At 45.7% G+C, this 282,121-nt stretch overlaps 12 protein-coding genes across 21 annotated transcripts in view; 7 read left to right on the top strand and 5 right to left on the bottom strand.

Moving 5' to 3' along the window:
• Positions 1 to 23,222, bottom strand: part of GAPVD1 (GTPase activating protein and VPS9 domains 1) — a 40,155-nt gene extending 16,933 nt beyond the window's left edge. The window contains exons 1-13 of the mRNA XM_058159594.1: positions 23,113 to 23,222; positions 13,277 to 13,504; positions 11,097 to 11,940; positions 10,332 to 10,418; positions 9,463 to 9,597; positions 8,405 to 8,594; positions 7,697 to 7,777; positions 6,066 to 6,226; positions 3,812 to 3,941; positions 3,413 to 3,538; positions 2,449 to 2,622; positions 1,664 to 1,804; positions 63 to 197 (exon numbers count right to left, since the gene is read on the bottom strand). Of these exons, the coding sequence (XP_058015577.1) occupies positions 63 to 197; positions 1,664 to 1,804; positions 2,449 to 2,622; positions 3,413 to 3,538; positions 3,812 to 3,941; positions 6,066 to 6,226; positions 7,697 to 7,777; positions 8,405 to 8,594; positions 9,463 to 9,597; positions 10,332 to 10,418; positions 11,097 to 11,940; positions 13,277 to 13,461 (2,389 nt within the window). The 5' untranslated portion in view covers positions 13,462 to 13,504; positions 23,113 to 23,222. The remainder of the gene's footprint in view (positions 1 to 62; positions 198 to 1,663; positions 1,805 to 2,448; positions 2,623 to 3,412; positions 3,539 to 3,811; positions 3,942 to 6,065; positions 6,227 to 7,696; positions 7,778 to 8,404; positions 8,595 to 9,462; positions 9,598 to 10,331; positions 10,419 to 11,096; positions 11,941 to 13,276; positions 13,505 to 23,112) is intronic.
• Positions 23,223 to 29,869: 6,647 nt separating this feature from the next.
• HSPA5 (heat shock protein family A (Hsp70) member 5) lies at positions 29,870 to 37,031 on the top strand. Its single transcript, XM_058159588.1, has 9 exons — positions 29,870 to 29,990; positions 31,669 to 31,843; positions 32,614 to 32,845; positions 33,548 to 33,685; positions 33,797 to 33,909; positions 34,026 to 34,416; positions 34,868 to 35,105; positions 35,223 to 35,390; positions 36,081 to 37,031. Exons 2-9 carry the CDS (start codon positions 31,722 to 31,724, stop codon positions 36,638 to 36,640), a joined length of 1,962 nt encoding a protein of 653 aa, XP_058015571.1. The 5' UTR covers positions 29,870 to 29,990; positions 31,669 to 31,721; the 3' UTR covers positions 36,641 to 37,031.
• A 477-nt stretch (positions 37,032 to 37,508) lies between these two features.
• On the bottom strand, positions 37,509 to 46,264 carry RABEPK (Rab9 effector protein with kelch motifs). Of its 2 annotated transcripts, XM_058159589.1 has the most exons (7): positions 46,200 to 46,264; positions 44,245 to 44,405; positions 43,083 to 43,235; positions 41,088 to 41,249; positions 40,679 to 40,828; positions 39,068 to 39,217; positions 37,509 to 37,791 (listed from the first exon to the last, which is right to left on the bottom strand). In XM_058159589.1, exons 1-7 carry the CDS (start codon positions 46,241 to 46,243, stop codon positions 37,523 to 37,525), a joined length of 1,089 nt encoding a protein of 362 aa, XP_058015572.1. In that variant the 5' UTR covers positions 46,244 to 46,264; the 3' UTR covers positions 37,509 to 37,522. The 2 variants fall into 2 exon arrangements, with proteins under 2 accessions (XP_058015572.1, XP_058015573.1); XM_058159590.1 differs by lacking the exon at positions 40,679 to 40,828.
• A 1,573-nt stretch (positions 46,265 to 47,837) lies between these two features.
• PPP6C (protein phosphatase 6 catalytic subunit) lies at positions 47,838 to 56,012 on the top strand. Its single transcript, XM_058159592.1, has 7 exons — positions 47,838 to 48,271; positions 51,512 to 51,607; positions 52,412 to 52,477; positions 53,591 to 53,732; positions 54,180 to 54,259; positions 54,379 to 54,588; positions 55,408 to 56,012. The coding sequence occupies exons 1-7, from the start codon at positions 48,197 to 48,199 to the stop codon at positions 55,654 to 55,656; spliced, it is 918 nt and encodes a 305-aa protein (XP_058015575.1). The 5' UTR covers positions 47,838 to 48,196; the 3' UTR covers positions 55,657 to 56,012.
• A 4,241-nt stretch (positions 56,013 to 60,253) lies between these two features.
• ARPC5L (actin related protein 2/3 complex subunit 5 like) lies at positions 60,254 to 65,883 on the top strand. Its single transcript, XM_058159593.1, has 4 exons — positions 60,254 to 60,458; positions 63,720 to 63,792; positions 64,546 to 64,722; positions 65,230 to 65,883. The coding sequence occupies exons 1-4, from the start codon at positions 60,295 to 60,297 to the stop codon at positions 65,290 to 65,292; spliced, it is 477 nt and encodes a 158-aa protein (XP_058015576.1). The 5' UTR covers positions 60,254 to 60,294; the 3' UTR covers positions 65,293 to 65,883.
• A 3,110-nt stretch (positions 65,884 to 68,993) lies between these two features.
• GOLGA1 (golgin A1) lies at positions 68,994 to 101,106 on the bottom strand. Of its 3 annotated transcripts, none has more exons than XM_058159585.1 (25): positions 100,976 to 101,106; positions 95,544 to 95,820; positions 93,536 to 93,626; positions 92,357 to 92,431; positions 89,995 to 90,092; positions 88,806 to 88,838; positions 87,827 to 87,955; positions 86,611 to 86,780; positions 85,819 to 85,930; positions 83,967 to 84,062; positions 83,545 to 83,670; positions 82,636 to 82,761; positions 80,901 to 80,996; positions 80,490 to 80,585; positions 80,273 to 80,368; positions 79,227 to 79,379; positions 78,882 to 78,977; positions 78,212 to 78,280; positions 76,942 to 77,044; positions 75,553 to 75,713; positions 74,271 to 74,429; positions 73,437 to 73,496; positions 72,249 to 72,395; positions 71,049 to 71,135; positions 68,994 to 69,926 (listed from the first exon to the last, which is right to left on the bottom strand). In XM_058159585.1, the coding sequence occupies exons 2-25, from the start codon at positions 95,676 to 95,678 to the stop codon at positions 69,846 to 69,848; spliced, it is 2,595 nt and encodes an 864-aa protein (XP_058015568.1). In that variant the 5' UTR covers positions 95,679 to 95,820; positions 100,976 to 101,106; the 3' UTR covers positions 68,994 to 69,845. The 3 variants fall into 3 exon arrangements, with proteins under 3 accessions (XP_058015568.1, XP_058015569.1, XP_058015570.1); XM_058159586.1 differs by lacking the exon at positions 100,976 to 101,106 and adding an exon at positions 97,435 to 97,478; XM_058159587.1 differs by lacking the exon at positions 100,976 to 101,106 and adding an exon at positions 97,435 to 97,456 and having other exon boundaries at positions 86,611 to 86,768.
• An 8,484-nt stretch (positions 101,107 to 109,590) lies between these two features.
• On the bottom strand, positions 109,591 to 172,139 carry SCAI (suppressor of cancer cell invasion). Of its 4 annotated transcripts, none has more exons than XM_058159408.1 (18): positions 171,937 to 172,139; positions 163,192 to 163,288; positions 145,148 to 145,281; positions 141,698 to 141,793; positions 140,187 to 140,273; positions 137,969 to 138,067; positions 136,760 to 136,856; positions 136,043 to 136,141; positions 135,777 to 135,929; positions 133,952 to 134,053; positions 132,475 to 132,576; positions 130,574 to 130,652; positions 127,174 to 127,273; positions 124,723 to 124,804; positions 121,263 to 121,335; positions 114,147 to 114,320; positions 113,011 to 113,111; positions 109,591 to 110,508 (listed from the first exon to the last, which is right to left on the bottom strand). In XM_058159408.1, exons 3-18 carry the CDS (start codon positions 145,252 to 145,254, stop codon positions 110,359 to 110,361), a joined length of 1,701 nt encoding a protein of 566 aa, XP_058015391.1. In that variant the 5' UTR covers positions 145,255 to 145,281; positions 163,192 to 163,288; positions 171,937 to 172,139; the 3' UTR covers positions 109,591 to 110,358. The 4 variants fall into 4 exon arrangements, with proteins under 4 accessions (XP_058015391.1, XP_058015390.1, XP_058015387.1 ...); XM_058159407.1 differs by having other exon boundaries at positions 109,591 to 110,505; positions 137,960 to 138,067; XM_058159404.1 differs by having other exon boundaries at positions 137,960 to 138,067.
• Positions 172,140 to 174,299: 2,160 nt separating this feature from the next.
• Positions 174,300 to 179,774, top strand: RPL35 (ribosomal protein L35). The gene is made up of 4 exons (XM_058159434.1): positions 174,300 to 174,453; positions 176,526 to 176,662; positions 177,338 to 177,419; positions 179,569 to 179,774. The coding sequence occupies exons 1-4, from the start codon at positions 174,451 to 174,453 to the stop codon at positions 179,716 to 179,718; spliced, it is 372 nt and encodes a 123-aa protein (XP_058015417.1). The 5' UTR covers positions 174,300 to 174,450; the 3' UTR covers positions 179,719 to 179,774.
• Positions 179,775 to 190,350: 10,576 nt separating this feature from the next.
• Positions 190,351 to 200,016, top strand: TOR4A (torsin family 4 member A). 2 transcript variants are annotated; one of them, XM_058159424.1, is made up of 3 exons: positions 190,351 to 190,713; positions 191,370 to 191,484; positions 198,393 to 200,016. In XM_058159424.1, exon 3 carries the CDS (start codon positions 198,422 to 198,424, stop codon positions 199,640 to 199,642), a length of 1,221 nt encoding a protein of 406 aa, XP_058015407.1. In that variant the 5' UTR covers positions 190,351 to 190,713; positions 191,370 to 191,484; positions 198,393 to 198,421; the 3' UTR covers positions 199,643 to 200,016. The 2 variants fall into 2 exon arrangements, with proteins under 2 accessions (XP_058015407.1, XP_058015406.1); XM_058159423.1 differs by lacking the exon at positions 191,370 to 191,484 and having other exon boundaries at positions 190,355 to 190,713.
• A 19,308-nt stretch (positions 200,017 to 219,324) lies between these two features.
• On the top strand, positions 219,325 to 250,249 carry LOC131186104 (discoidin domain-containing receptor 2-like). The gene is made up of 17 exons (XM_058159367.1): positions 219,325 to 219,716; positions 226,074 to 226,213; positions 229,076 to 229,178; positions 230,868 to 231,096; positions 231,910 to 232,057; positions 233,420 to 233,525; positions 234,772 to 234,958; positions 235,147 to 235,393; positions 236,133 to 236,237; positions 236,750 to 236,910; positions 237,022 to 237,217; positions 238,423 to 238,667; positions 238,789 to 238,910; positions 239,341 to 239,538; positions 241,202 to 241,436; positions 244,091 to 244,240; positions 245,377 to 250,249. The coding sequence occupies exons 2-17, from the start codon at positions 226,153 to 226,155 to the stop codon at positions 245,524 to 245,526; spliced, it is 2,643 nt and encodes an 880-aa protein (XP_058015350.1). The 5' UTR covers positions 219,325 to 219,716; positions 226,074 to 226,152; the 3' UTR covers positions 245,527 to 250,249.
• A 1,193-nt stretch (positions 250,250 to 251,442) lies between these two features.
• NOXA1 (NADPH oxidase activator 1) lies at positions 251,443 to 268,594 on the top strand. The gene is made up of 12 exons (XM_058159484.1): positions 251,443 to 252,170; positions 254,581 to 254,663; positions 255,406 to 255,514; positions 257,318 to 257,443; positions 257,595 to 257,699; positions 259,874 to 259,933; positions 260,853 to 260,934; positions 262,594 to 262,652; positions 262,939 to 263,093; positions 264,103 to 264,208; positions 266,654 to 266,780; positions 267,477 to 268,594. Exons 1-12 carry the CDS (start codon positions 251,997 to 251,999, stop codon positions 267,572 to 267,574), a joined length of 1,284 nt encoding a protein of 427 aa, XP_058015467.1. The 5' UTR covers positions 251,443 to 251,996; the 3' UTR covers positions 267,575 to 268,594.
• A 550-nt stretch (positions 268,595 to 269,144) lies between these two features.
• ENTPD8 (ectonucleoside triphosphate diphosphohydrolase 8) overlaps positions 269,145 to 282,121 on the bottom strand; it is a 19,469-nt gene continuing 6,492 nt past the window's right edge. For 2 of the 3 annotated variants that reach the window (XM_058159481.1, XM_058159480.1), the window contains 9 exons: positions 278,792 to 278,919; positions 277,390 to 277,507; positions 275,164 to 275,314; positions 274,781 to 274,940; positions 274,342 to 274,572; positions 272,403 to 272,669; positions 271,477 to 271,587; positions 270,502 to 270,639; positions 269,145 to 269,661 (listed from right to left, as the gene is read on the bottom strand). In XM_058159481.1, coding sequence (XP_058015464.1) covers positions 269,479 to 269,661; positions 270,502 to 270,639; positions 271,477 to 271,587; positions 272,403 to 272,669; positions 274,342 to 274,572; positions 274,781 to 274,940; positions 275,164 to 275,314; positions 277,390 to 277,507; positions 278,792 to 278,917 — 1,485 coding nt within the window. In that variant the 5' untranslated portion in view covers positions 278,918 to 278,919 and the 3' untranslated portion in view covers positions 269,145 to 269,478. Of the gene's footprint in view, positions 269,662 to 270,501; positions 270,640 to 271,476; positions 271,588 to 272,402; positions 272,670 to 274,341; positions 274,573 to 274,780; positions 274,941 to 275,163; positions 275,315 to 277,389; positions 277,508 to 278,791; positions 278,920 to 279,373; positions 279,474 to 282,121 lie in introns of those variants that run through there. The other variant, XM_058159482.1, reaches the window with a different exon arrangement.

The following is a 282,121-nucleotide window of genomic DNA, read 5'->3' on the forward strand; positions in this document are numbered from 1 at the left end:
ACACCTTTACCTTTACCTGAGGAATCTTCCATTCTTGATGGGGGAAGGGGGTGTTTCCTCACCTGATACCACACTGAGGCCAGGTGTGCTGGGCCGGGAACTGACTTCCCTGACGTCGGTATCGTCGGAGGCACTCCCTACCCCCGAGCAACTCTCCAATTCTTGCAGCCTTTCTTCCTGCTTCAGGTCTGGCGCCTCTGAAGAGAAGAGGGAAGAATCAAGATTCACAATCCGTGCCATCCTCACCATCATTAAAACAACCGGCCAAAGTTACGACAGTGCTGGGGGGGAGAGTGCAGAGTGGAGGAGGAGGAGGGCTGTGGGGCCCTTTGTGATCTCTGAGCTTAGCGGCTTTCACGCAGACATTTCATGACCGAACTGGTTAACATCGTCAGCACCATGGACCCCACAGTTCGATCCTGAGCTACAAATATCCTCTTTCTACATCAAAACGTAGAAAGTCAAAAGTCCTACCCTCAAAACGACGCTATAGAGCACTGCACACCAGAACAACTATACACAAGGACAGTTTTTTCCCGAAGGCCATCACTCTGCTAAACAAATAATTCCCTCAACGCTGTCAAACTATTTACTAAATCTTCACTACTATTAATCTTCTCATCGTTCCCATCACCAATCTCTTTCCACTTACGACTGTATGACTGTAACTTTGTTGCTGGCAATCCTTATGATTTATATTGATATACTGACCATCATTTGTATTGTAAATGTTGTACCTTGATGAATGTATCTTTTCTTTTATGTACACTGAGAGCATATGCACCAAAGACAAATTCCTTGTGTGTCCAATCACACTTGGCCAATAAAAATTCTATTCTATTCTATTCTATTCTATTCTACTCTACTCTACTCTACTCTTCTCTATTATTCTATTCTATTCTATTCTATTCTATTCTATTCTATTCTATTCTATTCTATTCTATTCTATTCTATGATTCTTGACGAATGTATCTTTTCTTTTATGTACACTGAGAGTATCTGCACCAAGACAAATTCCTTGTGTGTCCAATCACACTTGGCCAATAAAAAATTCTATTCTATTCTACCAGGGCTAGAAGAGGATGAGGTTTGTGGAGTGGAGGAAGGAGGAGGAGGAAGACTGTGGCGGTCCTGGATGCTCTTTGAGCTGGATGGCTTTCTTGCAGACGTTTTGCTACCCAATGAAGTAACATCATCGATGCAACCAGAACGACTGAATATAAACAGGGAGTAAGCCACACTCACTAGCACTGATCGTGTTACCTCGCTGGGGGATGAGACGTCTGCCAGAAAACAACCAGGTTCAGAGACCACCTACCAAGTACCTACCAAGGACACGTAGGTAAATACCACTGTGCTGAGTTAAAAGCCCTGAATGGATACAGACTTCCAGGCGCAAAGGAAACTCTGTGGATTGTGTGAACTACAGGGTGGTCACATTAATGAAATGCAGGACGCAGGCCGAGAGGTTCCCGTGAATCAAGAGGTAAAAAAAATAAATAAAAACCGATGGGTACGGTTGCTAAGGTGGTGGAGAACTTCCAAAATAAAGAGAAGGGACTGTTTACAGGTTACGGAAGGCAGAGAAGAGGGAGCCGTCAGCTCCTTCGGGCCCTTCCGATCCATTTCTCCACCGTTCGCACGCTAGGAAAGGGCTCTTCACCTGAGTCACTTGGTAGGACCTCCACGCTCCAGGCCTCGCTGGTGGTTTCGGAGATGGTGGAGCCCGTGCAGGGGTCAAACAGCACCGAGCCGGAACCAGGCAAACACAGCAGGCTGCCCAAGACGTTTTCGGCCGCAGCCCCTGGGGGACAGAGGTCATCGTGAACAGGTCACAAGGATAGATGGATAGATAGATGAGAGAGAGAGAGAGAGAGAGAGGATAGATGGATGGACAGATAGATAGATGATAGAAAGATATATAGAGAGAAAGATGGATGGATGGATGGATGGATGGATGGATGGATGGATGGATGGATGATTGATAGAAGATAGAGATGATAGAGAGAGAGAGAGAGAGATAAATAGATTAGATAACTAGATAGATAGATGATAGATAGATAGATGATAGAGATAGATAGATGATAGATAGATAGAGAGAGAGAGAGAGAGAGATGGCACAGGATAGATTGATAGATGAGAGAGATGAGAGATAGATAGATAGATAGAGGCAGAAGACACAGAAGGACAGATAGATGAGAGAGAGAGAGAGAGAGAGAAAGAGATATTGATTGATTGATTGATTGATTGATTCTGGTACAGAGAAGTTCTCTGAGGATGGGAGTCCAAAAGGTCAGAATACAGAACCTCCGGTCCCCATGACCAACTCTGATTGGATCCTGCAACATTATCCCGGGACAGGTAGTTTCGCCTTCATCCGGAAACGCCACCTGTGTCTCAAAAGTTCCCTTTTTTGCCTCTTTCCTCAACAGCCTCGCAATACGTTACCTGTGATCTCCTGCAAACGGTCTTCATCGATATTCGGGTCGAAGTCGCTTCCCAGCACGTCCGTGCTCCAAGTCTCGCTCACGGTTTCCGAGATGTCCCGGTCTTCGGTCAAGCCCATCATATCGCGAATCTCAAATTTACGGAGTTTATCGTCCAGATTGTCCTGGGTGGTAGCTGTTTGCAGAGAGAGGGAGGGAGGGAGGGAGGGAGGGCCGAGATTGACCAAAAAGCTTTGTTTAAAAAATAATTTAATTCCCGGGAAATGTGAATAGCTGGTAAGTGATGGAAGCATCGGTTTGGCGTGGTGGTTGAACTGCTGGGCTAGAAGGCAGGTGAATACAACCTGACCCTAATCTTGACCCCCTCTGTGCTCAGATAAATACATTTGAGGTGCCTGGCCTACACTTAAGGCTGTTTGCAACCTCCTACAGCCGTCGTATTTATATGACATATTTTACGCTGTAAAATACGGTCATATTTTACATTGTTCTTGCCTAAAAAAAAAACCCAGCACTTATTTTAAGTTTTCAGTCGAAGGAGCCCATTTGGTTTGCTTGATGATTGTGGCGTCAAGGATGAGCTGTAGCATAAGGCTCCGTTTAAGGATGAAGATATAGTTAAGGTTTTCCTATCCGGTTGTGTCCGACTCCGAGGTTCATCCCCGTTTCTTATCCATGGGAGTCAGGGTTGTGTAAAGACACTTCCCTGGTCATGTGGCCAGCATGAGTATGTCGAGGAGCACAGGACGCTGTTACCTTCCCACCAAAGTGGTACCTATTTATCTACTCTCGTTTGCATGCTTTCGAACTGCTAGGTGGGCAGGAGCTGGAGCAAGGAATGGGAACTCGCCCCATCGTGCGGCGCAACCGGGACTCGAACCTGGGCTTTAACCAATGAGCCATTACGACCCCACCCCACCTCTTGGAGGTATTTCTGCTAGGTAAATTTGCAAGTTGCTTCTCACCTTGTTCACGCTCCAGAAGTTGCAAGGCCTCAACTCCGTTACTCCCTGACGGGCCAGCCCCCGATTCGGAAACGGATTCCCCTTCTAAATCCAGCGAGGACACCGAATTGGAGCGATTAGAAGGAACTGTTTGGGAGGAGGAGGAGGAGGAGGAGAAGAAAAAAAGAGCGCGCCAATTAAAGAGTTGCACCCGACTCCCAAAAAGAGACACCCAATAAACACAACAGAAGGAAGCCGAGGCAGAACAAACCAACCAAAAAAAAAAAAACTGGCTAAACAAGCAAAAAAAAATATATAAAAATTTAAAAATTTGGAGTTTTGCGACAGCGGGCCAGGGATAGCAGTGCACGAAAGCTCCGTTTAAACGCAGTTCTGACGGACAAAAAGTGAGCCCTTCACCTTCGGAAATGCCTTCCAGATTATCACTGCAGAGGGAAAACCGCAGGGTTTTATCAGGTTTACCGTGGAGTTTGGAATCGTCAACAGGAACATCGCCTTGACTCCCATCAGCCAGCTGCATGTTTAAAACCTGGGAAGGGGAAGCAGAGAGAAAAGGAAGAGGGGTGGGGGATTTGAAACAGATGAACACCTGCGTTCCTCTCCCAATCGGCTCCCGAGAGGCATTGCTGCAGGATTCAGCAACCATCGTTGGCCCAGGAGCTGGGTTTTTTCCTTCTGCACTCCCTGGAAATAGCAAGGAATTTCCTTGGAAGCAACAGGGAACTCCTGTACTCTACAACTGATCCAGTTCTGCAGAGGAATGATTTGAGTCTGTCATCTGCACCTCTATAACTGTCTGGTTTGGCTCTGCAACCCAACAAGACAGACACAGACTTCAGAGGATAATTAGAACTGCAGAAAAAATAATGGCTACCAACCTGCCTTCCATGGAGGACCTGTATACTGCACGAGTCAAAAAGAGGGTTGGGAAAATATCTACAGACCCCTCACATCCTGGACATAAACTGTTTCAACTCCTACCCGCAAAATGACACTATAGAGCACTGCCCACCAGAACAACTAGACACAAGAACAGTTTTTCCCCGAATGCCATCACTCTGCTAAACAAATAATTCCCTCAACACTATCAAACTATTCACTAAGTCTGCACTACTATTAATCTCATCGCTCCCATCACCCATCTCCTTCCACTTATGACTCCATGTTGCTGGTATCCTTATGATTTATATTGATATTGTTTCCTGATTGTTTATTTGTACTCATGACTATCATTAAGTGTTATACCTTATGATTCTTGATAAACGTATCTTTTCTTTTATGTACACTGAGAGCATTGCACCAATGACAAATTCCTTGTGTGTCCAATCGTACTTGGCCAATAAAGAATTCTATTCTATTCTATTCTATTCTATTCTATTCTATTCCTTTCTCCACCTCTCCTTCCTTCCTTCCTTTTTTACTCTTTTTCTCTCTTCTCTTCTCTTCTCATGATTCTTGATGAATGTATCTTTTCTTTTATGTACATTGAGAGTATATGCACCAAAGACAAATTCCTTGTCGCACTTGGCTAATAAAGAATTCTGTTCCTATTCTATTCTACTTCCTTGGAAGTGGCAGGAACTTCTGTACCTCCTGTACTTTCCTGGAGGTAGCATAGCAGGGAACATGGCCAAGATATTATCTGACCAAGTGATGTATAAAAATATGCATGTTCCTTTTTCAACTGGCCCTCCAGAAACCTTATAGCAGGGTTTAGCAGCCATCTTCAGTCCAGGAGCCGAGTTTTCTCTTTCTGAACTCCCTGGAAGTAGCGAGGAACTCCTGTACTTTCCTGGAAGTAACAGGGAACTTCTGCATTTCCCTGGAAGTAGCAGGAACACGGCCAATGAATATTATGTGACCAGGTGACTTTTGGCATTGTTAAGCCATGCAACAACAAACTACAAAGCCACTTCTGGGGGGGGGGATAAAAAAATATACATCCTTCTGAAATGTTTAATTAATTTGTTCCCCAAAACGTCAGAGAGAGGGGGGGGGAAAGGCAGCATTGGAGGCTGAAAGAAAGACCCCCAATCTACCCTGTTTCCCTGAAAATAAAACATCCCCTGATAATAAGCCCAATTGGGCTTTAAAGCGCATGTGCTAAAATACAGGCTTTCCCCCCGGAAAATAAGCCCCCCCACCCCAAAAAAAATATTTAACCACATGCACAGCCGGTTCCCGCCATTTCCTCTAGTTAGGGTTAGGGAGACAGAGCTGGAAATCAGGTAAGACGGGAAGAGGAGCCTCGTCTTGCTCCATGCGCCCCCAAAATAATAAGGCCTCCCCAAAAATAGGGCCAAGCATTTATTTTCGGGGAAACACAGCATACATCTGGCAGGAAAGAAAGAAAAAGAGAAAGAAAGCGAGAGAGAGAGAGAAAGAAAGAGGAAGGAAGGAAGGAAGGAAGGAAGGAAGGAAGGAAGGAAGGAAGGAAGAAGGAAGGAAGAAGGAAGGAAGGAAGAAAGAAAGAAGAAAAGCAACTCAGGAGATAAACAACCGTCTTGCTCCGTGTGCCCCAAAATAATAAGACCTCCCCCAAAATAAGGCCAAGCGCTTATTTCGGGGTTCAAAAAAATATATATATATAAAAGACAGGGTCTTATTTTTGGGGAGACATGGGGGGTACGCATGTTGCACATCGCTTACGTACCTCATTTTCTGACATCATTCCAGGCGTGACTTGGGGACCAGTCCCCAAAGAAATAACCAAAACTTCTTCCGGTTGGACTTCCTGTATGGTCTCTTGGGAGAAGCCCTCGTAATCTGGATGTTGGTCTATCTGAATATTGGAACGGCTCCTGCTGCGCGTAGCTGGAACAACCATAAATACATACATATTATAAATATCCTTTTTTAATTTTTTTTATTTTTTAAGGGTTCAGGAACATCTTGCAATTTAAGACAAGGTGGCAACAGAGGCCAAGTCTTGCGAGAGCTGACGTGTACACAGTCGGACGTAGATCAATACGGGAAATTAATACCGGCCAGAGTTACACCAAAGTTACACCACAGTGCAGCTTCGGTCCTTGTGAAGCGCTGAGAGATTTCAACGTTGCACGAAGCTTTGGAATTCAATGACAAGTGGCCGAAAATCAGGGCTAAAATGTTAACTACACCTTGGCAGAGAATCCTGTACTATAAGCTCGAGACGATTTAAAATACAGAATGATCCAAGGACTTGAAATGTCTCACCTCCCCTGTAATACCCAGAATAGGTTGTCTGAATGGCACAGTTATGGTTACCATCACCGCAGATTTCCTGGGTTGGCGTCAACTGGTCGAGATGCGTTGCCCTGCAAACCTTGGTTTACAAACCTGAGAAATGAGTTTTCACCCAACTTTGGCCAAAGGCAAAACCGAGCAGGTCTCGTGATGGCTTAGAACGATGGGCGAATCTGGATAATTTTAACCTTTTAATAAGCCTTAATGGAGAGGGAGTATCGCTGTGTATGCTGAGTCCGATTCAAGGACTCTGCCCTAAAAACAGCCAGTTTGGTCTAGAGGTTAAGGCACCCACCAGGCTAGAAAGCACGAGACCAGGAGTTCAAATCCTGCCTTACGTATGAAAGCCAACTGGGTGAATTTGGGCCAATCACCAGGAGACGATGAATTCTAGTGCTGCTTTGGCCCTGAAAGCTGGTTGGGTGACTTTGGACCAATTACCACGAGATGGAGAATTCTAGTCCTACCTTAGCTATGAAAACCAGCTGGGTGATCTTGGGCCAATCGCAAGGAGACGGTGAGTTCTAGTTCAGTCTTAGCCATGAAAGCCAGCTGAATGACTCTGCGCTAAACACCGGGAGATGGTGAGTTGTAGTTCAGTCTTAGCCGTGAAAGCCAGCTGGGTGGTTTTGGGCTAATGACTAGGAGGGATGGATTCTAATCCTGCTTTAGCCCCGAAAGCTGGCTTGGGTGACTCGGGGCCCAATCACCAGGAGAGAGAGAGAGAATTCTAGTCCTGCTTCAGCTTAGGAAAACCAGCTGAGTGACTCTGAGCCCAATCACCAGGAGACAAAGAGTTCTAGTCCTGCCTTTGCCGTGAAAGCCAACTGGGTGACTTTGGGCCAGTCTCTCTCAGCCCAACCAACCTCACAGGGTTGTTTCTTGGGGAGAAATAGGCGGAGGAAGGTGCATCGCCGCCTTGAGTGATTTGTAAAAACGACGACAAATAAATAAATAAATGCTACTCAACAGGAAGAAGCAGAGAGAGAGAGAAAGAGAGAAAGAGAAAGAGAAAGAGAGAGAGAGAGAGAGAGAGAGAGAGAGAGATCCACTACCCACCAAAAGGGGTTACTAGATTTATATGAGCGGTGAGGTTGGTAGCGGAGGTGTCCCAGGCAGTGATGGTAGCCAATTGTTGTCCTGGATTGGCCGCATTAAAGAGAAACAAAAAAAAAGTCATTGAAGGACACAAAAAGATCCCGGATCTCGTCGTAAATTACAAACATGTGTCAAGGAGCAACAGGCAGCCAGAAATCATCCAAAAATGAAAGCATCAAAAAAAACAAAAACAAACAAACCCCGAAGCTGGCAAATCAGATTTTTAAATACAGGTAGTCCTCAACGTACAAGGGTTCATTTAGCGAACCGTTCGGAGTTACGACAACACTGAAGAAAGGGACTTGGGGCCGCCTGCAGCTTCTCCGGGGTCGCGTGATCAAAATTCGGCCACTTGGCAATTGAGTCATGTTTAGGACAGACGCAGTGTCCCCGGAAGGGGGGGGGGGAAGGGTCACGTGATCCCCTTTTGCAATCTTATGACGGTCGCGGTGATCCTCTGATCCCCCCTTTGCGTCCTTCTGACAAGCCAAGTCAACAGGGAAGCCTCGGTTCGCTTAACAACCGTGCGACGACTGCAGTGAAGTGGCCTCGATTGTCTCGCTTAATTAGCAACACAGAATTTAGGGCTCAATTGTGGTCGTAAGTCGAGGACTACCTGCGGGTTTTTTTTCGCCCCCCCACCCAACTGGTCGGTCTCATGGTTTTTACCAATGGCCAGTCGATTTTTTTTGCTGGCTGGCGTCGTCGCAGGCGAGAGCTGCGGGGTGTTGTAAGGTGTCAGCTCTTGGCTCCCACTTTTCCCGGGCTTGTTCTGGGGTAGATTTGAGAGCAGGTTTTCGAGAGCCACTCGATCTTCCTTGAGCTGATCTCCGGACAGGACGTTTCGCATAAAGCTAACCTGAAAAGGACGAGTGTGGTTAAATATATATATATATATATATATATATATATATATATATATATATATATATATATATATATATATATATATATATATATATATATCCCCCTGCAATTCAGACTAACCTGAGCAGAACCAAGCCCTCACCCAAACAGAACACACCATCAGCCAATCAGAGCACAGCCAACCCCCCAACCAATCAGAACACACCTCCACCCAATCAGAATACAGTCAAGCTCCCAACCAATCAGTTCAAACCCCCACTAGCAGTTAAAAGGAAGAAACAGCTGAGATCACACATTGCTCCTAGACGCACGAAGCTGATAACACCAGCCTGAAGATGACGAATGAGACTTCGTCGAAATGTCGCCAAGACACTTCCAATTTTACGCGGGAGAAAACCCAAATAACCAAAGACCTACACACACACACATACATATATAAATATAAAAATTGATATTGGCCATCAACAGTTTTTGCCGTGAGCTGAAAACGCATTTATTTATTCAAGCGGGACTGGCTTAAATTTTTAATTCCTAAATAATTTTAATCGGGGGGCTATTATTTATGAATTTTAAGGGTTTTAAATTTGATTGTTTTAATTTTCGGCCATTTGTGGAATATGCTTGTTTTAAGTTTTTGTTTTAATTGTATATTGTATTGCTTTATAATTTGGCTGTACACCGCCCTGAGTCCTTTCGGGAGAAGGGCGGTATAAAAATCTAAATAAATAAATAAATAACAGGCACATAGAGATAAATAACGTCTACACACCGCTCAAAAGAGACAACCCCTGCAAGGACCCCCCAGAAAAAAAGAAAAGGGAAGGAACCAGATAACAATCACAAGTTCTTGGGAGGCTTACCAGCGTAGTAAGTTGGCCATAGGTCATATAAACCATAGTTCGACTCAGCCCTTCCAGGAGGTTAACGGAAGACATCGGCGGGGTTTCTACCGCTCGACCACCGATGACGACATCCAGGAACGAAGCCACACAGCCCTGTAAGGGGGGTAGAAGCCCCGTCGATCAGAGGGACTTTAACAACATTTCTCTCTCTGTGCTGCCGTTTTACCCGCACAGCCTTGTTCAACGCAACACAAATGGCGGCTTAGCTGGGTTTCGTTGTGTGTGAAAACAAAGCACGGGTAATCGAAGACTCTCTGTCTAGCAGGTTCTGCAAACCTCCACCATTGTTTTATTATTTGTTAAAATTTTAGATGGCGCCCATCCCACTGTCGAAAGTGGGCGCCTAGGAAAGCGTAATATAAAACACGAAGGACGTTAAAAGCATTCAAGGTTAAAAATGTTAATTAGCAGTTGCGGTTTTATGACATAGGCAAAGACAGGTGGTCCTCGACTTATGATCACAATTGAGCCTAACTTTTTTGCTGCTAAGTGAAACATTTAGCAGAGTTTTGTCCCATTTTATGACCGTTCTTGCCCCAACTGTTAAGTGACTAAAGAAAACGTTGTTAAGTCGAGAACCACCTTTGTATGAATGCTGCCCCTTGCTTCTTCAGCTGGAATGTTCTTTCTTAAAAACGTCTTTCCACCGCCCCAAATTCTCAAATTTGCTTTGAAATGCAAGCCAGCATTTGTTTCAGCGACTCTAAATGTGGTTCCTGCTGTTTAGAGCTTATGGAACCGCTGGCCACTTCAAACACAATGGCTTCTCAGGAAGGTAAAACTTCCGGGCGGAAGGCAGAAGCGTCAAAGATCCCCTTGATTTTTACCTTGTCAAATTTCCCCAGGTTGGCCTTGGTGCGAGGATCTCCGTCTTCAGAACCAATCATAGCTAGTTGCTGCAGAAGCCTCCCGACCTACAACAGAAACCTCACTGAAAACTTTTTTCAATTGGCTTCACCACATCATACCTAAAAGAAAAGCCTCAGGATTCATTCACAGCTGTATCTTAAATAGGGAGGGAGGGAGGGAGGAAAGGAAGGAAGGAGATGAGAAGAGGGAGGGAGAGAGGGAGGGAGGGAGGGAAGGAAGAGGGAGGGAAGGAAGATGGGGAGGGAGGGAGGAGATGGGAAGGAGGAAGGGAGGAGATGGGAGGGAGAGAGGAAGGAAGAAAGGAAAGAAGGCAGGAAGGAGAAAGGAAGGAAGGAGATGAGGAGGAAAGAAGGAAGGAGATGGGAAGAGGGAGGAAAGAAGGAAGGAGATGGAAAGAGGGAGGGAGGGAGGGAAGGAAGGAAGATGGGGAGGGAGTAAGGAGATCGGAAGAGGGAGGGAGGAAGGGAGGAGATGGGAAGGAGGATGGAAGAGGAGGAGGAGGGAGGAAGAGGAGAGGAGGAAGAGGAGGAGGAGGAGATGGGAAGAGGAGGAAGAAATGAGAGGGGAAGAGGGAGGGAGGAGGGTGGGAGGGAGGGAGGAGGGAAAAGGAAGGAAGGAAGGAAGGAGGGAGGGAGAGAGAGAGAGGAAGGAGATGGGAAGAGGGATGAAGGAAGGAAAGAGATGGGAAGAGGGAGGGGAAGGGGAAGGGAGGGATACCGTACCTGCATCAGATTAAACCTGGCCACTTCATTGATGGGCGCATCCGAAATAATCCCGTACTGTTCTGGGTTGACCACCGCCGGGCAGATGAAGCAGGCCAAGAGCAGGTCCGTGCACATGGCCCTGACCTCGCCCACCTCCAGCCGCTCCACGCAGGAGAGCGTCTTGTACATCTGGGACATGATCCACCTCAAGCTGTGCGGGAAGCAGTAGGTGTTCTGCTTGAGGTAGCCAATGAACTTGTTGACCAGGGCCACCAGCTTGGCTTCGTTGGAGTCCACCATCTCCTGGACTTTCTGCCGGAACTTCTCCGATCCCTTCTCCCCGAAGAGCTTCTCCTGCTGGGCGGGCGAGAAGCGCTCGATGAGCTTGTTGGGGTCGGTCTCCAGGTGGTCCTCGTCCTCCACCAGCAGCTGCATGATGGGCTCGTGCAAGGTGGCCGTCAGGAAGAGCTTGGCGGAGAAGAGGCCCTCGGAGAAGAGCTTAAAGAAGATGCTGAAGGCGCAGGTGCCCCTCCTCAGCAGCCGCCGAGGGTTCTCGCTCTCCTTCAGCTCAAACTCGATCAGGTAGCGCAAGACCTGGAGCAGGAAGTTCTCGTCCTCGGCCATAATGCAGTTGCCGTAGATGGAGGTGAAGACCGTGTGGATGACGTTCTGGAGGTTCTCCTGGGTCAGCTTCTCCCCGGCCACCAGGCAGGAGGCGATCAGGCGTGGGTTCTCTCGCAAACGGTTGAGGAACTCGCCGTAGGCCGTCTCTTGGAAGCCCAGCTGCTTGTAGCCGTCCACGAACTGCGTGTCCTCCAAAACTTTGGCGTGCTGGCAACACTCGGCCGGCGACGCATCGGCGCTGTAACAAGAGGAGGAAGAAGAATTTCCTTACGGACGTCCTAGGCGAGAAGGAGGCAGACCACCAACTGAAACAGGTCCTCGCCTTACGACCGGCCCCTTAGAAATTGTTCTGACCTAGGTGTCAGCCTCCACTCTAATCCTCACATAATTTTGTACAATTTATATTCAGTAGTTAGAATGTAATTGGGTTCTTTGTGTAATGTAAAATAGTTTAAGGATGTAAGATGTATTACTGTCCTATTCAGGGTAAGGGAAGAGGGCCCTTTAAGAGTGTCGTCTGACATAACAGAAGGGGAAGGGTGATTAACGGTTGAATGTTAGAGGGGGGCTTTTTCAACAGAGACTGCATTCCTGAGATGATTAACAGCTAGAGACCAGTGGAAGAAGATTACCACGGGGGCCGAGAAGGAGCTGGCATTGGACCAGACCAGCCTGACCTCCTGAGGAGAGGAGGGACTAATGGGGGGATATGGAATGTTAGCCATATTTTGTCTCAGATCCAACTTTATACAGCTGCAGTCCGGATGTATTTGGTATAAGTACTTTTCTTTATTTGCAAATGAAGTCAAGGTGATAATCAGAGATAATCTGAGGCAGGCTTCCCCCAGCAGCACGAAGCGGAGTCCTCGTCCCGATAAACCCCTTTTATTTAATTGACAGTGAATTCCTCTCCAGCAGAGTCTTTCAAGATGGTTCACAATTACCGCTTGGAGAGTGGCCAGGCTGATATCTTTCAGACTCCACGCTGTAACCGACAATACTTGGCAGGAATGCAGGAACAGATCTTCACCCAAATGAACTAATTGTCTCCTGCAAAACCCCACTCCCCTTCGCTCCTCTTTTATTCCCTCTGGGAGGGGCCATTCACCTGTGGCCTTACTCCTGAGTCGACCCTTGTTCTTTAGCTGTTTCCTTCTCCTGGCAGCTCTGCGCATGCGCACACGGGGGAACAGGATCCAGCTCTTCTTCTGCCTCACTCCAAAGGCAGCTGACAACTGTCAGACGGCCCTGGCTCCCTCTCTGCCTCCGACGCAAAGCCCTCGTCAGAGCCTTCCCCAGACTCCAGGACTGGCTCACGTTCCTCCCCAACCTCCTCACTATCCGAATCTACTACCAGATCCGCTGGCGGGCCACAACAGAGATACACTGAAAGTTACAACGATCCTCTCCAGAAGAACTTACGCCCTGCCCGAATCCCTGTGATCACGTGACCTTTTTTGGGTGCAGCATCCTGAAGTCATGTGACCCGTGTTTTAGTAATTTTTTGAGGTTTTTTTTTGGGGGGGGGAAACACCCTGTTCTTTCAAAACGGGGAAAAGTCCTCCCTGCGTTACCTGGTTATGATCAATCGGTCCAAGTTGATTCTCTGTTGCTTGGAGATCCAAGCCGTGTGATAGAGTTTCTCGGCCGTCTTCAGCACCTCGGCGTTCAGCCGCTGGATCAGCTGCTTTTCCGAGTTCACGTAGAGCCGCTCCTGCTTCAGGTGGTGGGCCAAGGTGTGGATGTCCAGCTTGACCATCTTCGAAAGAGGAAGCAGCCACGGAAGAATCCAGCAAAGCTCGCTGCCAAGGTGGTGGGGGAGAAAAATGGGAAGAGATGAGCTCGTGCTCCACCTTGGAGAGAAACTTCCAAGTCCCCTTCTCGTCTGACAGAGGTTTAACCAGCAACAGAATATAGAACGTGAGAATAACTGGAAGGGACCTTGGAGGTTTTCTAGCCCAACCCCCTGCTTCAAGCCAGGAGACTTTATACCGTTCCGGCCTGCAGTTTGGCAGATCGAATCTCACCAGGCTCCAGGTTGGCTCAGCCTTCCATCCTTCCGAGGTGGGGTAAAATGGGGACCCAGATTGTTGGGGGGCAAGAGGCTGACTCTGTAAACCACTTAGAGGGCTGGAAAGCAGTGTAAAGTGGAATATAAGTCTAAGGGCTAAGGGCTAGTCCTTCCTTCCTTCCTTCCTGTCCCTCCTTCTCCCTCCTTCTTTCTCATCATTTTTCCTCCTCTTTATCCTCCTTCCCTTCCCTTCCGTTCCCTCCCCTCCCTTCCCTCCTTCCTTCCTTGTGTGTGGGTAGAATGCAGGATTCCAGGCTGACACTGCCGACTGCCAGCAGTTCGATCATGACCGGTTCAAGGTCGACTCAGCCTTCCATCCTTCCGAGGTGGGTAAAATGAGGACCCAGGTTGTTGTGGGGGCAAGAGGCCGACTCTGTAAACCGCTTAGAGAGGGCTTGGTAAAAAGCACTGTGAAGCGGTATATAAGTCTAAAGGCTATTGCTATTCTGGACAAAGACCTGTCCAGTCTCTTCTTGAAAGCCTCCAGTGACGGCGGCGATCTGTTCCATTGCATGCTCGTTCTTCTTGTCAGGAAGTTTCTCCTTAATGCCAGGTTGGATCTCTCCTTGATTAATTTCCACCCGTTGCTTCTTGTCCTGCGTTCAGGGGCTTTGGAAAATAGCTTGACTCCCTCTTTATGGCAGCCCCTCAATTATTGGAAGACTGCTATTATCCTTAGTCCTTATCTTCATTAGACTAGACATACCCAGCTCCCTCTATTGTTCATCACACTGTTTAGCCTCCCGGCCCTTATTCATTTATATTCCACCTTTATTATTTTTACAATTAACTCAATTTTTTTTATTTGCATTTATATCCCGCCCTTCTCCGAAGACTCAGGGCGGCTTACACTATGTCAAGCAATAGTCTTCATCCATTTGTATATTATATACAAAGTCAACTTTTATTGCCCCCAACAATTTGGGTCCTCATTTTACCTACCTTATAAAGGATGGAAGGCTGAGTCAACCTTGGGCCTGGTGGGACTTGAACCTGCAGTAATTGCAAGCAGCTGCTGTTAATAACAGACTGTCTTACCGGTCTGAGCCACCAGAGGCCCAATCCTCCTTCCTCCTCCTATTTCCCCCACAACAATAATCCTGTGAGATGGGTCGAGCTGAAAGAGAAAAAGGGTGATTAGCCCAAAGCCACCCAGCTGGCTTTCTTGCCTAAGGCAGGACTAGAACTCACCGTCTCCTGGTGATTGGCGTAAAGTCACCCAACTGGCTTTCATGACTAAGGCAGGACTAGAACTCACCGTCTCCTGGTGATTGACCAAAGTCACCAAAGCTGGCTTTCAGGCTAAGGTGAGACTAGAACTCACAATCTCCTGGTGATTGACCAAAGTCACCCAGCTGGCTTTCATCCCTAAGGCAGGACTAGAACGCACCATCTCCTGATGACTGACCCAAAGTCACCCAGCTGGCTTTCATCCCTAAGGCAGGACTAGAACTCACCGCCTCCTAGCGATTAGCTCAGTGCCTTAATCACTAAACCAAACTGTAAATTATAGTTACTCTTAGAGACCTTCCAGCTCTTGAAATTCTAAATTTATCGCTGGAATGGATGTCTAATTTTTTTTTTTTAATTTGCATTTATATCCCGCCCTTCTCCGAAGACTCAAGGCGATTTACATTAATGTTATGGCTTCATCGTTTTTTTCCTTTTGACCGTCTTCCTTTTGCAAAAGCAAGCCTGGAATGGACAGGCTAGCTGAAAAGCAAGCTCTTGTTTTATTTCTCAGCGGTCTTTGATAAGCTTTAGGGAACGAAAAGCTTTGTGACGAACTCTGATCGAAAGTTCTGTATTGCAATAAGCAGAAGCGTGCCGAAAGTGTGGGGATTCCCCCCCACACACACATTTTTTTTTTGTAAAAGGTCCTGAAGTTTCACAAAGGAGCACTTTAATCCAAAGGAAGCCATTCAGCATTTTACGGGAACGTAATCTCAGAACAGGCCCCTTGTAAAAGCCATGTTGTGGGATGATGGGTGGGGGGAACGGAAGAGAGAGAGAGAGAAAGAGAGAGAGAGAGGGACAGAGAGAGAAGTCGCATCTTGTTCATTCATCCAACTGTGTACATTTCAAGAGAAGGGAGGAAAAGGGCAGAGCGAAAAATGTTTTTTCCTAATGTGTAGAGACATTGATATCGCTCCCTTCAAGGCTAGCCTTCAAACGGGGCTTCCGGCTAAATCACTGGTTTAGAAGCTGAATATTCAGCAACGTTTACCAAAAAAAATAAAATAAATACAGACAGTGGATTGTGGAAGGGGACAATCTTCCCTTGAAATACAGCTGGCAGAGGAAACGTACTGGTAAGAATGCCAGGGGGAAAAAAAAATAAAAAAAAATTTTTTTTCAATCGACTTATGTTTCCACGGGATTAAGAAATTCTGCGCAACCGGAGGGGCGGGGGGGCAGCCACCGAAAAGGCCCCGTGTCTCGCCAAATCCCTCCTCATTTTGATCACGTTAATGGCGGGGAAGCTGAGAAGGTGATAAGCATGAAAAATAGTCACGGGCCGCTGTAAATGCTAAAAATGCAGCACAGGTTATCCTCGATTTACAACCATATATATATATACACATACACATATACATATACATATACATAGATATACATATACATATACATATACATATACATACACATACACATACACATACATACATACATACATACATACATACACACACACACACACACACACACACACACATATATATATATATATATATTTATATATATATATATATAGCTTCTGGGAGCAAAGCAATTATCAACCAAACATTGCTCCCAGAAGCACAAAGCTGAAGCCTGAAGATGACGAATGAGACTTCGTCAAAACGTTGCCAAGACACTTCCAATTTTATGCGGGAGAAAACCCAAATAACCAAAGACATATATATATATATATATATAGGCTGATTTATATTCCATTATCAACCAAAAGATTTCTATCGTGCCATGGCAGTTACGTAGAGAGAGAGAAACAACTAATTATTTAAAATGTAGGCAGCACCATCACCTTTCAAGATGGTGATGAGGTTCATTCAAAATTATTAACATTTTTACTCCTTCATCTGCTCAAATATATATTTCTATATTTGTTGAATCTGAGCATCGAAATGTTTGCATTTTCCTGCAATGCATACATACAGTTGATGTCTGTGTATGTGTTTGGTTTTGCTATTTTGTATTTTCTTTTGTTTCATATTGAGGTATTTTATTTTATAAAAATAAATAAAAGCAAATATAGAAAGTATCCCCGCACAAACTGAAAACAAACCAATTCACACAGGCCAAGTCAAGCCCTTCATTTCATCCACAAAACCTGCATCTTTCCTCTCTCTAACTTTGGCACAGAAACCTCTTAAATATCTTCAAAATTCTACTTTTACATCTACTAGAACTCACCGTCTCCTAGTCATTGGCCCAAAGTCACCCAGTCAGCTTTCACAGCTAAGGTGGGACTAGAACTCACCGTCACCTGGTGATCGGCCCAAAGTCACCCAGTCAGCTTTCACAGCTAAGGTGGGACTAGAACTCACCATCGCCTGGTGATTGGCCCAAAGTCACCCAGCCAGCTTTCACAGCTAAGGTGGGACTAGAATTCACCATCGCCTGGTGATTGGCCCAAAGTCACCCAGCCAGCTTTCACACCTACGGTGGAACTAGAACTCACTGTCTCCTGGTCATTGGCTCAAAGTCATCCAGCCAGCTTTAGGGCTTAAGGAAGGGCTAGAATTCTCTGCAACCTGGTGATTGGCCCAAAGACATCCAACCAGCTTTAGGGCTTAAGGAAAGGCTACAATTCAGCATATCCTTGGTGAATCGGTTGGCAGAAGCTGGGACAAGTAATGGGAGCTCACCCCGTTACGCGGCACTAGGGATTTGAACCGCTGAGCTGTCGACCTTTCGATCAACAAGCTCAGTGTCTTACCCACTAAGCCACAGCGTCCCTATCTAAGAGTCAATAGGAACCACTTATTGATGGCCATCTAATCAATTAATCCATCGTGATATAAATAGAAAGACACATGTCCCTTAAGAAAAAAGATCAGTTCTACTTCCACTTTTCCCCAGCAAACTGGAAAAAAAAAACCCACAAATTTTTATAGCTAAACCTGTGGTTAATGGTGTGGAATTTTATAATGAAACTACCTTCAGTTTGCAGGATCTTTACTTCCTCTTCATACCAGATTTTCAAGTTTGTTACTGCATTAACTTAAATACTGCTCTACCTTTTAATATATATTTTTTCCTTCTGTAATTTTTTTTCTTCTTATTCTCTTTTGGGGACAAAATGAGTCAGGAAAGCCATTTTTCTCCTCTACTTTGTACTAGGTTAGTCTGTTAAAACACCATTAAAGAATCTTTTGACCTGTTGCAAAATTATTAATGCATAAACGTTGGAAGAAATCTGATGGGAGCGGAGTTGTTTATACAGGTATGGCTAGTCCTCGAGTTGCGACTACAGTTGAGCCCAAAATTTCTGTTGCTAATACGAGACATTTGTTAAGTGAGTTTTGACACCATTTTAGGACCTTCCTTGGATTACCTGTAATAAACCAGACTTTTAAAATGTTTTTAAGATTCTGCAGAAAAAGTTGCTTAGTTCCCGAGTAGTCTTAAAATACCGTATAATTTACATGTAAACGACAAGCAAATTGATCAGAAAATCTGTCTGCATCAGAACCAAATCAAATCTTGCCACTCACAAATTACATTCCGGTACGACCGACACAACTCAAAATGAAATTATCCAGAGAGGAACAAACCTGAGATCAACCAAGTAAAATACTTTCGGCCTCCATCTTGTTGGGCTTTCCCAGAGTAACAACAGCTAATCGTTGTTACCAGACAATAGAATAAAATGAGAGTTGGAAGGGACCTTGGAGGTCTAGTCTAATCCCCTGCTCAGGCAGGAAACCCTATACCATAAACCAATGGTTATCCAACATCTTCTTAAAAACTTCCAGTGTTGGAGCATTCACAACTTCTCGAGGCAAGTTGTTCCACTGATTAATTGTTAATTAATTGTTCTCACTGTCAGGAAATTCCTCCTTAGTTCTAGGTTGCTTCTCTCCTCGGTTATTTTCCACCCGTTGCTTCTTGTCCTGCCTTCAAGGGCTTTGGAGAATTTCACCAAGATGGTAAAATATCGACCCTCGGAGTTTAAAGCCCACTCACACGCTAGGACTACCTATCACATAACCTGCTAACACGGGAGTTGTGTCTTTTGTGGCTCAACTTTTTCTAGGAAGGCAAGCCATTGTCTCAGCAAATTGCACAAGCCAAGTTTAAAGTCACGTGATCGATTGTACAGGAGCGGTTAACAAAACCTGGGACTTGTAAAATCCCAGGTTTAGGAATGAGGTCACGTCTTTACTGGGATGGAAGAGGAGCTAGGGATAAAACCGGTGAAGCAGATTGAATATAAGGCATTCGGATTATTGAATGGATCATTCGGAACTGAACCTCCAAAGCCAAAGTAGGGGAGATCTCAGCCCTGAAAAACCAGTTTAAAACAAGAGCCACCTAAAAATAAACTCCAGCAGCACATCTGATTTAAAAGGAGGGAAAAAAACAAACAACCCAAATACATTCATGATTTAAAGCAATTTCCATCGTCTCTATCACATCTCTAGGCATTCCAGCTTGAATCCGGAAATTCTTGAACTCTAAATCCCATCATCCTACACCGTTGGCCATGCTGAATGGGGCTAATGGGTGGTGGAGTCCACATCTACTGGAAGATCCCATGCTCTCGCACACTTCAATGTTTCTTTTTTCCCAGATTATGAAGCTTCAAGTGCAAAATGTAAACCAGACTGGCAACCACCCACCCACCCACGAAAAAAACCCACTTACTTTTTTTTAACAATAAATGAAAAATCAGGTGGCCAACAGAATTATAAAAATAAAAAGAATTGGGATTGGAGTAGAGAACTAATCTTTGCAGTCGTAGGAGAGAAATTATACGGCAGGTGGAAATTCTAAATTGGTTCCAAGTTTAAAGCATTTGTCTTTTTTTTTCTTGTATTTTTTTTTTAACCAGCCGTATCAGTGCATTTCGTTTTCTTTTTCTCCCTTGTTTGTCTTATAGTTCTATTGTCCTACGTTTGTGTTGTTTAAACGCAAAAGTAGAAATGAAAAGGAAATAAAAGGTTTCGAACAACACAACCGTTGACGGTGGTGAGCCGCCTGGAGTAACCCAATGGCGGGATAGGAAGCAAATAAATGTAATAATATTTTATCCTAAAGACCTAAGGGGTTGGCTGGAAACATGCTGGGTTGCGAAAACCGAGGCAGCCATGCTAAATTTGGGAAGAAACAGGCGGGTGACGGTGGGCATCAAAGCAAAATAAATTGTGGGGCGGGTGTCAAAGGATTTGCGGGTGCTGACAAGAATACCCCAGAGCTCGGAGGGAAACAGGAAGTAGGATGGTCATGCAAAAATAGAAAGTGTGGGAGGGCTTGGCAACCTGTAATTTGAAAAGAGGGAGGATTTGAAAAGGCACTAGGCTAGAAATCGGGAGACGGTGAGTTCTAGACCCACCTTAGGCATGAAAGCCAGTTGGGTGACTTTGGCCCAATCACCAGGAGATGGTGAGCTCCAGTTCTACCTTGGCTATGAAAACTGGTTTGGTGACTTTGGGTCAATCACTAGGAGACGGTGAGTTCTAGTCCCACTTTAGCCATGAGAGCCAGCTGGGTGACCTTGGACCGATCACTAGGAGATGGGGAGTTCTAGACCTGCCTTAGCCATGAAAGCCAGCTGGGTGACTTTGGGCCAATCACTAGGTAACAGTGAGTTCTAGTCCCGCCTTAGCCATGAAAGCCAGCCGGGTGACCTTGGACCAATCCCCAGGAGACGGTGAGTTCTAGTTTCACCTTAGCCATGAAAGCCAGCTGGGTGACTTTGGGCCAATCCCCAGGAGACGGTGAGTTCTAGTCCCATCTTAGGTATGAAAAGCAGTTGGGTGACTTTGGGCCAAACCCCAGGAGACGGTGGGTTCTAGTCCCCCTTTAGAAATAAAAGCCAGTAGGGTGACTTTGGGCCAGTCCTTTCTCTCTCAACCCGACCCACCTCACAGGGTTGTTGTTGGGAGCAAAACAGGAGTATTAGATCTTTTTGTCGCTTTGTAAAAAAATAACGAAGGTGGGATACAAGTAAATAAATAAATATCCGCTCAGAGTCGCCCTCGAACCACGAGACAAGCAGCAAATAAATTTAATCATAATCCAAGAAATGCAAATAGAAAAAGGGCAGAAACCCAAGGAGTGGGGAGTGGATGATGGATGAGGGGATGAGATGGAGGAGCAATTAATGAGGAGGGAGGGACGTGGGGGGAGAGGGAAAGGAAGGAAGCTTCTGCAAATAAGGGGGAAACAGATAGAAGTGGCGGGGGTTTGGGGAAGGAAGAGAAACTTGACTTTGAGATGGAAAAGGAGGGACCCCAAAAGAAGCTGCAAGAGGGTGGGGTAAAATATGGGAGGGACAAGCAAGAGGCTGGAAAGGGAGGGGAAGAGGAGGAGGAAGGGTCAAGGGAAATTGAGGAGGGAGGAAAAATGGGTGCGAAGGGGGCGTCGGCAGGCATTAAGAAGAGGAATGCAAAAGTGGGGGCTCCAGGAAGGACACATTGGGGTTGAAATGGGGGCAGATAAGCCAGTCCCAAGAGAAGGGTTGGGTGTAAATTAAGGGGTGGGGAGAGAAGAGGATCCCAGGTCGATAGGGGCGGGGCATGGAGTGCGGGGCTGAAATGACAGATTTAGGGGAGAAGAGAGACCCCAATAAGGCAAGAGAGGAAATAGGGGCAGCTGAATTGACAGGGGATTTGGGGAGAAGAGACCCCAATAAGGCAATGGAGGGCAGCTGAAATGACAGGGGATTTAGGAGCAGAAGAGGGACGCCACTGTCAATAGGGAGGGGCATGGAGTGGGGGCTGAAATGACAGGATTTAGAGGGACCCCAATAAGGCAATAGAGGAAGGGTGGTGGCTGAAATGACAGGGGATTTGGGGAGGAGACACCCATAATGTCAATAGGGAGGGGCATGGGTGGGGGCTGAATTGACAGGGGATTTGGGGAGAGAGACCCCAATAAGACAATAGGGGAGGAGGGCATGGAGTGGAGGGGCTGAATTGACAGGGAATTTGGGGTGGGGAGAAGAGAGACCCCAATAAGGCAATAGGAGAGGGGCCTGAAATGACAGGATTTAGGAGCAGAAGAGGATGTCAATAGGGAGAGGGGCATGGAGTGGGGGGACTGAATTGACAGTGGATTTGGAGGGAAGAAGAGACCCCAATAAGGCAATAGGGGAGGTGCGGCTGAAATGACAGTGATTTAAGGAGAGAAGAGGACCCCTAATAAGTCGATAGGGGTGGGGGCTTGGAGTGGGGGCTCTGAATTGACAGGGGAGGAGAGAAACCCCAATAAATCAATAGGGAGGGGCTTGGGTGGGGCGCTGAATTGACAGGGATTTAGGGGAAGAGAGACCCCACTGTCAATAGGGAGGGGCATGGAATGGGGGTTGAAATGACAGAGGGTGGGAGGAGAGAGACCCCAATAAGTCAATAGGGGGGGCATGGAATGGGGGTTGAAATGACAGGGGTGGGAGGAGAGACCCCAATAAGTCAATAGGGAGGGGCTTGGAGTGGGGGCTGAAATGACAGGGGATTTAGGGGAGAAGAGACCCCACTGTCAATAGGGAGGGGCTTGGGTGGGGGCTGAATTGACAGGGGATTTAGGGGAGAGAGAGACCCCACTGTCAATAGGGAGGGGCTTGGAGTGGGGGCTGAATTGACAGGGATTTAGGGGAGAAGAGAGACCCCACTGTCAATGGGGAGGGGCTTGGAGTGGGGGCTGAATTGACAGGGGATTTAGGGGAGAAGAGACCCCACTGTCAATAGGGAGGGGCATGGAATGGGGGTTGAAATGACAGGGGTGGAGGAGAGACCCCAATAAGTCAATAGGGAGGGGCTTGGAGTGGGGCGCTGAATTGACAGGGATTTAGGGGAGAAGAGACCCCACTGTCAATAGGGAGGGGCATGGAATGGGGGTTGAAATGACAGGGGTGGGAGGAGAGACCCCAATAAGGCAATAGGGAGGGGCTTGGAGTGGGGGCTGAAATGACAAGGGATTTGGGGAGGAGCGTCAATGCAAAGGCGGGGGCTAGAAAGGGGCAGGGGCGCTTCGAGGGCAGAAGGGGAGTGGGGGCTCTGCCGCCCCACACACGCCCCCCACAGTTCCCACCAGGCCCCGCCACGAGGCCCGGGAGCGGAGGCTGGGCCTCCCCGGCGTCCTCCCCAGACGCCCCCAGCGCCCCGAGGGACCCACCTGAGGGGCAGAACCGCCGCCCGCCCGCCTTCCTTCCTTCCTCGCCGACGCTGCTCCGGACCCGCCGCGGACGCCCCTCCGCTCCGCCGACGCCCGCACTGCGCCTGCGCGCCCCCCCGCGGGGACTGCCGGGAAACCGAGTCAAAGGCGGGGCCCCGGCCTCTCGCGGGCCGCGCTGCGGTGGCGCCGGGAACTACAGCTCCCGTCGCGCCCCGCGGCGGGGAAGAAGGGGTTTGCAGGTGAGACGCGCCTGCTTTACCTGGCCAGGTGGGAAAGTGTAGGAGGGGGGGGGGTTTGGGGGGGGCGTCTTTTTGGAAAGCCTGCAACCCGCCTTAGGTTTGGCCGCGGTCGGGAAGGCCAGGCACAGGTTGCTCTGGTTTTGCTGAGCTGGGTGCAAAAAACAAAACAAAAACAAAGGTGAAATCCTGGGTTTAGAAAACTTAAAAGTTAGAAAACTTCGACATGACCTGAGTTTAACTCATACAATCATCTGCTACAATGTCCTTCCTGTCGAAGACTACTTCAGCTTCAATTGCAACAATACACGAGCACGCAATAGATTTAAGCTTAATGTGAACCGCTCCAATCTTGATTGCAGAAAATATGACTTCAGTAACAGAGTTGTTAATGCCTGGAATGCACTACCTGACTCTGTGGTCTCTTCCCAAAATCCCCAAAGCTTCAACCAAAAACTTTCTACTATTGACCTCACCCCATTCCTAAAAGGTCTGTAAGGGGCGTGCATAAGAGCACAAGAGTGCCTACTGTTCCTGTCCTACTGTTTTCCTTCGTTATATCCAATAGTTATTACATACTCATATATATGCTTATGTGTTGTATAGTTGTTTCATGCTAATGCTTATATATACTGTGCGACAAAAAAAACATAATAACAAGGGAGGGACCTTGGAGGTCTTCTAGTCCAACCCCCTGCCCAGGCAGGAAATCCTACACCATTTCAGACAAATGGTTATCTAACATTTTCTTAAAAATTTCCAGTGTTGGGGCATTCACAACTTCTGCAGGCAACTTGTTCCACTTATTGATTGTTCTAATTGCCAGGAAATTTCTCCTTAGTTCTAAGTTGCTTCTCTCCTTGATTAGTTTCCACCCATTGCTTCTTGTTCTACCCTCAGGTGCTTTGGAGAATAGCTTGACTCCCTCTTCTTTGTGGCAGCCCCTGAGATACTGGAAGACTGCTATCATGTCTCCCCTAGTCCTTCTTTTCAGGGGGTTGTTGTGTTTCTCCCCCCCCCCAAAAAACCAGCAAGTTTGGAAAGCAAGGTTGAACTTGATTAAGCTGGTTAATATTCAGTGGCAGCAACCTATTGGGAAATCGCTCCCCTTGTAGGTTAGATTAGGATATTGGAATTACATCCAGGAATAAGGAACAAGCCACTTCCTTGACAAGAAAACTATAGGATGGATGGATGGACAGACAATAGATTGATAAAGAGAGAAAAAGAAAGAAAAAACAATAGATTGATGAAAGCTAGATAGATATAGTTAAAAATTGATTAGATAGATAGATAGATAGATAGATAGATAGATAGATAGATAGATAGATAGATAATTGATAAAGAGAGAGAAAAAAGATAATAGATTGATGAAAGCTAGATAGATATAGTTAATAACTGATTAGATAGATGATTGAGAGACAGACAGACAATGGAAGATAATAGATAGATAGATGAGAGAGAGAGAGAGATAATAGATTGATGAAAGAGAGAGAGATATTCCTATAGTCCCCAGAAATGAAACAGAAATCTGCTATAACGTGATCCTAATAATTACAGGGAGATAGAACTGAGATTTAATTCATAAAGCACGCCTTAAATCTTCAAAGGGAAGCTGTAAGTTTGCCAAAAAGGTAACTCCCAATGCGAGTTTAAAAGCTCTTCTCAACTTCCTGGCCTTGAGAGGGTAGTTAGCAAATGGATGCTGGAATCCAACAAGAGTTTTGACATTTAAATTTTCAGTATCTCCTCCAGGGCAAAGGAGTTAGATGGTTCCGTTTTGATTTGTTTTTAATTTCAAGTTGGTCAACAGTGTAAAGAACAAGTCTGAACACATTTGTTTAAAGGGATGTGTTAATGCTAAGGTTTCATTGGAGATTCCCTAAATGTCATTGTTTTCTTTCATTCATTTTTGTTGTTGTTGGGTTGTTCACTGAAGTTCAGGACTGTATTTGCCAACACCTTAACTTGGTTGTTGGATATATCTATGTTCTGGGTTTGCACTCAATATTGAGCCCTAAAGTAATCACATGGGCTGGGGTTGACTAAGATTCTAAGCCACATAGAACTAACCAACATTTTATTAATGTTCATGTGTTGTGTGAATGCAGCTCTAGGTATGTAGTTGACCAGCTTCAGCATGTAAGAACACAGCTGATGACTTAATAAATTGACATTCATGGAACAATGCAAAATATGCTTTAATTGGTTTGATTTGTTACCTTAAATGAAAAGCACCCATCTATTGTAGCCAATCATTTCAAATATTCTGTGCAGAAAAACACTGTTCTTAGGGACCAGGGCAACTGATCCAATTCCTATACACTCACAGACACACACCCTCTAGTAAAGACCCTCCTTAAGAAATGAGTAGGTTGACAGTGAACAGAAAGTTAGGATGAATATAAATTATACCAGATTTTTTTTCGGATGGGTGTGGTGAAATGAAATTTGGGAGAAATCTGAAAAACACCAACTTTCTGATATTTACTTTGGTGACCCATAGAGTTGAACTCTTGATGTTTGCCAATAACAAGTAGAGGCAATGAAATATAATTGATTCTGTGTAATTAAGATCGGTGTTATCTCTGGGTGTGAATGTTTTTTCCCCCTCCATATTAGAAATAAAGACGCAGAAGGAAAAGTGACACACACACACCCATGCAAAACACAGGCCTTCCCTTATATATGGTTTTATATGTAATATATGCTCACGTTCTCGTTTTTTTTTTTTAAAAAAATCTCTTCCCAAATTGCTTTCTGTCGATTGTGGCTTCTCGAGAGCCAGCTCAGGAACATTTTCTACCCGGCTCACGTCTATTTTTGGAATCCTTTGAGCGTAACACCTTGAATGGCAATTGGTATTTCGGCTAGCAAAGGAGAAACAGTTCTGTTTACAAGCGAACAGAATTTCCCGTACATTCCAAAGACTTTTGGCTTGGTGCCCCATGGCAAAATGAAATATTATTATATTGTGATGCAGTTTTAACATGCTTGCATTCAGCCAGCTGTCGGGTTAAAATGTGCACCTTTGAGCACTTTTTTTAAAGAAAAATGGATTCGAAGAATTGAGCTGCTGGTTTATAATCTAAAAGATATCACCAGAGGAAATCTGGACAAGGATGGCAAAGGAAAGCATGAAATCAAAACTGTTGGCTCTAAAAAGTGAAAAGTTCTCCAGCTTAGATGTCCTGTCTACTTATTGGATGTTGGACAAGTTTATTAATATATGATATTTTGTCATATATGCAAATAAATGGAGACTATTACTCAAGAAAGACAAGGTTAGAAAAGTCCAGGCTAAAAATTGATATCACTGCACCCTCTACAGTCAAAGGCAGAGTATGAACCCAAAGGAAGAGAGAGTTATGATGAGGCTTGTTTGCTTATAGTAATGAATTATAGACATATAATTTGATACATGTTTATATGTGTATAATTTGTAGCTCCTTCTGACCCGAATTAAAAAGTAGCAAATTATGAATGCTTGTAAATAGATAATAACAAGAAACAAAAAAATAATAATTTCAACTGCAAGGAAAAAAGTAGACTCTTTCCCTTAAAAAAAGATGTGTACACACACCAGCGTGTGTAACGCGGCTCTTAGTATTCCTTTTGAACAGTTGGAGGGAAAACACTAAAGGTAGGCCTCGACTTACGACCACAATGGAGCCCAAAATTTCTGTTTTTAAGCAAGACATTGGTTAAGTGAGTTTTGCCCCATTTTACGATAATTCTTGATCTGATTTGAACCGAATCGTCTGAATTGTAAGCATGGGGATGCTGCAGTGGCCGTAAGTGAAAAACCTTTTTTTCAGTGCCGATGTAAAAGTTCACTAAATGAACCGTCGCAAGTCGAGGACTACCTGTTTTTGTTAAGTTTTATTCTGCACAATTATAGCTGGATGGTGACTAGCAGCTGCAGCATGTGTCTCTTTTATAACTAATGCTTAGATTTAGTGGGATTTATTAAGACTATGCTGGGGTATATTGTCCAAATCCAATTATAAGAGTTGCAAACCATGCTTTTAAGATTAAGGTATTACGTGAATTTGACCAGCTATGTTTTTAGTTCATAAGTTTAATATGCCATAGTTTAATACAGGGGTAGTCAACCTTTTTATACCTACCGCCCACTTTTGTATCTCTGTTAGTAGTAAAATTTTCTAACCGCCCACCGGTTCCACAGTAATGCACCGTGTATCGTCGTCTGCGCATGCCTCTCGCGCATCGTGGATTGGGTTTGGGGGGGCGCCGGCCACCAGCTCTGCTTGTCTGTTACAGCTGGGTGGTGTGGGGGGAGATGCGCGAGCTATTCTGGGACGAGGCTCTTTTGTTTGCGGTCGCATTATAGCGCCATTTAGTTTCACTTACAATACGTAACGTGAACTAAACTTATGCGCGGGCGATACAAATATTATATGTTCAGAAATTTAAATTGTCACGGGGAATTTTATTAAAAACTAATGAAAATGTTTTTAAATAATGCTATGAATTTTTTTTAAATAGTCAATTAAATTAAAAAAAAGGAAAGTGCTTCAGTATAGGACAAAACCCCTACTGCCCACCATGAAAGCTGGAACGCCCACTAGTTGGGCGGTAGGGACCAGGTTGAGTACCACTGGTTTAATATGATGTGTTTATTATGATGTGGTTCAGTCGTTTTGCTAAGTTATAGTGTGGTCAGTCCAAACACATATGGGACTACCAAACTACCAATTGTAGTTTCTTTAATAAAACATGGCTTAATGTGACATATCTGGTAGAAACCTATAAAGATTGACAGGAAAGAATACTTGGAGGTCCTTTAGATTGTCATAACGTATCCTTTCCATTTTGTTTAAAAGCAATCTAGCGGTTAGGAAGAGTTATAATAAAACGGTTCATTAAATGAGCACAACCTTTGTTAACAGGATACATATTGTTATGTTTTGTAAGTTAGCAGCTTGATTAGACACATTGTCTGATGTCTCCCTGGGGGAGTGTACAGCTCAGTGTGTCGAGAACGATGCCTTGATCTGGAGAAAATTGTAAGGCAGGATGTGTGGCAATGCTAAGAAACAACAATGTGACTCACAACATGACTCACAACCCCAGCTACAGGCAGTCCTCGACTTACGACTACAACTGAGCCCAAAATTTATGTTGCTAAGTGAGACAGTTGCTAAGTGAGTAACAGGGTTCTTAAGAGAATCTTGCCTCCCCAGTGTCTTTGCTTGTCAAAAGATCCCCAAAAGGGGATCAATACGACTATGGTGCGCTGCAACCGGCATGAGTACATGTCAGTTGCCAAGCGTCCGAATTTTGATCATGTGACCATGGAGACGCTGCAGCCGTCTGTGAAAAATGGATCATATTTGGCTAGCTGGCCAAGTATCTTGGCTCCTATGTGTATATGTTTAATCTGGACATTTATAGTGTCTTTACTGTTCTCAGTGTTTTTAATATATTTGACAGGAGTCATTGACGGAGAATTTGAATGCATAGCTACACACCTAAATAAAATCTTTACGTCTACTTTGCAGGGTTGTTGCGGGAATAAAAATGAGGCCTGGGAAAATCTCTGCGGGTCCATTTGCACCCTTGGAGGAAATGTTATTAAATACAGGATGGCTAATAATAAATACATCATAGTTAAATCAATAATACTAAGTAAAGACCCAATGGAAAAGTAAACCTATCTGAATAATAAATCCACAAGTCCCATAAATGAGCAACGCAGGATAATCCCTTATACGCATACTAGGGAATTACAGGGTCTTAAGTACACATGTTAAAAAGCACACACGTGTAAAAGCCACATATATGTTGCTCATCCTTCAAGCCCAACATATGTGGTCCTTGCAAGGGAGAAAATGGGCATTGAAGCTGGAGAGCCAAGCTGAGAGACTCCTCCTAGGGATTCAAATGCCCATAACCCCCAGGTAAGCTTGCTGGCTGTGGATGAGGGTGATTGTAGTACTCCCTTTCATGGAGGCTGCTCCTGGGGCAAGAAGCTCTCCGTGCAAAGGGGTCGTCTAGCTCTTTATTCCAGCTCTTTTTCCTCCTCTCTTTCCCGACCCAGCGCTTTATTTTAACATAATCCCCCTTTTTTTTTTTTTACGACCCCGCTAACGCCTGCGGAGGCCTGCTAGGCCCCGTAACCATGGTTACTCCCAGAACGACCCTCCCCTCCCCGCCTCGTCGAGTAACGAACGTCTCACCCGCACGTTGGCACGACGCGTCTCCTTGCTGACCAATCGGCGCTCTCCGCTTGGCCCGCAGCGCGGCCTACCATTGGTCCGCGACACCGGTAGGACGGCCCAATGAAGCGCGCGGCGGCAAGCTAAGGAGGAGGAGGAGAAAGAGGGGGGGGAAGGAAAAGAAGAGCAGGATGAAAAGGAAAAGGCGGAGGTGTGGTGGTGGTGGGGAGGTGATGCGCGTCACGTTCCGAGCGGGCCAATCGGGCCCGGCCAGCTTGCTAGCCGGCGACCAATGGGGACGCTCCAGCGCGGGGAAACGCACCAATGAGGGAGCTCCACGCGAGGCTGCGGGAGACTATATAAGGCGCGGATGGGCGCCGGGGCCTGAATACTCGATCGGAGCGTCGCAATTGCGGGGAGGCGTCAACCGGCGGTGGGCAACCTTTCCTCGGCGAGATCGGTGAGGGCTGGCGGGGGTGGCAGTGAATGGCGGAGGGTGGTGGTGGTGGTGGGGGGGGGTCTGATGGGGCCTCTAATTGGGCCTTTAGCTCCCACCCGGGACCACAGATCCCATCATCCGCAGCCTGCAGGATCATGGGATTGATGGTGGAGTGGAAATGGAGGGGGGCATCAGCAAGAGAAGGGTGGGTGGGGGGCTTCATTTTATTCCGATATTTCATATTGCAATTGGATCTAGCTTTTTATTTGATGCCTGGTTTTATTTAATTTAAAAAAAAACCAAACAGCTGGGAATTAATTGGCTTCTCTTTTATTGGTCCCTATTGCTACGTTTTTCATTATTTTTTCATATTATATTTTTATAATATATAATGCAATATATTTGGGGATTAAAAGGCGGGCTGAGACTAGATAGATAGATAGATAGATAGATAGAGATATATATAAAGGGATCTTTGGGGATCAAAAGGCGGGCTGAGACAATATATGTATGTATGCATGCATGCGTGTGTATGCATATATATGTTTGTGTGTGTATATATATATATATACACACACACATATATATGCATACACATGCATACATACATATATTGTCTCAGCCCGCCTTTTAATCCTCAAAGATCCCTTTTTTTTTCTTTTAAAATTACATATATATATATATTGCAATGCTCCTTAAAAGTGGAGAGATGGTTACGTTTATTCTATCCTGGCGTCTCTTGTTTTTTTTTTGGTGGGGAGGGTTGGAAATGGATGCATTATTACAGGAGGGTGAAAAGGGGGAGCTGTCAAAACCTTGGATGGGTTGTAGCTGGAAATAACCTCTGAATAGGTGAGAAGACCCGAACCCAGGTCTGCTAAACCTGATGCAACATTTGGGGGGGGGGGGCGGCGGCATCTGTTAGCATCCTTAGATGCTATATGGGTTTATTTGCCTTTTTTTTTTTGGAGCCAGGGTGGCTGGTTTCACCCCAGTTGTGTGCCCACCTGGCGTTTTATATACTTGGAAGGGACCTTGGAGGTCTTCTAGTCCAACCCTCTGCTTAGGCAGGAAGCCCTATGCCTTTTCAGATCATTTGTCCAATCTCCTCCTTAAAAACTCCCAGTGTTGGAGCATTCACAACTTCTGGAGGCAAGTTGTTCCACTGGTTAATTGTTCCAACTGTCAGGAAATTTCCCCTTGGTTCTGAGTTGCTTCTCTCCTTGAGAACGTTCAGGCTGTGTATTTCCATTCAATGATTGTCCTTCCTGTGCACACACTACAGCTTTGTGTGTATGTAGAGCTGGCATGTATTTAAAAGGGTTCTAGAATAGTTAAGGACAATCTATCTATATATATTGCCCTATACATTGTAAGCCGCCCTGAGTCTTCGGAGAAGGGCGGGGTATAAATGTAAACAAAACAAAAAAAAAAAAAAATATATATATATATAAAAAACAGACTGCCTTGGATTTTGTCAGGGTTTTCGCCTCTGCTGCACCGAGCAGAGGGGAAAGAGTACAAGCCAGAATAAAAAAAAGAAAACCTACGGCTTTTATCAACTGGATTTCTGTAGGCCAGTCTCCCCATCTTGTGTCGTCACTTCCCCTGTGCTTCCATGAGTGATGATGCAAAGCCCTCTGGGGATATGTAACGCCATTTGGTTTTAACGCTCCGTATCGGGTCTTCCTTCCCGCAGTGTTTTAATTTCCCCGTTTGGTGCGTGAGCCTAAAATACAAACAAACCCCGACATGAAGTACTACGCCGTGGTCTGTCTGCTGCTGACGGGCAGCGTCTTTGCCGCTGATGACGATGACAAAAAGGAAGATGTGGGGACGGTGGTTGGCATTGATTTGGGCACCACTTACTCCTGGTATGTAAAAGGAAAGAGCTGCTTCGATCCATGAGTGGCGGGGGGGGGGGATCCTGGGCTTAATTGGGGAGTGCCTTGAAGGTCTTGGTGCAGAACGTGGCTGGAATTTGGTTACAATTGAATAAATTGACTCAGCCTTCCATCCTTTATAAGGTAGGTAAAATGAGGACCCAGATTGTTGGGGGCAATAAGTTGACTTTGTATATAATATACAAATGGATGAAGACTATTGCTTAACATAGTGTAAGCCGCCCTGAGTCTTTGGAGAAGGGCGGGATATAAATGTAAATTTTTTAAAAAATGGTTAGCACCCCGAATTGAAGCCCAATTTTTCTTTTGGTTGCCTTATGCTAAACTTCGAGGTATGTACCAGCCAATGGGAGAGAATATTTGTATTGCAGGCTTGAAATGAGGGGTCCTTGGTGTTCTCTGGGTGGTTTTTCTTGCAGACGTTTCATGACCCAACTAGGTAACATCATCAGTGCTAGTGAGTGCGGTTTGCTCCCCGTTTACAATAGTTCTGAGCTTGGTGGTTTTCTTTCAGACATTTCATGACCCAACTAGGTAACACCGTCAGTGCCAGAGTGGGCTTTGCTCTCATTTTATATATGACCAGTGTTGCAATGCAGGCAAATTTCCCATTAAGAATAAATAACTTGTTCTGCATCAAGATAGCTTCCTGCCTGCCACGCCTGCTGTGCTCTGTTAGCTGAGGCTTCTTTTTTTAAATGCAACCGTACGTTGATGGAATGACCATTCTTCTCCTCTAGTGTTGGTGTCTTCAAGAACGGCCGTGTGGAGATTATTGCCAACGATCAGGGCAACCGGATCACGCCATCCTACGTGGCCTTCACTCCGGAAGGAGAACGTCTCATTGGGGATGCCGCAAAGAACCAGCTGACCTCAAACCCTGAGAACACCGTTTTTGATGCCAAGCGCCTGATTGGGAGAACGTGGAACGACCCTTCTGTGCAGCAGGATATCAAATACCTGCCTTTCAAGGTGTGCCTGGCTTTCATTCTTGCAAAAATCTATTTTTATTTTTTTTGCAAGGCACCTGAAGTGGATTTGCTACAGCTAGGCTGGAATTCATTCTTAATCACTCTCAAGAATTGGCTCACCCATTAAACTTGAAACAACTTTTGGGGCCGTGTGTGTGTTTGTTAATATGGCTGAACAAAGATATGAATCCAACCTAACATTCGCTTGGAAATGTAGTAGCTTTGAATAGGAAACTTTTAAGTCTCTTCGCTTTGTTGCGCTAGGAAAATAACACTCAAATGTGGCTCTTGAAGCCTCTTGGAGGACTTATTTTATTTATTGAATTTATCTTGCCGCTTATTCGCTCATGGCGCTACTCAAGGCGGCTTACAGAATATAAAACCTCATTTAAAACAATACTAATAAAAACGAATCAAATTAATATAATAAAATCACACACTCCCCACCGGGCGACAGATCACACAAGCCATTGAATGGGCTCCATCCCACTCAGGAGGGAAGGAATTCTTTTACTGATATTCTATTAGAAACTAGAAACGTATTTGGTTTGGTCATTAATGAGACAGCTAATCTGCATTCCGAAATATAAAGTAGCCTTTATGTTACTTTCTTCCTGAAAAAAAAAAATACCATAGCTTTACGATGCGAATGCAAGATTTTTCTAGATTCTCATGGTATCTTAATCCTCCTTGTTGTAAACAGGTTATTGAGAAGAAGGCTAAGCCATATATTCAGGTTGATATCGGAGGTGGCCAGATCAAAACTTTTGCCCCGGAAGAAATCTCTGCCATGGTTCTGACGAAGATGAAAGAGACTGCTGAAGCCTACTTGGGGAAGAAGGTAAGGCGTCGTTCCTTGAACCCCAGGCTCTTTTTCGAGGGGAGAAGGGAAGCACCCGTATCCCTTCCTCAATCGCTTCATTTCTTTCATCATCATCTTCTATCTGCTTAGGTCACCCACGCTGTTGTCACTGTGCCTGCGTACTTCAACGATGCTCAGCGTCAGGCCACAAAGGATGCCGGCACCATCGCCGGGTTGAATGTTATGAGAATCATCAACGAACCGTAAGTAGTTGCCGCCTCCTTGTGCTGACCTACCGGCATCGAGGGAAGGGTGTGTCGATTGCCTTGTGGCCTTCCGATAACATCTATTTTTCTTCCCCCCCCCCTTCTCTTGTTAGTACCGCAGCCGCTATCGCCTACGGCTTGGACAAGCGCGAAGGAGAAAAGAACATTCTGGTCTTCGACTTGGGCGGCGGAACCTTCGACGTCTCTCTTTTGACCATCGACAACGGCGTCTTCGAAGTGGTGGCCACCAACGGAGACACTCACCTGGGCGGAGAAGACTTCGACCAGCGGGTGATGGAGCACTTCATTAAACTCTACAAGAAGAAGACCGGCAAAGATGTCCGGAAGGACAACCGGGCGGTTCAGAAGCTCCGGCGAGAAGTGGAGAAGGCTAAGAGGGCCCTTTCTTCTCAGCATCAGGCCAGGATTGAGATCGAATCGTTCTTTGAGGGCGAAGACTTCTCGGAAACCCTCACCAGGGCCAAGTTTGAAGAACTCAACATGGTAGGTGTTGATGTCAAAGGGACATTTCTTTTTCATAAGACTGACCCAATGTTTGGTGGGGGAAGTACAGAATATAGCAAGAACTTCCTTAAGGTGACCTTAAGAAGAACCAAAAAGTAGCTGTAACGTTGAATCAAAATGTTGAGTGTGACTTTTACAAGAGGCCTTAATTACAGGACTCTCCAAACTTGGCAGCTTTTAAGACCTTGTGACACTTCAACTCCCAGAATTCCCCAGCCACCATTCCCACGGCTGGCTGGGGCATTCTGGCAGTTGAAGTCCACAAGTCCTTTAAAAGTTGCCAAGTTTGGAGACGGCCGACCCCTTGTTCTACTTTAAAAAAAAAAAAAAACATTGGAGGGCAAGAAATGTACTTCCTGGTTCTCCAAAGCCCAACAATAACAGCCTAAAAATAAACCCGCTAATTCCTTTTCCCCCTCTTGCTTTCCAGGATCTTTTCCGTTCCACCATGAAACCTGTCCAGAAAGTTCTAGAAGACGCAGACCTGAAGAAATCCGATATCGATGAAATTGTCCTGGTGGGCGGCTCTACCCGGATCCCGAAAATCCAGCAGCTTGTGAAGGAATTTTTCAACGGCAAAGAACCGTCTCGGGGCATTAACCCGGACGAAGCCGTAGCTTACGGGGCCGCTGTCCAAGCTGGTGTCCTCTCTGGTGACCAGGATACTGGTAAGCAGTCTTAACTTGTGAAGTTTAGAAGTCTTTGTTGTGAGGAAGGGTCGGTTATTTGTGACCTTTTGCAAGGCCGATCCTTACTTTTCTCTCCGTTGCCCTTTTTTTTTACAGGTGACCTGGTGCTACTCGATGTGTGCCCCCTAACTCTGGGCATTGAGACCGTGGGAGGCGTCATGACCAAACTCATCCCAAGGAACACCGTGGTCCCCACCAAGAAGTCCCAGATCTTCTCCACGGCTTCCGACAACCAGCCGACGGTGACCATCAAAGTCTACGAAGGTAAATTTTATTTGCCTTTGTCCTTAACTCGAGGCAGCGAACAAATCCAACGCTCCTTCCTTCCTCCACACAACAATAATCCTGTGAGGTGGGCTCGGCTGAGAGAGAGAGAAAGAGGGACTGCTGGCCCAGAGTCACCCAGCTGTTCTTTCATGCCTAAGGCAGGACTAGAACTCATGATCTCGATTCTCAGTATGCTTTTGAAAATGCTAAATTACTTTTTTTTTTTTTAATGCTAAAGTGCAGCACTTTTGCCTTTTCTACTGAAAATGGATCATAGCTGAAATGAAAATGACCTTAAGTCTTAGTTTTTATCCATCACTTTTTTAACTTCAGAGATATACGGTACATATTTAATACGTACCATATTAAATACACTTGAACGGGGTGGGGATTGGACTAGAACAGGGGTCTCCAACCTTGGCAACTTTGAGCCTGGAGGACTTCAACTCCCAGAATTCCCCAGCCACCTGGCTGGGGTATTCTGGGAGTTGAAGTCCTCCAGGCTCAAAGTTGGCAAGGTTGGAGATCCCGGGACTTAGAAGATCTCCAAGTTCCCTTCCACCTCTTGTCATTTGTTATCTGCGATTTGGAAGGAAAGATCACAGATGCGTTAATTCCAAACCGAGGATCCACCCAAATCTCTCGCCCGCACCAAATCGCGTTTCCTCCGTTTGTCCCCCCCTGTAGGAGAACGTCCGCTCACCAAGGACAACCACCTGCTGGGCACGTTCGACCTCACCGGCATCCCTCCCGCCCCGCGCGGCGTCCCTCAAATCGAAGTCACCTTCGAAATCGACGTGAACGGCATCCTGCGGGTGACGGCGGAGGACAAGGGCACGGGCAACAAGAACAAAATCACCATCACCAACGACCAGAACCGCCTGACGCCCGAGGAGATCGAGCGGATGGTGAACGACGCCGAGAAGTTCGCCGAGGAGGACAAGAAGCTGAAGGAGCGCATTGACGCCCGCAACGAACTGGAGAGCTACGCTTACTCGCTGAAGAACCAGATCGGCGACAAGGAGAAACTCGGGGGGAAGCTGTCGCCCGAGGACAAGGAGACCATAGAGAAGGCGGTGGAGGAGAAGATCGAGTGGCTGGAGAGCCACCAGGACGGCGACATCGAAGAGTTCAAAGCGCAGAAGAAAGAGCTGGAGGAAGTAGTGCAGCCCATCGTGGGGAAGTTGTACGGCGGGGCGGGCCCTCCCCCCGGCGGGGAAGAGGCTGGGGAGAAAGACGAGTTATAGGGGCCCCCTCTCTCTCGAACGGCACGTCGTGTAAATAGAGGACTTTTGGACATCTATATTTTTGTTTTTCCTTCGGTTTAAGCTATTTGAACTGGAGACACTGGGATGTGATCAGAATCTTCACATCAGTGGAGTTTGGAAATGTTTATAGCCCCAAAGCGGCTGACTTACTGCTTTTCGTTAGCAGTTGACAAGTGTCCCGGGGTGGGGGAGGGTTTGGGTGGGGGGGGGAAAGAAGATTAATTTGCCAGGAGGGTGGGGGGGCCTTCCTTGAAGCATTCTCCTTAACCGATTGTTCTATTTAAAAAAAAGGGGGGGGGGTTGCGTGTGTTCCATGGAGAATTTTTTTTCTACCCTCCAAAGCGCCAATAAATTTGTTATTTACACTGAATTTTACGTCGGTTGGTTCCTGTTGTCGGCATTGGAACGGCGGAGGAGTTTAATCGCACTTTTCATTACCCAGATAGGCGACACCGTTAAGTTTCGCCGAATTACTAAAAGGTCTGCAAGAAAATAACCAAGCCTAGCACCAAGAAACCCCAATCGTCCTCATTAAACGTCTGCAAGGAAAACGCCAACCTCAAGACAGCACCAAGGACCCCATAGTCCCTCTGTCTCTGCAAACCCCCTTCCCTTCTAGTACTGATGATGTTCCCTAGTTGGGTAACAAAACGCCTGCAGAAAAAGCCACCAGGCTCAAAAAGACCACCTCTTTTATTCCCTGGAGCCTTCCTGCTTGCGTTGAGGTTGCGTCTACAAATATTTCCAACGTTTCTGATTATTATTATTTTTTCCCAAAATAAATACAGGGATAACAACCCGTGCCCTAATGCAGTTGGAGGACCAAGCCACGAATCTTAACTACCTCCACGGCCGTAACTTTTATTCTTGTAGCACGCTCACGATACAGTCATGATAGATGTCTCCTTTCATGTTCATGCCCCCAAATACCAAGCAGAGGTGAACCAGTCCTTCCTCTGGCTGGCCTCGCTTGGGCCCTCCGTCCCCCTGCTGCGCACCCTCCCGTGTTCCTTTGCGATTGTGGTGGGGGTCTTCGCCAGAGGTTTGCCAAGGAATCACGCACATCGAGTGGTCCAGCCGGCCGGAAGGTAACGGAGCGGTGAACTCCAGCTGCGTCCACTGACTTTTTCCTACAGCGGTTTAATGTTTTCAGAAAGAGGACAAAGTGGGTTATTTTTATAGAAGTAAGGCGGCAAAAATGCCTATTACTCCTAATACCAACAACAATGCTGCAAGGTGGGCTGGGTTGAGAGAGAGACGGGGGGGGGGGACTGGGCCAAAGTCTCCTAGCTGGCTTTCACGGCTAAAGCGGGATTAGAACTCCCGGTTTCTAACCCGATACCTTAACCACATCTTCGTCTTCATACGTAGACATCTCAACTGCTCCAACCTGTTACTAACCCACCTAAGAAAATCTCCAAGGTCTTGGAAGATGGCTCCGACTTTATCCGACAGATAATCCTCAAACTTAACAACCATTTGTTTAATGGGCACGCACACAAAAAAGGTGACTTCTTGACCCCGTTTTTCACACAACTTATGCGGCGGTCCCGCGATCAAAATTCAGATGCTTGGCAACAGGCGTGTACTTCATGACCGTTGCGGTGTGTGTGTCCCCCGTCCCCCCCCGATCCCCTTTTGCGACCTGAACAAGCCCAAGTCAACAGGGAAGCCGGATTGCGGGCACGCAATGGCAAAAAGTTTGGTTAGCCATCGCTGTTCTCAACCTGTAGCCCACAGAACCCCTGAGCGGGTCCAACAATGTCAGGGGCCGTGAAGTCTTGGAAGAAATGTTACTTAAATCTTGAGTTAAGTCCGTGGCCGCAAAAGGTATTTAAAGGGTGCGGCTGGGGGCTGGTTGAGAACCATTGCTCTAGAACAGTGGTTCTCAACCTTTATAGTGCTGCGACCCCTTTAATACAATTCCCCACAATGTGGCGACCCCAACCGTAAAATTATTTTCGCAGCAATCTCAGTGCGCCTCAGCAGCCGCAGAAGGGTGAAAAAAGCGGCAAACTGTTTCTTTGAATTTATCGCGCCCGAAGCCGTATTGGCTAGCGATCTGAACTGCTTGCGATTGCCTTGAGGACAGAGGCATTAAAGCGGAGACTCCTCCCCTATTAAGTTTATCGCACCTGAAGCCAGATTAGGCTAGCGATTGGGAGTGATTGTTTGTGGGGTCAACCATTGGAGCACGATTCTTCGACTCGCAAGTATACTTCCCATATTTCCGATGGTCTTAGGCGACCCCTGGCAAATCGTCATTCGACCCCCAACGGAGTTGCGACCCACAGGTTGAGAACCGCTGCTCTAGAAGACCTCCGGCCTTGGAGAGGGGTCAACATAGTCCTGGAAAAGCCATCCCGCCTATCTTGACAGGAGAATCAAAATAATCGCCAAGAATACCTATGTGATATCTGTACATCGTGTTGAGTTCGCCCGTGGGGTCCATTCCTCCGAAGATGTAAATGTGACCTTGGAAAGCAACAGCCGAGTGGGCCGCTCGGCCTCCGGGAATGGATCCCGAGGTCGACAACTTCTCCCATTTGAGTTCCCCTGCAGAGATAACACGATAACCCTCAAAGGCGCTCTGGTGCAAAGTTCAAATAAATCATGGCTTGCTTTATTCACAATGCACACACACACACACACCCTTTAAAAACGTAGCATTTCAGCGGTTAGGAATATTCTGCTACGCCACAAGATCTTTCTTTTTTTATTTTATTTTTTTATTTGCATTTATATCCCGCCCTTCTCCGAAGACTCAGGGCGGCTTACACTATGTCAAGCAATAGTCTTCATCCATTCGTATATTATATACAAAGTCAACTTTTATTGCCCCCAACAATCTGGGTCCTCATTTTACCTACCTTGGATGGAAGGCTGAGTCAACCTTGGGCCTGGTGGGACTAGAACCTGCAGTAATTGCAGGCAGCTGCTGTTAATAACAGACTGCATTAGCAGCCTGAGCCACCAGAGGCCCAAAGCTGCGGTATTTCCAGCGTTTTATCTCTCGCACAATACTAAATCCCGCAGATCAATCCAACCCAGGGAGATCTTGGCTAAAGAGGGAATTTGAAATCGAAGCTAGGTTTATCTACCCTTGGTAGCCAAAGTAGGATCATCCACGGAGGATCACCAGAAATGGAGCTCGACTATTGTTTGGCATCAGACAGGCAGAATAACAGAACTGGAAAGGGACCTTGGAGGTTTCTAGTCCAACCCCCTGCTCAGACACTATATTATTCCAGAGAAATGGCTGTCCAGTCTCTTTGAAAACCTCCAGTGATGAAAAGTACCCACAACTTCTAAAGGCAAGCCGTTTCACTGGTTTAATTGTTCATTGGCGAGAAGTTTCTCTTTAAGTCTAGGTTGGTTCTCTTAGTTCTAGGTTAGACCAGTGATGAAATCTGAACCGGTTTAATACCGGTTTGCTGGCTGCACATTCGCGCCGTGCACCAAAAGGAGGCATGGGGTAAGTAGAACAGCGCGCGAGGGGGAGAGGGTGTGATCAGCTGTGGCGCGCGATCTTCGGAGCCTTTTTTTTTTTTTACTTTTAAAAGCATTTTTTTACAACCTGTTTGCCTGAATAGGTTGTAAAAAATGCTTTTGAAAGGTTAAAAAAAAAGGCTCTGACAATCCCAGCTGTGCCATGCGATTGTCAGAGCCTTTTTTTTTAACTTTTAAACACATTTTTTTTTACAACCTATTCAGGCAAATAGGTTGTAAAAAAAAATGCTTTTAAAAGGTTAAAAAAAAAGGCTCTGAAACTAGATATAAATGGAATTAGGAGATATGTAAACCTATATATAAACCAAGAACATATGATAGTAAATTAGATTAGAAAGAAAGAGAGAGAGAGAGAGAGAGAGAGAGAGAGAGAGAGAGAGAGAAAGAAAGAAAGAAAGAAAGAAAGAAAGAAAGAAAGAAAGAAAGAAAGAAGATAGAGAGACCGAGAGAGACAAAAGACTCAAACATACCTTCCTTGCTAATTTTAACACCGCCGCATGTACTTACTTATGTCAAGACAGAACAAATCATCGTAAAACGTGTCACCCGCCAAGCCGCCATGTACAAAGAGTCGATTCTCAACCGCTACCACCACGTGACCATGCCGGGAAGCAGGAGGCTGACCACGCACCTCTGGCTGCGACCACGTCAACGTGGCTGGAAGCGGGAAACGAAATTAGGCTTAGTTCTCCTCAAATTAGAACGAAGATGTGTTTTTTTTCTAACGTGCCCATTTTCGGTGAGAAGCAAACGATGGCTCTTGGTAGGATGGGTGAAAGAGCCCCAGCCAAAGTAACAAACACCGCACGGAAGGCTGGGATTGGTAGTTCGCCTACTTTTCTTTTAGCACGTGCAACTTAACGGCACGTGGGGGGGAAAAATAATAATAATAAAAACCTTAAATTTGTTCATTTACTTGAGTCGAGTATGTGAAGTTGCTGGTCTTGGACAGGATCTGCCCCTTTATCTCCTCCTCCAAACACGTAGAACCGATCCCCAATGGCTGCGGTGGAGGTGTGGAACGTCCGAGGGCTCGGTGGTCTGCCGATAACCTTGGTTTTTTCCCACGACCCGGTTTCTAGGACGAGAAAACTGTGAGTCACAAGACTCGGTGAATTCTGACACAGATCAGGTGCATCCCAATTCAGATGGGGAAGAAACCTTGAAACGTTGGATTCCGGTGCCCATCATGGGTAAGGATTAGGGGAGAGGATATCCCAAATAATCACCGTATTTTTCAGTCTATAAGACGCACCTTTTTACCACCCCCCCCAAAAGAGGGTGAAAATCTGGGTGCGTCTTATACACCGAATGTAGCCCCACCCACCTGCCGCCCCCCCACCCTTTGGAGGTTGTTGGCCTCTGCGCGTTGCACAGCCGCGGGTCCTCATGAAAATGGTCTTGCATCTGCTGTGGCGCTTCAAAGGGCCGCACTGCAGCTGATCAGTGCAGTAGGCGGCTAGTAGACCGGTGCCTCTATTTTTAAAGAAGGTAGACTGGTGTTCTCCCCCCCCCCAAAAAAAGCAATTAGTAGACCGGTGCCTCTATTTTTAAAGAAGGTAGACCGGTGCGGTCCCAAAAAAAGGCAATTAGTAGACCAGTGCCTCTATTTTTAAAGAAGGTAGATTGGTGTTCTCCCCCCCAAAAAAAAGCAATTAGTAGACCGGTGCCTCTATTTTTAAAGAAGGTAGACCGATGCGGTCCCAAAAAAAGGCAATTAGTAGACCAGTGCCTCTATTTTTAAAAAAGGTAGACTGGTGTTCTCCCCCCCCCCACAAAAAAAAGGCAATTAGTAGACCGGTGCCTCTATTTTTAAAGAAGGTAGACCAGTGCGCTCCCCAAAAAAGGCAGGTAGACCGGTATGGCTCTGCTAGGCAGAATTCTTGTTTTCTTGTTTTCCTTTCCCAAAATTAAGGATTATACTCCGGTGAGTTTTATACACCGAAAAATACGGTAAGAGTGCACTGTTTTGAGATAAAGCTGGCCTTCGCACTTTATGCAAGTTATGCCATTGAAGGACACAAAGAAAAACAGAAGAAAAATGTTACGTTCTGCAGAAGGTAATCCTCGAATTATGACCCCCCAATTGAGACTAGAACTTCTGTTGTTAAGCAGAGCGGTGGTTAAGCACGTTACCGTGTAAACACGCCCGATTTTACAAGCTTATTTGGCATGGCCGTTCCTTCAACCTCCGAAGCAGTAAAAGAGGAAGTTTGGCATGGCTGTTAAATGAATTATTATGTGGTGGTTGAGCGAATCCAGCTTCCTCTAATAACTTTGTCCACAGAACAGCTGTGGGGGGTCACAAATGATGATTCCCCCAGCCCCCAGGCTGTAACAGGACAAATAGGTAAAGGTTCCCCTCGCACACATGTGCTAGTCGTTCCTGACTCTAGGGGGCGGTGTTCATCTCCGTTTCAAAGCCAAAAAGCCAGTGCTGTCCAAAGACGTCTCCGTGGTCATGTGGCCGGCATGACTCAACGCCAAAGGCACACGGAATGCCGTTCCCTTCCCACCAAAGGTGGTCCCCTATTTTTTCTACTTGCTTTTTTTACTGGCTTTCGAACTGCTAGGTTGGCAGAAGCTGGGACAAGTCACGGGAGCTCGCCCCCATTACACGGCACTAGGGATTCGAACCGCCGAACTTTCGATCAACGAGCTCAGCGCCTTAGCCACTGAGCCACCGCGTCCCTCAACAGGACAAATACATGATTGCAATTTGGGGTGTGGTTGCGTATTTAATGTAACTGGAGGGATGCTACTGGTCGTAAGCGCAAGGATTGGTCACGAGTCACCGTTTGCGATTTCAAACGGACTCTAAAATGAATGGGTTGGTTAAGTCAAGGGCTATCGGCCCCCGATTTAGCACGGAATTAGATAAGAGCAATGGACCGAGCAGAGGGATACTTACCGAGATCCAAAACTTGTATGCAGTCTCTGTTCCCAGTTTCACTAGCTCCTCCGAATACCCAGACGGTGTTGGGACGGCTCGTGGGTACAAACGCAGCATGTTCGTAGCGTGGCAACAGATTTACCCAGCCTGGCGTGGTCCAGCAATTAGCATCTACAATGGAAGGACAGATAAAGGTAAAAGGTTCCCTTCGCACATATGTGCTAATCGTTCCTGACTCTAGAGGGCGGTGCTCATCTCTGTTTCAAAGCCGAAGAGCCAGCGCTGTCCGAAGACGTCTCTGTGGTCATGTGGCCGGCATGACTCAACGCCAAAGGCGCACGGAGCGCTGTTAGGGACAGATCTCAAGTCCTAAATATTTTTTTAAGATTTCCTGCTGGGAAAAAAATCTTTTATGGCTGAGAAATCAAAACCTCCCTACGCCCATGCCAATTTCTTCCTTTTACACACAGCTTGATCTACGCTCTGGGTATTTAACTAAATTTAAATTTACACACAGCTTGATCTACGCTCTGGGTATTTAACTAAAAAAAAAAAAAGAAAAAAATTATATTCTACACACGCTTTGGATATTTAACTGGTTTAAAAGCAACCAACCTGCCTTCCATGGAGGACCTGTATACTGCACGAACCAGAAAGAAGGCTGAGAAAATATCTACATATTTTGGACATCCTGAACATAAAACTGTTTCAACTTCTCCTCTCGGGATGCCGCTATAACAAATAACCAGACTTATAGTCGTCCATCCGTCTATTCGCCCGTGTGCCATCACTCTGCTAAACATTTAATTCTCGCAGCGCTGTCTTATTTCTCGTCTTTTCTCTGTTGGTTTCTTATGATTTATCTATTGTTGTTCGTAATTTAGGATTAATGATTGTAACTATGATTTATGACCTATGACTCGCTATTTACTGTGACCTTATGCACCGGATACAAATTCCTTGTGTGTCCGATCATAATTGGCCAGTAAAGCAATTCTATTTTACTCTACGCCCTGCTCTGCTCCGCCATGTATCTATAAGGACTAGAAACATGGTCGTTTTTAATACACACATATATTTTAATACAGTATGGAAATGAGACACACAAACACACACACCCCAGGAAATTCAATTCAGCAATGTCCACTTCCCGCGCTTTCTCCCTCCCAGCCTAGCTTACCGAGATCAATAAAATAGGAGTCAGAGAAACTTCCACTCGGATTTGCTCCGGCGATGATAATTACTTTCCCATTTTTGCTTCCCGGCTCCAAAGGAGGCAGATATAAAGAATTTTGGCCTACACGAGGACAGGGGCTCTTCCCGCATAAGGCAAGGGAATACCTGAAAGGCAGAGAGAAGGAGGGGGAAAAAAAACAGAAAAAAACATTCATCCAGCTGCTGGTAGAATATCTGTAACTCAGGGTTGAACTTCGGTGCTCTCTGACTTTGGTGGGTTTTCCTCCAGACGTTTCAGGACCCAACTAGATAACATCATCAGTGTGCGAGTGTATGGGGGTGTGCGCTTTGTTGATTTTCGCTCTGCAACCAGTACCCAATATCCAGATAAGCAGGGATCCAGACAAACTATCTAAGGAGAAAACCACACCTCCACCAAGGCTAAAAGAAGGGGCTGTATATAAACAGGGAGCGGACAATCCACTCGGATTAGCACTGATGATGTTATCTAGTTGGGTCATGAAACGGTCTGCAAGAAAACCACCAAGCTCAGAGGACCCCACAGTCCACTCCACAAACCCCCACTCCCTCTAGCACTGATGATGTTATCTAGTTGGGTCATGAAACGGTCTGCAATAAAACCACCAAGCTCAGAGGACCCCACAGTCCACTCCACAAACCCCCACTCCCTCTAGCACTGATGATGTTATCTAGTTGGGTCATGAAACGTCTACAAGAAAAACCACCATTGATTTTTTTTTTCCAAACACAGAAGACATCAGGCCCATTAAGCTGTACAGTGGGGCACATTTTCTAGGGGGATAATAATACCCACCCTCTTTCCCTACCCCAATGGTATGGATTTTTAGGAATCCCGCATGGCCCAGGAGAGGAAGGAAGGACCCAAGAATTTTGCACGCCCTGGATCTTCAATAGAATAGAATAGAATAGAATAGAATAGAATAGAATAGAATAGAATAGAATAGAATAGAATAGAATAGAATTCTTTATTGGCCAATTGTGAGTGGACACTCAAGGAATTTGTCTTTGGTGCATCTGCTCTCAGTGCACATAAAAGAAAAGATACATTCGTCAAGAATCATAGAAGAGAATAGAGGAGAGGAGAGAGGAAGGAAGGAAGGAAGGAAGGAAAAAGAGAAAGGAAGGAAGGAAGGAGAGGTGGAGGAAGGAATAGAATAGAATAGAATAGAATAGAATAGAATAGAATAGAATAGAATAGAATAGAATAGAATAGAATAGAATAGAATTCTTTATTGGCCAATTGTGAGTGGACACCCAAGGAATTTGTCTTTGGTGCATCTGCTCTCAGTGCACATAAAAGAAAAGATACATTCGTCAAGAATCATAGAAGAGAATAGAGGAGAGGAGAGAGGAAGGAAGGAAGGAAGGAAAAAGAGAAAGGAAGGAAGGAAGGAGAGGTGGAGGAAGGAATAGAATAGAATAGAATAGAATAGAATAGAATAGAATAGAATAGAATAGAATAGAATAGAATTCTTTATTGGCCAAGTGTGATTGGACACACAATGAATTTGTTTTGGTGCATATGCTCTCAGTGCACATAAAAGAAAGAAAAAAAAACCCATCAAAGGTACAACATTTACAACACAAATGAGCCAACAAACAAGTGGCGAAGACCTGCCTTAAACCTGAACCAGGAAGGAGTAGGGGGGGTGGGGGGGGCACCAAGGTGGAAAAGAAGGACGGTGCCCATCTGAAGATGCTCTTCTGCACGGTCCTCCTCTTTCTCTTGCAAGGTCAAAGCGTGCAGATGTGCCATCAAAAGCCTTCCTCGGCTGCAAACGGGCGGGCTGCCGCGACCCTCGCCCCACTCCTGCCTTCAGCATCCCTCCCCTCCCCTCGACCTGGCTTGCCCCCTTTTTTGCGCGGATCCTAGCATGCACACGTGCAAGGACTGGCGGGGGGGGGGGGAGCACGTACCAGATGGCCGCCTGCGGTTTCTGCCGAGGCTTCAGCTTCTCCATTGAGGCAAAGGCAGGGAGGGGGAGAGGGAGGGGCGGGGTTTTTTTTTGCATGGAGACCTCGCCCTCCCCGGGCCGTTGCTAGGCAACTGGCATCTGCCACTCAACCATAGGAGAGGTGCGTTTGCAACGCCTGGGCTTTGAATTTGTTTTACCTTTTCTTTATTTCTCTCCTATTTCTCTCCTATTTATTATCTTTTCTTTATTTCTCTTTATTTCTCTAATACTTTTATTTCTCTAGTACTTGTTTTCTTTATTTCTCTAATATTTATTACCTTTTCATTTCTCTTTATTTCTCTTTATTTCTCTAATACTTATTACCTTTTCTTTATTTCTCTAATATTTATTACCTTCTCTTTATTTCTCTAATATTTATTTCTCTAATACTTATTACCTTTTCTTTATTTCTCTAGTATTTATTTTCTTTATTTCTCTAATATTCATTACCTTTTCTTTATTTCTCTAATATTTATTTTCTTTATTTCTCTGATATTTCTTTATTTTTGGCGCCCACGAGCATGCACAAAAAAATGCAATCCCGGGCTCCTTTTGCAAAGGATCTGCGTTGGCACAAACTTATTTATTTTTATTTATTTTTTTAAAAACTGGGTCTTGTTCCAACTCTTCCTGCCAAACCAGGAGACCTTCCCCCACAATCCAAGGCTTTGCTTGGACACCAGTGCCCTTAATCCCCGGCCAAGCTTGCCCATTGGCCACAGCCTCTGAAAACAGGGGTCTCCAACCTTGGTCCCTTTAGAATAGAATAGAATAGAATAGAATAGAATAGAATAGAATAGAATAGAATTTTTATTGGCCAAGTGTGATTGGACACACAAGGAATTTGTCTTGGTGCATATGCTCTCAGTGTACATAAAAGAAAATATACGTTCATCAAGAATAATAGAATAGAATAGAATAGAATAGAATAGAATAGAATAGAATAGAATTTTATTGGCCAAGTGTGATTGGACACACAAGGAATTTGTCTTGGTGCATATGCTCTCAGTGTACATAAAAGAAAAGATACCTTCATCAAGGTACATTTACAACAAAATTGATGGTCAATATATCAATATAAATCATAAGGATTGCCAGCAACAAGTTATAGTCATACAGTCATAAGTGGAAAGAGAATATAGAATAGAATAGAATTATAGAATAGAATAGAATTATAGAATGGAATAGAATAGAATAAAATAGAATAGAATAGAATAGAATAGAATAGAATAGAATTTTTTATTGGCCAAGTGTGACTTGTGGACTTCAAGGAAAGTCCTTAAAGAAAACTCTGGGAGTTGAAGTCCACAAGTCTTAAAGGGACCAAGGTTGGAGACCCCCTGTCTTAAAAGGAACCAGTGGCAAGCCTCGACTCCAAATCCCAGCATGCCTCGGGGCAGGCAAGGGCGGCCGTTTGGACGCCATAATGGACTCCCCAACGCGGGAGGGGGCGGGGCGAGGGAGGGAGAGAAGCCGGAAGCAGATATAACCGGAAGCGGTCTTGAGGCGGACCAGAAAGAAGCACGTATCCGATTCAAAAAAAAAAAAAAAAACCACCACCACCTCCGGAAGTTGCCTTTCTCACTTCCGGTGCGGCCGGAAGAAGACCGGGAGCTGAGAGAAGGGGGTTAAAAAAAAAGGGGGGGGGGAAAAAGGCGGCGTCGCTCGAACCGGCTGCCTCCTCTTGAAGCCCCCGCGTGGGCCTGTTATTATTTTATTTTTTGGCGTCGCCTGCCTGACGGAACCCGGCTCGGGTTTCCCGCCCGTGAGGGGAGGGGAGGGGGGGTCCAACCCGGAAGCTCGACTCTCAGCTTCCGGTCCGGTCCTCTCTTGCCTTTTTTTCTCTTTCTCTTCCTCCTCTTTCTGCCCCTCTCTCTCTCTCTCTCTCTGTCTCTCTCTCCCCTCCCCCATCCCTCTCACCCCACCCCCCACCCCAACCCCCGGAGCGGCTCTCCCAAAATGGCGCCGCTGGACTTGGATAAGTACGTGGAGATAGCCAGGCTCTGCAAGTACCTGCCCGAGAACGACCTCAAGGTGAGGAGGGGGAGGGGCTCAGGGAGGGAGGGAGGGAGGGAGGGGGGGGCCATCTGAGGAAAGGGATTCTGGGGAAAAAGAGAAAAGGGGGTCCCCCCCCTATTTATTTCAAAGTGGAGGGGGCTTCATACCACCTATCTCCCCTCCCCACAACCCCATGGGCGAGTCCTACTTTGACAGGATGCACTTCTTTAAATATATATATATATATATATATATATATATATATATATATTTATTTATATATATATATATATTTATGGCTTTGGTTGTTCGGGTTTTCTCCGTGTAAAATTGGAAGTGTCTTGGCGACGCTTCGACGAAGTCTCATTCGTCATCTTCAGGCTTCAGTCATGCTTCTGGGAGCAATGTGTGATTGCAGCTGTTTTTCCTTTTAACTGCTAGTGGGGTTTGAACTGATTGGGTGGGAGCTTGGCTGTGCTCTGATTGGCTGGGGTGTGTCCTGTGTTGGTGGGGGCTTGGTTGTGCTCAGATTAGTCTGAGTTGCAGGGGATTTGCAGCTCACCAGCAGCTCACCAGCTCAAATCCCCTGCAACTCAGACTAATCTGAGCACAACCAAACCCCCACCAACACAGGACACACCCCCAGCCAATCAGAGCACAAAAAAAACCCCATCCAATCAGAGCACAGCCAAGCTCCCACCCAATCAGTTCAAACCCCCACTAGCAGTTAAAAAGGAAGAAACAGCTGCAATCACACATTGCTCCCAGAAGCATGAAGCTGAAGCCTGAAGATGACGAATGAGACTTCGTCGAAACGTCGCCAAGACACCTCCAATTTTACGCGGGAGAAAACCAAAGACCTACATATATGTATATATATATGTATATGTATATAAATATATATATATTTTCTGAGGTTTTCGCGGGTATTTGTATGTAGGTCTTTGGTTATTCGGGTTTTCTCCGTAAAATTGGAAGTGTCTTGGCGACGCTTCGACGAAGTCTCATTCGTCATCTTCAGGCTTCAGCCGTGCTTCTGGGAGCAATGTGTGATTGCAGCTGTTTTTCCTTTTAACTGCTAGTGGGGTTTGAACTGATTGGGTGGGAGCTTGGCTGTGCTCTGATTGGCTGGGGTGTGTCCTGTGTTGGTGGGGGCTTGGTTGTGCTCAGATTAGTCTGAGTTGCAGGGGATTTGCAGCTCACCAGCAGCTCACCAGCTCAAATCCCCTGCAACTCAGACTAATCTGAGCACAACCAAGCCCCCACCAACACAGGACACACCCCCAGCCAATCAGAGCACAAAAACCCCATCCAATCAGAGCACAGCCAAGCTCCCACCCAATCAGTTCAAACCCCCACTAGCAGTTAAAAAGGAAGAAACAGCTGCAATCACACATTGCTCCCAGAAGCATGAAGCTGAAGCCTGAAGATGACGAATGAGACTTCGTCGAAACGTCGCCAAGACACCTCCAATTTTACGCGGGAGAAAACCAAAGACCTACATATATGTATATATATATGTATATGTATATAAATATATATATATTTTCTGAGGTTTTCGCGGGTATTTGTATGTAGGTCTTTGGTTATTCGGGTTTTCTCCCGCGTAAAATTGGAAGGGTCTCAGCGACGTTTCGACGAAGTCTCATTCGTCATCTTCAGCTTCGTGCTTTCTGGGAGCAATTGCACGAAGCTGAATATATATATATATATTCCCCCCCTCCTTCCTGGTTCAGCCACCCATTCAGCCACCCAGGCTGGGATTTCCTCGGGGTCCCCTTTCCAGTTTGATCTGAACCTTCCTGATTTGGCTTGGGTGGGGGTGGGTGGGTGGGAGGGGTTTCCTCGTGGTCCCCTTTCCAGGTTGACTTGAACCTGCCTGATTTGGCTTGGGTGGGAGGTGGGTGGGAGGGATTTCCTCGTGGTCCCCTTTTCAGGTTGACTTGAACCTGCCTGATTTGGCTTGGGTGGGGGTGGGTGGCTGGGTGGGGTTTCCTCGGGGTCCCCTTTCCAGGTTGACTTGAACCTGCCTGATTTGGCTTGGGTGGGAGGTGGGTGGGAGGGATTTCCTCGTGGTCCCCTTTCCAGGTTGACCTGAACCTGCCTGATTTGGCTTTGGGGGTAGTGGTGGGGGTGAGGGTGGGAAGGGTCAGCGCGCACACATGCGGAGGCTACCCCTTGATGTTGAGGATGGTGCCCCCACCCCCTTTTTTAGACTTGCGAAAACGTGGAGAATTCTGGGTTTAAAGACGTCGGCGAGCAAAACAAGCTCTTGGTTTTGAACAGTTCCCCGGCGGTAATTCTCTTTCCAGCGAGTGTCCCCAGTCCTGACAATACGAAGACCAGTGCAAGAAAAACACCTTAAATATTATGTCAGTGGGAATGTAGCTGCGTACATGGTACCACCCAGCTACATTCCGTCGACATAATATTTAAGGTGTTTTTTCTTGCACTGATCTTCGTATTGTCGGTACCATTTTGGAGGCCTAAATTACTCTGGTAGATAAAGGATATCGTTTTGGTGCAAGAGGATGTCCTTTATCAATCAAGACTGACATAAGCTAGAAGCCAAGGCCAGGCAGAGGCCCAGGAAGTCTGAAGGGAAGGCTGGGTGTTTTCATTTCTACCAACTTGAGAGCAGAGCCCACTCTTATTGCCCCGTTAAAACACATGGCTGTGGCCTTTCGCCTCAAGATGGACTCAGTCCTGCTTTTAATAATAATGTTTATCTTCCGCCATCGTTAAGGAAAGCTGAAACCCCCTGCAGTGTGGATGGAGTTTGTCGCCTTTGGAACAAGGGGTAAAAGAAATGGAATGTCAATATTTGTTGAAATGAGGGGATCCTCGGGGCTCTCTTGAGCTTGGTTTTCTTGTAGACGTTTCATGACCCAACTGGGAAATCACATCAGTGCTACAAGGGAGTGGGGTTTGCATGAAGGAGGAGGAGGAGGACTGTGGGATCCTTGGTGCTGTCGGAGCTTGGTTATTTTGTGACCCAAACTAGATAACATCAGTGCTAGGCTCATCCCTACTCCTAGACTAGCATGGATGACGTAGTTTGGGTCATGACACATCTTGCAAGAAAAGCCCAAAGTTCAGAGAGCACCAGGGACCCCTCAGAAACAGAATGCCCAGGAAAGAGGCAACAGATGTATTTCTCGGGCTTTAACGGCCCTTCAGAAATTAAATGAAATAGTATATTTTGGACCGTAAGGGGAAATTGATTCATGTTAGCAACATAGGTGAATTATGCCCTGACCTGTTCTGTCTTTCCAGCGGTTGTGCGACTATGTCTGTGACCTGCTCCTAGAAGAATCGAACGTGCAGCCGGTTTCTACCCCTGTTACCGTCTGTGGTGACATCCATGGACAGGTGGAATAATTTCCTACGGACCCTGCCTCCTTTGACACTGTTTTCTCCCGACACCTGTAAAGAGAGTACCACGATTAGCTTAGGGGAAATTGGAACGAGCGCTGGGTGCCAAAACTGGACTTGGGCGAAGAAAAAGAGCAGGCTTTGAGCAGGAGAAGGGGAATGGCCTTTCTGAACTGCCATAGTGGCAAAAGAAATATTCTTTTTCCTTACACAGCATTGCAAATGTAAAGCAGAAAAGTTCCCATTAAGTAATTTTTGAAAGGTTATCAAGGGCCATAGACATTATCAGACAAGTGAGACTTTTAGCTAAGTCTAGTCTTCTCTGAGAATTCAATCTTATTCTGTTTCCTTCTTCCATCTAATTCTACGTTTCCTTTTCCTATTGATCGTTCAGTCCTCTTTAATTAGTCCTGTCTAATTAGCAGCCAGGTTAGTTTTTCCTTAAGATTTTCATAAATAGTTTTTGATTTTACTGCAAATCTCAAATCGTATCTCACTTATCAGAGTGAGATACGGTTTGCTTATCAGAGTGGCCATTTTGGGTGCCTAAACAATGCCAGGCATTACTGAAAAAGAGGTACCGGTAACTGTAACATTTCTGTTGGATCAACAGCTATCAGATTGCCCTAAGATCAGTTTTTAAACTGTTATAACTGCACGCACAACATTAATTGCATGCACATCATTATTTTGGTCAGGCTTGCAGGACTATTTTTAGTATTTGTCAAAGGTCACATTTACAATCCCATCAAGAGTTCAAAATAATTTCAATGGATACTTGTTTCTTTTTCTGCTTTTCAGTTTTATGATCTATGTGAATTATTCAGAACTGGAGGTCAGGTCCCTGACACGAACTACATATTTATGGTATGAACAAAAGTAGAGAAAACAGAATTTGATATATTGTGATTTATCGGGGGCGGGGGGAGGATTGCTCTTGTAGTTTCGTGTTCTGCTGTGAGAATACAGCTCCTGTTCTTTTGCTGAGTGCATATCAGAGATGAAATGCTTCCGGTTTGGACCGGATCGAGCCGATCCTGTAGCGATGACGGCGGGTGGTTCGGAGAACCGGTAGCAAAAAACTCTCTCCCCCCCCCACCCATGCCCAGCTGAGCCACGTGATTGTCAGAGCCTTTTTTTTTACTTTTAAAAGCATTTTTTTACAACCTCTTCGGCCGAATAAAAAAAAATGCTTTTAAAAATAAAAATTAAAAAAAGATCGTGTGCCACAGCTGATCACACACATACACATGCGCTGTTCTACTTACCCAATGCCTCCTTTTGGGGTGCACTGCGCACGCCCGCACCTCGCATTTGGTGCCAGCCAGCGAACCGGTAGTAAACCGGTTCAGATTTCACCACTGGTGCATATAATTTTAAAATGGGAGTGGCAGCTAGTAATAACGGATTTAAAAAATGGAAGATAGCACAGTTGCTTAGACTCTAAACTTTCTAACAGCGTTTGGAGGAATCCATAGTTTTGTTGATCAGTTATTTGGATAATTATGGGCACTATACATCCTAGGACGATTGAGAAATAATTGAAAAGCAAAAAATGCTTAGGTCTGGCAACACCGAGAACTACAGCACAATCTTATCCCTGTTTAGTTTAATACAAACCCTGCTAACGTTGATTACCTATTCATAAAATTGCAGCCAGAGTACAATGTTGCCAGTTATAGAATTTTTAGATTTTATTATTGGGTTTTTAATTTTAATTGGGTCTTATGGTTTTAAATGTATCTTAATTGGGGCCAAATTTGGATAAGTTTTTAAATTATTGTTTACTTGTATTGTGTTTATTTATTGTCGTTTTACTTGGCTGTTAAACGCCCTGAGTCCGTCGGGAGAAGGGCGGTATACAAATTAAATTATTATTATTATTATTGTTGTTGTTGTTGTTGTTGTTGTTGTTGTTATTGTTGTTATTATTGTTGTTATTATTATTATTATTAAATATAGTGGTGTTTTGACTTCCAGGGTGATTTTGTAGACAGAGGCTATTACAGTCTAGAGACATTTACTTATCTCCTTGCCCTGAAAGCAAAGTGGCCGGATCGAATCACGCTCTTGCGTGGGAATCATGAAAGCCGACAGATAACCCAAGTCTATGGATTTTACGGTGAGTTCCCTGAAGCTGCCCCAGCTTCTTGCAACCAATTTCCCCATTTACAATCGGCGTAAAACGGTTGTGATTTAATTGGCCTTTCTGGTGGCTTTTTTAAAAAAGGACTGTAGAAACATTTTTTTAACTGGCAGCTAAAAGCAAGCACAAATCTCACCGTTTGTGGAATTCAACCTGATACTCAGAGATGGAGAAACAGTAGATTAAGGCACCAGGCAAGAAACCGGGAGACAATGAATTCTAGTCCTAACTTAGGGATGAAAGCGGCCGGGTGACTTTGGGCCAATCCCTTTCTCTCAGCCCAGCCTAGCTCACAGAGGAAAAATAAGAGGAGGAAGGGATATTGCATACATTCACCGCCCGGATAAATGAAGGTAGGATATAAATGAACATAAATAATAGAACATTATTTATTTTCTCTCCTTCCCCTCTCCTCTCAAACAGATGAGTGCCAAACAAAATACGGTAACGCAAACGCCTGGAGATACTGCACTAAAGTCTTCGACATGCTCACGGTAGCAGCGGTAAGTATGTCCTTCCCCAAAAAATTAATTTATGATTCTCTCCTCTTCCCCCCACCCTCCCCCGGGGTAGCTTTTGACTTTCGAGGGCGAGTAAAACCCCCGTTCTTATTTTCCTCAAGTTGATAGATGAACAGATCCTTTGCGTGCACGGAGGCCTTTCTCCAGACATCAAAACACTGGATCAGATCCGAACCATCGAGCGCAACCAAGAGATTCCTCACAAGGGGGCTTTCTGTGACCTCGTTTGGTCGGACCCGGAAGATGTGGACACCTGGGCCATTAGCCCTCGAGGAGCCGGGTGGCTTTTTGGTGCTAAAGTCACCAACGAGGTAAACTCCGGACAAAATTCACCCCAACGTTATTTTTGCCTGCTTTCTGGTTTATGAGCCTTTAGCAGCCGGTCTGAGTTGCATCCAGAATATTATTGGAGATAGGAAGCAAGGAACTTAATTAATCTTTACTTAAAAGATTAGCAGCAGTTGAATGTTGACATCCTACATCCATGATGGCGAACCTATGGCACGCATAGCCATATCACTGGACACACGAGCTCAGCTCCGGCCAGCTGATTTTCGGGCCTTCTGGGCCCAATAGAAGTAGGGAAACAGGCTGGGGGATGGGGTGGGGAATGGCCCATTTTTCTCTCTCCCCTGGCTCCAGAGCCTCTCTATGAGTCTGGGGAGGGCGAAAACAGCCTTTCCTACCCCGCAGGCCCTCCAGAGGCCAGAAACTGCCAACTTCCAGTTGGACAGGAAGTGACTTTTTTGCTGTCCCCAGCCTCCAGAGCCTCTCTAGCTTAAAATGCTCTGTGGATCTGGCCATGTTGAATACATTGTCCTTGGACTTACAACAGATCGGTTAGTGACGGAGTTACAACGGCAGTGAACAAAAGTGACTTACGACCATTGTTCACCCTTATGTCACCACTCATTGCGGTCACATGATCAAAATCCAGATGCTTGGCAACTGGCTCCTATTGATGACGGTCATTTGGCGACCTTCTGACGAGCAGAAGTCAATGGGGGAGGAAGCCGGATTCCCTTAACGTTGAGCTCAAATCGTGGCCGTTACGTCGAGGGCTGCCGGTATATAAAACCCAGCCTGAGCGAGGGCTGTAAATTTACCGTCTCCCTCTTCTCTCTTGACAGTTTGTCCACATCAACAACTTAAAACTGATCTGCAGGGCTCACCAGCTGGTCCACGAAGGCTATAAATTTATGTTCGACGAGAAGCTGGTAACGGTCTGGTCCGCTCCGAACTACTGCTACCGCTGCGGGAATATCGCCTCAATCATGGTCTTCAAAGACGTGAACACGCGAGAACCGAAGCTGTTCCGGGCTGTCCCGGATTCGGAACGCGTCATCCCTCCGAGAACAACCACGCCGTATTTCCTCTGAAATACCTCCTCCGGCCCTCCTCCCTCCTTTCTTTGTGACATACATCCTATGGAGCACTTTGCTGCTGAAATGCTTTTTTTAAAATAATAATTATTATTATAATTTTTAAATTATCTAAATGTATTGTATATGGTCCGTAGCGTTGCGTTTCTTAATTCTGCCTCCCCCCCCCCTGCGTCTCCTCCCTTTTTCTAGTTCTTTAAGGTTGCTTTTGAAATGTCCCACGAGCACTTAACTTGTCACATAAATTACATACATACATATATATATATATATTCGTGCTTTTGATTCCCTGTTTTTTGTTTTTAGGGAAAACTCTTTCCCTTCGAAATAAAATCAAATAAAAAAAAACAGAGCGAGACGTCGGAACAAGCCTGATTCTCCTTTATTTCGTTCAGGAGTTGGCTTTGGGAATTTTTTCTTCTTCTTTTGTTTTGGATAAGGTTTTTAAGAAATTTCAGCAGCAAAGTTGAATTATCGGTAATGTGCATATTGGGACTTTGTTAGTCCAACTTCAGGGCATATCCTTAGGCTGTAACGGTGGGCTGGCCTTGTTTATATTTTAAATCGTAAATAAGTGGTGTAGAAAACTGCCCCTTATATTATATATATATATATATATATATATATATATATATATATATATATATATATATATATATATATATAATATTTTCCAGCTTTCTTCCAGCTTTGTTTTTATTTTTAGGGTTCCAAGTGAAACGGGAAACCCATTACAGGTATTTGAATTTGTACATTAAAATAACTGTTCTGATTTTTCTCAGATACCTTGTATTTTTAATAAAAGTGATAATGTTGAACCCCTGCCTCTAGGTTAAACTTGAAAATAAAACCGTACGTGTTGTTGTGAATGAGTTCCTTCGTGACTGCCTTGACTAAAACAGAACACAAATTAAGTCAGTTTTTTTCAGAGATATTTTATAAATACATTTGGGCTTTTGGAATTAAAGTACTGATCCCAGCTAAGGAAGCTTTTTTTGTTTGTTTCATTTTTGGGCTGCAGATAATATTTTGCCCTCAGCAATTCTTTGGGGAGATATAAAATGTTAAGATCCCATCTGAAGAATGCCTTGGCCGTTCGTGATGCCTATTTTAATCTCTGCTTTAAGCAGCACCTTGAAATAACATTTATGTTTTTTTACTCTTACATTTCAAATCTAGCAATGTGGAAATGAGCAAGCACCAGTTTCATTTTTTAAAAATATTAACTCGAAAGGTGGACATCCCCTCAATTTTTAAATCTCACTTTTTGAAAGGAAGTTTTCATAATAGCTTCCTTAACAGCATTATAATTTTTATAACCCCATGGACTGTATTTTCAACTCGAGGCCTTTAATATATCGCAGAACTGCCTACTTTGAAAAATAAGATAACCTGAACACCTGACAAATGTCTTTTTTTTTTTAATTTTTCTAATACATCCTTTTGCCTAATGGAGGGAAAACTTCAGCATAGGTAAAAATAACATCCTGTCTGCCATTTTAGGGAACAGTAGTTTGTTTTAATGTATGTATTTGTCTTTGTAATAAAATAGAACTTGAGGAAATTTTTGAGGCCTTTTGAAGCCCAAGATTAGATACAAGATTCCCCCTCAGAAAACCTTGAAAATACAGCATTTTCCCCTGTATATGAATTAGAGCAACAAAAATAGTCAAGAGAATTATTAATATTATTTTTGAAGAATGACTTTATAACCAAAACAAAGCATTTAGTATTTAAAATACTCTTTTAAAGTGGAGAAAAAAGACACGCAAACTACACCTTTAGGGATATACCTGGCCTCAGCAACCTGTGTTTTTTGTTTTTGAGGGTTTCCCACTAAAATCTCCTTTCAGCCAAAGTTTTCTTTAATTACCTGGTTTATTCTACTCACAAAGTTAAAAGAGATTCTTGGCTTTGTTTTTATTTTTCTGCTGCACCCCTCAGCATCTTCTAGAGGGGAATTCTTGGGTTCCCAGGAACATGAGGACTAGAAAACTAGTTTAAGCTTTTTATTTATTTATTTTTTGGCCTTCAAAAAGGCTGCAAGTGACACTCTTGCAGTGACACTGCTTCAGTTCACTCTTTTATTATCTCATCTTCCTCAGAAACTTTTCTTCTGTTTTCCTTTTTCTTTCTTCTTCTGCCTCTTTCTTCTGCCTTCTTTCTTCCAACTTCTTCTACCTTCTTTCTTCCTCTCCATCTTCTGCCTTCTTTCTTCCTCTCCTGTCTTCCTCTCTTTCTATCTCCTGCCTTCTGTCTTCCTCTCCTATCTTCTTTCTTCCTCTCCTTCTATCTTCTGCCTTCTTCCTTCCTCTCCTTCTATCTCCTGCCTTCTTTCTTCTAGCTTCCTCTTCTATCTTTGTCTTCCAGCGGCTGGTCTGACAGCTCCCTTGCTCGCAGCCTCCTTTTATACCCTTCTCGCCCCCAACCCGCTCTCTGCTGATTGGTGGCACCAACCTGGCCCTCACTATTTCCATTGGCCCTTAGCTGGGTCATCCCATTGGCCCTTCAACCTGCGCTTAGGCCAATGTCTGGCTTCTCTCAGACCTCTTCCCATTGGCTGAAAGCAAGAGGTGTTCGAACCTCACTGTTCACCCCTGAGCTGAGCCAAATTGTACCTTGGTGCTTTAATGGACATTGGGCTTTTTTTGACAGTAATGTGGAAATAACCTATATTTGCCTTTGGTTAAACCCTTCCCATTTCCTACGGAGAGTAGAGCACACCAGAACAACTAGACACGAACAGTTTTTTCCCCGAAGGCCATCACTCTGCTAAACAAATAATTCCATCAACACTGTCAGACTATTTACTGAATCTGCACTACTATTAATCGTTTCATAGTTCCCATCACCCATCTCTTTCCACTTATGACTGTATGACTATAACTTGTTTCTGGCAATCCTTATGATTTATATTGATATATTGACCATCAATTGTGTTGTAAATGTTGTACCTTGATGAACGTATCTTTTCTTTTATGTACACTGAGAGCATATGCACCAAGACAAATTCCTTGTGTGTCCAATCACACTTGGCCAATAAAATTCTATTCTATTCTATTCTATTCTATTCTATTCTAGAGTAGAATAGAATAGAATAGAATAGAATAGAATAGAATAGAATAGAATAGAATAGCAATTAGGAATAGAATAGAATAGAATAGAATAGAATTCTTTATTGGCCAAATGTGATTGGACACACAAGGAATTTGTCTTTGGTGCATAACGCTGCATAAAAGAAAAGTTCATCAAGAATCATAAAGTATAACACTTAATGATAGTCATAGGGTACAAATAAGCAATCAGGAAACAATACCAATATAAATCGTAAGGATACAAGCAACAAGGTTACAGTCATACAGTCATAAGTGGGAGGTGATGGGAATGATGAGAAGATTAATAGGGCAGATTTAGTAAATAGTTTGACAGTGTTGAAGGAATTATTTGTTTAGCAGAGCGATGGCGTTGGGGAAGAAACTGTCCTTGTATCTTCTTGTTCTGATATGCAGTGCTCTATAGCGTAATTTTATAGAGATAGATACTGTAGATACTGTAGAGAGAGATACATACATAGACAGATACTGTAGATAGATATAAATACTATAGATAGATAGATAAATGAGATAGATAGATAGATAGATAGATAGATAGATAGATAGATAGATAGATAGATAGATAGATAGATTAAGGTATAGATAAATACTATAAGATAGATAGATATTTAGATAGATAGATATAGATAGATTAAGGTATAGATAAATACTACAGATAGATAGATAGATAGATAGATAGATAGATATACATAGATACTCTATATAGGTATAGATAAATACTATAGATAGATAAATACTATAGATAGATAGATAGATAGATGATAGATAGATAGATACTGTAGATAGATATACATAAAAGAGATACTCTAGATAGGTATAGATAAATACTATAGATAGATAGATACCGTAGACAGGTATAGATAAATACTACAGATAGATAGATAGATATAGATACTGTAGATAGATACAGTAGATAAATACTGTAGATAGATAATAGATATGTAGATAGATATATAGATGGATACTGTAGATATTTTTATTTATTTATTTATTTTGTCACAACAGTATATATAAGCATAAGCATGAAAATAACTATAATATCTAAGCATATATATAAGCATAAGTATGTAATAACTATATAGATATAGATAAATACTATAGATAGATAGATAGATAGATAGATAGATAGATAGATAGATAGATAGATAGATAGATAGATAGATAGGTACTGTAGATAGATAGATAGATAGATAGATAGATGAATGATACATAAAGAGGATGAGAGAAAGAGAGAGAGAGAGAAAGAACAGCAATGAATGAATGAATGAAGTGAAACTGAATCCCAGGAAAGGGGGGAGGGAGGGATCACGTGACCTTCAACCCGTCCCAAGCGCCGCCAGAACTCTTTCCCCAGCAGGCCACGCCCCCCCCCGGCGAAAGCTCCTCCTTCCCGGCCGCGCGCGCGCCCTCCCGTCCTCCGCTGAGCTCCTCCCCTTCTCCCGTGCGGGCGGGCGGGGTTTCCGCTTCCGCGGCCGGTCGGCGAGGGAGGGAGGGAGGGAGGGAGCGAGGGGCCGGCGCGGCCATGGCGCGGAGCTCCCTCTCCTCGCGCTTCCGCCGCCTCGACATCGACCAGTTCGACGAGAACCGCTTCGTGGAGGAGCCCGACGCCGCCGAGGCCGGGAGCGGGGCCGGCGCGGCCGACAGCAACGGAGGGCCCGGCCCGGAGGTGGAAGCGGCGCTGCGGCAATATCCTTTCGGGGGCTCCTTCTCCCTCAGCCACTCGGGGGGGGGGGGGGGGGTGTGGGGGGGCTTGGCGGGACTACAAGACCCATGCGCCGCCCTGGCCTCTCCTCCCTCCGTTTCATCCCCCACCCAGGATCACTTGGGCCAAAGTCTCTGTCTGTCTGTCCTTCCCTTGACATCTGTCAATCAATCAATCAATCCATCATCTCTGTCTGTCTACCTATCCCTCCCTTCTATATCTCTATCACTGTCTGTATCTCCATCCATCCATCCATCAATCTATCCATCCCCTCCATCTGTTCACCCCTCCCTCCATCTATATCTATTCATCCATCCATCACCTCTGTCTATATCATCTCTATCTATCTACCTCTCCCTTCTATCATCCATCCTATTTATCTATCTACTTCATCTTCTATATCTCTATCACTGTCTCTATCTTCATCCATCCATCCATCTATATTTATCCATCTATTAGCCATCCATCCCATCTGTTCATCCATCCATCCATCCATCCATCCATCCATATCTAGCCGTCCACCCATCACCTCCATCTGTTCATCCATCCATCCATATGTATCCATCCATCCATCATCTCCGTCTGTTCTATATCTATCCATCCATCCCCTCTGTTTATCCATCCATCCATCCATATCTATCCATCCATTACCTCCATCTGTTCATCCATCCATCCATCTATATCTATCCATCACCTCCATCTGTTCATCCATCCATCCATCCATGTATCCATCCATCCATCACCTCCGTCTCTTCATCCATCCATCCATCCATCAATATTATCTATCTACTTCATCTATATCTAGCCATCCATCCATCCATCCATATTATCTATCTACTTCATCTATATCTAGCCATCCATCCATCCATCAATATCTATCTATCTATCTATCTATCTATCTATCTATCTATCTATCTATCTATCTATCTATCTCTGTAACTATCATCTATCCATCCATCACCTAATGTGTTTATCCATCCATCCATCTAATCTCTTATCTTTTCATTTTATCCATCCATTTTATCCGTATCTCTGTTGGTCTGCCTCTATATCTTTTATCTTTCTATAGTAATGTTTATTTATTAATATGTTTCTGTGTCTTCTGTCTATATACACCCATCTGTGTTATTTATCTCTGATATTTACCTCTATGTATCTACCTTACTTATCTCCAGCTCTATATCCATATACCCCTATCTCTATCTCTTGTGTATAAATCTGTCCTGTCTATACATCCATCTCTTTCTCCATTCTATCCACCCACATCTGCCTCGTTTCTGTATCTCCATCCTTGAACCCATGTCTCCCGTATCTATTCTACGTATCCATCTATCATACCGGTATGTATGTATCCACCGTTGTCTGTCCACCATATCTACCTATCTCACTCATCTTGTCTCTCATCCATCCGTTTACCCATGCTGTGCGGGATTGCTTATAATCTGGGTGGGTCGCCTGGAGGTGATTTTGGCTTCCTGCTTGGAAATAGAGGAACCCCATGGAGAAATCATTTTACAACTCCCTGGCTAATCCTCGCTTTTCCCCTGCAGTAAATGTCCTGCTCCTTAAGCTCCCCCCCTCCTCATTGCTAGTAGTTTTGAAGTGCCTGCAGCCTCATTTCAGGTCTCTTAACTGTTCTTGGCATTTTTTTTTTCATGGTCTGGAAACTTGTGTCTACTTCTATTCTGGCTTGATGGATGCTTAGGCCTTGGATGCTGTCGGCATTTATACGCCGACCAGTTCATTCCTTGCCTGCAGTGTGTCTTGGCGTTAGAAATCCCCTTTTTGGCTTGTCTTGTCTGGATTTGCTTCTCTTTCTCTGCATTTGCAGAGAAAAATGCCCTTTTCCTTTTCCTGGGGCTGCAGGTCGAGGCCTGTCCTTGATCTAGCTGTGAATTTCACAGCCGGGCACACACACACACACACACACACACACACACGTCTCCCTCCCTCCCTCCCTGGGTTGAGCATCTTAACGGTTTGGCATGTTGTTTAAGGCGACAGAACGAGGGGGGCGGTCGTAAAAGACATGTTGAGACAATGCCGGCACTGTGTGGGAATTTGTTCCCTGTTGTTGCCAGAATCTTGTGGCTTTGATCTGCCAATTTCTTTTCTTTTTTTCTTGCTTCCGGAGAGCTTCTGAGAAACCTTCCCCCCCACCCCAAAAAAACCCACTGTGAAATGAAGGTGCGCAGCTTAGCCTGTGAACTAGAAGCTGACAAGCCCTGTAGAGGTGAAATAATGTCTCGGGACAAGACTGCCGAGGAATGTGGGTGGGGTGGGGTGGGAAACGACCTGCCAGCGACCTGTAAGGGCCGTGATGCCATGCAGTTTATCATGTGTGGCATCAGGTTTGGCAGGCAGGGACCAGTTTGGCTGGATCTGAAGACACAGGGATGGGGTGGGCGGTTGTTTCCGCCAGCCGGGATCCTTGAATGTCGTTGGGCCTGTTTCTGGTCGTGCCACGAACAGATTTGCAGAATGTGGAGCAAGGAGAGCGGTTGGGAAGCTGGCAGAGCCACCCTCTATTGATTCTGCCCTTTTTCAGCGACCGGTGGAGGGGTGGGTGGGGAGGACACGGAATTGACATTTACCCACAGCAGAATTAAAATGCCTCGGGGTACGGTGGGAGAGGGGGATGGAATCCAAACCAGACAAACCAGTATCTTTGGGCTGCGTTTGTGCGTTTGCGTCCTATCCTTGGTTAAGTTTAACCTCGGCTGGCTTCACTGCTGCGGCTTAGCTATCTTTTGATCAGTTGATGATGATCGTGCGCCACCCAGCATATGGGGGTCGATTCGGTTAACTCAAAAGCTGCGTTATCCAGACCTGGAGCAAAATATTTTCCCCTCGCTGCTCTCCCAGGAGGCGAGAGACGACATGGAGAACACTTTTTTGCAATCCAGTGTTTTCTAAACCATTAGTAAAGAGTGGCTTGGTTTCTGGGCAAAGGCTTTGCTTTGGGGTTGTACTGTATCCTCGTTTTTTGGTGGTGTTTTTTTTCTTTTTTGTTCCGTGTCTTTCGCTGGGCTAAACGGAATTCTTTTTCAGTTCGGGCACTCAGTGCCAAAAAAAAATTAGTCGTCACTGACCTAGAACTTCGACGGCCTCTTTGGTGGGAACACTTCACCAGTTGCTGGCCTTGTTTAGGGATTGTTATTGTAGATTGATCGGGGTGGTGGCGGTGGGGGGAGTTTTATGACTGCACAACACAGCCACAAATTCCTTAGCTTCATTTATCGCACGGGGGACTTGCTTCGGGCCTTCCACGCTGCTTTACGAAACTCTCCTGTGAACACCAAGAACCCAGTAGCAAAGGTAAAAGGGAGATGTTTAACTTCGTTCTAGATCAGGTGTCGGCAACCAGTGGCTCCAGAGCTGCATGCGGCTTCTTTTGTCCCTCTGCTGCGGCTCCGTCCGGTGACAGGCCCTGCCCCTCACCCTCCCCTCTCCGGTTCTCTGCCTCAGTGACTGGCTAGATATGGCATGGCTAGGGGGGGGGGATCATGTGACTGGGTCGGAGTGAGTGACGGTCGACGTGGCCACACCCGCCCAGGTTTTGGGGCTCCCGGTGTTTTTGTTTTCTGTGGGAAACGGGTCCAAATGGCTCTTTGAGGTTTTTAAGGATGCAGACCCCTGTTCTATATCGACGTGACCTCAAATCAAATCCCCTAGTTCAGGGATCTCCAACCGTGTCAACTTTAAGACTTGTGGACTTCAACTCCCAGAATTCCTCAGCCAGCTTTGTTGAAGTCCGCAAGTCTTAAAGTTGCCAAGGTTGGAGACCTCTGCCCTAATTGGTGAGAATTCTGGAGGGCGGGAAAGTTGGCAAAGGGAGCTGCCTGGTTTTTCACCTGAACCCGGCCATTCTGCAATGGATGTGCAGGTGGTCTCTTAGCGGCCGTTTCAAAGTTACAACGGCGCCGGGGGGGGGGGCGAGAAGTGACCGTTTTTCACACTTTGCAACCATCGTCTCCAGAGAGCGGATGCAGGGAACCCTTCCCAGCGCAGCCTGTGTGCGTTGGGACGCCGCCGACGGCCTCACTTGGCTTCCCTCGCCTTTCTCCTCAGGAGCAGGCCCAGGAAGTGGTGCTGAAAGTCCTGACGTCCTTCAAAAGCAGCGAGATCGAGCAGGCGGTCAACTCCTTAGACAGCAGCGGCATCGACTTGCTCATGAAGTACATTTATAAAGGATTTGAAAAGCCGACGGAGAACAGCAGCGCCATCCTACTTCAGTGGCATGAAAAGGTACGGTGGGCGAGTATCCCACGTTGGGGAGCTAAAATTCCTCATTTGTGACTCAGCGGGGCCTCTCCCACCATAGCCTCCGGCCAGCCGAGATGAGTTACCTGTCTCGGGAGATTTTCAGCCATCCATCAGGTCATGGTTGCTTGTTTTTCTTCGAAGACGTTTCGCTTCTCGCCCGTGAAGCCTCTTCGGCTCTTCTTCAGAGCTGAAAGAAGCTTCTCGGGACAGTGGGAGTTTAATTCAGTAAAAGGGGCCTTGGAGGTCATCTAGTCCAAACCTCCTGCTCAAATAAGACACACATCGCTGCCTCGCCCTTGTTCGGCACAAGAAGTGTCCTAGCAAAAGGCAGCTGGGCAGAAGGTCTAGAAGTACTTTGGAGTTTTGCTGTATTTAAAAAAAAAACACACACACTCTGCCCCGGTGGATCATAGGTGGGTTCATTCGGGGAGCCGGCCGACATGCCCGCAGCTGCTAATTTCCCGTTTCTCCTCTTCTTCTTCTTCTCAGGCATTAGCGATAGGCGGACTCGGCTCCATCGTCCGGGTTCTCACTGCACGGAAAACGGTTTAAAAAAAAAAAAAAGCCGGAGGTCCCGATACCGCCAAGAACATTTTTTGGGAGCCGGGAAGAGCCCTCCACGTTTCGGGTTACTCCTCCACGAGAACCGGCGGCTTCCCACTCGAAACACAGTTGGAAGAAGGGAGGGAGGTTTTTATCTTCCCTTGGGAGGCGCAGGGAGAATGCAGCTGCGTTCGTTTTTCCGACTGAAGGACTCGGAGCCGGGAAGGGGAGGCAGCCTGCAATTTTGCGTGGCAGCGGAAGGAAACGGGGGTGTGTGTGTGATTTGCGTTGGCAACCGGATGCCCATTTCCTGAAGGGCAGGGTTGCTGCTGCTCTGGCCCACTGAATGTGTGTGTGTGTGTGTGTGAAACTTTAATTTAAACACATTTGCAGTGTCGGGGTGGGGGGGGCGAGGCATGGGGAGGGGGTGGTAGCTACGGTGTCAGAAGCAAGGGTGTTAAGGGAAGGCAGGCGTACTCAACGCAAGGGGGGCTTTTTTTATTTGTTTGGGTGCATAGTTAAGAATCGCCGGGCTCAGCCAAGTTTCATGTAAAGTGCCTGCTACTCTGTAATTAAAAAGTTCTTGGAGAGTTAACTTTACACTGGCTAATTGCTCTTGTCTTCCATGAAGAGACGCCTAATGGGTTCCTTAAAACAGGTTGGGGTTAAACAGACATGCTCCGCCTCACTTTTTCCGTAAAATATTCGTTGTCTGTATTCACTTCCGGGACTAAGAAGTCAGCTTTGCTATGTTTAAACAAAGCACAGCTTTTGGAGCGAGGAAGGTATCCAAGGTTTGTTTTCAAAGCAGGGAAGGGCGAGCACCTGAGACAGGTGTGGTCAATTTTGTTGTCAAAGAAAAAACAACAACACACTTTTGTTTATACAGGTAGTCCTCAACGGTCACAACCGAGCCCAAAATTTATGTTGCTAAGTGAGGAATTTGTTGTGTTTTGCCCCATTTCACGACTTTTTTTTTTCACGACTGTTAAATCAATCTGGCCTTCCCACTGACTTTGTCAGGTGGTCACAAAATGACCCCTCCGGAGTGTTGTGACTCGTCCTCCCTCCTCTCCTCAGCCGGGCCCCTCCCATCTCCAATCGGGCCTTTTATCAGACTCGAGTCTGATAATGAAGATGAACGGCCTGTCATGCCTCCAGCCCCCGGCCCTGGCCCCATGCCCGGAGAGGATTCCAGGAGTGAAAGGACAAGCCTGATAAACCTCACTCATACAGCGTGTGTACCTTTGGCTCAGCCTTCAGAGCAGGAAGCCAGCCAAGTGGTGGAATTAACCGGGCCTACTCCCTCTGACCCCTCCCTTTCCCAGACGCTGACAGCAGATCCAGCTGAAAACAATTCAGTGTGGGTGGACCCTCGCTTCCGGAGATCTGAGAGGCGATACCAGCAGAAGGAGGGGCGGGGCAGGCCTGGATAAATGCTGAGTCATGGAGCCACACCCCACAGCCTATATAAAGGACCTGCTTTTGGCATTCCAACCTTGAGTCAAGCAAAGTCTTATCTAGTTTGCTGATATCGGACTCTATCGCTGAAGTCACAACTTGGACTCCTGCCTGCCCTGATAAACCTCGAAGGAACTTGGCAAGCTACAGAGGCTTCGTTGCCAAATTTGTTACGGACTTCCTTGACTCGTTCATCGGAGTGGGAGTGGGACACGACACGGGGTCATAAATATGAACCACTTGCCAAGCGTCTGAATTCTGATCGCATGACCATGTTGGGGGGGGGGGGGATGTTGCAACGGTCGTGCGCAAAAAACCGATCATACGAGTCACTTTTTTCAGTGCCGTCGTAACTTTGAACAGTCGCTAAGTGAACTGTAACCCAAGGACGACCTGTACAGTTTATATGCTCTGTCACAAACTCCTTTGTGTCCATCACAGCAAATAATGTGGCTAAGCCTAGAAAGGAACCGGGCGTATTCTTGCAGTCCTTCTTCAATTAGCATTTGCTCACTTGGTTTTTCAAACCTCGGTTTCGAAACTGGATGGAGACACCAAACTCTTTTTATGTTCAGAACACTTTTGGGAGCCTTGGATTTTCGATCAGGCTGGTGCGGTTTCAGATCAAAAGCCTAGTTTAGCTTTCTAGCCACCCCTTTCCCACAATGACTCAACAACCCCACAAAGCTTTAGAACAAAAAACAAGGTAGGATTACAATGACACCTGATCTTAGGAATCAGCAAAGAGCTACCGTATTTTTCAGAGTGTAAGACACACCTTTTCCCCCAAAAAAAGAAGGTGAAAATCTGGGTGCCCAGCTTCTCAAATGGAGGTTTCAGAGGCTGAAAAAAGCATCAGAAACGAAGCTTCAGAAAAAAAGCCTCCAAACAGAGCTTCAAAAAGAAGCCCCCAAACAGAGCTTCAGAAAAAAAGCCTCCAAACAGAGCTTCAGGAAAAAAGCCTCCAAACAGCTTCAGAAAAGAAAGAAGACCCCAAACAGAGCTTCAGAAAAGAAGCCCCCCAAAGAGCTTCAGAAAAAAAAGCCTCCAAACAGAGCTTCAGAAAAGAAAGAAGACCCCAAACAGAGCTTCAGAAAAGAAGCCCCCAAACAGAGCTTCAGAAAAAAACCCTCCAAACAGAGCTTCAGAAAAAAAGCCCCCAAACAGCTTCGGAGGCTTTTTTTTTCTGAAGCTGTTTCGGAGGCTTTCAGAGGAAGAAAAAAAGTTTTTTCTGAAACAGACATTTCAGAGGCAGAAAAAAATGCAAAAAAAAAAAGCAAGACACAGAGCTCACAACCAAGGAACCTGTTGCTAAAATTCATCTCTGGGAACAGCTGATTTGGGGGTATTCGGGGAGGCCCATCCACCTGCCAATCAGCTTTTTTTCCTTATTTTCCTCCCCATAATTAAAGTGCGTCTTATACTCCGAAAAATACAGTTAAGTCACGCTAGCTGGAAATGGCTAAGGAAGAAACCCTTCCCAGCAGGACTTCTAGTCCTCGAAGGCATCCCGCGGAAGGAAAAAAGCAAGAAAGAGTCTCGTCTCCAGGGTGAATTCCAAAAAAGAGAAGGAAATGTATTGTAGCACAAATTAGGTCTCACTCAAAAGCCGTCACATCCATTGTTAAAAGAGCCCATAATGTACACAGAATGAATGGCCTACCCAGAGGCTTTTCTTACAGACATACATATGCCCGGCGGAGGGGCGGGTAGTTTTATGTTCTCTCTATACAAGGAAAGGAAAAGTGCATTTGTTGCTACGACCTCTCGGCCTTGTTCCGGCCAGCTTCCCAGTACGGCGAATGGAAGCTCTTGTTTTGGGAAGGTTTCTACAGAATTACTGAACCCCCCCCCCCCCCAACTCTCTTCATCTTGAACGGAATCCGGCCAGCCTTTTTTTCCCCCCCCCACTTCGCTCCAAATCGAAAAGACGACCAGCCCTTTAGCAGGCTGTGGTGTAAAAAGATACTCGTTGCTTAGCAATGTGCAGGAAAAAATAGTGGCGCGGAATTAGCAATTAGCAGGGTTGTGGGTTTTGTTTTTTGGGGGGGGGGTTTTGAAATGGGGCTTGCTGCACCGTTTTAACCTGTCTCTAAATAGTTCGTAAAAAAAACATCGCGGTTTTATTCGCTAAAGGTCGGTTTTGAGAGTGTGTGTGTGTGTGGGGGGGGAACATTGCTCTTGAAGTTTAAACGAACTTCGGGTGTTCCAGGGCTTGAGTGTGAATTTGTGTCGTTTTTTCTTAAAAAAAAAAAAAAGAAGAAGAAGAAGTCACACAGGTTTAAATGTCCACCCCTTGCTTGTTTTCGGGCTGAGGATGAGCTGTGGGCTGTAATTAGCCTGCCTAAACCACTCATCGATGGCTCAGATGGTTCTTTTACCGTGCGCAGAAACACACAAAACACCGCTCGATCTGTGGTTTCCGGTTTTTTTTGCAAACTAGGTGGCTCCACCTTTTTGCCACCAATACATCTGGGTTTTGTTTTTTTATTTAAAAAAAAAAAAAACCTAGAGCGCCACGAAGGCCTGTTAAAAATGTTTTTTTCTTTTTTTGAGAAAATAATAATAATAATAATAATAAAAGCCGGCCAGGTGGAAAGTTATTGAGAGCTACTTCCCCAACCCACCCCTGAACCGTCGGTAGCCACAACTGAGCCTGTTAGTAACCTTTCGTGATGTAGTGTTAAATGGGCTGAAGGTGGCGGGGTTGGTACGTTTGTATCTGAGAAAGCAGAAGTGCAAAGTCTCCTTAAGGATTTACATACCACCAGAAAGGTTGCAAAAACTGCTATATCCCTGCTGGAAATCGCTGGGAGATGTTGGTAGCCCGCCAAAGGCCCCTTAGATACCCACCTACAGTAACTCCGGTCCACAAATCAGGGAGAAGAAAGAGGCCCCTTTTAAACGGGTCAGTTTTGTAAACGTCTTCCTCTCCCCTCCCCGCCACCGCCCCCCCAAGTTCGTGGTACGTTGTGGGTCACCGCCACCGAAACCACTGTTGTTGGGTGCATCTTTTCATAGAAAACAACAACCACCACCACAACAACTGCCCCCCCCCCACCGAAACCCAACAACCGGAGCAGATCATCCTGGCAGAAGCTTCAGGACCACATCATCCTTGGATTGGAGACGGACGGTCGGACGCTCCCTCTGGGAAGCGGCTTGGATCCGAACCAGGACATCTGGAAGAGGGAGATCATCGGAATGAGGCAGAGATCTTAAGGGGGCTCTGAAACTTCCCTCCGACCTGCTTAAGGGTGTGGCCCCTTCTCCTTCAGCTGGGGATTCCGTCATACTTCGGACAGAAGCTGGTTGGGTGACTTTGCGTTGTGGTCCGCCAGCAGCCGCGGAGCTGGCAGCGGAGTCAGGCAGTGAGGAGGCTGGAGAGGACAATGGGACAGTCCTGGAGTCTGGGGAAGGCCCGGATGAGGGTTCTGCGTCGGAGGCAGAGATGGGGCCAAGAGGAGTTGGACTTTTGTGGGAATGCAACGACTCTAGGCTGTTGACTTGCTTAACCCCATCCCCTAGCTCTTCTCCTACAATTCCTCCTCTCTCCAATCCACCTCTCTGGTTCTTACTGGGAAAGTAGGAATTATGTACACCGCGTTGATTTGTACAAAATAAGGGAGATAAGGCCCATAAATCACTTGCTGTTCCACAAGGGCTAAAAAACAACAACCCCAAAATGAACAGCACCGAGATGGTGAGAGAACCATTCTTCCTTCTTAAGCATGCAAATGGCCAATCAAGGTTGACTCAGCCTTCCGTCCTTCCGAGGTGGGTAAAACGAGGACCCTGATTGTTGGGGGCAAGAGGCTAAACTGCTTAGAGAGGGCTGTAAAAGCATTGTGAAGCGGTATATAAGTAAGAGGAAAGGAAGGAAGGAAGGAAGGAAGGAAGGAAGGAAGGAAGGAAGGAAGGAAGGAAGGAAGGAAGGAAGGAAGGAAGGAAGGAAGGAGAATAAAAGAAAGGAAGGAAGGAAGATGGAAGGATAAAAGGAAAGAAGGGAGAGAGGGAGGAAAGCTCAGTGGTTAGAATGCAGTAACTCACTGCCCACTGCCAGCAGTTCAATCCTGATTGGCTCAAGGTTGACTCAGCCTTCCATCCTTCCAAGGTGGGTAAAATGAGGACCCAGATTGTTGGGGGCAAGAGGTTGACTCTATAAACTGCTTAGAGAGGGCTGTAAAGCACCGTGAAGCGGTATATAAATCTGAGCCCTATTGCTATTTTGGGAAGTGTGTTAAGTGCTCAGGACAAATCTCATTCCATACCAGGTGTGTGTCCGAGCATCAGCGGCCCCTTACCTTATACTCCAAGGTTTCCTTGACCATGTTTTCTTCCTCTGGGGAGAAGTTGAGCAGCACAGACAAAGCCTTGATCAAATGAAGCGCCTGAAACGCCACCGGAGAGACCAGGTTACCAAAAAAGACGGAACATTTTCCACAATGTAAATTGGATCACTGGAGAGAAAACCAGCTCTTAAGCATTAAAAAAAATAAATCAATTTCTCTTCTGAATTCCCAGCAGAGGTTTGCAGGTCATTTTTCGTGTACATAAATTATAAATGCGCCAACATTTAAAAGCGCAATGCCTTTCCATCTTTGACTTAGAAAGCCTAAAGCCGTGATGACGAACCTATGGCATGCATGCCACAGGTGGCACATGGAGCCATATCGGTGTGGGCACGCGAGCTCAGCCAGCTGATTTTCGGGCTTTCTGGGCCCACCAGAAGTCAGGCTGTTTCCGGCCTCCGGAGGACCTCCAGGGGGATGGAGAAGGCCCGTTTTCGCCCTCCCCAGGCTCGTAGAAAAGCTCTGGAGCCTGGGGAGAGTGAAAAACGGGCTTTCTGGTTCCACCGGAAGTCGGCAAACCGGCTGTTTCTGGCCTCCAGGGGTGGGGGAAGGGGAGGTCATTTCGCCTCCCAGGCTCCTAGAATGTCTCTGGAGCCTGGGGAGAGAGAAAATCGGGCCTTCTAGTCCCACCGGAAGTCAGCAAATGGGCCATTTCTGGCCTCCGGAAGGCCTCCGGGGGTAGGGGGGAAGGGGAAGGTCGTTTTCGCCCTCCCCAGGCTCCTAGAAAGGCTCTGGAGCCTGGCGAGAGTGAAAAATGGGCCTACTGGGCCCACCGTGCCACCACGTGCCAAAATTGGGGGGAGTGCGGCGTGTTGCGCATGCATGCACGGGGGAGGATGGGTGAGGACACCCACGTACGTGACCCCCACCGTCCCCCCACTTTTGACACATTGATGGCAAAAAGGTTAGCCATTACTGCCTTAAAGTAACCTTACTGTAAATGTTCCAACTTTGAGACGTGCCGTACAATTTATAAACAGAGGTACCTAGTCAAGGTAAATAACCTATTTTCTCATCTCTATTGACCTTTTCTCACCTTCCTTTAATAAAGACCCTGCAAAAAGTAACAAATCCTTACCCTGAACAGGCTCCCCCTGCCCAAAAAGCCATGAGGATAAACTAAGGTCATGAAATATATATTTTCTCCTTTACCTCCGATTCCCGGCAGGACATAAATTTTAGCACCACGTGCTTCAGATACTCAAAGTTGATCTCTCGGGAATCGCTCAGATCCGAGTTGTTTGTTACAGTCAAACCAGCCACGGGCACTTCAGGGATTTCACCATCGGGTCTAATTTTCTGAAAGGAGAAAAATAAAGAGGTGGGTTTGGAGAGCAAGAGGGAGCCGAGCATCGTGCAGAGCGCAAAGGCTGTGTCGGTCTTCAGAGCGTTATCGATATCAGGGCCCCATGCTATCAAACACCGCACCAAGAAAACCCCCAGGGTGTCAATCGACATAATCCATGCAAGAGAATATTTATTATTTACATTCTTTCCGGGAAAGGCCCGAACGAGGGCTCTGCGTCGGAGGCAGAGATGGGGCCAGGGCCTTCTGGAGTGATGCGTGGATTCCAGAGCCTCCAGAGGTGGATAGCAGAGAGGCGGAGGAACAGGAGAAGCCTGTTCCTACTGCACGCATGCGAAGAGCTGCCAGAAGGCAAGAGCAGCTAAAGCAAAAAGGACGACTCGGGAGTAAGGCCAGGAGATGATTGGTCCCTCCCATCAGGCTTAAAAGAGCAGCAACGAGCCATTGGGTTCTTCGTAGGAAAGCAATGTTGCTACAATTGTTTCTTATCTCCTGTTTCTGAACTTTGTGGGGTTCTTGCCAAGAAAAGCCTTTGGCAGGTGCCAAAGAAGACAAAGGTTTGTGATAAGGCCAAAGGACTTTTTCTGAAGGACTTTGTTTTGGACTTAATTTGGACTACGCTGAGAATGAAGTAATTCTCAGCTGTTCTAATAAAATACGTTTGTTTAGGACTGAGTGTGTCTGGTAATAACCACTTGGGCCTGGGTCACAACAGCAGGGTGCTGAAGCATGGAAGCCAGGAGAGTAGGTTTGGTGAGGATAGGAATAGCACTTAGACTTATATAACGCTTTACACTGCTTTACGGCCCTCTCTAAGCGGTTTACAGAGTCAGCCTCTTGCCCCCAACAATCTGGGTCCTCATTTTACCCATCTCGGAAGGATGGATGGAAGGCTGAGCCAACCTTGAACCTGGTGAGATTCGAACTGGCCAATTGCAGGCAAGCCGGCAGGCAGCAGCAGGAGCCTGCAGTACTGCAACCTGACCACTGGCGCCGCCACGGATAAATTTTTATCCAGAAAAGTCGATACTCACCAGTTCTTTCTGCAAGGTTTTTTTGAGCTCTGCCATCCTCTGCTGCAGCTGTTTTATCATCTAGTGGGAGAGGTGGGAGAAAGGAAGATCTTGAGTCCCCCAAACTTCCAATGATACCAACAACACCCCCCCCCAAAAAAAAAAAACAAATAATGTTACTGAGCGTTCCCTGAGCATCTTCAGAAAGCAGGACATCAAGGACTGAGCAAATTCATGGCCCAAGCTGCTAGTTTTATTTCTGGGAAGGAAAGAGTCAATTTCCCTATATATTTTTTTTTTAAAAAAACAGCTAGCTTTCAACTTACAACGGTTCGTTCAGTGACCATTCATAATTACAACTGCACTGAAAAAAACGGGACAGGAGGACCATTTTTCATACCACGACCGTTGCCGCATCCCCATGGGCGGGCACGTGATCAAAATTGAGACCCCTTGGCCGCCGGCTCATTTTTACGACGGTCGCAGTGTCCCCCGGGGATCCCCTTTTGCGACCTCCTGACGAACAAAGTCAGACGGAGTAACCGGATTCGTTTAACGACCAGGTTACTCACTCATCAACTGCAGTGATTCGCTTGACAACGGGGTGGGGCAGAAAGGTCGCAAAATGGGGCGAGATTCACACGACCATTTCTTTCTGGCAGGAGGCCCAGCTCAGGGGGCGCAGACACAACAGGTAATAATTGGCAGAAACTCTTTGATAGAGCCTCTTTGTCGGGCGGTTGTAAAAGAGCCCGTCTGAATTAAGTCTTGGGAGAAAAAGACCCTCAGAGAAGGCGGCGGACCAGGGGAAAAAAAGAAAAGAAAAAGAGGTACCAAGACCAACCCAATCTTCACCTTGTTTTTTTCCACTATCTGCTGTTCCAGGTCTTGGTTCTCCTTCTGGAGTTGGACCGCATCTGAGGAGACCAGATCTCCGTTGGGTTCCTGCTCTCCATCTTCCGACAGGTGTAACTGGTCTTCCAAAGCCATAGACGCGAGCTCTAAGACGGCAGCCTAGCCGGTGAGAAGGAACAGAGTTCAGTCGTTCTATTGTGACTCATCCTTCCTCCTCTCCTCAGCCGGGCCCCTCCCGTCTCCAACCGGGCCTTTTATCAGACTCCGAGTCTGATAATGAACGGCCTGTCATGACTCCAGCCCCCGGCCCTGGCCCCATGCCCAGAGAGGATTCAAGGAGTGAAAGGAGAAGCCAATAAAGCTCACTCATACAGCGTGTGTTCCTTTGGCTCAGCCTTCAGAGCAGGAAGCCAGCCAGGTGCTGAAATTACCCGGGCCTACTCCCTCTGACCCCTCCCTTTCCCAGACACTGACAGCAGATCCAGCTGAAGACAATGCACTGTGGGTGGACCCTCGCTTCCGGAGATCTGAGAGGCGACGCCAGCAGAAGGAGGGGTGGGGCAGGCCTGGATAAATGCTGAGTCATGGAGCCACACCCCACAGCCTATATAAAGGACCTGCTTTTGGCATTCCAACCTTGAGTCAAGCAAAGTCTTATCTAGTTTGCTGATATCGGACCCTATCGCTGAAGTCACAACTTGGACTCCTGCCTGCCCTGATAAATCTCGAAGGAACTGGGCAAGCTACAGAGGCTTCGTTGCCAAGTTTGTTACGGACTTCCTTGACTCGTTCGTTGGAGTGGGAGTGGGAGTGGGAAACGACACATTCTGAATTTTTAAAAAAGCAACCGTTTCACAAGCAAGGGGCACGACGTCGGAGATGGATCCCGCCAGGACAAGATTCAGCGGTCTGTCTGCCTTTGAAAGAGAAGGGTCACTCTTTTAAAGGCGTCGAAGTCCACATTTTGGATAGAGAGGACCATCGGTTTGGAAGAGGGGTCAAAAGAGTCCATCGGTGTTAGAACTGAACTGCCTTCTCTCAACAGCGGGGTAGGAATTCAACACCTCCATCCAGGCGTGGGACTGAAAAATTTCAGCAACCGGTTTGTTACCCGGTAGTAGGACACGAAATCAGTTGCTCTCTATATTTTTCTCCCCGCTGCGTTTTGCCAAGAGTCTGAACCCAAGTCCCGCCCCTGCCCTGCTCTGCCCCGTGGAACCTTCGACCTGTTCAAAGATAACAGGATACAGAAGCCAAATTCCTGTGGATGAAATTCACTCACTTGCTTCTCACTGGCGAGCAGGCGTTCTTGCTGCTCCTGGTGTTGCGTCTGGAGAACTCGTAGCTGCTCTTGCATGGCTGCTTCCTTCTCCGCAGCCTGGCCCTGGCACGTCTCAAGGCTGGATTGCAACTGGTGCATCTGCAGCAAAAGCAGGTCATGACCTGGAGAAAAAGGGACAGAGTGAACACCGAGTTGGGGAGAAGCCACTTCGGGGCTCCCATCACGGTGGGATGAAGAAAGGCGGTGTCCAAAGAAGGCAACTTCATCTTTTGAACACTGCTGTGGTCCGCCAGCAGCCTGCGGAGCTGGCAGCGGAGTCGGACAGTGAGGAGGGTAAGGAGGACAATGGGCCAGTCTTGGAGTCAGGGGAAGACCCGGATGAGGGCTCTGCGTCGGAGGCAGAGATGGGGCCAGGGCCATCTGGGAGTAATGCGTGGACTCCGGAGCCTCCAGAGGCGGAAAGCAGAGAGGCAGAGGAACAGGAGGAGCCTGTTCCTAGCGCACGCATGCGAAGAGCTGCCAGAAGGCAAGAGCAGCTAAAGCAAAAAGGACATTTCAGGAGTAAGGCCAGGAGATGATTGGTCCCTCCCGTAAGGCTTAAAAGAGCAGCAACTCTTTCTTGGGCTCTTTGTAGGAAAGCAACATTGCTACATTTGTTTCTAGTCAGCATCTCTTGTTTCTGAACTTTGTGGGGCTTTGCCAAGAAAAGCCTTTGGCAGGGTGCCAAAGAAGACAAAGGTTTGTGATAAGGCCAAAGGACTTTTTCTGAAGGACTTAGTTTTGGAATTAATTTGGACTAAGCTGGGAATGAAGTAATTCTCAGTTGTTATAATAAAATAGGTTTAAGACTAAGTGTGTCTTTTATGCGTAAGTGACCCTAGGTCGCAACAAACACCCCGTGATGTCGTTTAACTTTCTTAAGGGTGGCAACTGTAGACGATGGGGACGTAAATTAAGGTTTGCTGATTATGAACATTTATGTTTAAATCCTCTATTAACCTATGCATATTTATGACTATCGTTTTCTCCTCTTTTCCTGAAGTTTAGAAATATGAGTGCATTCTTTTGTCTGTAGGAATCCTTCCCATTTTTTTCTGGAGGAAATTTCTCTGGTGTGCACTGAATAAATAATTACACGCGGTGAGCTTTGATGATGAATTTTCAGGCCCTGCCTTTGATCCCGCAACATACACAACTAGTCACAGCCACCTCCAATTTAAGACCTTCACAAATTTTAAAACCCAAATAAAATGCTAGTCATGCTCAGCACTGCAAGCTAAGATGGAGCTCTGTAGAAGTGAGATGGCAAATACATAAAATGAGAGATTTTGAGAGAAGCAAACAGGAAAAAAAATGCTCTCTGTAGTGGTGCTATACAAACAGTCTCACCTTGCCGTAACGATTTTGCCTCTTCCTCCCGTTTCAGGAGACTGTCTGTTTTGGCTGCCACCTGTTGCTCCTTTTCCTGTAACGACAAGGTCAGATCTGCAACCTGACCAGAAGAAGAAGACAAAAAAATCCGTCAGTTGTCAGAACGGATGCCACTCTTAAGCATTGTCGCTATTATGTCCGGTTAAAACCCACCTTTAAGTTTTCCTTAGCAACCTGGTCTTGTCTCATCACTTGCGCCCTTTCCCTTACTCAAATTTCAAACACCCCTCGGGTGTTTCCCAGAGCCAGACCTCCACACAAGGCTAACAAAGGAAGAATAGAATGACAGGAGTTGGAAGGGACCTCGGAGGTCTTCTAGTCCAACCCCCTGCTTCGGCAGGAAGCCCTATATCACGTCAGACAAATGGTTGTCCAACATCTTCCTAAAAACTTCCAGGGTTGGAGCAGTCATAACTTCTGGAGGCAAGCTGTTCCACTGATTAGTTGTTCTAACTGTCAGGAAATTTCTCCTTAGTTCTAAGTTGAGAAGAAAAGAAAGCTGCACTTTTAGTTCTACTCTGCCGTGCTCACAGGATCTATAGCAATAGCACTTGGACTTATATACCGCTTTACAGTCTTTTTACAGTCCTGTCTAAGCGGTTTACAGAGTCAGCTTCTTGTCCCCAACAATCCGGGTCCTCATTTTACCCACCTCGGAAGGAAGGAAGGCTGAGGGAGGGAGAGAGGAAAGAATGGAGGGATGGAGGGAGGAAAGAAAGAAAGAAGGAAAGGAGGGAGGAAAGGAAGGAGAGAGGGAGGGAGGAAGGAAGAGCAATAGCGTTTAGATTTATATACCGCTTCACAGTGCTTTACAAAACCTCTCTTAAGTGTTTTATAGTGTCAGCCTCTTGCCCTCAACAATCTGGGTCCTCATTTTACCCACCTCAGAAGGAGCAAAGGCTGAGTCGACCTTGAGCCTGGTGAGATTCGAACTGCCAAATTACAACCGGTCAGCAGTTGGCGGAAGCAGCCTGCAATTTGGCAGTTCGGTTTGCCCTCTCAATACTGCGCCACCGTGGCTGATGCTGCTGTCACTCATAAATGGCTGAGGCTCCGCTGAGCTTCCTACCCACAACCCAAACCTCTAGCCTCGCCATGTGACAGCTCTTAATCAAAAAGATAAGCTGTGCGGTGCAAGATCGGTTAGCGGAAAGGTTCCGCGCCCAGCCTTCCAAAGGCCAGCAATCTGGGCTCAGCGGCTGCCTCCAAGCCAGGATACACTCCCCACCTGCTGCTGCAGGGATGTGCTCCGTTTCTGTGTCTCCTCCAGGGCTTCAGTGTTGCTGCTCAGTTGCGCCTGCCAAGTAAGGAAGAAATCTGGAGTTAGAAGGCAGATCGTTCCCAGAAACAACTTCTTAAAAACTTCCACTGTTGGAGCATCCACAACTTCTGCAGGCAAGTTGTTCCACTGGTTAATTAACTGTCAGGAAATTTCTCCTTAGTTCTAAGTTGCTTCTCTCCTTGGTTAGTTTCCACCCATCGCTTCTTCTTCTACCCTCAGATGCTTTGGAGAATAGCTTGACTCCCTCTTCTCTGTGGCAGCATCTGGGATATTGGAAGACTGCTATCCTGTCTCCCCTAGTCCTTCTTTTTGTTAAACTAGACATACCCCGTTCCTGCAACTGTTCTTCGTATGTTTTAGCCTCCAGTCCCCTAATCATCTTGGTTGCTCTTCTCTGCACTCTTTCTGGAGTCTCCACATCTTTTTTTACATCGTGGCGACCAAAACTGAATGCTGTATCTTCAGTCCTTAAGCTGCGGGTATTCTTATCCAATGATAGAGGTGGACAATGAAAATAGCATCTGAAGGGTTTGGGGTTAATGACCCCAAAGGGCGCAATTCCTGCTCTGGCACGCTGGACCCAGACCCCTCCATGATTAAAAATCTCGGCTCCCACCTTGACTCTTTCCAATTCGGACTCTTGCCGTCTTAAGGAACTTTCTAAACCTCCACATCTGTCCTTGAGTTTGGCGTTTTCTTTCTCCAGCCGGCTCTGCGTAGGAAGAGGAAGACACACAAATGTCTGGAGGCAGAGAATTTGCACTCTTCCCGATGTCCCCAAGCTCACCCAAAAAAACTAAAGCCTGAGGGAAAATTTGGGGAGGAGGCCTTTACCGTACTCTCAGCCTTCTTCCACACCATCAAGGGCCTATTCTACAGTCATGATTTTGGGGGGGGGGGGTGAGACGGACAGCTTTGAAACTGAAATCAGCCGGAAGGCCAAGGAGAAAGGGGCACTCACAGACTTCTGATGGGCAGCCTCCCTTTCCAACGTCTGGGCAGCTTCAAGGTCAGAAACCTGCTTTTCCAGCTGCTTCACTTGGTCCATCCACTGAGAGCGCATGGAAGAAAGGCCTTCCTGGGATTTGACCCGCTCCGACTCCAGATCCACTTGCTAAGGAGAGGAAGAGGAGACAGAAACAAAGGTGTTAAACGGGGGAAGGGAAGGAAGGATGAAAGGGGAGGAGAAACAAAAGGAAAAGGAAAAGGAAAGCAAGAGGAGAGGAGAGGAGAGGAAGATAGAAGAAGAAGGGAAGGGAAGGGAAGGGAAGGGAAGGAAGATAGAAGAAGGGAAGGGAAGGGAAGATGAAAGGGAAGGAGAAACAAAAGGAAAAGGAAAAGGAAAGGGAGAGGAGAGGAGAGGAGGGGAGGGGAGGGGAGGAGAGGAGAGGAGAGGAGAGGAGAGGAGAGGAGAGGAAAGGAAGATAGAAGAAGAAGGGAAGGGAAGGGAAGGAAGATAGAAGAAGGGAAGAGAAGGGAAGGGAAGGGAAGGGAAGGAAAGGAGGGGAAGGAAAAGGAAAAGGAAAAGGAAAAGGAAAAGGAAAAGGAAAAGGAAAAGGAAAAGGAAAAGGAAAAGGAAAAGGAAAAGGAGAAGGAAAAGGAAAAGGAAAAGGAAAAGGAAAGGAAAGGGGAAAGGAGGGGAAAGGGAAGGGAAGGAGAGAGAGAGAGAGAGAGAGAGAGAAAGAAAGAAAGAAAGAAAGAAAGAAAGAAAGAAAGAAAGAAAGAAAGAAAGAAAGAAAGAAAGAAAGAAGTAACTCTAGCACTCCATGAGGTGCATAACTGCTTCGAAGAAGAATCTGAAACTAAGGCAATGAGAAAGAAACCCAAGTTTCATGGAAGATTTTGGAACAGAAACTGGCCCCTGATCCGCCTTGAATTCCTGAGGATGATTTAACTTCGGGCCGAGACTAATCCCTTCTGCGTCTTCTCGCTGCCTGTCAAGAATTTTTCCTCTCTGCCCCAGTTTGGAGCAACGTTACCAGAAATGGAATCTCTCGGGCCTCTTACCAGCTTTTGGAGCTGTAATTCTTTCCCTCTGAGCTCATCTTGGCTCTTGGCCACGGCCTCCTTGGCGAGCTGGAGGGCTTCTTCCAAATCCTGCAGCTACAAAAGAACAAGAGGCTGTTCTTTCTTCGGCTCCTGCCCCCTTCGGCTCCTGCCGTCTCCCCCTCCCGCCCACCCACCCACCCACCCTGCCAGGATCTCGAGGAAAGCATTTATTTACCTGCTGCGATCTGCTCGCCTGGAGACTGCGGAGGGATTCCTCTGTCTCTTTCCGGCCCGCTTCTTCCGTGGCCAACCTGCAGTTCAGCTGGCTGATCTGGAGAAATTGGAAGTAAAGCACCAGTTTCAAGAAAAAACAAATCAAACGTAACTTGCAATCAGATGATAAATTGAGGATCTATACTGGAATCTAAAACTAAACCCAAGCAAAGGCAATTCTGGACATGCTCGGTGAATCTCGCAATTCCAAATATCTCCAGAGCAAACCACTCAAGGCTTCTTTTCTTTAAAATGAATCTCTCCGCCTTTACCAAGCCAAGAATTTCCCCCAGAAATATAAGCAATGGAATCTGTTCCTTTTCGGCCCAATGAGACTCTCAAGACTGGCCAGATCGATTTTGCGTGGTCCTACCTGAGTTTCCAGGAGATTTTGCCTCTCCTTGTGACCAGCTTGGGCCGTCAGCAGGTCTTGTCGAGTGTCTTCCAGGCTCTGCTCTAGAGCATTTTTCTACAAGAGGAAGGGGAAGGAGAGAAGAGAAGAGAGAGAAAAGGAGAGGAGAGTAAGGAGAAGAGACAGAAAGGGAGAGGGAGAGGGAGAGGGAGAGGAGAGGAAGGAGAAGAGAGGGAGAGAAGAGGAAGGAGAAGAGAGGGAGAGGGAGAGGGAGAGGAGAGGAGGAAGAGAGAGAAAGGGAGAAGGAGAGGAGAGGAAGGAGAAGAGAGGGAGAGGGGAGGAGAGGAGAGAGAAAGGGAAAGGGAGAGGAAAGGAAAGGAAGGAGAAGAGAGAGAAAAGGAGAGGGAGAGGAGAGAAGAAGGAGAAGAGAGGGAGAAGAGAGGAGAGGAAAAAGAGAGAGAAAGGGAAAGGGAAAGGGAGAGGAGAAGAGAGGATATATTAACCCTCAGAAATTTATGGTGAGCCAACCAACACAAACCAATTAACAACACTAAAACACACCCATAACAAAATAGATCGTGCAGATTAATTCGGAAGCACTTTATGCCTGTTCCCAGGCTCTCTTTCTTAACTCTGTCCGAATTATAACGAGGAGATCAGCAAATTCACCAGATCAGAGAGGCACTGGATTTCAGCTGCTAGAATTGGCTGAACTGGCGAAGGGAAATTACAGGGATCCCCAACCTCTGGAAAGCCACGTGTCGAAGGGAACTGGGCTAACCAAATAGAAATTTGCCCAAAGGGGAGGAATAGAACATTCGAAATAAAGTTTGTCCATTTCCGAAACCCGTTTACAAGCTCAAACAAATGTACTTCCTGCTCAGACCTAAAAAACAAAAAAAAATCATCACTGTTGTTGTTTTTCTTGTTTTTTTTTATAGCTATATTTCAAAGTTGATGGAGCCCAGAACAGATTTCCAACAGGAAAACATCATTATTAGCCCCTCTGCCGAATTTCTGTGGGACTCTTCAAGTGGATCCACTTGAGGTCTCTGCCTGAAGGTTGACCTGTGTTCACTTCTCCTGAGGTTCACTTGAGTCTCTGCCTCACAGGCTCTGTTCTGTCCCCCCTCGCCTCCATCCGAGCGATGGCTTAATTAGCCGGCACTATCAGCTCTGGCAGCAAACTCGCGAGCGTCTGCCAAGTGACTCTGTTATCTCCCTTGATGCCGATGAGTCACCCAGGAACAAACAGTACTTCAGCTCTAGTTAAGCAGTTGATTTGCCTGCTACGAAGAGGCACAGCACTCTTGCTGCCTTCATATCCTGTGGGGTGTGGCTCCATGACTCAGCACTTCCTAGACCTGCCCCACCCCTGCTTCTGTTGTTCCCTCCTCTCCTGCCTACGAAACCTAGGGTCCAGCCAGGCCTGATTGCCATCAGCTGGGTCTGGAGGCGTGGCCTGGGGGGGCAAGAGTCAGGGGATGGAGGCCTCGTTATCTCCTCCACCTGGCCTGCCTCTGGCTCCTGGAGCTGAGCCAGGGAAGCCGGTGCTCCCGAGGTAAGTCTTGACGGCCCTTCCCCCTCACTTTGCAAGTCACTTTTTGGCAGGGGGGCCGGCTCGGGGAGCAAAGACACAACAGACTCCTGGCTCTCACTTAAACTTTGTGAAGTTTGAACAATGAAGACCCTCTCGGTCCGGCGGCCCATCTCAGCTGACCCCTCTTCCCGCTGTCCCAATCCATCTTCTACTCACCTCCCTCAACAGCTCCTGGAAATGCTCGTCCCCAGACAGGCTGCCTTCCAGTCGCTTCTCCAAGACGGCTACCTTCTCCTGCAGTTGGTCCGCCAGCTGGGTCTTCTCCTCCACTTGGAGAGCCATCTGTGGACAACACAGAGGAGATGTTTGGCAGCCCATCGCCTAGAGAGGCAAACCTGCCTTTAGAAGGAGGGGAGGGCTCCATTCTCCGGCCTGCCAGGAAGACCTTTGGTGGTCACATCAGATCTTCCTTCCTTCTGCAAAGCTGTTCTGTCTCCCCTCGCCTCCGTCCGAGCGATGACTTAATTAGCCGGCACTATCAGCTCCGGCAGCAAACTAGCGAGCATCTGCCAAGTGATTCTGTTATCTCCCTTGATGCCGATGAGTCACCCAGGAACAAACAGTACTTCAGCTCTAGTTAAGCAGTTGATTTGCCTGCTACAAAGAGGCATAGCAGCCCTCGCTGGTTTTATATCCTGTGGGGTGTGGCTCCATGACTCAGCACTTCCTAGGCCTGCCCCACCCCTGCTTCTGTTGTTCCCGCCTCTCCTGCCTACGAAACCTAGGGTCCAGCCAGGCCTGATTGCCATCAGCTGGATCTGAAGGCATGGCCTGGGGGGGAAAGAGTCAGGGGCCGGAGGCCTCGTTATCTCCTCCACCTGGCCTGCCTCTGGCTCCTGGAGCTGAGCCAGGAAAGCCGGTGCTTCTGAGATAAGTCCTGAAAGCCCTTCCCCCTCACTTTCCGAGTCACTTTCTGGCAGGGGGCCCGGCTCGGGGGCCACAGACACAACAGGCTCCTGGCTCTCACTTAAACCTTGTGAAGTTTGAACAATGAAGACCCTCTCGGTCCGGCGGCCCATCTCAGCTGACCTCTCTTCCCACTGTCCCAATCCATCTTCTACTCACCTCCCTCAACAGCTCCTGGAAATGCTCGTCCCCAGACAGGCTACCTTCCAGTCGCTTCTCCAAGACGGCTACCTTCTCCTGCAGTTGGTCCGCCAGCTGGGTCTTCTCCTCCACTTGGAGAGCCATCTGTGGACAACACAGAGATGTTTGGCAGCCCATCGCCTAGAGAGGCAAACCTGCGGCCAGAAAGGTCAAAGCTCCCTTAACAACGATGCTCGCCTAGCAACAGGAATTTGGGGCTCAATTTGCGGCCGAGGACTGCTTATATCCATTTTTGTTTGTTTGTTTGTTTCTCTGGTTTGTGGCCCGGCCATTCCTCGGAGCCCAAAGCTATGCCAGAGAATCCAAAGGAAGAGAAAACCCTTCTTCCAAAACTCCCCCTTGCTCTTAATGTTTAAGGCCGCTAGCCGGAGATCTCTAACCTTTTGCCTTTGCTCTTGGAATTCCAGCTTCAGGGATCTGTGTTCTCCCTGCAGCACCTCCAGGTTCTTTTCCGTACTAGAGGCAGCCAGCTGAGCCTAGGAGATTCGAGAAAAAGAAAAAGAAAAAAAGATCCTGAAATCGACTCTGGGACACCTGCTGGTCCGAGGGCTCCTTTAAGGAAAGGATTCTGCCTCTCCCCCTGGGTCAGCTGTTCCTGGGATGCTTTTAAGGCCGTGACGGCGAACCTGTGGCACGCAAAGCCATCTGGTCTTCACACGCGCATGTACCCCAGTTTCTGGTGCGCATGCGCACGAGAAGACCAGCTGGCCAGTGTGCGTGCCCATGCCGAAAACCGGAAGATCATCTTCTCGCCACGCGCGAGGGTATCTCTGGGAGGATACCCAATAGAATAGAATAGAATAGAATTCTTTTATTGGCCAAGTGTGATTGGACACACAAGGAATTTGTCTTTGGTGCATAGGCTCTCAGTGCACATAAAAGAAAAGATACATTAGTCAAGAATCATAGAATAGAATAGAATAGAATAGAATAGAATAGAATAGAATAGAATAGAATAGAATAGAATAGAATAGAATAGAATAGAATTCTTTATTGGCCAAGTGTGATTGGACACACAAGGAATTTGTCTTTGGTGCATAGGCTCTCAGTGCACATAAAAGAAAAGATACATTAGTCAAGAATCATAGAATAGAATAGAATAGAATAGAATAGAATAGAATAGAATAGAATAGAATAGAATAGAATAGAATAGAATTCTTTATTGGCCAAGTGTGATTGGACACACAAGGAATTTGTCTTTGGTGCATAGGCTCTCAGTGCACATAAAAGAAAAGATACATTAGTCAAGAATCATAGAATAGAATAGAATAGAATAGAATAGAATAGAATAGAATAGAATAGAATAGAATAGAATAGAATAGAATAGAATAGAATAGAATAGAATAGAATAGAATTCTTTATTGGCCAAGTGTGATTGGACACACAAGGAATTTGTCTTTGGTGCATAGGCTCTCAGTGCACATAAAAGAAAAGATACATTAGTCAAGAATCATAGAATAGAATAGAATAGAATAGAATAGAATAGAATAGAATAGAATAGAATAGAATAGAATAGAATAGAATAGAATAGAATAGAATAGAATTCTTTATGGGCCAAGTGTGATTGGACACACAAGGAATTTGTCTTGGGTGCATCTGCTCTCAGTGTACATAAAAGACAAGATACCTTCATCAAGGTACAACATTTACAACACCAATGATTGTCAACATATCAATATAAATCACAAGGATTACCAGCAACAAAGTTACAGTCATACAGTCGTAAGTGGAAGGAGATGGGTGATGGGAAGGATGAGAAAATTAATAGTAGTGCAGATTCAGTAAATAGTTTGACAGTGTTGAGGGAATTATTTTTTTAGCAGAGTGATGGCCTTCAGGAAAAAACTGTTCTTGTGTCTAGTTGTTCTGGTGTGCAGTGCTCTATAGCATCGTTTTGAGGGTAGGAGTTGAAACAGTTTATGTCCTGGATGTGAGGGGTCTGTAAATATTTTCACGGCCCTCTTCTTGATTCGTGCAGTATACAGGTTTTAAAAACAGCTCCGGTTTTAAATCAATATGTTGTGTGATTAACTATGAATAAGACAAGGGACGTTTACAATATGTTTATAAGAAATAAAAGTGCTATGCTAATTTGCATAGCATACCCATCAGGAAAGTGACTTTTCTAAGAAGCTGGGTTGGCAGAGGTTTGGCAGCTACACACATCAGAGTGCCAAGCCTCCGATGGGAAGAGTTGAAGGAAAGCAGGACCACAAACGTCACACAACCGACCTTCTGCAGATCAACTGACACGCATTGGACGTAGGATTGCAGCTCTTGGCTCCGTCCTTCCAAGCTGGTGATCTTGTTCACTGCGCTCTCCCTGGCATCTCTGAGCTCATCCCTGCGTGGAAGATGGGAAGAGGCACTTTTGAGCCACAGGTCAAACTGTTGTGACCTAGGCCCAAGTAGTTATTACCAAACACAAGTCAGTCCTAAACAAACGCATTTTATTAAAACAGCTGAGAATTACTTCTTTCTCATCTTAGTCCAAATTAATTCCAAAACAAAGCCCTTCAGAAAAAGAGGCAGAGGAACAGGAGGAGCCTGTTCCTAATGCACGCATGAGAAGAGCTGCCAGAAGGTAAGAGCAGCTCAAGCAAAGAGGACGACTCGGGAGCAGGGGCAAGAGATGATTGGCCCCTCCCATAAGGCTTAAAAGACCAGCAAAAGTGTTTGGGCTTTGCTGGAAAACAACATTGATAGCTTTCTCTTGTTGCATTTGTTTCATATCGATGTCTTCTGAACTTTTGTCAAGAAAGGCCTTTTGCAGTTTGCCTAATTGGACCATGCTCGTGCATGGGCTGAGGATAGGACTGGCGATAGGACTGAGGAATTTGTGTTGGGAGGAATTTCTTTTAATTTAGTTCTATGCTAAGAATGAAGTAATTCTCAGCTGTTCTAATAAAGTTTGTTTTTACACTGACTGAGTTTCCTACTACATACTGGGGCCTGGGTCACAACAGCGGGTATGACTCAAGACACCCCACCCAATCCTCTCAGGCAGCTAACGTCTTCTCCTACCTTTCCACTGTAAGGTCCCCCTGCTGTCGTTGCAGCTCCTGAACTTCTCTGGCCAGGCGAGAGGACAAGTCCTGTGAGACTTGTAGCTCGTCTCGTGTTTGTAGCAACTCCTGGGTGGAAGATCTCAGCTCTCCCTCCATCCGGGCCAAGGACTCCTCCTTTTTCAGAAGCTAGATGTTTTAACAAGGAGCTCTTTTTTTTTTCTTTTTCTTTTTTTAAATAATAGTTCATTCAAAGAAAGTTAAAATACAAACACCAAAATATTTTTTTAAAAACGAAACAAAAATACATTAAAAAGAAAATGCGTCTTATATACACACAGTATTCTAATTGAATGCTGGTTATTATAACGCCCTGTATGTAAATGTTTTAGAAGGAACTCTTTCAAATTTGAGGTGCTTAACACAGCCCAACAAACACTGCCACTTAGATAAATCGTGGTAGGGAAAATGATAAAAGATTATCGCAGGTTGACACAGACTTATTGTTACCTAGTTTGGATAATGAAACATCTGCCAGGAAACAACCAAGCTAGAAAGAGAGAGAGAGGAATGGAAGAAAGGGGAAGGAGAGGAAGATAGGAAAGGGGACAAGAGGAGGAGAGAAGGGGAGGAAGGAGGAAAAGAGGGGAGGAGTGGGGGATAGGAAGGAGGAAGGAGAGGAAGAGGAAGAAAGTAGGAGAGGCGAGGAGGGAGGGAGGGGAAAAAGGAGAAGAAGGTTTGTTGTGAAAGGAAGGGAAAGAAAGGGTAGAAGAGCAACCCCAAATGTAATTAAAATGTCTTATCTTCGTGTTTTCTTCAGAAAAAAAATATACATGATTATTTATGGACAAGAGAATGTACATTTACAACATGTGTATAAGAAAGGGGGGAAAAAACTTTTTATAAAAAACAAAACAAAAAAGGAAACCGCCAAGCTCAGAGATCCCCAAGGACCCCTAAAATCGTGTTGAGCTAGAAATGTTTCCGAGCGATCCACCCCGAGCCTTTCGAAAAAGCTCCACGCTCTCAAATCGAGCCTTCATGGACTTGCACGCAAAACCGGATGGAATGAACAAAAATGGGGGTGGGGAGGAAAAGAAGGCACGATTCAAGGTAGGGGGAAAAAAAAAATAATGTTAAGAGTGAGCTGGGTGCATTCGGGACCAGAAGCCGGGGCTCCATCAACCACATCCCGGAAGAAAAATGTGGAAACCCCAACCGGAAGAAATCCTTACCATGTGCTTGATTTTCGCAAGCTCCTGTTGTTGGAAGCCTTCCAGCTCGTCCATCTCATCCCTCTTCTGGAAGAGATTCAAACTCTGTTCTCTCATTTCTTGCAACTGGGCTAAAAGAAGCGTCCTCTCCTGTTTAAAGAGCCGAGGCACAAGAAGGATGGGAAAATAAGAAGGACGGAAAGAAGGAAGGAAGGAAAGTCTCGACTTCAGGGCAAAACTTAAACCAGGTTTAGAAAAATAGGCAAGGAGGGGGGGGAACTATCTCAAGATAGTTTAGGAATCTGGAAATCCAGTCTTACAAGATGCAGCATTTCTGATGGACTTGCAGGGATTTGAGGGCAGTCCCCGAAGCTGATATAGCTCTTTCCTTTTGGGTCACTTGGACGCAGTGCCCTTTGACCGACCGACCACCCACTCACCCTAAAGTAATAGCACTTATATACCGCTTCACAGTGCTTTACAGCCCTCTGAGCTGGTCAGGATTAGTCTGCAATACTGCATTCTTACTACTGCACAGGAAGGAAGGAAGGAAGGAAGGAAGGAAGGAAGGAAGGAAGGAAGGAAGGAAGGAAGGAAGGAAGGAAGGAAGGAAGGAAGGAAGGAAGGAAGGATGGAAGGAAGGAAGGGAGGGAGGGAGGGAGGAGATGGGAATGAGAGGGAGGGAGGGGAAGGAAGGAAGATCAAGGAAGGAAGGAAGGAAGGAGAAAGGAAGGAGAAAGGAAGGAAGGGAGGGAGGGAGGGAGGGAGGGAGGGAGGAAGGAAGGAAGGAAGGAAGGAAGGGAGGGAGGGAGGGAGGGAGGAGATGGGAATGAGAGGGAGGGAGGGGCTCCTTGTTTTCTTTCTGCAGCGCCTCTCAGAGACCCAAATGTCCATCATCTGAGCTCCCCCTCCTTCCCCCACCCTGCCCACAAGGCCTTCAAATTTCCCCCCAAACCAAGCACCATGTTTGTCCATCCTTGGTTTCACGCCATCTCCTCACCTTTTCCAGATGGGATAGTTTTTCTCGCCACTCCTGGGAAAAGAGAAAGGGACAACTCAACATCAGCATGGCTGCCCCGAGCGCCAGCACGAAGGAGGGTTTTCGCCTGGAAGGACTCAGTAAAAAGGAAAGCAAGGAATAGGGTAGAGACCGCCAAGGCCCGCAGGAAAGAACCCCGACGCTCAAACAGCTGCTCTGACATCATATGAGAGAGAGAGAGAAAGATGCATGTATTACATCACAGAGAAGGCTCCATCCTTAAAGGCGCAGCCATTATTTACAATTGGAGGTGGGGACCCTTTGCGATCTATACACAACGTCATTTCATTTTAACGTATGCCGATTAGCGTACATTCAAAGCAGTGGCGAGATCTCAATTTTTTTTACAAACAGTCACGGAGCGAACGGCTGCACGCTGGGGAAGACCTGCATGCCATTAGCCCTAGAACGGCTTTAAAAAAATTATTATTTTAATCACAAAAACGAAGAGGGTGGGGGGGGGGGAGGGGAAGATTATAAATTGATTGATTGCCATCGTACAGGAATAATGGTAGAATTAAACAAGTTGGAATGGTGTAAAGTCGGGGCTGCTCGGTAACCACTCCGGAAGGGAAAGGGGAAGGAAAGAGGAGTAAAGAAGGAAGAAAGTAGGTAGGCAGTTGGTAGGTAGGAAAGAAGGGAGGGGGAAGAAAGGATAGGAGGAGAAGAAGGAGGGGAAGATAGAAGGTTAGAAAGGATGGAAGTGAGAAGTGGGAAGGAGGAAAGCGAGGAGGAGGATGGTGGGGAAAGTAGAAGAAGGATGAGAAGGGTAGAAAGGATTAAGGAAGGGAGTGGCGACCGAGCAGGCCCGACTAAGCATAATCTGAGTAATAGGATCGATTGTTGGATAAGTGATTGTACTGTACACTGGTCAAATTGTGGGAATTATTATGGAAAATTTAAAAAAAATTAATAAAAAAACAAACAAACAAAGAGGGGATTGCAACCCATCTGTCTCGACACCAATGCAGTCGTGGTTGGATAGCTTTCTAAAGTTTTGTTGTTGTTGTCTTTTCCCTGGGCGGTGGTCACGGAATCCAGGAAAAAAATACCCCGTCTTCCTCTCTCTCTCTCTCTCTCTCTCTCCTGAATGGTTTTATACCACCTTCGAGGCAGAGCTGTGGTGACATTTCACGGGAAAAAAAGCTACCTGGTCTTTCTCCTCCAGCGTCAGGCTCAGCTCTTCCGCCATCTTGCCTAGGTTGGTCTGGTGCGTCTCGTTCTGTTCTTGGAGTTTCTTCACGAAGGCTGTGCGGGCGACAACGGAAGGCCTGAGTGTAAGTGAAACCGGGCCTTGCGCCTGAATGAAAGCGGAGAGCTACCTGTTTAGGGAGGAGGGCGACGCCTTGCCAGAATTCACCTCTCCCGGGTTCAATATTGTCTTTTTCTAACTGGCAGCAAACTTGTTTTTAGCCGCCTATCTGCTCTCTCTCGCTCTCTACAATTTTGCTGGGAAATGCCATGCTTGTACAGACCCATTTAGCAACGTAATTGGGATCAGCAACCCGGGCGTTAAAATGAAGCGGTCGCTAGGTGCAATTGTGCGGATCTGCTTGGCTTGGCTTTGCAGACCTGCGAAGGTCACGAAGGCAGGTTATGGGCAGTGAAGTTGACTTTCTCATCCCCGTCACAACTGCAAACCTGTCGCTAAAGCAGGTTCCTGTATTCTAACACCGTTGGATTTCCTTCCTCTGCACCCGCCGTACAATTTATGTATTTATTTATAAAACACGTTGGCCGCACATTTTACCATAGGGTAACTTTGGATTAGTGGAAGCTAATCAAGGAGAGAAGCAATTTAAAACGAAGGAGAAATTTCCTGGCAGTGAGAACACAATTCATCAGTGGAACTCCTCGCCTCCAGAAGTTGTGGATGCTCCAACACTGGAAGCTTTTAAGAAGAGGTCGGAGAACCATTTGTGTTGTGCCTCGCTCACTCCCCCCACCGCAGCCGGGCCCCTCTTATCTCCTGCCAAACGCTGATAGTGCTGAAGAATGTCCTGGCATGCCTCCAACCCCCAGCCCTGGCACCATGCCCAGACAAACCGAACAAACAAACCTCCCTCTGATAGCATGTGCGCCTGAAGCCAGCCATGAGCTGGGATTACCAACAGCTGGGGACGAAACGATGCAATGGATAGATCCACGCTTCCGGAGAATGGAGAAGCGATGTCAGCAAAAGGAAGGGAGGGGCAGGCCTGGATAAGTGCTGAGTCATGGAGCCACACCCCATGGCCTATATAAAGGATCTGCTTTCTGGCATTCTCTGAGTCAGGCAAAGTCTAACTTGGATTGCTGAAGTCAAATCCTGGTCTCCTGCCTGCCCTGAGAACTCTTGACAGAACTTTGGCAAAGCTGCAGAGGCTTCGCAGCCTCGCTTGATACGGACTTCCCCAACCCGGCCGTCAGAGGAGGAGTGGGACACGATAATTTGTCTGAAGTGGTGGAGGGTTTCCTGCCTAAGCAGGGGGTTGGATTAGAAGACTTCCAAGGTCCCTTCCAACTCTGTTATTATATTCTAGTCCAGTGATGGCTAACCTTCACGTGCCAAAAGCTGGGGGAGTGGGGGGGGGGGTCGTGCCCTCGCATGTCCACCCCCATAATTCTATGTGCCCCACGCATGTGTGTGAAACCTCTCTGCGCTCCCCCCGCTTTTGGCACAGTGGGCCCAATAGGCCCACCAGGGGCCTATCCAGTAAACCGGGGGTCTCCAACCTTGGCAACTTTAAGCCTGGTGGACTTCAACTCCCAGAATACCCCAGCCAGCTTTGCTGGGAGTTGAAGTCCGCCAGGTTTTTTTTTTTAATTGAAAAAGTTTTACAACAAAAAAAATTTTTTTTAACAATTATTCCCTTCCCCCTTCCCCCCTCCCCCCGAGACTTCCCAGAGCAAAATACAGGGTATAACATTTAACAAGCATATGCTAAAATACTACAAAAACCATAACCCATAATCTCTTCTTCCCCCCTTGCTCCCTTAACTCTCCTTTCCCTTTTAAACAAATACACAAATACAATACATTCCCTACAGTCACTCATAAGCTATTTGATACTTTTTAGTCTGATACTTATTTTGAATATAATCAATCTATTTTCTCCATTCTACTATATATCGTTCTTGTGAATAGTCTTTCAGGTACGCAGAAATTTTTGCCATTTCTGCCAAATTTGGAACTTTTGAGTGTCAATTTTTCAATTGTAGACAATTCTTCTTTCTTCCAATATTGCGCCACCAAAAGTCTCGCTGCTGATAATAAGTTCAATATTAATTTAGTCTCTATTACTGTACAAGTCCACCAGGCTTAAAGTTGCCAAGGTTGGGGAGCCCTGCACTTGTTAAGTCAAGGACTACCTGTAGTTGACAAAACTTAAAGAAACAGCTGCCCAGCAAATAAGCAGCCTCTATATCCAAGAACGATGCTGTCCCCTGCTATATTGTTATAATTATTATTTTAAAATTGTTCTTCTGAGGTTTCTAATGCTTTTATCAGATGGGAAATAACAGGTACGTACAATCTTGATGTGTCTCTAACGCGTTTTCAAGCTTCTCCTTGATCTTCTGCAGGTTGCGGACCTGTTCAGCATAATCTTAGTGGAAGGACGGGGTGGCACCAACCAGTTAAAACAGACAGACAGACAGACAGACAGACAGACAGACAAAGGGTGGGTGGGGGTGGAGAAGGGAATTAGCTATTTTAAAATCTGAACGGAAAGGAAGAATGGTTTTATAGTCTTGGAATCATAGCCTCCTGCAGGACAATAACAAGGGCATCACCCTCATTCCTGCACTTTGAAATACCAAGGCAGAGAACGGAAGTAAAATAAATTTGCCAATAAAAGGAATAATTTTACCCGCAAAAGCAAGGGCTTTTGAAAGCCCCTTCCACACCAAAAAGCTTCTAGTCCATTGGAGTAAATTGCAAACAGCTCTTTCAGATACTTCAGCAGTTGGGAAACCTGGGGGGGGGGGGAGAATCTCCCAGAGATCACCCACCACTTCATTGAGCAATAGGAAAACAGCAGCTACGTTGACAAAAGGCTGGATTTTGAAAGAGAGCTCAAGTAGAATGGTAAATGAGGTTGTTGGAATAGAACTGAGCCCCCACCCCTCACCCGGAAACTCATGGAAAGACCCTGTGCAATTCACACCCTTTGACTAGCCTCGTGAGGTTGCTACAGAGAGAAAAGTGGAGTTAGGATAGCAATCCTACAATCAATAAGTTGAACAACTTGCCTTCAGAAGTTGTGAATGCTCCAACACTGGAAATTTTTAAGAAAATGTTGGATAGCCATTTGTCTGAAATGGTGTAGAGTTTCCTGCCTCGGCAGGGGGTTGGACTAGAAGACCTCCAAGGTCCCTTCCAACTCTGATATTATATTATATTATATTATATTATATTATATTATATTATATTATATTATATTATATTATATTATATTATATTATATTATATTATATTATATTATATTATATTATATTATATTATTATATTATATTATATTATATTATATTATATTATATTATATTATATTATATTATATATTATATTATATTATATTATATTATATTATATTATATTAAGATCAGAGAAAGTTACCCTTCCTGACTGTCGTTCATTTGAAACGGGGATGGAAGGAAGCAGCGTTTGTCTGTTTGAAACTAGTATCCTCTTTGCACGACAAGAAACATACCGGATAGCTTGACTTCGAGCTTCCGTATGTGTTCATTTCTTCGGAACAGCTGCGACGAGAGGTCTTCTCTGGAGCTGCTTCCATCGGATGCCTTGGTAGGAAGAAGACGCAGAAAAACATTAATAACCTGGAATGGGCCAACCCATTACGAGGTGATAAAAAAAAGTTTGGATCCTATTCCCCACTTTCCTTTATTTCTTTTTAATCCCAACTTTTACTATTTTTATCAATAGCATAAAAACGATTTTAAACGGTTTGCCCCCTTCTTGCGTTTGGCATGGGGCGAGAATATTCTCTCCTCCTCCTCCTCCTTTTTCTCCCCGCACAAAACAACAACCCTGTGAGGTGGGTTGGGTGGAGAGTGAATCATCAGGTTCCGGAACGGCGCTGTGAAATAAGACTGCAGAGAACCAGGATCCTTGGTGCCGAGGTCTTTGTCAGGCGCTCCGGCAGGTTCCAACAATCAGCATTTACAAAGTGAGGTATTGTCGGTGCTAAAGGGTAGTGCTCCCCACCACCTTTTTAAAGACACCCATGACTCCACCCCTTGGCTCCGCCCCCATCGCGTGCTCCGCTTCCAACTCCCTCCCGGCTAACCCGCATCCGTCCTAGCAGAGCCAACGCACATCATCTGCACCTCCATAACCGCCTGGTTTGGCTCTGCAACCCAACAAGACAGACACAGACTTCAGAGGATCGTTAGAACTGCAGAAAAAACCATGGCTACCAACCTGCCTTCCATTGAGGATTTGTATACTGCACGAGTCAAAAAGAGGGCTGTGAAAATATTTACAGACCCCCTCCCATCCTGACCATAAACTGTTTCAACTCCTACCCTCAAAACGACGCTACAGAGCACTGCACACCAGAACAACTAGACACAAGAACAGTTTTTTCCCGAAGACCATCACTCTGCTAAACAAATAATTCCCTCAACACTGTCACACTATTCACTAAGTCTGCACTACTATTAATCTTTTCATCATTCCCATCACCCATCTCCTCCCACTTATGACTGTATGACTGTAATCTTGTTGCTGGTTTCCTTAAGATTTATATTGAATGTTTCCCTAGGACTATCATTAAGTGTTGTACCTTATGATTCTTGATGAACGTATCTTGTCTTTTATGTACACTGAGAGCGTATGCACCAAAGACAAATTCCTTGTGTGTCCAATCACATTTGGCCAATAAAAAATTCTATTCTATTCTATTCTATTCTATTCTATTCTATTCTATTCTATTCTATTCTATTCTATTCTATTCTATTCTATTCTATTCTATTCTATGATTGTTGATGAACGTATCTTGTCCTTTATGTACACTGAGAGCATATGCACCAAAGACAAATTCCTTGTGTGTCCAATCACACTTGGCCAATAAAAAAAAAATTAAAAATTCTTATCAGTGCTTTAGTTTTCAGGCTTTAGCTCCGCCCAGTTACTTGGCTCATCATATCAGCCAAGACTTGGTCCCGCGCAGGCGGGGTCTGGACAGGTAGGCTGGTTGGCCGGACACGCTCCTAGGCATCGCCGGGTCAGTAAGTGAGCTCCCCGGTCCCACCTGAATGGTAGCCCCAAGCCATGGCGCGGCGGGGCTGACATGCCTAAAATGGGACTAGAACTCACTGTCTCCTGGTGATTGGCCCAAAGTCATTCGCTGGCTTTCGTGCTTATGGTGGGACCAGAACTCACCGCCTCCTGGTAATAGATTCAAAAGGACAAGGAAACCAACTCCTCATGGACTAATCTACCTCTAGGAGTAAATGAAGCGCCGACTCGTTTCATGTTTCTACAAACTTCCCCAACAGATCTGTTGAGTCCTTTGCCAATGTTAGTCATGCTAAGTAATACCGGTATGAGCTATTTTCCAAGCGGGTTTTGTTTTTTTTTAAATTCTCTGGGCTTTACCCAAACAAGACTCAGGTTATTGGCTTTTTTTTTTAATTTAAACAAGTGTCTTTTGGCCTCTGAAAAGGTGCGTTTGAACGCCATCTCTTGACACTTACAAAATCGTCCCCCGACTCTGCTCCTGCTGACGTGACCGATTCTTTGCTGATCGATCTGGGCATCCTGGCTAGTCCCCCGGGCCGTGGGGCAGTAGCCGCCTCATCCGCAATCTTCTTCTTCAGTTTGGCGAACATCTTCTTCTGGCTAGGGTGGCCGGCTTTCAGAAACCAAAAGCCGCCCCCTCCCCTCCTCCTCAGATGCCCCCCAGAAATGGACGGCAGGAATCTTCCATTCGATCAGCTACGTTCCCTCAAGGGGCTCATAATCCAATCGTTGCTGGTACATTAAAAACAAACAGAAGACGGTTTTTTTTGGAACCCGGACAAAACAATTACACACGGATATCATCTAGCTATTTATGGGAATCAGTCTAAGGCCATGACTCTATGTACAGAACAATCAAAACGTTTTTGATGGTAGTTCTTCGCCCCAACATAATTTTATGGACTGGACGTTTAGCCAATGAGGACGCAGGCTGGTGTTTCTAAACGGATCCAATTCTTTATTGTTCCTTAAATAATCTATCTGATCCTAATCAAGTTAATCAAGTTGCCTGCAGAAGTTGTGAATGCTCCAACACTGGAAATTTTTAAGAAAATGTTGGATAACCATCTGTCTGAGATGGTGTAGGGTTTCCTGCCTGGGCAGGGGGTTGGACTAGAAGGCCTCCAAGGTCCCTTCCAACTCTGTTGTTATTATTATTATTATTATTATGTATTTCAATCAGCTGGTGGGGGAAGGGGAAATATTAAGAAGGATCTCATATTAAATTAACACAATACGCATTCAGCAAGGATAGCTTAAAAAGAAGTTGTCTATTAATTTAGGGCAAGAAAACATTCCATAATTGCCTTTACTAGTTTTACAAATAATTCATGGCAGCGAACATATCCAGCGCTTCTTCCTTCTTACAATAAGTTAGGTGGGTTGGGCTGAAAGAGAAGAATCGGCCCAAGCTGGCTTTCACAGCTAATACAGGACTTGAACTCATAGTCTCCCGCTTTCTAGCCTGGAGCCTTAACCACTAGACCAAACTAGCTCCAATCAAAACTTGATGGTGATGTCATCTTGTCAACTTTGTCAAAGTCGTACATTTCTTGTCAATTTCCAGTTGGTTGTTTCGTTCTGTGCGGTTAACCCCAAAAAGAAAGGGTGAATCTTCACAACCAGAAGGAAAAAAAATCCAGTTTTACGACAACAAACAGGGTTTGTTAAAAACAAAGGCGTGACTAAGACTAAAAAAATAAATAAATGACAAAAGGTATTAGAATATATGGAAGATATTACTGTAAAACAGGATGGCTCTTTCTCAACACCTTTGGCCTTGTTGGTTTGAGGTATCGGAGGGATTCTGCCGTTGAGGTGCCCCGGGTTTAAACCAGGGGTGAAATCCAGCAGGTTCTGGAGAACCGGTAGCGGAAGTTTTGAGCAGTTCGGAGAACCGGCAAATACCGCCCCTGGCTGGCCCCAGGAGAAGGGAGGGAATGGGGATTTTGCAGTATCCTTCCCCTGGAGTGGGGTGGGAATGGGGATATTGCAGTATCCTTCCTCTAGAGTGGGGAGGGAATGGAGATTTTGCAGTATCCTTCCCCCAGGAGTGGGGAGGGAATGGAGATTTTGCAGTATCCTTCCCCCAGGAGTGGAGAGGGAATGGAGATTTTGCAGTATCCTTCCCCCAGGAGTGGGGAGGGAATGGAGATTTTGCAGTATCCTTCCCCTGGAGTGGGGAGGGAATGGAGATTTTGCAGTATCCTTCCCCCAGGAGTTGGGAGGGAATGGAGATTTTGCAGTATCCTTCCCCGGCCACACCCACCAAGCCAGGCCCACAGAACCGTTAGTAAAAAAAAATTAGATTTGACCACTAGTTTAAACAGCAAAAAATGAACCTACCAATGCAGGATAGATGGGCTGAAGGAGAACCTTTTCACCAAGCCTATAAAGACAATAAGCTTCTCGTGAGCTCAGGCTTCCTACCTACCTGATACCAGTATAAACCCACTATGAATAATTCACTGTGTTCCTGGCTACTCTGCAAAAGCTGCCTGACACCTAATACCGCCGCACTGAAATACTGATCTCTCATCGGTGACCAGACTAATTTCGAGATAGCCATACCAAGGAGTCCTTTTTTGCCATACTATGCTAAATACGACTATCTCAAGACGTTTAGTGGTGTTTATAAGGTACAGAAACCCAATATTGAACACTTGGGAAATAATAACCATCAGGGATGAAGTTTCCCAGGAGATCACAATTCCAAATTTGGCACCCTGTTCTCATTCTGAAAGCAGAAGAACTATTGGCAGTGAGCAGCTTCATTTCTAATGCCTAAAAGTGCACTCTCCTCTCTCTTACAATGGCAGTGCTGAAGGAAAGCAGGAGCAGTAAAGCAAGGGCCTCTGGTGGCTCAGACTGCTAAGACAGTCTGTTATTAACAGCAGCTGCTTGCAATTACTGCAGGTTCAAGTCCCACCAGGCCCAAGGTTGACTCAGCCTTCCATCCTTTATAAGGTAGGTAAAATGAGGACCCAGATTGTTGGGGGCAATAAAAGTTGACTTTGTATATAATATACAAATGGATGAAGACTATTGCTTAACATAGTGTAAGCCACCCTGAGTCTTCGGAGAAGGGCGGGATATAAATGCAAATAAAATAAAAAATAAATAAAAATAAATAAATAAAATAAGATGACGATGGCAGGAGAAGGATCTCAAATGGATCTTCCAATGCACTTAAGGCGAAGAAGATTGCGTCGGGTTGTACCTTATCTTCCAGAAGACTCCATAACCTCAGAAGAATTAGTTATGCAAGTCTGGGAAATGGTTATAGCTGAGCTTAGCTTTGGAACTCCGGAAGGAATCTAGGACTCCAAAAATAGCTTAGCCTGGTCCAGAGAGAGCAGAATGTTAATCAAACCTACAGCAAAAGGAGGTGGGGCGGGGAAGAAAATGGAATAACCAGGGCATGGGACCCTTTGCATTTTCTTCCGGTGTCCAGAGTATGTCCAGCTTCTTTGTGCTCTCTCTCTCTCTATATATATATGTGTATGTATGTATGTATGTTTTCTGAGGTGTTTGTATGTAGGTCTTTGGTTATTCGGGTTTTCTCCCGCGTAAAATTATTAATTTTATGCGGGAGAAAACCCGAATAATTAAAGACCTACATATATTACTCTGACAATGTCAGCTTAGTAGAATAAAATTTTAATTATTTCCATTCTGGAGCATGCATAATGTCTGTTTTTTGTTTATACACACACACACACACACATCCATCATACATACATATAAAAACAAACTATTCTAAAAATACGACTTCCAGGTCTACTTGTAAAGAAAGAAACAGACATTCTGCGAATAACTAAAATTTTATTCTACTAAGCTTTCGTCAGCCATCTGCTGACCATCGTCAGAGTATTAGACTGCCATTGCAGAGATCTCTGCCTTGATATGCCATTAGTCCATTTGGCCATTGCACGCATGATAGGCCTTTCCAACTACCAATCGTGTGTATATATAATATAATATACAATATACTATCTATCTATCTATCTATCTATCTATCAAATCTCTCTCTCTATCTACTCTATCTGTATATCTGTCTGTCTGTCTATCTATCTATCTATCTATCCTCTCTCTCTATCTATCTCTCTCTCTCTCTCTCTCTCTCTCTATCTATCTATCTATCTATCTATCTATCTATCTATCTATCTATCCTCTCTCTCTTTCCCTACCTACCTACCTACCTTATCTATCTATCTATCTATCTATCTATCTATCTATCTATCTATCTATCTATCTATCTATCTATCTATCTATCTATCTATCTATCTATTGATCTATCTATCTAATCTCTCTCTCTACCCAGCTATCTATCTACTCTATCTGTATATCTGTCTCTGTCTGTCTCTCTATCTATCTATCATGTATCTATCTATCTATCTATCTATCTATCTATCTATCTATCTATCTATCTATCTATCTATCTATCTATCTATCTATCATCTATCTGTATCTATCCATCTATCTATCATTTACCTGTCTGTCTCTCTATCTATCTATCATGTATCTATCTATCTATCTATCTATCTATCTATCTATCTATCTATCTATCTATCTATCTATCTATCTATCATCTCTGTCTCTCTATCATCTATCATCTATCTATCTATCTATCTATCTGTATCTATCCATCTATCTATCATCTACCTGTCTGGGTCTCTATCTAATAGATCTATCTATCCATCCACCCATCCATCCATATATACACACATACATACACACACAGAGAGCAACCCTCCTAAACTTAGCCAGGGGCTGCATTCACACAATGCCCCTAGACCAGGCAAGAAGCAGCCAAAGGGTTCAAGGGGTTGCAGGAACCACCCCACCTGTTGCCTTCCCTTGGTGCAAAGCAGACCTTTCCAATTGGGGTCACCTGAAAATATTGAAAATATTTGCAGATCCCTCGCATCCTGGACATAAACTGTTTCAACTCCTACCCTCAAAACGACGCTATAGAGCACTGCACACCAGAACAACTAGACACAAGAAGAGTTTTTCCCCGAAGGCCATCACTCTGCTAAACAAATAATTCCATCAACACTGTCAGACTATTTACTGAATCTGCACTACTATTAATCGTTTCATAGTTCCCATCACCAATCTCTTTCCACTTATGACTGTATGACTATAACTTGTTGCTGGCAATCCTTATGATTTATATTGATATATTGACCATCAATTGTGTTGTAAGTGTTGTCCCTTGATGAACGTATCTTTTCTTTTATGTACACTGAGAGCATATGCACCAAGACAAATTCCTTGTGTGTCCAATCACACTTGGCCAATAAAATTCTATTCTATTCTATTCTATTCTGAGCTTGATGAGACACCCCCCCCACAACCCCAACCCAAGTGGGCTTGGCTAACCTGGGTTCCTCTGTTGGGGGGGGAGACGGGGGAGGGGACACATACATCCACTTTCCCCCCATCCCCAGGAGCTACTGAAATGACCAAGACAGCCTAGGAGAAAAAAAGGGCTTAGGAAGTGGGAGGGGGGGGCTTCCCCTCCCCCCATGCACCCTATTTGACCGGTTACCCCAAGAATTCAAAGCTCCCCCCCCACGTTTTCCTTTATGGAACCTTCCTGGTTTCCTGGTTACCGTATTTACCCTAAAAGGAGGGCCCCGTGGGGGGGGCGGTTGCGCTCAGAGAAACCTGACTACCGTAATCCCTCGACAATCCGCGAACCCGTTTTTAACAAACACCCCCCGCCCCCCACATAGAATAAAGGAGTGGGGGGGCGGGGGAGAAAGCAAGGTGGCTTAACCGTTTTAAGTTAATACCCCGAAGCGGCCTACCGGGCCTCAACCCCGAAAAGGAAAGGAAAAAAAATAGGTCACGAACGACGCCGAAGGAAGCGACTCACCAGCTGATGGTGACAGAAGGTGAGACTCGACCAAGAGCGGAAGCGGAAACGCCGTCCGGGCCTGTTTAACCGCCGGAGGAAGTGACGTAGAAGGGAGAGGGAGGGAAAAAAAAAACACAACAACACGGCAGCGCTGGTTCCAAGGGGGAGTGGCCCGGGAGGCCGCGCCCCCTCGCGTGATAGGGAGGTGGAACGGTTAAAGGCGGGGCGTGGGTGCTACGTCACCCTCTCCCCTTCAGGAGGCTGGGGCGCCCGCGGCGCATAGAACGCGCTGAGGGAGGGCGCCAGGTTGGAGAAGGGCTGGCTTGAAGCCTCATTCCCAGGTCTTGGAACCAGGATGGGTTGCCAAGAATCGTTGCATCGTTGACTCTCATCTTGCAAACCACGATGGGTGGAGTCAGGCTTCCTACTCAGCTCCCCCCACCCCCCACCCCCCCACAAAACTTACAATTTAAGGCAGCGACATTAAGAATTTATGCATCTTAAAAGAAGGTTGGATGGAGAATTCTGGGAATTGGAGTCCAGGGCATCTTTCAAGCAGGCTGGGGAATTCTGGGGATTGGAGTCCAGGGCATCTTTCAAGCAGGCTGGGGAATTCTGGGGATTGGAGTCCCTGCATCTTCAAGGAGGCTGGGGAATTCTGGGAATTGGGGTCCATGCATTTTCAAGCAGGCTGGGGAATTCTGGGAATTGGGGTCCCTGCATCTTCAAGGAGGCTGGGGAATTCTGGGAATTGGAGACCAGGCATCTTCAAGCAGGCTGGGGAATTCTGGGAATTTGGGTCCATGCATCTTTCAAGCAGGCTGGGGAATTCTGGGGATTGGAGTCCCTGCATCTTCAAGGAGGCTGGGGAATTCTGGGAATTGGAGTCCAGGGCATCTTTCAAGCAGGCTGGGGAATTCTGGGGATTGGAGTCCCTGCATCTTCAAGGAGGCTGGGGAATTCTGGGAATTGGAGTCCAGGGCATCTTTCAAGCAGGCTGGGGAATTCTAGGAATTGGGGTCCCTGCATCTTCAAGGAGGCTGGGGAATTCTGGGAATTGGGGTCCCTGCATCTTCAAGGAGGCTGGGGAATTCTGGGAATCGGAGCCCAGGCATCTTCAAGCAGGCTGAGGAATTCTGGGAATTGGAGTCCAGGCTGTTACTCAAGGACGACCTGTTATAGGTTTTATTAAAAGCACCAACTTTTTCACTTCATCAGATGGCGGCTCACAAAAGCTGATAAAAAGGTAAAAGGTAAAGGTTCCCCTCGCACATACGTGCTAGTCATTGCCGACTCTAGGGGGCGGTGCTCATCTCCGTTTCAAAGCCGAAGAGCCAGCGCTGTCCGAAGACGTCTCCGTGGTCATGTGGTCGGCATGTGGTCTGCAAATGTTGTACCTTGATGAACGTATCTTTTCTTTTATGTACACTGAGAGCATCTGCACCAAGACAAATTCCTTGTGTGTCCAATCACACTTGGCCAATAAAATTCTATGTCTATGTCTATGACTCAACGCCAAAAGCGCACAGAACGCTGTTCCCTTCCCATCAAAGGTGGTCCCTATTTTTCTACTTGCATTTTCTTTTACGTGCTTTCGAACTGCTAGGTTGGCAGAAGCTGGGACGAGTCACGGGAGCTCACCCTGTTACGCGGCACTAGGGATTCGAACCGCCGACCTTTCCATCTACAAGCTCAGCATCTTAGCCACTGAGCCACCCTTCAAAAGCTGATAAAATATATCTTACTATACTTATATATTTCTTCTTAATAAAGATCTCCACTTAATAAAATTGGCTAGTCAGAAGAGGATGCTATTTAGACTTATTTTTTGAACACGTAGACTTAACATAGCGCTTCTCTAAAGATATGTCTAGAGATATACAGGTAGTCCTCGACTTAAAACAGTTCATTTAGTGACCATTCTAAGTTACGATGGCACTGAAAAAAAGCGACCGTTTTTCACACTTAATGACGACTGTAGCATCCCTGTGGTCACGTGATTTACATTCAGATGCTCAGTCTGATACATTCTGATGCTCAGTCTGATACATTCAGACTGACTCATATTTATGACGGCTGCAGTATCCCGGGGGTCATGACAAACCAGATTCACTTAACAACCGTGTTGCTAATTTAACCCCTGCAATGATCCAGTTCATAAACGTGGCAAAGTCGTAAAACGGGGCAAAAGTCCCTTAACCAATTTCTCACTCAGCAACATAAATTTCGGGCCCAATTGTGGTCGTAAGTCAAATAACAATTAAAAAAACATCTGTTGGATATGTTCACCACCTGGACTTATTTGTAAAAATAACAAAGGTGGAATATAATAACTGAGAAAATGGGGGGTGGAGACCCAAAGATTTATCTTCAGTAGAAGATAATGGACAGAAATTATTTGAATCCAAATGTTCCAAACCTCTAATTTTAAGAGGCTCCAAGACGCAGCTGTCAGGGTTAGGGTAATTAATTAATTAATAATTACCCTAACTAATAATCATTACTAATTTATTCATGAGCATCCGGCCAAGTTTCAAAAGAAAGCCAGTTATTTATTAGGAGCAACATGTCCGCAGGTACCCAAGTGGAGTCAGCTCTGCCCCACGTAATTTACGTCCCAACTATGACCCTGTTTCTCCCCTCCTCCCAGGGTGTGTCATAAATCACATTCTCCAACGGGGCACTTTTGCGGGCTGTACAGAACACGCCTCTCTGGCTGTTGGCTCTAGTAACCTAGGCTGGGGCCTTGAGAAAGGCATGCATGGAATGTTCTTCTGGTTGCTGCCGTGTGTGTGTGTCTCCGTCAGTTTCCCCCCCTCCCGCCTATGGCCAGGAATGCTTTACGAGTTGACAACAGCATTAAGCAAATATGTTTATTGTATATTGGTTATACATATAATCCGAGTGGGGCTCGATACAAAAACCCATTTATACACAACCAACGAATGTATTCACATTCTAAGTGAACATAACCGACATGGGGGGGAAAAAATCTTCAATACACCAAGAGCAAAACCCTAGATATGTCATATTTCTTCTTGGGCGACATAAGAGCAGGTACGTGGGTTGGTTCTTGACAAGTGTTTCTCATCCCTTTGGATGCTGTGTCGGTTCTCTAGAGAAGCTCACAGTGTTAAATTGAAAAATTCGGACGGGATGGAAACCCGTCTTCCCGCAAGTCATCAAATCGAAAGACGTCGACGGAAGTTGGAATGGGACAACTCCACCGCGGGACAACTCAACACAGCTAACTCGCCACGGGCCAATTCAATGAATTACATAAAGTCCCACTTAATTTCTTTTTAAATTTTGGGTCATCCACATTTCATTTTTGTCCCTTCCTTTGTATCCTTTCTTTAATGAGTTTTTCCCCTCCCACACACACACCCCTTCATTTCTGCGATATTAAGTGACAACTCTTGCAGAGAGTTGGCCATGGGGACCAGTCCTTAGACCCTACAGAAGTTGACCCATATCGTGTTCAAAAAAAAGAAAGAAAAAAAGTTTTGAACCCTTTAGGGAAAAAAAAAAAGACACCAGCACAAACCACAGTGTGAATGGATCAACAATTGGCCAACCAACGGGGAGAGAAAATTCAAAAGAAGAAAAGAAAAAAAAAAAGGACAGATGGATGAATAAGCTATATGGCTTACATAATTCGGATACGTTAAAGAGACGGACACCTGAAACAAGGATTACAGCAAACAGATTTCCACATCAACTGAACTTTTATGGCACAGGTGCCATTCATTCTTGGCAGGTCAAGGAGGAGGCGGGGGGGCGGGGGGGGGCGGGGGGGAAACCATTGACAAGGATGGTAAACCAGAATACCACACACAGGCACATACACACCCATCCCTTCCCAGCCTGAAAAATTCTCAGCATCGGGGAGGAGGAAAATAATAATAATAATAACAATAATAATAATAAAAGGAGTGTCAGATCAGGAATGTTGTAGAAATCTCAAGTCATCACACGGATAGGTTGGCACCGAGACGTGGACGGGTATCAAAGATGGCAACACGACATGCACTACAGCATAGCAGCACTTCGAACGAATTCGGCCAATGTAAAACGGGTTGTGCTTCCATCCCTTTAGCAGAGATGCTAAGAGGATAAAACAGGGGTGTGGGTGTGTGCGTTTTTAGGAACAAAAACCAGGCATGTTGTTTAAAAAAGAGAGAGAAAGAGAGAAGTCTGCTTTCATTTTTTTAAAGAGAAGAAGAAGAAAAACCAAACCGAAGAAAAAAACCGTTGCCGATATAACCACAAGGCAGTAAGAGCGCCCTACCAAGATTCAAATGGAGAAATGCATGCTAGCGTTTTAGTTCCGGCAAGTTAGTTTGAATTGTAGTGCAAATCCTATCCTACTGGAATAAACGTTAGTGTCTGAAAAAGATATCTTTCTACATTTATCTTTCTCTCTCTCTCTCTCTAAGCTGTTAGCACTGCATTGGGTCCAAATTAAGTCATCCCCAAACCGAAGGATGAAATCCAGAAAGTGCCTTACCAATTTTAAGATTTCAATTAATCGGTTCTCAATCTGACTCAACTCATTGTATTACTCCGCAAATATCGGCCAACGGAAAACAACAGGTTGCGGTAGTTGCGGTGTTCGTTTGTTGGTTTGTTTTTAAAAAGTGTGCAGCAGGGTTCAGTGCTAAATTTCTGTAAACGTGTGGCTGCGTACTTCAAACGTTCCCACGCCAGCAAAGGACTTAAAGAGGATCGCAATGGCCGAGACCGTACCACATTTTTTTAAAAAAAAAATACAACGAAATCCAAGCGTGTGCCAATCCAGAGGATTACAAGACTCATAGAAACAAACAAAATACACGTAACCATGCAAAAGTGCTACCAAAGGGTAGGCTTAAAAAAAGAAAGAAAGAAAAGGCCCAGATCGTGAATTGATCGTGAGACCTTTGCTGTTACTAGAATTCTAAACCACCGATAAAAGTCAAAAATTGTTTGTGAAGCATTTTGCTTTGAACATTGGAAAAGGAAGGAAGGAAGGAAGGAAGGAAGGAAGGAAGGAAGGAAGGAAGGAAGGAAGGAAGGAAGGAAGGAAGGAAGGAAGGAAGGGACCTATAACGCATTAGAACACTATGGATAATGTTAAATGTGACTAGAGAGATACCTCCTTAAAAGTAATAAGCTAGTGTCTGCTTATCCTAGGAAGCGTTGTTGTTGTTTTTTGATTCTCCCTTTATACCTGCACATGTCTATTTAGCTGCCTCGACAGGACAAAGAAAGAAAAGCTGGTTTGTTGTGCTTAAGCTCTGGTAGATATGTACATTCTATTTAACAAGGCTTTGGTCCAGTGGTGGTATTCAGCCGGTTAAATCCGGTTCGCGCAAACCGGTAGGGGCGATTGCAGGATGCCCTGCCTACCCACGCGGACGTCCCGACGTCCCATTGTTTTCCACGTTTTCGAGGCTCCGCGCATATGCAGAAGATGGGAACATTTGCGAACCGGTAGGGAAGGTAAAAGTGAATACCGCCCTTCCTTTGGTCCCATCTTGGTTAGGATGTGTATCTTTGCTTTCAAGCTATTTCCCATCTTCATTGAAAGGCCACCCTCTTCCTTCACACAAACCCTACGACAACAGGATAAGCGTACGCTGATCTGATTTCTCAAAAACATTTCTTCCTAACAAATCCTTCGTAATATCTCAAAGGTAAGACCTCTACCTATCTTCGAAGGAGAGATAAGATAGGTTCCAAGTAAAACTGAAAAGAAAATTAACTGCTCCAGCACTGTCGAGTCAGAATACCCAACTTTCAAGATGTCTCTCCTCCTTATTTAGCTTTTTCGGCGTCAGACTTCGTTAAGTTTTTATTAAGGACCATGTCTGAAATCTACGCATCAGAAAAGACAGACAAATAACTAAAACACGCCAGGTGTCGTCGGGAACTTAAAACAAGGTCCTTTCCTTGAAATCTGTTTTTCTAGAGCATCCAATGCTGATAGCAAAGCAGAAGTTACAATCTCCAGAGAATCAGGCACTTAAATTTCTCTTGTCGCCCACCGGTTGAAGGAAAGGGATGTCAAAACTAGAGACCTTCTGTGGTTAAAAGTGAGCTGTCTTCTCTTTCAAGGCCTTATCCATAACTTTATGCTTGTAACCTACACGTACCGGCGGATAAAGTAAGATAGCCCTCCTTGACTGGTGTCCTAAACATTTCTAGACTTCAAGTTCCCCACCTTTTGGTGACATCTGGAGGACATTAGGTCAGTAGAAGGTGCACTAGTGAAGTTCTCCCTTCCAAGCTTATTCCAAGAGACAAGCCAGATGATACTAAGGCAAGATGGAGCAAGACCACAGCACAATCCTACCATCACCACCGATCGTCGTCATCATGGAACTAGAGACACCAAGCTAAACGTTGAACCCCAACAAAGACGCTGCCTAGAAAATGGTGATGGAATCAACTTCTTCCAGAACGACCTCATTGGAAGTCAACTTGGGAGGACACCCAAAGGACTTAGCAATGAAGGGGTCGAAGCATCCGGGTGGACAGGTCAACAGGTTGTTGAACTCGTGACAACCTGAAGAGTGTTTCTTAATGTCATCTTGAGGGCCTGACTTGGGTTCGGAACCTACATAAACTTTAATAATAATAATAATAATTGTACAACAATGGTTCCGAGGTCTTCCTTATTTATAAATATATCTACATATTTACATGCACACGTACACATTTACAACTCGGCAGGCGGAGCACAGGTAGGACAGATGCGTGACGACACCGCCGCACCGCTGCGGAAATCACAAAAGCACCACAGAAGGAAATGCGCTGCACCTAAAGACCTAGGCCAAACTGAACGCCATTAAAAACAAAGACTTTGCTATGAAGCTGCGTATTTGATTGCCAAGTCAACAACGAAGGCATTTCAAAACCAGAACTACCTCCTTCCTTCCTTTTCTTCCTCCTCCTCCTCCCTCTTTTCTTTTTCTTTCTTTCTTTCTCTCTCTTTCTTTCCTTTCTTTTTTTTTCTTCCTCAAAAGAGCAGGATTTAAAAAAAAAAAAAGAAGGGAAACTCAAAACGCCTATAATATCATCTTCATTGCACTTTAGGCCCGACCTAAGGCACCTTTCTGCTATCCCTCCCACGCGCGGGGCTTTTCTTCTGAACGGCAACCGATTATTCCTAACTTTGCTACCTCTTAAAGGGTCAGCTGCCGTGTCCTCGCTTGCAAAACAGCTTGTAGGACCCTTGGAAGAAGCAGATGTTGAGATAAAAAAAACCAAAACTGTTATTTCCTTGGGCTTCCAGACCAAGAGAAGGGAGTCTTTCTTTTCTGCAGCCCCCTTTCTTCCAGCTTCGTTCAATCCTAGCTCCCGAAGGAAACCCATTTGTTCCACGCGACGGTCTCAACTTTTCGAAAGCACCCCTTCGGATACGGTGGAATATGCTTCCCGGAGATTCCCTACCGCCCTTTTAAAAAAAATAAAAATAAACAAGAATAAAGAATGGTGGAATTGTGTGCTCACTCTAGTTTAGTCCAAATACATTGAGTTTCATCAATGTACTCGTCCTCTTTGAAAACAGCAGCGGGTCGGCACAACGCGCACAGAATGATTCCCTCAGATCTCCTCCTCAATCTTTATGTTTCCGGAGACGCTTGTCCCACCTTTCCATCTACAGGACTTCTTCGCTGGGCCCACGAGCGTTAAAATTGTCCTTCGGGACCATCACGGTTCTAGCTACGTCAAGCCCAAGTCACCGGAGACTGATTGGAGGAAGGCCGAGAAACGCAGACCTGAGGTCCTTCCAAGAAAACTTCGGAGACAAGTCTCGGTCCTTGAGTTGTCTGCCCCTTAAAAGCCAGATGCTGAAGACCACAGGAGAGCACCTTCCTCGGTCTTCTTCTCCTCCCCTTCCAAAAGGGAGACCTTTTCAGATTTCTCCTCCTCAACTTTTCCCAAAAGTCCACCAAACCAAAGCTTCCTTTGAGGTCTTACAGTCCCCCGGCCCCCCACGAGTCGTATTCGTCTTCCTCTTGTCTATCAACAGCTCTGGGAGGTAGACCTTTCTCCCTGGCAGTAAGAAGATGAGATGAGGGGGTCTTCTCTTAAAGCTTTCCCTCTTTTGAGCAGTTTGAGCACAGAGGCGAGGCAGTGATTGTTCTCTGTTGGTTCTTCACCGGGTGAACTTCTGCCACCGAAGTAGGAATGGGATGAAAGCAGCTCTTTTAGAGGTTTGAGGTGGAAGGATTTGGGGGGGAAAAGAGTTATCAGAGAACCTTCCAATATTGCAGCGAGAATTGACAACGGTTGCGTGCAGAGAAAGGGGTGGTAATTTTATTTTATTTATTTTTTTTGCTCGCGGCTTGAAGCCCAAACTGGAGGAATGCACCGAGGGTGGTCTATACTAAGAAGGGGTTCATCTTTTTTGAGGTGATCATGGGCCACGAGCCAAAAATTCTAGATTTTGAGGGATAAAGCCCAGCATCCTTAATCAATGTGCAATATACTGTAGGCCGATTTCTCAAAAAAAAAAAGAAAAAAACGGGAAAAGGAAAAGAAAAAAAGAAAAAAACTTATGGACAGCGCTACATTTGCTTTAAGTTTACACAATGATCCCTTCAGCTGAGTTGGATTTTTTTTGGGGGAGGGGTTGTGGGGGGGGGGTGGAATTGATGAAGCATATTGACTTCAATTCACGCTTATTGCTGTCTGCTTTGTACCATTTGAAGTCCCGCCGTTCAGCTTTTAAATCTTTCAATCTTTGGGGAGCAGAAGATCATTATTATTTTTTCTGATTTTTTCCCCCTCCCTCCTCTCTTCTTCTTCTTCTTCTTCTTTTTTTTCCCCCTCTTTTTTATTTATTTATTTATTTTTTGCTTTCAAATTTTTAAAAACGGTACAAAAATAAAGGATCTGCACACGAGGGCTTAAAAGTGACTGGCTGCATTGTCAATCTCGAGGGAGAGTGAGTGTGTGCGCACACACGTGTGTGTGTGTGTGTGTATGTGTGTGTGTGTTGTTGCGTGGCCAGCGACGTCTTCCAAATCCAAAAAAAAAAAAAGCTTCAAAATCCACCAGATTGCTTCGGTCTAAAACTGTAAAACTTTCGTAGGAGGGGTTTGTTTGTTTTTTTTTTTTTTTTTTTATCAAAATTGAAATCCACGCAGAATGGAACAGCTGTGCGCCCTTCCCTCTTCTTTCCATTTCATTTATTTTTTTTAAAAAAAAACAAGAAAAAAAAACCCACCTGTCAAGTTCAAAAATAAAACTCAAGTCAATTCCTTTGTGTGTGCGCGTGTGTGAGTTTCAGAGAGTCGATGTTCAGGTTTAGAAAACTGCACCATTTTGGGGGAGGGGGGGGGAAATTGCAGCAAGGGTTTAAAAAAAACCCTGCAGTGAAGACCTCCAGACCGCGTGTTTCTCCGCACTTAATAATCGTCGAGGGTGGTCTCCAAAAATACGTTTCGGACATCCAATATCGAAGCCAATTCCAAAATGTGCTTTTGGAGGTGTGGATTTTCCACTGTTTCATCCCTGGGCAGCTGAGGATACGATTCGGGATAATTCCTCGTTTCCTGCTGGAGAGAAAAGAAAGGGAAAAATAAGAAAACAGAAAACCAAGTTCTGAAAAGGACATGAGAATGGAGGAAATACACAATTACAGCTGGGAGGAAACAGCAACAGAAAGGGTGTGTTGTGACTCGTCCTCCCTCCTCTCCTCAGCCGGGCCCCTCCCATCTCCAATCGGGCCTTTTATCAAACTCCGAGTCTGATAATGAAGATGAATGGCCTGTCATGATTCCAGCTCCCGGCCCTGGCCCCATGCCCGGAGAGGATTCCAGGAGTGGGAGGACAAGCCCGATAAACCTCACTCATACAGCGTGTGTTCCTTTGGCTCAGCCGTCAGAGCAGGACGTCAGCCAGGTGCTGGAATTACTCGGCCCTACTCCCTCTGACCCCTCCCTTTCCCAGAAGCTGCCAGCAGATCCAGCTGAAGACAATTCAGTGTGGGTGGACCTCGCTTCCGGAGATCTGAGAGGCGACGCCAGCAGAAGGAAGGGAGGGGCAGGCCTGGATAAATGCTGAGTCATGGAGCCACACCCCACAGCCTATATAAAGGACCTGCTTTTGGCATTCCAACCTTGAGTCAAGCAAAGTCTTATCGAGTTTGCTGATACTGGACCCTATTGCTGAAGTCACAACTTGGACTCCTGCCTGCCCTGAGAAACCTCGAAGGAACTGGGCAAGCTGCAGAGGCTTCGTTGCCAAGTTTGTTACGGATTTCCTTGACTCGTTCGTCGGAGTGGGGGTGGGACACGACAGGGTGGGGCAAAGGAGCGTGATAGCACGCTGCTTTGAAACTCTTCGAATTTGGTACTCAGTAACTTTTGACATGAAGATCTTGTCCCGATGCTCATCGTTTCGTTGGAACTCGAACGCACAAGCTAGAACGTGTCTGGCTGCCTTGTGATTCACTTAAATTATTCCTAGTAGTAAAATTTCTAGTAGTTTGGTATTCATCATTTTTAGTACTCGTCCCGCCTCCTGGGATCAATTAATGCTGAGTACTGAAGTTCAATAAAATATTTTAAGTCGCTAACAAAACTGAGCTGAAATTCAGTGGAAAAGATTTGAAATAGGGAACTTTGCAAACCCTTCAGCCCCTGCCCCATTTGAGAAAGGGGGAAGGAGGGAGGGAGGGAGGAAGGAGATGGGAATGAGAGGAAGGAATGAGAGGGAGGGAGGGAGGGAGGAAGGAAGGAAGGAGATGGGAATGAGAGGAAGGAATGAGAGGGAGGGAGGGAGGAAGAAAGGAAGGAGGGCAGGCCTGGATAAATGCTGAGTCATGGAGCCACACCCCACAGCCTATATAAAGGACCTGCTTTTGGCATTCCAACCTTGAGTCAAGCAAAGTCTTATCGAGTTTGCTGATACTGGACCCTATCGCTGAAGTCACAACTTGGACTCCTGCCTGCCCTGAGAAACCTCGGAGGAATTTGGCAAGCTGCAGAGGCTTCGTTGCCAAGTTTGTTACGGATTTCCTTGACTCGTTCGTCGGAGTGGGAGTGGGACACGACAGGGTGGGGCAAAGGAGCGTGATAGCACGCTGCTTTGAAACTCTTCGAATTTGATACTCGGTGCCTTTTGAGATGAAGATTTTGTCCCGATGCTCATCGTTTCGTTGGGACTCAAACGCACAAGCTAGAACGTGTCTGGCTGCCTTGTGATTCACTTAAATTATTCCTAGTAGTAAAAATTTGGTTGGTATTCATCATTTTTAGTACTCGTCCCGCCTCCCGGGATCAATTAATGCTGAGTACTGAAGTTCAATAAAATATTTTAAGTCGCTAACAAAATTGAGCTGAAATTCAGTGGAAAAGATTTGAAATAGGGAACTTTGCAAACCCTTCAGCCCCTGCCCCATTTGAGAAAGGGGGAGGGAGGGAGGGAGGGAGGAGATGGGAATGAGAGGAAGGAATGAGAGGGAGGGAGGGAGGGAGGAAGGAGATGGGAATGAGAGGAAGGAATGAGAGGGAGGGAGGGAGGAAGAAAGGAAGGAAGGAAGGAGATGAGAATGAGAAGAAGAAATGAGAGGGAGGGAGGGAGGAAGAAAGAAAGGAAGGAGATGGGAATGAGAGGAAGGATTGAGAGGGAGGGAGGGAGGGAGGAAGGAAGGAAGGAAGGAAGGAAGGAGGGGGGAAGGAGAGGGGGGAAGGAAGGAAGGAAGGAGATGGGAATGAGAAGAAGGAATGAGAGGGAGGGAGGAAGGGAGGAAGGAAGGAAGGAAGGAGGTGGGAATGAGAGGAAGGAATGAGAGGGAGGGAGGGAGGGAGGAAGGAAGTTGGGAATGAGAGGGAGACAGGGAGGGAGGAAGGAAGGAAGGAGATGGGGATGAGGAAGGAATGAAACGAAGGGAGGGAGGGAGGAAGGAGATGGGAATGAGAGGGAGGAAGGAAGGGAGGGAGGAAGGAAGGAAGGAAGGAAAGAGAGGTGGGAAGGAGGAAGGAAGGAAGGAAGGAAGGGAGGGAGGGAGGAAGGGAGGGAGGGAGGAAGGGAGGTTGGAAGGTTGATTGCCATACCCGGAAGATTTTGTGCATTCTCATGGTAGCTGAGCAGAAAATAAACCTTGTTAGAAGCAGGCGGAGGAACTCATCTCCAAAAAACTGAAGAAAGGCCTGGTCTATAATGAGGGGGAAAAGAAAGAGAAAAGAAAACTGAAATTAGAATACCAGATAGACCTCGGTTTATGACCATTAATTTATAACCATTTGAAGTTACGACGGCGGTGAATAAAAGTCAATATACAATGTACTTCAATTTATGCCTAACACAATCTAATTCAACCTACATCTAACACAACCTATTTCAACGAATACCCGACACGATGTACTTCAACTTCTACCTAACACAACCTACCCTGTGTTTCCCTGAAAAATAAGACCCAACCGGAAAGTAAGTCCTAGCATAATTTTTCCGGATGCCCGTAATATAAGCCCTACCCCAAAAATAAGCCCCAGTTAAGATTGTCAACCAGAGGGATGCATTTAGTACCATATTTCCCCACAAAATGAGACCTGATCAGAAAATAAGCCCCAATGCGTCTTTTGGAGCAAAAATTAATATAAGACTTGGTCTTATTTTCAGGGAAAACACGGGTACTTCAATATATCAACTGGTAAAGTTACCTACACGATGACTCAGCTGATCTAACCCGAGCAACAGACGGTAAGTTGCTTTTGAGTTTCTCGTGGTTTTCATTTTACCAGGATTCAGAAATATTTTCTATCCTCATCTACCACGCAACGCTCGCCCCCTTCTTCATCCAAACCATTCACGGGAACGTGGCAGATCAAAATCAGAATTCTAAGCCACCTCATCTGATACCTGAGAACGCGTAACCGCTTTTGAACATGGCGGTCAAGGAAACTCTTGACCTAACCAAATGTAACAAGCTATCCAATCTAGTCCCTTCCCCCTGCACCCACATGTCCATCACATCTCCCAATCAATGCACCATTCCAACTGGAGATGCCACCCAGTCATACCCCTCCAGGTGCAGGGTAGGACGTCCTTGACTTTCTGAGAAAGGAATGTTATTTTGACTACATATCACCCCGAGCTACATACAGCCCCCACCTCCCTAGTTTCCCACAGCAGTAAACGTGGCAGTTCCGAAGGCCCAATGCAAAAGATGGCTTGCAGTCCTGACACATACCTATGGAGCGGGAATGAGTCAAGAGTTGTGCAATATCCCGGTTGATTTTACGAAGGTAATCGTGGCATTTGTCCCAAAGTCCTTTGCGCATGCTTGATAATCCGGAGACAAACAGGAATGCCATTAGAGGGTTGTTCAGGAAGAAAGTGAAGAGGCTTCCACGTTGGGATTGATCTGCAAGACAACAAAAGAACCCAAACAATTTCACATTGTACCCAACAGAAACAAGGCAGGAGCGAGCGAGAGAGAGACAAAGAAGTAACCCACAATGACAATTCTGAATTCTCCAACCGTTGTTGAGAAGTTCAGAAGAGCATGTATTGAAGGCCTCTTTATATCCCTTCTGGTTAGGATAATTTACCAGAAGACTTTGGTAGCTTTAATGACCACCCTTTGCGTGTCGTTTTTTTTATAATTACTCTCCCCGTGTTTGGGGTGTGAATTATACAACCGTCCCAGTCCGTTTGCAAATTGGCAGCACAGAAGCAAAATGGAATGAATTCATCCATGAGAATCTTTGGCGAATGGCAGGTTTTTTTTCCCCCTCTCTTTCTCTCTCTCTCTGCTGGAGAAATTCACCGTTTGGTGTTGTAATGTGGTTTTCGTCGTTTGCTTTTAAAGGGGAATATTCTGCTCCCGGTTTTACTCTCTACCAGTTCTTCTCAATCTTGGCGACAAATTAAGAGGGAGGGTGGATTTCAAACTCTCGGAGTTGGAAGTCCAGCCGTTTCAGAGTCACCAAATTTGAGAAAACATCCCTCCGGATGACAAATAGCCTTCGGCTTATGACCGCCATCGAGCCCCAAATCTCCGTTGCTAAGCGAGGAAGTCGCTAAGGGAGTTTCGCCCCGTTCGACCACCTTTCTTGCCTTCGCTACGGTTAAGCGAATCCCCGCGGTCCTTAATGTTAAGCCACACGGTCGTTCAGCGAATCTGACTCGGCTTGTCCGAAGGTCTCCAAAAGGGGATCCCGTGACCTCCCCGGGGGACACGGCAACGTCGTAAATACGAGACGGTCCGGATTTTGATCCTGCTGCAACGGCCGTGTGGAATCCGGCGGCCAGATACTTCTTCTTCCCCTGTGCCGTTGTAACTTTGAACGGCCATTAAAAGAACGGTGGTAAGTCAAGGGCTACCTGGAATATATATAGATATATATATATTGCGTCACTTTTCCAGGAACCCAAAGACTTCCCCCTCATGACGGAAAAGAACTTACCTCCCAAAGTCAAACAGTGAAGTCTCTAGCTTCTCTCAGGCCTTCACGGCTGACCACCAAGTTTCCTGTGTCACTAATTATGTCACCAGACTGGACTTCATGCTGGGAAGGATGTGGGGAAGGGGCGTCTCTCGTTCTCTGAGAGCGACCACCTCTCCACCAGTTAACAGTTTATAGGGACTGGAAAAACGGGTGGGAAAATTAATCGGTATCGAGCCGCCTTGCAAACCACTCAATCAGTTAAGATTTGCTAAGGTGCTTTTATTTTAATTTTTTTTCAAGAGGCAGCTGGGCTTTCTCGTTTTTTTCCCTTTCGCTTCTCGTCCGAAGAAGCTTCTTCCGCTCTGACTGGATGATGGCGGGAAATGGAAGGATTTCTCCTCCTTTGCAAACAGCTCGTCATTTGCGTCCTTTTTAGAGAGGCGTCGAGGCCCCTTGGAGGTTTGTCCGCGCCCTCGGGATCACCGGAGTGGTGCAAATGGGTGTGGAGCCCCACAACAGGAAAAGAGGGCTGTGAAAATATCTATAGACCAGAGATGGGTTTCAGCAGGTTCTGACCAGTTCTGGTGGTGGCGGAAATTTTGAGTAGTTCGGAGAACCGGTAAATACCACCTCTGGCTGGCCCCGCCCCCATCTATTCTCTGCCTCCCAAGTCCCAGCTGATCGGGAGGGAATGGGGATTTTGCAGTATCCTTCCCCTGGAGCGGGGAGGGAATGGGGATTTTGCAGTATCCTTCCCCTGGAGCGGGGAGGGAATGGGGATTTTGCAATATCCTTCCCCCAGGACTGGGGAGGGAATGGGGATTTTGCAGTATCCTTCCCCTGGAGCAGGGAGGGAATGGGGATTTTGCAATATCCTTCCCCCAGGACTGGGGAGGGAATGGGGATTTTGCAGTATCCTTCCCCTGGAGTGGGGAAGGAATGGGGATTTTGCAATATCCTTCCCCCAGGACTGGGGAGAAAATAGAGATTTTGCAATCTGCCACGCTCACTAAGCCATGCCCACCAAGCCCCACCTACAGAACCGGTAGTACAAAATTTTGAAACCCACCACTGCTACAAACCCCTCACATCCTGGACACAAATTGTTTTAACTTCTACCCTCAAAACGACGCTACAGGGCACTGTACACCAGAACAAGTAGACACATGGACAGTTTTTCCCCCGAATGCCATTTTCTAAGACTGCATTACTATTCTTCTTCTCTTCCTTACTAGTATCTATCTCTTCCCACTTATAACCGTGTCGCTTGTATCTCTCGATTTATACTGTTTTTATTTGTTTCCTAGCACGATTTGATAGCTTATTAGTAACCCATGACTATCACTAAGTGTTGTATCTTTTTATTCTTGACGAATGTATGTTATTCTCCTTATGTACACTGAGAGCGTATGCACCAAAGACAAATTCCTTGTGTGTCCAATCACACTTGGCCAATGAAGAATTCTATTCTATTTTATTCTTTCAGCAGGTCCAAGAAGGCTCCATGCCCATTTGTGCTGCACAGGTGACCCTGAGGACACAGATAAAACTCCAAGTGGCCTCAGCGACTCTGTAAAGGTACAGGTTAAAGGTTCCCCTCGCACATACGTGGACTCGCACATACGTGGACTACTGCAATGCTCTCTACATGGGGCTCCCCTTGAGGGGCATCCGGAGGCTACAGTTAGTCCAGAATGCAGCTGCGTGGGTGATAGAGGGAGCCCCTCGTGGCTCCCGAGTGACACCTATCCTGCGCAGGCTGCACTGGCTACCTGTGGCCTTCCGGGTGCGCTTCAAGGTGTTGGTGAACGTCTTTAAAGCGCTCCATGGCATGGCATAGGGCCGGGCTATTTACGGGACCACCTGCTGCTACCGAAATACCTCTCACCGACCCGTGCGCTCTCACAGAGAGGGACTCCTCAGGGTGCCGTCGGCGCGACAGTGTCATCTGGCGACGCCCAGGGGAAGGGCCTTCTCTGTGGGGGCTCCCGCCCTCTGGAACGAACTCCCCCCAGGACTCCGTCAACTTCCGGACCTCCGAACCTTTCGCCGCGAGCTTAAAACTCACTTATTCATCTGCGCTGGACTGGGTTAGTTTTTTAAATCTATGGGTTTTTAATGGGTTTTTATCCTAAATTTTTAATTTTAGCCAATTTAATAAGTTTTTTAATTGTTTTTTAATTGTATTTATAATGTATTGTGTATTTTTTATCTGGCTGTGAACCGCCCTGAGTCCTTCGGGAGAAGGGCGGTATAAAAATTTAAATAATAAATAATAAATAAATAGTCGTTCTCGACTCTAGGGGGCGGTGCTCATCTCCGTTTCAAAGCCGAAGATCCAGCGCTGTCCGAAGACGTCTCCATGGTCATGTGGCCGGCAGGACTCAACGCCAAAGGCGCACAGAACGCTGTTACCTTCCCACCAAAGGTGGTCCCTATTTTTTCTACTTGCATTTTTTTACGTGCTTTCGAAACTGCTAGGTTGGCAGAAGCTGGGACAAGGAACGGGAGCTCACCCGTTATACAGCGGCACTAGGGATTCGAACCGCTGAGTTGTCGACCTTTCGATTGACAAGCTCAACGTCCTAGCCCCTGAGCCACCGCGTCCCCGTCAACGACTCTCTAAAAGGATGCAATGACCAGCTGTAAATCCTTCCTTTCCCCATCATCCAATCAGAGCTGAAGAAGCTTCCCGAATGAGAAGTGGAAACATCTTCAGAGAAAAACATGGAAGTCCAGCTGCCTCTCGGAAAAGCACATTTGGGACAACCAAGACCTGGAGGATGGAGAATCTCCGTAGACATTTGCTAAGGATGCCAATGAAGTTTCCGCTACCTCAAACCCAACCAACAAAAAGGCAGCTACAGCTTGGCTTGAAACAAAACAGCTGTTAATACCAACACCCGGGGCAACCCGCTGTAGAGGTCGCGCTTTTTTTCAATGGTGTCGTAACTTTGAACGGTCACTAAATGAACTGCTGTTAAGTCGAGGGCTACATGTAACAAGGATTTTGCTTTTTTTAATTTTTTTATTTTCCGGCAAGTTTTGCTAAGAGGACCTCAGCAGTTTTTAAATTCCACCCTTAAATAAAAGCTCAAGAAGAGAGGCCTGAAAACTCTCTCTAGATTCCAATGAAAAACTTACAGACTCCCGATTCCAAGATAAGCTACATTCGTGGGCTCCATCCAAGTTTTCTGTCCTAGTTTTCCTCTCCTGCTGTCGGATTAAAAGTCTCCAGGACTTGAGCAATGGACAGAGAATTTTGCTGGCCCTCATGAAAACTGCTGCCTTTACGAAAGTTGGGCAGCTGTGAAATTCTTTGAGACGAAAGGAATTTTTTAATCATCGTCAGAATACACTAAGGATCCAGCTGAGCTTTTTTTCTGGCTTCCCTGTTCCTGAAACCGACAGCATTCCTTAAATTCCAAAACCCCACGGGATGGGAGCTGTTGGCAGGTCACACCGCACTCAACTGCTGGTGTGTCTTCCAAAAGCTCTCTACACAACCGCGGAAACCACAGGCTGCTTCTAAGCGGTGCAGTTCCCCTTCCTAAACTGCTAATTATCCTCCTTACTTTGACGAGCAAAAAAAAAAGGAAAAAGCCTCTTCCATGATTAGAACACTTTCCTTTTTAAATTTTACCCTGATATCCTGGCCTCTTTAATACAACATCTTATTTTTCGTCTGGGAGGGCTGAGGCACGGATCATCCGTCACTCGGGTTTTCTCAAAAGAGCAATGTTGTAGGATTAATGTAAGCACCCGGAGTTCCTTCTAATATAACTGTACTAGCTGGACGCCCATGCTTCGCTACGAAACTACGTGCTCGGGCTTGATAAATTGACACTTAAAGCCTGAAATTTAACGTAGAATGTGTAACATCAGAGCGTGTTAATTAATATAAGGCAAATGGCACTTGGAACAGAGGGGGAGGGGGAGTGGAATGTCCCAGCCCACAGGCCGGCTGAGTCACACGCTGGCCACGCCACGCCCGGTTTAGCGAAGGGGTAGCATCAGAGCGTGTGAATATAAGGCAACTGGCAGTTGGGACAGAGTTCTTTTCAGGTGGGGAGGGGGAGAAGAATGTCTAGCTCCTTAGCATCGGAGCGTATGAATATAAGGCAACTGGAACAGAGTTCTTTTCAGGTGGGGAGGGGGAGTAGAACGTCTAGCTCCTTAGCATCGGAGCATATGAATATAAGGCAACTGGCAGTTGGGACAGAGTTCTTTTCAGGTGGGTAGGGGGAGTAGAATGTCTAGCTCCTTAGCATCAGACCGTGTGAATATAATACTGTATATATAAAATGCTAATGATCCGATGGTCATTTCGAAAAATCCTTAGAAGGATGTTCCCTAGAAGGAGCATACGTGCCAAATTTCAAGTTCGTAGGCTTTACGGTTCTGGAGATTTCGTGATTACGGCGTTGAGTGGTTTTCGCTTTTATAGATAGATAGATAGATAGATAGATAGATAGATAGATAGATAGATAGATAGATAAGAGATCAGGCTTGAGTGAATTTGTGCAGACGCAGCATTCATTCTCCACGCTGAGCTGAGCGGCTGGCTTGCCGATGTTTCGTCGACTGACTGGGTAACTTCATCAGTGCACTACAGGTAGTTCTTGACTTACGACCGTCATTCAGCCCGTGCCTGATTTTACGACGTTTAATAAGTGAACACGCGGCCGTTAAGCAAATTCATTGTCCACAGTGGATTTATTATTTATTTATTTTTTGGTCAGAAACCGGAAGTACAGGTAGTCCTCGGCTTACGACCACAATGGAGCCAACCATTGTTGCTAAGCGAGACAGTGGATAAGGGAGTTTTGCAACCTTTCTTTCCACGCTCCTTAAGGGAACCCCGGCCGCTGTTAAGTTAATAACCCGAACCTGGCTTCCCCGTTGGCTTTGCTCATTGGGAGGTCGCCAAGGGGGAATCACGTGACACACACACCCCGGGACCTGTTGTAAATATGAGTCCGTGTGCACATGTTCTGAATTTAGATCACGTGACCAGGGGGGGCAGCTGCAACGGCCGTAAGTCTGGGGGACAAAAACCCGCTCCTAAGTCCCATTTTTTCCAGTAATAATAATAATAATTTAATTTTTATATTGTGCCATTATAATTTCAAACGGCTGCTAAAGGAACTCGTCGTAAGTCGAGGACCGCCTGTAAACAGCTTCCCAGCGCCCCCCCCCAAAAAAAACCACCACCCCCAAAACTTGCGATCCCGTGACCGCCTACCTTGCAACGCCTTCGGATACGTGGTCGGAGAAAGCAAACAGACCAGCGGCTGCCCGAACAAATTGGTGAAATTCTAGAAGGGAATAATAAAAATAATAATTATTATTTAATCAAATCCGTGCCACCGGTTCTGTGCGAGAAGCGTGTGTGTTCTATCGGTCAGGCCCAGGAATCCGTAAACCAAGGAGTTTTACGTTGTGCATCAGGAAAACATATGGGCGACACAACGGGATATTTCTCCCCGGTACGGAAGGGCCCACGCCGAGAAGCAAAATTCCTTTCTTTTTGCCGAGGAAGTTTTTCTTCTTCTTAGCATATTTCCTCGCGGCGGGAACGATAGCGGGAGGATGCTGTGAATTTTAACAGGGGGGTAAACCCGCCACCCCCCCGCCACCCCGAAAAAAAAGGAGATCGGAGGTAGTCCCCGACTTACGACCCGCATTGGAGCCCAGAATTTATGTCACGTGAAAAACAGTTGCTTTTTTTCCAGTCCCTGCTGTAACTTCAAACCATCGCTAAGCGGATGGTTGCAAGTCGAGGACTACCTGGGAGCCAGCAAGGGCACCAGCTTTGTATTTCCCGCCTGATATTGAGGAACCTAACCTATAAAACAACTTCCCAGCGCCCCAAAAACCACCACCCCAAAACTTGCAATCCCGTGACCGCCTACCTTGCAACGCCTTCGGATACGTGGTCGGAGAAAGCAAGCAGACCAGCGGCTGCCCGAACAAATTGGTGAAATTCTAGAAAGGAATAATAAAGATAACAATTATTATTTAATCAAATCCGTGCCACCGGTTCTGTGCGAGAAGCGCGTGTGTTCTATCGGTCAGGCCCAGGAATCCGTAAACCAAGGAGTTTTACGTTGTGCATCAGGAAAACATATGGACGACACAACGGGATATTTCTCCCCGGTACGGAAGGGCCCATGCCGAGAAGCAAAATTCCTTTCTTTTTGCCGAGGAAGTTTTTCTTCTTCTTAGCATATTTCCTCGCGGCGGGAACGATAGCGGGAGGATGCTGTGAATTTTAACAGGGGGGTAAACCCGCCCCCCCCCGCCCCCGAAAAAAAAGGAGATCGGAGGTAGTCCCCGACTTACGACCCGCATTGGAGCCCAGAATTTATGTCACGTGAAAAACAGCTGCTTTTTTTCCAGTCCCTGCTGTAACTTCAAACCATCACTAAGCGGATGGTTGTAAGTCGAGGACTACCTGGGTACCAGCAACGGCACCAGCTTTGTATTTCCCGCCTGAGATTGAGGAACCTAACCTATAAAACAACCGTTCCTTTTCCGAGGGGGTCAGGCCAAGAAATTTCGTTAAACTAACCCCGTCCTAAAATGATATATTAAGAACCAGCAGGGTTTACTCAGAATAAGACTTATCTCCCCGGCCCAGCATCCTTTCTCTCTCTCTCTCTCCCATTCCCTCTCTACCTCTCTCTTTCTCTCTTTTCTCTTTCTCTCTCTCTTCTTTCTCTCTCTCCTTTTCTCTCTCTTTTCTCTTTCTCTCTCTCTTCTTTCTCTCTCTCTCCCTTCCTTTTCTCTTTTTTTCTCTCTTCCCCCTTTTCTCTTTCTCTCTTTCTCTCCGTTTCTCTTTCTGTTTTCTTTCTCTTTTCTCTTTCTTTCTTTTTCTTTCTTGCTTGCTATCTCTCTCTTTCCTCTCTTTTCTCTTTCTCTTTTCTCTCTCTCTCCCTTTCTCTTTTCTTTCTTTCTCTCTTCCCCTTTTCTCTTTCTCTCTCTTTCTGTTTTCTCTCTTGCTATCTCTCTTTCTCTTTCTCTCTTTTCTCTCTTTCTGTTTTCTCTCTCTTTTCTTTCTTTTTCTTTCTCTCTCTCTCTTTCTTTCTTTCTCTCTCCCTTTCTTTCTCTTTTCTCTTTCTTTCTCTCTTCCCCTTTTCTCTTTCTTTGTCTTTCTGTTTTCTCTCTTGCTATCTCTCTTTCTCTCTTTTCTCTCTTTCTCTTTCTGTTTTCTCTCTCTTTTCTCTTTCTTTCTTTCTCTCTCTCTCTTTCTTTCTCTCTCCCTTTCTTTCTCTTTTCTCTTTCTTTCTCTTTCTCTTTTCTCTCCTCCTTTCTTCCTCTCTCTCTCTCTCTTTCTTCCCCATCTTTTAGCAATGTGCTGATTAAGGACAATGCTGCTGCCTGAGACGGGAGGTAGCTCAAGTAGATTTATGAGTTGAAGATCTTGGGAGGGGGGGGGAGAAATATAATCCCTGTCTGCAGGTCTGTGCAAAATAGCAGCCAAGGCAGAGTTTGCTGCCCTTAGCAAAAAAATGAAGAAAATATGAACGGAAGCGGTGGAAATAAATAAACAACTTTAGCAGTTGTTTGGCCAGCTTTAGCAATTCGCAACCGGCCAATCCATCGCGCAGGCCTTGTGAATGGCAAGAGGTGGGTGCGCACGAGGAAGCAAGCTTCAAAGGAAGGTTCGCTGCAAGGCACGAATGCGGGAACAGGTGTAGGTGGGAGGATTTCCCTGCGGTCCTTGGTCCATGGGGAAGGTTGGAATACCAAGAACAGGTATTTGTTTATAGTCCACCTTCATCATTTTTATAAGTACGGCCGCAAATATAGATGAGGCTCCTTCCTCCTCCTATTTTCCACACAGGTGGGTTGGGGGGCAGGGGGGGAGAGGGAGGGGGAAGGGGAGGGGGAGAGAGAGAGAGAGGCAACTGGCTTTCATGCCTAAAATGGGACTAGAATTCACATTCTCCTAGTGTCTGGCCTAAAGTCACCAGCCATCTTTTATGCCTAAAGTGGAACTAGAACTCACGTCTCTTGCTGACTGGGCTAAAGTCACCCAGCCAGCTTTCATGTCTAAGACGGAACTATAACTCACATTCTCCTAATGTGTGGCCTAAAGTCACCCAGCCAGCCTTCATGTCTAAGATGGAACTATAACTTACATTCTCCTAGTGTCTGGCCTAAAGTCACCCAGCCAGCTTTTATGCCTAAAGTGGAACTAGAACTCACATCTCCTGCTGACTGGACTAAAGTCACCCAGCCAGCTTTCATGTCTAAGACGGAACTATAACTCACATTCTCCTAATGTGTGGCCTAAAGTCATCCAGCCAGCCTTCATGTCTAAGATGGAACTATAACTCACATTCTCCTAATGTGTGGCCTAAAGTCACCCAGCCACCTTTTATGCCTACAGTGGAACTAGAGCTCATGTCTCCTGCTGATTGAGCTAAAGTCACCCAGCCAGCTTTCATGTCAAAGGTAGAACTAGAACTCAGGTCTCCTGCTGATCGGCCCAAAGCCACCTAGATGGCTATTATGGCTAAACCAGGACTACAACTCATGTCATCCAGGTTTGTTTGGTGTTTTTTTTTCTGGATTATTGCTCCAAAATAGATGCTTTGTGCGGAACACTAAATCAAGTTCAGGTTTTCCTCTTCTAGAACCCTTTAAATTCGGGAGAAAAATAAGATTTACAGTTTATTCTTCATTTGCAACTTAAAGGCTAGTGTTCTGTCCCCATCGCCTCAGTCCGAGCAATGACTTAATTAGCCGGCAACTATCAGCTACGGCAGCAAACTAGCGAGCGTCTGCCAAGTGTCTCTGTTATCTCCCTTGATGCCGATGAGTCACCCAGGAACAAACAGTACTTCAGCTCTTAGTTAAGCAGTTAATTTGCCTGCTACGAAGAGGCACAGCAGTTCTTGCTGCCTTTATATCCTGTGGGGTGTGGCTCCATGACTCAGCACTTCCTAGGCCTGCCCCACCCCTGCTTCTGTTGTTCCCGCCTCTCCTGCCTACGAAACCTAGGGTCCAGCCAGGCCTGATTGCCATCAGCTGGGTCTGGAGGCGTGGCCGGGGGGGTAAAGAGTCAGGGGACGGAGGCCTCGTTATCTCCTCCACCTGGCCTGCCTCTGGCTCCTGGAGCTGAGCCAGGGAAGCCGGTGCTCCAGAGGTAAGTCCTGATGGCCCTTCCCCCTCACTTTCCAAGTCACTTTCTGGCAGGGGGCCCAGCTCGGGGGGCGCAGACACAACAGCTAGATCCAAGAAAACATTTCTCAGACGTTAGGCTAATTTTCTCCTTTTGGCCTCTTCATTCCATTTTATACATAAGCCCAATATTACCCCTGGATAATGTGCTCAAGAGGACTAGTAACTCTAAAACAGGCTTACCTTGTAGGCGACGCTGTTCGACGAATCCACTATGACAAACAGAGGCTTCCTGGTGAAAGGATAGAGATCACCTGGGTGCAAGCTGGGGGGAAAAAAAAGGGGGGGAATCCAGAATGTGTAAGAAAGAGATGCTGCGTCCTTCCACACAGTGTCCCCCCACTTCCCACCTCCCCGAGTCACACGATCTGCTTTTGCAACCTTCTGACAAGCGAAGCCGATGGAGGGAAGGCACATTCGCATAACAACCCTGTTGCTGACTTCTAACACGTGCGATGATTCGCTTAACAACTGGGGCGAGGACAGTCGTAAAAGGGGGCGAACTCCCTTCACGAACGTTTCACTCAGCAGCGGAAAAGGCTGGGCTCCCATGCGGTCGTAACTCAAGGACTACTGTATTCCCACCCCCCTCAAAAAAAATAAAATCTAAACCCCCCTAGCGTGTTTTCAGAATGCTCGTAATAGAAGACCTCCCCTCCCCCAAAATAACCCCCAGTTAAGATTGTCAGCCAGATTCGGAAAAGGATTTGGTAAAGGATTGTATGATAAAATGGGCACAGAATATTCAGGAACCAATAATGTTGGAAACATGGGAGAAAATTTGGGTTAGAAATGTTAAGTTTACACAAGCACAGAATTTAAGGGAAAATTTTTATAAGATGTTTTATAGATGGCACTTAGATCCCAAAAAATTATCATGTATGTATCCTAATATCCAAGCGAAATGTTGGAGGTGTGATTGTGATGATGCTACATATTTTCATATTTGGTGGACTTGCAAGAAAATTAAGGTCTTTTGGATAAGAATTTGGTGGATTATTCAAAATGTACTGAAGAAGAAGATAAAGTTCCTGCCACAATTTTTCCTTTTGGGAATTATAACGGATTGTACAGGGATTGAGACTAAATTGATTCTGAATTTAATAACAGCAGCAAGACTGTTGATTGGACAATACTGGAAGAAGAAGAGATACCTACAATAGAAGAATGGATATTGAAAGTTATTAATTTGGCTGAGATGGCTAAAATCTCAGCGTTTTAAAAGACAATACGCAGGAAAGATATTTAATTGAATGGAAAAATGGATTGATTATCTACAAAACAGATATCAGATTAAGAAATATCAGATTGCCTTTGAATAATTAGAAAGTTATTTTATGTAATGGGGAGGGGGTTGGGAGATGAAAAGCTTTGGATGTGGTTATTTGGATTGGAAGGGAAAATTTTATTCTATGCTTGGTTTATGTATAACAATACCTTGTGATTGACCCGGGAAGCCGGGGGGGGGGGGAGAGGGGGGAAGGGGTTTTTTTTTTTGGTTTTTTTTTGGGAGGGAGGGGGAAAAAAGGGGGAAAATGTTTTTGTTTTTTAAAACTCTTTCAATAAAAAAAAAAAAAGATTGTCAGCCAGATTGGCGCATTTAGTACTGTTATTCCCCCCCCCCCCGAAAATAAGACCTAACCGGAAAATAAGCCCTAATGCAACTTTTGGAGCCAAAATTAATATTAAAAGTTGATCTTGTTTTCGGGGGAAATTTGCTATTTGTATTCACTATTACTACACATTGGTATTGAACATTTTTGTCATTGGTACGAACTCAACCCAAAGGCACCAAAGGATAATGGGAACAAAATACCACTTTTTCCCTCCCCTCAAAGGAGGTTATTCCAGATTGATGACAGTTATTCCTCGACATGCAACCATGGTTCAGCGACCAGAGCTTAACAGCGGTGCTGAAAAAAGTGACTTAGGACCGCTCCTCGGACTTATGACTTATGTCGCAGCAACAAAACTCGGACGCTTGGCAAGAAAGGCGTGTATTCCGCGAGAGCCGTGCAGAGCGCCGTATGGCTTCCGTCAAGTGAAGTCCGGGGGAAGGGAGGAGGTGGGAGGAAGCAAATTTGCTTAGCAACCGAACGATTCCTTTAACAACTGTGGTGAAATCGCTCAACCGCCATGCCCCCCCTCCCTCCCCCCAAAAAAACCCGTTAAGTCAGGCTCCGCTTTGCTTGGGAGGTGGAAATTCCGGTGTCAGCCCTGAAGCGGGTCTGACTGAGGCCATTTTGAGGCTCCAGCGCTGACGGGGGGAGGAATAGAGATAGTTGGGGTGTTCTGGTCAAAGCAAAATACTTTCTCTTGGGAATCAAGGACATTCCTGCAGGTGTCCGGAAGGAGGGGTTTGATGTCACCTAGCAACCGGACGGTATCCTGATTGGGCCATGGGACTGACCGTTTTGGGAAAGCGACCAACTTTTACTTTTATTAAGGCGGGAATATTCAGAGCCGGTTTTCCACCAGCCCGTGCCAATACGACATGTCCAATAAACCTGTTCTTTTGAGAAAATGTCTCAGAGTTTTGTTTGCTTTGGATGTGTTACTTGGAACCCTGACATCCTATATAGGACTGCCTATATAATTTGAGGGCCGTTGATCTCGCAGGAACGCGCAACTCACCAGTGCATTTCCTTGTACAACTGGTTACGTTTGTGGATTCCGTCCCCGTTTATGATATCCCGGTTGCTGTTCGTCAGGACACCCCCGAAATCGTAGGGACCTGCAGGGAGCAAATGGGAGGTTAAGGACAGCAGCTGGCTTGGCGACCAGTTAAACACAGAAATATAAGGACCCCAAAAAACTCCAGGAGGAAGGACTTTGACAGTAGTTGTAAGAGCAAAGAAATAACTAGCTGGAACGACAAACTTTGGGTTGAAACCATCCATCATAAGGCTGACAAGCTTGAGAAGCACTGAGCTGTTGGGAAGTTAAGAGGTTGAAAGTTTGCAGGTAGTCCTCGACTTAAAGCAGTTCGTTTAGTGGCCGTTCGAAGTCACAACGGCACTGAAAAAGGGTGACTTACGACCGTTTTCAACGGCGACCAACCCCACGATCAAAATTTGGACACGTGGCAACTGGCTCGTACTTACGACGGTTGCAGGGCCCCGGGGGTCACGTGACCCCTTCACAATCGAAGTCCATGGGGAAGCCAGGCTCATTTAACAATCGGGTGGCTTAACGTATCACCTCCAGCGATTCGCTTAACGACCGCGGCAAGAAAAGTCGTAAAAACGTGGCAAAAATCACTGAACAAACGTCTCAGCGGCAGAGGTTTGGGGCTCCATTTGTGGCCGTAAGTTAAGGACTGCCTGCAATGTTTCGAATAATCCTAGTGGAGACAACTTTGTTCACACCCAACCAAGTTGAGTGGGAAAGACAATTCTATAAATCAGCATTAGATACTGGACTGTACGCCCCACTTCCCCACTGGAAGGTCTGACTGGGGACTCTCACCACCCAGAGATACCGAGGTTGTGGTCCGCCAGCAGCCTGCGGAGCTGGCAACAGAGTCAGGCAGCGATGAAGCTGAGGAAGAGCGTGGGCCAGTCCTGGAGGCTGAGGAAGGCCCGGATGAGGGCTCTGCATCAGAGCCAGAGGTGGGGCCAGGGCCATCGGGGAGTGAGGTGCGGACTCCAGAGCCTCCAGAGGCTGACACTAGTGAGGCAGAGGAACAGGAGGAGCCTGTTCCTAATGCACACATGAGAAGAGCTGCCAGAAGGCAAGAGCAGCTCAAGCAAAGAGGACGACTCGGGAGTAGGGCCAAGAGATGATTGGCCCCTCCTATAAGGCTTAAAAGACCAGCAACGGCATTTGAGTTTTGCCGGAAAACAACGCTGATAGCTTCGTCTTCTTGCATTTATTTTGTATCGGTGTCTTCTGAACGTTTACCAAGAAAGGCCTTTGCCAGTTTGCCTAATTGGATCAAGGTTTGCGATAGGACTGGGGAATTTGTTTTAATTTGAGTTGAACGACGCTGAGAATGAAGTAATTCTTAGCTGTTCAAATAAAGTTTGCTTGTGTTTTTTCACCGACTGAGTTTCCTACTACCTACTTGGTCCTGGGTCACAACACATATGTGTCGTGTCCCACTCCTCCGCTGACGGCCGGGTCAGGGAAATCCGAATCAGGCTTGCCTCTGCAGCTTTGCCAAAGTCCTAGCAAAGTCCTCAGGGCAGGCAGGAGACCTGAAAATGACTTCAGCAAGATATGTTTAGACTTTGCCTGACTCAGAGACTGCCAGAAAGCAGATCCTTTATATAGGCCATGGGGTGTGGCTCCATGACTCAGCACTTATCCAGGCCTGCCCCTCCCTTCCTTCTGTTGCCTCCGCCTATCAAGTCTTCTGACGCGAGGGTCACTCCAGTCGGCAGCTGTTGGCAATTGACCTCCCTCAGGCTCACATGCTGTGGAGGAGGGGGAGGGGTCTAGTTGCTCGTTTGCCTGGGCATGGAGCCAGAGCTGGGGGCTGGAGGTACTTCCTCCTCTTCAGCCTGTCTGGGCATGGAGCCAGGGCTGGAGCCGGGAGGCATACTAGGACATTCCTCCGTGTTCCGAAGCAGATAAGAAGGCCCCGGCTGTGGTGAGATCGGACGAGACACAATATGTTCCTCCATGACTATCAAGCCATGACATGATTCACTGGGATTTCCTTACACGCCAAGACTTGGTGCGACATGCAGTCTAAATTCTAAAGGAGCAGAGACCAAGGTGAGCAGAAGCATCTCTAATATCTCGGTCTCAAGAGATGAGAAATGGCATCTAGAGCTTTGTATGGCCTTGAGCTACAGTTCTCATTCTACTCAAAGAGTCCGTAAGGTGAACATCTCAAAAGTTAAGAGGTAGGGAGTATCTACTATCAGAGACAGGACCTCACAAAAGATAGACGACAAAAGAACAGAATGACAAAGAGTTGGAAGGGACCTTGGAGGTCTTCTAGCCCAACCCCTTCGCTCCAGCAGGAGACAAAACCGACCCAGCACAAACACACACACACTGCAAAAATCCTGTTTAACAGCTTTTCCAAAGCTATTTTGAGGGGGGGGGGAGGAGGAGAACGGGACCCACCACCTTCACCTCTTATTAATTTTACAGGGAGAAATTTTGTCGGGAGCAAAGAGCAAGGAAAGACTCTGGAAAAGTTTTATGATTCATGCAAGGAAGATGTTTAACAAGCATGCGTTTTATAAAGGAATGCAAATCTCAACATGGATGGAATGAAGCGGGCACAACGTCCATGGTTTGTGTTGTTGTTGTTGTTGTTTTGGAGGGGTGGGGTGTCAGATCCTAATTTTCTCCAAGGATTCAGCAGCAATTTTTTTAAAAAAGTGGAGGGTGGGGGAAGAGGAGGAGGAGAAGCCGGGAGGGGACGAGGTAAGCAACAGAGAGTCCTTTGACCAAGGAAGGACACAGAAGTGAGGACTACCCGGGTCGTGAAAAAGGCTTGAATTGTCACGACAAAACAAGGAAACAGCCCCACGTCACCCCCAAAGACCAAATTGGAAAGCTGTTAAAGGTCTGGTTTTCAAAAAAAAACCAAAACCCACAAAAGCCAGGTTAGGTAAAACAGAGAAACATCAGAATTTCGGAGACTTTTCAGGCTAGGTGGTATGAGACACCGTAGCCCGTTAAGAACGTCTCTGCTTCATCACACTCGACCGGATGCTCTCCACAAGAAGCCCTGGACCAACTCAGTGGCTTCTTCAACCCCTTCTTCCCCAAATGGACACGTCCCTGATTGACGCGAGCCATGAGCGGTAAGGGTGGAAAGGGTTCCAGCTGCGGTCTTTCCAACCCACAAAAAAGGGGGAGTGCGTTGACGCTGGGAAGGACCAGAAGGACGTCACGCTCTTCGGGGCTCTGAAAAGAGCGGGAGACCCACCCGGGACCCAACGAAGGAGAACGTCAACTTCTCCGGAGAGGAGGCTTAGGGTGTGTGTGTGGAGGCCGCCTTGCCCTCCTCGAACCACCAAGAGAATTCAAGCCCTTCTTCACGACCCGGAAGCATTCCTTTATTTTCTACCTTCACTATCCGAACGACCTGAAGGGAAGACCCCGGTGGCTGACAGGTAGATCAACAGCACGCTATTGGCGGGCAGCTCCTGAAAAAGAGACCAGAAGAGAGAGAGTGGGAGAGGGAGGGAGGGAGGGAGGAAAGAAGGGAGGGAGGAAGGAAGGGAAGAGGAGGAGGAGAAACCGGGAGGGGACGAGGTAAGCAACAGAGAGTCCTTTGACCAAGGAAGGACACAGAAGTGAGGACTACCCGGGTCGTGAAAAAGGCTTGAATTGTCACGACAAAACAAGGAAACAGCCCCACGTCACCCCCAAAGACCAAATTGGAAAGCTGTTAAAGGTCTGGTTTTCAAAAAAAAACCAAAACCCACAAAAGCCAGGTTAGGTAAAACAGAGAAACATCAGAATTTCGGAGACTTTTCAGGCTAGGTGGTATGAGACACCGTAGCCCGTCAAGAACGTCTCTGCTTCATCACACACTCGACCGGATGCTCTCCACAAGAAGCCCTGGAGCAACTCAGTGGCTTCTTCAACCCCTTCTTCCCCAAATGGACACGTCCCTGATTGACGCGAGCCATGAGCGGTAAAGGGTGGAAAGGGTTCCAGCTGCGGTCTTTCCAACCCACAAAAAAGGGGGAGTGCGTTGACGCTGGGAAGGACCAGAAGGACGTCACGCTCTTCGGGGCTCTGAAAAGAGCGGGAGACCCACCCGGGACCCAACAAAGGAGAACGTCAACTTCTCCGGAGAGGAGGCTTAGGGTGTGTGTGTGGAGGCCGCCTTGCCCTCCTCGAACCACCAAGAGAATTCAAGCCCTTCTTCACGACCCGGAAGCATTCCTTTATTTTCTACCTTCACTATCCGAACGACCTGAAGGGAAGACCCCGGTGGCTGACAGGTAGATCAACAGCACGCTATTGGCGGGCAGCTCCTGAAAAAGAGACCAGAAGAGAGAGAGTGGGAGAGGGAGGGAGGGAGGGAGGGAGGAAAGAAGGGAGGGAGGAAGGAAGGAAGGGGAAGAGGGAGGGAGGGAGGAAAGGAGAGAAGGAGGGAGGAAGGAAGGAAGAAGAGGGAGGAGGAGGAAGAGGAGGAGGAAAGGAGAAAAGGAGAGAAGAAGAAGAGGGAGGGAGGGAGGAAAGAAGGGAGGGAAGGAGGAAGGAAGGAAGGAAGGAAGGAAGGGGAAGAGGGAGGGAGGGAGGAAAGGAGAAAAGGAGAGAAGGAGGGAGGAAAGAAGGGAGGGAGGGAGGGAGGGAGGAAAGAAGGGAGGGAGAAAGGAAGGAAGGGGAAGAGGGAGGGAGGGAGGAAAGGAGAGAAGGAGGGAGGGAAAAAGGAAGGAAGAAGAGGGAGGGAGGGAGGGAGGGAAAGAGGGAGGGAGGGAAGGAGGAAGAAAGGGAGGAAAGAAATAATCCAGCTCTGGATTATCCTCTGAAGCTGCATCTAGTGCCAGGTTTGTAGTCCTTCCTTTCTCTCCTTTTTTTCCCCTCCCTCTCTCCCTCTTTCCTTCTTTCTTTCTTTCTTTTTTCCTTCCTTCCTTCCTTCCTTCCTTTTCCTTCTTTCCTTCCTTCCTTTCCTTTCCTTTCCTTTCCTTTCCTTCCTTCCTTCCTTCCTTCTTCCTTCCTTCCTTCCTTCTTCTTCCTCTCTCTCTCTCTCTCTCTCTCTCTCTCAAACCCCCCATCCCCCATTTTTTGCCTAGCCGGCTTCAGCTTTTTTCCTTTTAAAAAATGCTTTTAACAGTTAAAAAAAAAAAAAAAACCCTGATGATCGCACGGCTCAGCTGGGCATGGAGGGGAGGGGGCAGGGATTTTTGCTACCGGTTCTCCGAACCACCCGCCACTATCTCTACCGGATCGGGTGAGCCGGTCCGAACCGGGAGCATTTCACCCCTGGACCAGCCTCACCTCTGCTTCACAAACCTTAAATGATGCCGCAAGGAAGGTGTAGAGCTGGCTAAAAGTTGGCTTGTATAACAAGTATTTGTGAGGGTTTTCTCTTCTGGCTGGTTTTTCAGTGCTCTCCTGCGGAAGACAGAAAGACATTTCCTTAAAGAAGTTCCAAGTTGTTGGGGTTCCCCCCCCCCCAACGACAGAAGAAAGAGTTGCTTTCTTGGATCTGGCTGGCGTTTCCTACAACGTTGTGGTTTCTTCTCTGTTATTTCTTTGTTGAAACAAACATTGTGGCTGACCAACTCACATATAGAATACAATCCACGGCATTAAAACAAAAGAAAATTAAAAACCGCACCTCTCTCTCTCTCTCTCTCTCACCCACACACACACACATACTACATGCCAACAGCAAAACCATCAAATCAACCACTTGATCCTCTCCAGCAGGGACCACAACAGCACTGAAAAAAATCATATCTTTTGGGCCTTTTTGGAAGGGAGGGAGGGAGGAGGAAAAGAAAAGAGAGAGAGGGAGAGAGAGAGAGAGGAAGGGAGGGAGGGAGGAAAAGAGGGAAGGAAGGAGGGAGGAAGAAGTAAGGGGAAGGAGAGAGAGAGAGGAAGGGAGGGAGGAAAAGGAAAGAGAGAGAGGGAGGGAGAGGAAGGAAAGAAGGAAGAAAGGAAAAGAGGGAAGGAGGGAGGGAAGTAAGGGGAAGGAGGGAGAGAGAGGAAGAAAGGAGGGAGGAAGAAGTAAGGGGAAGGAGGGAGAGAGAAGAAGGAAAGGAGGAAGGAAGGAAGGAAGGAAAGAGACAAGCAAGGAAAGGAGACAAGGAAGAAAGAGGTAGGGAAGGAAGGAAGGAAGGAAGAAAGGAAGGAAGGAGACAAGGAAGAAAGAGGGAGGGAAGGAAGGAAGGAAGGAAGGAAGGAAGGAAGGAAGGAAGGACGGAAGGAAGAGGAAGGAAGGAAGGAAGGAAGGAAGGAAGGAAGGAAGGAAGGAAGGAAGGAAGAGGAAGGAGGGACGGAGAGTAAGGGGAGAGGGAGGAAGAAGTAAGGGGAAGGTGGGAGAGGAAGGAGCGGAAGAAAGATGGGAAGGAAGGCAAGAGGGAGGGAGAGGAAGGAAAGAAGGAAGAAAGAAGCGAGGGAGGGAGCAAAAATCCATTTTGGGGGATCCTGTTGTCATTTTTATTGTGTTAGCCTCAAAAGAGCAAAAACCCAATGGCTCCAGGCAAGCATTCAGAAGACCTAAATTCAAGCTCCCCCCACCCCGTCCCAAGTTACTGAATCTCTTTGGGTAATTCTGGGCCGGCCACGCTCTCTTTCGCCCCAGCCCTTAGCATCCCTGGAGGAATTGCAGGACGCGTAAAATCGGACAAAGACAGGATGTTGGAGAGGGATACCTGCGAGGCTCGGGGTGAGAGGGCTAAAGCGCCTGCCACGCCGCTGACAAACCCCCCCCCCTCATTCCAAAGAACCCCAACGGCGTGACGATATTACGCGGAAGACTTGCCTGCAGCCCCGGCTTGTTCATCTGCGTGGCGAGGTTCATGGGCTCCCTTTCCAGCGCCTGCAGCATCCGGAACATGTCGATTGTCAGTTCACTAAACTTCACCTACCAAAGAACCAGGGGGCACTTTAAGCCAGGTTGGAGATGAGCCACGCCTGTTACTAACGCTTGGTGCCCTGAAAATTAGCTCCGCTTCTTGAGACGTTGCTGTTCCTTTAAAACGCAGGAGGCAGGGATTGGTCCAGGCAAAACCTCTTTTATTTGTACACGACTGTGAATTAACGTTCGTTCGCAGTCAACAAGGCCTGTCCAAACAGTTTTTCAAAGGACTATTTATCGACACAAACCTTATCTCGCTTGGGAAGCTGCCAAGTGACTTGTTTCCCAAATGCAGAGTAAGGCAAAACTTGGCACAGAGTCTCTTAAGAGTCATGAACGGAACTTTACACTCTTAAAACTACTGAACGAACGGATTGTTTCCTGCAAAAGCCCCCTCCCCGTTCGCGCATCTTTTGTTTCCTATGGGAGGGGCCAATCATCTCCAAGGTGTGGCTTTACTCCTTGCTTTCTGAGTTGTTCTAGTCTTCTGGCAGCTCTGCGCATGCATGTCAGAGTATATTCATCAAATAACAAAGTAACAAAGTCAGCCAATTGGGAGCTGAGACAGACTGGAGCCAGGGCATGTCTTAGTCTGGAGCTTCTGAGTCTGTGCAGAGAAAATGAAACTAACTGGTCTCTCTACTGTACTCTGCGTGTCTGATGATCTAAGCTGAAATGAAACTGTGAATCTGCTGTTGGTATTGTAAATTTACTTCATGTGTTATTGTGAATATAAAGAAGTTCATGAATCCTGTTGAATCAGTTATCTGTGTGTGCTTCTGGATTTGGTTCTTGACAATGCGCACACTGGGAACAGGCTCCAGCTGTTCCTCTGCCTCACTGCTGTCTATCTCCCTCTCTGCCTCCGACGCAGAGCCCTCGTCCGAGCTTTCCCCAGCCCCCAGGACTGGCCCATGTTCCTCCCCAACCTCCTCACTGTCCGACTCTGCTGCCAGCTCTGCTGGGTGCCGGCGGGCTACAATTGCTCTCTCACAAAATGTGGGACAATTCAGGTCTTGTGTGGAAAGAATGTCAGAAGACAGGAGAAGAGCATCTGGGCACCGTGTTCCAAAGCTGCTTGTTCACAAAAAGGCAACTGGGCTTCATTTTTCCTGGAAGACGTTTCGCTTCTCATCCGAGAAGCTTCCCCAGAACTGAAAAAGCTTCCTTGGATGAGAAGCAAAACCTCTTCAAAGGAAAAGCGGAAAGGCCAGTTGCACGGGGCAACTGTGACCCGGACGGCTGAGAATCTCCACACACATCTAAAGCTGATGAAACGACTAAAAAGCCAGAAGGCTGGCGGAACAGAAAGACGCAGATAGTCCTCGATTTACGACCATTTACTTAGCGACCGGAGTTACAACGGCGCTGAAGAAAATGGCTGAGGGGGATGAGTGTTTTTCACACCGTTGCAGCTTCCCTCACAGTCACGTGACCCAAATTTGGTCGGAAAGCTGGGTCAGAAGGCCACAAATGGGGGGCCACCTGACCCCGTCAGAAATACGAGCCAGTGGCCAAGCACCCGAAATCGGATCACGTGAACCGCGGGGACGCTGCAATGGTCGTTAAGTGTGAAAAACGGTCCTGTCCCTTCTTTCAACTTCGAAACAGTCACTAAACAGAACGGCTGTAAGTCGAGGACCAGGTGTATACCAGCCATCGCCTGCTCTGGCCAGGCGATGTGCGGTGACATACGCAGGCACAGTGGGGGGAGGGGAGGAGAACTCACCTGATTGTTGCAATTGCCAATAATGAGCGCGTCGGCCAGCGTTAACTGACCCACAATCATGCCTTGTTCCAGCAGAGGGGCTCCTGTTTCGGATAGGCGGTTGGAGAGGATGACCAGCGTGTTGTCGTCGTTTAAGACCATGACTGGGTCTGCCTAGAAAGAAGACCGAGATGGTGAAGAGCCCGAAGAACCAATCCCAGCAGGTTATAGCGTCAGATATTAAAAAAAACCAACCACAACAGTTCAGGGGTCTCTGTAGATCTTACCTCAATGAAAGCGGCCACTTCCTGCAGGACAAGATTCCACTCAACTTGATCTTCTGTGTTGAAACGGTGGGTGTAATCTTCAATCTCATCCGATAGTTCCTGGGGAAAGAAAGCAAGACGTTCCTTGCAAGGGTCTTCTCTAAGGCCACCACCAGCTACAGCCCTGAGGGTCACACCCAAGACGGTGTTGTGGTCCGTCAGCAGCCTACGGAGCTGGCAACCGATGAGGCAGAGGTGAGGCCAGGGCCATCGGGGAGTGAGGTGCGGATTCCAGAGCCTGATAATAGTGAGGCAGAGGAACAGGAGGAGCCTGTTTCTAATGCACGCATGAGAAGAGCTGCCAGAAGAAAAGAGCAGCTCAAGCAAAGAGGACGACTCAGGAATAGTGCCAAGAGATAATTGGCCCGTGCCATAAGGCTTAAAAGACCAGCAACAGCATTTGAGCTTTGCTGAAAAACAATACTGATAGCTTTATCTTGTTGCATTTGTTTCGTATCGGTGTCTTCTGAACTTTTGCCAAGAAAGGCCTTTGGCAGTTTGCCTAATTGGACCAAGGTTTGCGATAGGACTGAGGAATTTGTGTTGGGAGGAATTTGCTTTAATTTGAGTTGAACGACGCTGGGAATGGAGTAATTCGAATAAAGTTTTTTGTTTTTTTTCACGGACTTAGTTTCCTACTACCTACTCGGGTCCTGGGTCACCACAGACGGGACTCACCTTCACAAGATCCTTGACCACCACCATTTTGTTGAGTAAGAGGCAAACCACGATGAACCGGGCGTAGTAACGTAGTTTCTTAACTACCAACTCAGGCCTGTGAAAAGAGGAAAGCGGATGGGAGAAAAAGACCCCTCGTCAGAAAGGAAACACCTGGCTTCTAGAGAGGAACGTTGAGTGACACCATATTTAGGTTGACTTTCTTCTCAAAAGTCCTAGCGGATGACGGTCTCCAAAAGAGGAGCCAAAGCAAAACCCCATCGGGAGAAGGAACTTTCGCTAAGTCCCAGAGATCCAAACTCAACAGTTGGTGGACCTTCAGAAGTCCATGCCTGGAAGAACTCGTCACACCATCCTGTCCAGTGGTAGTATTCAGCCAGTTCTATCCAGTTCAAGCAAACCGGTAGCGGCAGCTATGGGTGGCTCCACTCACCCACCTGTTGTGGTCCGTCAGCAGCCTACAGAGCAGGCAACGGAGTCGGACAGCGATGAGGCTGAGGTGGGGCCATTGGGAAGTGAGGTGCGGACTCCAGAGCCTCCAGAGACTGATAGCAGTGAGGCAGAGGAACAGGAGGAGCCTGTTCCTAATGCACGCATGAGAAGAGCTGCCAGAAGGCAAGAGCAGCTCAAGCAGAGAGGATGACTTGGGAGTACGGCCAAGAGATGATTGGCCCCTCCCATAAGGCTTAAAAGACCAGCAACGGCATTTGGGCTTTGCCGGAAAACAACGTTGGTAGCTTCGTCTTCTGCTTCATCTTCATCTACGTCTTGCCTTTATTTTTGTGACTTCTGAACGTTTGCCAAGAAAGGCCTTTGGCAGTTTGCCTAATTGGACCAAGGTTGGCGATAGGACTGAGGAATTTGTTTTAATTTGAGTTGAACGACGCTGGGAATGAAGTAATTCTCAGCTGTTTGAATAAAGTTTGTTGTTGTTGTTGTTTTTCACGGACTGACTTTCCTACTACCTACTTGGGCCTGGGTCACGACACCACCCCGACGTCAACACATCCCATTTTTGATGCTCTGTGCCTGCGCAGAAGGTTCTACGCATGTGCAGAGGTGTCGTGCGCGCGCTTACATTTGCGAACCGGTAGCGAAGGTTATGTCAATACCACCACTCATCCTGTCCCCACCGATGGAAACCCACACAACGGCCACGCAACACTTCTGGCTTTTTTTGAATAATTAAAGTAAACTCACAAGCCTGACCTGTCTTCCTTGTTGACTTGGGAGTAGTAAGATCTCTGCCGTATGGCAGAGTAGAAGGAGAACGCTTCGTTCAGATAGCTGGTTTCAGAGGTGCGAAGGCTGTGGAGAAAAGAGACGTGAGATAGCGGTCCCTGCTTCAAAAATTCAACCGATTTCTTCTCCAGGCACAATCCTCACTGAGATTATTATCACTATCCCTTTCCTTTCTGATCAGATAAGGGAATGACAGAGTTGGAAGGAACCTTGGAGGTCTTCTAGCCCAGCCCACTGCTTAGGCAGGAAACCCTACGCCACTTCAGATAAATGGTTGTCCAATCTCTTCTTAAAAACTTCCAATGTTGGAGCATTCACAACTTCTGGAGGCAAGTTGTTCGACTGATTAATTGTTCTAACCGTCAGGAAATTTCTCCTTAGTTCTAAGTTGCTTCTCTCCTTGATTAGTTTCCACCCATTGCTTCTTCTCCTGCCCTCAGATGCTTTGGAGAATAGCTTGACTGCCTCTTTTTTGGGGCAGCCCCTGAGATATTGGAAGACCGCTATCATGTCTCCCCTAGTCCTTCTTTTCATTATAACCCATTGTAGCAACTATTCTTATATATTTTAGCCTCCAGTGCCCAGTAAAGTATCCCTGATGATGTTACTTAGTTTTGATAACGAAATATCTGCAAGAGGAGGGAGCACCAAGGATCCCAAAATCCTCCTCCTCCACCCCACTCCCTTCGAAGACTGATGACGTTACCTAGTTGGGTCATGCAACAAAACAAAGCAAGCTCAGAGAGCACCAAGGACCCCGAAGTTCAGCCCTGAGCTACAAATCTCTCTCTTTAACCTAGAGGCGGAGCTCTCGCCTCACAATCAGGAGGCTGCGAGTTCAATCCTAGGTAGAGGCTCGATAAACTTAGCAACCGTGCATCTAACGTAACCACGGCAGTGAGCCACTTAACGACTGTGGCCGGAAAGGTGGTAAAATGGGGGAAAGTCACTTAACAATGGTCTGGCTTAGCAACAGGCATTTTGGCCTCAGTTGCAGTCCTAAGTCGAGGACCACCTGGGCTCGGTCACCCATGCATTCCCATTCCTGCTTTTGTTAGCTTTGCCTTCCACGCTTCCAACCTTCCCTTTCCCATGTGTAGTTACTTACTAGTAATGGTAATAAAGCTGTCCAATCTTGGAGGCGATCTCTCCAATTTGCCAGCGCTTCAGGCCGTACCGATTGTCCAGAACTTGTCTTCATTGGTGACCCAACCCAAAAAAAAAATATGGAAACTGCAAGTCAGACTTATCTTCAGTGCACAAGCGCTCAACATTAAGTCTTTCGGATTTTACTTCCGAAAGCGACAGAATAACAAGAGTGACAGAATTGGAAGGGACCTTGGAGGTCTTCTAGCCCAGCCCACTGCTTAGGCAGGAAACCCTACGCCACTTCAGATAAATGGTTGTCCAATCTCTTCTTAAAAACTTCCAATGTTGGAGCATTCACAACTTCTGGAGGCAAGTTGTTCGACTGATTAATTGTTCTAACCGTCAGGAAATTTCTCCTTAGTTCTAAGTTGCTTCTCTCCTTGATTAGTTTCCACCCATTGCTTCTCATCCTGCCCTCAGATGCTTTGGAGAATAGCTTGACTGCCTCTTTTTTGGGGCAACCCCTGAGATATTGGAAGACCGCTATCATGTCTCCCCTAGTCCTTCTTTTCATTAAACTAGATATAACCCATTGTAGCAACTATTCTTATATATTTTAGCCTCCAGTGCCCAGTAAAGTATCCCTGATGATGTTACTTAGTTTTGATAACGAAATATCTGCAAGAGGAGGGAGCACCAAGGATCCCAACAAAACAAAACAAGCTCAGAGAGCACCAAGGACCCCGCAGTTCAGCCCTGAGCTACAAATCTCTCTCTTTAACCTAGAGGCGGAGCTCTCGCCTCACAATCAGGAGGCTGCGAGTTCAATCCTAGGTAGAGGCTCGATAAACTCAGCAACCGTGCAACTAACGTAACCACGGCAGTGAGCCACTTAACAACTGTGGCCGGAAAGGTGGTAAAATGGGGGAAAGTCACTTAACAACGGTCTGGCTTAGCAACGGGCATTTTGGCCTCAGTTGCAGTCCTAAGTCGAGGACCACCTGGGCTCGGTCACCCATGAATTCCCATTTTGTTAGCTTTGTTAGCTTTGCCTTCCACGCTTCCAACCTTCCCTTTCCCATATGTAGTTACTTACTAGTAGTGGTAATAAAGCTGTCCAATCTTGGAGGCGATCTCTCCAATTTGCCAGCGCTTCAGGCCGTACCGATTGTCCAGAACTTGTCTTCATTGGTGACCCCCCAAAAAAAAAAGAAAAATGGAAACTGCAAGTCAGACTTATCTTCAGTGCACTACCGCTCTACATTAAGTCTTTCGGATTTTACTTCCGAAAGCGACAGAATAACAAGAGTGAGAGAATTGGAAGGGACCTTGGAGATCTTCTAGTCCAACCCCCTGCTCAGGCAAGAAAGCCCTATATCATTTCAGACAAATGGTTGTCCAATCTCGTCTTAAAAACGTCCAGTTTTGGAGCATCCACTGGTTAATTGTTCTAACTGTCAGGAAATTTCTCCTTAGTTCTAAGTTGCTTCTCTCCTTGATCAGTTTCCATCCGTTGCTTCTTGTTATACCCTCAGGGGCTTTGGAGAATAGCTTGACCCCTTCCTCTTTGTGGCAGCCCCTGAGATATTGGAACACAGCTATCATGTCTCCCCTAGTCCTTCTTTTCATTAAACTAGATATAACCAACTGCAGCAACTGTTCTTATATATTTTAGCCTCCAGTCCCCAGTAAAGTAACTCTGATGATGCTACTTAGTTGTGATAATGAAATATCTGCAAGAGGAGGGAGCACTAAGGTGTTGTGTCTCGTCCAATCTCACCTCAGCCGGGGTCTTCTTATCTGCTTCCGAACACGGAAGAAGAAATACCTCCAGCCCCCAGCCCTGGCTCCATGCCCAGACAGGCTGAAGAGGAGGAAATACCTCCAGCCCCCAGCTCTGGCTCCATGCCCAGGCAAACGGAGCAACTAGACCCCTCCCCCTCCCCCACAGCATGTGAGCCTGAGGAAGGTCAATTACCAACAGCTGCCGACTGGAGTGACCCTCGCGTCAGAAGACTTGATAGGCGGAGGCAACAGAAGGAAGGGAGGGGCAGGCCTGGATAAGTGCTGAGTCATGGAGCCACACCCCATGGCCTATATAAAGGATCTGCTTTCTGGCAGTCTTTGAGTCAGGCAAAGTCGAACTTATCTTGCTGAAGTCACTTACTGGTCTCCTGCCTGCTCTGAGGACTTTGCTAGGACTTTGGGCAGAGCTGCAGAGGCAAGCCTGATTCGGATTTCCCTGACCCGGCCGTCAGCGGAGGAGTGGGACACGACATCGCAGTTCAGCCCTGAGCTACAAATATCTCCCTTTAAGCTAGAGGCGGAGCTCTCGCCTCACAATCAGGCGGTTGCGAGTTCGATCCTAGGTAGAGGCATATATTTCTCTCTCTGGGTACAATGAGAACGTATCCGCTGAACAAAACTCCGCACTGGTGACGGGAAGGGCATCTGGCCATTAAAACACTCTCCTAGCTCCATTCGGTTGCCCCAGACTCCTCCACCCCGCGAGGGATTTGGGGGTCTTTAAAAGATGATGATGATGATGATGGAGAGGATTTTTGGCTGTTTGGAGAGACAGCCACGCGCTGGAAAGGATCCTCTTACCGATGTTGCTGCTGGAACTTCCAGAGTTTGGTGTAAACATCAAAGGTCCTGCCGAAGTAAGATTGCCACTGCTTCTGCCCATATTGGGGCAAATCTCTGTAAGATAGCAGATTTAAAAAAAAACAAAAACGCAGTTTTTTTTAATCCACCAGGGAGAAGAGGAGAAGTGACAGCTGGAGGGACACGCTCAGAGATGCTTCAATTATATTAATTTCTTCCATGCCTTACAGAACCTAGAATAACAAGGTTGGAAGAGACCTTGCAGGTCTTTTAGTCCAACCTCCTAACCCTGTACCAGTGAAGGCTAACCCTTTTTCTTGTCGTGTGCCGAAAGTGCGCGCGCAACACGCATGCCTGCCTTCCGGTACCCATGATGCGATGCACACGCCCCCTACACATGTGTGCACGACCCCCCCAACCTCCCTCCGTGCATGCACGTATGGGCCCCCCCATGCTTCCCCCACTGCCCGAGCATGCGACCCCAATGCCCCGTGTTGGGCCTAGCAGGCCTCCTGCAGCCTCCTGGGCCCAAAAACATACTGGGGGGCGGGGCACGCCGCCTTTTGCGCTCCACCCACCCAGGCATGCTTCTTCCGGGTCGTCTTCCGGGTGCAATTCAAGGTGTTGATTACCACCTTTAAAGCGCTCCATGGCATAGGACCGGGTTATTTACGGGACCGCCTGCTGCTACCAATAGCCTCCCATCGACCCGTGCGCTCCCATAGGGAGGGTCTCCTCAGGGTGCCGTCGGTCAGACAATGTCGACTGGCGACCCCCAAGGGGAGGGCCTTCTCTGTGGGGGCTCCTGCCCTCTGGAATGAGCTGCCTCCGGGAATACGTCAACTCCCTGACCTCCGGACCTTCCGCCGCAAGCTGAAGACGTATTTATTCTTCCGTGCAGGACTGGCATAGAATTAGTTTTAATATTTGTAATTTTAAATGGGTTTTATGGTTTATGTATTTTAATTCAGGGGCCAAATTTAATAAGTTTTTTAGTACTGTTTTATTTATATTGTATCTATTGATTGTTGATTTTATCTGGCTGTGCACCGCCCTGAGTCCTTCGGGAGAAGGGCGGTATAAAAATTAAAATAATATTACTATTACTATTACTATTACTATTACTATTACTATTACTATTACTATTATTATTATTATTATTATTATTATTATTATTATTATTAAAAAACACAGTTTTTTTTATCCACCAGGGACAAGAGGAGAAATGACAGCTGGAGGGACATGCTCAGAGATGCTTCAATTGTATTAATTTTTTCCATGCCTTACAGAACCTGTACAGAAGGGGCCGCGGTGTGGCTCAGGCTGTAAGAAGCCTGTTATTAGAACACAGCTGCTTGCAATTACTGCAGGTTCTAGTCCCACCAGGCCCAAGGTTGACTCAGCCTTCCATCCTTTATAAGGTAGGTAAAATGAGGACCCAGATTGTTGGGGGGGGCAATAAGTTGACTTTGTAAAAAATATACAAATAGAATGAGACTATTGCTTTACACACTGTAAGCCGCCCTGAGTCTTCGGAGAAGGGCGGGATATAAATGTAAATAAAATTTAAAAAAAAAACCTAGAATAACAAGGTTGGAAGAGACCTTGTAGGTCTTTTAGTCCAACCTCCTAACCCTGTACCAGTGATGGCTAACCCTTTTTCTCATCGTGTGCCGAAAGCATGCACACGGCAGCACACATGTGTTCCGGCACCCATGATGCGATGCACGCCCCACCTGCACATATGTGCACGACCCTCCCAACCTCCCTCCGTGCATGCACGTGGGGCCCCCCATGCTTCCCCCACAGCCCAAGCATGCGACCCCACTGTCCCGTTTTGGACCTAGCAGGCCTCCTGGGCCCAAAAACATACTGGGGGGGGACACGCCGCCTTTTGCGCTCCACCCCCCAGGCATGCTTCTTCCGGGTGGTCTCCCGGGTGCAATTCAAGGTGTTGATTACCACCTTTAAAGCGCTCCATGGCATAGGACCGGGTTATTTACGGGACCGCCTGCTGCTACCAATAGCCTCCCATCGACCCGTGCGCTCCCATCGGGAGGGTCTCCTCAGGGTGCCGTCGGTCAGAAAATGTCGACTGGCGACCCCCAGGGGGAGGGCCTTCTCTGTGGGGGCTCCTGCCCTCTGGAATGAGCTGCCTCCGGGGATACGTCAACTCCCTGACCTCCGGACCTTTCGACGCGAGCGAAATACTTTTTTGTTTCATCGCGCAGGGCTAGCTTAATGTAGCTGTAATGGGGGTTTTACTATAGTTTTAGTCTGTTTTGGCCTGATCGAATTAGTTTCTTAATATGTTTCTTAATTTTCGTGATGTTTTGTATTTATTTGGCTGTAAACCGCCCTGAGTCCTTCGGGAGAAAGGCAGTATATAAATTAAATTAATAAATAAATAAAATAAAATTATTATTATTATTATATTTGTATACCGCCCATCTCCTGAAGGACTCAGGGCGGTTCACAGCCAATAAAACAACAGAAAACAAATAATACATATAAAACAGCAAAAAAGAATAGAAAATTAATAAATTAATAAAATAAATGGGCGCGAGCCTCCTGCATCTCCCGCATGTGCCCTCTCCCCGGACATTCTGAAAATCAGCTTGCTCGTGGGAGGCACGCGCGCATGTGCGGTGCAGCTGAGCTGGGCGACGGCTCGTGTGCCCGCAGAGAGCTCTGCATGCCAGCTGTGGTATCGTGTGCCATAGTTTCGCCATCACGGCCCGATACCCTTCCAGACAAATGGCTGTCCAGCCTCTTTGGATAGGGCATGGACCTTCACGCAAATCTATTAAATATTTCGTTTTAAATTTGCGATTTATACTTTGTATATTCTGTGTTTTTAATATGGCTGTAAACCGCCCCGAGTCCTTCGGGAGAAGGGCGGTATAGAAATGAAATTATAAATAAACAAATAAAATAAAATATTGACATTCCACATCAATCAGAGCTTAAATCAAGAGAAAATTTTAAAAAAAAGAGTACAGAAATCCCGATACAAAAATCAATTAAGCCTAGCTGACAGAACTGGTAGAAGTGGAGAAATCTCTCGAGGTAGTCCTCGGCTTACGACCGCCGCTGAGCTCCAAATCCCTGTCGCTAAGTGAGATTTGCTCCATCCTACACAGCCTTCCTCGCCAGAGTTTGTGTTCAACCAATCCCGGGCCGTTGTTAAATTAGGGACGCGCTCGTTAAGCGAATCTGGACTTCCCTACGGACCTCGCTCTCGTCCGAAGGTCAGCCTGGGAAGGCCCGTCGTGACTTTGGCCACTAAGCAAACAGTCGTGAGTCGAGGACTACCTATAGAGGCGGACAGCCAGCCCCTTGAATGTTGCATCCGCAAGGGAGGCCAGCGGGACCCCCTTGTGGATGCAACATTCACAGGTGAGGTTCACTCCACAGGTGTGACGGAAAAAAAACCCTGAACCGACTGACCTTAAGCCGTTGAAGAGCTGTTTCGATTTATCTAGCAGGTAACAGAAATCCGTAACCGTTTTCCGCTCTCCCTGAGGAATGTCATCGTCTATCCCACACGTTGACATGGTCTCCGTTCGAGATAAAACTCCGCCCTGGGGTAGGTGGGTGTGAAATAAAATAACAAAGAGATTTACAATCTAAGCGTCGACTTAACGACCGCAATTAAGCCCCAGATTTTAAGCGAGACGTTTGTTAAGTGAGGTTCGCTCCCAGTTTTACGACTTTTCTTGCCGCGCCGCTTAAGCGAATCAACCTGGCAGCCTGGTTACACAACTGCTAGTAACCCGGTCGTTAAGTGAATCGGGGCTTCCCCGTTGAAGGCTTCGTCAGAAGGTCGCAAAATGTTGTAAATGTCGTACCTTGATGAACGTATCTTTTCTTTTATGTACACTGAGAGCATCTGCACCAAGACAAATTCCTTGTGTGTCCAATCACACTTGGCCAATAAAGAATTCTATTCTATTCTATTCTATTCTATTCTATTCTATTCTATTCTATTCTATTCTATTCTATTCTAAAAGGGGATCGTGTGACCTTGGAGACACCTGCGATGGTCATAAATATGAACCAGCGGCCAAGCGCCTGAATCGGTGGCAAAATCCGCCGTGGACTGCCACCGGTTCGCTGCTCGCGCATGCGTGGTACACACCAAAAGCACGCTGCGTGCGGAAAAAGGAGGCTTAACAAGGTAAGTAGAACAGCGAGGGGGGGTAACAGCTGTGCCGCGCGATTTAGATTCGCTAGAAAGTGAGTTACGACCGTCGATACTTACAACGGTGGACGCATCTTTGTGGTCATGTGATCAGAATTCAGACGTTTCGCCATTGACTCATATTTTATGATGGTTGCAGGGATCTCAGGGTCACGTGATCCCCTTCTGACAAGCAAAGTCAATGGGGAAACCAGATTCACTTAACAACCTCTTTTTAAAAGCCTCCACCAATGGAGCACCCACAACTACTGGAGGAAACTGATTAATTGCCCTCATTGTTAGGCAGTTTCTCCTTAACTTCTCTCCTTGATTAGTTTCCATCCATTGCTTCTTGTCTTGCCCTCAGGTGCCGCTGTGGCCTGCCAGCGGCCAGTAGAGCTGGCAACAGATTCGGACAGTGAGGAGGTTGGGGAGGAACATGGGACAGTCCTGGAGTCTGGGGAAGGCTCGGACGAGGGCTCTGAGTCGGAGGCAGAGAGGGAGCCAAGGCCATCTGGTAGTTCTTTGCTGCCTCTGGAGTCTGACATCAGCGAGGCAGAAGAACAGCGTGAGCCTGTTCCCAGTGTGCGCGTGCGCAGAGCTGCCAGGAGGTAGGAACAATTAAGGAAACAGGGTCGACTTGGGAGTAAGGCTCGGAGATGATTGGCCCCTCCCATAAGACATAAAAGAGAAGCGGACATGAGCTTTTGCAAGAAGCAATTAGTTCATCTGGCCAATTCAAGATTTGAAAATTCTGTTTGTGACTCTGTGCCAAGTTTGGCCTGGTCCTGCGTCTGGAAATTAGCTCTCTGGCAGCGTTGATAACTTTCCTCTGAAAGACAGTAAATGAAAGTAATTCACGGCCGTAGGAATTAAAGAGGTTTGCCGGGACGGAGTTTGTGCTGTTTAATTTCTAAGGAAGCCTAGGTCAGAACGGGTTTGGAGAACAGCTTGAACCCCTTGTCCTTGTAGAAGCCCCTCAAACACTGGAACACTGCTATCATGCTACTAATATTATGACTTAGCAGGATTTGCAGGAACCCACCCACAACCAAGCAAGTCATCAACAGGAAACGTTCAGAAATACGTATAAAAGGGGACATGAGTTCAGGAGCTGGCTTCGCAGACACTTTCGGATGTCGGTGGCTTCCCCATCTGTCACAAGCATTAAGCTAAGCATGACAGCTGAGGATTATGAAATGATGGCCGACAAGTTTCCGGACCGGTGTAAAGAAGGAATATTCCGCAGCAACGGTATTTTCGAAAGCACGCCGTTTTAAATCCGGAGGCTCGAGGGGAACGGCCCTGCGATTTCGATTATTGCCGCCACCATCTCTTCGACGTTCGTTAGACATGCTTCCGAGCGAAACTCAGCTCCTCGCTCGTTTTCTTGGACAACCCTCCCTGAAAAAGCCTCCCAGCTGTACGTTAAAATCTTTTGCCCGTAAACATGTCCCTAGCCTGTCACCCGGAATATATTCTAGCGATCGTCATGGGAGCCCTTCAGGGCCAAACCGTTTCCTGGGTGCAGAGCTTTTTATTATACCCAGGGTTGGTCTGAGATAGAATAGAATAGAATAGAATAGAATTTTATTGGCCAAGTGTGATTGGACACACAAGGAATTTGTCTTGGTGCATACGCTCTCAGGGTACATAAAAGAAAAGAAAAGATATGTTCATCAAGGTACAACATTTACAACACAATTGATGGTCAATATATCAATATAAATCATAAGGATTGCCAGCAACAAGTTATAGTCATACAGTCATAAGTGGAAAGAGATTGGTGATGGGAACTATGAAACGATTAATAGTAGTGCAGATTCAGTAAATAGTCTGACAGTGTTGAGGGAATTATTTGTTTAGCAGAGTGATGGCCTTTGGGAAAAAACTGTTCTTGTGTCTAGTTGTTCTGGTGTGCAGTGCTCTATAGCGTCGTTTTGAGGGTAGGAGTTGAAACAGTTTATGTCCAGGATGTGAGGGGTCTGTAAATATTTTCACGGCTCTCTTCTTGATTCGTGCAGTATACAGGTCCTCAATGGAAGGCAGGTTGGTAGCAATTATTTTTTCTGCAGTTCTAATTATCCTCTGAAGTCTGTGTTTTTCTTGTTGGGTTGCAGAACCGAACCAGACAGTTATAGAGGTGCAAATGACAGACTCAATAATTCCTCTGTAGAATTGGATCAGCAGCTCCTTGGGCAGTTTGAACTTACTGAGTTGGCGCAGAAAGAACAGTCTTTGTTGTCCTTTTTTAATGATGTTTTTGATGTTAGATGAGACATCACTCCGTGGTTCCAGAGAGAGCAGGGATCGGGGAAAAGATTTTGAGATCGGAAGCCACGGTTTCACCTGCCTGCTTGTCACTCCTGAATTGCGGGAGGGCAAGGAAGGCGGGCAGGTAGGTGTGTCCGTCTAAGCAGAACTAAGGTTGGCAGAGACCAGCTGACCGGTTTGTAGAGCTTAAAGCGAGCAACGTAAATTTTGGGGCTCGGCTGTGTGGTCGTCACTCAAAGGGCTACCTGGACGCCTTACAAATCACACCTGCGTTTAACTCTTCTTCTAAGAAGTTCTGAGGTGGATTTTAAGGCGCTCCTCCTCCCCCTCCCCAATCAACCTTTAGCAGGTAAAGCGAGTGAAAGGAAGCTAGCATCCGCTCAAATGTTTTCCGAGTCTGAATTTGGAACGAAATCAAATTCAAATGTTAAGTGTCTGGGGAGAATTATATGCCTTCCTTGCTAGATCTCCAACTATCCTCCCATTCTTTTGTCTGAAATGGTATTGGGTTTCCTGCCTGAGCAGGGGGTTGGACTAGAAGACCTCCCAGGTCCCTTGCAACTCTGTTATTCCATTCCATTCCATTATTCTATTCTATTCTATTCTATTCTATTCTATTCTATTCTATTCTATTCTATTCTATTCTATTCTATTCTATTCTATTCTTCTATTCTGTTTCTATTCCATTCCATTCCACTCCTCTCCTCTCCTCTCTTCTATTCTTAATTCTATCTAGTCTTCCATTCTATTGTTTCTATTCTATTCTTATTTTACTCTACTCTATTCCATTCCATTCCATTCTATTCTTCTATTCTATTCTATTTTATTCTTCTATTCTGTTTCTATTCCATTCGATTCCACTCCACTCCTGTCCTCTCTTCTATTCTTAATTCTATCTATTCTTGCATTCTATTGTTCCTATTCTATTCCTATTCTACTCTACTCTATTACATTACATTACATTCTCTTCTCTTCTATTCCTAATTGTATCTATTCCTCTGTTCTGTTCTATTCTATTCTATTCTATTCTATTCTATTCTATTCTATTCTATTCTTCTATTCTGTTTCTATTCCATTCCATTCCACTCCACTCCTCTCCTCTCTTCTATTCCTAATTCTATCTATTCTTCTATTATATTGTTTCTATTCTATTCTTATTCTTATTCTACTCTACTCTATCTATTCTATTCTATTCTTCTATTCTGTTTCTATTCCTCTCCTCTCCTCTATTCTATTCTGTTTCTATTCATCTCCTCTCCTCTCCTCTCCTCTCCTCTCCTCTCCTCTCCTCTCCTCTCCTCTCCTCTCCTCTCCTCTATTCTATTCTATTCTATTCTATTCTATTCTATTCTATTCTATTCTATTCTATTCTATTCTATTCTATTCCTTATTCTAGCCTAGTCTAGTCATGTCATATGATCCAAGGAATCCCCCTTCTCATTCAGCCTCCTGGATCTGCAGGCCTCAATGCACCGAAAGGTGAAGACAAGGTGAGTAATCCCATCACAATTGAGCGAGCAAGTAAACAAGGTGGCATAAACAAGGTAGAGGAAACAGATGGAGAGAGAGTAAGGCAGAATACACAGGACCGAAAAATGAGCAAGCTGAGAAAATGCCAGTCTGGCTTTCAAATGGATAAAAACAAATTTGAGGAGTGGGAAGGAGAGGAGAGAGAGAGAGAGAAGCAGACAGGCTAAAAATACCCAGATGCAGCCAGAGAAGTGGGAGAACGATGAAAAAAAGGTAGAAAGGAATTTTTAAAAAAAAATAAGCACAGAGGAAGGATTTTGCTAGAGCGATGGTTAAAGAAAGACGCAGAACTACATCGGGGACTGCATTTAAGACCTATTAGCAGCAAGCGTTTTGATCTACTATTGAAAGCTTGCTTGCACACAAGGGATCACGGGGCTGATATATTAAAAAAAAAAGCAAGGAATTAATAAAAGGGCATTTTCCTCCTGTCTTTATATCGTCAAACTTCAAAAACTGGAGGTTGTTTAAAGAAGTGATTGGACAGCCATTTGTCAGGAAGGAAGGAAGGAAGGAAGGAAGCAAGGAAGGAAGCAAGGAAGGAAGGGGAAGGGGTGAAAGTAAATGGAAAGGAGGGAAGGAGGGAGGGAGGGAGGGAAGGGAAGGAAAGGAGGAAGGGGAAAAGGAAAAGAGGAGGAGGGAGGGAGGGAGGGAGGGAAAGGAAAAAGTGAGAGTAAATGGAAGGAAGGGAGGGAAAGGAATGGAAAGGAGGAAGGGGAAAAGAGAGGGGGAAGGAAGGAAGGAAGTAGACGGGAGGGAGGGAGGTAAGAAGATAGGGAGGGAAAGGAAGGGATGAGAGTAAATGGAAGGAAGGAGGGGAAGGAAGGAAGGAAGGAAGGAAGGAAGGAAGGAAGGAAGGAAGGAAGGAAGGAAGGAAGGAAGGAAGGAAGGAAGGAAGGAAGGAAGGAAGGAAGGAAAAAAAAGAGGAGGAAGGAGGAGGAGGGAGGAAGGAAGGAAAGGAGGAAGGAAAGGAAAAGAGGAGGACGGAGGGAGGAGGAAAGGAAAAGTGAGAGTAAATGGAGGAAGGGAGGAAAGGAATGGAAAGGAGGAAGGGAAAAGAGAGGAGGAAGGAAGGAAGGAAGTAGACGGGAGGGAGGAGGTAAGAAGATAGGGAGGAAAGGAAGGGATGAGAGTAAATGGAAGGAAGGAGGAAAGGAAGGAAGGAAGGAAGGAAGGAAGGAAGGAAGGAAGGAAGGAAGGAAGGAAGGAAGGAAGGAAGGAAGGAAGGAAGGAAGGAAGGAAGGAAGGAAAAAAAGGATGAGGAGGAAGGAGGGAGGGAGGAAGAGAAAGGAAGGGGTGAGAGTAAATGGAAGCGAGGGAGGAGGGAGGGAAGGAAGGAAAGGAGGAAGGGAAAGGAAAAGAGGAGGACGGAGGAGGGAGGAAAGGAAAAGTGAGAGTAAATGGAGGAAGGGAGGAAAGGAATGGAAAGGAGGAAGGGAAAAGAGAAGAGGAAGGAAGGAAGGAAGTAGACGGAGGGAGGAAAGGAAGGAAGGAAGGAAGGGATGAGAGTAAATGGAAGGAAGGAGGAAAGGAAGGAAGGAAGGAAGGAAGGAAGGAAGGAAGGAAGGAAGGAAGGAAGGAAGGAAGGAAGGAAGGAAGGAAGGAAGGAGGGAGGGAAGGAAGGAAGGAAAAAAAGGAGGAGGAGGAAGGAGGGAGGGAGGAAGAGAAAGGAAGGGGTGAGAGTAAATGGAAGGAAGGAGGGAAAGGAAAGGAAAGGAAAAGAAGGAAGGTAGGAAGGTAGGAAGGGAAGAAGGAGGAAGGAAGGAAGGAAGGAAGGAAGGAAGGAAGGAAGGAAGGAAGGAAGGAAGGAAGGAAGGAAGGAAGGAAGGAACGAACTTTGGCAATTATTTTTTCCCAAAAGCCTTACATAAATCCAAACAATAACATCCTCCCGCTGTCTTCCCTCAGGTCAACAGATACACAGCTAAGCTCTGACCCTCCAGGGACCAATTGAGTTCTCCAATTGCTATTAACAAGCAATTAGGGTCCGGAGGCAGGGGAGCGCCACGTGGGTTGATCGGATGGCCGAGCCTAGGGTTTGCACGCTACAGCAAGGCCCGCACTTCGACCCCGGAGCCTGGAGCTCAGAGTTGAACCCTCCTGCCTTCATTGTCAAGGGCAGCTCAGTTCAGCAAGGACCGGATCTCCAAGCGTTCAAGCTACACAGGTGTGGATGGATGGTTTGCCCCGAACCTCCTTAAACCCCGTTTCAAACTGGAAAGGGATTTGAGGTGGCTTGGCTAGCAATAAAACAGGTGGCCACGACCGCATGGCTATGGAAAGACAACGGGAAGCTCTCCAGCCAGGGCGTCCTTCAACTTACGACCACAATCCCACCCCAAGTTCCTGCTGCTAAGTGAGGCGGTTGTTAAGCAAGTTGGGCTTTCTGCTCCCAATTATGGTCATAGGTCAAAAACCTACCCTCTGTTAAGTGGGGCGCCGATGCCTCACCGCCGCTTGGATTTCATACTTGACCCATTTTTAAAGAAGTGATTGGACAGCCATTTGTCAGGAAGGAAGGAAGGAAGGAAGGAAGCAAGGAAGGAAGCAAGGAAGGAAGGGAAGGGTGAAAGTAAATGGAAAGGAGGAAGGAGGGAGGAGGGAGGGAAGGAAGGAAGGAGGAAGGGAAAAGGAAAAGAGGAGGACGGAGGGAGGGAGGGAGGGAAAGGAAAAAGTGAGAGTAAATGGAAGGAAGGGAGGGAAAGGAATGGAAAGGAGGAAGGGGAAAAGAGAGGAGGAAGGAAGGAAGGAAGTAGACGGGAGGGAGGGAGGTAAGAAGATAGGGAGGGAAAGGAAGGGATGAGAGTAAATGGAAGGAAGGGAGGGGAAGGGAAGGGAAGGAAAGGAAAGGAAAGGAAAGGAAAGGAAAGGAAAGGAAAGGAAAGGAAAGGAAAGGAAAGGAAAGGAAAGGAAAGGAAAGGAAAGGAAAGGAAAGGAAAAAACAAAGGAGGAGGAAGGAAGGGAGGGAGGAAGAGAAAGGAAGGGGTGAGAGTAAATGGAAGCGAGGGAGGGAGGGAAAGGAAAGGAAAGGAAAAGAAGGAAGGTAGGAAGGGAAGAAGGAGGAAGGAAGGAAGGAAGGAAGGAAGGAAGGAAGGAAGGAAGGAAGGAAAGAACGAAGGAAGGAACTTTGGCAATTATTTTTTCCAAAAGCCTTACATAAATCCGAACAATAACATCCTCCCACTGTCTTCCCTCAGGTCAACGGATACACAGCTAAGCTCTGACCCTCCAGGGACCAATTGAGTTCTCCAATTGCTATTAACAAGCAATTAGGGTCCGGAGGCAGGGGAGCGCCACGTGGGTTGATCGGATGGCCGAGCCTAGGGGTTGCACGCTACAGCAAGGCCCGCGCTCCGACCCCGGAGCCTGGAGCTCAGAGTTGAACCCTCCTGCCTTCATTGTCAAGGGCAGCTCAGTTCAGCAAGGACCGGATCTCCAAGCGTTCGAGCTACACAGGTGTGGATGGATGGTTTGCCCCGAACCTCCTTAAACCCCGTTTCAAACTGGAAAGGGATTTGAGGTGGCTTGGCTAGCAATAAAACAGGTGGCCACGACCGCATGGCTATGGAAAGACAACGGGAAGCTCTCCAGCCAGGGCGTCCTTCAACTTACGACCACAATCCCACCCCAAGTTCCTGCTGCTAAGTGAGGCGGTTGTTAAGCAAGTTGGGCTTTCTGCTCCCAATTATGGTCATAGGTCAAAAACCTACCCTCTGTTAAGTGGGGCGCCGATGCCTCACCGCCGCTTGGATTTCATACTTGACCCATTTTTTAAAGAAAAAATCCAGTTTATAATAACAAAAAAAGGGAAAGAAAATTTTGGGGGGGGGGCGGGGAGAAGGGATTATAAAGGTTAAAAAGTGACGGAAATGAGTTTGACTTTCAACTTTCTTCAGTACAGATACAGCTAAACCATAAAGTAGCCACGGAGTTACTTTTTGTAACTCTGAACAACAACACAGGAACTAAATTTTAAAAATATACAAATGAAGAAATCAAAACGACACTAGAATCTTGCAACAAAATGACCTCTTCCTCCAAGTTTAAACAAACATTTTTTAAAAGTTTTCTCTTCTCTCCCCTCCTGCATTTTTCTGCATTCCATTCCATTCTATTCCTAATTTCTATTCTATTCTATTCCTAACTTCTATTCTTTTCTATTCTATTCTTTTCTTTTCTATTCTATTCTGTTCTATTCTATATTCTTTATTCTTCTCTCTTCTCTTCTTCTCCTCTCCTCTCCTCTTCCTCTTCCTCTTATTTCTATTTCTATTATTTCTATTCTATTCTATTCTATTCTATTCTATTCTATTCTATTCTATTCTATTCTATTCTATTCTACTCTAGTTCTATTCTATTTTATTCTATTTACTCTACTCTTATTCTATTCTATTCTACTCTACTCTACTTCTATTCTACTCTACTATTCTATTTTATTCTATTTAATTCTATTCTATTCTATTCTACTCTATTCTACTCTACTCTAATTCTATTCTACCCTACTATTCTATTTCATTCTGTTTACTCTACTTATTCTATTCTATTCTACTCTACTGTTCTATTTTATTCGATTTACTCTACTTCTACTCTATTCCATTCCAGTCCATTCCATTCCATTCTATTCTCCACGTAGCCAAGGAGGAATAAATTAATCCATTAGGAGGGATTAATACCCTCCTAATCCAAGGAATAAATACTGTGGGCAGATTGATTGACAGATTAAAAGAACCTCAAGACCCGCGTGCTTTGATGACCACAAAACTAACCAACGGGTAACAACAGTGCATATCTGCCTATCGGAGGAATGAACAGCCTTCTCCACCAATTTTCTTTTTTCTGGTTTAATTAGCAGGCAAATTATTTCCTCAAGTTCCAGCCAAGATTTGGACAAGCAATAAGGCTTCTTAGGACTAAAGAACAACGTTGGTTTTTGATCCAGTGAAGCTCCTTGGCTAAAATTAGAAAAAGTCCAATTAAAAGTGTGTGTGTGTGTGTGTTTGCACGCGCACACACAAACACACACACATACATTCTCTCCCCCCCCCCCCGTCTTCTCCAGCAGTTTTAATTGCTTTGTTTCTTGGCTTTACCTTTTAATAATCTGCTGGAACAGTTGCAAGAGAGAACAACAATTCTGAAGAGAGTTGACGGATGGTTAGTTAGCCCTGTAAGCTCACAAACCTGTCCCAGAGGAACAGGAAAAGTTTCCAGACCCAGGAGGAGCAGATGCTTGCATGCATAAAGATCTCAGGTTCCATCCTTCACAATTCTTGGTTAAGAAGACCAAATGGCCAAGCCAATAAGGCCAGGAGAAGACGTCTACCTGAGAACGGAAAGAGAGTCGCCACCAGTTCTGAGCAAACCACGAATGAGCAAAGAGAAGACCAGTGGATAGTCTTACACCAGGGGTCTGCAAACTTGGCCCGTTTAAGACTTGTGGACTTCAACTCCCAGAGTTCCTCAGCCAGCTTTGCTGGGAGTCGAAGTCCATAAGTCTTAAAAGGGCCAAGTTTGCAGACCCCTGGTCTACACTAAATCCAGAAACCCTTCGGTTCCAAAGCAATTCAATTCAATTTCAATGTGTTTCTTCTGTATAGATTTTAGGGTGGTGCTAAAATATTTTGGAGACCACCTCCGTATTTAAACGGAGAAAGAGGAGGAGGAGGAAGAGGAAGAGGAAGAGGAGGAGGATGATTATTGTGGGGTCCTTGGTGCTCTCTGAGTTTGGTGGTTTTCTTGCAGATGTTTCATGACCCAACTAGGTAATATTATCAGTGCTTAGAAAGGAGGAGGAGGAGGAGGAGGAGAACTACTGTGTGGTCCTCGGAGCTCAGAGTTTGGTGGTTTTCTTGCAGATGTTTCATGACCCAACTAGGTAACGTCATGAATGTTAAAAGGGAGTGGGGTGTGTGGAGGAGGAGGAGGAGGAGGGAGAGGGAGAGGGAAAGGAGGACAACCTTGGGATCTTTGGTACCCTCTGAGCTTGGTGGTTTTCTTGCAGATGTTTCATTTGAAGGATGCCGGCTGGGCGATCCTGGGAGTCGAAGTCCGCCCATCTTAAAGTTGACGAGATGACGAAAGACTGCTCCGCTGTTTTGCAAAGAGGCAAAGAGAGGACACTGAAGTCCGTCGTCGTCGCACCAAAATAACCTCCCAGGTGAACTGAAAGCAAACCGTCAACATGCCCAGGAGCTTTGTGATGGGCCCACAGGAGCTTTAGCAAATCCCAGCCCAGAAGCGACTGTCCCAGGAGGACCCAGGTCGCCGAAAAAGAGAAAGGAAAAACCTGCCGGGCGACAATCCCAAAAGGGTCGACTGGATATTGAGACACAAACACACACACCCTTGCACGCACAGAAGGGGAGAGAAATGAGAGAGAGCCGAGGCTGGTGCGCAGGAAGAAAAGGGAAATAAAACCCTTGTTATTTTTAGTCTTCAAAAGCAGCGACATGATCGGCCGGCTGGATGAAAATAGCAGAACCCAATTAAGGCAGCAAGGGCGAATCCCACGTTTAGCCCAACTCTTAGAAACAGCTGTTAGGCCTACCTTGAGAAGAAAAAAAGACGGGGGTGGGGGGGGAGCTTTTAATTCTTATTTATTTTCTGCTTTGTTTCTTCCTGGCCTTATTGATTTGTTTGTGTGTTAAGAGGACCGAAACACAATACTAATCCTATGCTCCAAATATACAACGCAGTTTGCCCAGGCACACGCGCAGGCAGCAGCCACCCCAAAAATAGCCACCTCTTTGTCACGATTCTACAATTCTAGAAAAGTTGTCGGGGTGGGTGGGCTTGTTTTTGGTCGATCTGCAGCAGAACGCTGGCCGGATTCTCCACCCTGCAACCGAGAAGAGACGGAAAAACTAAAAACCACTGGTTGGATTACCCAGGACCAGGGGCGACATTGTAAGGGAGTAGATTAATACTATCGAACGCGTCCAGAAATATTTTACTAGAAGAGTTCTTCGCTCCTCCGAAAACAACAAAATACCTTATACCACCAGGCTTGAAATCCTGGGATTAGAAAACTTAGAACTCCGCCGACTCCGACATGATCTGTGTTTAACACACAGAATCATCTATTGCAATTTCCTTCCTGTAAAAGACTACTTCAGCTTCAATCGCAACAATACAAGAGCAAACAATAGATTCAAACTTAATGTTTGAAGACTTCAAACTTGATTGCAGAAAATATGACTTTTGTAACAGAGTTGTTAACGCTTGGAACTCACTACCTGACTCTATAGTCTCTACTCAAAACCCCAAAATCTTCAACCAAAAACTGTCTACTATTGACCTCACCCCATTCCTAAGAGGACTATAAGGGGCGTGCATAAGAGCACAAAAGTGCCTACCGTTCCTGTCCTATTGTTCCCTTCATTATAGTATTATATGCATACTTTTACTTATACTTTTACTTATATATACTTTTTTTCCCTCTCATGATGGGTTATTGTTTATGTTGATGATTGTATATACAGTTGTGACAAAATGAAATAAAAAAATATATATGCTAAAATACTAGAATTAGTAGGTGGATATAACATGAGCTTAAACATATTCATAGTGAACCTTACAACATGATAGAATAGAATAGAATAGAATATTTTAATTTGTATACCGCCCTTCTCCCGAAGGACTCAGGGTGGTGAACAGGCAGATAAAATACAAACATACACAATAGTAAAAACAACCCTTAAAAAACTGATTTAAATTTGCCCAAATATTAAAATAACATACACCCCCATAAAATTACAAAAATTTAAATTTTAAAAACCCATCAAAAGTCAATTAAAATTTAAAGATAAAAAAATCGAGCTAGTCCAGCCATACGAAATAAATAGGTTTTAAGTTCGCGGCGAAAGGTCCTAAGGTCTGGTAGTTGTCGAAGTCCGAGGGGATGATAGCAGTCTTCCAATATTTGAGGGGGTGCCCCAAAAAAGAGAGGGGGTCAAATTATTCTCCAAAGCACCAGAAGGCAGGACAAGAAGCAACGGGCGGACACTAATCAAGGAGAGAAGCAACCTTAGAACGAAGGAGGAATTTCCTGACCGTGAGAACAGGAATTATTGCTTGTCTCTGAAATGGTGGGTGCTCCAATGCTTGAGGTTTTTAAGAAGAGACTGGACAGCCATTTATCCGGGATGGCGGTATAGCTTGAACAGGGGGTCCCTTCCAACTTGGGGATTCTCTTCTTCCGGTTACTTGGTCTGTAAAGATCTTTGGATTCAGCTGCCAGCCCAGATTTCAAGGAAAGCCACGTTAAGGGGCCTCAGATAAAAAGTTGACTTTGTATATAACATACAAAATGGATGAAGACTATCGCTTAACACATTGTAAGCCGCCCTGAGTCTTCAAAGAAGGGCGGGATATAAATTCAAATTAAATTAAAAAAAAGAGATCCATCCCGTAGTGTGGCTTACACTTCTCTGAACAAATACACCGGAGCTTTGTTTGAAAAGGCCAGGGTCTGAAGGTGTGGATTTTATCGTGCCTCTGGGAAGGTTTTAAAAATAACAAAGAGCAGAGGAGGGAGGGAGGCGTGTGTCTGTCTGTTTGTCTGTCTGTGTCTCTCTGTGTGTGTGTTTTCCTGCTTACCGCTTGCCAAATAAAACCAGCTGCAGATCCCTTCAAATGTGCGGGATGGTGCAACACCGTTGTGTTTTGTTTTTTTTGTCTTTTGCGGTGATTAATTGATGTATTAGATGAATGATTTGATGCTTCCCGAAGAAGGACCTCAGCTGCTCCCAAGGCTATCTCCTCTCCATTTTTAACAGGGCTTGGTTTTTTTTCACCGCAAGAAAGATCAGTTGTGCCTTTTGGGGGGAAAAGACCCTTTGCAATAAGTATGAGCTATGTGATGGAGATAGATAGATAGATAGATAGATAGATAGATAGATAGATGGAAGATATAAGATAGATAGATAGATAGATAGATAGATAGATAGATAGATAGATAGATAGATAGATAGATAGATAGATAGATAGATTTTTTTTTTTATTATTTGCATTTATATCCCGCCCTTCTCCGAAGACTCAGGGCGGCTTACACTATGTTAGCAATAGTCTTCATCCTATTTGTATATTTGTATACAAAGTCAACATTGCCCCCAACAATCTGGGTCCTCATTTTACCTACCTTATAAAGGATGGAAGGCTGAGTCAACCTTGGGCCTGGTGGGACTAGAACCTGCAGTAATTGCAGGCAGCTGCTGTTAATAACAGACTGTCTTACCAGTCTGAGCCACAGAGGCCCATAGATAGAAAGAAAGAAGATAGATAGATAGATAGATGGAAGATATGAGATAAGATAGATAGATAGATAGATAGATAGATAGATAGATAGATAGATAGATAGATAGACAGATAGACAGATAGACAGATAGACAGATAGACAGATAGACAGATAGACAGATAGATAGATAGATAGATAGATAGATAGATAGATAGATAGATAGATAGATAGATATGTGATGGAGACATATATAACAGGGGACAGGGGGCTCAATGGCTAAGACACTGAGCTTGTCGATCGGAAGGTCGGCAATTCAGCTGTTCGAATCCCTAGTGCCGCGTAACGGGGTGAGCTCCCGTTCCTTGTCCCAGCTTCTGCCAACCTAGCAGTTCGAAAGCACATTAAAAAAAGGCAAGTAGAAAAACAGGGACCGCCTTTGGTGGGAAGGGAACAGCGTTCCGTGCGCCTTTGGCGTTGAGTCATGCCGGCCACATGAGCACGGAGACGTCTTTGGACAGCGCTGGCTCTTCGGCTTTGAAACTGAGATGAGCACCGCCCCCTAGAGTCAGGAACGACTAGCGCATATGTGCGAGGGGAACCTTTACCTTTATGTGATGGAGAACCTCCACAGATACAATCACAAACTGTGTTAAACCTTACAACCTCGGTGTTTTGTTTTGTTTTTTGAAAAGAGGTGGCTTTTCCCCTCCTCCGAAGACCCCTGAACCTTAAGGATTTCTTTGCACTTCCAAGTGGCCAGCTGCAAAATCTCCATACGTACTCACTATAAGTCCCCGGCTTTTTAATTCTTAAAAAGAGTACCCAAGAAAAACAGCTGGCCAGAAAGATACTACTGCAAACACCATTCCTTTTATTCTGTATGCACAATATTCGATCCCGCTCTTAATCTGGCTCTCCCCTCCGGGCCTTCTCTGCAAAGCTAGGAAATCCCTCCAGCTTGGGTCAATATAATTTGGACCTAGGATCGTTCTTCAGACAAAGAAAACAACTCCATGGTTTTAAACTAATCCTATGGAAGGCCCTTGAGAACGAGGTTTTTTGACAGCAAGGGGAAAGGCGAAGGCACCAAAACAGATTTATGATTGCCGTGTTTTACCGGGCTTCAGCTTCAGTAAATTTACTCCTGGAGTAGATCCGTACCATAAAACAAACCCCCAATAATCACCAGCTCGCAATTCTCCCCTTGATTTAACAGTACATCAATGATCCAACCTGAGATAACACCACCAAAGGAGGAAGTCATATGCTAGGAGGGACAGAATGGTTGGTGAGGAACCGGTCAAGATTGTTGCTGAACTACAATTCCCAAAAGCCGAAGATACCTAACCAAAGGAGGGTGCTGGAAGCTGGGGCTCAGCTCATATGTCCTTCACCCCAGCTTCCGGTTACCTTCATTAATCTAGTCCTGGTAGTCCTTGACTTATAACTTTGTTGTTGTTAGTTGCGAAGTCGTGTCCGACCCATCGCGACCCCATGAACAACGTTCCTCCAGGCCTTCCTGTCCTCTACCATCCTCTGGAGTCCACTGAAGCTCACGCCGACTGCTTCGGTGACTCCATCCAGCCACCTCGTTCTCTGCCGTCCCCTTCTTCTTTTGCCCTCCATCGTCCCCAGCATTCGGCTCTTCTCCAGGGAGTCCTTCCTTCTCATTAGGTGGCCAAAGTAGTTGAGTTTCCTCTTCAGGATCTGGCCTTCTAAAGAGCAGTCAGGGTTGACCTCCTCTAGGACTGACTTGTTTGTTCGCCTTGCAGTCCAAGGGACTCGCAGGAGTCTTCTCCAGCACCAGAGTTCAAAGGCCTCGGTTCTTTGGCGCTCAGCCTTTCTTATGTTCCAACCTTCACAGCCATCCATTGCAACTGGGAAAACCAACTAACTAAACTTATAACTAACTAACTATAACTAAACTTATAACTTTTGTGACTGCTGAAAGTTACAACGACACTGAGAAGTGGTGTCAGCGTTCCAGGGAAGAAAAAAAACCCAACTCCAAGTAAAAACTCCGAAGCGAGCAACTTTCAAAGTTCTACTTACTAGGATAGGTATACTGGCACATCTGGGGAAAACCCGAATCTGAAAAGTCCAAGTTTTCCCTCAGTAAATCAAAAAAACCCCAAAACCATCTCCTGACTCTGCAGTCCATCACATGCTCCAATCGCCAACCGTCCCATCTCGAGACAGCACTCCGGCCACCCCTCCTCCAGATGCAGGATCGGCCTGACCTTGACCGACAGGAAGAATGCTTATTATGTCTAAAGACAACCCCTCTACTAAATCCCCCCCTCTTCCTACTTTCCCACTTATGAGAAGAAAGTAGCAGCACGGCAGCTTCCGGCTTAATACGGCTTCCAAAGCTGACAAGTGGCTTACGACCATTTTTCACGCTTACGACCACGGCAGCATCCCCACAGTTTCTGCCACAAAGAAGCGTGGGTGAACCTGCACCCCAAAGCACCAGAAGGCAGGACGAGAAACAGCGGGCGGGGGCTAATCAAGGAGAGAAGCAGTCTGGAATTAAGGAGAAACTTCCTAACAGTGAGGACAATTAACCAGTGGAACGGCTTGCCACCAGAAGTTGGGGACGTGCCATCACTGGAGGTTTTTAAGAAGAGACTGGACAGCCACTTGTTTGAAATGGCATAGGGTCTCCTGCTTGAGCAGGGGGCTGGACTAGAAGACCTCTAAGGTCCCTTCCAGCTCTATTCTGATTGACTGATTGATTGATTGATTGATTGATTGATTGATTGAAATGGGTCTACGGTCTCCTGCTTGAGGAGGGGGTTGGACTAGAATAGGGGTCTCCAACCTTGATCCCTTTAAGACTTGTGGACTTAGAACTTCATAACAGCCGCAAGGCTTTCGATTGCTCAATATTGGAAGAAAGAAGAATTACCTACAATTGAAGAATGGACACTCAAAGTATCAAATTTGGCAGAAATGGCCAAAATTTCTGCTTACTTGAAAGGCTATACACAAGAAAAATATATTTTAGAATGGAAAATGTGGATTGATTATATTCAAAATAAGTATCAGATAAAAAAATATCGAATAGCATATGAGTAAATTTAGGAAATATTTTGTATTAGATTTATTTCTGAAGGAGAGGGGAATTGAGAGTGTGATTATGTGTGGAGTGACTAGAGATTATAATTTAGGAATTATTTTGGATTATGATTGTTAGTTTTGATACCCTGCATTTTGTTCTGGGAAGTCGGGGTGGGGGTGGGGGGTAGGGGTAGGGGAATTGGGCGTTTGAGGGTAGAGGATGGAGTGATGGTTAATGTACAGGGATTATTGAAGATGTATAAATATAATTAATGTAGGGTCGGGTCTGCCCAGTTACCATTTTAGAACGGTGGGGAGGGAGAAAAGAGGAGAGAGTAGGAGGTAGGAAAGAGGAGAAGAGGAAGGAAGAGGGGTAGAAGAGGGAGAAGGAAGGTGTAGGGTGGAGGGAGGAGAGGATGTAGATAAGAGAAGGAGAGGAAGGTCTGGAAAGCAGAAGAAGGTAGAAGAGGGGAGAGTGTTAAAAAGGGGGGGGGTGACTGGGCAAGCCCGACTAATTGTATATAACTGTACATTGGATGAGCTGTTTGATAGGATTGTAAAAAGAAAACTTTTTTATGGAAAAAAAAAAAAAACTTGTGGACTTCAACTCCCAGAGTTCCTCAGCCAGCTTTGCTGAGGGAGTTGAAGTCCACAAGTCTTAAAGGGACCAAGGTTGGAGACCCCTGGACTAGAAGACCTCGAAGGTCCCTTCCATGTAACTGACATGATTTGATTGCACTGTTGGTTGTACGAGTCTTAAGACCCACCCTTCCAACCCGGAATTTAAAAGAGGAGAAACTTCTTCATTTGGGGTCCCTTCCGGGAAACCGCACTGCCAACGCACACTGTCCATGCCAACTCCTTGCCAAGACACTCTCTGGTGCCAGGGCTGAGATCACTGGCAGGGTAGCTTATTCCACCCCACATGTCGGGACCCTTATTCCTGCCTCACTCCTGGGGAAGTTCAGAGGTTTGCAACCACCGCAGTGCGAGGGAGACGAAGACGACTTTGTTGCTCTAATTACCAAGATCCAACAGGCTAATAATTATTTTCCTCTCGTCGCCCACGTGGAAAATTGTATGTGTACGAGAGGAAGCGTTTGTAAAATTAGCTAGGCGCCCACAGCACAACGAAAGGGGCGAGGAATACAGGAATATAGGGAAGAATTGGGAGTCGGCCTGGCGGAGGAGCCGGGTTTCAAGACCTACCTTAACTCATGAAAGCCGCTTCCCCCGATCGGTGACCATCAACTCTTAGAGACCCATCTGGCGTGCCCGGTTTCTGACGGAGACACACTGGCGCGAACTGCAAGGGACACAAAGGATGGCCAGATTATGAAGACTGGTGAGAAATGCTACAACGACTCTATTCATCATCCGGATGGGATATTATATTGGCATTAAGAATTGTTAAATCTAATTTTGCGACGCTTCTTCTCCGGTAACATTGTATCGCTAACTAGGGCGTACGAAACCTTTGCCAGGCCGATTCTCGAATACAGCTCGTCTGCCTGGAATCCACACTGTATATCGGACATTAATACGATTGAGCGGGTCCAGAGGTATTTCACGAGAAGACTCCTCCGCTCCTCCGCTCGCAATAAAATCCCTTATGCCACCGGGTTTGAAATTCTGGGCTTGGACAATCTGGAACTGCGCCGCCTGCGGTCTGATCTAAGCATAGTACACAAAATTGTCTGCCACTACCTCCTGCCTGTCAACGACATCTTCAGCTTCAACCACAATAATACACGGGCAAACAAGCGATACAAACTCAAGGTAAACCGCTCCAAACTCGATTGCAGAAAATACGACTTCAGCAACTGAGCGGTCAACGCCTAGAATGCTCTACCCGACTCCGTTGTTACAGTCCTCAAACCCCCACAGCTTCAACCTCAAATTGTCTACCGTGGACCTCACCCCATTCCTAAGAGGTCCGTAAAGAGGGCGCGCATAAGCGCACCAGAGTGCCTACTGTCCCTGTTCCTTGTATCCTTACAATTTATACTGATATTGTTTCCCGATTGCTTATTTGTAGCCTATGACTATCACTAAGTGTTGTATCATTGTTAAATTTGTACCCTATGACTATCATTAAGTGTTGTAAGTGTTGTACCTTGATGAACGTATCTTTTCTTTTATGTACACCGAGAGCGTATGCATCAAGACAAATTCCTTGTGTGTCCAATCACACTTGGCTAATAAAGAACTCAACTCTATTCTATTCTATTCTATTCTATTCTATTCTATTCTATTCTATTCTACTCTACTCTATTATTCTATTCTATTCTATTCTATTCTATTCTATTCTATTCTATTCTATTCTATTCTATTCTATGATTCTTGGTGAACATATCTTGTCTTTTATGCACACTGAGACTGTATGCACCAAAGACAAATTCCTTGTGTGTCCAATCACATTTGGCCAATAAAGAATTCTATCCTATCCTATCCTATCCTATCCTATCCTATCCTATCCTATCCTATCCTATCCTATCCTATTCCTTCTCCTATCCCATCCCATCCCATTCCTTCTCCTATTCTATTCCATTCCATTCCATTCCTTCTCCTATTCTATTCCATTCCATTCTCATTCAAAATATCCAAACCTAAAATCAAAATTTCATTCTCTCCCTCCCCCCCCCGCCCCGTTTTGAGCAAGCAGTCCAGAATTGGGACCAAAACTAGAATAAACTCATAATAACAGTCCATTTCAACTAGAATAAACTCATCAAAACAGTCCATTTCAACTAGAATAAACTCATCAAAACAGTCCATTTCGCCATCTCTGTTCAACCTAGCACGAAGTGGGTTAACAACTAAGTCAGGGTTGCCATCCTGCCAAGATAATAATCCTTGAAGAGGTGAGGGGGGGGGCTACGTGGGGAGGAGCAAACTGCCGGCAGCAAGAGGCTCTGATAGTGACGAGGACAGGTTGTCACATCCTGAAGGCGCCCCGGCGCCAACCCCCAGGTAGGCAGAGGGACCCCTGGGAATAGGAAACCTGAGAATTACGTTTTCTCCCGCAAACAACCAAGGCGGGCGTGCGGGAAGCTGCAGGACAAAGAAAACTACGAAGCCCGGGGGAAAGGCAGCCACCGCTCTCTAAAGGCACATCAGGTGGCAGCGTGCCAGCTTTGCTCCGATACCCAGCCAAGTCCTGCCCCGTTACCTCAAAGAAGTCAGGAAATGCATTTCTACTACAGCCAAGTTCCTGGAGAGCATCTACGTCTAGCATCTGCCGATTGGGGGGGGGGGCGGGGAAGAAAAAAAACAAAACAAAACCAACCCTTCTGGGTGCAAAGAACTTGTTAAGGTAAAACAGATAGACCGGTCTTCCGACGGAAAGGCCCACCTGCCACCAAGTTGGGCCCCTTCCTTTCTAGGAAGGACGACCAAGCAAGGTGACGGCTTGAGTAGGAGAAAGGGAGAGGGGTGGGTTTGTTTTTTTTTGTTTTTTTTAACAGAGAAATGCCTTCCAAATACCCCAAAGCCAGGTCTGGGTTTGCATTTCCCAAAGCAGGAACTACGACCACACTTCAGACATCCACCCCAAAAAACAACAACAACGAAGACAGCACAACGGTAGCTCGACAAAGCTTCTGGTATCTTATTGGAAGCCCTTAAAACTCCATAAAGTCTCAACGAGTGCGTCTTCGTGGACTACCATTTATACGCATGTGCAATCCTTTCAACGCACAATATTTTTTTAGGGTTTGGGTCTTTTAACTGAAAGGGCAAAGTCTCTTTTAAGTCAGGCTTGATAGTTGGGGGGGTGTCCTCCACGTAGCCTTCATAGCAGCAAAAGGGGAAATTTTCAGCCATTGGTTCCTGCCAGTAGGAATATATATAGGTCTTTGGTTGTTCGGGTTTTCTCCCGTGTAAAATTGGAAGTGTCTTGGCGACGTTTCGACGAAGTCTCATTCGTCATCTTCAGGCTCCAGCTTCGTGCTTCTGGGAGCAATGTGTGATCGCAGCTGTTTCTTCCTTTTAACTGCTGCGATCACACATTGCTCCCAGAAGCACGAAGCGGAAGCCTGAAGATGACGAATGAGACTTCGTCGAAACGTCGCCGAGACACTTCCAATTTTACGTGGGAGAAAACCCGAATGACCAAAGACCTACATAGATATAGACTCGTACACATATATACATGCAAACAAAGAGAGAGAGAACATAGGAGAACCCTATGGGAGAAATCGAGTGAGGCCGTTAAGTTTATGGCTTAGAAGATCTTATTTTTCTAATCCCATGGAAGCATAGATATATTTGTGTGTATACACAGAACTCATCAGAGGACTATTCCCAAATTCATTTCCCTTCTCAAGCAAGTTGTGGACCTCTGCAAGGAAAGCTGAAAATCAACACAAGATTCTGATTCAAATGCTCTAACGATTGTCAAAAGAGCAGAAGAGACACATTGGTGGAGTAGGATTTTTTTTTTTAAAAAAAGGGACATTAATAATCTCTGTTTTTAAAAAAAAAAAAAAGTCTACTTGAAGTCCACACGCCACTGAAGTTGTCAAGATTGGGAAATATATTGTAGGTCTAATTCATTCCTATTAAGTCAAACACCTCGTATGCAGAATTTAGAGAGCTGCCTGCTGTCAGATTCGGGGTTTTTTCTCCCTTCCGTTTTAAGCCCAAAATAGATTCTCCAGGAGAATTATTTTCCTCGTTGCCTGTATTGAAACTTTGTGGAAGAGATTCAAAGAATAGATGCCTTTACAAGACCCTGTCATAAAAAAAAAAACACAAAAAAACACCAAGCCACAAATTCAGCGATGTGCATAGAAAAATATATTCCCTATTTTGGGGTAGAATAGAATAGAATAGAATAGAATAGAATAGAATAGAATAGAATAGAATAGAATAGAATAGAATAGAATAGAATAGAATAGAATAGAACAGGAACAGGAACAGGAACAGGAACAGGAACAGGAACAGGTATAGGAATAGATTAGAATAGAATAGAATAGAATAGAATAGAATAGAATAGAATAGAATAGAATAGGAATAGGAATAGGAATAGGAATAGGAATAGAATAGAATTCTTTATTGGACAAGTGTGATCGGACACACAAGGAATTTGTCTTGGTGAATATACTCTCAGTATTATATTTATATTATAGTATATAATGTAAGTTATAAGTTATATAAATAAATAAGTTATATTTATAGTATTATATTATATTTTTCTCATAAAAGAAAAGATACCTTCATCAAGAATCACAAGGTACATCACTTAATGATAGTCATAGGGTACAAATAAGCAATCAGGAAACAATCAACATCAATATAAATTGTAAGGATACAAGCAAAAAAGTTACAGTTATACCGTCATAAGAGGAAGGAGATGGGTGATGGGAACGATGAGATTAATAGTAGTGCAGACTTAATGAATAGTTTGACAGTGTCGAGGGAATTATTTGTTTAGCAGAGTGATGGCCTTCGGGGAAAAACTGTTCTTGTGTCTAGTTGTTCTAGTGTGCAGATGGAAACTGAGTTCTATCAAGGTCCATAACTCCCTCTTTTTACGAAAAGGACCTCTTAAATAAACATTACCTAACTAGGAAGCAATGCCTCCATGAAGGACCCAACCAGAGAGGAAGACATTAAGAAAAAGTGCCTGGTATCATTGGGCCTAATCTAGCAGCACCTATGATCAACCGAAGATCGTTCCTAGCTAATGCAGCTAGTCCTCGATTTACGATCACAATTAGGCCCCAAACGGTCACTAAACGAACTGTTGTTAAATTGTATAGAGACACAATTCTATTCTAGGGCAGGAGCAGAACAGGTAAAAAGGAAAGAGCAGCGGTGGATTGCTACCAGTTCGCCCTGGATCCGGCAAACTCGTAGCGGCGGCAGGAGGCTCCACCCACCCGCCCAGACGCTTCTGCGCATGCACAGAAGCTCCTGCACATGCGCAGAAGTGTCGCGCATACACACAAGCACCCACAAGCGAACCGGTAGCAAACTAAATTGAAACCCACTCCTGGGAAAGACCCAAGCTATAAATATCCTTTCGGAATAAGCTGGTAGTAACACAAATACGAAGGGGGAAAAAATGAAAAACAGAAGCCAGTCTATTTTCTTAAGAGCAACTTTTGACACCTTGGCTGAGATCCGCTTGTTAAAAGCAAGAGGGGTATTAGGTGTGCTTTGGCTTTGACGGCTGAGAGTGTGTGTGTGTGTGTGAGAGAGAGAGAGAGACAGAGAGAGAGAGAGAGAGAGAAACACAACACATGCACCAAACTACTGCAAGATTAATGGGTAGATACAACATTTGTGTAGCGGGAAAGAAGAACCATACCGCTTATTCAATTAATCGTCATTTAACACAAATTGTGATTCTGGAGTGTGTGTGGGGGGGAGAGAGAGAAGACAGCAAGAGGGCAGAGGGAGAAGCAAGGACATCCCCCCTCCCCACACACACACACAGATGTACTAGACAAGCACAATCCAGAAAGCTTCCTCATAAAATGCTTCCATTGCACACCGCCCGAAAGGCTCAAAAGGCAGCCAGCCCTCCGCAGAGCAAGAGAGGCTCAAGTGCTAAGCCCCCCCAACCACAATTTTAGGACACCAGAATGCTCCGGGGTTTCTCTGAGGAGGGGTGGGGGGGGCGTCCCCCCATTCACACACAAAAGCAATAAAATAAATAAATAAAATGGTGGAAGTCCAGGAGAGGGAAAGGGGTAAAAAAGACCACCGTTTTTCTGTTGCCGACCATTGTCTGATAGATCCTTGTGGAACATCTTCATGTCATTTCCCTCCCCCCCCTCCATCCCAAATTTTTAGGTCTTCCCAGAAAATGCCCTGTTTTGCAGACCTACACACACAAACACACACAACCATTCTCCACAACTGTTGCTCTGAATAACACAACCGCCTTCTCCTCCCAGCCGCAAATCACAACTAATGGCTCGACATCCTCCCAACCCCATCTTCTCACCTGCGTGCTAAAACCTTCCCGGTTGCCCTCCAACTCACACCTGGGGCCCCTCCCTCCTACATCCCCCCCCTCCCCATTTCCAGATGGAAGCCCCCTCCCGGTGTCCTCTTTCAAGAGGAAACCCCCTCCCCCATTTCTCCTCTGCCTCTCATCTTGGCACCCGTCCTCTCGTCCCGTCCCCCCAATCCCTTCCTTTCTCATCCATAGATCCCTGTCCCCCAAACCTTCTCCCTTGTCCTTTCTCCACTCCTCCCCACCCCCATTCCTACTCTGCGTAGACCTCAGCATCTCAAGGCAAGTCTTCCTCCATGCTGGTGGACCTCGGTGGGGGCCCTTCCGATCCGCATGGAGGGTGGGGGGGGGTCAGCTGACAACCAACGGGGTCCAAGCAGAGGATGGAGAAGACCTTTGGCTGTCCTTCCAGACCTCCCGAGGAGACCCCTCTGCCCAAATCTCCTTGTCCCCCCTCAACCCTTCATCGGGCATCAACCGATGCTACTCTTTCTGTCCCCCCCACCGCCCGTTTCACAGCTCCCCCCTCTCCCTATTGCCCCCCATCCCAATGGCGGACTCAACCTCCGAAGCCTCCCCTCTCAAAGCTGCCCCTTCCCCCCTAAACTCTCCCAATCCCCCACCCATCATTGTGATCCTTCAGCAGCACTCGTCATTCAGCTTGAGACCCCCAGCCCCCTTAAATGGCACCTCCAGCCCCCAATGGCAGACTTTGAAGCCCCCACTCTTTCAATGCCCCCTAAACTTTCCCAATCCCCCTACCCATCATTGGGATCCTGTAGTAGCTTGGACACCCCCACCCCTCTTTAAATGGCACCTCTAGCCCCTCCCCAATGGCAGACTCAACTTCTGAAGTCCCCCTCTTTCAATGTCCCCTAAACTCTCCCAATCCCCCACCCATCATTGGGATCCTGCAGCAGTCATTCAGCTTGAGACCCCCTTAAATGACACCTCCAGCCCCCACCCCAATGGCAGACTCAACTTCTGAAGCCCCTCTTTCAATGGCCCCTCCACTCCCCAATCCCCCGACCCATCATTGGGATCCTGCAGCTGTCATTCAGCTTGAGACCCCCTTAAATGACACCTCCAGCCCCCACCCCAATGGCAGACTTTGAAGCCCCCACTCTTTCAATGCCCCCTAAACTCTCCCAATCCCCCACCCATCATTGGGATCCTGTAGTAGCTTGGACACCCCCACCCCTTAAATGGCACCTCCAGCCCCTCCCCAATGGCAGACTCAACTTCTGAAGCCCCTCTTTCAATGCCCCCTAAACTCTCCCAATCCCCCACTCATCATTGGGATCCTGCAGCAGTCATTCAGCTTGGAGACCCCCTTAAATGACACCTCAGCCCCCAATGGCAGACTTTGAAGCCCCTCTTTCAATGCTCCCTAAACTCTCCCAATCCCCCACCCATCATTGGGATCCTGTAGTAGCTTGGACACCCCCAATCCCCCACCCCTTAAATGGCCCCTCCAGCCCCTCCCCAATGGCAGATTCAACTTGAAGTCCCCCTCTTTCAATGTCCCCTAAACTCTCCCAATCCCCCACCCATCATTGGGATCCTGCAGCAGTCATTCAGCTTGAGACCCCCTTAAATGACACCTCCAGCCCCCAATGGCAGACTTTGAAGCCCCTCTTTCAATGCTCCCTCAACTCTCCCAATCCCCCGACCCATCATTGGGATCTTGCAGCAGTCATTCAGCTTGAGACCCCCTTAAATGACACCTCAGCCCCCACCCCAATGGCAGACTCAACTTCTGAAGCCCCTCTTTCAATGGCCCCTCCACTCCCCAATCCCCCGACCCATCATTGGGATCCTGCAGCTGTCATTCAGCTTGGAGACCCCCTTAAATGACACCTCCAGCCCCCACCCCAATGGCAGACTTTGAAGCCCCCACTCTTTCAATGCCCCCTAAACTCTCCCAATCCCCCACCCATCATTGGGATCCTGTAGTAGCTTGGACACCCCCACCCCTTAAATGGCACCTCCAGCCCCTCCCCAATGGCAGACTCAACTTCTGAAGCCCCTCTTTCAATGCCCCCTAAACTCTCCCAATCCCCCACTCATCATTGGGATCCTGCAGCAGTCATTCAGCTTGAGACCCCCTTAAATGACACCTCCAGCCCCCAATGGCAGACTTTGAAGCCCCTCTTTCAATGCTCCCTAAACTCTCCCAATCCCCCACCCATCATTGGGATCCTGTAGTAGCTTGGACACCCCCAATCCCCCACCCCTTAAATGGCCCCTCCAGCCCCTCCCCAATGGCAGATTCAACTGAAGTCCCCCTCTTTCAATGTCCCCTAAACTCTCCCAATCCCCCACCCATCATTGGGATCCTGCAGCAGTCATTCAGCTTGAGACCCCCTTAAATGACACCTCCAGCCCCCAATGGCAGACTTTGAAGCCCCTCTTTCAATGCTCCCTCAACTCTCCCAATCCCCCACCCATCATTGGGATCTTGCAGCAGTCATTCAGCTTGAGACCCCCTTAAATGACACCTCCAGCCCCCACCCCAATGGCAGACTTTGAAGCCCCTCTTTCAATGCCCCCTAAACTCTCCCAATGCCCCCACCCATCATTGGGATCCTGTAGTAGCTTGGACACCCTCCACCCCCACCTCTTAAATGGCCTCTCCAGCCCCTCCCCAATGGCAGACCCAACTTCTGAAGCTCCCCACCCCTCTTTCAATGCCTCCCCAATGCCCCCACCCACCCATCATTGGGATCCTGCAGCAGCTTGGAGACCCTCCCACTCCCACCCCGGACGCCCCTCCCCTTAAATGGCCCCTCCAGCCCCTCCCCAATGGCTCCTAAGCTGCAGCTTCTGCGCCCCCGTGGCCAGACAGACCCCGACCCAAATCCCCCAGCTCCCCTCTTCCCCCCCAAGCCCAGCCCCTCCCCTAGCGCCCCCTCCCCTCCTTCTTGCCCCCCCTCTCTCCCCCCTCCGCGCGACCCTCCCCACCTTTGGCTGGCAGCCCTTACCAAGAGGCCGGGCCGTTTGGGGGCAAGCGCGGGCGGGCGGTCGAGCCGGCCCCTGTCGGCATTGGCGCTGCCCAGCCAGGCAGGCAGGCAGGCAGGCGGGCGGCCGGAGCTGCGGGGACTCGGCGCTCGCCCCCCAGGTAAGGGAAGGATGGAGCGGCGCCTCCCCCTCAGCCTAACCTGGGCACGGCCTCGCCTGCCCCGCCTCCTCGCCCAGGCGGCTCGCCCATTGGCCGCGCGGCCTCAGCGGAGGGAGCCGATTGGGCGAGCCGGCTGCCACTCGCGCGGCTCCTGGCTCTCGCCCTCAGCAAGTCCCGGGCGGCCGTCGGCAGAGAGAGAGAGAGAGAGAGAGAGAGAGAGATAGCTCGAGCGACCCCTGCCGGTTAAAGCGCGGCGTTGCCCGCGGGAGGCGCGTTTTACCTGCGGCTTTGCAAACGAAGGGGAAGGTTTATTTATTATTTTATTTTATTTATTTTGTCACAACAGTATATATAAGCATAAGCATGAAATAACCATACAATATATAAGCATATATATATATATATATATATATATATATATATATATATATATATATAAGCATGAGTATGTAATAACTATATTAATTGGATATAACGATTAATATACGGGAACGGAGGGATGGGGGGGGGGAAGAGTGGGCGCGTGTGTGTGTGTGTGTGTGTGTGTGTGTGTGTGTGTGTGTGTGGGGTGACACACACGTTGGGTGCACGCCCGGCCCTCGTGTCAAGCTCTCCGCTGACATCAAGAAGCCTGAGCCCTGTGTGGCGCGCGTGCATGGTGTGTGCACGCACCGTAGACACGCGCGCCCCCGCGCCTACCTCTCTTTACCTGTGCATCCCCATAACAACGCAAATGCACGCCTCGCACTCTCGGGAAAGCCGTAGTCAATTATGTGCAATCCCATGTTTGTGCGTGGGTCTACCTCTACCCCCCCACCCTCCCTGTGTGTGTGCGTATATGTATACACACACATATAAACACACACACAGACACACAAACATATATACATATATATTTATATATTTATATACATATATATATATATATATATACACATACACATATATATAATCTGTCTACCATCTATTATCTATCATGTATCTATCTTATCTATCATCTATACCATCTATTATCTTATTATCTATCTATCTATCTATCTATCTATCTATCTATCTATCTATCTATCTATATGTGTCTACCGTGTTTCCCCCAAAATAAGACCCTGTCTTATATTTTTTTGAACCCTGAAATAAGTACTTGGCCTTATTGCCCTGCGCACAAAAGCCCAATTGGACTTATTATCAGGGGATGTCTTATTTTGGGGAAAACAGAGTAATCTATCATCTATGTCTGTCTATCTATCTATCTATCTATCTATCTATCTATCTATCTATCTATCTATCTATCTATCTATCTGTCATCTATGTCTACTGTGTTTCCCCAAAATAAGACCCTGTGTTATATTTTTTTATCTATCGTCTAATTGTCTCTTGTATCATCAATCAATCTATCTATCTATCAGCTCTCTCTCTTCTATCATCACTCTATCCTTATCTATCTATTGTCTCTCTCTCTTCTATCATCTATCTATCTATCATCTATCCATCATATATATGCCACAAAATACAAATGCACACCTCAGTCAGCAGACTCAAATTCTATAGATATATATAGAGATATATATGCATAGTATGTATGGACATATTATAGTATATGTACATATACAGAGTTGAACAAACCTAACCTACAAACGTTATTTATATTAAAAGCAAACTCAACCCGCTGGATTGAACTGACAATGCACAAACACACACACACACAAACAATATGCAAAAACAGACAGAGCTGGGCAAACGGATAACACCCGCATGATCTACCTAAACAATGCAGTATAACAGGCTCAAGTAATAAGCAGGCAGGCTTAGGGAAATCCTTAAATCCTAAGAGAAACTGAGAGCATATGCACCAAAGACAAATTCCTTGTGTGTCCAATCACACTTGGCCAATAAAAATTCTATTCTAACAAACCCACTGGAATAGACGTGCACACAAACGCACAAAAAAAGTTGTGATCTTTGCACACTTCATTTTACTTGGGCAAAACCGGCAGTGCTTTGCAATAAATCATCATCAAGCAAAGCTACGCATTATTGAGAGGCGGTCCCTGTCCCCCCCTTTTTTTTTTTAAATTTAAAATTTAATTAGTCGGCTGGTAATTATAATTGCTCCATAATTCGATCCCCGAATTGAATCGATCCGTTTGCAAACGCGGATTGATAACTTCACTCTCCCTCCCACCTCAGGACTAAACCACTCCAACAAGGCGGGGGGGGAGGAGGAGGAGAGAAGAAACCAAAACCGTCATTCTTTCCTCGCTTATCCCCACCCCCACAAGATTTGCTTTCATGGTTTGATCCGCACCGCGGGCTTCCTGTTCCTTCCCGGCTTCCGTCCTTTCCTTTTCTTGGCTTGTAACAGCAGGTCCCGGTTGCAGTGATGGTAAGAAATCGCGGGAGGGGTCGGTTCGAATCCGGTTGCATCCGTTCCGAGAAGGGGCTTTGGGGCCGGGGTGTAAACGGGGTTGTCGGGGGAAAGGCTGCTTGAGTTAGGCCGCCCCATATGAGGAATGAAGGGGCGGCGGGAGGGCAGCTATGGGGCGGAGAGTGAAATAGGCCTCGCTGGGGCATAGAAGGAGCGAGGACTTTGCAATGGGGGGGCGGGGGGGGCGAGTGGAAAGAGAAAGAAAAGCTTCCGGGTTGTCAGCCCTTTGCTTAGGCGGGCTTTGTAGTCCCCTGCTTGAGATGGGCTTCGTTGCCTTCGAGTAGGAAGAGTGTCCCAAACGCTTTACGGGCAGGACGCAACCTTTTAGGCAGCATGGTGTTCCCATAGACCGAGGGGGGTCTCCTAACTGGGCTAGGCTAGGGAATTCTGGGAGTTGAAGTCTATAAGGTCTGCAGGTTGCCTGGAGTCTTTTGCCATAAACCACTGGAGGTACTGGGAGTGGGGGGGGGGCTGCAGCATCACTTGAGAACCCTACCCCCCCCCCAAAAAAAGGGAGTTGGGACATGTTTGGAGCTTGCTATTTGTACCCTATGACTATCATTAAGTGTTGTAAGTGTTGTACCTTGATGAAGGTATCTTTTCTTTTATGTACGCTGAGAGCTTATGCACCAAGACAAATTACTTGTGTGTCCAATCACACTTGGCCAATAAAAAAATTCTATTCTATTCTATTTTATTTTATTCTATTCTATGATTCTTGATGAGCGTATCTTGTCTTTTATGTACACTGAGACACTATGCACCAAAGACAAGTTCCTTGTGTGTCCAATCACAGTTGGCCAATAAAAATTCTGTTCTATTCTATTCTATTCTATTCTATGATTCTTGATGAACGTATCTTGTCTTTTATGTACACTGAGAGCGTATGCACCAGGACAAATTCCTTGTGTGTCCAATCACACTTGGTCAATAAAGAATTCTATTCTATTCTATTCTATTCTATTCTATTCTATTCTATTCTATTCTATTCTATTCTATGATTCTTGATGAACGTATCTTGTCTTTTATGTACACTGAGATACTATGCACCAAAGACAAATTCCTTGTGTGTCCAATTACACTTGGCCAATAAAAAATTCTATTCTATTCTATTCTATTCTATGATTCTTGATGAACGTATCTTGTCTTTTATGTACACTGAGATACTATGCACCAAAGACAAATTCCTTGTGTGTCCAATTACACTTGGCCAACAAAAAATTCAATTCTGTGCTATTCTATTCTTTGTTCCATCATAAGTCCTTCTAATCTGCATCCTTTGATGTTTACAACAGGGGAACAAATTGGGGTGTTCCTTATTTCTTACTGTTTATTGTTCACCAAAATAAATACACTCCTTATTACAACGGCTTGTGAAGACCGACTGAAGCAGTAGATAAATTGCTTAAATAAAATAAATTTACGTGGCCTCACACACATTAACCAAAGCTGGTCGGATGTGCGCTTTTTTCTCCCGTTTTTTTTTTTAATTGTTCCTTTTACTCCCACACTTGATGCGGTACATCTTTATATATCTGTACGTTATACAGCCATTTCACTATTTCTGCATCGTAATTGGTGAAATAGATTGTGCTCAAAATCTCTCAGTAACTCTGTTTTACGAGTCAGAATAATAGACCCACAAAGTAAATATTCTAAATATATGTAGTGTCCTGATTTCACTATACCCATGTTCTGTTTAATTGTGTTCTTAATTATTCTCTGATCAATTCCTTCCTTTCCCTGAACTTAAGAGCGATACATGTGGTAAAAAGCCTATTCCATATTCTTTTTTTTTTAAAAAAAATGTTATCCTTGCTCAGCTTCAAATAGAAGTGTTTTGAGTGTTTAGAAGTCTAGTGATTTTAGGAAAACGAGGGCAAGACAATATCTTTTTTTCCCCCCTCTTATACCATCGCCACTTTGAGTTTATAATGTGGGAAGTTGCTTTTTTGTGTGTGTTTTATCGCAAAGGCGGTGTTCTGTAAAGCTATCCAACTTTGGCTCAGTGATGCTACTTCTGCCCCTAGGCCAAGATCAAAGCTCGTGACTTGCGAGGGAAGAAGAAGGAAGAGCTGTTGAAACAGCTAGATGACCTCAAGGTGGAACTGTCTCAGCTCCGCGTTGCCAAGGTGACTGGCGGAGCAGCTTCCAAACTCTCCAAGATGTAAGTTTTTCCCTGGGCTTCTCCGGACACTCCTATCGGGATTGAAAATAAAATTGTCAGGGAATAAACCAGCAATTGCTTGTTGCTTCCCTGACCTGATCCTTAATTCCCTTTCTGTATATTTATTCATATATATATTCTTTTTTTTTTAAAAAAAATGTTATCCTTGCTCAGCTTCAAATAGAAGTGTTTTGAGTGTTTAGAAGTCTAGTGATTTTAGGAAAACGAGGGCAAGACAATATCTTTTTTTCCCCCCTCTTATACCATCGCCACTTTGAGTTTATAATGTGGGAAGTTGCTTTTTTGTGTGTGTTTTATCGCAAAGGCGGTGTTCTGTAAAGCTATCCAACTTTGGCTCAGTGATGCTACTTCTGCCCCTAGGCCAAGATCAAAGCTCGTGACTTGCGAGGGAAGAAGAAGGAAGAGCTGTTGAAACAGCTAGATGACCTCAAGGTGGAACTGTCTCAGCTCCGCGTTAAGGTGATCATGGAGCAGCTTCCAAACTCTCCAAGATGTAAGTTTTTCCCTGGGCTTCTCCGGACACTCCTATCGGGATTGAAAATAAAATTGTCAGGGAATAAACCAGCAATTGCTTGTTGCTTCCCTGACCTGATCCTTAATTCCCTTTCTGTATATTTATTCATATATATATTCTTTTTTTTTTTAATTTTGTAGCCGGGTGGTTCGCAAATCCATTGCCAGAGTGCTGACCGTCATTAACCAGACCCAGAAAGAAAACCTCCGAAAATTCTACAAAGTGAGTCTTAAAAGCGTTAATTCCTGCCTCTTTTTTTCTTGAAATTCCTTTGGGTGGAAACTGTTAGGGCCTCTGGTGGCTCAGCAGACACAGTCTGTCTGCTATTAACACAGCTGCTTGCAATTACTGCAAGTTCAAGTCCCACCAGGCCCAAGGTTGACTCAGCCTTCCATCCTTTATAAGGTAGGTAAAATGAGGACCCAGATTGTTGGGGGCAAGAAAGTTGACTTTGTATACAATATACAAATGGATGAAGACTATTGCTTAACACAGTGTAAGCCGCCCTGAGTCTTCGGAGAAGGGTGGGATATAAATTCAAATAAAAAAAAACCCGACCAGTGGAGTTTACTTTGCGGATGGTGATAATAAAATATGAGGCTGTTTTAGGCACAAAGAAGGGAGGGGGGTTGATGGCTCAGTCGTTAAAAACTCTGAGCTTGTCAGCTGGAAATTTGACAGCTCGGGTTCGAGACCCGAGTGCTGCGCGACGGGCTGAGCTCCCGTTCTTTGCTCCAGCTCCTGCCCATCTTGCAGTTCGAAAACATGCAAATGAGAGTAGATAAATAGGTACCACTTCGATGGGAAAGTAACAGCGTTCCTCGAGCCTCGACAAATAGTCATGCCGGCTACATGACCACAGAAAATGCCTTTGGACAATGATGGCTCCCTCGGCTACGAAACAGATGAGCACCGCTCCTAGAGGTGGACACGACTGGACAGGACAAATCTTCTAATCTTTTAGACATTTGAGGGCCATCGGGAGGGAGGCGGCCTGGCTCGGCCCGGCCGGAGGAGGTTTGCAAGGCTATCACTCAACACGGCTTACCATCCTGAGGATGCAGTGTGAATCTGCTCTTGCGAAACCAGGTTTCCTGCTGGGTAGCTTTTGCCAAGCCAGTTTGGTCAGGCCGCTCTCAGGAAACAGGGTACCATTGTTTCCTTTGTGTTACTTTGCTACAAGCCTTCTGAAAAAAAAAATCGGGCTCAATTATGGTTTGCGAGTTGAAGACAACCTGTAGTTACGCCGAGTCAGAACAGGGATCAGATCCCTGGCAGGGTGCTGGATTCCTTCTGCTAGGCCTTCCTTGAGCCCGTGGGAATGTCTAAACAAACAGCGGGGGTTCCTTTGATGTGTGTTTACATCACACATCACCAGCCATTCAGAGCACCGATTGTCTGAAACAATCGAAAGCCAAGCACAAAGTCTTAACACAATTTGCACACCGAGATAAAATATTAAACAGATCCATTCATCATCCTTAGCTTTCTGGCCGCCTGGAATGATTGAATACCGATGGATGTGCAGCAGCCCGTTGCAAACGAGCCTTTAAAAAAATAATAATAATACTGCACATATCAGCCTCCCTTTCCCACAGTGGCCAGGCAGCTGTTTCTGGGAGGCCCAAATATAGGGGGTGGGGAAGAAAATCCAAGAGCAGACGCTCAAAATTGACAATCGTAAGCCAATATACAATATAATATACAATATTGTATATAATATATACAATATAATATACAAATGGATGAAGACTATTGCTAACATAGTGTAAGCCGCCCTGAGTCTTCGGAGAAGGGCGGGATATAAATGCAAATTAAAAAAAAAAATTCTTCTGATCCCAGAGGTGTCGGGTGCATAGGATCGGGATGCTTCGTAGTATTGAGCGTAGAAGATTTATTGTTCAAGAATCCGGTTGGCTAACTTCTAAATTGGTGCTCAGATAAGGGTCATCGGTATTCAGGAGTGGCGCTTGTGGGAACACAACGATTCTAAACCGATGACACGTTTCATTCCCCCCCCCCAGCTCTGCCTGCTCTTCCCCTACAAGAGGTGGCAGCCAGGGGTGGGTTGTACTTACCTTTACTACTGGTTCGCAACGGGATCATTCGCGTGTAAGCGCCGAACTTCTGCGCACGCACAGATCACCTATGACGAAATCCAGGTCGGTGGGCGGAGCATCCCGCCGGTTTTACTACGGGTTCTTACGAACTGGTGGCGGCTTATTCTCAACGGTAGCCATTGATAACCTCCGGGAAGTTCGTCGCAGACATCGCCATGCTCAGCTCCGCATGCTACTGATATCTGTATTCTGAGCTTCCAGCATTTATCGAGCTGCGTTGACCTCTCTCTTTTTTTTCCTCCTGGCCACAGGGCAAGAAATACAAGCCGCTGGACTTGCGCCCGAAGAAGACAAGAGCCATGCGGAGGAGGCTCAATAAGCATGAAGAAGGCCTGAAGACCAAGAAACAGCAACGGAAAGAGCGGCTCTATCCGCCTCGCAAATACGCCGTGAAGGCCTGAAGACCCATTGACTGTCAATGAAGAACCGGCCCATTAAAAAGTTTTTCAACAAAAAAGAGGAAGCTGTGGTTGTGTCTCTTAAGGAACCAGGAGTTGGGTTCGGAGATAAGACGGTAGTTAGCTTGAAAGGTTACTTACCTGCGTAGGTAAGCTGGATGGGAGGAGTTTCTCCCTTCTCCCATAATGTCATTAAAAGTCACAGAAAACGAAGCACAGGCGGTCTTTGACTTAACAGCCGTTTGTTTAGTGGCCGTTTAAAATTACGGAGCCGCTGAAAAAGTGACGATGTTTTTCGCACCACTTCCCTGTCTGTGGTCACATGATCAAAATTCGGATCTCGGCAGCTGGTTCATATTTACGACCTTGGCCGTGCCCTGGGATCGTACAGCCAAAGTCAAATGGGGAAAGCCAGGTTGGTTTAACAAACTCTTTTTTTAACACCTGCAGCGGTCCACTTTAACAACGGTGGCAAGAAGCGTGAAGCGGGGCAAAATTCACTTAACAGAAATTTTGGGCTTAATTGGGGGTTGTAGGTTAGAGACTTACCCTGTTTCTCCACACACCCCAAAAATAAGACATCCCCTGATAATAAGCCCGATCGGGCTTTTGAGCACATGGCAATAAGGCCAAGCGCTTATTTCAGGGTCCAAAAAAAATATAAGACAGGATCTTATTTTCGGGGAAACACGGTATCTGTATAGCAAGATTCAGGGCTGATATTTTTTCCCCCCCATACAGAACCTGGTTTAACCTCCATAATTTGTTTCCCACCGTCGGGTTATCTATGGGTTGGATAGTTAAGGAAGAATCTAACAATGATTGAAGTCTTGAGATCTTGGTAGATCAACGGAAGATTGAAGGGAGGGATGACAGGTGCATTTCATCTCATCTTTATAGAATTTTAGTGGGTGGGGAGGAAACGTTTAATTAAATAAAATAAAAATAAATAAAAAAATTAAATAAAACGTTCTGCCTAGTGAAGCCTCTTGACAAGGCAACGTTCCATCTGTGAAACAAGCAGGACCTTCAAAATTAATATTCAACATCCTCATAATGAACTCTCAGTCCAAATTCCTAGCTCGGCTCTCTTAACCACTAGACCCATAATAGTGAACCTATGGCACAGGTGTAGCACAGGTGTAGCCATATCAGTGGGCATGTGAGCTCAGCTCCGGCGCACCAGCTAATTTTCAGGCCTTCTGGGCCCACCAGAAGTAGGGAAACAAGCTGTTTCCTGCCTCCGGAGGATCTCGGAAGGGGGGGGTAGTGGGGAAGGCCCGTTTTTCTCTCACCTGACTCCAGAGCCTTTCTAGGAGTCTGGGGAGGGTGAAAACCGCCTTTCCCACCCACCCCCACCCCCGAGGTGCGACCGGAAGTTGGCCAATGGGTTTTTTTTCGACCTCTGGGGGGGGGGGAGTGGGGGAAGGCCATTTTTTTGCCCTCCCCAGACTCCTAGAGAAGCTCTGGAGGCTGGGGACAGCCAAAAACAGGCTCTGGAGCCAGGTGAGAGAGAAAAATGGGCCTACTGGGCCATCGCGTGCCAGGAACGGGGGAGTCCTCCGCGGAGGCAGGGCACATAGAATTATGGGTGTGGGCCCATGCGACACCCCCGCTCCCTCTCCTGGCACACAATGGCAAAAAGTTTAGCCATCACTGCACCGGATCAAACATGAAATCTTAATAATCCTCCCGGTTCTTTTCTGGTTCTTTGTTGCCCCTAATTTCAGATAAGCTTGTTTCCTCTTTTCTTCTCTTCCTGTTCGCTGACCACAAGCAACTAAAACATGATATTCCACTAAAAAACATGGTCTTGTCAGTTCCTCCTTCCTGGTTCCTCTTAAGGACAGTAATGAAGCATTTTTTTTTTCTCCAACCAGTCCCTTGTTCGCCGACTGTTAAAAGCGGCCCTGAGGGTGGCGTCATAATATTAAAAAGGAAGTTGTTTTTGCTAGGTCCCAGTTTTAATTTTTCTTGCATACGATAGCAAACTAAGGGGGCCGGGAAAACCTGCAAGAAAAAGGGAGGAAAAAAAACCCACCAGGGTTAAAGAAACCTACAGGTGATTTCTGGTTTCTTATCAACAGATCATTAGTCTCCTTGTCCCTTATTGGGGGCAGCTCATTGCAATAGTCATTCGTGATATTTTGACAGTGTACAACTTATAAAATGTGTACAATCATGGAGCATTTAAAAAAAAAAAATTTTTTTTTATTTCGCCTGTATTTTTCCAAATAACAAGTGAACATGTCCAACTCTTACCTATTTACCGTATCTTATTTATATCTATATAATTTATTGTGCTTACTGCCTGCCCATCTCCTAATGACACAATTCAAAAATTTATGCATGCAGTTACACCTATTCTGCTTTTCTTACTGTGTTTCCCTGAAAATAAGACTAATATTTTTTTTGAACCCTGAAATAAGCGCTTGGCCTTATTGCCCTGCGCTCAAAAGCCCGATTGGGCTTATTATCAGGGGATGTCTTATTTGGGGGGAAACGGGGTACTTGTATCCTGCCTTTATTATTTATTTTTTACAAGGCAACAAACATATCCAACAGGCAGTCTCTTCCTATTTTTCCTCAACCACAACCCTGTGAGGTGGGTTGGTTGGAGAATGACTGGCCCAAAGTCACCCAGCCAGCTTTTTATGCCCAAGGCAGGACTAGAACTCGCGGTCTCCTGGATGTTTAGCCTGGTAGCTTAACCCCTAGGCCAACTGCTGGTCCGCGAGAAAATGTTGGTGGTCCGCTGAAAAATTATTTGCATTTTTTTCTATTGCACTAAATCGGGGGTCCTCAAACTACGGCCCTTGGAATGGATTTGTGCAATGAACGTTTGTGTTGCTGCAGAGAGTCTCCCCCTTCGGGGTCTTTTTGTGCGGGTCGGAGGGGGGCAGAAATTCCGACCTGGGGTCTGCTTTAGCCTCCTGGTATGGGGTTTTGGGCGAAGGCTGGAGAGCGCCGCTGGTAGCGAAGAGCCGGAGGGTCTCTTTCCAGTGGGACTGCATCATGGCCTGGAACTGGCTGACCATCTCAGCCCGCTGAGCCTCCAGGTGCCATTACCTGGCCTTGCACTCCTGCAGGCCTTCCCTCTGCTTGGAAAGCCTATGCTCCTAGTCCTCAGTGAGGTGCTTCTGCTGAGCGTCCTTCTCGGCCAGATCCAATTTGAACGGAGCTTTTTTGCCAACTCTTTCTCGTGGCAGCTGCTTAGCTCCAACAACTGCAACCTAAGGAGCCCAGGCGGGCAGGCGAGGAGTAGCAAGTAGAGGCTGGCGAGGCGCCCCAGTGACATCGAGTTGGCTACACCCACCCAGTCACACGACCCCCCTTGCCACGTCCAGTCGTTAGGCGGATCCGCGGGATTTAAAATTATGAATTTAGCGGTCCCTGAGGTCGGAAAGGTTGGTGACCCTTGCCCTTAGACGGTCAGTATTAAAACAATTAAAAGTTGCTGACCGGTTTAACGCGCTTACGTTTTTAAATCTTATCCCAGGCCATTCCATTTCCTTTTCCTTTGCAAATCTTTTGCAAATTTCCAGTTTCCTTTTTTAGAGAAGGCAGCCAGACTGGAGCCTTTTCTGGCTGGACCCAGGATTTATTGCTGATCTCAACAGGCTAAATTACAGTAGCAGCAGCGGTAAACAAAAACGTGAACCCTAGCGTTGATTTCATCTTGCTTCGAAACCCGGGTTCCCCCAAGTCATGCCAGGCCATGATCATTGTCTGCCGAGTTTTGACGAGAACCTTCAAGATATTCTGGCTTGGATTTCAAGCCACCATTTTAATAATTCATCCATTTGGGGGTTTTTTTTTCTTTCCCCTTTTTGGCACCAGTTTTTTTTTTTTATTATTTGCATTTATATCCCGCCCTTCTCCGAAGACTCAGGGCGGCTTACACTATGTTAACAATAGTCTTCATCCTATTTGTATATTTATATACAAAGTCAACTTATTGCCCCCAACAATCTGGGTCCTCATTTTACCTACCTTATAAAGGATGGAAGGCTGAGTCAACCTCGGGCCTGGTGGGACTTGAACCTGCAGTAATTGCAGGCAGCTGCTGTTAATAACAGACTGTCTTAGCAGTCTGAGCCACAGAGGCCCCTACCCTTACCTTCATAATTCTGAAAGTTGTGGTGGATCTCCCAATTATGGACTTAAAACCTGTTGAGCAGCGGTTCTCAACCTGTGGGTCGGGACCCCGTTGGGGGTCGAATGACGATTTGCCAGGGGTCGCCTAAGACCATCGGAAATATGGGAAGTATACTTGCGAGTCGAAGAATCGCGCTCCAATGGTTGACTCCACAAGCCAGCTGCAGGCTCTTCAAATCGCTAGCCGAATTCGCCTTCAGGCGCGATGAAATTAAAAAAGAGAGAAATCTTTGCTCTGATGTCTCCCTCTCAAGCCAGCTGCGATCACTCCCAATCGCTAGCCTAATCTGGCTTCAGGCGCCATAAACTTAATAGGGGAGGAGTCTCCGCTTTAATGCCTCCGTCCTCAAGGCAATCGCAAGCAGTTCAGATCGCTAGCCAATACGGCTTCAGGCGCGATAAATTCAAAATGAAAATAATTTTACGGTTGGGGTCGCCACATCGTGGGGAATTGTATTAAAGGGGTCGCAGCACTATAATGGTTGAGAACCACTGGTGTTGAGCTTTTCTTTCCAAGCTCAATTGAATTGATGCTGAGCAGCTGAGTCTCGCCTTAAATTCCTCCTCCGCTGGAAGCAAACTCAGAAGGTTCTAGTCCAGTGACGGTTTCGGCGCCGAGTGCCCAAAGCGCAAGCTTGCACTAATGCACATGTGCGTGTGCCTGAACCACCAAAATGCAATGTGAACACCCCCTGCATACATGTGTATCCGTGCATGTGTTATGTGTTCCTTCAGCATGCGCACGCATCCCCACACAGGCACCCTACCTGAATAAAATTGAAATGTTAGCAAAATGATGCATATTATTGGAAGAGAATAATAAATACTGAATTGTGAACAAAAACTCTTAAGAAAATAAGAGGTGGAAGGTTGTGTTAATTGATTGTAAGATACAAATGGAATAAGATAGATAGAAAGAAAGAAAGAGAAAGAAAGAAAGAAAGAAAGAAAGATGATAGATAGATAGATAGATAGATAGATAGATAGATAGATAGATAGATAGATAGATAGATAGATAGATAGATAGATAGAATGAATGAATGAATGAATGAATGAATGAATGAATGAATGAATGAATGAATTTTATTGGCCAAGTGTGATTGGACACACAAGGAATTTGTCTTGGTGCATAGGCTCTCAGTGTACATAAAAGGAAAGATACCTTCATCAAGGTACAATACTTACAACACTTAATGATAGTCATAGGGTACAAATTTAACACTTAATGATACAACACTTAATGATAGTCATAGGCTAAAATTAAGCAATCAGGAAACAATATCAGGATAGATAGATAGATAGATAGATAGATAGATAGATAGATAGATAGATAGATAGATAGATAGATAGATAGATAGATAGATAGAAAGAATTTTATTGGCCAAGTGTGATTGGACACACAAGGAATTTGTCTTGGTGCATATGCTCTCATTGTACATAAAAGAGCGTACATAAGGATTACCTTATGAAGGTAATCCTTATGATTTATATTATTGCCTTCATAATTATCTTACGAAGGTAATCCTTTATTTATTATTAAGATGAAGACAATGTTAATAACTAAAATAGATGAGGGGACGTTTGAGAAACATACTCAATAAATGAGAAAATCGGGGTTGCCTGGAAAACCAGAAATATTGAAATGAAAATAAATACAGCAATGGAGAGAGAGAAGGAGGAGGAGAGAGATGGAAAGCGAGAAGGAGGGAGAGAGAAAGAAAGGAAGGGGAAATAAGAGTAGGAGAGAAGGTCAGGTAGGAAGTAGGGAGGAGGGGGGAGAAAGGAAGGGGAAGTAGAGAAGGAGGAGGAGGGGAGAGAAGAAAATAGGATGAAAGAAGGGAGATCCTAGATTTCTTGCCTTCCCAGCTGGCTCTCTCCTGGCAAATGCAGCTGGACAACAAGCTCAGATTCCACAGATACCATCCATCCATTATTCCCAATGAAGTGGCCAACCCTGTCTGACAGGTACTGGATAATTATGCATGCAAAGCAGTTTCCCGTCAGTTAACTCAGGGAACGCCCCTCCCTCCCTCCCATCGGATGGCTGCCGCTAAATATTATTCCAGGGTTAGGCCCAAGCAGCAGTCCCAAAAAAATGGGGTGCAAATGATTATAGGGAGAGAGCCTGGACAGACAGACAGACAGACAGACAGACAGTTGCAAAATTAAGAATTTCAGCTCGTAGGTATTTCCCTCCTGTCTCGCCTTCCTCTTCCTCTTTCCCCTTCCCTCCCTTCTCTCCTCCTCCTCCTCTTCCTCCTCTCTTTCTACTCCACCCACTTCTCCTCCTTTAAAATTTTAAAAACTTTATCATTTTTAAAACTTCCAGTGTTGGAGCATTGACAACTTCTGAAAGAAAGCCCTTCCACTGATTAATTGTTCTAACTGTCAGGGAATTTCCTCCTTCGTTCTAAGTTGCTTCTCTCCTTGATGAGTTTCCATCCGTTGTTTCTTGTCTTCCTTCTGGCGCTTCGGAGAATAGCTTGACCCCCCTCTTCTTTGTGGCAGCCCCTCAAATATTGGAATACCACTATCGTGTCACACACACGTCCTTTTCACTAGACTAGACGGTGGCTCAGCGGCTAAGACGCCGAGGTTGTCGATCGAAAGGTCCACAGTTCGGCAGTTCGAATCCCTAGCGCCGCGTAACAGGGTGAGCTCCCGTTACTTTTCCCAGCTTCTGCCAACCTAGCAGTTCGAAAGCAGGTAAAAAATGCCAGTAGAAAAATAGGGACCACATTTGGTGGGAAGGGAACAGCGTTCCGTGCGCCTTTGGCGTTGAATCATGCCGGCCACATGACCACGGAGACGTCTTCGGACAGCGCTGGCTCTTCGGCTTGGAAATGGAGATGAGCACTGCCCCCTAGAGTCGGGAACGACTAGCACCTACGTGCGAGGAAAACCTTTGCTTTTTACCTTTTAGACAAACTCACTTTCTGCAGCTGCATTTTCAGATTGCAACAGACTCTTATCTCTAAACTTGTGTTTTCCTCTTCTTCTCTTGCTTCACCTTTTGTCGTTCATTCTTCTTCTTTTTTTTGCTTTTCGCTCTGGGCTTTAACCTTTCGGACAGATATGCAAAAGACGGGACGTAATCTGTCCATTGTCGAAACTCCCCCAGTAAATTTGCATGCGGCTATCTCCCAGGCTGAAGAGAGCAAGGGAGCAGAAAGACCGACGACGGGTCTGGGGAAAACCATCAAGCCGTTGATTCCACAAGGGAAACTGAGGAATGTCATAGATGGAGCTGCCCGGCCTGGTTAGAGAAGACCTTCCCGCTGGTGAGTGAACAGGGCCTTCTCCAGAAAGGTTCCTTTTCCAAAGGGTGATAGGTGGAGCACTTCAACCACTTCACTTGGCGATCTTTGCAGCCAACGGCCGGTTCCCTTTCTTTTCTTATCAGGAAACCAAGTTATGTGATCTTGGACTTTGAAACTTGGGTGTAGGGAGATTTGGGGTTTCAGCCCTAAGAACTGTGGCTTTGAGAAGATCCGTTTTTCTCATCAAGCTTAGCTTTGATGTCTCCGTTACTGGGTTAAGCTGTAAAGTCTTGATTGCATTAAAGCAAATTCATCTCTTTATCTCCGTGCGGTCTCAAAAGAATAACAGAAATCGAAATGCAATTTTTTCCATTTGCCCAGTTGAGGAAAGACCGGGATCCAATACAGGTAGTCCTCGAATTACGGCCACAATGGAGCCCCAACGTTTCCAGAGTTCTTCAGCCAGAGTTGAAGTCCACAAGTGTTACAGTTCCCAAGATTGGAGACCTCTGATCCTGGTCGTGGTTGTCCCCCAAAGATGCTTTTTCAACAGGCAACTGGACTGCCTTCCTTCCTTCCTTGTTTGTTCTTTTGAAGATGTTTCGCTTTCTCATCCAAGAAGCTTCTTCAGCTCTGACTGGATGGCGGGGGGAAATGGAATTGACCTGGATGACTTGAGAATCTCTGCAGATGTTTAGGTATTACAATTTCGGGATGAACCACCCTCCGAACGGCGTGGGAGTTCGAACGGATGCCCAGAGGGAAAAAATAGCAAGACTACAGGATCCAGGAGAACAACTCGGGTGACCTTGAGGATGCAGAGAAACCTCTCAAGGGCTTCAACGACCCTCCGAAAAAAGGATGCCGATGACATGACTGCAAGGAGTATCGATCCTTCCATTCCCCACCATCATCATCCTATCAGAGCTGAAGAAGCTTCTCGGATGAGAAGCGGAAACGTCTTCAAAAGAAAAGAAGGGATAGGTAGGGATGTGAAAAGAGACCAGCTAGGACGTGCTCGTAGGTGGATGAGATAACCCGATCCCCCCACTACATCGGGGAAGTTGACCTGACTTCAGGAAGGGCAGGAAAGCCAAAAAAATAAAAATAAAAAATAATTTAAAAATGGCATGCACGGGTCCCAAGTTTCCAGGAGCTGCCAGAAAAGGAAGTAGAACCATCCTTTTTGAGTTCAGAATATTTTCGCTTCTTCCTTCCTCTGGCTTTGACTGGCTGGCCTGAGAGACTTAAGTGCTGCGGAGGAAAATTAGACCAAGGTCGATCCCTCCCTCCTGACCTCCAGATTTCAGGAAAAACAGCTTCGGCCTCCTGAGGGAACGGCTCATTGTCCTGCTGGGACCCAACCACATTCCTTGGCTCGCTTTCTAAACACCCCTTTGCCCCCCCTCTCTTTCCCCCTCTTTTCCTCTCTTTCTCTCCTCCTTCCTCTCTCTCTCCCTCCCTCTCTCTCCCTTCCTTCCTTCCTCTCTCTCCCTCTCTCTGTCTCTCTCCTTCCTCTCTCTCCTTCCTCTCTCTCCTTTCCTTCCTTCCTCCTCTCTCTTTCTTCTCTCTCCTTACTCTCTCTTTCTCTCTCCCTTGATTTCTCTCTCTCCCTCCCTCCCTCTCTCTCCCTCCCTCCCTCTCTCTCTCCTCCTTCCTCTCTCTCTCTCTCTCCCTCTCTCTCCCTCCCTCTTTCTCCCTTCCTTCCTTTCTCTCTCTCCCTCTCTCTCTTTTTCTCTTCCTTCCTCCCTCCTCTCTCTCTGTCTCTCTCCTTCCTCTCTCCCTCTCCTCTCTCTCCTTTCCTTCCTTCCTCCCTTTCTCTTTCTTCTCTCCCTTACTCTCTCTTTCTCTCTCTCCTTCATTTCTCTCCCCTCTCCCTCTCCCTCCTCCTCTCTCTCTCCCTCCTCCTCTCTCTCTCTCTCCTCTCTCTCTCTCTCCTCTCTCTCCTCCTCTCTCTCCTTCCTTCTCTCTCTCCCTCTCTCTCTTTTTCTCTTCCTTCCTCCCTCCCTCTCTCTCTGTCTCTCTCCCTTCCTCTCTCTCCCTTCCTCTCTCTCTCCTTTCCTTCCTTCCTCCCTTTCTCTCTTTCTTTCTCTCTCCCTTACTCTCTCTCTTTTTTTCTCTCTCTCCTTCATTTCTCTCTCCCCTCTCCTCTCTCTCCCTCCCTCTCTCCTCCCTCCCTCCCTTTCTCTCTCTCTCTCCTCCTTCCTTTCTTTCTCCTTCCTTCCTTTCTCTCTCTCCTCTCTCTTTCTCTTCCTTCCTCCTCTCTCTCTGTCTCTCTCCTTCCTCTCTCCTTCCTTCCTTCCTCCTCTCTCTCTCCTCCTTCCTCTCTCTCTCCCTCCCTCTCTCTCCCTTCCTTCCTTCCTCTCTCTCCCTCTCTCTCTGTCTCTCTCCCTTCCTCTCTCTCCCTTCCTCTCTCTCTCCTTTCCTTCCTTCCTCCCTTTCTCTCTTTCTTTCTCTCTCCCTTACTCTCTCTCTTTTTTTCTCTCTCTCCCTTGATTTCTCTCTCCCTCCCTCTCTCTCCCTCCCTCCCTCTCTCCCTCCCCCCTCTCTCTCCTCCTTCCTCTCTCTCTCTCTCTCTCCTCTCTCCTCTCTCTCCTTCCTTCCTTTCTCTCTCCTCTCTCTCTCTTCCTTCCTCCCTCCCTCTCTCTGTCTCTCCTTCCTCTCTCTCCTTCCTCTCTCTCCTTTCCTTCCTTCCTCCCTTTCTCTCTCTCTCTCTCCCTTACTCTCTCTTTTCTCTCTCTCCCTTCATTTCTCTCTCTCCCTCTCCTCTCTCCTCCCTCTCCCTCTCCTCTCCTCTCTCTCTCTCTCTCCTCTCTCCCTCCCTTTCTCCCTTCCTTCCTTTCTCTCTCTCCCTCTCTCTTTTTCTCTTCCTTCCTTCCTCCCTCTCTCTCTGTCTCTCTCCCTTCCTCTCTCCCTTCCTTCCTTCCTCCCTCTCTCTCTTTCTTTCTCTCTCCCTCTCTCTCTTCATTTCTTTCTCTCTCCCCCTCTCTCTCTTCCTCTCTCCGTCTCTCTCTCCCTCCCTCTCCCTCCCTCTCTCTCTCTCTCTCTCTATCTCATTGGCTGGTCAGTGTTGCGAGCGTTGTCCAACCCACCCCATCCTTAAGAGAGAGCTTCCTGCGCAGCCCAGCGAGGCAGCCAATGAAGAGAGCTTTTTGGCAAAGGACAGTTGTGTGCTTGTGTGTCTTGTCTCTTGTCTGTGTGGAAGCAGAATCTCTCTTGCAACAGACAGAGCTGCGAGCCAGCCCCGCAGGCTGCCTGCCAAACGTTAGCAGCAACAGCAGCTCAACTGAGATAAGAGCTCCAGCGGTCGGGCGTGTGCGGATGGAGAAGAAAGCATGAGGAAGGGGAGAGGCAATCTCTCCTCCCCAGTGTGCTGTTTTCCTCTTTCGTTTCTTCTCTCTCTCTCTCTCTCTTGCAACGCACACCGAAAGCAGGTGACGTGGGGGGGCCCTCCGCTGCGCCCGCAGCTGGACTTTTCCCCCAAGGGTGAAGCCAAGCCCTGAGCGATGGGACAGCTGGCATTCCTGGGCAGAAGCGAAGACGCTCCCTTGCTAATGAAGCTCCCCAAACCAGACGCTTGGTACAGTAACGTCCTGCATTTCTGTGTGTGTGTGTATGGGAGGGTCAAGGGAAAGCTTTGAGGCACCAAGGCTGCAGCTTGGCTTCTTTGGTTGCAAGGCGTCTCCTCGCCCAACTAGGTAAAGACATCAGTGCTGGTGAGGCGGCTTGCTCTCTGTTTAGATACAGGGGTTAGCTTGGCGGTTTGCTTGCAGACGTTTCCTGACCCAGCTAGTATCGTTGGTGCTAGAGAAGGGAGTCGGGGGGGGGTGTGAAGAGGAGGAGGAGGAGGAGGAAGAAGAAGAAGGGGAGGGAGAGGGGGAGGAGGAGGAGGAGGATGACTGTGGGGTTGTTGGCGCTCTCTGAGCCTTGTTGGTTTCTTGAAGACCTTTCCTGACCCAGCTAGGGAACATCATCAATGCTAGAAGGGACTGGGGTGTTTGTGAAGAGGAGGAGGAGGAGGAGGAGGAGGAGGAGGAGGAGGACAATGACAACTGTAGGGTCCTTGGAACTCTCTGAGTCTGGGTGGTTTCTTGCAGACTTTTCCTGACCCAGCTAGGCAACAACATCAGTGCTAGAAGGGAGCAGGGTATGTAGAGGAGAGGAGAAGGAAAAGGGGAGAAGGAGGGAGAGGACTGTGGACCTTGGTGCTCTCTGAGCTCTGTTGTCTTTTCGCAGATGTTTTATTACCCAACTAGGTAACATCATCAGGGCCATAACGGAGGAGGAGGTGTGTGGGGTCCTTGGTGTTCTCTGAGCTTGGTGGTTTCCTTGAAGACATTTCATGATCCAAGTAGGTAACATCATCAGAAGGAGTGTGATTTTCTCCCTGTTTATATACAGCAGATCTGAGGCTTGGTTGTTTCCTTGTGGACATTTCATGACCCAACTAGGTAACATCATCAGAAGGAGTGTGATTTTCTCCCTGTTTATATACAGTAGATCTGAGGCTCGGTTGTTTCCTTGTGGACATTTCATGACCCAACTAGGTAACATCATCAGTGTTACTGGGTGTGACTCGCTCTCTGTTTATATACAGTAGATCTGAGCTCGGTTGTTTCCTTGTGGACATTTCATGACCCAACTAGGTAACATCATCAGAAGGAGTGTGATTTTCTCCCTGTTTATATACAGTAGATCTGAGGCTCGGTTGTTTCCTTGTGGACATTTCATGACCCAACTAGGTAACATCATCAGTGTTACTGGGTGTGACTCGCTCTCTGTTTATATACAGTAGATCTGAGCTTGGTTGTTTCCTTGTGGACATTTCATGACCCAACTAGGTAACATCATCAGTGCTTTAGGAAGTTTCCGTTCAAGAAACCAGCTGGAGTTTTAAATATTTCATTGAAAAGAGCCGGGGAGATGTCACCTCTAGCTTCTTTCTCAGCCGATTTGGTTATTGTTCAGAGGCGGAGAGGCTGGTGAAAAAATGGCAGCTCCTAGACGTGACCCACCTTTGGGGTCCTTGAGTGGGGAGAGTCCAGGGAGTTTAGAGGATAGTACGAAAAGTTGATTGAGGGTGTTTTTCCCCCCCTCCTCTCTCAGTTTGGATTTCTGCTGAAATTTATGGAGATGTCTCTACCGCGGTTTTCATTTTTATTTTTATTTATTATTAAATTTCTATACTGCACCATCTCCCGAAGGACTCAGGGTGGTTTACAGCCATATTAAAATACACGATAAATACAAAGTAATAAATAACAATATTAAAAACAATTAAAACCAAATAGATTAATGGCCCAATCACTAAAAACGGTCAAAGACCGCTTTAAAACCATTTAAAATTTCGTTTAAAAATATACTTTGACTTTCTGGAGGCGGCTTGGGAGCCGGGGCGCAATTTCAGGAGTGTGTCTTTGCCAGTCCTCTTTTGAGGAAGTTGAAGTGACTGTGAAGCAGAGTTCTCCCGTTTCCTGTCGCAATTTTTTTCTCTAAAAAAATAAAATAAAATAAATAAAAAACGAGGGAGAGGTTCGTGACTTTTAGAAGTTTCGCCGGGTAAGCCCAGAGTTGGCTTCTCCTCTTTCTTTCTTTCTTTTTTTTTTCTTTCTTTCAAGGAAAGCAACGGAGAAGGTTGGGCGTGCTTGTTTGATGATCTCAAAACCTTCTCCTCCTGCCCCCTTCCTTTTAATGGCGGCAAAAGTCACCAACTTTGGGGTCCTCGGTGCGCCCCGTGCTTGGTGGCTTCCTTGCGGACGTTTCATGACCCAATTAGGGAACGTCAGTGGTGGCATCAGCACTGATGATGTTGCTTAGTTGGGTCATGAGACGTCTTCAAGGAAGCCACCAAGCACAAGGAGCACCAAGGACCCCACAATCCTCCTCCTTCTCCTCCTCCTCCTCCTCCTCCTCCTCCTCCTCCTCCTCCCACTGATGATGTTAGCTAGTTTGGGTAATGAAACATCGGCAAGAAAACAACCAAGCTGTCATGTCCCACTCCTCCTCTGACGGCAGGTTCGGGGAAGTCCATATCAAGCGTGCCTCTGCAGCTTTGCCAAAGTTCTGTCAGAGTTCTCAGGGCAGGCAGGAGACCAGGATGTGACTTCAGCAATGCAATTTAGACTTTGCCTGACTCAAAGAATGCCAGAAAGCAGATCCTTTATATAGGCCATGGGCTGTGGCTCCATGACTCAGCACTTATCCAGGCCTGCCCCTCCCTTCCTTTTGCTGACGTCGCCTCTCCACTCTCCGGAAGCATGGGTCCTTCCAGCCTCCAGCTGCCGGTCATTCCAGCTCGTGACTGGCTTCACATTCCCCAGGCTCACATGCTGTAGGGGAGGGGCCCAGCTGCTCCGTTTGTCCGGGCATGGTGCCAGGACTGGAGGCTGGAGGCATGTCAGGCCATTCGTCTTGCTCGGTCTGTCTGGGCATTGTGCCAGGACTGGGGGCTGGAGGCATGCCAGGACATTCTTCTGCACTATCAGCGTCCGGCAGGAGACGAGAGGGGCTCCGCTGCGGAGAGGGGGGCGAACAAGGCACAACACAAGCTTATAGGCCATCAAGGACCTTGCAGTCCTCCCCCACCTCTTCCTCCATCATCTTCTAGCATGGAAGATGTTACCAAGTTTGGTAATGAAATGTCTGTAATACAACAACCAAGCTTAGAGACCATCGGAGACCCCATAGTTGTTGTTGTCGTCGTCGTCCTCCTCCTCCCAAACTCCACTCCCTTCTAGCACTGATGATATCACCTAGTTGGGTCATGAAACATCTGCAATACAACAACCAAGCTTAGAGACCATCAAGGACCCCTTAGTCCTCCTCCTCCTCCTCCTCCTCCTCCTCCTCCTCCTCCCAAACTCCACTCCCTTCTAGCACTGATGATATCACCTAGTTGGGTCATGAAACATCTGCAAGAAAACAACCAAGGTTAGAGACCATCAAGGACTCCGCAGTTCAGCCCTGAGCGACAAATACTCTCTTCTACTAATTATCATTTAAACGTAGCAGGTTTGTGGGCGGGTTTTTTGCCCAAGAAATGTTTTCACCTAGTGAAAGGTGCATCTCTAGCCAAAGGCGTAAGAACAAGGATGAACTCCAAGTGCTGACACCCTTTAGAGTTGTGTAATGTCACAACAAGCTGGAAAATAACACATTAAGCCTCCAGGCCCCCTCCCGCACCCCCTCAACTATGGAGAGAGGCAGGTGGTGTCACCCCATTAGCTCACGGCTTTACCGAGCCTGCAAGGCTGTAACCAAACCAAAGAACGGTTGCAGGAACTGGGTATGTCTAGTTTAGAAGACATACCCAGGAAAGAAGGACTAGGGGGAGACATGATAGCAGTCTTCCAATATCTCAAGGGCTGCCCCAAAGAAGAGGGAGTCGAGCTATTCTCCAAAACACCTGAAGACAGGACAAGAAGCAATGGGTGGAAACTAACCAAGGAGAGAAGCAACTTAGAACTAAGGACAATTTAATAAGTGGAACAACTTGCCTGCAGAAGTTGCGAATGCTCCAACACTGGAAATATTTAAGAAAATGTTGGATAACCGTTTGTCTGAAATGGTGTAGGGTTTCCTGCCTGGGCAGGGGGTTGGACTAGAAGACCTCCAAGGTCCCTCCCAACTCTGTTATTATGTTAACGTTATGTTAGAGTCAGGAAAGATCAGTTGTCAACCCAGCTTTTGAGATAGCTTTTTTTTTCCCTTTTCTGCTGCTTCATGGCAATGACTCATTTCCGATTCCAACAAGCTATGTGTGGAGTTGATCCCCTTTCTGGAGAAAGAAACAAACTGGGGGGGGGGGGGAAATTCCCAGGAAGTGAGTTTAGGAAAACAAAACTCCCTTAGGAGAACTTTCAACTCGGCTGCAAATGCCAGATGTTTTCACCTTTCTGCAAAACCTGCTAGCCGTCATTTTAGGACGGGGGGAGGGGGGTTTCCAATTTTTAAAAAAAAGTTTTTTAAAACCAAACAAACAGCAGCGTTGCAAAAGTTGCGCTCTGCAAAGCAGGTGAAAGGCAAGAGTCAGAAAACAAAAGAGGAATTCTGCCTTAAGTGAGAATTTGGGGGAGAGGGAAAATAAAAGCCCGTTCAATGAACTAAAATTAAATAAAGAAATGAAAAATCGCAATTGGAGCAAATTTTGGAGCAATTGCAATTGGAGCAATTATATGTAAGCATTCGATGTCTTTATGGCTATGTTTTGCCAATTTATTTTTTTTGTGTGTGTGTGCCAAATTTTTTCCATGCGTCCACATCTATGTCTGCTCTATTACTTATTTTCTTATTTGTTGCCAAATAAATAAATAAATAAATATTGCATGTATAAAAGAAAAAGAATAGTTAGAAGGATAGATAGGATAGAAGATATATAGAAAGAAGGTTGACTCAGCCTTCCATCCTTTATAAGGTAGGTAAAATGAGGACCCAGATTGTTGGGGGCAATAAGTTGACTTTGTATATAAATATACAAATAGGATGAAGACTATTGCTAACATAGTGTAAGCCGCCCTGAGTCTTCGGAGAAGGGCGGGATATAAATGCAAATTAAAAAACAAATATTTAAGAATTTTAAGAAATTCAAACAGATCCTAGTCACTTTCTCCTTCTGGTACTAAGGAGGCAAAGCTGGAATGAGCTCCAACTGGTTTGCTGAGTTCTTCAAAACCCAGGAATCGAAGTTAATAATTATCGGGAAGAGAGCGTTCTCAGCAGAGATAATTGCCAGATGCAATCTATGTAGCCTGGGATTGAGGCATACTTTCACCAGCCGCCTAGCGTGACCCAGGTCTGGGAGCCAGAGGCTCTGTTTGTACAAGTCCCGTGTGAGGTTCCCGAGAAATTCATCGCCTCCCAAACGGCCCATTTACAGACCGGCAGAAGATGAGACAGAGGAACGGTAAAGGACGCGGCTCTGGCCGTCCCTGCTGGGGTGGTCGTTAAGTTGCACACACGCACACCTAAGCCAAAGCTTGGCTCAGTAACCCATAAAGGTAAAGGTTCCCCTCGCACATACGTGCTAGTCGTTCCCGACTCTAGGGGAGCGGTGCTTCATCTCCGTTTCAAAGCCGAAGAGCCAGTGCTGTCCGAAGACATCTCCGTGGTCATGTGGCCGGCATGACTCAATGCCAAAGGCGCACAGAATGCTCTTCCCTTCTCACCAAAGGTGGTCCCTATTTTTCTCCTTGCATTTTTTAACCTGCTTTCAAACTGCTAGGTTGGCCGAAGCTGGGACGAGTCACGGGAGCTCACCCCATTACGCAGCACTAGGGGCTCGAACTGCCGAACTGCCCAACCTTTCGATCGACAAGCTCAGCGTCTTAGCCTCTGAGCCACCGCGTCCCTCCAGTAACCCACGCAGAGGTATAATAAGGAAGCTCTGGAGGACGGGGACACGTCCTGAACTTAATTACAGCAACTTGTTTAGTGACCGAAGTTACGCCGCCACTGAAAAAAGCGACTTGGGGGCCGTTTTTTTTACCCTTATGACCGTTGTGGCATCCCCCGCGGTCATGTGATCAAAATTCAGAGTGCTTGGCAACTGGCCGGGGTACTTAGGCAACCTCCTGGGTTCACTGTCGAAGGCTACCTGCGTACTCGTAGAGCTACCCTCGCTGGGGGTGCAGAAATACAGATGACCAGCAGAGGGCAGGGAAGACCACGGAATGGCCATCCAGATGTTTGCAGCCTATATAGCAGGCCCCTTTGCTGTGTTGCAGGATCTTATCTGGAGGTGAGAAAGTGTGCCCGTAATGGCCAGCCTCAAGGGGGCGCTGCTCGGCCACAAGGCGCATCCGTGCCAGGTCTAGATTGGAAGCGCCTGAGTGCCAAGCTCCTGAAAGAGCTGGTGCCCTGCCACCAACCTTGGAAAACTATGGAGGGGTGGGGTGGGGGGGGACAGAAATGGTGTGATCCATTTCTCTTTCTCTGTCTCTCATCCATCTGTCCATCACGACTCAAAATGAGAGAGAGAGACAGAGAGAGAGATTTATCTTTCTATCTATCCATCCATGTGTCTGTCTATCATCTATGTGTCTATCTGTCTGTCATCTATCTCGCTATCTATTGTCTGTCTGTCTGTCTGTCTGTCTATCTATCTATCTATCTATCTATCTATCTATCTATCTATCTATCTATCTATCTATCTATCTATCTATCTCCATATCGCTACTCAAAATGAGAGAGAAAAAAGAGAGAGGAGACAGGTTGTGTGTCTATCATCTATCTGTCATCTATCTATCTATCTATCTATCTATCTATCTATCTATCTATCTATCTATCACTACTCAAAATGAGAAAGAGAAAAAAGAGAGAAGATTGTCAATTATCTATCTATCTATCTATTTATCTATCTATCTATTATCCATCCATCCATCCATCCATCCATTATATATAATAGATGGATTATATAGATATCCATCCCTAGATCAATTATCTATCTCTCTGTCTGTCTATCATCTATCTATGTGTCTGTCATCTATCTATCTATCTATCTATCTATCTATCTATCTATCTATCTATCTATCTATCTATCTATCTATCTATCTACTTAAAATGAGAAAGAGAGAAAAAAGAGAGAGGAGAAAGAGATCTATCTATATCTATCTATATATCTATCCATCCAACTACCATCTACCATCTACTACTCAACACCTGCCTATCCATTCAATTTGTCTGTCTGTCTCGCCATCTCTATCGTCTTATCATTTTTATTAAAGATTTTTTAAATTTTTTTAGATTTTATCGAAAAATGAATGCAAAGGAAGGAAAAGAAAAGAGAGAAATCAAAGAGAAAGCTAAAAGTACCAGAGACCTGAGTGGGCTGGGGGGAGGAAGGGAATAATAGAAAAAAAGAAAAAGAAAAACAGAAAATCAAAGGATCCCAAGGAGCAGCTTCCACAGACCTGCTTCCAACACGACAACCCTGCAGCAGAGAATTAACTCCTTCCTTTTTTGAAACCAGCATATTTGTGCCTGGGCTACCTGGGCATCGTCCTCCAGCGTTTTGTCTCCAAACTAAAGCCATGGGCCGACTGGTTGGGTCTCCCTGCCCGCTTTGTGTCAAAGCAAAAACCCGGATCGTTTGCCCGATTTTAAGGGGAACACCGCGGTTCATCTCAAGAGCTTCTGAGGCCAACTCAGGAGAGGCTTAGATTGACTTGCTCAGGGGGACGGGTTGGTGCAGAAACAGGGCATGTCTAGTTCACTGCTCCCGTCGTTGATTTATTCCGTCCTTTGCTCTCTCTCTCTCTACAGAAAAATCTAACCAGCGGGAAGAAGCCAAGATGGAAAGCCGAAAGACGCCTGTGACAAGCCCGCAGAAGCTTTCTCTGATGTCCTCCCCAGTACGAGCAGTGGTGCGCCTTCGGAGGACGGCCCACGCGTTTAAAAAAGGCTATCCGCCTGGGGACAAACTCCTCCAGAGACAGTTTTCCCTTGGGAAAAGCAAACTGAGCAACATCGCCAACCAAGCGTCTTTCAACAGTTCCCAGTACTTCACTTTCGATCCCGCCGGCCCGCTCCCGGTGACCAAACCCAAGCGCCGTAAGAAGAAATCGAGGAACCCCCGAGTGCTGTATCCGGAAAGCTCGAAGAAATACCTGCCCGCCGAGCACACGAGCAAAGCCACCCGCTTCCTCCTCTTGTTCGTGGCCATCATTTGCTTCCAGATCCTCAACGCCATCGAGAACTTGGACGATAACCTCATGAAGTACGATCTGGATGGGTTGGAGAAGACCATGGCCCGGGAGGTTTTTGGGCAGCCCTTGGTCATCGAAAGGGTCGTGGGGCTGTTGAAAGATTACCTGGCCACCCACGTCCATAACAAACCTTTGGTCATCTCCTTCAACGGCCCGAGCGGAGTTGGGAAGAGCCACATCGGTTGGCTTCTGGCGAAGCACTTTCGCTCCGTGATGGGACCCCGTTCGGTGCTCCATTATTTCACGATGCATCACTGCCCCGCCGGAACCTCCGTCTCCACCTGCCAGTTGGAGTTATCGGAGACCATCGGAGACATGGTGGCTCAAGCCGAAATAGAAGAAATCATCCCCTTGTTTATTCTGGATGAGGTGGAATTCATGCCCGAAACTCTGTTGGAGACCCTGAGTGGGTTTTTCCAGAAGAACCAAACCAACGAATACCTCAACGCCATCTACATTCTCATCAGCAACTTGGGAGGCGAGGAGATCACCCATCGCTTCCTGCAGAACGTCTCCAATGGCTCGTCACCGCCTCAGCAGAAGCTGGAAGAGCTTCAGTCCGTTCTCCGGCCCATCCTGAGCCACGTCCACTCTTTCTGGACAGGGGTGGAGATCGTCCCCTTCGGGTTGTTGGAGAAAACCCACATCTTGAGCTGCTTCTACGAGGAGATGATGAGCGAAGGGATCTACCCAAACGCAAGCCACATCGAACGCTTGGCTGGCCAGCTCAGCTATTACAAAAAGGCAGGGAAGGAATTTGGAAGAACTGGTTGCAAACAGGTGGTAGCCAAAGTCAATCTCCTATAACTGTGATGGTGAACAAGTGGCACGCGGGGCCATATCGGTGGGCATGCGAGTGTTGACCTAGCTCAGCTCTGGCGCACAAGCATGCACTGGCCAGCTGGTTTTCAGGCCTTCCGCAAATGGGCAAAGGGGCCGTTTCCGGCCTCTGGAGGGCCTCCGTGGGAGTGGGGAAGGACGTTTTTGCCCTCCCCAGGTTCCTAGAAAGGCTCTAGAGCCTAGGGAGAGTGAAAAACGGGCCTTCCAGTCCCGGCTGAGTGGGCGTGGTTAAATCGGAATGGGTGGGGCTTCAAAAGCGAGGGGTATAAATCGCTCCTTCCCCCTCGTTCGAACACTGTCATTTGTGCCGAGAACCACAATAAAATAGAACGGGATACATGTCAGTTTGTCTATTTCTTCTGGAGCTGCCTCTCCAGATGTGACCAGTGAAAATGGTGGCTATCCTTCCAATTTCTTTAACCTTCAGATCCTTTTTTTTTCGGCCTTTGGGGCTTTTCTCTCCAGCAGAGAACAGCAGCAAAGAGGATTTAGGATACTGGAGGCTAAAACATGTGAAGAACGGTTGCAGGAACTGGGTATGTCTCGTTTCATGAAAAGAAGGACTAGGGGAGACTGGATAGCAATCTTCCAATATCTCAGGGGCTGCCGCAAAAAAGAGAGAGTCAAGCTATTCTCCAAAGCACCTGAGGGTGGAACAAGAAGCAATGGGTGGAAACTAACCAAGGAGAGAAGCAACTTAGAACTAAGGAGGAATTTCCTGACAGTGAGAACAATTAATCTGTGGAACAACTGGCCTCCAGAAGTTGTGAACGCTCCAACACTGGAAGCTTTTAAGAAGAGGCTGGACAGACACTTGTCTGAAAATGGTATAGTATAGGGAAAGAGTCAGCAACCTGCAGCTCTGGAGCCGCATGCAGCTCTTTGAGCCTTCTGCTGTGGCTCCCTGTCAGGTGAGCCCCTCGCCCTCCCCTCCCAGTCACTCCTCGCCTGGCCTGAGAAGATAAGGACGACAGCGAGGGATGGAGAAGCGGAAAGGGCTGAGACAGAGAGATACAGAGAGAGGGGGAGGGAGGGAGGGAGGGGAGAGAGAGAGATGCCGGAAGAATTGTGTGGTTCCCGGTGTTTTTTAACAACTGGTCTCCCCCTAATGACCGGCTGGGTAGGCGTGGCTAGGGGGGGTGTCATGTGACTGGTGGAAGTGAGTGACATTGAGTTGGCCACGCCCACCCAGGTTTTGCGGCTCCCGGTGTTTTCTGTGGGAAACAGGTCCAAATGGCTCTTTTGAGTATTTCAGGTTGCAGAACCCCTGGTAATAGGGTCTCCTACTTCAGCATGGGGTTGGACTAGAAGACCTCCAAGATCCCTTTCCAATTCTGTCAGTTCTGTTATTTTCTGTTACCTGGGATAAGGTGAGTGAGAAGCTAAGACTCATAGCACCTGTTGGTATTAATCACCCCCTGGGGAATCCCCTTGGAAGAAACTGGCATGCAAAGAAAGGAAAATGAGATTCAGTCTGAGAAGGCAACCAAATTAAATTTTCCCTTTGAAAGTTGAGTGGATGGGAGAAGGCGGTGATCCCGACAAAGCCCTCGGGCTTACACAAGTCATCCCTAATGCTCCTCTTTCTCCTACTCTTCTGGCTAACTTTGCTAACCCGTTGCATAGTCAGTAACAACACCTGCTTCCTTTTTCCAGATCTGTGTCTCGCTGGAAAGAGAGCTGTTGGGCTTGTGTACGCGAAGAATGGAAAGGAAAGAAAGAAAGAAGAAGGAAGGAAGGAAGGAAGGAAGGAAGGAAGGAAGGAAGGAAGGAAGGAAGGAAGGAAGGAAGGAAGGAAGGAAGGAAGGAAGGAAAAAAGGAAGGAAGGAAGGAAGGAAAGGAAGGAAGGAAGGAAGGAAAGAGAGAGAGAGGGAGAGAGAGAGAAAGGAAGGAAGGAAGGAAAAGGAAGGAAGGAAGGAAGGAAGGAAGGAAAGAGAGAGAGGGAGAGAGAGAGAAAGAAAAGGAAGGAAGGAAGGAAGGAAGGAAGGAAGGAAGGAAGGAGAAAGGGAGGAGGAGGGCCTAAAGACACAGCAATAATGTTAGGAAAGAAAAAAGGAAGGAAGGGGAGGGGAGAAAAGAAAGAAAGGAAGGAAGGAAAGAGAGAGAGGGAGAGAGAGAGGAAGGAAGGAAGGAAGGAAGGAAGGAAAAGAAAGGAAGGAAGGAAGGAAGGAAGGAAAGAGAGAGAGGGAGAGAGAGAGAAAGAAAAGGAAGGAAGGAAGGAAGGAAGGAGAAAGGGAGGGAGGGAGCCTAAAGCCACAGCAATAATGTTAGGAAAGAAAAAAGAAAGGAAGAAGGAAGGGGAGGGGAGGAAAGAAAGAAAGAAAGAAAAAAAGAAAGAAAGAAAGAAAGAAAGAAAAGAGAGAGAAAGGAGGGAGGGAGGAAGTCTAAAGCCACAGCAATAATGTTAGGAAGGAAGGAAGGAAGAAGGGAGGGAAGGAAGGAAAAAGAGAGAGAGAAAAAAGAAAGAAAGTATTCAGATGAATAGATTGTTAAAAATGCTTTTAAAAGGTAAAAAAGGCTCTGATGATTGCACGCCACAGCTATGATCATTGGGGCTTTTTTCCTTTTTCCTTTTAAAAGCATTTTTTAAATAACCTATTAGGGCGAATAAGTTGTAAAAAAAAATGCTAAAAAAGTAAAAGAAAAAGTTCCGACAATCGTGCGTCGCTCCCCTGACCTTTTTTTTTTTTTTTACATTTTTTACTAACGATTCGGGCGAACCGGACCGAACCGGGAACATTTCAACCCTGGCCCAGATGTAGATCTGCAAGAAGAAAAAAGGGCCTTTGGAAACAGGGTGGCATTGCAGTTCAGAAGCCCAGAAACTCAGCAGAGGAAAAATCAGATTGTCAGATATTTTTATTTTTATGGGTCTGCAGCCTAGACACCTGGAATATGTATTCCACATCCCCAGTGGCGAAATCCAATTTTTCTTACTACCAGTTCTGTGGGCGTGGCTTGGTGGGCGTGGTGTGGCTTGGTGAGCGTGGCAGGGGGAAGGATACTGCAAAATCTCCATTCCCACCCCACTCCAGGGGAAGGATACTGCAAAATCTCCATTCCCACCCCATTCCAGGGGAAGGATACTGCAAAATCTCCATTCCCACCCCACTCCAGGGGAAGGATACTGCAAAATCCCCATTCCCACCCTATTCCTGGGGGAAGGACACTGCAAAATCCACATTCCCACCCCACTCCAGGGGAAGGATACTGCAAAATCCCCATTCCCACTCTATTCCTGGGGGAAGGATACTGCAAAATCTCCATTCCCACAACACTCCAGGGGAAGGATACTGCAAAATCCCCATTCCTACCCTATTCCTGAGGGAAGGATACTGCAAAATCTCCATTCCCACCCCACTCCAGGAGAAGGATACTGTAAAAATCTCCATTTCCACCCCACTCCAGGAGAAGGATACTGTAAAAATCTCCATTCCCACCCCACTCCAGGGGAAGGATACTGCAAAATCTCCATTCCCACCCCATTCCAGGGGAAGGATACTGCAAAATCCCCATTCCCTCCCCACTCCAGGGGAAGGATACCGCAAAATCTCCATTCCCTCCCCACTCCAAGGGAAGCATATTGCAAAATCTCCATTCCCTCCCCACTCTGGGGCCAGCCAGAGGCGGTATTTGCCGGTTCTCCGAACTACTCAAAATTTCCGCTACCGGTTCGCCAGAACCTGCTGGATTTCACCCCCTGCCTCCCATACTTGGGCTTATATGCATGAAATCTTTATCAGGGACTCCTTAAAGGCTTCTACAGAGATTGTCCAAGAGGCAAAAAAAAAAAGTTATATTGGGTTTTCCAACACCCTCCAAAATATGCCTCTTTCTTTAATCCTGCTCTCGGGAGGGAAAATGGGAGGAGGGAAATCATATTTTTTAAGATTCCATCTTCCACCCTTCCAAGCCTGTGATAAACTACAGAACGGCAGAATTACATCACCCCCTTAGTTTCTCCACCCTTAATGAATAATTTCAGGAATGTTTTAAATATCTCCTTCCCCCTCTGGGAGTGTCGTTGACCCCAAAGTAGCCATTCCCTCACTGCCATTCCCTCACATCATATTGCATTAGATATATTTTTGTTTTCCCCATATTCACGCTTTCCTAACGCTGTTCCTGCGGGAATAAACATCAGTTTAAGAGTGGGTGGAGGCTTTTAATTGGAAAAACAGATCTGGGGCGGGAGTGAGGAGTGGGGGAGATTTGTCAGGTGCCTTTAAGGCAGTCTATGATTATTACAGATTATTTTCAAATTGCAAAGGCCTTCAGAAATAATAAATAAAATAAATAAAAAGATGTTGAGACTCCAGAAGGAAGAGCAATAAAGATGATTAGTGGTTTGGAGGCTAAACTGTATAACGAACGAGGTATGTCTAGTCCAGAGGTCGCCAACCTCTGTTCATATTTGGATTTCTTCTCATTAAGCAATGTGTTTTGCCCCTTTCTTAATGACTTTAAGGAAGATCTTTTTTAAAAAATGCTTTGAACTATAGTTCAAAGATATTGTTATTGTGAAAGTACCCCAAGGCTCTGTTTTAGGCCCAGTACTCTTCAACATCTTCATCAATGACTTGGACGAGGGGATAGATGGGGAACTCATCAAATTTGCAGATGACACCAAGCTGGCAGGAATAGCCAACACTCCAGAAGATAGGCTCAAGTTACAGAAAGATCTTGACAGACTTGAACATTGGGCGCTATCTAACAAAATGAAATTCAACAGTGAAAAAAGTAAGGTTCTACATTTAGGCCAAAAAAACAAAATGCACCGGTACCGTATATATGGCACCTTGCTCAATAGTAGTACCTGTGAGAGGGATCTTGGAGTCCTAGTGGATAACCATTTAGATATGAGCCAGCAGTGTGCAGCAGCTGTTAAAAAAGCCAACACAGTTTTGGGCTGCATAAACAGAGGGATAGAATCAAGATCACGTGAAGTGTTAGTGCCACTTTATAATGCCTTGGTAAGGCCACACTTGGAATATTGCATCCAGTTTTGGTCGCCACGATGTAAAAAAGATGCTGAGACTCTAGAAAGAGTGCAGAGAAGAGCAACAAAGATGATTAGGGGACTGCAGGCTAAAACATATGAAGAACGGTTGCAGGAATTCGGTATGCCTAGATTAATGAAAAGAAGGACTACGGGAGACATGATAGCAGTCTTCCAATATCTCAGGGGCTGCCACAAAGAAGAGGGAGTCAGGCTGTTCTCCAAAGCACCTGAGGGTAGAACAAGAAGCAATGGGTGGAAACTAATCAAAGAAAGAAGCAACTTAGAACTAAGGAGAAATTTCCTGACAGAACAATTAATAAGTGGAACGACTTGCCTGCAGAAGTTGTGAATGCTCCAACACTGGAAATTTTTAAAATATTGGATAACCATCTGACTGAGATGGTGTAGGGTTTCCTGCCTGGGCAGGGGGTTGGACTAGAAGGCCTCCAAGGTCCCTTCCAACTCTGTTGTTATATATATTATATATAAATAAATAAATACTGCTTTTATACTTTGAAAATGTGTTTTTAGATGATTATGCTTTAACCTGCTTTGTGAAGCATTGTATCCTGAAAAGAAGACCATAGATCTAATAAATAAATAAATAAATAATATTATACATTAGTTTTCTTTCCTGTTGAAAAAAAGATATTTTTTTAAGCAAGAAAAGAAAACCAATGTTTAATATGATCTTTTTAATTGTACAATCTTTTTTTTTCAAAGTGAACAGTCACTCAGAGAGCCGTTTGGACCCATTTCCCCAAAAAAAGACACACACAAAACCCTTTGGACACCTAAAAAATGAAGATAACACTGCATATATCGTGTTTTTTTTTTTTTTACCTTTATGCTATGTATAAAAAAAAACTATAGCGTGTTGCATTTATGAAATCAATGACCTGCTACACAGAAAACGCATTTTTATTTCTGCAACGAAAACATTTTGAACGCCGGGGGGAAAAAAAAAGATGTTTCAAAAAACTCAATAAATCAAGTGTCCGTGAGTGTCGCGCATTGGTGGTTGCGGCCCATATTTTGAGCCACAAGGAGCCGCAGCAGAGGGATTAGAGAAAGAGAAGGGCTAGGGTCGACTTGATAGCCGTCTGCCAATATTTGAGGGGCTGCCAGAGAAAAGAGTGGGTCAATTTATTCTCCAAAGCACCAGTAGGCAGGACAAGAAGCAATGGGTGGAAACCTATCAAAGAAAGATCCAACCTAAGGAGAGTTTTTAGTTCTCCTAAGAACTAAGGAGAAATTTGATCATTAGGGCACTGGAAGATAAAACATATGAAGAACGGTTGCGGGAATTGGGTATTAGTCTTAGAAGGGAAGGACTAGGGGTGACATGAGAGCAGTGTCCCAATATCTCAGGGGCTGCCCCAAAGAAGAGGGAATTAAGCTATTCTCCAAAGCACCAGAAGGCAGGACAAGAAGCAGGGGCCGGTTTAGCTCTGCCTGGTAAGGCCTGTTATTAAGAACACAAAGCCTGCAATTACTGCAGGTTCGAGCCCGGCCCAAGGTTGACTCAGCCTTCCATCCTTTATAAGGTAGGTAAAATGAGGACCCAGATTGTTGGGGGGGCAATAAGTTGACTTTGTAAATATATACAAATAGAATGAGACTATTGCCCTATACATTGTAAGCCGCCCTGAGTCTTCGGAGAAGGGCGGGGTATAAATGTAAACAAAAAAAAAAAAAAAAGCAACGGATGGAAACTGATCAAGGAGAGAAGCAACCTAGAACTAAGGAGAAATTTCCTGACAGTGAGAACAATTAATTAGTTGGAACCGAAGCTGCCTCCAGAAGTTGTAGATGCTCCATCGCTGGAGGTGTTCAAGAAGAGATTGGACAACCATTTGTCTGGAATGGCGTAGGGTTGGGCTAGAAGACCTCCAAGGTCCTTCCGACTCTTCTGTTATTCTTTTGATCCCATGTCCATAGGGATGCTGCCATGGCCAGGTGAGGAATGGTCACGTCCCTGTTTCTCCAGTGCCCCCATAACTTGTAAGTTAAGGAGTACCAGATAAAACAAATATTTGGCAAGGAACATTATTTATTTATTTATTTATTTATTTCAATTTTTATACCGCCCTTCTCCCGAAGGACTCAGGGCGGTGTACAGCCTAGTAAAAATACAACATATAACATATAATAATGCAAGACATTGCTGCCTTCAATGTTGTGGTCATGGATACGTCTCATCAGCCCCGAAGGGAAGAAGAATAAAAATGAAATTAGGCCGAGAAAGGTCATTGACTAAGTTAAGGCCCATAAACAAAGTTACGTAAATGTTGATACACCAGCAAACTCAAATTTCTCCGCAGCCTGCATGGATCATAAATCAGTTTAGCTGCTGAGGCTCATTTTTTCTGACCCTGTCTCTCCCTGCACAGCCGCCTGGGATTCTGCTCCAAGCATTTTTCCCTTCCTTAGGTCATCTTTCTGATTTTTCGCTTCTGCTAGCTATAAGTCCACAAGGGGTCTGGAGCAGGGGTGGGTTCTACTTCACTACCGGTTCGCAACACCAAATCTCAACCAGCAAATGCTCAGTCTTACATATAGGAAAAAAGAACCCAAACACTAAGTACTCGCTTGATGGACATTACCTTACAGATGACCCCCATCCCGTTAAAGACCTTGGAGTTTTCATGTCAAATGATCTAAGTGCCAAAGCCCACTGCAAATACATAGCAAAAAAGTCTCTAAGAGTTGTAAACCTAATCTTGCGTAGCTTCTTTTCCAAAAACACTACACTACTAACCAGAGCATATAAAACATTTGCTAGACCAATTCTAGAATACAGCTCACCTGTTTGGAACCCTCACCACATCTCTGACATCAATACAATTGAACGTGTCCAGAAATATTTTACAAGAAGAGTTCTCCATTCCTCTGAAAACAACAAAATACCTTATCCCACCAGACTTGAAATCCTGGGCTTGGAAAACTTGGAACTCCGTCGCCTTCGACAAGACCTAAGTTTAACTCATAGAATCATCTATTGTAATGTCCTTCCTGTCAAAGACTACTTCAGCTTTAATTGCAATAATACAAGAGCAACCAATAGATTTAAACTTAATGTCAACTGCTTTAATCTAGATTGCAGAAAATATGACTTCTGTAACAGAATCATCAGTGCTTGGAATACTTTACCTGACTCTGTGGTCTCTTCTCATAATCCTAAAAGCTTTAAGCTGAGTCTCCGAAGACTCAGGGCGGCTTACACTATGTTAGCAATAGTCTTCATCCATTTGTATATTATATACAAAGTCAACTTATTTTCCCCAACAATCTGGGTCCTCATTTTACCTACCTTATAAAGGATGGAAGGCTGAGTCAACCTTGGGCCTGGTGGGACTTGAACCTGCAGTAATTGCAAGTTTCTCCCCTTTCATCGCTATTCATTTTTTCTAGTCTCCAGCCACTTGCCCCATTTATCCCATATTACACAATATTCTGTTATCTTCCTTTTCTTTCATTTCTTCTCTTAATTTGTCCGTCTCGCCACAATCTAAGATTTTCCTTTATCAGTTCTTCCTCTGGTTGGTGTATTTCCTTTTTTCCCAATTTTGTGCGTATGAAATTCTTGCGGCCGTTACGATATGTAAGATTAAGTATTTTTATGTCTCGGGTATAATGTCTGGTAAATATTCCTAACAAGAATGTCTCTGGTTTCCAATCAATCGGTTATTGGTCGGTTATTTTTTCTAGCCATTTTTTGATTTTGGCCCAATACATTTTTTTGCAGCCGGACTTGGCCACCAAAGATGATAGTATGTTCCATAAAACCTTGTTACACTTCCAGCAAATCGGAGAACAAACATTCTTGTTGATGTTATGATGGGTGTAGACAGGTAAGCGATGCATAGAGTCACCTGTGACTCAGAACGCCTCCCTACCACAACCAACATTCACGGGCACGAAAAGTATTTATAGCTTGCAAAATGGAATAAACTGATCATCGCAACCTTACAAGAAGCTGAAATTGTGGCCAACACCTCCGTCTTCATAATTCTGCCTTTCCCGTTGCGGAAAAAAAAAAGAGAGAGAGAGAGAGAGAGAAAGGGGCGAGCTAAAAATTTGCTGCTTTCAAGATCAGTTCCTGGGTGTCGTCTGGGACAAACATCTCATCCTATTGAAGATGTCCAGCTTGGTAGAAACTGCGCCTGTTTTGGGAGGTTCATCAGCAACGTGTCCCGTGGGGAACTCTTCGTCACCCCCCTCAGAATACCCGACACGCAAAGGCAGGAAACCAAGTCGGATCCTGTATCCCCCACTGGTGAGGAAGTATCAACAGAGGAAGAAACCTGATGCCACCAAGAAATGGCTTTTCTTCTTGACCGGAGTCGTTCTTCTGCAGATCTTGATGGAGGAACCTGAAGAAGACCTGCAAGGCTTTGGCGAGGACCATTGGCTGGCTGGACCGACCTGCTTCCAGACCTTCAGGCCTTCACACAATTCCTCAAGTGAGGGAGAAGATCCAGCTGAAGAAACTCCACACTGGATTTTGGAGGAGGCTCGTGTTTGCAAGGTACCACCAACAGAATTTCTCCAACCGTGAGCAACGGGTCCAAAATAGCCCATCGCCCATCAAAATGCTTCAGCGCTAAGAAAAGAGGAGAAGGCTGCTCAAAGAACTGGGAGAAATATTTGGTGAAGTTTGAAGAGCAAAAGGATGGTCACGTGGTCTCCAAAATCTAAGGAGAACATCAACCAGCTACTGCAGGTACCTAGTCCTGAAAGGAACAAAACAATTCCTACACTAGGTCTTCATTGTAGAATCCAAACTTTCTAAGTCGCAGACCCTTGTATTATCCTGCCGTTGACAGAGATGTGGGATCTTCATGGTCCTGCTTGGGGCCGCTTACTGGTTTTCTACCCTGTGGTACCCCAGTAGCTGACAACTTTTTCTTTCCGGATTCCCGGATTTTCGTTTCTATTTTTCACGTCGTCCATTTGGCCTCGTTTGAGATGTTACTGTGAGTTGCCAGCACTCGTCCGTCTTCGGCGCCCCATCGTCAGCATCTTGAGGAATTGAATGTCTGAACTGGGTTGGGTTTCAGGGTGCATCCATAAATATGCCTCTGAACTAGGACTTAGCTGGGTCTGCTGAAGAATGAAAAGCATTTTGTTTTAAATCAGCCCTTCCTTCCTTCCTTCCTTCCTTCCTTCCTTCCTTCCTTCCTTCCTCTTTCTTTCTTTCTTTCTTTCTTTCTTTCTTTCTTTCTTTCTTTCTCTTTCCTTTCTTTTTCTTTCTCCCTCTGCCTCTTTCCCCTCTCTTCTCCCTTTCCCGCTCCCTGCTTCCCATTCACTCTCAGATTGTTCTTTCTTTCCTTTCTTTCTTTCTTTTCTCATTCTTTCTTTTCTCTTTCTTTCTTTCCTTCATTTTTCTCTCTCTCTCTCCCTCTCCTTCTTTCCCTTTCACTCTCAGAATGTCTTCCTCCATCCCTCCCTCTCCCTCTTTTCCATTCACTTTCAGAAAGTTCTTTCTTTCTTTTCTCTTTCTTTCTTTTCTCTTTCTTTCCTTCCTTCATTCTTTCTCTCTCTCTCTCCTCTTTCCTTTCACTCTCAGAATGTCTTCCTCCATCCCTCCCTCTCCCTCTTTTCCATTCACTTTCAGAAAGTTCTTTCTTTCTTTCTTCCTTTCTTTTGTCTATTTTCTTTCTTTCTTTCTTTTCTCTTTCTTTCCTTCCTTCCTTCATTCTTTCTCTCTCTCTCTCTCTCTCTCCCTCTTTCCCTTTCACTCTCAGAATCTTCCTTCCTTCCTTCCTTCCTTCCTTCCTTCCTTCCTTCCTTCCTTCCTTCCTTCCTTCCTTTTCTTTCTTTTCTCTTTCTTTCTTTTCTCTTTCTTTCCATTCTTTCTCTCCCTCCCCTTCTCCCTCTTCCCCTTTCACTCTCAGAATCTTTCCCTCTCCCTCCCTCCCTCCCTCTCTCTCCCCTCCCTCTCTCTCCCCCCTTTCTTGCTTTCTTCTCTACAGCTTTAGCAACCGATATCATTATGTTTGGCTTTAAAAAGAGGGCCAGAGAAATCCCAGCAGAGTTCAGCCGAGTTCTGTTCCAGATCTGTATTTGTCAATATTGACCCTGGGTGGCTTTTGAAGATTTCAAACTGGCATTTTCCCAGCCCTCTTTGAAAATGGCAAGAATCTGCGTGAACGTTTTTTTGCCTGCTAACAGATGTTCGGTCGTTAAGCTGGAGCCCATGAAAAACAGAGCCTGTCTTTTAGCGCTCCGAGCTAATTAAACCAGGGGAAGATTTGTAGAGAATCCAAAGAATGTAGCAAGGGAATCTGGAGGATAAAAGCTTTGGACAGAACTTGTCATTCATCGTTTGTTCTGAGTCGTGTAACATCGGGAATATTTTGCTAATGGGTTGCGGCTCGGTTTGTGACCCAAGCGAGTGGGTGGCAGATGTTCCTGCTGAAACAATCAATTAATCAGAATAGAGCTGGAAGGGACCTTGGAGGTCTTCTAGTCCAACCCCCTGCTTAACGTATCTTGTCTTTTATGTACACTGAGAGCATATGCACCAAAGACAAATTCCTTGTGTGTCCAATCACACTTGGCCAATAAAAAACTCCTATTCTATTCTATTCTATTCTATTCTGTTCTGTTGATTCTTGATGAATGTATCTTTTCTTTTATGTACACTGAGAGCATATGCACCAAAGACAAATTCCTTGTGTGTCCAATCACACTTGGCCAATAAAAAACTCCTATTCTATTTCCATTCCATCTATTCTATTCTATTCTATTCTATTTTCTATTCTAGTTCTTATTCTATTCTATTCTCTATTTTCTATTCTATTCTATTCTTACTCTACTCTACTCTATTCTACTCTATTCTATTTTCTATTCTACTTTCTATTCTATTTTCTATTCTAGTCCTTATTCTATTCTATTCTATTCTATTCTTACTCTACTCTACTCTACTCTATTTTCTATTCTATTTTCTATTCTAGTCCTTATTCTATTCTATTCTATTCTATTCTTACTCTACTCTACTCTATTCTATTTTCTATTCTATTTTCTATTCTAGTTCTTATTCTATTCTATTCTATTCTATTCTATTCTATTCTATTCTATTCTATTCTATTCTATTCTATTCTATTCTATTCTATTCTTCTATTCTGTTTCTATTCCTCTCCTCTCCTCTCCTCTCCTCTATTCTATTCTATTCTATTCTATTCTATTCTATTCTATTCTATTCTATTCTATTCTACAGGCGACCCTACCTACACCATTCCAGACAAGTGGCTGTCCAGTCTCTTCTTAAAATCCTCCACTGATGAAGCGTCCACGACTTCTGAAGGCAAGTCGTTCCACTGATTAAATTCTCCTCCCGGTTAGGAAGTTTCTCCTTAATCCCAGGTTGCTTCTCTCCTTGATCCGTTTCCATCCACAGTTTCTTGTTTTGCCTTCTGGTGCTTTGGAAAAGAAGTTGACCCCACTCCTCTTCTTTGTGGCAGCCCCACAAATACCCGAATACCAAAAAAAAAACCAAACCCAAAATAAACAGAAGAAAGGAAGTTCTGGAGAAGGTTGAGAAGATGCTCCTTTGGACTTTCAGGGGTGGGGTCTTGGATGAATAGCAAAGAGCAACGTGATCGCGGGGCGGAAAATTAATGGGATGGCTGGAGAGTATCCCAAAACCTCATGAAACCTGTTCCCCAGATTATCATACGTGGATCCAGTTCGTCTTATGTCCTGCAACTTTGAAGCAGTTGGCATCTACAGCTGGGTCCCCTCAGTGGCTCTGCTGTAGCGGAATGACTGGGCTACGGAGGGACCTCAAAACCGTGGCGCTCTAATTCAGCTTTCCATGGTCAATTTTCTTTCAAGCATTTGGATTCTTCAATCATTGCTTCTTTCGGTCTTCTAACCGTTGGGAGATTTTCAATGTTTCTTAGAAGAAAATGGACCAGAGGCCCAACTTTTGACCCAAGCAAATAAATCCTTACTTTTTTCCTATATTCCTTGCTTCCTCACTGAATGTCTCTCTTGTGCTTATTGTCCTTCCCTTTCAGTGGTTTTAAAACAACAACAACAACAACCCACCTTATTTGTACTTCCTCAATTTATTGGGAGAATAATCCCTCGAGTTTCCCAGCCAACAAGCTCGAAATCTGTTTTCTCTCGGAGACAAAAATGTTGGGGAACTACCGTAAGATTGGTAGCGGTGATCGAAGCAGTCTTAGCACCTAGCATCAATTTTGCCCGCTCTCAGGAAATATGCCAGTGGTGGGTTGGGGGGAGAATCCCCCAACTCCCAGTCCGTGAATCAGTACCGGGCTACAGCGCGTTGGGAACCGGGTTGCATAAGCAGCGAGCAAGCGTGTGAAGCACCATTTGTGCATGCATGGATTAGGTTGCGCACTTGAACCACCACCACCCCGCCACTGCCTCTACCTGCCTGTGGAGCCAGAAAGTTTGAGCACTTCTGTCCCAGAGGTTCCTACGATGATCCAAACCCCTTGATGAACAGGGATTTATTTGAAATGAAGTCTAAGAGTGGCCAAGATTGAGCTGTGGGCTGAATTCAGGCCAAGCTTGTGGGTTGCTGACCTCTTGATCTCCACTGCAGTTCTTGGCTCATTTTCGACCCGTTCCATTTTGACTGCCATCTGATGCTGGTTACTAAAATAACCACCTCCTCACTGGGTTGGACTAGCCCCAAAGGGCAGGGAGACAGAGAATGTTATGGGTCCTGACTCCTAAGGAAGTCCATCTGGTGGGGCCAAGAAGAAGGACCTTCTCCATGGATGGTCCCTCCCTGTTATTTGAAGGACCATGTTTTCCTAGTCGTATCTACCAGACCCACCAGAACAAAGAGACAGAGAATGTTATGGTTCCCATCTCCTAAGGAAGTCCATCTGGTGGGACCAAGAAGAAGGACCTTCTCCATGGTTGGTCCCTCCCTGTTATTTGAAGGACCATTTCCCCCCAGTCGTATCTACCAGACCCACCAGAACAAAGAGACAGAGAATGTTATGGTTCCCATCTCCTAAGGAAGTCCATCTGGTGGGGCCAAGAAGAAGGACCTTCTCCATGGATGGTCCCTCCCTGTTATTTGAAGGACCATTTCCCCCCAGTCGTATCTACCAGACCCACCAGAACAAAGAGACAGAGAATGTTATGGTTCCCATCTCCTAAGGAAGTCCATCTGGTGGGACCAAGAAGAAGGACCTTCTCCATGGATGGTCCCTCCCTGTTATTTGAAGGACCATGTTTTCCTAGTCGTATCTACCAGACCCACCAGAACAAAGAGACAGAGAATGTTATGGTTCCCATCTCCTAAGGAAGTCCATCTGGTGGGACCAAGAAGAAGGACCTTCTCCATGGTTGGTCCCTCCCTGTTATTTGAAGGAGTCGTATCTACCAGACCCACCAGTACAAAGAGACAGAGAATGTTATGGTTCCCATCTCCTAAGGAAGTCCATTTGGTGGGGCCAAGAAGAGGAGCCATCTTCATGATGGCTCCCTTTCTGTGGAAGATCATCTCTAAAGAGATAAGAATGGCCCCAACTTTTGATTCCCTTTCAAAAAAGAAAAAAAACCTAACGACATGGTTCTGAGGTCCATCAACTGGTTGTTATCACCAAAGCGTTTATTGGGTTTTATGTACTGGCATTTTAGTACTGTAAACAGCTCAGTCACCTTGAAACGAGTTGAGTTGGATGGCCGTATAAATTTTCTAAATAAATCAAAAGTCCAGCATGGGCGATCATGTTGGGACAAGACCTTACAAGCGCGCTCTATTTTCATCTGGGCCATGCTAAAAATGAGCACGAGAGTCTGCTCCATAACACCCTGGGCGCATGGTTCGACTTCTCACAAACCTACCAGAGGAGAAAGAAGAAGTGGTCTGTTCCAGTAGGCTTGAGATCTTTTGCACGCAACCCTTCTTCTTCTTCTTCTTCGTCTCCCAGGTGTTCTCTCTAAATAGCTAGAGCTATTTCTGCCTCCCACTTCACCGCATAATAATCCTAATTGGAGGCCCGCGGATAGAATTCTCCCCCTTAATACCCACAGGACAAATACGACGTGCCCGACAACTCTACTAGACCGTCTGCCTCATACTTGTAAGCACACGGAGATATGTTCAACACCCTTCTCGAGGATAATTTTCTTCCTTAGCTTGTTTTGTGGTTTCTAAGGTCACGGGCTAGTTTGAGGGACACCATAAAAGCCAGAGTCAGCAAAATCCTCCACTCCTGCTACCCCTCCCAGTATGTTCTTTGTTAATGGAGAAAGAGTTGGACCTTTAGCTTAAGGTCTCTTCTTGTGACCTCCTTCCCTTGTTTATAGAAGTTTATAGGAGACCTGGCATCTTCAGCTTAGCTGCTAGCCAGAATTAGAGGGAGGGGGGAAAACCACAGAGGAGGAGTAAGAGAAGGTCAATGGATGCAATCGAGGCTTTGGAGAGTGTGATACTTCCTGGATGCAGAAGGGTCGTCTTTATTTTTCCTTGCTTGTTCGAAGGAAGTGGGGGGGGGGAACCCTACAATACCATCCAGCTTTGAAGAAATAAATAAAGAGTTTTGCTAAGGGAAAGTAAAAATTTTTTATCAGCATCTTTGTTTCCACTCATGCTGTCCTTTTGTTAACCCCACTCATTCCCTTAAAGATTTCATGGGGGTGGGTGGGTTGGAATTCTTCTTGTATTCCTTCCCGTTCAGCGAACAACTGTGGGAGAGTAGGTGAGTAATTTGGGGTCCCCCCAGGTGTAGAGGATGAGGTGAGCCTCCCCTCCCCTCCTCAATCTCCCTGAATGTGGAAGATAGGCGTTGTGGTCTGAAAGAAACAAACCCCAGAAGAATTTGCGATGGGATAATTTGGTAATGAAGGAAAGGAGTCAGGGGTGAAATGCTACCAGTTCGCACCGGTTCGGGAGAACCGGTAGTGATAAAAACTACCAGTTCGGACGAACCGGTAGTAAAAAAAAAAAAAAAAAGCTACCGGTTCCTTCGAACTGGTATTTCCAACGATCAGCTGTGCCGCATGATTTAACATCGCTAGAAAACAGGAAATCCTGCTTTCTAGTGAATCTAAATCACGCAGCATAGCTGGTCCCCCGCCTCGCTGTTCTACTTACCTTCCCAAGCCGCCTTTTTCCGTGCAAAGCGCGTGTTTGATGCACACCGCGCATGCGTGGCCAGCGAACCAATGGCAAGCCGGTTCAGATTTCACCACTGAAATGAGTGGTAGGTCTTGATATGTAGGCAGGACCAAAAAGCAACAGCTGAAAACTAATCAAGGAGAGAACCAGCTGAGAACTAAGGAGAGATTTCCTGACAGTCAGAACAACCAACCAGCGGAAGGAAGTTGCCTTCAGAAGTTGTGAATCCTCCACGCCTGGAGGCTTTTAAGAAGAGATTTGTCCAAAATGGTATAGGGCCTCCTGCTTGAGCAAGGGGTTGGACTACAAGACCTTCCAAGGTCCCTTCCAACTCTGTTAATTCTGATTTTCTGAGCTCATTAGCGGCTTCCCCTAATTTCATTCCATAAAACACCGTGGGAAGCACAGAAGGAACACACTGAGCGAATGACTCAGACTTAATTCACAAGTTCTCAACCGATGCGTGGGCAACCAACCAAGCCAGCCAACATATTTGCTCCTATCATTATTTCAGCCCTCGGGGGTGGGGGTGGGGATTGCTTTTGAAATAAAATAGCACACGTGCTAAGCTTTTCGGTGTTAAAAATAACCGTAGGTGGGGTTGTGGGACGGCGATCCATGGGGATGCTGCAACCGTCGTAAGTGTGAAAAATGGTCATAAGTCACTCGCTCCGGTGGCGGTTTCTATTCCACCAAGTACCCGTTATAGCTACAATATCATCCTCGACCTCATACATTCCAATCTCAGGTTGGCATACGTCATTTGAGTATAGAATAGAATAGAATAGAATTTTTTATTGGCCAAGTGTGATTGGACACACAAGGAATTTGTCTTGGTGCATATGCTCTCAGTGTACATAAAAGAAAAGATACGTTCATCAAGGTACGACATTTACAACACAATTGATGATCAATATATCAATATAAATCATAAGGATTGCCAGCAACAAGTTATAGTCATACAGTCATAAGTGGAAAGAGATTGGTGATGGGAACTATGAAATGATTAATAGTAGTGCAGATTCAGTAAATAGTCTGACAGTGTTGAGGGAATTATTTGTTTAGCAGAGTGATGGCCTTTGGGAAAAAACTGTTCTTGTGTCTAGTTGTTCTGGTGTGCAGTGCTCTATAGCTTCGTTTTGAGGGTAGGAGTTGAAACAGTTTATGTCCAGGATGCGAGGGATCTGCAAATATTTTCACGGCCCTCTTCTTGATTCGTGCAGTGTACAGGTCCTCAATGGAAGGCAAGTTGGTAGCAATTATTTTTTCTGCAGTTCTAATTATCCTCTGAAGTCTGTGTTTTTCTTGTTGGGTTGCAGAACCGAACCAGACAGTTATAGAGGTGCAAGTGACAGACTCAATAATTCCTCTGTAGAATTGGTATAGGATCTCCTGCTTCAGCAGGCGGTTGGACTAGAAGACCTCCAAGGTCCCTTCCAACTCTGTTATTAAGGGTCCTTGGTGCTCTCTGAGCTGGGTTGTTTTCTTGTAGACGTTTCATGACCCAACTAGGTAACATCGTCAACGCTAGTTGAGTGTGATTTTCTCCCTGTTTTTATACAGTAGATCTGAGCTAGGTTGTTTTCTTGTAGACGTTTCATGACCCAACTAGGTAACATCGTCAACGCTAGTTGAGTGTGATTTTCTCCCTGTTTTTATACAGTAGATCTGAGCTGGGTTGTTTTCTTGTAGACGTTTCATGACCCAACTAGGTAACATCGTCAACGCTAGTTGAGTGTGATTTTCTCCCTGTTTTTATACAGTAGATCTGAGCTAGGTTGTTTTCTTGCAGATGTTTCATGACCCAACTAGGTAACATCATCAACACTAGTTGAGTGTGATTTTCTCCCTGTTTTTATACAGTAGATCTGAGCTAGGTTGTTTCTTGCAGATGTTTCATGACCCAACTAGGTAACATCATCAACACTAGTTGAGTGTGATTTTCTCCCTGTTTTTATACAGTAGATCTGAGCTAGGTTGTTTCTTGCAGATGTTTCATGACCCAACTAGGTAACATCATCAACACTAGTTGAGTGTGATTTTCTCCCTGTTTTTATACAGTAGATCTGAGCTAGGTTGTTTCTTGCAGATGTTTCATGACCCAACTAGGTAACATCATCAACACTAGTTGAGTGTGATTTTCTCCCTGTTTTTATACAGTAGATCTGAGCTCGGTTGTTTTTTTGTAGACGTTTCATGACCCAACTAGGTAACATCATCAGCGCTAGTGACAATGCCCTAGCACTGATGATGTTACCTTGTCTGGGTCTGCAAGAAAACAATGACGCTTAGAGCAACTGTATATAAACAGGGGGGAAAAATCACACTCACTGATGATGTTATCTAGTTGGGTCATGAAACGTCAGCAAGAAAACAACCCAGCTCAGAGGGCACCGAGGACCCCTCGTTTCCACCCCGAGCTACAAATATTCTCCTTTATCAGCAACTCTCTTATTCTGTTTATGACTTATAGGAAAGGACAAGAGTTACCGGCATTCATTCTACTCTCTCCCTGCCACGCAAAAATATTCTCGAGATACTATAGCTGTTACAGACCCTTGGTGGGATGGAAACCAAGAACCAAACCAAACAAAGAAAAGGGATTTTCAAGGAAAGGACTCTCCTCAAAGAAGGACTTTGCAAGATACACATTTTTTTTTTTAGAATAGAATAGAATTCTTTATTGGCCAAGTGTGATTGGACACACAAGGAATTTGTCTTGGTGCATATGCTCTCAGTGTACATAAAAGAAAAGATACCTTCATCAAGGTACAACATTTAAAACACAATTGATGATCAATATATCAATATAAGTCATAAGGATTGCCAGCAACTAGTCATACAGTCATAAGTGGAAAGAGATTGGTGATGGGAACTATGAAACGATTAATAGTAGTGCAGATTCAGTAAATAGTCTGACAGTGTTGAGGGAATTATTTGTTTAGCAGAGTGATGGCCTTCGGGGAAAAAACTGTTCTTGTGTCTAGTTGTTCTGGTGTGCAGTGCTCTATAGCGTCGTTTTGAGGGTAGGAGTTGAAACAGTTTATGTCCAGGATGCGAGGGATCTGCAAATATTTGAGGGCTCATCACCTCCCCGTCCCAGAGTGGCGGTTGCCCCCACCCCACATCCCGAGCCCCACACGCTTCTAAGGAACTGCTTTGCCTTCTAGCAGAAGGCTAAAAGTTCAATTTCCCTGCCTGTCGCACGAGCTGCAAACTCGCCGGCCCCGGTTGGCGTGTGGCGTAGCTTCCCAATTCTGTAGGGTCAGCAGGCTGGAAAAAGGAGACGGGTGGGTGGGTGGGATTGCCTCGCTCCGCCCCTCCCTGACCCACAGCTGGCCGTCTCCCCCCCCCCCCCACATCTCGCTCCCCTTGTTTTCTGGGCATTGTGGCTTCCCCTTTTTTTTGCATGCAAAGTTTGGACAGGGTCCAGCCGTGGGCTGAACAACAGTGGGAGCAGCTTGAAGTAGGAGGGGATGAGAGAGAGGAAGGAGGAGGAGGAGGAGGAGGAGGAGGGGAGAGCGCCAAAGGCAGCCTCTGGCTTTGCACACCAACACACACACACCAACTCACCAACACACACACACACCAACACACTACACACTACACACACACATCTGCTCTTTTCCGTAGCCTCCGTCAGGGGTTGCCATAGAAACCCCGAGTGACATAGAAGAAGAAGGAGAAGAAGAAGGAGAAGGAGAAAAAGAAGAAGGAGAAGAGCCTCCTGGGCCCGTGGAGGAGGGACAGAGCAGCCAGGAGTAGCTCGGCAACTGTTTTCAGCACCCCTGGAAAAGTTGCTCGGCCCCGAGAAAGGATGGTGGGAAGAGGAGCCTGGCTGGATCCGTGGAGCTCAAGCGCCTAGGCTCTCTCACCCCACCATGGCGGGGGTGGCAGGACGGCTAAGGCGGACCAGGGAGGTAAGGCCTGTTGCAAGGGATGAGCTTCCCTCCTCTCTTTCTTTCTTTCTTTCTTTCTTTCTTTCTTTCTTTCTTTCTTTCTTTCTTTCTCTTCCTTCCTTCCTTCCTTTCCTTTCCTTTCTTTCTTTCTTTCCTTTTCTTTCTTTCTCTTTCTTCCTGTCTTCCTTCCTTCCTCTTTCTTTCTTCCTTTCCTTTTCCTTCCTTTCTTTCTTTCTTTCTTTCTCTCTCTCTCTCTTTCTTCCTGTCTTCCTTCCTTCCTCTTTCTTTCTTTTATTCTTTCTTTCTTTCTTTCCTTTCCTTTCCTTTCTCTCCTTCTCTCTTTCTTTCTTTCTTTCTTTCCTTTTCTTTCTTTCTCTTTCTTCCTGTCTTCCTTCCTTCCTCTTTCTTTCTTCCTTTCCTTTTCCTTCCTTCCTTCCTTCCTTTCTTTCTTTCTCTCTCTTTCTTCCTGTCTTCCTTCCTTCCTCTTTCTTTCTTTTATTCTTTCTTTCTTTCCTTTCCTTTTCTTTTTTCTTTCTCTTTCTTCCTGTCTTTCTTTCCCTTCCTTCCTTCCTTCCTTCCTTCCTTCCTTCCTTCCTTCCTTCCTTCCTCTTTCTCTCTTTCTCTCTTCCTCTCCCTCTCTTCTTCCTTCTTTTCTCTTTCTTCCATTCTTCCTTCTTCCTTCCTCCTTTTCTCCTTCCTTCCCTCCCTTTTTTTCTGTCTTATTTTCCTTCTCTTTCTCATATTCCTCCTTCCTTCTCTTCTTTCTCCTCTCTTCTCTTTCCTTGCCTCGCTTCGCCTCCTCTTTCTCTTCACTCTCCAACTCCCTAACAAACTTTTTCCTTGGCTTTGTCGAATTCAGCAATTCGCTCCTCTTCCGGGGACTCGAGGCCTGCCCTCCCCTCCCTCCAAAGGGAAAGGAAGGCAAAGCTAAAGAAGGGGATTTCGGGAACCATGTTTTTGACATCTTTGCCATGGGGCATGGTTGGGGAAGGCCGAGGGCAGGGCACCCGGGTAGCCGGAAGGGTAGACGGCTGCCTTTCTTTTGTTTCTGGCTTAGAGGAAGGAAGAGTGGTTGCTTTTTTCTTGGCCTAGTTCTATCCTGGAAGGGGGACAGTGTATCTGGATTTTGTTTTGCTTTTTTAATTTTGAATGACCAAACAAGTGTCCTTTTTTCAGCAGTAGGCAGAGATATCTGCCTGACAAATTCATAGCGAGATGGAAAGTTGGAGAGAAAGAGACAGACAGACAGACAGACAAGCAGACAGAAAGAGAGAGAGAGAGAGAGAGAGAGAGAGAGAGAGAGAGAGAGAGAGAGAGAGAGGCTTAGAGAGACAAATATAGAAAAGAGATGAGAGAGAGAGAGAGAGACAGGCAGACAGAAAGATAAAGACAGAGAGATAGATAGATAGATAGATAGATAGATAGATAGATAGATAGATAGATAGATAGATAGATAGATAGATAGGCTTAGAGAGACAAATATAGAAAAGAGATGAGAGAGAGAGAGAGAGAGAGAGAGAGGCAGACAGGCAGACAGAAATATAAAGACAGAGAGATAGAGATAGATAGATAGATAGATAGATAGATAGATAGATAGATAGATAGATAGATAGATAGATAGACAGACAGACAGACAGACATAGAGAGAGAGAGAGAAGTTATAGATAGATATTAGAGAGATTGATAAAAAAATAGAGAGGGGGAGATAGATGGATACATAGATGATAGATAATTAAAAATCCTTGGGAAAGTCAATGGGGGAAATTGGCTTTGCTTCATAATTGCAGATTTCACTTAAGAGCTGCATCCATGGAGAGAGAGAGAGAGAGAGAGAGAGAGGCAGAATGGATAGAAGTGATACATGCATGGATGGATGAATCGATAGACAGACAGACAGTCGGACGGACGGACGGATGGACAGATTCTCACGTATATGAGAGAATGAGAGCAGAGCGCGGTACCCCATGAAATTGAAAAAGGCTGAAAATTCACAAGGAAGAGAAAGAATAGCATCGACTTTCCCCAATTACATGACCCCCACCCACCCATAGATAGATAAGGGCAATCACAACCCCACACATCTGTGGTCATGGGTCATGGGAGGCTGCAGCTGTGTTACGTTTGACTGAGATGCGTGGGTTTTGTGACAACATTGCACCATTCGATGAAGGCTCACAAGGGTTGAGAAACTAATGTCTTGTTCATGAGGCCCAGATAAAATCATCATCATCATATTATATACATGCTATATACATGCTATATACATGTTTGTTTTCTGAGGTTTTCGCGGGTGTTTGTATGTAGGTCTTTGGTTATTCGGATTTTCTCCCGCGTAAAATTGGAAGTGTCTTGGCGACGTTTCGACGAAGTCTCATTCATCATCTTCAGGCTGGTGTTTACAGCTTCGTGCTTCTAGGAGCAATATGTGATGGCAGCTGTTTCTTCCTTTTAACTGCTAGTGCTTCCTTTTAACTGCTATATACATGCTATATACATGCTATAGGGCACAGCACACCAAAACAACTAGACACAAGGAAAGTTTTTCCCAAATGCCATCACTTTGCTTAACAACTAATTCCCAAAACACTGTCAAATCATTTACTAAGACTGTATTACTATTATTATTATTCTCTTCCTTACTAGCATCTATCTCTTCCCACTTATTACTATAACTATGTTGCTTGTATCTTTCAATTATATTGTTTTTATTTGTTTCCTAGTATGATTTGATAGCTTATTAGTAACCTTGATTATCACTAAGTGTTGCATCTTTTTATTCTTGATGAATGTATTTTATTCTCCTTATGTACACTGAGAGCATATACACCTAAGACAAATTCCTTGTCCAATAAAAAATTCTATTCTATTCTATTCTATTCTATTCTATTCTATTCTATTCTATTCTATTCTATTCTATTCTGTTCTATTCCATTCCATTCCATTCCATTCCATTCCATTCTTCTACTCCACATTCTATTCTATTCTATTCTATTCTGTTCTGTTCTGTTCTGTTCTGTTCTATTCTATTCTATTCTATTCTATTCTATTCTATTCTATTCCATTCCATTCCATTCCATTCCATTCCATTCCATTCCATTCTTCCACTCCACATTCTATTCTATTCTATTCTATTCTATCCCATTCTTCCACTCCACATTCTATTCTATTCTATTCTATTCTATTCTATTCTATTCTATTCTATTCTATTCTATTCTATTCTATTCTATTCTATTCTATTCTTCCACTCCACATTCTCTTCTCTTCTCTTCTCTTCTCTTCTCTTCTCTTCTCTTCTATTTTCTGTTCTATTCTATTCTACTCTACTCTACTCTACTCTACTCTACTCTACTCTACTCTACTCTACTCTACTCCACTCCACTCCACTCCACTCCACTCCACTCCACTCCACTCCACTCCATTCCATTCTATTCCACACCCCATTTTATCTTCTTGATCCAGTAGTGGGGTCATCCAAGGTCACAGGATAAGAAGTTTTCACAATTTTAGGCCTGGAAGGAGAAAGCATATATCTCCCTCTATAGAGTGCAGCTATACCGTAGAAGGGCAACAAAGATGATTAGGGAACCGAAAGCTAAAACATACGAGCGGTTGCGGGAATTAGGTACGTCCAGTTTAATGAAAAGAAGGACTAGGAGGGACATGATGGCAGTCTTCCAATATCTCAGGGGCTGCCACAAAGAAGAGGGAGTCCATCTATTCTCCAAAACCCCTGAAGGCAGGACAAGAAACAACGGATGGAAACTCATCAAGGAGAGAAGCAACTTGGAACTAAGGAGACATTTCCTGACAGTGAGAACAATTAACCAGTGGAACAGAAGCTGCCTTCAGAAGTTCTGAATTCTCCAACCCTGGAGGATATAAGAAGACATTGGACAACCGTTTGCCTTGAATTTTATACGGTCTCCTGCTCGAGTAGGTTGGATTAGAAGATCTCCCAGGCCCCTTCCAACTCTGTCGTTCTTCTAAGGCCGAGCCAGCTGAAAGCTCCTCCTTGGGAGAAGCTGATATTTTAGAAGAAAGAAAGAAACAGGGCAAACCCAAGGGGACCGCAAGCCCCTTCCCTCAAAGTTGGGGGGGGGGGAAGAGAAGCGCAGATGGGCATGGATCTTGTTAGAGGCCACGAAGGCCTGAAGAGGGAAGAAGAAGGCAGGCAGATGGTGGGATGTTGCTTCCTTCCAGAGATACTTCTCCCGGCAGAACGTGGGGTGGGGTGGGATGGGAGGCGCAGAGATGCGAGCAAGACCGACGCGTGTGCAAAGCAGGCGAGGGAACGTGGCAGATCAGAGCTGGAAACCTGTTCCAGAGAGAGAGAGAGAGAGAGAAAGAGAGAGGGGACGTCAAAAGGAGAGGGAGAGGAGAAGTGAGAAGAACAGGTGAGCCTTCATTCCCCTTGCAAAGAAAGAGGGTTGATATTTTCTCCAGCTCAGAGCAAATCCCTTGTGTGTCCAATCACACTTGGCCAATAAAAAATTCTATTCTATTCTATTCTATTGTGTGTGTGACCTTGGCCAAACCCTCCGAGCTTGCCTCCTGCTATCATCTCCGTTCTTCTGTAATATGGTTTTTAAACATACAAGTTCTCTCGCAGCTGTTAGCAATTAGTGGCTTCGCCCTGGGCTCCCCCCACCCCCCCTGTGCGAGGAGAATTTTAACGCTTTTCTGCTTGGCTATCCGAAAGCTGGAGAGGAAATTGGACTCTTTGCACCTTGCGAGCTCGGTTGGGACGGAAGTTTGCAGCATGGTCTCTGCACGCCCAGAAGACAGCCTTAGCAAAAGGAATGCCATTGTGTTTCGAAGCACCAGAGGGGGAAGGACTGGTGGAAAGTTAATTTCCTCCAGGATATGATTTGCAAGAGGCTTTCTTTCTTTCTTTCTCTTTCTTTCTTTCTTTCTTTCTTTCTTTCTTTCTTTCTTTCTTTCTTTCTTTCTTTCTTTCTTTCTTTCTTTCTTTCTGGCTTTCCTTCTTCCTTCTCCCCGATCAAAGACAGCGTCAGGCAGTTTATCTAAAGCTTTATCAAAGTCTGAGGAAAGATTGCAGGTTTCTGCGGAGAAGAAAGCAGGAATCGTTAAGGGTGGAACCATTGCACTCTGCAGGGGATGTCCCAAAAGTGGCTTTTTCAAAAGCCAACCGGACTTTCCTTCGTTTTTCCTCGAAGACGTTTCGCTTCTCATCCGAGAAGCTTCTTCAGTTCTGATTCAAGAGCTGTTCTGACTCGACTGAAGAAGCTTCTCGGATGAGAAGCGAAAGCTCTTCAAGGAAAAACAAAGGGAAGTCCAGTTGCCTCTTGAAGAAGCATCTCGGGGACAAATCTCTGTTTTGGGGTTTCTGAATCTTAGAGAGTCACATATTTCTGTACGCACAAGCTGATGTAGGAGATGACCAGGCTGAGATGGAAGGAGAGGTTAAACGCGACGTCAGTCACAAGTCCCTTTGTGCCCTCAAGACACCTAAGCCCAGCCCACCGTGAATTTCTTATCTCCCACCAACTTGCTTTGACTGTTAGTAGTTCAGATTCATGTCGAGACTCTAAGCTTACAATAAATGTAACTTGAACTGCCTATGAGTCCCTTTGCGCCCTCAAGAGACCTAAGCCCAGCCCACCGTGAATTCCTTATCTCCCGCCAACTTGCTTTGACTGTTAGTAGTTCAGATTCATGTCGAGACTCTAAGCTTACAATAAATGTAACTTGAACTGCCTATGAGTCCCTTTGCGCCCTCAAGAGACCTAAGCCCAGCCCACCGTGAATTCCTTATCTCCCGCCAACTTGCTTTGACTGTTAGTAGTTCAGATTCATGTCGAGACTCTAAGCTTACAATAAATCTTTATACCCATTTGAACTGGCTATGAGTCCCTTTGCGCCCTCAAGAGACCTAAGCCCAGCCCACCGTGAATTCCTTATCTCCCGCCAACTTGCTTTGACTGTTAGTAGTTCATATTCATGTTGAGACTCTAAGCTTACAATAAATCTTTATACCCATTTGAACTGCCTATGAGTCCCTTCGCACCCTCAAGAGACCTAAGCCCAGCCCACCGTGAATTTCTTATGTCTCATCAACTTGCTTTGACTGTTAGTAGTTCAGATTCATGTCGAGACTCTAAGCTTACAATAAATCTTTATACCCATTTGAACTGCCTATGAGTCCCTTCGCGCCCTCAAGAGACCTAAGCCCAGCCCACCGTGAATTCCTTATCTCCCGCCAACTTGCTTTGACTGTTAGTAGTTCAGATTCATGTCGAGACTCTAAATCTTTGTACCCATTTGAACTGTCTGGATCTCCTGATTCTCCCGATGCTTGAGAGCTGATCTAGAACCTGTCCGTCTAGTTCTAATCAAGTTCCTTCTCTCTTCCCTCAGAATCATGAATGGCAGTGACTGAGGACCCCGCCAAACCGACCAACGGTGGGTACCCATTCCAAGATCGCCTTCCCTAAGGATGTTTTGCTTATCTCTTCTGCTCGTGGCTGGATTTTCAACAGCGTCTGAAGTCAATCCAGGTATGAACCTCATAACTAAATGAAAACATCCCTTGCTTCCCCGGCCTTAAATATCTCCCGTTCCACCAGTAACACTTTTAAGTCTCCACCAAAACGGATGTATCTTTTATGGGCCATTATTTCAAGATGCCATTTCTGCAGTGTTGATGACTCAAGCCTAAGGCACTCGTCCCACGAATTTAGGAAACGTATAAGAGAAATCCAGAATTGGGGGATTCAAACCCAGCCAATCGTCATGTGTGTTTATTGAATCCGATTTCTTGTCTCCAGATGGGAATAGATAAATATTTTCCCCTTCCTTCTGGTCAGCGGATGTAAATATAGTAAAAAAAGAACAACCACAGCCATACTTAGTTGTCCATTAAAAGCCAAGGTAGAAAATAGCTCCCTATTCTAAGCTATCTTTGAATTTTTTAGTTCTTTCTAGTTAATTTCACGAGAGATGTTATTTCTCGGTACGTAATCCAGGCGTGTCAGTTTCAACAAAGCTTATCCGGTCAGTTTCAAACACCAAGAGAAAGCTTTTAGATTTATCTTCCTCTGCTTTTCTAGATAATGCCTATTATCCCCAAATAGCCTCCTGCTTCTTGCCAAGACAGGGTTACATATCTAACAAAATGAAATTCAACAGTGAAAAAAGTAAGGTTCTACATTTAGGCCAAAAAAACCAAAATGCACAGGTACCGTATATGTGGTACCTTGCTCAATAGTAGTAACTGTGAGAGGGATCTTGGAGTCCTAGTGGACAACCATTTAGATATGAGCCAGCCGTGTACAGCAGCTGCTAAAAAAGCCAACACAGTTCTGGGCTGCATAAACAGAGGGATAGAATCAAGATCACGTGAAGTATTAATACCACTCTATAATGCCTTGGTAAGGCCACACTTGGAATATTGTATTCAGTTTTGGTCGCCACGATGTAAAAAAGATGTTGAGACTCTAGAAAGAGTGCAGAGAAGAGCAACAAAAATGATTAGGGGACTGGAGGCTAAAACATATGAAGAACGGTTGCAGGAACTCGGTATGTCTAGTTTAATGAAAAGAAGGACTAGGGGAGACATGATAGGTGTGTTCCAATATCTCAGGGGTTGCCACAAAGAAGAGGGAGTCAAACTATTCTCCAAAGCACCTGAGGGTAGAACAAGAAGCAATGGGTGGAAACTAATCAAGGAGAGAAGCAACCTAGAACTAAGGAGAAATTTCCTGACAGTTAGAACAATCAATAAGTGAAACAATTTGCCTGCAGAAGTTGTAAATGCCCCAACACTGGAAATTTTTAAGAAGATGTTGGATAACCATCTGTCTGAGATGGTGTAGGGTTTCCTGCCTGGGCAGGGGGTTGGACTAGAAGGCCTCCAAGGTCCCTTCCAACTCTGTTGTTGTTGTTGTTGTTGTTGTTGTTGTTGTTGTTGTTGTTATTGTTGTTATTATTATAACATATTGATATATTGTACTTGGCAAGAAGGCAAAAGCTGGAATGACCTGAAATAGCATTAAAAGAATGTGTGAGAACTTGTGTTGTCTGAGGTAGCCCTCATGTGATAAAACAGGATTAATGTATGGCTTGACAGAATATCCTGACTATGTTGTTAGTTCGATCCTATAGGGAAATACATTTTCACAACACCGTAGTCCTTAAGTACATTTTTATTTACAAATAAATAAAAATGTACTTAAGGTTTTGTTAGTGTTAGGGGTGAATAACACATCTGAACGATGTAACTCCCCCATTAATACTGGTAAGTCCTTGGCTTACAACAGTTCATTTAGTGACCGTTCCCCACAAAAATGATCGTTTTTCACACTTACGACCATTGCCACATCCCCTTGGTCACGTGATCCAAACTGAGGTGCTTGGACCTGACTCATATTTATGATGGCTGCAGTGTCCCAGGGTCACGCGATCCCCTTCTGACAAGCTAAATCAAGGAGGAGCCCAGATTTACTTCACAACTGTGTGGCTAACTTAACAATTGTGGTGGTTTACTTAACCACGGTGGCAAGAAAGGTCGGGAAATGGGGCAAAGTTCCCTTAACAGATGTTTCGCTCAGGTCGGGGTCACTTGCGGTCATATGTCAAGGTCGACTTGTCTATTCCATTCGGAGGAGGACAGACAGAGACTGGGGATGGAGTCAAGAGAGGAATCAGCCTGGAATCCTTTAACGTTGCCACAAATGGTTTAAATCAGTGGTGGGATTCAGCTGGTTCACACCTATTCGGGAGAACCGGTTGTTAACTTTCTAAGCAATTCAGAGAACCGGTTGTTGGCAGGAAACCTTTTTTTATTTTTTGTTTTTTTCACTTTGCAGGGCTAATCCTGTAAGGCAGGCAGGAAGGAAACATTCTGGTGGTGTTTCTAGCCCAATCTTTATTGCCCTGCTTACAGAAACTGTCTCTCCGGTTAACCCTTATTATATTGTAACAGCTAAGGCAAAGCGCCCATCGACGTGAGTGACGTTGAGTTGGCCACGCCCACATGGTCACATGACCACCGAGCCACGCCTATCCAGCTGGTCATTAGGGCAGAGAACCGGTTGTTAAATTATTTGAATCTCACCACTGGTTTAAATCCAACCCCTCCTGAAATTCACTTCACTCTTATCTAGCGCCAATTTAGTGCTAGCCGTGAGTTGTCTAGACTTATATATAGGCATGAGCAATAAACCAGTTCAACTGGAATTTAAAGTGTAGGCCTGATTCTCCATGCTTGGCACTCCAGCCTCTCAAACAGGCTGAGAAAATAAGCACTGAACGGAGTATTTTTCATAGTGTTTTAAAAGGCTTTAATGAAGGGGTTCTTCGCCTTCTTTTCCCCCATTGCAAACCTTGTGCCCTTCTCTCCCCACTCTCCCCTTTCCCAGCGATATGCCGGTATCCTTTGGGGATGTACGAAGGGAGCATCAGAGACGAGGACATTACTGCTTCGAGCCAGTGGTACGATTCAACTGGACCACAGTATGCCCGGTGCGTGGAATTTCTTCCAAAGTTGGCCTTGGTACAATACTTTGGGTCTCTCCCAGGGGGTGCTATTCAGCAGGTTTTGACAGGTTCTGGAGAACCGGCAGCGGAAATTTTGAGTAGTTCGGAGAACCGGCGAATGCCACCTCTGGCTGGCCCCAGAACGGGTTGGGAATGAAGATTTTGCAGTATCCTTCCCGGTTCGGCCAAACTGGCATTTCTGACGATCAGCTGGGCAATGATCAGCTGTGACACGCGATTTATATTAGCTAGAATTGTCGTATTTCCTTCTTTCTAACTAATCTAAATCACGTGGCATCGCGAACTCGGTAGCAGACTCACAGAACTGGTAGAAATTTTGAGGATTTCACCACTGGTTGGATGAACCTTGCGAACTTGGCTCAATGCACCGTGTGAATCCAGAAAAAAAGGTTAATTAATTACCGTATTTTTTGGAGTATAAGATGCACCTTTTCCCCCCCAAAAAAGAGGGTGAAAATCTGGGTGCGTCCTATACTCCGAATGTAGCCCCACCCAGCTTCTCAAATGGAGGTTTCAGAGGCTGACAAAAATATCAGAAACGAAGCTTCAGAAAAGAAGCCCCCAAACGGAGCTTCAGAAAAGAAGCCTCCAAACAGAGCTTCAAAAAAGAAACCCCCAAACAGAGCTTCAGAAAAAAAGCCTCCAAACAGAGCTTCAGAAAAGAAGCCTCCAAACAGAGCTTCAGAAAAAAAGCCTCTGAATAGAGCTTCAGAAAAAAAGCCTCCAAACAGAACTTCAGAAAAGGAGCCTCCAAACAGAGCTTCAGAAAAAAAGCCTCCAAATAGAGCGTCAGAAAAGAAGCCCCCAAACAGAGCGTCAGAAAAGAAGCCTCCAAACAGAGCTTCAGAAAAGAAGCCCCCAAACAGAGCTTCAGAAAAGGGGGCCCCAAACAGAGCTTCAGAGGCTTTTTTTCTGAAGCTGTTTTGGAGGCTTTCAGAGGCAGGAAAAAAAAGTTTTTTCTGAAATGGAATTTCAGAAGTTTCAGAGGCAGGAAAAAAAAAGGCAAAAAAAAAAAAGGCAAGGCACAGAGCTCACAAACCAAGGAACCTGTTGCTAAAATTCACCTCTGGGAACAGCTGATTGGGGGTATTTCAGGAGGCCGATCCACCCACCAATCAGCTTTTTTCTTATTTTCCTCCCCAAGAACTAAGGTGCGTCTTATACTCCGAAAAATACGGTTCGATATATAATGGCAATCATGAAGCTAATTCTTGCTCCACAGGGTTCCTCATTCAAGTTATCCCAAAAGATGCTTTTCCATTTTTTTAATTTAATTTTTAAGAAAATGTTGGAAAACTATCTGTCTGAGATGGTGTAGGGTTTCCTGCCTGGGCAGGGGGTTGGACTAGAAGGCCTCCAAGGTCCCTTCCAACTCTGTTGTTATTATTATTATTAAAAGGCAACTGGACTTTCTTGTTTTTTTGTTTTTTTTAATCTTTGAAAACATTTCACTTCTCAACCAAGAAACTTCTTCAGTTCTGAAAAAAAAACCCACCAAGAAAGTCCAACTGACCTTTGGAAAAGTATCTTTGGGGACAGCCATGACTTGGACGATGGAGCATCTCATGTTTCTAAAGTGGCTAATCTGGTCTTATGAGTTATGGGTTCTACTGTCCACCTCCCTCCCTCTCTTTCTGCCCCACGCGTGGTCAGATTGCTCAGAGAAGAAGGCGACGGAGCCTGGTGTCCGGCGGGACTCTTGCAACCAGAAGATGTGCAGTTTCTTCAGATTGACCTTCACAAACTCTACTTCATCACCTTGGTGGGGACACAAGGGCGCCACGCCCGGGCCACCGGGAAGGAGTTCGCCCGTGCCTATCGGATCAATTACAGCCGTAACGGCGAACGGTGGCTCTCGTGGAAAGACCGTCAGAATAGGCAGGTAAGTGAGATATGGAACAGCTTCAAAGAAATTGAGCCCTGAAGATACGTTTTACCGAAAGCGGTTAGACTTCATTGTCAAAAAAAAAAAAAAAAGAGAGAGAGTGGGTGTGATGACCCGGGGGGCGTGACACAAAGGCAACACAGCCAGAGAACCGATACAAGTCCTTTTACGATCGCCAACTGTGCCCCCCCCCAATGTCCCTTTCAACTCTCCGGCCTGGAGAGAAAGCTCTTCCACCAACCTGTCATAGTCTTTGGCTGGCAGTACTTCAGTCCCCAAACGTTGGAAGCAGAAAATGTCTAACAAAAAACCCAAAAGGAAGACAACCACTCCTCCCATATGCCTTTCCTTTTAAACTCCAGCAGCAGCTGTGCCTTGTAAAGAAGATCGGGTCCCTTTCCTCCCTTGTAAGCCACAGCAACCCACGTTGCTCTCTTCTCCATTCCTCCCTGCGCTGCCTAGGATAAGGAGGGGGTGGGCCTTGGTCTTCATCTGAACCCCTTCTCCCTTGTTCTACCTCTCCCCTGCTCTGCCCAGCCTGACTATGCTCTTCCCCAGTTTCCTCCACAGCCAATCCACTCTCTCACTCTCTGTCAGCCATTCTTCTTTCCCAATTCATTCATGATTGAGTTCTCAGGTGGCCCAGACCTTGCTTGAGATCTTCGCAGTAGCCTTCTCCAACCTTCCCAGATGTTTCCAGCTAGGTTGCCCCCAACCAGGTAGACTCAAAGCTACCCATATGGGCTTCTCCTTTTCAAGACTCACAATCCTCCAGGTCCAGTGCCTCTAAGATGGCCAAATCCCTTCCAGGTGATCCAAGGCAACACAGACACTTACGAGGTTGTGTTGAAAGATCTTCGCCCGCCTATCATCGCTCGCTACATCCGTGTGATCCCAGTGACGGAGCAGCCCATGACTGTCTGCATGAGAGTAGAACTCTACGGTTGTGTCTGGTCTGGTAAGGACTTACATGTCGATGGAGATTCCCAATCATCCAGATTCCTAGTTGTCCCAAAAGTTCTTCTCCATAAAGGCAACAGGACTTTCTTGGGGATTTCTCCCACACCTTGAAAACGTTATTCAGAACTGAATAAGCAGTTCCAAGAAAGTTCCATACCCATCTGCACTCTGATTCAGATGACTCTAAGGGCCTGTGGTGGCTCAGCAGACTAAGTCTGTCTGTTATTAACAGCAGCTGCTTGCAATTACTGCAAGTTCAAGTCCCACCAGGCCCAAGGTTGACTCAGCCTTCCATCCTTTATAAGGTAGGTAAAATGAGGACCCAGATTGTTGGCGGAGCAATAAAAGTTGACTTTGTATATAATATACAAATGGATGAAGACTATTGCTTGACACAGTGTAAGCCACCCTGAGTCTTCGGAGAAGGGCGGGATATAAATTCAAATAAAAATAAAAATTAAAAAACCCCACATGGCCTCAAAGACTTTCAGAGAGCTATCGGCCGACTCTCAGAGCGCTGATAATAATAATAATAATAATAATAATAATAATAATAATAATAATAATAATAATAATAATAATAATAATAATAATAATAATAATAATAATAATAATAATAATATTTTAATTTGTATACCGCCCTTCTCCCGAAGGACTCAGGGTGGTGAACAGCCAAAATAAAATACAAAACAAACAATACATACAATACTAAAAAACAACCCTTAAAAAACTTATTCAAATGGCCAAATTTAAAATGTAATAACGCCCTATAAAATTGACAGAAATTTCAAACCCATAAAATCAAATTAAAAAAAAATTTTTTAAAAAAAAAATCAGCAAGGCGAAATAAATAGGTTTTAAGTTCGCGGCGAAAGGTCCTAAGGTCAGATAATTGTCGAAGTCCAGGGGGAAGTTCGTTCCACAGGGTAGGAGCCCCCACAGAGAAGGCCCTCCCCCTGGGGGCCGCCAGTCGACATTGTTTGGCTGATAACCAAATGACTGCAAAGAACATAAATATCCTTCCATTCCCCACCATTCAGTCACAGCTGAAGAAGCTTCTTGGATGAGAAGCAAAACGTTCCTCAAGCAAAAAACCAAGAAAGTTCAGTCGCATTCGGAAAAGCATCTTTTGGGAGGACTTGGATGTTGATTCTAGAAGCCTTCCACGGCAGGAGGATGCCTAGTTTGGACTAGACTCCTGGGAGGGGTGGGGTGGGAGTGGGATTTGGGGGTTCTCCAAACTGCACAGAATCTTAGCTAGAGGTTCTCCCGAACCCCTGTGAACCCCCGGCAGCCCACCCCTGCACGTAGGTGATAAGATTGTGTCCTCCTTCTGATGCTCAACCATCTCTTTTCCTAGACGGCCTGGAGTCCTACAGCATGCCCGAAGGAGAAACCATAGTGGACCCTGGCAATCCCATTGTTTATCTAAATGACTCGATCTACGACGGTCACCAGGAACGAAAGTAAGAAGGAGCAGCGTCTTCCTTGCCTCGCCATTTGTTACTCTCACTAATGTAATGCAATACAGTTCTCAAACGCCCACTTCCCAGGGGCTAGCTATCTTAGCTTGTTTGTAGCAAAAAACAAAACAGTCACACAGTCCAGGCCATCTCATCTGTTGCGACCGATACTTGTGTGAATCCACAAAACTGCTGCTTAAGGGACACCCACGCCCCTTTTCACCCACTTCCGTTTTGAGTAAGATTATAAACACTTGCAGAATGACATCAAGGATTACAGAATTACATGGAGAATTACATGCGGAATTACAGTCCGCAAGGCTTGATGAACAGTCTTTCAGAGGAAGGTTATCAACACCCACCTAGTTCACATGGAACGCTGCCAGAGAGCTCATTTCCAGATGCAGAGCAAGGCCAAATGTGGCACAGAGTCACTTGCAAATCTTGAATCGGCCAAATGAATGAATTGCTTCCTCCAAAAGCTCACGTCCTGTTCGCTTCTCTTTTGTGTCTTATGGGAGGGGCCAATCGTCTCCAAGCCTTACTCCCAGGTCGACCCTGTTTTCTTAATTGTTCTTGCTTGCACACACTGGGAACAGGCTCCCGCTGTTTTTCTACCTCACTGATGTCAGACTCCGGAGGCTGCACCTAACTAGCAGATGGACTTGGCCCCCTTTCTGCCGCTGATGCAGAGCCCTCGTCCCGACTTTCCCCAGGCCGCAGGATTGGCCCAAGTTCCTTCCCAATCTCCTCACTGTCTGACTCTGCTGCCAGCTCTGCTGGCCGCCAGCAAGCCACAACACTCTATTCCAATTTCCATTCCAGACAAATGGTTTCTAATCTCTTCATAAAAACTTCCGGTGTTAAGAGCATTTACAACTTCTGGAGGCAAGTTGTTCCACCGATTAATTGTTCTAACCGTCAGGAAATTTCTCCTTAGTTCTAGATTCTCTTTGATTGATTCCCAGCCATTGTTTCTTGTCCTGCCTTCAGGTGCTTTGGAGAATAGCTTGACTCCCTCTTCTTTGGGGCATCCCTGGATCTGACTGGGGACTGAAAAGGAATGGGACTGAGTTCTACAAGTGAATTAATGTTGATCCATTTCTGAGCCCATAGCTACCTTTGAGCTAGAATATAAATGACTATCATGAGAGGGAAATGGACAAAACCATAAAGTCCCACGTAGTATATCTATCGCTTAGATAGCACCTCCAAAAATTCTTCTGACTGGGAAATGCTCTCCTTCCAGGCTCCTCCATGGTGGGCTGGGCCAGCTGACAGACGGTGTTCTGGGACTGGATGACTTCACCAAAAGCCATCAATACCGTGTGTGGCCAGGCTACGATTACATCGGCTGGAGGAACGACAGCTTCCGGAACGGCGCCGTGGAGATGGAGTTCCAGTTTGACCATCAGAGGAACTTCACCTCCATGAAGGTAGAACCTTCTCCTGGTGAAACATTTTTGACGCCTGCCTTTCTGCAAAGCCAGGTTGACTAAGCGATCTCCCCAGGGTAACATGCCCGTCGTATATTTCAGAGGAACGTACCACTTCCTGCAACGAAAAGCCAACGCGGTTATCTGACGGCTGCCATTTTTCTTTCCCCGCCGCTGCCCAATTGCAGGTCCATTGCAACAACATGTTTTCCAAAGGGGTGAAGATCTTCGAGAGGGTGGAATGTCTCTTCAAACCGCAGCGGGGCACCGAGTGGGACCCGCAACCTGTGGGTTTGGACACTGTTTTGGACGACAAGAATCCCAGCGCGCGATTCGTGACCGTTCCCTTGAACCACCATATTGGCAAAGCCATTCTTTGCCGTTTCTACTTCGCCGATACCTGGATGATGATCAGCGAGGTCTCTTTTCAGTCGGGTGAGCACCCAGGGGTCAACCAATATCTGTGATTTGTCGGGTGGTGTGGTGGCCCAGCGGTTAAGACACTGGGATTGTCTGTTGGAAAGCCGTTAACCCAGGTTTGAGACCTGAACACCACACGACTGGATGAGTTCCCATTCCTTGCTCCAGCTCCTGCCAGCCTAGCAGTTCGAAAGGATACAAATGTGAATAGGTAAATCGGTACCACTTAAGTGGGAAGGGACCAGCAGTCCATGAAGTCCTGCTGGCCACATGACCAAACTCAAATAGATACAAACTCAAGGTAAACCGCTCCAAACTTGATTGCAGAAAATATGACTTCAGTAACAGAGTGGTCAATGCCTGGAATGCACGACCTGACTCTGTAGTTTGTTCCCCAAATTCCCCAAACTTTAAGCTTAAACTGTCTACTGTTGACCTCACCCTATTTCTAAGAGGTCTGTAAGGGGCGTACATAAGAGCACCTGCGTGCCTACCGTCCCTGTCCTAATATTCCTTTTTTACTTACTCTTTTCTTGTATCCAAATTATGTTTATACTTTTAGCTGTTATCTTATATATGATTGAAAAATAAAATAAATAATAAATAAAGATATGAAAAGAGAGAGAGAGAGGAGACATGGAGGGAAGGAGGGAGAGAGGGAACAAATGAGAGAGAGAGAGAGAGAGAAAATATAGACTCCTGAGGCTAGAGTTGATATATTGAGATAATGCCTTTCTCCCTTTCAATTTGTTAGTCAATATGGATGCTCCTGATCCAATCCTGATTACTTCTGCATGGAGTCCCACCACAGAGTCCTATCCATCATCAGAGGGACCAAATACTACACAGGGGACTTCGGGTAAGAAGCCAGAGAGACAAATTATTTAGATCTCCTCTAAGGAAGAGGGACACAGTGGCTCAGTGGCTCAGCACGCTGAGCTTCTCGATCGAAAGGTCGGCAGCTCGGCGGTTCGAATCCCTAGTGCTGCTGTGTAACGGGGTGAGCTCCTGTTCCTTGTCCCAGCTTCTGCCAACCTAGCAGTTCGAAAGCACATAAAAAAAATGCAAGTAGAAAAAATAGGGACCACCTTTGGTGGGAAGGGAACAGCGTTCCGTGCGCCTTTGGCGTTGAGTCATGCCGGCCACATGACCACGGAGACGTCTTCGGACAGCGCTGGCTCTTCGGCTTTGAAACGGAGATGAGCACCGCCCCCTAGAGTTGGGAATGGCTAGCACACATGTGCGAGGGGAACCTTTGTCTTTTTAAGGAGGGGGGAGTGGTGGATGGAGGAGGGGGAAACCTCCAGAGCTATTTTCAACCCTTTCGTTTTAGATTGATTTGGACTGATCAACCGCGAACGTTCTTTGCAGGGACCACCGTCCTAGCTTCCATCAGTCCCAGGGTCGAGCAGAAGGCGGAGGACTCCAACTCTTCCAGTCTGATCGGCTGTCTTGTGGCCATCATTCTCCTCCTTTTGGTGGTCATCGTTGCCATCCTGTGGAGACAGTACGCTCAGAAGCATCTGGAGACGGTACCATGCACCCCTCGTTGAGCTACCTAGAACTTTCTCAAGCTTCGGAGAAAGAGCAGCTCCCAGTGTGGTTGGCTGTTGTTCACAAGATCTCTCAAATGATCTCTGTAGGCTCCCCGGCGGATCCTGGAAGAAGATGCCACGGTGCGTCTCTCCTTCTACAGCTCCAGAATTGTCAGTGGCCAGACACAGATCCACCAGACCAACCCTACCTACGAGAGAGTCTTCCCCTTGGATCTGGAGTACCACCAGCCTCTCACCCTCCTCCAGAAATTGCCAGAGCTATCTCAAAGCGCCGAAGACTCGGGTAGGGAAGGCTTCTACCGTGGTTGAGTTCAAACAACACATTCCACCCCCTCGAGTGGAGGGTGCTTAAGCGAAGAGCGCGTCCGTGACTCGGGTGAGGATTGTGGGTTCCAGAGCATGGGTCTACTTGCTTCGGCCATTTGTCATCCTTCACAAGAGTGGACTAAGAGCAGATGGAATGAGGAAAATACTCACTCCCTGCAAGATCTCGCTCTAATTGAAAGCTGCGCGGGGAGAATGGTTTTTCTTACAAGCTTTTCCTTTTGAGTAATTCGCACAGGGCGAGGCCACAGTCACCACTAATGAATAGGTCCAGAGAGGGTAATGGATGGGGATCCCTCTTTCCTTCACCTCCTTCGCTCCTCCTCCTCCTCTTTTTTTTTCTTCTTTTCCATACTTTTCCAACTCTCTCCTTCCTTTTTTTCCCTGCTCTTCAAGCCACCTGGTTTCTCTTTGGGTTAGTTGGTTACCCGGTCAATTTGCAACCCGGGTGATCGGATGAAGTTGTTCTCTTGGGTTTTTGCAATGGAGTGAATCTTGATAGATCATTTTTGTTTGTTTGTTTGTTTCCTCAAAGGTCAGCCCCCACAAGATAGACCAAACCATGAAATCAACCCCTCAGGGAGACTGGGATTATCTTTATTGACCTGGGCTGTAATAACAGAATCTTGCAATTCCCATTAAACAAGTTTTAGCCCCTTTTCCTAGACCAAGGGGCTAGGAGAGGAAATCTCCATTTCCTCCCCACTCCAGGGAAAGGATACTGCAAAATCTCCATTTCCTCCCCACTCCGGGGGAAGGATACTGCAAAATCTCCCTTCCCTCCCCACTCCAGGGAAAGGTTACTGCAAAATCTCCATTTCCTCCCCACTCCGGGGGAAGGATACTGCAAAATCTCCCTTCCCTCCCCACTCCTGGGGGAAGGATATTGCAAAATCTCTCTTCCCTCCCCACTCCGGGGGAAGGATACTGCAAAATCTCCCTTCCCTCCCCACTCCTGGGAGAAGTATATTGCAAAATCTCCCTTCCCTCCCCACTCCTGGGGGAAGGATACTGCAAAATCCCCATTCCCACCCCACTCTGGGGCCAGCCAGAAGTAGTATTTGCCGGTTCTCTGAACTACTCAAAATTTCCGCTACCGGTTCGCCAGAACCTGCTGGATTTCACCCCTGGTCCAAACCCATTTTGTCTCCCTTGGTCTTTCAGCTTGCAGTGGTGATTATGCAGAGCCCGACCTCACCAAGTGCACCCCACATCAGGGATTCCAGAATAACGTTCCCCATTATGCCGAGACGGACATCGTCAACTTGCAAGGGGTGACAGGGAATAATACATACGCCGTGCCAGCCATCACCGTTGACTCGTTGACCAAGAAGGACATCTCCATCGCTGAGTTTCCCCGCCACCAGCTGCAGCTCAAGGAGAAGTTGGGAGAAGGGCAATTTGGGGAGGTGAGCATATCAAGAAGGGCAGTGTGGGGGAAGTGAGTAGATCATATTTCCCAGTCAGAGATCAGTATTTTGTAGCTTAGCCTAATTGTCGCTTTCATGGGTTGGCCCTTCACATGGACAGGTCCACCTCTGTGAAGCTATTGGTCTTCTGGAATTCTTGGGCCGTCCTTCTCCAGAAAGTTCCAGCAGGGCAATTTTGGTGGCTGTGAAAATGTTGAGAGCTGATGTCACCAAGACCGCCAGGTAAGCTTCAGGGACGGCGTCAGTAAAGTTCTCAAACAATTTGAGGAGATCTCATTTCAGCCTTTCATGCATTGTTTTCTATCATCCTACGGTATGGACATGTAGAAATGGCCCTATGTCATAAGAAGAGATGTCTGACTCCGAAGGCAGCTGATAACTGGAATACAGCCCTGGCCCCCTCTCTGCCTCTGAGGCAGAGCCCTCATCAGAGCCTTCCCCCGACTCCAAGACTTGCCCATGTTCCTCCCCAACCTCCTCACTGTCCGAATCTGCTGCCAGCTCTGCTGGCCGCTGGCGGGCCACAACACAATCCTTGACCCTTGATGAGAAATATGTTTCTTTCCCCATAAAGTTGGAACGAGAGTGGTGTCTATCAGCTTTTCTACACAGAATGTTGGGCCCTCTATCCTCCTTCTTCTACCCTTCCTAGGAACGATTTCCTAAAAGAGATCAAGATCATGTCCCGCTTGAACGACCCAAACATCATCCGTTTGTTGGGGGTGTGCGTGAAGGACGACCCTCTTTGCATGATCACCGAGTACATGGAAAACGGGGACCTTCACCAGTTCCTCCTGCAAAGACGGAGTAGAAGCACCGTCACACGTTGCAGCAATGTTCCTTGTGTCAGGTGACGGAGGGGAAGGGGAAGAGTAGGCCCAGACTAGAATTGAGAACAATAAAGGTGGGATAAAAATTTTAATAAGTAAATGAATGAATGAATAGGCAATCAAATGCCTGCTCTAGATCAGGGGTCTCCAACCTTGGCAACTTTATGACTTGTGGACTTCAACTCCCAGTTTTGCTGGCTGAGGAATTCTGGGAGCTGAAGTCTACATGTCTTCAAGTTGCCAAGGTTGGAGACCCCTGCTCTAGATCAGCGATGGCGAATCTTTTGGAGACCGAGTGACCCCCCAAGCGGCGACCCCCAAACCCACTTATTTATTCACAAAGGGCCAACATGGCAATTTAACCTGAATAATGAGGTTTTAACTACCTAAAATAATGATAAACAACGCAGAGTTTGTGCGCTAATTTTTCGAAGAAAAACGTGATAAATGCACTTTCAGGCCCCTTCCTCCCCCCCCCACCCCCCGCTTTTGAAATATTACATTTAGCAACCATAAAAAAGAAAAACTTTTGTAATATCGTTTTCTCTCTTTCCCTCCTCCTCTCTTTCCCTCCCTCTTTCTCTTTCTCTCTTTCTCTTTTTCTCTCTTTCCCCCTCTCTTTTTCTCTCTTTCCCCTCTCTCTCTTTCCCCTCTCTGTCTTTCTTTCTCTCTTCCCTCCCCTTTCTCTCTTTCCCCCTCTGTCTTTCTCTTTCCTCCCCTCTCTTTTCTCTCTGTCCCTCTCTCTCTCTCTCTCTCCCCCCTCTGTATATCTCTTTCTCTCTCTCTTTCCCTCCCTTCCTCACTCTCTCTCTTTCTCTCTCTTTCCTTTCCCCCTCTCTATTTCTCTCTCTCTCTCCCTCTCTCTCTCTCTCTTTACCTCCCTCTGTTTCTCTCTCCCACCCCATGGGGAGGGGGGAAGGAAGCCCTGAACTGGTGCTGGGTGATGGGAAGGCCGATGAGCCCAGAAGCAATGTGCCCACGCTCAGCTGGCTGGTGGGGAGGCAGAGCATCTCAACACGGGCAGCTCTGCAGGAAAAGAAACTGCTTTTTTTTTTTTTTGCCAAGCCGAGCTGATGCAAGGTGGCATTGTGGCTCCGCGTCATAATGGGCTTCAGGAGAAGGACGGGACTCCTCCATGATGTACATGAGTGAACAAGTTCACTCAATCAATTTCAACTTCGTGAGATCTTTTTCTTTCGCGAGAAGTTGGAATCGATGGAGTGAACCGCGATGGAGAACCGCGATTGGAGCTGTGCTGGGGCGACTGCGCCGCGTGCCCAAAGAGAGGACTCTGCCTGCCACATCCAGCACATGTGCCATATTCACCATCATGGCTCTATATATTGTACCCTTCTGAAAAAAATCTATTGGGCTTCGCGGCAAATTCCAGTATACTTGTAGACTTCCTTTATTCGTTGCCGCCAACATTTCCAAAGTTAATATAAGGACTTCAGAATTGGTTTCTAAGGACTTTTGGGCAAGATGACAATAAAGTTTGCATTCCATCTAAAAGGCAATATTTGGGATGCAAAGTTTGGGTCGTCTGTGTGCAAGAAACCAGGAGGTCTATGTCATCGGAGAAGATCCTCCCTGATGGGAAGAATCTATAGCATTGATGACAGACACCTGTGAGACCGACGAGATGCGTTGCTTGATTCTTTGCGTTGATTCTTCTTTCCTCAGCGATCTCCACCTTCTGCTCATGGCAACTCAGATTGCTTCGGGCATGAAGTACTTGGCGTCCCTCAACTTCGTCCACCGGGATTTGGCCACACGCAATTGCTTGGTTGGAAATAACTACACCATCAAGATTGCCGATTTTGGGATGAGCAGGAATCTGTACAGTGGCGATTATTACCGGATACAGGGCAGGGCTGTGTTACCGATCCGTTGGATGGCCTGGGAGAGTATTTTGTTGGTAAGAAGATGGAATTGTAGACCAATTAAGATTGTGTTCTTCTCCTTCGCCTTTCTTTTCCTTCTTCGTCAGTCATTATCATCTCATCTCAGTCTTCTTCTCCTTCTCCTTCTTCTCCTTCTCCTTCCCCTCTTCCTTCTCCTTCTCACTTTTCTTCTCAATCATCTCCATCAATCATCACCATCCTGTCTCTATCTCTTTCTTCTCCTCCTTCCCCTCTTCCTTCTCCTTCTCACTTTTCTTCTCAATCATCTCCATCAATCATCACCATTCTGTCTCTATCTCCTTCTCCTCCCCTCCCCCTCTTCTTTCTTCTTCTACTCATCTTTCTCATTCTTTTCCTTCTTCTTCTTGCTTTTCCATCAAACATAAACATCCTGCCTCCATCTCCTTCTCTTCCTTTCTCCTCCTCCTTTCTCCTTCTCCTTTCTTTTCCTCCTCCTCCTCCTCCATCATCATCAACAACAACCATCTTCATCCCATCTCCTCCTTCTCCTTCCTTTCTCCTTCTTCATCATTACCATCATATTTTCTTCTACTCCCCTTTCTACAGTAGTGGCCAAAATTGTGGAAACCTTTTGGGAAAAGTGTATTTTCTAAAACTAGCTAATAACACCACTTTTTTTGGAGTTTCAAGAGAATCCTATTCCACTGCTGGAATGGCCTGGGAATAGCCCAGGCCTTAACCCAATGGAAACTCTATGGAGCAGCCGACTAAAGAAACTTGTTAGTCAGAAGCGGCCCAGCAATAAAACCCAGTTAATAGAAGCAATCCTTCAATCTTGGTTTCACATTATAACAGCTGTAGAACTCAAAGACTTGGTTCACTTCATGGGAAGACGTTGTAAGGCCGTCATTCATGCTAAAGGTTACCCAAATAAGGATTAACTGACATGGTGATCATTTTTGTATATCTTGTTTTTTTCTATGTGTTTCACTTTTCTTCTTTATACTGTAACTGCTATTCTAATGGCAAATCCTTCATAAAAGTTATTGCGTTACATTCTTGATTAAATTATTTTTCCATTGATATGTAATTTTATGGTACTATTCTAAAAAAAAAAAAGTGGTGTTATTAGCTAGTTTTAGAAACTACACTTTTTCCAAAAGGTGTCCACAATTTTAACTATTACTGCTAAAGTACTACAGCTAAAGATCCAGTTCTACAGAGGAATGATTGAGTCTGTCATCTGCACCTCTATAATTGTCTGGTTTGGTTCTGCAACCCAACAAGAAAGACACAGACTTCAGAGGATAATTAGAACTGCAGAAAAAACAATGACTACCAACCTGCCTTCCATTGAGGACCTGTATACTGCATGAGTCCAAAAGAGGGCTGTGAAATATTTACAGACCCCTCGCATCCTGGACATAAACCGTTTCAACTCCTACCCTCAAAACGACACTACAGAGCACCGTACATCAGAACACCTAGACACAAGAACAGTTTTTTCCCGAATGCCATCACTCTGCTAAACAAATAATTCCCTCAACACTGTCAAACTATTTACTACAGCTACTATTAATCTTCCTCATCGTTCCCATCACCCATCTTCTTCCACATATGACTGCATGACTATAACTTTGTTGCTTGTATCCTTATGATTTCTATTGATATTGTTTCCTGATTACTTATTTGTACCCTATCATTAAGTGTTGTACCTTATGATTCTTCATGAATGTATCTTTTCTTTTATGTACATTGAGAGCATATGGACCAAAGAAAAATTCTTGTGTGTCCAATCACACTTGGCCAATAAAGAATTCTATTCTGTTCTGTTCTGTTCTGTTCTGTTCTGTTCTGTTCTGTTCTGTTCTGTTCTGTTCTGTTCTGTGCTGTGCTATGCTATGCTATGCCATGCCATGCCATGCCATGCCATGCTATGCTATGCTATGCCATCCCATTCCATTTCTCTATCCTATCCTATCCTATCCTATCGTATCCTATCCTATCCTATCCTATCCTATCCTATTCTATTCTATTCTATTCTATTCTATTCTATTCTATTCTATTCTTTTCTTTTCTATTCTATTCTATTCTATTCTATTCTACTGTAAGACCTCTTTGTTTAGAAAGTTAGCAGCAATACTTGACTTTGAAAACTCTTATAGCCAAAGAAGTCATTATTAAGAAGTTCTAATTCACCTCCCAAATGGTCCAGAAACAAAGATGGAGAAGGAACTAACAGTCCTGCCTGGTTAAAAAAAAACGTTTCAGATGTAACTGACTATGCCTGGAAATCTCCTTGGGAGATCACTAGCCCACCTTCCTTGCATGGTAATTTCCAGGATGGTCCAAAAAAGGGAGAATAGCTAATCAGTTTGAACGTGCATCAAGTGGGCTAATTAACATCCAATTCATGAAAAGTCAGCAGGCAGAAAAACAGGCCTTTATTTCCTTTCTTTTCACTGAGTTGTAGATCTCCAGGGCAAACGGTCCCAACTTCAGGTTTTCTGCATGTATGAAAATCCCTTCTTAGAATGCTTAGCAAGGAATCGCGTTGGATTAGATACCTGAAGTCCAGCTACTTGGAGAACATTCAGGGCGGTGAAGCTTAAGAGAAGACCTCCTAGCAGCTCATTCATGATCTTGAACTGGTAGAGGAGACCTTCAGTCACCTGCAAATGTGTTTTTTTCTTCTTCTTATCTTTAGGGAAAGTTCACCACCGCCAGTGACGTGTGGGCCTTCGGTGTGACATTGTGGGAGATGTACACCTTATGCAAAGAGCAACCGTATAGTTGGCTTTCTGATGAACAGGTGATTGAGAATACAGGAGAATTCTTCCGAGATCAAGGCCGACAGGTAGGATACCTCAAATCAATGAATTATGTTGGGTCTTCTTCGGAAGCCACCTGAGAGGCAGAGGCCAAAGGATGGGGAACGGTAGGTGGGAGGGGCTACATTCAGTGTATAAGATGCACCCAAATTTTCACCCTCTTTTAGGAGGGGAAAGTATAATAATAACAATAACAACAACAGCAACAACAACAGAGTTGGAAGGGACCTTGGAGGTCTTCTAGTCCAACCCCCTGCCCAGGCAGGAAACCCTACACCATTTCAGACAAATGGTTATCCAACATTTTCTTAAAAATTTCCAGTGTTGGAGCATTCACAACTTCTGCAGGCAATTCGTTCCACTTATTAATTGTTCTAACTGTCAGGAAATTTCTCCTTAGTTCTAAGTTGCTTCTCTCCTTGATGAGTTTCCACCCATTGCTTCTTGTTCTACCCTCAGGCGCTTTGGAGAATAGTTTGACTCCCTCTTCTTTGTGGCAACCCCTGAGATATTGGAAGACTGCTATCATGTCTCCCCTAGTCCTTCTTTTCATTAAACTAGGCATACCGAGTTCTTGCAACCGTTCTTCATATGTTTTAGCCACCAGTCCCCTAATATTCTTGGTTGCTCTTCTCTGCACTCTTTCTAGAGTCTCAACATCTTTTTTAACATCCTGGCGACCAAAACTGAATGCAATATTCCAAGTGTGGCCTTACCAAGGCCTTATTATAAAGTGGTATCAACACTTCACGTGATCTTGATTCTATCCCTCTGTTTATGCAGCCCAGAACTGTGTTGGCTTTTTTGGCAGCTCCTGCACACTGCTGGCTCACATCTAAATGGGCCAGCATTTAGACTAAATATCTAAGTGCGTCTTATACTCTGAAAAATACGGCAAATTAAAAATTGGCAGTGAAAATAATTAAACGGTGGAATGGCTTATCTCTGTGGGTGCTCCAATCCTTGGAGGTTTTCAAGGATAGACTGGACAGCCATCTGTCCAGAGTGGTATAGGGTCCCCTGCTCAATCACGGGGTTCGACTAGAAGACCACTAAGATCTCTTTCAACCCTATTATTCTATGTTCTTTATGAAAAGGAAAATGGACGTCGAATGACTCCAAAATCCCTCTGTGACATCCTTCTGCTTTTCTGGTTCCACAGGCCTACTTGTCCCAGCCGCCTCTATGTTCAAATCCTGTGTTCTCCTTGATGATGAAATGCTGGAGCCGGGATATCAAAGATCGCCCCACCTTTGAAGCAATCCATCTGTTTCTCATCGAACAGATGGACGGAAGCATCGGACCTATATGAGAACGTGAGACTGTTGAAAGACCACTGTAGCTGGGCCAAAGGTTCTCAAGGGTCTGTTTGACTCCCTCTTTCCTGTGGACAAGACCAGGTGAAGTCAGACGAACCTCCAGAGTAATCGTTGGAGGTATTTGCCTTGAGATTTCTTCAAGAGGTGGCACGATGGGGGCCCCTTTGTCATGGGGCTGGTGGCCATCCCGAGAAGAAGCATGGCCCCAAGTTGAGGTGACTTACATCGCCTGGGCAAGAAGCATCCATGTTCTGTATTGTCCTCTCCATCAGGACATCTTGGAAGTTGCTGCTTATCTCAGCCGCGATTCAGAGTTCCAGAGGGCTGAGAAACTTAACATCTCATGGATTATTTTTTTTGCCTCCTTTCCTTGAAATATGGAGAAGATCTTTCGCCTCTGCTTCGTCCCTCCTTCCTAGCTCTCAGCAGAATTCACCGTCTCCAGAATGGAAGACAAATAACGGTCCCAGCACTTTGGAAGAGCCAGCTTTCTTGGGATATCTGCTCAACTTTCCTGAAAACCATGTTTGGTGCATCCGCTGGGACCTCCAGCTCCTGTTTTCTGTCGGACCGCCGACTGCTATCCTTTCTACCTTTCAGTCAAATTTGGGGAGCCGATCTGGATACTTGTGACTGCCGATTCACCAAAAGGAGAGACCTGTGAAGTTTCCCACACTGGATTTAACGACTTTTGTGAAGAGCGAAACAAAAATGAATGTCAAGATTGATAGGAAAGCCTTCTAGATATCAACCAACGGAAAGGATTTACTTTGGGGTGATGGGATGGCATTATCGTAGGAAGGCTTAACCGACACTGTGATTAACTATCAAGATGAAATGGATCCTTGGTAGCCCAAAAGGACTGATCTTCCAAGGTCGTGCTATAATTGAAAGTTGTGAAGATGCCGAAGTAGTCATAGAGCCCACCTGAGAACATCTCAATTTCGTTTTTTTCATCCAGGCTTTCTTTCCTTCTCTATTTTAAAACACTTAAACACCTATTGCTTTAATTTCTAGGGTTTTAAAAAAAAAAAGTTTTAAAAAATTAGCCAACTGGGCTTCTATCCCGTTGCATGAGGATTTAAGCTTGAAAATTTGGAGTTTTGCGGGCGGGTTCTTGAGAAAAACTCGGCGATGATAGATTTGACAGAAGAAAAATAAAACCCGTAATGTCCTGAATATCGTATTTTTCAGAGTATAAGATGCACCTCCCCCCCCCGTAAAAGTGGGTGAAAATTTAGGTGAGTCATAGATCGAAAACAGGCAGTTTTGGCCTCCCACGTGTCATGTTTTTGCCCTCCCCAGCCCCCAGAAGTACTCTGCAGGCCAAAAATGGTGCATTTTTCATGAAAAGAGGCTTGTTTTTGGTGAAAACGGGTTCATTTTTGCTGAAAATGGGCCACGCGGAGCACTACAGTGCTCCTGGGGGCCTGAGAGGGCAAAAATCCGATGCACGGAGGCCAAAAACTATTATTTTCTTGTTTTCCTCCTGTAAATTTAGGTGCATCTTATAGTTCGAAAAATACGGTATTTCCCTCTGTGTCCCCCCCCCAAAAGGGTCCAAATTTGTAGAAAAATCACAATTTGGCCCAAACTGGGAGTCTTGGGGGGGTCTATCTTGCAAACGGTCCACTTTTTAACCAGCCCATGATTTCAAATTAATTTGATCATCGTTACAATCTGGTTTATTTTTTGGTATGGCGCTTAAGGTTATTGTTCATTTGCACAAATCTAGGGCAAAGCAGTTTGGTAAATAACTCCATTTTTCCCATGCCAGGAGAACATATCCAAAGTTATTTTTGAAAAGGCAAGCGGGCTGATTTTCAAGGAAGAAGAAGAAGAAAAAATGTCTTTGCTGGAGACCTTTTGTAAACATTCTCTTCCAGAGTTACGGATTTTCAGTTCGGGGAAAGAAAAATGACCTTTTGAACAGTTTAACCGTCAAGTCTTTTCATCCTACCTGATCTGGAAAACGAGGTAAACACGGCTGGGAAACCCCCTGGCATACTTTGAAGAAGACGAACTCCCTGTGAAACAAGGAGCAAACTTGACTTAAAAGGTTTTACTGAAGGGCCAAGCCAGGTGCCTTATTCAAATAATTAGGTTCTTGTTCTCTTTTTAAAAAAAATTAATATCAAGGAAATGCAAATTAGTTTGGGGAACCAGAATAAAGAAGACTTGATCTTCTGCCTTAATACCACCCAGATGCAAACTAGCTTGAGGAACCTGATACGGGAGAAGAAGACTCTATCTTCTCTTCTGTAGACCCAACTGCCTGGTCTTATAGGTCCCATGCACCCCATTTTCCTGAAGACCACCTCAAATGGTAGACATGGCCAGCAGGTATCATAGACCGGCATCTATCGGGGAAGAAGGAACACAACAACCTCTTCCCTACACAATAGAAGGAACCATCTCCATGGCATCAATTGCGTTGACCAAGAAGAACAGCCTAATCTGGCTGTATTTTGCTGAGGACACATCTCCACGATCGGAAGAGATGGATCTCAGAAACAGTGGCATTTACAGAGACCACGTCTCCTTTGTGAGGATGTTGGTGGCAACACCAAATTGTACGATATATTCAGGGAGCCGGGAATTTGGAGATAACTGGAATTCAGAGAACCGAGAAAGGGGTGCCTCATAAGGAAAGGCCGACCTGGTTGAGAATTTCAGATGGGCTCACTAGAGGCCAACCATTGATAGCTTCAAGCTATCCATGGAACCTGGGTCACCCAGAACACAATGGTAGGGTTCTCCTGACAATGAACCCTCAATCCATCTGTCCAAACTCATGCATTGGCTATTAGAGTTGGTTTCAGCCGGGAGGGAGGGCTTCCTTCTACAGATACCAAGGTTTCTTCTCCGTTGTTGCTCTCACAAGGGCAGCTGGGAATTGTAGTTTAGAACATCTGGAGGAAGATCTGGTGTACACCAGGGGTGAAATGCTCCCGGTTCGGACTGGATCGCCCAATCCGGTAGCGATGGCGGTGGGTGGTTTGGAGAACCGGTAGCAAAAATCCCTGGCCCCTTCCCATGCCCAGCTGAGCCGCGCGATCATCAGAGGTTTTTGGGTTTTTTTTAACTTTTAAAAGCATTTTTTTTTCGGCTGAAAAAAATGCTTTTAAAAGTAAAAAAAGAAAAAAACCTCTGGTGATCGCGCGCGGCTCAGCTGGGATCGTCAGAGCCTCTTAAAAGCATTTTTTTCTACGACCTCTTCAGCTGAAGAGGTTGCAAAAAAAATTGCTTTGAAAAGGCTTCTCTGCCGATCCCAGCTGAGTCGCCTGATCGTCAGAGGCTTTTTTTATTCTTTTAACGGCAAAAAAAAACGAACCCGCTTTTAAAAGAAAACAAAAGCCTGTGACGATCAGACGACTCAGCTGGGATTGGCAGAGCCTTTGGAAAGCGTTTTTTTTTTTTTACAACCCGCTTCGGCCAAAGAGGTTGTAGAAAAAATGCTTTTAAAAGTTAAAAAAAAAAAAGTTGGCCACGCCCAGCCAATCACAATACACACACACACACCACCAAGCCATACCCACAGAACCGGTAGTAACAAATTTTACATTTCACCACTAGTGTACATCCAACGTTTAAGACAGAGGTTCCCAATCTTTTTCGCCCGCGGCTCCCCTGGAAATCCGACCTGCAACTGCGCATGCGCACCAGACGCGCCCGCGGCTCCCCGGAAATCCGACCTGCAACTGCGCATGCGCACCAGACGCCCCAGAAATGGCGCATCAGCGCCGGACCCAGCGGGCGCAGATATTCCGCGGCGCCCCCATGACGATAGCGCGGCTCCCTGGGGAGCCGCGGCTCACAGTTTGGGAATCACTGGTTTAAGAGAATCTTATTATCCCTGCTTGGCTTTACTCACTCGGTGCGTTAAATATCAGCTATGCAGGATTTGATCTACAGATCATTCCAAGAACGGTAGTTTGAATGGGATATTTTCCTTCCCATCTACCCCCAACCATCTTGGCCTCCTTGCCTTTTGGCTTCAATAACCCATGCTCCCATAAACTCCAGAAAAACTGGTCTGGCTTTTTTTTTCCTTGATAGTTAGCAAACATCCCCACCCCAGCACGGTTTCGGAGCAAACTAGATCAATATTTGCTAACTCTTTGTTCCTGTGTCTTCAAGACCTGATGAATGTAAGAGAGAGTTCCAACCATAAATTCTGCTGCATGGAACTCATTTAAAAAATAAAATGATACAAAAGAATCAAACCAGCCTTTTAAAAAAATAAAAATAAAAAAAAAATTGGCCGCTTCTAAAACCTTTCTGGTGCATCTCTTCGCAACAGTCAATCGATCAAAATGTCTAATTAAAAGCAATAATGATGCCCGCCCCCCCCCTTCTCCTTTGACTATATTTCCTCTTCCTTTTGAGGGTCTTTCCATGTTACTTGAAGTTTGAAACTATGGATAGATAACCACTTTGTCACAAAGCACATAGGAGTCCCTGAAAAAAAACGGAAAAAAAACCCCCATCCTTTCCTTATTCTTTTCTATTCTAGTTTTGCTAACCCTCTGTTTTTATCTATTTTGGCTCTTTAGCCCTGTATATTTTGTATTTAGAAACGTCATTCAGAGGTGTACATAGTATAATATATGAATTTAACCAGGAATTCCTCTATAATCACACTGTTGCTTAGGGGACGCTGTTCTTTATTCTGATGACCATTTTTATACATTGACAAATGACCAATAAAGTCTGTTGGGTTTTCTTTGCCTGTTCCTTCTTATCTTTTTCCATGTTTGCACATAGTTCCTTTAGCTACATCAGTGTTGTGTGGGGGGGAGGTCAATGCTTGGTGATCGCTTACCGATATATCCATTTTTCATGAGGATACATACCAGAATACCAGAGGTGGTATTCAGCAGGTTCTGACCAGTTCTGGAGAACCGGTAGCAGAAATTTTGAGTAGTTTGGAGAACCGGTAAATACCACCTCTAGACTGGCCCCATTGCCATCTATTCTCTGCCTCCCGAGTCCCAGCTGATCGGGAGGGAATGGGGATTTTGCAGTATCCTTCCCAGCTGTTGTAGGGTGAGGAAAACGTGTTGGATACCTTCCCTGCTTTGAGTTATTTATCAAAATAGTAATAATAATAATAAAGGCGAGATAGAAATTCCATCCTTTATAAGGTAGGTAAAATGAGGACCCAGATTGTTGGGGGCAATAAGTTGACTTTGTATATAAATATACAAATAGGATGAAGACTATTGCTAACATAGTGTAAGCCGCCCTGAGTCTTTGAAGAAGGGCGGGGTATAAATGCGAATAAAAAATAAATAAATAAATAAATAAATAAATAAATAAAAATAACTAGCTGAGCCTGGGGCTTACTGAACTTAACCAAGTTTATTTCAGAATTAACTCCATACGCCTCAATCCACCCCAACTGGCTGCAAAACCTCAAGACGCCATGAGCTGAAGATGCTTTTGTTCCATCGCGCAGGGTTAGCTTAAATGTAGTTTTTAAATGGGGTTTTTAAATGGGGTTTTTAATCTTATTTCAACTTTTAGGCCATATATTGAATCAGTTTTTTATATTGTTTTTAACTTGTATTATATGTAGTTTTATAGGCTGTGAACCGCCCTGAGTCCTTCGGGAGAAGGGCAGTATACAAATCGAATAAATAAATAAATAAATAAATAAATAAATAAATAAATAAATAAATAAATAAATAAATAATAAATAAATAAATAAGACAGTCACTAGATGGTGACAAAGAGGTTTCTGTGTCTCTCTGCTGCCACCTAGTGCCTCGCTGGATAATAGCAACCCCTTTGATAGAGTATCTTATCAAGATAAGGTTATTATTTATTTATTATTTATTTATTTATTTATTTATTTATTCACATTTTTATACCGCCCTATCTCCCAAGGGACTCAGGGCGGTTTACAGCCTGATAAAAAACATACATATAAATACAGAGTAAAACATCAATTAAAAAACTTATTAAATAAGGCCGAATATTTAAAATAGCAATAAAAGTAATAAAACCCCAATTAAAACCAAATTCAAAATTTAAAATTCTAATCCAGTCCTGCGCAAATAAACAGATGTGTCTTAAGCTCGCGGCGAAAGGTTCGAAGGTCAGGAAGTTGGCGAAGTCCTGGGGGAAGTTCGTTCCAGAGGGTGGGAGCCCCCACAGAAAAGGCCCTTCCCCTGGGTGTCGCCAGTCGGCACTGCCTGGCCGACGGCACCCTGAGGAGTCCTTCCCTGTGAGAGCGCACGGGTTGGTGAGAGGCAATCAGTGGCAGCAGATCTTGGAGGACTCTCCCTCCTCCACCAACAGCATTTCCTTCCATGAGCAAAAAAAAAAAAAAGATACTCAACTTCCTGGTTTACTTCATTCTAAAAGCCAAATCCAGCAGAACAAAGACCGGATATCAACTCTCCAACCACCAACGCGAGATTGTTGTCAGATCACCGGCTCTTAGAAACCAAGACAGATGGCTTATCAACAGCTAGTAAGAGACTGGGACAAAGGTATCCAAGCCCTTGAGAAAGGCAATCTTGACACTGCCTTGGAGATCTTTCATGGCATCAAGAATCCTCCTTCCAAGATAGATTTCAACATTGGCTGTCTGTATCTCCAGCAAGGAAACCTGGATCAGGCCCTGGAGGTAAGAGAAGAACAGTAGGATCCAAAAACAACGTGAAAAAGAGGTTGAGACTCTAGAAAGAGTGCAGAGAAGAGCAACCAAGATGAATAGAACAGAATAGAAATAGAAATAAAAATAGAAATTAAGTAGATTAGATTAGATTAGAATGAGTAGAGTAGAATAGAACAGAATGGAGTAGAGTAGAGTAGAGTAGAGTAAAGTAGAGTAGAGTAGAGTAAAGTAGAGTAGAGTAGAGAAGAGAAGAGTAGAGTAGAGTAGAATAGAATAGAATAGAATAGAATAGAATAGATTTTTATTGGCCAAGTGTGATTGGACACACAAGGAATTTGTCTTGGTGCATATGCTCTCAGTGTACATAAAAGATCATTTGACATATAGTTTAAAAAGCAGGGAGAAAGTCATGAAGTTAGTGGACTTTGCACTTAGAATGTTTGCAAAGAACGAGAAACGTTAATCCCAAATATCTAAGTGCTGGCAACCATCCTAGGCTAAAGCCTAAACTTTGGTTAATAAAATGCAATGGTTGCTCCCACACTGTGTATTCCAAATTACCTAATTCTGTTCAGGCTTGCATTCCCAAAGGAACCTCCAAAAAAACCCCGTTAACATTTAGATATTCCATTATTTCTTTGGCTGCGATTTCTTGAATCAAGTCCAAATAATTTAGTTCGTGCATCAAGCTAAGCCTCTATTGTCATTTGCTTGGCTTGAGCTGATCTGGTTCGTGACCCCTGAATGATGGGTTGTGGTGACAGCTGACCCAGTTAATTGTGACTTGCTCAACAATCGGATTTTGCAAGGCTTCAGTAACGATTTACGAGCTGGGAAGACAATCTGTGTCGCTTATGATTTAAGCGCCACAAATATATATATATATATATATATTTTCTCTCTCCTGCTTGAGTGCTGGGTTTAAAAACAACAACAACAACTCCCAGTTGCTGAATTGTTGGTGGAGATTAAACAAAAACAACCCCAACCACCCTGGTTTCGTAAAGTTTCGCTTCGGCTAATAAAGACCTTTCTTTCGTATGAATTTTAGATCGCCTCTCCCCGAGTAACTTTGAAACTTATTTTTATTCGCAGCGCGCGGAGGGAAATTGTGTTGCAATGACTTTGTACCACCGATTCCTAAAGAAAACAGCATCTCTATTTAGTTCAGATATAAACCTAGCAGAGGAATGTAGAAAGAGAGAGACAGCGTGGAAAATAAACACTCCCCCGCTCAGCTGGGATGCTTTTTCCCAAAGGCACTTGGTCCACGCTCAGGAGCACCTCACTTTCCAGCCGATAAAAGACACAATGCAACAGAGAGTTTCATAAACTCCATTGACATGTTTCCTTGCTCAGTTCAACACAGGATTAGAGAAAGGGAGACGGTGTGTAAAATAAACACTCCCCAACTCGTTTGCGTTCCCTTCTCCCAAAGGCACTTTGTCCATGCTCAGGAGCTCCCCCCACTCCACTTTCCAGCCGAAAAAAGACACAATGCAGCAGAGAGGTTCTCAAACTCCATTGACATGACTCCTTGCTAAATTCAGCATCCCTCTGGGCTCATGAGCCCCCATGCAGAAAAGATTTGGCACCCTGCCGTACTCTACTTTTGAAAGAGTTGATGGAGTCTTTCCCAGAAATGCAATCTAAACAAGCTGCCTCCAGCTAAACCCCAAACCTCTGATTCACCGCTTCCCGATGCAACGAACATCAGGCTCACCGAGGTGGCCGGCTCACATTAAATAAAAAAATAAAACATAAAATTCTAAGATTGGAAGGGACCTTGGAATCTTCTAGTTCTGCTCAAGGCAGGACACCCTACACCCATGATGGCGAACCTACGGCATGCGTGGCCGAAGGGGCACACGGAGCCATGTCGCCTGGCACGTGTAGCGTCGCCCATTCCTCTTCTGGGTTTCTGGCGCGCAGGCACACACGACGGATCAGCTGGCTATCATGTGTGCGGCAGTGCAGGAAATCGGAAGAGCTGGTATTCCGTTTTCCTGTGTGATCGTGCGCGCTGGCCAGCTGATCGTCGCGCGGGCATGCACACCAGAAACCCAGAATACTAGCCGGCTGGTCCACATGTGCGCGCCGGAAACCAGAAGTTCATTTTTGGGCATGCGCCCTGGGCAGCTCCTCTTCCGTTTTGCAACTCAGATGAGCGTTTGTGCGCACGGTCCCTTTTCAGCACTCGGTGTGGAAAAGGTTCGCGATCGCTGCCCTACACCATCCTGGTCAAAGGGTGTCCAGTCTAGTTTTGAAATAGCGACGGAGCACCTACCAATCCTGAAGTCAAGCTGTTCCATCGCTCGTTTGTTCCCCCTTTCAGAAAAAAGACGAAGCATGATTAAAAGCAAGGGAAAAATTACTTGGCCTTCATTTTGTTGACTAGCTATTCCATTTTCCCTTTTAGGCTTTTGATCAAACGCTTTCCAAAGACAATTGCTTAGCCGTGGGCTTCTTCCAAAGAAGTTACGTTTATTTGCAGCTGGGCAGGTAAGCGTCACCTCCCCATGTTGCATTCACATGACACGCTAAACCTAGGATTATTTCACCATGTTTGATGGGACAAGCCATAATTATTTCCAATGAGACCTGATCTGGTGACTTTTTGCCATGGTTTTAAGTGCATCGCTGCAGCTCTTAAGCGATTCTGGGTGGCTTACGATGTTAAAAAGAATGAAACAATACTTCACACACATATATATAAAATAGGAATAAATTGCTATATAAGCATGGATACCCACGCAAATACATCAAAACATGCCTGACTGCTCAATCCAATATAGCACAACCAACACAAGCCACCAACAAAGTACTACAACACATGGAATCAGTGTAGCACACAAACCAACTAAAGCCCTCCAGAAAATCCTAAGTAAACCCCAAAGACCCAGCAGCCCCAGAAGAAAAAAACCAGGAGTCATCTACAACAGACATTGTAAGAACTACAACAGCCACTACTTAGGACAAAAGAATTAGAAGACTGGTAAAAGGCATCCATGAACACCAGGGGTGGGTTCTACTTACTTATTTATTTATTTATTTTATTAAATTTTTATACCGCCCTTCTCCCGAAGGACTCAGGGCGGTGTACAGCCAAGATAAAACACGAAATATATACAAATTAAAACATTTAAAATCTACTTATCTTTACTACCGGTTCGCATTGTGCCCGCCTTCAATTTTTCTCCCTTCCTTTTTTTCCATCTTTCTCTCCCCTCTCTTCTGACCCGAGGTACGAAGAAGCTTTGAGAGATGGGAAGAGAGCCCTGGGCTTTTTCGGGAATAATTCCTGCATCAATTACAAACAGCTCGGTTTGGCCTTTGTGCTCTGCGCCTCGGAGGTGAGAGATTTATTTATTTATTTTATTTATTTGTCGAACATATATAAGATAACAGATATAAGTATAAACATGATTATGAACACAGGAAATGGATACCGATAAATGGGGACAGTAAGACAGGGACGATAGGCACGCTGGTGCGCTTATGCACGCCCCTTACAAACCTCTTAGGAACGGGGTGAGGTGTACAGTAGACAGCCTAAGGTTAAAGTTTTGGGGGTTTGGGGAAGAAACCACAGAGTCAGGTAGTGCATTCCAGGTGCTGACCACTCTGTTGCTGAAGTTGTATTTTCTGCAATCAAGTTTGGAGCGGTTGACCTTAAGTTTGCATGTATTGTGTGCTGATGTATTGTTGTGATTGAAGCTGAAGTAGTCATTGACCGATAGGACATTTTAGCAGATAATTTTGTGTACTACGCTTAGGTCAGACCGAAGGCGGCGTAGTTCTAAGCTGTCTAAGCCCAAAATTTCAAGCCTGGTGGGCATAAGGGATTCTGTTGTGAGCAGAGGAGTGGAGGACTCTTCTCGTGAAATATCTCTGGACTCATTCGATTGTATTAATGTCTGATATGCAGTGCGGGTTCCAGGCAGATGAGCTGTATTCGAGAATTGGTGTTGTGGCTCCAGCCCCCACCTCCGCCCCCGGGCCTGGCCCCCTGCCAGAGAGTGACTCCGAGAGTGAGGGGAAGGGCCATCAGGGCTCCCTTCTGCAGGGCCGACTTCCCTGGCTCAGCTCCAGGAGCCAGAGGCAGGCCAGGTGGAAGAAATAATGAGGCCTCTGTCTCCTGTATCTCCCCCCGCCCAGGCAATGCTCCCAGACCCAGCTGAGGACAATCAGTCCTGGTTGGACCCTAGGTTTCGTAGACAAGAGAGGCGGGAACAAGAGAAGCAGGGGTGGGGCAGGCCTAGGAAGTGCTGAGTCACGGAGCCACACCCCACAGGGTATAAAAGCAGCAGGGGCTGCTATACTACTCCGTGGCGAACAAATCAACTGCTTAGAGACAACTTGAGCTGAAGTACTGTTTGTTCCTGGTTTCCTGGTTGACTCGCCAGCATCAAGAAAAGATAACAGAGAAACTTGGCAAACATTCGCTAGTTTGCTGCCAGAGCTGATAGCTGCCATGGACTGAATTGCCGGCTAATTAAGTCATCGCTCGTGCCTCCTGTACTGAGGTGGGGGGGATCAGAACAATTGGTCTAGCAAAGGTTTTGTATGCCCTAGTGCCCTCTGGATAGATAAGCAAGGAATTATGGCCCTGAAACTCTTGACATTACTAAAAGAAAGGACGATTGGGCCGAAACCAATACCAAAAACTGTCTCATCGATAAAAAAAGGCACTTTTTAAAAAGCCTTTTTTATTACTTAGCGCAATCCCTGCTCAGCTCGGCTGCGGATGAAAATCTTTGCCATTTATTTGCTCAAATGCAGCAAATTGCTTGCAAACTTTTCTCCCAAGTTCCCTCGGGAGCCCCCCACCCCACCCCAGTTGTTTTTTTTTTTAAAAAAACACAAAACAAAAACTCTGAACAGCTTTTTTCAGATCTGTTGCCGTTGCCGGGGAAATTAAAGCCAAGCCGATCTAACGTTCATCTTCTCCAGGGGTGGGATTCAAAGAATTTCACAACCGGTTCTCTGCCCTAATGATTTCTTCCAACAACTGGTTTCGCCAAACGGCTCAGAAACTTAACAGCCGGTTCGCCCGAAGTGGTGCGAACCGGCTGAATCCCACCACTGACCTTCTCCCTACCAAAGAGTTGTGTGTCGCCACCAGAGCTTGTGACTTCCTTTCTGAATGGCTGCAGGTTCTGCACAATATGGCAGCTACCCACTGCCAGCTTGGAAGCTGGCACGAAGCGCGAGAAACTCTGGAAGAAGCAGCCAGACAGATGCCCCAAAGGCGAACTGCAATTGCTTTAAAGCAAGTAGAGGTATGTCATCTCGTTTAAATGTGTGTGTGTGTGTGTGATTTCAGCCAGGCAAATTCCACTCCCAAAACCTTGAGATTTCATTCCATCTTAAAACGCGCTCGGGTTCTTATCTCATTTTGAGCTGAGACTTTACCCCTCTGTCTCATATTAGGATCACCTTTTCCTGGAAGCCCAGAGGGTCCCGCCGGGGAAAATTTTTAGGCCTCCCTTGCAGGCTGAAGAGTTGAAAGAGAAGGACTATCTCGGTCAATCCAAGGTGATTGTAAAAGCTGAGTTTATTTTTGCTTGAATCCTTTTGACTCATTAGAGCAACCGTGGCCACTTGAGGATGGGTGGGCGTCAACTCCTGGAATCCCCCAGCCAGCCATGGGAGTTGAGGTCTACACATTTATAGAGTAGAAGAGACTAGAATAGAATATAGAAATTAGGAATAGAATAGAAATTAGGAATAGAATAGAATAGAAATATGGAATAGGATAGGATAGGATAGGATAGGATAGGATAGGATAGGATAGGATAGGATAGGATAGAATAGAATAGAATAGAATAGAATAGAATAGAATAGAATAGAATAGAAATATGGAATAGAAATATGGAATAGAAATATGGAATAGGATAGGGTAGGGTAGGGTAGGGTAGGATAGGATAGGATAGGATAGGATAGGATAGGATAGAAAGAATAGAATAGAATAGAATAGAATAGAATAGAATAGAATAGAATAGAATAGAATAGAAATATGGAATAGAAATATGGAATAGGGTAGGGTAGGGTAGGGTAGGATAGGATAGGATAGGATAGGATAGGATAGGACAGGACAGGACAGGATAGGATAGGATAGGATAGGATAGGATAGGATAGGATAGGATAGAAATTAGGAATAGAATAGGATAGAATAGAAATATGGAATGGAATGGAATGGAATGGAATGGAATAGAAAAGAATAGAATAGAATAGAATAGAATAGAATAGAATAGAATAGAATAGAATAGAATAGAATAGAATAGAATAGAAATTAGGAATAGAATAGAATAGAATAGAATAGAAATGAAATATGGGATAGGATAGGATAGGATAGGATAGGATAGGATAGGATAGGATAGGATAGGATAGGATAGAAATTAGGAATAGAATAGGATAGAATAGAAATATGGAATAGAATAGAATAGAATAGAATAGAATAGAATAGAATAGAATAGAATAGAATCTGGAAGGGACCTTGGAGGTCTTCTAGTCCAGTCCCCTGCTCAAGCAGGAGAACCTATACAATTTCAGACAAGTGACTGTCTAGTCTCTTCTTAAAAATCTCCAGTGATCTTCAACCACCTTCAGTCATCATGGCTCACTGGAGTTGAAATCCCCACATCTTCAACCATCATGGCGGGCTGGGGAATCCTGAGATTTGAAGTCCACACATCTTCAACTGGCCAAGGTTGAGAAACACTGGATCATGTTAACCAACTTTGGGTTCAGAAGCTTAAGTACAGATGAAAAACTATCAACTAGATGAGAAGCTATCAAGAGATTATAGGGATAGGTGGGAGTTGAAAACACTTGGTCCTGCCAAGCTCAATTTTTTAAAACAACAACAACGGGAATTTTAGAAAGAAATAAGGTATTTTGTTGTGATCAGAGGAGTGGAGAACTCTTCTTGTAAAATATTTCTGGACACGCTCAATTGTATTAATGTCCGAAATGAGGCGTGGGTTCCAGACAGGCAAGCTGTATTCGAGAATTGGTCTAGCAAATGTTTTGTATGCTGTGGTTAGTGGTGTAATCTTTCCGGAGAAGAAGCTACACAAGATTAAGTTTACAACTCTTAAATCCTTTTTGGCGATGTAGTTGCAGTGGGCTTTTGGCACTTAGTTGATGTCGTGTCCCACTCCTCCTCTGACGGCCGGGTCTGGGAAGTCTGTATCAAGCGTGGCCACGAAGCCTCTGCAGCTTTGCCAAATTCCTGTCAGAGTTCTCAGGGCAGGCAGGAATCCAAGGTGTGACTTCAGCAAACCAGATAAGACTTTGCCTGACTCAAGGAATGCCAAAAAGCAGATCCTTTATGTAGGCCATGGGGTGTGGCTCCATGACTCAGCATTTATCCAGGCCTGCCCCTCCCTTCCTTTTGCTGACGTCGCCTCTCCATTCTCCGGAAGCGGGGATCCGTCAACTGTGACTTTCCATCCTCCTGATCTGCTGCCGGCAAATCTAGCACGTGGCTGGCTTCATGCTCACACGCTGTAGGAGTGAGGTTTGTTTGTTCATTCCTGACATACTGTCTGGGCATGGTGCCAGGGCTGGGGACTGGAGGCATGCCAGGCCATTCTTCTTCACTATCAGTCTCTGGCTCAGATAGCAGGAGATGGGAGGGGCCCGGCTGAGGAGAGGAGGGCGGGGGAGGCTATTTCACTCATCTCTGAATTTCTTTGCTTGCACAGGTCATTTCTTCTGCTTTTGAAGAGGACTCAAGCATCGACGCTTCTCACCAGAAGCCTCAGGTGTGTGGGACAACATGCGGAAGAATGAGGTTGGGTGGTTCATCAAGCAGCAGGCGGCCAACTTTTAAGTTCTGCCAGGGCTCCTCCGCTCCTCGTAGGCAGATGGAGAAGAGCTGAAACATCTCCATCTCAAGATCTTCTGCCCAGACACGGTTGCAATTCTTCCGACAAATTAGAATTTTGCTGTAGAAATGGCCCATCGTTTTGCTAAGCCTACGTTTATTGGCGCCCTTCTGCTCTTTCGCCGATGGCCGCACACAACAACGGTAATTTGGCTACTGGGTTTATCTTGTGTTTCTGGATCTGCAGACTTGACGACTGAACAAAGCCCAACCTTAGTCACGCAGAGTCTAGTGAACGCGAACTTAGTTTATTTTCGCAACCGCTTGTATGTAAACAGAGAACAAACTTCACTCCCTTCGGTAGCCCTGATGGTGTTCCTAGGTTCGGTAACGAAACGTCTGCAAGAAGGTCACCAAACTCTGAGAACACCAAGAACTTCACAATCCTCCTCCTCCTCCTCCTCTTTACAAACCCCACTCTCTTCTAGCACTGAAGTTATTATCTAGCCAGGTAGTGAAACATTTGCAAGAAAACAACCAAGCTTACACGAGCCACACAAATGTACATCTGCATCTGCTCATTTTTCCTAAAGCTTTTCCTTAAAAAACCTGGACTTTTAGAAACTCCGATCTAGATCCTATGCTACACTAACCCTCTCTGGGTGCAGCCTCCTGCCTTGGTGATACAAACGATGTGTTTTTGTGCCCTCTAGTGGGACTTCATAAGAGGAATAATCTTTCTGGGGTGTGTGTGTTCTTCCTCCCCATCTCGTCTACCCAGTTGCCTTGGATTTCACAGAAGCTTAAAGCAAATGTAAATGTATCTCTCTCTCTCTTTCTCTCTCTCTCTTTTGCAGAAGATCATCCAAGGAATCCCACCTCCACCGGAAATGACACCTCCCGGTCTTCTTCATGAGAACCAAAAGAGCTGGATGCCAGGTCAGGCTAAGTTGACAATTCTTGGGTGGATTGTCTAGTTCCCTCTGTCTCTCTCTCTCTCCCACTCTCCCTCCCTCCCTCCCTCCCTCTTTCTCGCTCTCTCCCTCCCTCTCTCTTTCTCTCTTCCTCCCTCCCTCTTCCTCTCACCCTCTCTCCCTCTTTCTTGCTCCCTCTCTCCCTCTGTCTCTCTCTTCCTCTCTCTCTTCCTCTCTCTCTCCTCCCTGTCTTATATTTTTTTGAACCCCAAAATAAGTGCTTAGCCTTATTGCTCTATCTATCTATCTATCTATCTATCTATCTATCTATCTATCTATCCATCCATCCATCTATCTATCTATGTCTTGGCATTTTCGGGTCTTTTCCCGTGTAAGGTTAGACCTTACACGGGAAAAGACCCGAAAATACCAAGAGCTACATACCTATACCACTTTATAATGCCTTGGTAAGGCCACACTTGGAATACTGCGTCCAGTTTTGGTCGCCATGATGTAAAAAAGATGCTGAGACTCTAGAAAGAGTGCAGAGAAGAGCAACAAAGATGATTAGGGGACTGGAGGCTAGGACATATGAAGAACGGTTGCAGGAACTCGGTATGCCTAGTTTAACGAAAAGAAGGACTAGGGAAGACAGGATAGCAGTCTTCCAATATCTCAGGGGCTGCCACAAAGAAGAGGGAGTCAAACTATTCTCCAAAGCACCTGAGGGCAGGACAAGAAGCAATGGGTGGAAACTGATCAAGGAGAGATGCAACTTAGAACTAAGGAGAAATTTCCTGACAGTTAGAACAATTAATAAGTGGAACGACTTGCCTGCAGAAGTTGTGAATGTTCCAACACTGGAAATTTTTAAGAAAATGTTGGATAACCATCTGTCTGAGATGGTGTAGGGTTTCCTGCCTGGGCAGGGGGTTGCACTAGAAGGCCTCCAAGGTCCCTTCCAACTCTGTTGTTATTATTATATATACACACATACATAAATCTATCTATCTATCTATCTATCTATCTATCTATCTATCTATCTATCTATCTATCTATCTATCTATCTATCTATCTATCTATCTTCCATCATATATATCTCTATCTCTATCTATCTATCTATCTATCTATCTATCTATCTATCTATCTATCTATCTATCTATCTATCTAGGCAGACAGACAGACAGACAGACAGACATGCACAAACACATACTTTGCTGGAAATCTAAGCAGTCCCAATGAAGCAGTCGTGAGGGAATAAATCTCTTAGTTACCACCAATATCTCTATTCATTCTCTCAAACTTTGCTGGGAAATACGAGAAGAAGCGCGTCAGGAACGAGATGAAAACAGCCAGTTCCGACCACAACGTGCCTATAAACATTGTGGAAAGAACAACCGAGTGTGATTTAGGACATTTAGGTGACGTCGATTTCAACCCCCAAAGAGAAGGTTTTCTTCCCAGTCCAAGTCCTGGAGGAATCTATTTTCCTCAACATTGAAATTCCTCCAACGATCAGAGGCAGAATTTTACTCCCTCTCCCCCACCTCTCTTTCTTCCAGGAGGGCTTTTGACTTATTTGCCAGCAAAATTGCTTTCTCTCTCTCTCTTTTTTTTTTTCCTCGAACAGAAGAAATGAAAATAGAAGAAACACACAAACCCCTTTTAATTTTTTTTTTTGCAGGAGAGAGAGAAGGAAATGAAACCAACTCAAGAAGTCCCAAGTCGGAATATCTTCCAGAGGTGCGACTCTCTGTTTTTTCAAAAGAAGGGGATTCCCCCCCCCACACACACACAAATAATCCTCAATTTATGGTCACAACTGAGCCCAAATTCTCTGCTGCTAAGCGGGACGGTTGTTAAGTGAATTTTATCCCATTTTACCACCGAACTCCGGTCACTAAATGAATTGTCAGAAGTCGAGGACTATCTGTATTAAGTGGGGGTGGGGGGGAGAAGAGGGGGAAAGTTGGCAGAAATTGTATTTTTTCCAGGGGCATTTTTTAGATATATATATATATCTCTGCAGTCGCCCCCGGTGGGTCCCACGAACGACGGTTTCTACTTAAAAGTCCACGGCTCTTTCGTCGTAAACCGAAAAATCGACAGGGTCCCATCCCTGGCAAACCTTAGGGCCATTTTACAAGAAGAATATCGCCGGCAAGTGGCAAACATGAAAGTGAGGTAGGAGTCTGTTTTTCCCACCCGCAATGCTGTTTTTCAATCAAACAATCCACATTTAAAGATACGACCAAAAGAAGGTCTCTAGAATTTGACATTAAGAGCCGTGGTGGCGCAGTGGTTAGAATGCGGTACTGCAGGCTAACTCACTGCTCACTGCCAGCAGTTCAAGCCTGACCGGCTCCAGGTGGACTCAGACTTCCATCCTTCCAAGGTCGGTAAAATGAGGACCCAAATTGTTGGGGGCAAGAGGCTGACTTTGTCAACAAAGGGCCTCTGTGGCTCAGACTGGTAAGACAGTCTGTTATTAACAGCAGCTGCTTGCAATTACTGCAGGTTCAAGCCCCACTAGGCCCAAGGTTGACTCAGCCTTCCATCCTTTATACGGTAGGTAAAATGAGGACCTAGATTGTTGGGGGCAATAAGTTGACTTTGTATATAATATACAAATGGATGAAGACTATTGCTTGACATAGTGTAAGCCGCCCTGAGTCTTCGGAGAAGGGTGGGGTATAAATGCAAATAAAAAAAACGGCTTAGAGGGGACTGTAAAGCTACCTACCTACCCATTCATCCATCCATCCATCTATCATCCATCCATCCATCCATCCATCCATCTATCTATCTATCCATCTATCATCTATCTATCTATCTATCTATCTATCTATCTATCTATCTATCTATCTATCTATCTATCTATCTATAAGCCATGGTGGCGCAGTGGTTAGAATGCAATAATGCAGGCTGACTGCCCACTGCCAACAGTTCGATCCTGACCAGCTCAAGGTGGGCTGAGCCTTCCCTCCTTCCAAGGTCAGTAAAAGGAGGACCCAGATTGTTGGGGGAAAGAGGCTGACTCTGTAAATTGCTTAGAGAGGGCTGTGAATAACTATGAAGGAGTATATAAGTTTAACTGCCATTGCTTGCTGCGCTCTCCCTCCCTCCCTCCCTCCCTCTCTCTCTCACACACACATTATCCTTAAATGTTGTGTCTTCCATGGACTTTACACAGGTACAAGACTTCGGGAAGCACTGATTTCATCACTATTAACAGCGATGGGCAACTGATGAATTTATGCCAAGAGGCACAAAGTAACAAACTGACTCTTTGGTGCCAGGTATATGTTATTTCTTGCATTCAGAAGGGCGACTCAATTTTCACACTGTCCTATACCAGTAATCTTCAACTTAATGACCACAATTAGAACTGGAACTTCCGTTGCTTCTGTTAGAAGCGTCACATCCAATTTTACATTTTTGCCCCAGTTGTGAAGCAAACGGATGCAGCTCTTTAAGTGAAAACTGCAATCTGGAAGCAAATCCAATTTCCCCCATTGACTTTCCCAAGCATTTTTCATTATCTATCATCTATGTATCTATCTCCCGCTTTCTATTTTTTATCAATCTCTCTAATATCTATCTCTATCTTATCTCTATCTATCTATCATCTATCTATCTATCTTTCTATCATCTATCTATCTCTTTATCTCTGTCTCGTTCTGTCTATCTGTCTGTCTGTCTGTCTATTTCTGTCTCTATTTCTGTCTCTATATCTATCTATCTATCTATCTATCTATCTATCTATCTATCTATCTATCTATCTATCTATTTCTTTATCTCTATCTCTCTGTCTCTATATCTATCTATCTACAACACGGCAAAAAATCAGCAGAGAACAACTTTTGTTACCTAACTAATTTGTTCTGCCATATGAAATGAAATCGGTTTCTGTTTGAATACAAATCAAAATTAGAAATTTTATTGTTAAATATTAAAGTGCTAGTCTAAAAATTAGAAATTCTAATCCAAGAGCTTGTCTTTGGCTCATTCCTTTAAGCAACTGGACAAAAGGGCTTTCAGCATTTATTTATACTTCTTCTTTCAGTCTAGATCGTTACCCCAAGGGATTTTTTTATCCTTGAAATCTACAAAAATGCAAATTTAAAAAAAAAAGAATAAAATCCATCCATTGCACTCTTTTCCTGATAGAAATGCTTCTTATTTTTAGGTCCCCAAAAACGAACAGAAACACCTCACACATAATGAGAATTCCTGTTCCTTGCATGTGGAAACTGAGCTTATGAGGGAAAGGACTGTACTCAACAGTTTTACTAACCCTGCCATGCTAGTTTTCCACATGTAGGGAGTTCTATAAAAAATAGGAAGAAAAGCATTCAGCAATTACTCAAGTTTTTCTCCCTGACGTGCCAGTTTTCCACATGTAGGGAGTTCTATAAAAAATAGGAAGAAAAGTAAAGAGAATTTGTATAAGATGTTTTACAGGTGACATTTACCCTGGACAAGAATTGCTAGAATGTTTTTTAGAATAGAATAGAATAGAATTTATTGGCCAAGTGTGATTGGACACACAAGGAAATTGTTTTGGTGTATATGCTCTCAGTGTACATAAAAGAAAAGATACATTCATCAAGAATCATTAGAAGAGAAGAGAAGAGAAGAGAAGAGAAGAGAAGAGAAGAGAAGAGAAGAGAAGAGAAGAGAGAAAAAGAGTAAAAAAGGAAGGAAGGAAGGAGAGGTGGAGAAAGGAATAGAATAGAATAGAATAGAATAGAATAGAATAGAATAGAATAGAATAGAATAGAATAGAATAGAATAGAATAGAATTCTTTATTGGCCACAGTGTGATTGGACACACAAGGAATTTGTTTTGGTGCATACGCTCTCAGTGTACATAAAGGAAAAGAAAAAGAAAAAGAAAGAAAAAAAATACCTTCATCAAAGGTACAACATTTACAACACAAATGATGGTCATAGGTTGCAATTTAACCCTTAGTGATAGCAACCAAAAGTTATAGTCATACAGTCATAAGTGGAAAGACTATATGACTGTATGTTCAAGGACAAATCTGAAAAATGCTGGAAATGTCATCAGTTACCTGGATCATATTACCATATATGGTGGACATGTGTTGAAGCGGAAAGGTACTGGACTAAAATACACTCGTGGTTGGAGAAAATGATCCAAAAACATATTGACTTTAAGCCAGAAATCTTTCTGTTGGGAATTATACCTGAGATATATACTAGAGATGTAAAATATTTGATTGTGAATATTATTACAGCAGCCAGGATTGTGTTTGCTAAAAACTGGAAAAATGAGAAGTTACCGTCACAAGACGAAACAATTAGGAAAATGATGGAATGTGCAGAGATGAGTAAATCGACATTTGAAATTAGAGAGCAAGAAGATAAGCGATATTATAAAATATGGGATTTATTTTACCATTGGCTAGATGGAAAGATAGGTTAGAAAAGATAATATAAGATATATGTATGAAAGAGATGTTTATTTTGTGATTGCACAAGAAGATATGTTAACACCCATGCAGCACGTTGTAATTGGTTTGATGAGGGGTTTTTTTGGTCAAAAAATAAATAAAAATTTTTTACACACACAAAAAAGGAAGAAAAGCATTCAGCAATTACTCAAGTTTTTCTCCCTGACGTGCTAGTTTTCTACAGTTTAAAGAGTTTTCTCTTTAAAGAAAAGAAGCCGCAAAATACCATTCACCGATTTCTTCTTTTTACCATTCCACTTCAAGGGTGAAGAAGTACGTGTGGATCAAAGACCCGTCCTTTACCGCATGGTGGGACAATGTTCTTATACCTCTGATGCGCCAGAAGACCTGAATTTTAAAGATGGGGATATCCTTGAAATCCTGGCTGAAGGTAGGAAATAAGACCCGAATCCCAAGAGGGATGTTTTCTGTATGTCCACGCAGGTTTTTCCTCTGCCAGTCATGTGGGGGACATATTTTAAAGCTATTGGTTACCGGCTGAAAGTTTCCCTTTAAAAGGGGCTGTTAGCCAGAAACTGGATGTCGGTTTATAAAAAGGTAAAGGTTCCCATCGTATATATGTGCTAGTCGTTCCTGACTCTAGGGGGCAGTGCTCATCTCCGTTTCAAAGCCGAAGAGCCAGCGCTGCCCGAAGACGTCCCCGTGGTCATGTGACCGGCATGACTCAATGCCAAAGGTGCATGGAACGCTGTTCCCTTCCCACCAAAGGTGGTTCCTATTTTTCTACTTGCATTTTTTTACGTGCTTTCGAACTGCTAGGTTTGCAGAAGCCAGGACAAGGAACGGGAGCTCACCCCGTTACGCGGCGCCAGGGATTCGAACCGCTGAACTGCCGACCTTTCGATCGACAAGCTCGGCGTCTTAGCCGCTGAGCCACCACGTCCCTATCTGAGTCCTTATCTTAATAAAAACGTTGCTGCTGGAAGTTTGGCTCCTCGCCTGTGTTTCGCCCCACACATTCCAGCCTCCTCTTTCCTTAGCTTGGGAATTCAGGTAGAAGAGATCCAATCGAGGCTGGTTTTCTTTCTCAAGCGGTCCTCACCGTGAATCTGTTGTCTTTCCACAGTAAACAGGGAATGGCTGGAAGGCCGATGCAACGGAATGACGGGGATTTTCCCGAAACTCTTCGCGAAGCCTGAACGCCCTGTGGCCACCCAACTTTAGAAGGAGGAAGGAAAAAAGTTTGCTGACGCCGAGCCTCAGTTTCCCTGCTGTTGATGAGATATGACGTTGAGGATTGGAGGGGGGGGGCGCTCCCTGAGTTTGGCAGATGTTTCACGACCCAACTCGGTAACATCATCAGCGCTACTGAGTGTGGCTTGCTCCCTGTTTATATACAGCAGCTCTGAGCTTGGTGGCTTTCTTGCCCACGTTCCATGACCCAGCTAGGTATCGTCATCAGTGCTAAGGGGTGGAGAGTGGATTTTCTATCTTTTTCCGGCACACAAACACACACCGAAAATTATTATTTTTTCCCACCCCTTGAAAATTACATTCTTTTTCTTTGGCAAGTGAATGTTTTTCATTGCTATTCAGATGTTCCCTTCTTAAACAGTATCCTAACAACGGTTTTCTCCTCGTGGAAACTTTTTTTTTTGTATTGGGGAGGAGGTCTCACCAATGGTGAAATCGGATTTTTTTTTATTACCGGTTCTGTGGGCGTGGCTTGGTGGGCGTGGCAGGGAAAGGATACTGCAAAATCTCCATTCCCATCCCACTCCAGTGGAAGGATACTGTAAATATCCATTCCCTCCCCACTCCAGGGAAGGTTATTGCAAAATCCCCATTCCCTCCCCACTCCAGGGGAAGGATACTGCAAAATCCCCATTCCCTCCCCACTCCAGGGGAAGGATACTGTAAATCTCCATTCCCTCCCCAATCCAGGGGAAGGATACTGCAAAATCTCCATTCCCACCCCACTCCAGGGGAAGGATACTGCAAAATCCCCATTCCCTCCCCACTTCTGGGAGAAGGATATTTTAAAATCCCCATTCCCACCCCACTCTGGAGCCAGCCAGAGGTGGCATTTGCCAGTTCTCCGAACTGCTGAAAATTTTTGCTACTGGTTCTCCAGAACCTGTCAGAACCTGCTGGATTCCACCCCTGGGTCTCACCCTCCAGAAGTCAGAAGATGTCACCCACCCACCCAGCCCAACCCACCACCAGTCTTGACAGTTTGGCGGCTGACAGGTTTAATAAATAAGAAACAAGAACGAGACAGGTCCTCTGAACAAACAGCCTACATCCCAAGGCTGAAGAGAGAGGGACGGGTCAGGAGTTGGGTTGGAGTTCTCCCTGGGAGGATAGCATCTTCTGCCTTGTGCAAAAAGGGGCAGAGACTGATGAGGTAGGAAGTGTGCATGGCCTTGGAGCTTCATCCCTTGGTTGGAGAAGACTCAGAACATCTCCGTTGTGGTCCACCAGCAGCCTGCAGACCTGGCAACGGAGTCGGACAGTGAGGAGGCTGGGGAGGACAATGGGCCAGTCCTGGAGTCAGGGGAAGGTCTGGACGAGGGCTCTGCATCGGAGGCAAAGATGGGGCCAGGGCCATCTGGGAGCAATGTGCAGACTCCGGAGCCTCCAGAGGCGGACAGCAGAGAGGCAGAGGAACAAGGGGGAGCCTGTTCCAAGTGCACACATGCGAAGAGCTGCCAAATAGCAAGAGCAGCTGAAGAAAAAAGGACGACTCAGAAGTAAGGCCAGGAGATGATTGGCCCCTCCCATAAGGCTTAAAAGAGCAAACGAGCCGTTGGGTTCTTTGTAGAAAAGCAACGTTGATTTCCGTGCTTCTTGTGCTTCTTGAACTTTGTGGGGGTGGGGGGGGTGCCAAGAAAAGCCTTTGGCAGGTTGCCAAAGACATCAAAGGCTGGTGATAAGGCCGAGGGACTGGTTATGAAGAACTTTGTTTGGGACGAAGTTGAGAATGAATTAATTCTCAGCTGTTTTAATAAAATAAGTTTGTTGAGTACTGAAACTGTGTTTGGCAATCACTACTTGGGCCTTGGTCACAGCAATCTCCCAAGGAAAGGGACGGCGGAGGCGATCGAGTCCCCTGGGGGGGGTGTCTCTCACAGCAGAGACTGCAAAACGAGGATGAGGAGGCAGAGGGCCAGGCCGGCCACGAGGAAGAAGATGCTTGCAATCCAGAAGGCTTCTTGGTGACCCTTGAGCAGTGGAGGGGCTTCAGCCCGGATCATGTTGGTGAGGTTCAGCATGTAGCCCAGGGTCCAACCGATGTCAGAATTGGCAGCCTGTGAGGAAGGAGAGAGAGAGGAGGAGGAGGGTGGGGAGGAAAAAACTTTGAGAAGAATGAGTAGACTCCTCCCCTTGGGCATCTTGTTCCTTTCCTCGCCATCTTTGTCGAGTTTAAACTAAATTAATGGTTGTTCTACTTCACCTTTTAACGCTTCTTATCGGTTTTAAATGACTGTGAGCCACCTGGAGTTACTTCCAGGCAGGAGTGGGCTGCTGGGGGTTTGGGAGAACCTCCAGCTAAGATTCTGTGCAGTTCGGAGAAGCCCCAAATCCCACGCCTGGCTGGTCCTGCCCACCCCACCCTGCCCCTCCCAGGAGTCCCTGAGCCTCCACGCACAACCTGCATTTACCTGCATCCAAAAACGGGCTGCGTGGGGACTCCTGGGAGGAGATGGGCGGGATGGGCGAGGCCAGCCGGGAGTGGGCCTAGTGGAAGTTTGGGAAGGCCAGAAATGGGCCTGTTTCTGGCCTCTAGAGGGCCTCCGGAGCCTGGGGAGGCTGTTTTCACCCTGCCGGAGGCTCAAGAAAAGCCTCCAGAGTCCAGGGAGTGCAAAAACGCCTCCCCCCCCCCCGCTGTGGTGCAGGAGGCTGACTAGAGCACACCCACCATGGCCATGCCCACCCAGCACCCGGGCAGAGAACCCCTTGCTAAAAATTTTGAAGCCCACCCCTGCTTCCAGGTGAGATGGGCAGCGTAGATTTTGATAAAGGAATCGGTGGGACTACTGATTGGCGAAATGGACCCTGCGGTCAACACCAGCAGAGAGGCTCTTGGCAGGTTACACCAGGAATGAAAATAAATTTCATGGGGTCGAGGCCCCCTGAGACCGTCTCACCTGCATTTGGAAGGCGATGTTCTGCCAGGTGTCATTTCGGAAGCCGTAACCGTCCAATAGAAGGGTCACGATGAAGCTGGCACTGGCGCAGTAATTCTTCAGGTGGAAGGGTTTTTCGCGAGGGTAACTGGTGCTCAGCTGGGAGAAGCAGAGAGTAGCCCAAAGGGAATTGTAATACAAATGTGGCTTTTGGGTAGTGTCAGCTTCAAAAGTCTGAATAATGCAAGAAAGGAAGGAAGGAAGGAAGGAAGGAAGGAAGGGAGGAGGAGGAGGAGGAGGAGGAGGAGGAGGAGGAGGAGATATACATATACATACAATATATAGATAGATAGATGACAAACAGACAAAGTGGATGGATGGATGGATGGATGGATAGATAGATGATAAATACAGAGAGAGAATGATGGAGATAGATAGATGATAGATAGATAGATAGATAGATAGATAGATAGATAGATAGATAGATAGATAGATAGATAGATAGATAGATAGATAGATAGATAGGCAGGCAGGCAGGCAGGCAGACAGACAGACAGACAGACAGACAGACAGACACAAATAGACAGACAGATGATGGATGGTTAGATAGATAAACAGACAGATGGATAAACAGACATGATGGATAGAGACAGAGATAGATAATGAAGATAGATAATAGGATGGATGGATAGCTAGCTAGATGATAGGATAGAAGGGAGAGATAGGTAGGTGGATGGATGGATAGATAGAGAGATAGAGAGATAGAGAGATAGAGAGATAGAGAGATAGATATGGATGGACGGACAGATGACAGATAAGATATATTAGATGGATGGATGGATAGATGGATGGACGGACGGATGCACAGACAGACATGATAGATAGGATATATTAGATAGATGGATAGATAGATAGATAGATAGATAGATAGATAGATAGATAGATAGATAGATAGATAGATAGATAGATAGATAGATAGATAATATAGATACTTACATCTTCCCATGTTCTGGCACAGAACACCTGAATAGCTCTCTCTACAGTGGCCAGTGGGCTACTGGCTGTCAGGTTGAGAAAGCGGAAAGTATAGTAATATGCTGAAAAAGCCTGGAAGATTTTAAAACAATATACCGTATAAACATCCCAATGAGAATTTCTCCCCATATTTTCAACAGGGGTGAGGATCTCATCTAAATTAGCTTAGCAGCAAGGAGAGAGCCAAGTGGGGACGTAGCTAGGTCAAGAACCCCGAATCATTTTTGCCGCCAATTTTTATTTTATTTTAAGAAAACGGTACTGTACTTATAGCCAACGTTGGCTCCAACACGCCGTTTTCCTGTTTCTTGGGCAAACCCCAGCGCCTTGAAGCTAGGAAAGGATCAGAGCCAGAATTTAAAGATTCCTCCCTACTTCCAGAATTCCAGTCGGAGAGGCGACCCTGCCTCTCATTTATGGAATAGATGCTCCAAAATACAGGCGGTCCTTGATTCGCAACAATTCATTTAGTGACCGTTCGAAATTACGACGGCCTTTTGGGTCGACCATTTTGGGTCGACCATTGCAAAATTTGGGGCGCTGGGCAACTGGCATGGACTTATGACGGTTGCAGTGTCCGAAGGTCCCCTTTTGTGACCTTCTGACCAGCAAACATAACGGGGAAGTCAACTAACTACACAACTGCAGGGATTCACCCAAGAGCTGACAAGAAAGGTCGTAAAAACGAGTCAAAACTCCACCAACGTCTCGCTTCGCCATATCCATTTCGGCCTCCATTGTGGTCGTAAAAAAAAATTCGGATTTCACGACCGAAGTGGAGAAGAGGAGAGGGGAGAGGAGGCTATCCCTAATCTCCGGAGAAACGCCCCCTAAATTTAATTCCCCCTACCCAGGAATTCAGAAATTCGTTTCGCAAAACCTCCTACCAGAAACTTCCCGTTGACGCTTGGCTGGTAGATCCCTTCGAAGCCGCAGGATGATGGATCTCGGCAGCCGGAGAAGTTGAAGATGGCTTTGAACTGTTCCCGGCAGAGGCTGAAATTCCCTTTGCCCACCAGAGTTACGTTGGCCGGAGATGCGGTCGAGGACAGAGGCTTGGCACACGGATTGCCAGAGAGGGACGCCGTCCGTATCATCTCTTGGTAGCCTTTTGGGTAGCAGGGGTGAGCCACCTCATCGCTGGCACCTGCATTCTGAAAGCAACGTCCATCAATTCTCAGGCCCCGAAAACCAGATCCATATAGAATAGAATCGCGGAGTCGGAAGCGACCTTAGAAGTCTTCTAGTCCAACCCACACCCACCAAGTAGGAAACCCTACACCACTTGAGACAAATGGTTATCCAACATCTTCTTGAAAGTGTTGGAGCGTTCGCAACTTCTGGTGGCAAGTTGTTCCACTGGTTAATTGTTCTAACTGTCAGGGAATTTCTCCTTCGTTCTAAGTTGCTTCTCTCCTTGATTAGTTTCCATCCGTTGCTTCTTGTCTCGACCTCAGGTGCTTTGGAGAATAGCTTGACTCCCGCTTCTTTGTGGCAGGAAACCTTCTACCGTATAGTAGAAGGTCCAGTTAAACTGATCTATTCCTAAACGCTCAAACTCAGGAATCTTCTCAGTTTACAGAATTAACAGAGTTGTTAATCCTTGGAAGGTCTTTTAGTCCAACTTCCTGTTCAAGCAGGAGACCCTATACCATTCCAGACAAATGGCTGTCTAATCTCTTTATAAAAACCTCCAATGATGAAGCATCCACAATTTCCGGAGGCAAACTCTTCCACCGGTTAATGGTTCTCACTGCCAGGAAATTTCTCCTTCGTTTTAGCAGGATTTGACTCATTAAATTCTTAAGTTACCGTCAAATTTCTGGGTTCTACCATATCGCAAGATCTAAAATGGATAGCTAACATCAAAAAACATCATCAAAAAAGCACAACAAAGAACGTTCTTTCTGCGCCAACTCAGTAAGCTCAAACTGCCCAGGGAGCTGCTGATCCAGTTCTACGGAGGAATGATGGAGTCTGTCATTTGCACCTCTATAACTGTCTGGTTCGGTTCTGCAACCCAACAAGACAGACACAGACTTCAGAGGATCATTAGAACTGCAGAAAAAACAATTGCTACCAACCTGCCTTCCACTGAAGACCCGTATATTGCACAAGTCAGAAAGAGGGCCGTGAAAATATTTACAGACCCCTCGCATCCTGGACATAAACTGTTTCAACTCTGACCCTCAAAATGACGCTATAGAGCACTGCACATCAGAACAACTAGACACAAGGACAATTTTTTCCCCAAACGCCATCACTCTGCTAAAGAAATAATTCCCTCAACACTGTCAAATTATTTATTAAGTCTGCACTACTATTAATCTTCTCATCGTTCCCATCACCCATCTCCTCCCACTTATGACTGTATGACTGTAACCTTGTTGCTGGTATCCTTAACATTTATATTGACTGTTTCCCTATGGTTATCATAAGTGTTGTACCTTATGATTGTTGACGAATGTATCTTGTCTTTTTATGTACACTGAGAGCGTATGCACCAAAGACAAATTCCTTGTATGTCCAATCACTCTTGGCCAATAAAGAATTCTATTCTATTCTATTCTATTCTATTCTATTCTATTCTATTCTATTCTATTCTATTCTATTCTATTCTATTCTATTCAACTCTACTCTACTCTACTCTACTCTACTCTTATTCTATTCTATTCTATTCGGGCTCCATTGTCATAAATCGAGGACTGTCTCTAATTGGCAGAAGCCACGGTCTTAACGTTCTCCTGGAAAAGCTGGAAAGTGGCTGCTTTTCTTCATCTCCCTGCCTTTCCCGGTGGCTTTGAAGCCACCCTCTGGTTAACTTACAAGGATCAGCCGGATCACCCGTTGAAAAGCTTGATTCTGGCCGTAGCAGAGGTAGCTGTGGCTATAGATGGTGTAGTCAAAGCCGTAGAGGCGAAACTGGACGGCTTCGGATGGATCCACGATCAGACCAGCTGGGATGAAGCTGATTTGGGTAGAGGCTCCGCCAAGGTCCAGAGCTCCCAAGATATTGGCGGAGGGAGGGCGGATCCATCCTCGCTCTTGGGCCGAGTACTGCAGAGAGAAGATTAGAATAGAACCACAGAGTTGGAAGGGACCTTGGAGGTCATCTAATCCAACCCCGCCACCCAAGCACAAGACCCTACACCATTTCTGACAAATGGCAGCCCAGTCTCTTCTTGAAAGCTTCTTGAAAGTTCTAAGTTGCTTCTCTCCTTGGCTATTTTGGCTTCGGCTTCGCTCACCCTGAATCCAGCCCTACCTGGGTGAAAGAATTCAGAAGGTAGTTGATGGTGATCCAGCCAAAGGCACCTTCCTCCTTCCCGCTGATAATTCGAGCACCTTGGAAACTCACAGGATACTTCTGGATCGTTTGGGAAACCGCCTCCAAGATCTGCGCCGCTGCTGACTCGTTCTGCATCCTGTAGTGTAGAATCATTCGTCATGAGGACTAGAAACACAGAAATAACCCTCCACTTACAGTCATAATTGGGTACCAGAATGTACTACGAAGGTTGTTAGGGTGCGGTTCTGTCTGCATGAATAAACCACAGGTTAAACAAACCTGACTTTAGCACCATCTTTGTACCTTTTATTTATTTTTATTTATAACTGAAATGTTTTTTGCTGCCCAAGTCTTTGTACCTGAGTAGCCTCATGCCCGCTGTGGCTCCCAAATAAACTGGTGACTCTTGCTGTCTTTCTGGAGGGATAACTCTCATGGCTGCGTTCAGACAATCCTGTAGGGACGTACCAGCCTTTGGAGGGTTATTGGCATAGCTGGATATTCCAGGTCCTGCAATGACCAAAAACGAGGTGAGATCTGGTGTTCCAGACCTTGAGCAGTTCTCATCCAGCTCCAGATCTGACCAGCTTCCAAGCGAGTCTTTGGAAGTTATTCAAGGATAGGTTTAGGATATTACAACTCCTACTAAAATAACCAAAGAGGATGAAATGGATATTAGATGTAGAGACAGACGTAAAATACAGTAATAGAGTTGAAAGGGACCTTGGAGGTCTTCTAGTCCAACAATCATCTATTACAATGTCCTTCCTGTCAAAGACTACTTCAGCTTCAATTGCAACAATAGACGAGCACACAATAGATTTAAGCTTAATGTGGACCGCTCCAATCTTGATTGCAGAAAATATGACTTCAGTAACAGAGTTGTTAATGCCTGGAATGCACTACCTGACTCTGTCGTCTCTTCCCAAAATCCCCAAAGCTTCAACCAAAAACTGTCTACTATTGACCTCACCCCATTCCTAAGAGGTCTGTAAGGGGCGTGCATAAGAGCACCAGCGTGCCTACCGTTCCTGTCCTATTGTTTCCTTTCGTGATATCCAACTAATTTAGTTATTAAATACTCATACTTATATATAATATATTGTATAGTTATTTCATGCTTACGCTTATATATATTGTGTGACAAAATAAATAAAATAAAATAAAATAAAATAAAATAAAAACCCCTATTCAAGCAGGAGACCCTACAACAGGGGTCTGCAAACTTGGCTCTTTTAAGACTTGTGGACTTCAACTCCCAGAGTTCCTCAGAGAGTCCACAAGTCTTAAAAGAGCCAAGTTTGCAGACCCCTGCCCTATATCCTTCCACACAAATGGAGGTCTCTGTTTGAAAGCCCCCAATGTTGAAGCACCTGAAGGCAACTTCTGTTCCATTGGTTGATTGACCTGTTAGGAAATTTCTCCTTCATTCTAAGTTGCTTCTCTCCTTGGTTAGTCTCCATCCGTTGTTTCTTGTCCTGCCTTTTGATGCTGTAAAGCAGCGGTTCTCAACCTGTGGGTCGTGACCCTGTTGGGGGTCGAATGACGATTTGCCAGGGGTCGCCTAAGACCGTCGGAAATATGGGAAGTATACTTTGTGAGTCGAAGAATCGCGCTCCAATGGTTGACTCCACAAGCCAGCTGCAGGCTCTTCAAATTGCTAGACGAATTTGGCTTCGGGCGCGATGAATTAAAAAAAGAGAGAAATCTTTGCTCTGATGTCTCCCTCTCAAGCCAGCTGCAATCACTCCCAATCGCTAACCTAATCTGGCCACATCGTGAGGAATTGTATTAAAGGGGTCGCAGCACTATAAAGGTTGAGAACCACTGCTGTAAAGGTTGCACAGTGCCCTGTGAGCAAGGTCCTCTTAGCGACATTATGGGAATTAAATCAGTAGCTCCAGTCTGCTTTACAATAATAGCTTGAGTAATAGTTAAGGAGAAAAACAAAGTAGAAGAGAAAGAGAGGAGGGGTTGAGTGATGGGTCCAGGGGTGAAATCCAGCAGGTTCGGACAGGTTCTGGAGAACCGGTAGCGGAAATTTTGAGTAGTTCGGAGAACCGGCAAATACCATCTCTGGCTGGCCCCCAGAGTGGGGTGGGAATGGGGATTTTGCAATATCCTTCCCCCCTGGAGCGGGGTGGGAATGGGAATTTTGCAATATCCTTCCCCTGGAATTAGGTAGGAATGGGGATTTTACAGTATCCTTCCCCTGGAGTGTGGAGGGAATGGAGATTTTGCAGTATCCTTCCCCTGCCACGCCCACCAAGCCACACCACACCCACCAAGCCACGCCCACAGAAGTGGCAGTAAAAAAATTTGAAATCCACCACTGGATGGATCCATGTTAGAAGGGAGGAGGAGGAGGAGGAGAAGGAGGAGGAGGAAGTGATCATCCTTGGTAGTCTCTGAGCTTGCTTGTTTTCCTGCAGACCTTCCATTACCCAACTAGGCAACACCATCAGTTCTACTCCGATGACGTTACCTAGTTTGGTAATGTATATTCTTTGCTATTGAATACTCTGTCTCACCATCCGCAGACACCATAATACGTCTCAGAATAAGAAGTGGGGGAGAAAACTGACCTTTGACATGGCAGGAGAACATTTGGCTAACCACGCCCGTATCGTTTTCCTTCTCCTCTGGCCACTGGTATACAAAGAGGGACGTGTGCGAGGAACCTGCATCAAATACCAAGCCATACTGGAAAGGAGTCATTCAGAAATAAAATAGTCAGATAGGAGAACGTCTTATCGTGTTCTCTGCAAATAACAGCCAAAGCTTAAGGCACCTCTGAACTTGGAAATCTGGTCTAGCTATTATAACAGAGAAGGGGAAGGGCCTTCTCTGTGGGGGCTCCCACCCTCTGGAACGAACTCCCCCCCCAGGACTTCGTCAACTTCCGGACCTCCGAACCTTCCGCCGCGAGCTTAAAACATATCTATTCATCTGCGCAGGACTGGATTAGATTTTAAATTTATACGGGTTTTAATGGGTTTTATTATTTATATTGTTCTTTTTAATTATTTGGCTGTGTAGAATAAGTTTTTTAATTGATATTTTATTCTGTATTTATATGTACCTTTTTATTTGCCTGTGAACCGCCCTGAGTCCCTAGGGAGATAGGGCGGTATACAAATACGATAACTAACTAACTAACTAACTAACTAACTAACTAACTAACTAACTAACTAAATAAATAAATAAATAAATAAATAAATAAATAAATAAATAAATAAATAAATAAATAAATAAAGTCTCAGTTGTACAATATACAGTAGTGGCCAAAATTGTGGAAACCTTTTGGAGAGAAAGTGTATTTTCTAAAACTAGCTAATAACACCACTTTTTTCTTTTAGTAGTACCATAAAATTATGTATCAATGGAAAGATCATTTAAACCAAGAATGTAATGCCATAACTTTTATGAAGGATTTGCTATTAGGATACCAGTTACAGTATAAAGAGGAAAAGTGAAACAAGTAGAAAAAATGAGAGTATACAAAAATGATCGCCACATCAGTGAATACTTAGTTGGGTAACTTTTAGCATGAATGACGGCCTTACAACGTCTTCCCATGGAGTGAACCAAGTCTTTGAGTTCTGCAGCTGTTCTAACGTGAAACCGAGATTGAAGGATTGCTTGTATTAACTGGGTTTTATTGCTGGGTCGCTTCTAACTAACAAGTTTCTTTAGTTGACTCCATAGAATTTTCAGTTGGGTTAAGGCAGGGGTCTTACACACGCGCGACACACACACACCCCGCGCGACCCCCACTTTTGGCACGCGATGGTAGCCATCCCTGTCCTACCCATTCATTTAGTTGTTAGATCAATATTCTGTCTTTCTTCTCTTGGACTTGAAGATGACTTGAAGATGTCGACCTTCCAATGACCTCAAGTTGGACTGGAGTTCAGTCTTCCCAACCCTGATCCACTCCTTTAACCATTGTGCCCCATCGTCTCCGTATCGCTTTTGCACACTCACCTTGTCCTTAGAAGGTAGTGTGACGTTGTGGATTCTCACCAGGCTAAGGATCAGGGCAGTGAGAGAAAAGATACCCAAAAGACTCAGACTTCCGCGAAGATACCAGCTGTTCCACTTGGAGCCCATTTCTGAGAAGACAAAAACGGGAAACGTGTTGGAGTTCCCCATTCAAACAGCCCTGAAGATCATCATCAAGACAGGGTTATTTATTTTTATTTATTTATTTTGTCACACAGTATATATAAGCATAAGTATGAAATAACTATACAACATATAAGCATATATATAAGTATGAGTATGTAATAACTATATTAATTGGATATAATGAAAGAAAACAATAGGACAGGAACAGTAGACACATTTGTGCTCTTATGCACGCCCCTTACGGACCTCTTAGGAATGAGGGGAGGTTGATAGTAGACAGGGGTAAAGGGAGGGAGAGAAAGAAGGGAGGGAAGGAAGGAAGCAATAGCAATAGCATTCAGACTTCTACACAGCTTCACAGTGCTTTTACAGCCCTCTCTAAGCAGTTTACAGAGTCGGCCTCTTGCCCACAACAACCTGGGTCCTCATTTTACCCACCTCGGAAGGATGGAAGGCTGAGTCAACCTTGAGCCGGTCAGGATCGAACTCCTGGCAGTGAGCAGAGTCAGCCTGCAATCCTGCACTCTAACCACTGTGCCATTGCAACTCCTGTTTTATTGCCTTGTGGAGAGCAAGGACGAAGGCTTAGAAGCTGGATGCTTCATCCTGGTTGGCTGAAAAAAGCCATAACTAACCAACTTTGCATTCTGTACAAAACCATCAAGAGTGGTGTACAAACCACAGTAGCAAGGCTGGGATGTGGTAAGCCAGGTCCCAGGAGCTCTCACGGTTTCTGAGCGTGTGAACTAGAATCTGTTTCTATTCTACTACCGTATTTCTCTTCCCTTAGCTTTTAAGGAAGTTGGTGAAATTGCAGAGAGGAGGAGGAGGTAGAGGGGAGGGGGAGGAAGAGGGGGAGGGGGAGGAGAGGAGGAGGATTCTTTAATGCATGTTTATGATTGCAGTTTTGTGCAGTTTTAAAGCTGGTGTCATCTTTAATGGAGAAAGTTCTATGTATTCTTTTACTCTTCTATATAAGGGGAGGAGGAGGAGGAGGAGGAGGAGGAGGAGAAAAGAAGGAGGAGGAGGAGGAGGAGGAGGAGGAGGAGGAGGAGGAGGAGGAGGAGGAGGAGGAGGAGGAGGAGGAAGAGGAAGAGGAAGAGGAGGAGGAGGAGGAGAAGGAGGAGAAGGAGAAGGAGGAGAAGGAGAAGGAGGAGAAAGAAGGAGAGGAAGGGAAGGGAAGGAAGGGAAGGAGAAAGAAGGAGAGGAAGAGGAAGGGAAGGAGGAGGAGGAGGAGGAGGAGGAGGAGAAGGAGAAGGAGAAAGAAGGAGAGGAAGAGGAAGGAGAAAAGAAGGAGAGGAAGGGGAAGGGGAAGGGGAAGGAGAAGGAGAAAAGAAGGAGAGGAAGAGGAAGGGGAAGAAGGAGGAGGAGGAGCAGGAGAAGGAGAAGGAGAGGAAGAGGAAGAGGAAGAGGAAGAGGAAGAAGAAGAAGAAGAAGAAGAAGAAGAAGAAGAAGAAGAAGAAGAAGAAGAAGAAGAAGAAGAAGAAGAAGAAGAAGAAGAAGAAGAAGAAGAAGAAGAGGAAGACGACCTTAAAAAACAAAGCTTCTGGATGCTTGGATGTTAGGCTGACTAGCAACTAAACGTAGTTTCTGGTAGCCAAGATTTAACCCATTCCATTTGCATCCCTTTGGACACAAAGAAAAGAAAAGAGTCAGGAAAAGTTCCCCAAGGACATTAGCTCCCCATTTGATCTCATCTATTGAACATTCTTGTTTAGACAGCAGTGCGTCGATCTCTATATATAGAAACGGGGACAATCAAATGAGTTGATTGAGCCGGTGGCCTTCAGCCAAGAGACCAACCTTGTGCCAACAGAGTTACCACATTCCAGAGAACTGTAAAAAAAAAAGATGGGCGAGGGGGGCACCCAAGCCAGCTGACGACAACCACACCCATCCCACACACAACCTGCAAAGTGATGATTCCCAACCGTGTGGCCAACAAGCAAGGTCGTTCTGGAAAGCCATCTCCATTTCCCAGGGCTAACCTTGAATTCATGCAAGGTGCATGGATGCAAAACCTCATACTTGGCTTTGAAATCGCTTCCCGCTTCCTACTGGTGAATTGTCCTCATTGTCAGGGAATTTCTCCTTAGTTCTAAGTTGCTTCTCTCCTTGATTGGTTTCCATCTGTTGCTTCTTGTTCTACCCTCAGGTGCTTTGGAGAATAGCTTGACTCCCTCTTCTTTGGGGCAACCCTTCAGATATTGGAAGACTAACTCCTACCCTTCCAAGGCCGAGAGAGACTGGGCCCAAATCACGCAGCTGGCTTTGTGTCCAAGGCAGGACCAGAACTCATGATCTCTCCGTTCCTAATCTGGTGCCCTTCACTCAGAGGTGAAATCCAGCAGGTTCTGACACAGGTTCTGGAGAACCGGGAGCGGAAATTTTGAGTAGTTCGGAGAACCGGCAAATACCGCCTCTGGCTGGCCCCTAGAGTGGGGTGGGAATGGAGATTCTGCAATATCTTTCCCTGGAGCGGGGAGGGAATGGGGATTTTGCAGTATCCTTCCCCCAGGAATGGGGAGGGAATGAGGATTTTGCAATATCCTTCCCCTCGAGCGGGGAGGGAATGGGGATTTTGCAATATCCTTCTCCCAGGAGTGGGGAGGGAATGGAGATTTTGCAATATCCCTCCCCCAGGAGTGGGGAGGGAATGGGGATTTTGCAATATCCTTCCTCCAGGAGTGGGGAGGGAATGGGGATTTTGCAGTATCCTTCCCCTAGGAGTGGGAAGGGAATGGAGATTTTGCAATATCCTTCCCCCAGGAGTGGGAAGGGAATGGAGATTTTGCAATATCCTTCCCCCAGGAGTGGGGTGGGAATGAAGATTTTGCAGTTTCCTTCTCCCTGTCACGCCCACCAAGCCACACCACGCCCACCAAGCCACGCCCACAGAACCGGTAGTTTTAAAAAATTGAATTCTACCACTGCCTTGACTGCTAGGTCAAATTGTCTCTCTCTGACTGTTTTACACATATAAGAACAGAGGGGGTAGCTTCTATTTTCTTTTCTTTCTTTCTTTTTTACTCCTGCCTACCATTGGAGGTTTTGAAGAAAAGATTGGGCATCTGTTTGTCTGGAATGCTTGAGCAGGAGGGGGTTGGACTGGAAGATCTCTCAGGGTCCCTTCCAGCCCTGTGATTCTTTGTTCTAAACCAGAGGTGGGTTTCAGCAGGTTCTGAC

This window comes from Ahaetulla prasina, chromosome 16 (assembly GCF_028640845.1).
Source record: "Ahaetulla prasina isolate Xishuangbanna chromosome 16, ASM2864084v1, whole genome shotgun sequence".
In the NCBI taxonomy this organism is placed as follows: Eukaryota; Metazoa; Chordata; class Lepidosauria; order Squamata; family Colubridae; genus Ahaetulla; species Ahaetulla prasina.

Bases quoted from the DNA above. Each gene is read 5' to 3' on its own strand.
- HSPA5 (XM_058159588.1), top strand. From the start codon at position 31,722: ATGAAGTACTACGCCGTGGTCTGTCTGCTGCTGACGGGCAGCGTCTTT. The intron at 32,846-33,547 runs GTGTGCCTGGCT...TGTTGTAAACAG, and splicing joins TCAAATACCTGCCTTTCAAG to GTTATTGAGAAGAAGGCTAA. The intron at 34,417-34,867 runs GTAGGTGTTGAT...CTTGCTTTCCAG, and splicing joins AGTTTGAAGAACTCAACATG to GATCTTTTCCGTTCCACCAT.
- RABEPK (XM_058159589.1), bottom strand. From the start codon at position 46,243: ATGGAGAAGCTGAAGCCTCGGCAGAAACCGCAGGCGGCCATCTG. The intron at 44,406-46,199 runs GTACGTGCTCCC...TCTGCCTTTCAG, and splicing joins AAACCGCAGGCGGCCATCTG to GTATTCCCTTGCCTTATGCG. The intron at 37,792-39,067 runs GTATTCTTGGCG...AAACCGCTGTAG, and splicing joins GATGTACAGATATCACATAG to GAAAAAGTCAGTGGACGCAG.
- PPP6C (XM_058159592.1), top strand. From the start codon at position 48,197: ATGGCGCCGCTGGACTTGGATAAGTACGTGGAGATAGCCAGGCTCTGC. The intron at 48,272-51,511 runs GTGAGGAGGGGG...CTGTCTTTCCAG, and splicing joins TGCCCGAGAACGACCTCAAG to CGGTTGTGCGACTATGTCTG. The intron at 52,478-53,590 runs GTATGAACAAAA...TTTGACTTCCAG, and splicing joins ACACGAACTACATATTTATG to GGTGATTTTGTAGACAGAGG.
- ARPC5L (XM_058159593.1), top strand. From the start codon at position 60,295: ATGGCGCGGAGCTCCCTCTCCTCGCGCTTCCGCCGCCTCGACATCGAC. The intron at 63,793-64,545 runs GTAAAAGGGAGA...CTTTCTCCTCAG, and splicing joins CCAAGAACCCAGTAGCAAAG to GAGCAGGCCCAGGAAGTGGT. The intron at 64,723-65,229 runs GTACGGTGGGCG...TCTTCTTCTCAG, and splicing joins TACTTCAGTGGCATGAAAAG to GCATTAGCGATAGGCGGACT.
- GOLGA1 (XM_058159585.1), bottom strand. From the start codon at position 95,678: ATGTTCGCCAAACTGAAGAAGAAGATTGCGGATGAGGCGGCTACTGCC. The intron at 92,432-93,535 runs GTATGTTTCTTG...CCTTCCACTAAG, and splicing joins GCTCGAAGTCAAGCTATCCG to ATTATGCTGAACAGGTCCGC. The intron at 79,380-80,272 runs GTAAGAGGCCCG...TCCTCTCCTTAG, and splicing joins AATTACAGCTCCAAAAGCTG to CAAGTGGATCTGGAGTCGGA.
- SCAI (XM_058159404.1), bottom strand. From the start codon at position 145,254: ATGTCAACGTGTGGGATAGACGATGACATTCCTCAGGGAGAGCGGAAA. The intron at 134,054-135,776 runs GTGAGTTCTCCT...GTTCTTTGGTAG, and splicing joins TTGGCAATTGCAACAATCAG to GTGAAGTTTAGTGAACTGAC. The intron at 114,321-121,262 runs GTAGGCGGTCAC...GTTGTCTTGCAG, and splicing joins GTATCCGAAGGCGTTGCAAG to ATCAATCCCAACGTGGAAGC.
- RPL35 (XM_058159434.1), top strand. The intron at 176,663-177,337 runs GTAAGTTTTTCC...TTAATTTTGTAG, and splicing joins GCTTCCAAACTCTCCAAGAT to CCGGGTGGTTCGCAAATCCA. The intron at 177,420-179,568 runs GTGAGTCTTAAA...TCCTGGCCACAG, and splicing joins ACCTCCGAAAATTCTACAAA to GGCAAGAAATACAAGCCGCT.
- TOR4A (XM_058159424.1), top strand. From the start codon at position 198,422: ATGGAAAGCCGAAAGACGCCTGTGACAAGCCCGCAGAAGCTTTCTCTG.
- LOC131186104 (XM_058159367.1), top strand. From the start codon at position 226,153: ATGTTTTGCTTATCTCTTCTGCTCGTGGCTGGATTTTCAACAGCGTCT. The intron at 236,238-236,749 runs GTAAGAAGCCAG...CGTTCTTTGCAG, and splicing joins TACTACACAGGGGACTTCGG to GGACCACCGTCCTAGCTTCC. The intron at 238,911-239,340 runs GTAAGCTTCAGG...TACCCTTCCTAG, and splicing joins GATGTCACCAAGACCGCCAG to GAACGATTTCCTAAAAGAGA.
- NOXA1 (XM_058159484.1), top strand. From the start codon at position 251,997: ATGGCTTATCAACAGCTAGTAAGAGACTGGGACAAAGGTATCCAAGCC. The intron at 263,094-264,102 runs GTAGGAGTCTGT...GACTTTACACAG, and splicing joins GTGGCAAACATGAAAGTGAG to GTACAAGACTTCGGGAAGCA. The intron at 264,209-266,653 runs GTATATGTTATT...TTCCACTTCAAG, and splicing joins AACTGACTCTTTGGTGCCAG to GGTGAAGAAGTACGTGTGGA.